Source organism: Gopherus evgoodei, chromosome 13 (assembly GCF_007399415.2).
Source record: "Gopherus evgoodei ecotype Sinaloan lineage chromosome 13, rGopEvg1_v1.p, whole genome shotgun sequence".
NCBI classification, from domain to species: Eukaryota; Metazoa; Chordata; order Testudines; family Testudinidae; genus Gopherus; species Gopherus evgoodei.
In genome coordinates, this window is record NC_044334.1 from 23123166 (window position 1) to 23405891 (window position 282726).

General features: G+C 44.5%; 4 protein-coding genes and 1 long non-coding RNA gene across 8 annotated transcripts; 1 reads left to right on the plus strand and 4 right to left on the minus strand.

Annotated features, from left to right (window-relative positions):
• Positions 1-10078: 10078 nt before the first annotated feature.
• TMEM233 (transmembrane protein 233) lies at positions 10079-35084 on the minus strand. The gene is made up of 3 exons (XM_030583426.1): positions 34732-35084; positions 22292-22426; positions 10079-12152 (listed from the first exon to the last, which is right to left on the minus strand). The coding sequence occupies exons 1-3, from the start codon at positions 34912-34914 to the stop codon at positions 12141-12143; spliced, it is 330 nt and encodes a 109-aa protein (XP_030439286.1). The 5' UTR covers positions 34915-35084; the 3' UTR covers positions 10079-12140.
• On the plus strand, positions 34739-62719 carry LOC115661171. 2 transcript variants are annotated; one of them, XR_004003024.1, is made up of 6 exons: positions 34739-34806; positions 46563-46679; positions 58557-58585; positions 60949-60993; positions 61713-61824; positions 62533-62719. It is a non-coding gene; the product is annotated as an uncharacterized LOC115661171 (long non-coding RNA). The 2 variants fall into 2 exon arrangements; XR_004003025.1 differs by lacking the exons at positions 58557-58585; positions 60949-60993; positions 61713-61824; positions 62533-62719 and adding an exon at positions 50350-50987.
• Positions 62720-66054: 3335 nt separating this feature from the next.
• Positions 66055-174537, minus strand: CCDC60 (coiled-coil domain containing 60). Of its 2 annotated transcripts, none has more exons than XM_030583250.1 (16): positions 173749-174537; positions 127998-128090; positions 126623-126714; positions 100529-100708; positions 93967-94089; positions 90562-90666; positions 88299-88389; positions 85689-85947; positions 79934-80021; positions 78780-78866; positions 76067-76156; positions 75378-75467; positions 74128-74250; positions 71297-71428; positions 68500-68599; positions 66055-66830 (listed from the first exon to the last, which is right to left on the minus strand). In XM_030583250.1, exons 1-16 carry the CDS (start codon positions 174052-174054, stop codon positions 66723-66725), a joined length of 2067 nt encoding a protein of 688 aa, XP_030439110.1. In that variant the 5' UTR covers positions 174055-174537; the 3' UTR covers positions 66055-66722. The 2 variants fall into 2 exon arrangements, with proteins under 2 accessions (XP_030439110.1, XP_030439109.1); XM_030583249.1 differs by having other exon boundaries at positions 68410-68599.
• A 53598-nt stretch (positions 174538-228135) lies between these two features.
• On the minus strand, positions 228136-241816 carry HSPB8 (heat shock protein family B (small) member 8). Of its 2 annotated transcripts, XM_030583378.1 has the most exons (4): positions 241550-241816; positions 240828-241221; positions 233936-233999; positions 228136-229399 (listed from the first exon to the last, which is right to left on the minus strand). In XM_030583378.1, exons 2-4 carry the CDS (start codon positions 241210-241212, stop codon positions 229240-229242), a joined length of 609 nt encoding a protein of 202 aa, XP_030439238.1. In that variant the 5' UTR covers positions 241213-241221; positions 241550-241816; the 3' UTR covers positions 228136-229239. The 2 variants fall into 2 exon arrangements, with proteins under 2 accessions (XP_030439238.1, XP_030439237.1); XM_030583377.1 differs by having other exon boundaries at positions 240828-241814.
• An 11670-nt stretch (positions 241817-253486) lies between these two features.
• LOC115661038 (serine/arginine repetitive matrix protein 4-like) lies at positions 253487-279364 on the minus strand. Its single transcript, XM_030583163.1, has 7 exons — positions 279197-279364; positions 277194-277356; positions 266717-267054; positions 264727-264948; positions 264244-264354; positions 261708-261851; positions 253487-261419 (listed from the first exon to the last, which is right to left on the minus strand). Exons 1-7 carry the CDS (start codon positions 279322-279324, stop codon positions 261149-261151), a joined length of 1377 nt encoding a protein of 458 aa, XP_030439023.1. The 5' UTR covers positions 279325-279364; the 3' UTR covers positions 253487-261148.
• Positions 279365-282726: the final 3362 nt, after the last annotated feature.

The following is a 282726-nucleotide window of genomic DNA, read 5'->3' on the forward strand; positions in this document are numbered from 1 at the left end:
CCTCATTGAGGGAAACAATGTAACTTGCACTCACTTAATTGGGAGCAAGATCGGGTGTAGTTTTTGTAGGGCCAGAAAAGCTATGAAGCCAGTTTTCCAGGGCACAAAGGCAGCTTTGTGCTGCTCTGCTCTGAAACCAGTTTACGTGGCTATGGAAGGCTTAACCCTAGCATTAGGTGAACCCTGAGTGGCACAGAGCTACTACAGCAGCTCTTACACCCTTTTCTTGGCTGTTGGTGTCAGAGGTGTGGCCAGGGAAACAGGGACATGGCTGAGGCATCCTTAGGCCACGTCCAGACTAGGGTATTAAAATCTATTTTAGATACGCAACTTCAGCTACGTGAATAACTCCTCTTTTCTCTGTCAAGTTAAAAAAATAAAACCATCTCTTTCTGCAATCCATAGCAAATTAAACATCTGATCCTGTGCTTGTATGTGTTCTGGCTGGGTCTGAGTGAGACTTCCTAGCTATTCCACATGCCTGCTTTCAAGGTATTCAAAGCCTGCAAGCCTTGGACTGTGTGACCCTAAAGCAGCCCAGTGTCAGAGAGAAAGAGGCTCATTGGTACCAGGCATAGCTGCTGACTCTGAGGGTGCTCCAGGGCTCTAGCACCCACTGAAGAAAAAAATAGGGGGTTCTCAGCACCCACGAGCCACCAGTAAATGGCAGGAGCATGTCCGTGGTGCACAGGGAAACTGGAAGGTGGAAAGAACCCAATGGCAAAAACAAAAATCAGTGCCTGTGGTACCAGGTAATGAGTTTCAGCTGGCCTGACCAATGGAGTGTACCCAATGCAGTATGGTTATAATCTGTATCCAAAAGGTGTCATGCAGTAAGTCACTGAAAAACTAATAATTCACTGATCATTAATATTCTTGTGTGATTAAGAGTTATGGATATATGATGCAAATATGACTAAAATGTATTTAAACCAGGCATGTCACAGGGAGTTGGTAAACAGGTCTGCCGTAGACAAAGGAATGTGCGTGTGCCTCTCTGACCAGCCTGGTCATCAGCCAGAGACAATGAAGGCCTATTTACATATAAAGGTAAACAAAGCTATGGAGCAGGGGAGAAGACAGGATGCATGGTGTCTACTCTCCAGCAGAGAGAGAAACTTTATCTGGGCTATAAAGACGGGGATGGAACCTCAAGTGATAAGCAATTGAATCAGTTGATTGCATACAATGTCACTGTATTATAAAAGTATGAGTGAGGTGTTTGATGAAAGTTTATGACACACTGGTGATTAACATCATCGTGACATGTAAAAAAATAATAGCTTGGAAGCATGGTTTGGTGGTTTAATCCTGGGATTAGGAACCAGGGGAAGAAAGTCACCAGTCTGTCCTCAGAATGAGGTACAGAAGAATAAGAGCGATGCCACAGAGAACACACCTGCCCTTAGAAGGAGAGCAAAGAGAGGTCTAGTTATGGACCACTCATATGCTCTCTAGAATTTGATAGGACAACCTGGTGCAATGGCCATGGCAGTAAGAGCTGCACAAATATCTAACAGAGAGAAAGTGAGATAAAAAATGTCCTGAGTTCTAATCCTCGCTCTAACACCAACTCCCTCTATTGCCTTGAGGAAGAGTTTTAATCTCTCTCTCCCTTAGTTTTCCCATCTGTAAAATAGGGATAGTTGTAAATCATAGAAATGTAGGCCAGGAAGGGACCTTGAGAGGTCATGTAGTCCATACCCTGCACTGAGGCCGTATTAAGTATACCTAGGCTGTCCTTTTCAGATAATGATACTTAGTAAAAATAGGTGAATATTGCACAAACATTTCTTTAAATATAAATTCAGATTTTTAAATAAATTTGCTCTAGGTGTGTTTATGTCCCTTTGTGTTCACTGTCCATTAACATGTATGAGCTAGAGTTTCCCAAATGCTTATGGAAAGCAAATGTTATGCTTGGGCATTCAAGTGCTTACAGAGAACTAATTTTAAATAATTTTCCAGGAGTGATCACACCAGAAACTCTGTTATAACAGTTATACTTGTCCAATAAGGGAACAAAAACAATACCATGTGACCTAGATGACCAATCATAATTAAGCAACATAGCTTGGATTTCAAATGGCAAACCACAAGGTGAAAGAAATGGCTGAAAAAATTCATTGAATAACAAATCCATTTGAGAAAAACCACGATTTGCATACAGACATTCCACAAGGTGCAAAAAGCAAAATGAATTGAATATTACTCATTAAGTATTATTCACTCAGCTCTTTATCATCTCATAAGTGGTGTGTGAGGTTCAGTTAGGCAATGTTTGTAAAACGTTTTTGAGATAAAGTGTTATATGCGGTACATGTTTTTTATTATGTCATTAACAAAAAGAAACGGGCAAATCTGTCTCCCTTTACTGCCATCTGTAGCCCATTTGAAGTCAAGGGGAATACTCAGGTGAGTAAAGCAAGCAGGACATGGCCCTATTATTAAAACTGATAAGCAGTGACACATTCAGAAATTAATTTTTAAAAGGATTTTGTTTATTGTCCAGAATAATTATGTTAAAATTAGAGCTGGCTGGGAATTTTCTGACAGAGTTTTGTCAGAAAATGCCAATTTATCACCCTGAGATGTTTTTCAGAAATCTCTCTGGTTTGACAAACTTCTGGTGAGCCTCAGGAAGGGTTCCAATGCAAACCTAGGGCCTCCAGCTCTGAGCAGCCCATCCTGCGAACAGCCACTGCCAGAGAGCCTGGGCTTCATGAGTTTGCAGCTTTGGGGTAGCCCCTCCATGTCAGGGCTTCTAGAGCTGCCAGGTTCCCTGCCAAGGAGCAGGAGCCTAGAAACCCAGGGGGCTCTCAAGCTTGATGTGACAGAGCCAGAAGCCCGGCAGCCCTGGAATCCATGGCTCTAGGCTCCCAGCTAGAACATCAGTAGTGAAACTGACAAGAATATCAGTTTCAGTCAGCAGCTGCTGGGGGCTCTGGGAGCATATTTTGTTTTGGAAACAGCCTCTGTTGGTTCCCATGAACTGGGCTTGAGAGCCCAAGCAGCTGCCCGAGCTGCAATGTCCACGCTGCTATTTTTAGTGTGCTAGCTCGAGCCAAGCTAGTATGAGTCTGTGTACCTGGGCTGGGAGGCTTGCTCCCAGCTGCAGTGTCGATGTACCTCATGGGGTCCCAGAGCTCAGGCTCCTGAATGTCTACACTGCAATTTTATAGCTCTGCAGCTGGAATCCTGCCAGCCCAAGTCAGCTGACCTGGGCCAGCCATGGGTGTTTAATTGCTGTGTAGATGCACCCTAAGTGGCTTGTCGTTAGTGGAATCCTCAGCCCTGAGGTATGCACCCAGGCTCCCCAGACAGTGCATGGGAAGAGTTAGGCACCTAATGAAGGGATTTTCAGAAGCTGGTCCGCTGAATTGGAAGCCACCTGAGCTGTCCAGGAATGACATGCTACACAGACTCATGCTAGCTTGGCTCGAGCTAGCATGCTAAAAATAGCAGTGTGGACATTGCAGCTCGGGCAGCTGCTTGGGCTCTTAAGCCCAGTTCATGGGAACCAACAGAGGATGTTTTGGATGTTTCCAAAACAAAATATTTGCTTGAAAGTGTATGTCACAATATCGCCCTGTGTAATTTTTAATATGTCTTTCTCAGAACAGAATCTCAGTGCTTTGCAGATGAGGGGTGCAATATTGGAGTTCAACATTCCTATCATGTCTGGGTGGGACCCTGCCCTGCTTACTCAGTTCTTCAAGACATGCTGAAGGCGGGGCAGGGAGAAGAAGGGATTTAGGCATCTAAGCTTCTGACCTGGCGCATCTGTCTAGTGGGCCAGAGACACGGGCCTCCCTTCACTTGGATTTCCTCAGCTGCAGACCTTCTCCTGGAACCAGGCACTTAAGCCACGTCAGCCACTTAAATAGCTTGTACCCTAGCAGCCCAAACCATCTCCTGTTCACACTCTATACCTCTCTCACACTCACCCGACATTGCCTGGTGCCCCTGGCTGTCTTTTGTGCTGGTGCTCTGCTGCCCCTCAGCCATCAGTGGCCTGTCTCTGGCCCTCCTGATTGAGAGAGGGCAGGTAACAGGTGTTAGGTGTGCTCTGAGCATGCCAATAGGCCCAGGCTCCGCTGGTGAGACAGGCATGTTCCTGCCCAGTCTAAGAATCCTGCTTTGGGGCGCCCGCAGTTTTGGCTTGAGCAAGGGCTCTCAGCAAGTCATTAGCTGTGTGTCGGCACCAGCGCTTAACGGGACTTTGCAAATGCTGACGGGTGGAAATGCAGCACCTGTGGGGTTAGGTGGCAGCTGAGCAGCAGTTTTGAAAATGGCAGTGGAGCCTCAAGGGTGTACTCAGGTGCCTAAAGAGGTGGATGGGTGCCTAAGCACCGTAAAAGGATCCTGGCCAACAGGCCTGATTCTCCTCTTGCTAGTGCAAATTTGGAGTAAGTCCAGTCAAGTCACTGGCTATAAAGAAAAGCAGAATCAGGCCCCAGATCAACAGATGAGGATAGGCTGCATACAGCCAGATAGATACACACTCTATAACAGCACATAGACACAGGCTGTTGACAGGCAGACACTGCGACAGCATACAAGTACAGGCTGTTTCCAGGGATAGAGGCGCACATCCTCCCTCTCTCATCCAGAACAGAACATGAATGCACATGGCCTCCAGAACACATAGGCATGCCGAAGTTGCAGAGCCAGGCACATGCAGATCTAGTGAGAGAGCACATGGGGGAGACAGGCTACCTTCACGGGTCACACACAGACACGGTGTGAACACATGGGGACAGGCGAACTCCAGAGGCAGGGCCGGCTTTAGGAAGTGCAGGGCCCAATTCGAACAGTTTCGACAGGGCCCCAGCAGGGATGACTTAAAAAAACACAAAACAAAACAACAACAACAAAAAACACGTGGGGCTTGTACTCACCAGGTGGTGTTCCGAGTCTTCAGTGGCGGGTCCTTCACTTACTCCAGGTCTTCGGTGGCACTGAAGGACCCGCTGCTGAAGTGCTGCTGAAGACCCGAAGTGAGCCAAGTACCCCACCATCGAAGTGCTGCCAAAGACCCAGAGCGCTGCCGGGTGAGTAAAAATTAAAAAGGCACCTCTAGCCAGGGAAGGGATTCTCACTGGGTGCGGGGCCCCCTTAGGTGCGGGGCCCAATTCAGGGGAATTGGTGGAATAGGCCAAAATCCGGCCCTGTCCAGAGGCAAACACAGACCCAGTGTCATCACATGGGGACCGGTTGAATTTATGCTGCTGTGGCTTTTAATTTCCCATTAACACGGATGTGTGTGTGTTGACTGATCATTCTTAAAGTGATTCTTTGAAATCGTCTGGGTGCTCCAGTGCTAATCTTCAGTGCATGAATTGTGAAGCTTGCTGATATCCCAGCAGATCAGCATTGCAGGACTTCATCTCTGTGTGGTCCTACTGGTATTAATTTGCTGCTCAATCTAATGAAATATATACAGCACGTTGTTTAAACATTTGTCTGACACACTTTGTACAGCAGAGCAGAAATGCCTCTTATATTTAGAAGCCTTGCTCTAGAGTTACATATCAGGATACATGCACACTGCTGTTTTGCAGAATGCAGCTGTCCTGTAAGACGTGAAAGAGCTTAATCTGATCCAGGAGCTGAGGCCAGCAATTTAAAGTTTCCATCTGTCTCTGCCTGTAACACATGCAGGGAGGAAAAGAGGGCTTGCTTTCAAGAAGTAGCAAGTGCCTGAAGGATGCAAGAAGGGTGCCGAGAAAAATCTCAAGTCTGGGGCAGTTTTGCCAGCAGGAGGAAGATTCTGTTGTCCTGCTTGGAGTTTCCGTACTGGCATCTCATGTTCCTTGGATTTCCTACAGCTCTGGTGTTTCACTTGACTCCAATATCATTTTACAATGTAAACCTGATAGCCCATTTTTCTCCTCCAACTGTGTAATGCATCTTCATAATGGGCCCAATCCAGCAGGTGCTGACTCAGACAAAAGCCCCATTCTAAAACAAGTGGGGTGGCTTAATGGTCTGAGAACAGTACTGGGAGCCAGGAGTCACTGATTCCAAATCCCAGCTGTGCCACTGACTCCCTTTGTAGCCTTGGACAAGTCACTTCACCTCATTTGCCTCACTTTACTGTCTGTAAAATGGGGATAGTACTTTTCTGTATCACTGGGAAATTGTGAAGATTACTTAGTTAACAGATGTAAAACACCACATAAGAGTAAAGCATTATTTTTATTGATCCAAACCTGGTTTTCTTATTCAGCCTTTGCATGGGAAAATCTTCCATTGATTTCAGTGGGAGTTTTATGAAGAACTGAGTAAGCAGGGCAAGATCCCACCCAGACATGATAGGAATGTTGAACTCTAATATTGCACCCGTCATCTGCAAAGCACTGAGATTCTGTTCTGAGAAAGACAGATATTAAAAATTACGCAGGGCGATATTGTGACATACACTTTCAAGCAAAATTCTCAGTTGAATCAACAGTTAAAAAATCAATAGCATGATAATAATATCTAACTCTTATAAAGTACTTTACATCAGTTGATCTCAAGGCACGTAAGCGGTAAGGCGGTAAGCATCATTATCCCTGCAACTGAGGCTCAGAGAGGTCGAATCACATGGCTATGTCACCTAGCATGCTGGTGTAAGCTCTGGGATTAGAACTCAGACCTGCTGAATCCTAGTCCAATGCACTAGTCACAAGACTGACTTTCTGTGAAAAATTAAACAAGAATTACTGATAAATGTAACTTATTAAAAATACAATCTGTTTTGACCTGAGCTTAACCAGCTTCCATCCAACACTCCCAGAAGAGCTAGAGATCTTTCTGCTAAAATGATCAGCCATGAACTAGTTAACAGTCTTGACATCTGAACTGTCCTAATTAGACTTTAGCATTACCATTGCACTGTGAAACATGGGGGCAGCAGTTCACATGTCCCTTAGAGCCACTGCACTCAGTTCTGCTCTCTTACATCAGGGTCAGCCTGGAGCAGCTCCACTGGTACCATCTCCATTGAAGTCACTGATATCTCTGTAGCTCAGTATAACCTCAAGTTGTTTTGGGTGTCTGTAGATCCAGGTCCTTTCTTTCCGTTACCTAGGTGGTTTGTGTCTGGGTCAATGTACATAGTTAATAGATGGCACTGGGTTTTGTAGAACCAATAGAGCTCGTTGATGTACACTGCAAATGGCAGCTTTTTCCATTTTCGGGATCAATTTTTATTCTCAAAACACCCCCAAACAATCAAGAAACCCTTGTAAATTACTGAAAACAAATACGTTTCTGGGCAAATATTTGTCACTGTTCCGGGAAGACTGCAAGCAGTGGCTTGTATCTTTCATCAAGAAGATCACTTGGAAACTCCTGCTATTGATCTTACCTGTTAGGGGCAGAAAAAGCACACCCCATGTCTTTTGTTTCTGTAACTGCAGTTTAAGAGCATGTTGCTTAAACTTAATCCACATGCTGCTAGCCTAGTGTGGTCACATTTGAGATTAACAGTCATTCATTAAAAACACAGCAAAAAACCCAACACACTTTGCCCAACTGAACTGAAAACAAATGCAAAAAAAAAGACCTGGATGTGTCTGTCCTCATGGCCAGTACACATTGTTGGGGGTTGAAGCTGATGGTTATAACCACTGCCCCTCAATTAAGACAGATGTAAGAAACAATTAAACTCTTTTATAGCAGCCTCCACCTCAAAAAGGCGTATGCAAGTTCAGCCAGGAATCAGAACTATGTGGGTAGAGGGCTTTGCTGGGTACTGTTTTGGGTAAATGTATGCATGCTGGGGGAAGAAGCACACCACAATAGATGAAGAAAGAAGCACACAGAAACGGAGAAGGAAGCTACAGACACAGCCAGAACAAGCAGAGATATGTGGTTCTGGAAAAGCTTTAGAGAGAGAAAGCTTTTGGGTCCAGTACTCACTAAAAGTGATTTGGGCTGTGGACAAGGACACTCTCTTCTGTTGTTTGGGTCCATTTGTGTTCAGGGAAACAGGACTTTGTGAATTTGTTGTAAATAAACAGGATTGCATCAAAGGTACCTGACTCCACCCTCAATTTCTCCTCCTAAGTGAAACAACTTGCAAGACCCCAAATTTTTGGTTAGCTGCTCAGGCCACAAGGGGTAAGTCTATGCGGCGAGGATGACGGACCCACCTATTAGGCAGTGTTTCAGCCCCTAGTGGCCAATGGGGGCTGTCCCTTGTAAGGGAGGCCTTCATTGGACAGTCTCCAGTCCTTGTAACGATGCTAGAACTGGTCCATTGGGGGTGGAGGGGCATGCCCATAGAAGGTTTTGCAGGGGAGAAGCAGGCGCTAGCCTCATATTTTCAGCCTCTTCTGCCAAATGTGACTCCACCCACTCCCCTCACCCATTGCTGAAAGCTGCTGTCTCATTGGTGTGGATAGGTTCAAACTGTGTCCAGCTCCCACATGCTTGACCACTTGTTCTGTCAGGCTCTGTCCCACTTCCTTACAAGAGGCACTGAACTATAGTGACCCAACTCAGCAGCAGCACAGTCCTTGTTGACATCGGCTGAGTGAGGCTGCTGGGGAGAGCTGTGTTTGACACCAGTTGTCAAACATGGCTGAAAATCCTAGGACAGGCACAGCTTTATTGAACATATGTGACTAAACGAAGAGCAGCGATATCAGTACATCAGTAAAGCAAAACTTAGAAACACTAAATTGCAGGGTTTCTTCCTTTCTCTCTCACATGATTCAAGTGGTTTAATATAAAAGTCTGTGCGTTTATATAACTCAATAGTACCGTAGGTCAGCAACCTTTGGTATCTTCACAGTCACTACGGAAATGTGGGCCCAGCTCCCGGTTACACTAAGGGACGGATTTTCAAAGATTGCAGGTGGGAACCTACTGGGTTTTTCAAAAGCACATATGCAGCTTAGGTGCCTACATTCCACTGACTGCAATCCTGCGTAGGCACCTTTGAGAATCACACTTGGCGCCTTGCTGAGCCTTGAGGCAACTTTGAAAATCTGTCCTCAAGGCCCCTGAGCAGAGAAGCAAAGGCCCAGATTGTTCACTACACTGCACTTTAATACTCTATAATGTTAGGGCCAGATTCTGATTTCCAGTGCAAATGAGACTAGAAGCCAACCTTTATTGTTTATTGAGGGACTTTCTGCAGCTCTCTCATTAGCCGCTCTCCCTGAACACATTAACCATTGCTGCTCGCTGAACACTAATCACCTCTGAACATGTTAACTTTAATTGGCCAAAATGTATCAGGAGAAAGCAGGTACAACTCCACTGTCATTCCAGGTTTACTCCCTTGATAATGAGAGCAGAATCTGACCCAAAGTTTTTAAACTAGGTATTTTCTATTCCGTCAGTCTTGCTAGGTGCCACCATTCGAGACTGTTGCTGCATGTCGAAAAACAGGCACTTGGGCCTGGTCAACACTGGGTGGGGGGGGTGTCGATGTAAGATACGCAGCTGCCGTAGCTGAAGTCGACGTATCTTATTCCAACGTACCACTCGTCCTCACGGCGCGGGATTGACGTCCGCAGCTCCCCCGTCGACTCCACTAGCGCCGCTCGCTCCGGTGGAGTTCCGGAGTCGATGGGGAGCACGTTCGGGGATCGATTTATCACGTCTAGATGAGACGTGATATATCGATCCCCGATAAATCGATCGCTACCCGCTGATACGGCGGGTAGTCTGGATGTACCCTGGCTTCAAATTTTGCTCTTGCTTACCCCAGTATAAACTAGGACTAACTTCTCACAATTCAGTAGACTTACTCTGAATTTACACTAGAATGACAGAGCAGAGTTCAACCCTTACTGGCCAGTCACGGTGTTGATCTTTTACTGGACTATTTTATACTGCAATAATTAAAGCTTAAATCTGCATGCAAACAGAAAAGAAGATCCTCTTCACCCTGGACTGCGTGAGCAGCACCAACTAAGCCAGGCCACTCTTTGTTCTTGGCCTGGTTCCTTTTATTCTGAAACCTAATTTCTCCAAAGTGGTTTGGAAAAAAAACAAACTAATCATTAAAATAACAATAATAAAAAAAATGAGTAACAAGAAACCTTAGGAAAAAGACACTTCCCACACACCAGCATGAACATAATTAGTTAAAACCAAATTTTATTCTGCCTCTCAATGACAATTTTGTTACATCTGATAATAATGCAAGCTACAAAACATTTGTAATCAGTGAAACAGTATCCAAAAATCATTAAGACGTGCTCAGAATGGGGCAGTTTCTGGGGTTATTGAAATCAGTGGCAGACAAACTCCTAACTGGGCAAATTCTACTAGTGTAAATCCTGAGTGAATCAATCATCTTGGTGGAATGACTCAAGATTTATACTAGTGTCATTAAGAACAGAATTTACATCACTGACTTCAATGAAAAAATCAGAAATTGGCCACCATGAAGGCAGAAACAAACAAAACCCCCACAGTACAATTCTGTTAAAAACCTAACCTCAGTGCACAGAAAATACACTCTGTTGCCGGATATATGCTTTGACAGGCATAGGTTTTTGAAGATTATTCCTCTGCAATAGCATAGTTGTACTCGTTCCAGGCATAATTTTCTTACTTATGCCTGTTTTACACCGGTAAAATCCTACTGATTTCAGTGGAGTCACTCCTGAGTTACGCCATTGTGAATGAGAGGAGAATGAGTGTAAACTGAAGTTGTAATAATAACTTAGCCAACGGAGCTACAACGACTTACCCCAGTGGAGGATGTGACGCTTCCATGTTAACCTTTACTGCACTTCATCCTTCTTGAGCACTGATTATTTTGCTTACAAAAACAAATTTGTTCTCTTAAGTTTTCAGCTAAGAAAGTGCAGTTGTATTGTCCTGCATTCTGGTGTTTGCTTAGGGGCAGAATCTGTCCTCCTTAGAGTGCATCTACACAGCCCCTGGTAGCAAGTCCACCCCCTCCCTAAGCTTCTGACTCCAAGTTCCAGCCCAAGCTGCCACTTCAAAGCATTGTCTACACAGCTATTTTTACAGTGTTAGTGCAAGGTGTGCTAGCCTGAGTGTGTTGATCCAGGCTGAGAGGTTCTCTACGCTGGGCTGTGTGGACGTACCCCTACTCTTACTGATCAGTATCTCACTCTCCGAGCAGGTCGTATTATTAGTCCGATGCTACTCAGCGTCGCTCAGGATGGCAGGATCTGTCTCTTACCAAGTGCCCTGACATACAAACGATCGCGGCAGGATGAGTTGGTGAATCAAACACAAACACTAATGAAGTGGGGCACAATCCGATGAACTGATTTGCTAGAGACACTGTAAAAAATGGATTGACAAGCACATTGACAAGCACCTACTCTGTCAGAAAAAAATGAGAAAATGTTCTTATAGACACAGCACGGAAGAGGAAAATATGCTTTGTGCATGTTCAAAGTGCGTGTGGGGGACAGTGCAAGGTGGCTCAATAGTACAAGACAACAGATGTGAGAGATCGTTTGGAGGAAATTCATATAGATTCACAATATGGGACAAGAGATTCCCTTCATAATCAACTGATTGAAATCAGCCTTAAGATGGTGAAAAAAATAGACAGAAAAGCTTGAGATGACTCAGAAGGAAAGAACTGCAGGTTCAGGGTGACTCTATAGCAGAGAAAAACTGTCCATAAATTCGTTATTGAGTATGATTACATGCTGAGGCAATTTTAAAATATTATACAAATCTTTCAGGACCCAATCCAAAGTCCCATGATGTCAATGGGAGTCATTACTAGCTTCACCGGGCTTAGGATGAGGTCACGAATCATGTGCTGTAAACAGTATAGACAAGTTGGTTTTGTGTCACTAAGTTCAGCCAGTGAACGCCCATGGATTCAGGGCACTCTCTGCATAAGAGAGAAAGTAAAGTCGGTCACAAAGGGCTAAGAACCCACTGTACATTAGGATAGGAGGGTGTGCATTGCTCTATACCAAGATTCTTTTTCAAATAAATAACTTTGCACATCTGGTCACACCGCTTTGATGTGCTAACTTTGGACTATTAGTTCATCCACCAGCAACTTGCCTCTGGAGAGGGACTTGGAGGGTCAAATCTAACAGTCTGGAATGAAGGATTTTTTTTCCCCCTTCTTCACGCATTTCCTTCCCAGAGTTTAGATAATGATAATCCTTCGTGCTCAGTCCTGGTCTTCAGATAGCATGCTGAAATGGCACAAAAATACGTATTTTTGAGAGAGAGAGAGAGAGAGAGAGAGAGAGATCTGCGTTTAAATTATTCATTCTACAGGCCTAATGGATACATTATTTAATGGCACTTGTTCCTATTAAACAAACATCCCAGTGGATTAGTAGTTCAATATACTTTTGAAGCAAAGCATTATGTTTCCATTGGCATCAGGCTACTCTCAGTCAGACTTGAATTTTTAATCAGGGTTACCTAAATCAGTGTAGGCTAGGATCGTCTGATTGCCAGGAAACAGTCTAATGTTTGCTAAGGGGTCAGTCAACATTTTCAAAAGGGCAATAGAAGCTCTTTCTCCTTAAACAGTAAAAATCAGCCAGGCAAAACATGGTTTTGTAGGTGACACCGATGTCTGATATTGTGGCAATGCATTATGGGTTGTCAAGATCCTTATTCAAGGCCTGATCGCCCCTCCCGTGGGCAGTGGGTAGGGGAGGAAAACTCTGAGAGGTTCCCTTTATGGAGTTTCCTCCTGATTCTTGTGTTGGGGACAGGGCCTGCGTGCCCCCCAGAGAAGCAGCAGGTGTGACCCTCAGAGCTCATGGCTCCCTCAAGGGTTATGCTGATTTCACTACTCTAGGGTGCTGGGCTCTCTGTTGTTCCCCCTCCCTCTTTTCTGGACAATTTCCATAATGTCTCCCGCAATCAGCTGCCCCAGGAATGCCTTAAAGGAGATGCCAAGCATGAAAGAGGGAGCTCTACTAAACAGTAAATGCCACCTCAGACTGTGTTTACTCTTTAGAAAATTTACAGCTGGGAACTGAGCAGGATTAAGTTCGGTCCTCAATGGAAGGGCAAAATCTGGTGCAGAGGGTCCCCTCCATGCACAGGTCTGAGGAAACAATTGGGCCACCATTTTTTATTCAGTTCTTATTCAGGGAAATCTCGTTAAGGCTGGAGAGAAAGCTACCTGAGTCAGGACTTAGAGGATTGTCTGCCATTCCCAGGACCAGGCCAAAGACCAATACGGACTTCAAGGCTTCCCCTAAGTTTTGCTGGGGTGCCCAAATTGTGCTCAATCAAAGGGGCTTCACTACAAATCTGCCAAGAGCTGGAGCTTCCCTTAGCTTATGGAAAACAGAGCAGGTTGCAGCCAGCCTCGTCTTCTATATAGAGGTGCAGGCTGCAGAGTTCACAGGTCTGAGCATTCAGGCTACATAGGCCACTTCATTAATAAATAGGAGGGAAGCTGCATACTGTAGGATGGCTGTTTGTCTGTCTCCATCCATCGTGTCTTGTCTAAGATTGGAAGCTCTTTGGGGAAAGGACCGCCTTTTTGTTCTGTGTTTGTCCAGCACCTAGTGTAATGGGGTCCTGGCCACTGGCTAGGGCTCCTGGGTGCTACAGGAATGCAAATAATAATAATTAGCCAAACTCTGGAGACCCTGCCCTAGGTGTGTTCTTTATCCTCCTGTCAAAATGCTGATAACACTGAACAGCCCTGGAGTCTGCTTGCCACTGGGCTATTTGGTTTATAAATACCTTTAACATGATGCCTGTGGGCTGGGAGAAGGCATTTGTGGAGGGATGGCTGTGCAGTTAACATCACAGTCACATTAGTTGGAGGAGACCAAAACAGCGAGTGAAAAGATCTGGGTCCTGTGCCCACCCCTCTCAGAGTCTCGCTGTGTAACTGTGGGCAAGTCAAGTCATCTCGCAACTCCTTAATTTATCCTATCTGGAACATGGGGAATATAATCATTTCAAGACTCACAGGATCATTAAGGGTATGTTTATGTAGCCCGTGGCAGTGAGCCTCCCAGCCTGGATTAAGAGACTTGTACTAACAGGACTCATACTAGAGCTCTAAAATGCTGAGCCTGAGTTCCAGTCAAAGAGCTGTCTAAACAGCTATTTTTGGACCGCTAGCATGAGCCCTGCAAGTCCAAAGTCTGTCAGCCTGGGTTGGAAGCTCACTGCCATGGGCTGCGTGGTCATATCCTGTGAGGCTTAATACACCCCTGATTATCAAGTACTTGGAGGTCCTCAGGTGGAAAATGCTAAAGAAGTGAAGAGTATTATCATTATGTATCTTTTCCTTCCAAAGGGAAACTGTGAAATTAGTAAGAAAATATCTCAGTGTACCCTGTGCCTGGCAGGTGGCATAACTGCTTAATCCTGTTCCTTCCAGCAAGGATTGCTCAACACAAAATGATAATGGCTGTGGGTTAGCTGAGGCCCTATGATCGTTAAAAAGAAAAGGACTTGTACTTTCAATGGTTTTAGAAAGCCTGACTGTCCCCATATTTCCCCTAGGAGCCACGGGAAGGGGTTATTTCCTGAAAGCTCTCTGGGACTTGCATGGGGTGAAGTGCTGTCTAAACAGAGATTAAAGGGGGAGTCCAAAGGTCTCGATTCTCTGCGTCAATGTTAAAATATCCTAACAGTTGGGTTGGGATGAAATTCTAAAGGAGCTGAATACAGCCTGCCCTCCTCATGTGTGCATCTGCCAGCTGGTAACTCGACCCGGCCTTTGGCAGCTCGGTTCCTGACAAATTGGGAGGATGAGCTGTTAATGTGAATGAAAACAGCTCCGAGTGCCTGTCCGTTGGCAGGCAACCCTTGTATCCCTTCCCTTTAGTATTTTGGCCACCCCTCCTCAGGCTGTCTGGATTTCAGAGTCAGGTCTATACAGCCGGCTGAGTGTTTTTCCTTTGTTGTATCAGTGCTTAGTGCTTCCCCACATTTCTAGTCAGCTCTCTCCAACTTACTTTCCTTGGCTAGTAAATCCCTTTGGAGACCCTCACCAAAGAACTGGTCGTTAGATGACGTGTTTCAGTGCTTAATGGGAAAACAAAACAAATTTGATCTCTAACTCTGCTCCCACTTGCACATGTTAGAGTCAAACTGACGGGGTTTTAAAAATAAGGACTGTAAAAAGCTGTATAAAATCACAGATTACTCACAGAAGCAGGAGCAAATCCAGTCCTGCTGCAGAGGGCTAGGGGGCTCCCCTGGCAGCAGAGCATGAATAAGACAAATAAATATGCTTTTAAAAACACTGAAAAACTGGGGCCTCCCTCATTTCATTGCTGCAACCTGAGCTCAGGAGTCTGTGTCCTCGATGTAGCTAGTGAGACTGGAATGAAATCTGTAGCTTCCTTGACTCCACAGCTGTCAGCAGGAACACAACTGTAAGATCCTCTGCTCCACAGATCCAGGTCTCTGTCACCTCACAACCAAAGAAGCCTCCCCATTTGCTATAGCTGGGGCAGAGATTAGAGCTTTGGTAGGCTGCACTCACCAGCAGGCGACATGGGGCCTCACCCAGAGCTCACTGAGCTTTGTGGAAAGACTCATCGACTTCAGTGGACTTTAGCTCAGACCCATGATGAGCAGGTCCGACACTGGCACACATACCGTTCACTCTGACTAACCATGTTATGGTGTAATTATGGCCTAACGCAGTGTGCAGGGAACTGCTCCCTGCCCTGTTTAGGTCTTAGGGGGTATTGGCTCCTGCAGGGCAAACACAGCTATTTTCACCTAGATACAGGGCCAGCGCTACCATTTAGGCAGCCTAGGCAATCGCCTAGGGCACCAGAATAATTGGTGGGCGCCGTTTTGCTGGAGGGGGCGGCAGGTGGCTCCGGTGGAGCTGCCGCAGTGGTGCCTGCGGAGGGTCCGGTGCTCCATGGCTCCGGTGGAGCTGCCGCAATGGTGCCTGCGGAGGGTCAGGTGCTCCGCAGCTCCGGTGGAGCTGCCGTAGTCGTGCCTGCGGACGGTCGGCTCTTCGCGCGGCTCCGGTGGACCGCCCGCAGGCACCACTGTGGCAGCTGCCGCGGAGCACTGGACCCTCCGCAGGCACCACTGCGGCAGCTCCACCGGAGCCGCGTAGCACTGGACCCTCCGCAGGCACCACTGCGGCAGCTCCACTGGAACCGTGGGACCAGCGCACGGAGCGGCGAAATTGCTGTCCGCCTAGGGCGCTCAAATCCCTAGCGCCGGTCCTGCCTAGATAAAATGCCTTTAGCTTCACATTTGGGGCTAACCTTGGTGGTGAGGTAAGCAGTGGCTTAAGTTATGTCTTAGCAAGTCAGTGTGTCAGTTACATACCGAAGGAGTGGAAGGGGTTGTGCACACAGGGAAGGAAACTAACAGGAGAGAGAACGAGGTATAGTAGGGAAGGGGCCTTCTTTATCTTATACCTTCTGTTGGGCCTTATCTGCACTGGGAATAGCCCCGATTCAGTAGTTCAACTAGCACTGGCTCCAAAGCATAGACAAGGACAGGCCAAGTTTGCACTGACTGAGATAATCAAGTCTTACCATTGCACAATTAGTTCCACTGATGAAAATGTCAATCATGCAAATATAGAAACAAAACTCTACATCTCATTTGGCCTGATCCTCAGCTGGTATAACTTGGAGTAAGCTCCACTGCTTTCCAGATGAGGACTGGATTTATACTGAATGAGATTTTCAGTCTTCTCTAGAGTTGCCCTAGTGAATTGAGAAAGTAAATCCATCTAGATTTGAAAGTATCCAATTTAAACCAAATATGAATCTGTTTCCTCTGAGGCTGGTGCTGCTAAGTCTGTATTCTGCTAATGATTTGGCATCTAAACACCTTGTGCATTGGTTTTATTTTGAAACAACATTTCCGTGCAAAATTTAAAGGTGAATCTAAACGCGTCTCATTTGACATGTACTAGCTGTAAAATCTATTAATGCAGCTAAAGCGACCCCAGGGCCAGGCTAATGACTGGGCAGATGGAGCACTGGTTTAGAAACTCCAAACTGTGGGGTGCTTTAGCCTCTCAGTGTCCTACCGAACATCATGTCTAGGAACTCTATACTCCCTTAACCAGGCTGTGCCTCATCTTATCTGTCAGCTGTCATTTCCCAGCTTACAATGGATGTTTCCTACACGTCCTTGTGATGGGGTGTCCATCCTGCACATGGCCTGAACAGCTAAAATATGCCCATTAATCTACAGGCTGCACCTAGAGGGGAGCTAGTGACTAGTAAAGCCGAATGGCTGATAAAGCCCAGCTGGGGGAGGAGCTGGGACAGGCTTATAAAGAAAGGAAGTTGGTGGTAGGAAGAGATCTGCAGGGAGGAGCTGTGCCCTCACTCCCTAGAGGGGAGGGGAACTAGGTGGAGAGTGAGCCCTGGGATCCAGTCTTGGACTACAGACTCTGACAAGTAGCCGAGAGGGGGAAGTAGCCATGGAGAGCAGAGGGGGCCCCAGTGGTAACCCAGAGATTGGGCCAGATTATAGGGCAGAAAGGTAGGAAAGAGCCCAGGGAAACAGCAACAAGATTGGACCTTGAGCATAGTGGTGGCTGGGCGTAGGGTCCCTGGCTGCAGTCCAGAGTGGTGGGTGGGCAGGTTCCCCTATTGCCTGGCCCAGTTGGGCCAGTGGCCCTTGACACCTCAGAATGGGAGGACTATGTGATCTGGCTGGAGGACTGAATGATGAAGAGGGCATAACCTGAGTCCAGAGAGAGAGACTGCGAGGCAAGCAACCGAAGGAAGGGGCCTCAGACCAGTTGAGAGCTAGTCCCCAGATAAGCCACAAAAGGAGGCACTCCAGCAGTGAGTAGTGAGCCCCACTGTAGCCCTCCAGAGAGAAAGTGCTATCCGTACAGACAGGAGAACAACTGCTCTGAGGGTCACCCGTACAAGCCCAGAACTTGGCTCAGTATCTGCCTCCTGGCAAATCTTGACCATGAAAACAGACTGTAGACATTTCCCAACATACTGGGCCAAACTCCCAGCTGCTCTAACCCTCCGACTGGTTCCTCAGGACTCATCAGGGGGATTGAATAAAACTATTCAGGCTATGCAGAGAAGGGCAGGATTCCTCTGAGGGTAGGAGCTCACTGAAATATAAAGAGCTCTCCTCCCTTCTGAATCCATCAGTCCCCTGCCCTGATCTATTTTAAATCTGCCACAGAACAATCTTTGGCAGTTCCTGTGATACACAAGCTGCTAGTGGACCTCGCCACATGCTCTAGTTCTTCCCAGCTGTGTCTGATCTTTGAGCTCATCTGCAGGAGTGACAAGGCCCTTCTAGGGCCTAGTGTCAGCCTGATTCTGCAGGCACGTTGCCTTAGCAGGCCCTCAATCTGTCACAGAGAATGACAAACCTTAGCAGTGGTCACTCCAAATCCATTCCTGTTCACGCCACAGTTCAGAGACGCCAGACTTGGCTAGAAAATTCCAGGGGAATCCCAAGAACACCTACCGAATCCTGTTTCCCTGTTGAAGTTAAGGCGGGCCTTGCAGTTAATAGAAAGTACAATTCTTGCCACTGTTTTGCATCGGGGTGGAATATCCCTCACTTCCCCCTCTGCCACTGCTACCATCACTACCCTCAACAGCCCAGCCTTGCATTACTAGGAGTTTCCAGCCAGCTGAAGATGGCTTGGTGTGGGTACCGCTGGAGCCTTCCTACCACTCTGATCCAACCACTCCCTGAGGGCTTGCTCCCTCTTCTGAGGGCCTGAGCACATGTTTATCTTTAGGGATGGAGGGGCCGAAAGAGGAGAAGCTGGAACAAACTGATAACAGTGGCTGGGATTATGAAAGGAACCTAATGGAATCAGGTGTAATTCAAAAGGAGTTAGGGTCCTTTGAAAATCTCTGTCGTAAAGTGCAAGTCACCAGATGGTTTTAATCCAAAGCATTCTGAGGCTGAGCTGCTACCCAAAACAGGGACTCATTAAATCAGCGACTGGACCAGAGAGTAACAAACATTGTATGTGTCCTAACGAAAATGCTAGGCATGATCCTGGGCATTACAGGTCAGTTAAGCCATTACGTCAGTAAGAAGTAAATTGGATGAAGCAATAATGAAAGAATTATAAAACACTGAGCTGAACATACAATCAGCCTGGCTTCCGTAAAGAAAAATCATGCCTCTTTAATCTGTTCAAATTCTTTGAAGGAATCAGCCCACTGGTAGATAAGGAGAAGAGGCAGGTATAATGTAATCAAAGCTTTATGAATGCCCAGGTGAAGTCGTCTGCAAGCTCTGCAAGAAACCAAGTAGTCTTGAGAGGAGAGGTAAAATTCTGCCATGGGTTGGAAACTGGCTGCAAACAATAAACAAAGGAGGAATTTTCCAGGAGGTTAATCGTGGGGCGGCCCAAGGATCCATAATGAGACTTGTTATTAAATATCTTTATTAGTTATCTGGAAAGGAGATGAACCATAAGGGGGCAAAATTTACCAGTGACCAAAATCATTTAGGCTAGTCAAGTCTTGACAAGACTGAGGAACTTAACAGGGAGCTACCAATAACCAATGATGAGATAACATGATAGCAGGTGGAATTCAGTGTTGATAAACACAAGTGAATGCTACTTCTACATGCTACTGGCCCAGCTTTTTAGATTAACTATATCCTGTCAGAAAGAACAGCACACATCATAGTACACAGCTCTGTGAATACATCTACTCCACACACAGCAGCAGTCGTCAAACAAAGCAAACACCAGGCTACTTTGCACCAATATTAAGGGGCCTTAAAGTAAGTATAAAAGCAGTTTTCCCACACAGGTCCTTTTCCACTACCAGTGTAAAGTGGCCCTGGTGGAAATGATAATCAGGCCCCAGGTGTTTGGATGAATTAAGAGTGAGACAGATAATATGGAGATTATAGTAATGTCATTATTTATATCAGTGTTACACTCTCCACTGAAACACTGCAGGCACCCTCATCTCAAAAAGCATTTAGTGTTAAATAGAAATGGTCCAAGCAAAGGCAACTACAATTAGTAGACACATGGGAAGACTTCTACTGAAGAGAGATTAGAGGTTTTCACACTAGAAAATGAAGACTGGGAAGTCAAGAACATAAGAATGGCCATATCAGGTCAGACCAAAGGTCCATCTAGTCCAGTATCCTGTCTTCCGACAGTGGCCAGTGCCAGGTGCCCCAGAGGGAATGAACAGAACAGGTAATGATCAAGTGATCCATCCCATTGCCCATTCCCAGTTGCTGACAAACAGAGGCTAGGGACGCCATCCCTGCCCATCCTGGCTAATAGCCATTGATGGACCTATCCTCCATGAACTTATCTAGTTCTTTTTTGAACCCTGTTATAGTCATGTCCTTCACAACATCCTCTGACAAGGAGTCCTACAAGTTGACTGTGCGTTGTGTGAAAAAATACTTCCTTTTGTTTGTTTTAAACCTGCTGCCTATTAATTTCATTTGGTGGCCCCAAGTGCTTGTGTTATGAGAAGGAGTAAATAACACTTCCTCATCTACTTTCTCCACACCAGTCATGATTTTATAGACCTCTATTATATCTCCCCTTAGTCATCTCTTTTTCGAAGTCCCAGTCTTATTAATCTCTCCTCATATGGCAGCTGTTCCATACCCCTAATATTTTTTGTTGCCCTTTTCTGAACCTCTTCCAAGTCCAATATATCTTTTTTGAGATAGGACAACCACATCTGTACACAGTTTTAAAAGATCCTTTTGTAGCTCTTCGCAGTCTGCCTGGGACTTAACGATCTTGAGTAGTTTTGTATCATCTGCAAATTTTGCCACCTCACAGTTTACCCCCTTTTCCAGATCTGTTATGAATATGTTGAATAGGACTGGGCCCAGTACAGACTTCTGGGGGACACCACCATTTACCTCTCTCCATTCTGAAAACTGACCATTTATTCCTACCCTTTGTTTGCTATCTTTCAACCAGTTACCAATCCATGAGAGGACCTTCCCTCTTATTCCATGACTGCTTATGAAGAAAAAGTGGCATATCAGGCAGATATCAGAAAAGGTCAGTTGGGTGCGCCTGTTTGCACATTCTCATTATACAAGAAGAAGGAGAGCTGCTGCCCCAGTCAAAAGATTCCTCAGTGACAAGAGAGAGGAGAAGGAAAAGAAATGGAGAGGCTGTGCAGTTAGAGAGATGGGGGAACCCAGTGAATCCTACCCCCTTAGTCTGTGATCCTATCAGGTTTCAAACAAAGCAAGGCAAGATTGGGCGACTATTTGTACAGGAGACCTCTAAGGAAACTCTTGGCTTTGAGTCAGTACAGGAATCAATATCTCGGTATGCTGCTAAAGGGCACTGAGCTACTGGCGGTTCTCTCCTTCCAGTGAGCTAGACAGCTAAGTCCCTGACCTCACGTCACTTTTCATAAACATAGGTGTGCTGTCTCCAGCCTCCTATGTAATTACAGTCTATTTCCTTAACATCTCCCTGCAGTCATTGTTCTGTCTGAAGCCGTTGTGCACTGTTAAATGGCCACTGCATTCCACTCCCCAGAGATGGCTGCATTTCAGTGGTGGCTGAGGTGCTCTCTCTTTACAGGTTGTACATTAGCTTGTAAAGCATTTTGGATGCTTTAGGGAAGAAAGGGGTTCTGTAGAGGTGATAATAAATGGATTTAACTGTGTGGAATGCACACTGCTAAAGAGAAAATAACATATTATTGCTCAGCATGAAGAGAATATATTGTTGTCCTAATTATATCTGTCCTGTTTTCATTATAAACGTGTCCTCTGCCTGGATAAGTCACTTTAGAGAAACAAAAAGGGAATTGTTTCTTCTCCAGGGCTACAAAAGGATAAAAGCTGATCATCTGTACATAGGAGTGTGTGTGGACAACTTTCACGAATAGCAAAGCAATGTGAAACAGGTTGTTGCTTTTTGGCATGATTATTGCTAGTTAATACCAAAAAATGAATCAGTAATCACATCTCTGCTCCTGTTTGGCAGCGTTACAATAGACCCAGTGTCTCTTTTCTGATCGTGAGATTTGGTATTTACACACACTAGAATTTTGAATCTGAGGAGCTCCATGCACTTCATTTTACAAGTAGAGAAACTGAGGCATGGAGCAATAAGTCACTTTTCCAAGGTACACAGTGAGTGAGTTCCGAAGGTTGGAGGAGAGCCCAGTGTGCCTATCACTCAGTCCTCTGCTCTAACCACCAGACAACACTACCTCCTTTACTTCTAAATAAGAAATAATGCAAAAATTACTCTTTTAGTTAATGAGAGTGAACCCTTGAATTATAGCATGAACACTGTGACTAGTGTCAGTCTGTCATAGTCGTCAATCTCTTATAATGAAGCTCCTGTTCATGGACGAACTACTTGTATTGGAAATGACCAAACTTTTCTTACCGTTGTGAAGTGAACTGCACAATAGATCCCAATAATCAGAAGGCCAATCACGATTGATGCAACAGCAACCCAGAGTGCATTGCGACCCAGTCTTCTTGATCCTTCTATGTCTCCTCGAGTATAACTATTTAAAGCCTGCAGAACAGAAACAGAATGTGTGACTCAATCCATCCCTCAGTTCAACTGACTTCACCATGTTTAGTGCCCTGCATTTTGGGACCATATACAAGACTTCAGAATACTGAGCATTATTTTTTAGAACACATATTTGTACTAAGTGAGGTTCATTGTAACAAGGGATTCTGGTTTCCAATTTCTATGTTCACAAACTTCAGGGCTTATTCTTGGCTACTTTAGGTCTCAATTGTGCAACTCTAAAGTCTTGTCTAAACATAAAAAATAATCTGGAATAAAGTTGCATGTGAATTCAAAGTGGATTTAATTATTCCTGATTTAATCCATTTTGGCATCCACACATGGAGTTAATTAATTTGGAACAAGGCACTCTTATTCTAGAGTAACACATGGAGTTAATCAGGAGTAGTTAATCAGGAACATCTAGTCCAGAATAACCTCCCAGGCAGACAAGCCTTTACTTCAGTGAGTAGCCCCACTGAAGTCATCAACATAAGGATTGTGGAATCAACACTCACCACACTCATTCCCATGCATTACTGGCTTGCACCATCCTAGAAAAACATTTTTTTCAGCTTTATTTGAATTGTATTTCCATTTGAACAGAAATGGGCTGTTTCGTTAGCAATGAAATAACCCCAAAAGCTAAAAGAAACCCAGCTGATCTCATGTATTGTTTATGCCTGTTGTGTTACATTAGATGGAATAAATTGGCCAAAGAAGTCAAAGGTGTTAACACGACCCTGTCACTGTCCAGACTTACACAGTTTTAAACAAGGTTTGGTTACACAGAGACCCCAGCCTGCTTAGTACCATGGCAAACACACCAGTAAAAATATTTGTCACCCTTTTTTAAAGATGCAGAAAGAAGAAGGGAACACAATTTAAGCATTTGAAATGTAGAGTATTAAGGAAGGCTTTCATTTTAGCAATGTCCCTTGTTCCTGTTTCCTTTAGCTGGAGAGAGGTTTTAGAATGAATCCCCCGTTCATTTCATAGATTCTTAGATGGTATTAAAGCTGGCAATACCAGTCCTCTTGGGGAAAAGTGAACTGAAATGGACTGGAGCTGTTGTTGTTAGAATCCAGTCCTGTTTCCTAACCGACAAGGCAATCACACACAACAGGGGAAAGAAATGAAGCACAGGTAGAAAATGCAGCTTCTCTCTCTGGTGTTGATTCTCACTTGCAGCCTCACTGCTGGAAAAACACAGGCCCAGCACATTGTCTCATTAGCCACTCTGAACTTGTGCAAACTTGGGCCAGTATTGGGCTGCTCAGGGCACTGCTTTCAAAGTTTCCTCCTTGGTCACAGGCTTGCAGCAGTGTTGCAAAATACACAAACTTGGCTGGCTAAGCCAGACTCTTATTAGACTGAAGGAAAAAGGAGAGAGACAGGAGAGAAATAAGGTGGGGGAAGGAAAAGGACACATGGGGTGAGTGGAGGGGTATATGACAAAGTCTTACATCCCAGGCGGTAGTCAGGATTTAGTTGGGGCTGTTGGAGGTGGCAGTGCCATCTGGGTGCCTCTCTCTTGGCTCTGTCTGGTCAGGCCAACTTTCAGGCTCAGGATGACAAAGGTCCTCCAGGGTCCCCGGTAGATGGTGGGGGTGGCAGCCATGATGATGGAGCTTGCTCCTTCCCCTTCCCTCTTCTTTTAGTCAGTCAGCGTTTCCATCCACCCGTGCATATTTTTCCCTTGAAGTCTCTTCTTTTATTTTTACAAACCCCCAAAGGGAGTGATTGGTGAAATAGCCCATCCCCTCATTACTGTGTCCACCAAAGCCCTAATTTCCGACACACCAATTTTGGTTCACGGATTTCCAGTCCCACATGTCTTGTTTATTAGCCACGATTTTAGCAGTGCTTGAGTTGTATCACTAAGTCTTTTTGTTTGTCTTTTTGTCTCCTATTTGCACCTTTTCTCATCAACATTGACTGTTACAGATTATTGTGACACTTACCTCGTTTGTGAATAAGAACTGAAATGCAGAGAGCATAAATAGGAAGAGAAATGGATTGTTATTTATAGCCAGCAGCACAAACAAGAGGTGAACCTCTCTGAAATGCCTTCAATGAACCTTGCCAATTTCTGACTTTTTTCCAGTGTTGATTTTTCAAAGCCAAATTTTGAAGTATTAATTATGATGTTCATGGGTAGGAATTCAAGAGGATGCTTACTGTGCAGGGTCTTTGCATGTTTAGGTTTTTGTAAAGCACGGCATATTATTAATAATTAACATAATACAAATCCATAGCACTTTGAAAAATATGGCATAATAATAGTCTGTTTATACACACACACGTATATATATATATTATTAATTATATATAATACACATATACGGTGCTATGATTTGGTAGCCACTTATTTAACTATAGCAGCTGCTCTGCAGATAAGGCGGAAAGTCCGATTATGCCCATTTTCCCACTGAAAGCTCAGTGTCCCGTCCCTCCCCGCTGCCCCCTATACACTGTAAAATTCCAAGTAAAAATGCTTTTACTCTTGTGTGTGTTTTGTGGCCAGCAGTCAGTAATTTTTAACCTAATTTGAGATTATTCCGACAAGTGGTTTTAAAGCAGTAGGACTGAGGGAAAAAATAGGCATCCTTCATAGTTTGAAAATTTTTCTAATTCTTTTTACCATGTCCTAGTTCAAAATGGTTCACCTGGGAGACTTCAGATGGAGGTTTACTTGAATTCACTGGCAAATTAGGACCTCCGGAATCTAGTCATTTTCCTAAAGATTGTCACATCCGGGAGGATTGCTGTGGAGCTGAGGAATTTACAAAACTCACCTGGTTCAACTACAGTGCCTTAAAGCACCCACCAACGCACATTCCCACCACAGTAAAGTTTCATAAACACATCTCTGATACTAAATCTGACAATTAAGCCCCATACTGACATCTGTTGTTTTATGTAAAATAAATGTAATGTCATGATCTGGGCCTAAGAAGCACTATTCTGTGCCTAACGACACTTGGGTCACACTTATGATCCATGGCATCTGAGGACCTGTTCCAGAGCCATATGCAGGCAATGGAAAGAGTCTTCAATGGCCTTTGGATAAGGCCCTCAGTGAAGAGTGGGGAATGATGGTCTGACAGGGAATTTATAAAGCATCTCTTTTGCTATAGCCTGCACATAACTGTAAAGGCGGCTGGGGCTGGGGTAACACAGGACACATCAGTCTTTGTGGTCAGTGATGAGATGAGTCTATGACTCTTAGAGAATCAGGTGTCTCGGTATGTGTTTTCTTTTTTTTTTAAGATGGCGCTGGTGGCAACAGTTAAGGTTGGGTAACTTATTGGCCATTTACCAGTTTCAAAAGTCTGCATTTCTTTTATTTTTCCATCTCTCCCATTCTTTTTCTTTTTAAATAATTTTTACCTTCAATGTACTCATATGCACTCTCAGTCTTAATTCAGATTGAACTTGGCTGTCAATGTGACAGTGTCAGAAAACATTTCTGTGACTAAACCATAACACCTTTACTAGGTAGATTGTCTATTGTTCCATACAAAGGCTCTCAGGCCACTGAAATGCTATTAGAATTGGGGGGATACCAAATGTTACTGCATTGCCTTTGTTCCCCAAGGACCTGATGTTTAATCTTGGATCGATTTACCAGCAGTCAGCAGTCAGCATTAGAAACAGAGCAACATAATTAGGGGCTATCATCTGCCAGACACCGTATATGCTCTGTCTATTAGTGAACAGGCCAAGCTTTATGGGCCAAATTCTTCGGTGATGTAACGTCTCTGAACTCAGAGGAATTCAATGAGGGACGAAGGGGAAGAGGAGGAACTTGACCTTATGGACCAGATTATGGTTGGCCTTGTGTAGGTGTGCCAGGATTAGTGAGAGTGTAAAGAAACCTGCTGGGTGGGCACAGGATTTTCCAAGTGGGAAATTCTGCAAGATCATTTTCTATTTTTCATTCCATGGTCTGCAAAATGAAATTACAATGTTTTTCTCATGTTGGGTCAATCAAAACATTTTGTCCCGACTGGACATTTAAAAAAATATATAAAATACAATAAATTTTGAAACAAAAAGTCAGTTCTAAACAAACAAAACAAAAAGTCAAAGCATTCCTCTCCAGAAACGTCAAACCGGATCCTGGCAACATTAGTTGAATGTTGTGCAGGGTTTTTTAAAAACGAAACTTCATCTAAATCACCATGCTCCCAGGAAACGTTTCACTTCGATGAACTGACATTTTCCAGCAGAAAAAATGTGCAATCGTAACATTTCCAAACAGCTCTTCTAAGGAGCTTCCCTTCTTGTATCTAGGTGCAAGGGGCAGACACCATTCAGGCTCTTATGCACCCTTAGCGCCAGATCCCATCACCCTGACTCACGTCAAATAGTACATTCATTACTGACTGAGTAGTCCCTCTGATTTCTATGGGTGGCAGAACTGAGCCCATAAAGACCAAATGGGGAGCTGACCCTAAGCCCTTTGCACTACCCAGCAGTGGGAAAAATTGCACCTAGTCCTCTCAAGGGGTGTCGTAGTGATTCTGCTCCTCCCCACAACCTGGGCGCTAGTCATTTCTCTCTCCCTCTAGCACAAAATATCTGGGAGTTCCCACTACATGTATGGCGTCTTCAGTGCCTTCCAGTGCAGACTGCAGCTTAAAGCTACAATTTCGCCCTGTGAGTTCACATCTTCCCTGTGTACGGCGCTCTGGATGGCAGCCTCAAAAGCCCACGTAGAAAAAGTTCACAGTTTACTCAGCAAGAGTGGACTGATTTTTCCAACCGCTTCAGAAGTTCTCATCTGTTCTAAAAATAGTTGGGACTCCCACGCTTCATTCCACAGGAACAAGAGTCAAATCGGATGTATGGAAGTCACTTTGGAAATAGCTGCTGAGAGATGAGCTCTGGCACTCCGGTGACTTGCCTTCAACTAATAGAAACCAGCCTAACTGATCATTCTGGCAGAAAAGCAGCGATATGTCCTGAGACTCGGCTATTGTGCCCAAATGGGGAAATGGCCAGTCTATCTGTCTTTGAACTAGCAGAGGGATATCCTGTTTGGTGTTTCACTGAGAGGTCTCTCTATTATTATGTCATGTTGGTCAAAATCTTGCTTGTCTACTCAAGCAGTTATTCCAATGACTTTACCAGGACTATCTGCATGAGCAGAGAAAGCAGAGTTTGGCTTGCTATGCTCTTAGAAGGATGGCAGGGGAGACAAAGGGATGGTAAAGTTAAACAAGGAACTAACTTTGTCACTCTTTTATGTTATCAAAAGAAATCTCAGGTTTTCTCAAATTACACTCTTGAGGCTAAATTAAAAGTGGCTTATATGGAAGGGAAGATCCTAGGGTTGGAACAAAGGGCTGGGAGTCTGGGTTGCTGGGCATTATTTTGGTCCCTGCCAATGACTTTGAGATTGCCTTTGGGTAAGTCACTTAATGTCTTGTATCCACCTGCAACATGAGTCTAATAATGTTTACTTACTTACCTCACAAGGGTGAGGCTTAATGTCTTAGTGTTTTTTAAGTGTTTTGAGATCCTCATATGGAAGATGCTAAAGAAGTACAAATCCCTATTAAAACATAATGGTTATTGTTGTTATTAAAGTTGCCAGGTTGGATTTTCTTACCTGCTTCCAAGAAACGCCCTGATTCCTAAGGGGAAAATAAAAACTTCATCCTACTCTTAGAGTGGTTTGTTACTTCTAGCATAATTATTCCCTGTTGAACACATGATGCAGGCTGAAGTGAAGCTTTTGGCAAGGCAGGGAGCTACAAGTCACAGGTCTATAGAACTATTCTAATGTATTTCGGAAGCATGAAGGAGAGCTTCAAGGTGACCTGCGTGGGCACCGGATGGATAAATAATTCACACTGCATACAGTATTTAAATAAGTCATGCTATTTGAATAATATTATTTTAATAAAAATCTATGGGTGAGGAGGAGGCAATTAGCACGAAGGGGCAAGCACCAGATTTACAAGACCAGCAGGAGAGAGGCTCCTTTGTCCGAGGCTTATATTAAACAGCATTAAGTAGATATTATTCAAAGATAAAACGGATATATGGGAGGGACAAATCTAAAGCCCAAAGAAATCAATGTGAGTCTTTCCACTGACTTCAAAGGGCTTTGGATCAGGCCCTTGGTTCTCCACCCCAGGACACCTTCAGCTGTTATAGATCTAAACTGACCCAACCCCAATCTTATTTCTAGGGCTAACCACTATGTCTAGGGTAATATGTCTATCTCTGTTTAACCTCTTAGTCTTTATCTAGTTTCAATAGCAAATCACAGCCACTTTCAGTCTAATTCCTTATGAAATCTCTCAAATTCCTCCTCTCTTGTTCATTTTGAAGTCATAAACCAATTAGAGGCCTGGTCCTGCAAACCCTTGTTTATTTCAGCAACCCCACTGCCATCAGCAGCTCTATTCATGTGAGTCAGGACTACTCACTCATTTATACATTCACAAGTTCCTCTGTTCCCTAATTAGCCATCCTGCACTCATGGGCGTAGAAGTTAGCAGGATTGGGCCCTAAGGTTTTAATTCATTTTAAGTTGCTTACTCTGTTAAGCATTTCCACAGTACAGTGCTTGCTCATAATTCCTTAGTCTGAAATCTGACTGTTCATTGCAAAGCAAAACGAACTGGAGAACCCTTGGCATTTTATAGATGGCAAATACCTTAGAAGTCAGCCTCCCTGCTACACTTATGAATCTTAACAGCCTCAGCTGACTTGCCTGAAGACAGTCTGTACTCCCTGGCAGAGCCCTTCCCCAGCTCTGCAGGGAAGTGAGGCTCCCTGTGCTCTCCTGCTCAGACTGACTCTGGCTGAGAGGAGGTGAGCAAGACATACTTGCCCAATGCTACCAAATCATCAACAAATGGGCAGAGAGGGAGCAGAAAGGGCCAGGGAGTGAGAGGCTTCATCGCCCTTCCATCCTGTCCCATATTAGCAAGCTGGGCACACAGGGATGAGTAAGTCACTCTACACCCCAGGGTGCTGGTACAGCTCCCTTCACCCTTTCACGTCGTGTTTACAGGGATGGTGGGTATAGTTAAAGCAGCAGCTGATGTGCTTCAGTACAGCTGCCAAGCATTGTTTGATAGTTAGTTAAATTCAAGTAACAACCTCGCCCATGCCTGCCTCTACAAGGCTTTAGGCACCCTAGTGCATAATAGCTATTGGCTACTTTTTAAACAAAATGTCTTTTGGATGTTCCCAAATAACCTTCTAAAGGGGGTAATGTCACAAGTGAGGAAATGATAGCACATGTGCCTCATGCCGCTGACCAGAACAAACGCCTCTAACAGCGCTTTAAAAACACGGAGTGGGGAAAGACCCGCTTCAGAGAGCAAGTTCCGTCGTTTTGCTTCCACACTCCCACCACCTCTTCTATGGACCTCGTGCAATGCCTCTGCTCAAGAAAAGTAACATACAAGTAGACAAGAGCCAGCCAGCTGCAGCAATGCTGGACTTGGAGTCCAATAAGTTGCCATTGTAAGTCTCATGCCTTGAGTTCTGGAGTCTGTGGGTCAGCTGCCCACCCTGTCTGAAGGATTCATCCTGTCCAATCAATAATAGCCACCTCGCACAGAGAGCCATGGCAACTTGAAGTCTTTAATTCATGACTTGAGGACTCCAATAAATCAGCCAGCAGTTAGGGGTCTATTATAGGAATGGGTGGGTGAGGTTCCGAAGCCTGCAATGTGCAGGAGGTCAGATTAGAGCAGTGGTTCCCAAACTTGTTCTGCTGCTTGTGCAGGGAAAGCCCCCAGCGGGCCAGGTTGTTTACCTGCCGCTTCGCAGGTTCAGCCGATTGCAGCTCCCAGTGGCCACGGTTCGCTGCTCCAGGCCAATGGGAGCTGCTGGCCGAACCTACGGACGCGGCAGGTAAACAACCTGGCCCGGCCAAGCAGGGGCTTTCCCTGGACAAGCGGCGGAACAAGTTTGGGATTAGAGGATCAGGAAGTGCCCTTCCCACAACTGTTTCTATACATCCCATGTAGAAATTTATTTGAGCCTGCCTACAAAAGCCTGCTTGATCTTACAACTGGGATGTGGGCAAGGGCATCTCCATACAGAGTGAAGGGTGCTGTGAAGACCACCTTAGGTGTCCATGAGCCACATTCAGCTCTTAGCTGTTACACATTAACTTTAGCGAACGCACAATTTGAGTTTATAGCAAACTGATGTTCATGAACCAGCACAGTGAATTATTATTTTATATTTATATAGTACCCAGAACATCCCCAGACCTAAAGGATGTCACATACCATCAAAGCTAGTTCTTCTTAAATCAAGAAAGAGATTATGTGGTACAGACTGTCAAAAGCAAAGAAAATATCTACCTGGTGAAATACAACTGCAGCCACTGCCTTTCATCTCTGAAAGACTTGGTAGCCAAGACCACCTTGGAAAATCTACTTTAACTAATTATCAAGTTTAAGAATCAAAATGTGATTTCTGATTAGTTTTAGCTTTGTCATAAACAGATAAGAAAAGTTAAAGCACAGAAGTACTTTATATCTCTTTGACTATAAAGGGTTAACAAGTTCAGTAAGCCTGGCTGTCACCTGACCAGAGGACCAATCAGGAGACAGGATACTTTCAAATCTTGAGGGAGGGAAGTTTTTGTGCTGTGCTGTTAGTTTTGGTTGTTGTTCACTCTGGGGGCTCAGAGGGATCAGATGTGCAACCAGGTTTCTCTCCAATCTCTCCAATACAGGCTCTTATAAGTTCAGACTAGTGAGTAGTAGGTAGATAAAGCGAGTTAGGCTTATGATTGTTTTCTTTATTTGCAAATGTGCATTTGGCTGAAAGGAGTTCAAATTGGTATTTTGCTGGAAAGATTTTAATTTGTACTTGTATACTTATGCTGGGAGGGTGTTCCCAGTGTCTATAGCTGAAAGACCCTGTACCTATTCCATTTTAAATTTACAAAGATAATTTTTACTGTTTTTTCTTTCTTTAATTAAAAGCTTTTCTTGTTTAAGAAACTAATTTTTTTTTATTCTGGTGAGACCCCAGGGGACTGGGTCTGGATTCACCAGGGAATTGGTGGGGAGAAAGGAGGGAAGAGGGAGAGAGAGGCTGATTTCCCTCTGTGTCAGGATTACTTTCTCTCAGGAAGAGTCTGGGAGGGGGAAAGAGGAGGAAGGTGAACTGTCCTCTCTGTTTTGTGATTCAAGGAGTTTGAGTCACACAGTGATCTTCCAGGGTAACCCAGGGAGGGGAAGCCTGGGAGAGGCAACGGTGGGGGAAAGGGTTTACTTTCCTTGTGTTGAGATCCAGAGGGTCTGGGTCTTGGGGGTCCCCGGGCAAGGTTTTGGGGGGACCAGAGAGTACCAGGCACTGGAATTCCTGGTTGGTGGCAGCGCTACAGGTTCTAAGCTGGGATTGAGCTTAGAGGAATTCATGCTGGTACCCCATCTTTTGGACGCTAAGGTTCAGAGTGGGGATTATACCATGACAAGCTTAGTGTGTTTGGATACACATTGTATACATGTAATCATCTGAGTACATATATACAAAAAGGTTCACATTTTTACTGAGTTTTGCACCCTCATTGGTGAAAAAAGATGCAATATACAAATATGTTTGTCCTCTCGGTTCCATTAAATAAATGAAGATCACTGATCATAGGGATCATATATCTCTTTAGAGATATTAACCAGTCAAGTAATTTTAACCCACGTAGCTTCAAGCTAATGGGGTTTCTTGCATTACTAAGGGACTACTCCTTGTGTGAGTATGGGTTTGCAAGATCAGCCCTTTGTGTCTCAGTGCCTTAATTTTCATGGGTTATTGCCAAAGAATTCAAACTATTACTGTTTTACATATTATTGTAGCAAATAAAATTACTGTCAGGCAATCAGAAAAGCCCATATTTACTGCTAAAAGCCACACACCTATAAAAGTTGGCTGAAGAAAATACACAGCTGTTCCTTTGCCAATTAGAATGCTGCTTTGCAGTGGTCATTGTCACACACAAAGGTGTGTTAGAATAAATGTCTGCAATGTTGAATTATTTGGTTTAACAGACAAAATTAATTGGAATAAAACTTTGTGACCAAGATAACAGAACATGGAAGACTTTATTTGAATCATGTTTGCCTCCATGTTTTAGGTCTGATAAATGTTGCAGCTTTCATTTATCTGGCAGGAGAACATGAGGTTGTGACACTGATTTATGACACTGACGCTATTATCTCCTTAATGGTTTTGGCTCAGTAAGGTACTTAAACATATGTCTAACATTAAAACCAGCAAACAGTGCCATTGACTCCAATGGGACTAGTGCTCCAAGGTAAACATGCTCAAGTACCTTAGCGAATCAGGACCTGCACTCTTAGTAGGATTGCCAACAAAACTGAAGGAAGAAAATGCTTCAGAATTCAGAACTGCAAATCTCCATCTCCTTTATATCAACTGTGAGCAGCGCCATGAACCAGCTTCCTCGTGGCCTTGCTAATATTAGTATCTGGAAACAAACCAGCTGAGTAAAAACTAACCCCAGGCAGGACTGCAAAGATGCTGATAGGACAAGGGGAGCACTTGGAAGAACCTGACTCTCTAGCACAACCCCCACCATCAAGGGCATCTGCCCTCAAATTGTCAAGTCAGGCTGCAGCCCTGGAGTCCTTTTGGCCTCTTTATTGCTACTGGGTGCTCAAAGAGACATGGTGGCAAAGAAAAAAATCACGCACTTCCCCCTGTGACTGGCCCGAAGATGCACTCCGTCCCTTTAGACACAGTTCAGGCTGTGGAGATTCATGCATTTTGACCCCCAAACTTGTACATTGTGACTCCTATCTAGGAATGAAACCACATACCCTCAAATGTGCCAAGTACCACAAAACACAGGACCTTTCTGCTTATTAACACAGATGCCCACGAACACATAGCTTTGCGCGCTGTCTCCTTGGCTCCCCACTGAATCTAGAGTGCAGTTCAAGGTCTCTGTCCTGACATTCAAAGTCCTCCGTGGGACTGGCCCTAGCCACCAGAGAGATTGTTTCTTCCTCTCCCACCCAGGCCCTCCACAGCAGGTACCGTTCCCCCAAAACAACAGAACCGTCAACCAACAAGGGGAAGCTCCTCGGTGCAGGAGACAAAGACTGGCTTCACTCACTCAAGAGAAAGCAAGTAAGCTAGAGAGGAGTATGGGGGAGGCGGGGAAAGAAACCTCTGCTGTATTTTATTACGCATGCTCCTTATAGCGATGCCAGTCAAGATCACAGGCTGGGTATTTAAGAATACTTTAATGGAAAGGATAGATCGGCTCTGACCCTTTGGTTCTACAGATCCAGAGCATACGGACCGTACTCTATTCTGCAAGAAGGTCGTTTATCCACTAGGTCAAAGAGAGGCGTGCAGGTGTGTGCTCTCCTGCTTTACCCCTCTTCAGTTACTCAGCAGTTGTAAAGAGGTAAAGTGTGAGGGGAGGTTTAAGATCAAAGGCTGACTTTGTCCAGAACATTATTGTGTTCTTCCAGTGTTGGGGAGGAAAGGGGCAGAATACATTAAAAAGAAACAAACACCCACCAACCCAAATGCATTGCCAAGTGTACAGGTGAATTGACAGGAGGAGGCGTGCTGCTGTGTTTCCCTCTGTATGAGACAGGGGTTTGAGTAACAAAATTTAGAGCCAAATCTGAGCTCCCCATAGAGCTAGCTGCAGAGTTTGCATAGGTTTGCTGGGCGGAGTCCAGCCCCCTTCCTGTGCAAACTGGAGAGAGGTGAACACTACCTGATGGGGGTTGTTGCATGGACACTGAAATAGTCACCACTCCAGGCACAGCAGTGGGAAAGGCCAGAGCCAGGGGAAAGGGAAGTCTCTCTAACAGCCCAGCAGTGCTCCACCTGATGCCCAGATGGGCCCAGCTAGGACAAGGCTTTGTAAAGCAAAGGGACAAGGGAGGGCTCCGCAGGGAGGACCTAAGCAAACCCAGTCCGGCTGCTGCTAAGCTCATTCAGGAGCCCGTGGCAGGCAGTGGCTGCGGAACAGCCCAGGGCTGGCTCTCTCCGAGCTGGGTTACACCGGGGAGGGGGGAGCATGCCTCTGCCAGGGGATCAGCCCCCCAGACTCAAGGGACAATGACATTTGCCAGTAGAGTGACCAGACAGCAAATGTGAAAAGTCGGGACAGGGGGTGGGGGGTAATAGGAACCTATATAAGAAAAAGACCCAACAATCAGGACTGTCCCTATAAAACTGGGACACCTGGTCACCCTATTTGCAAGCTGCCTCCAGGAGGCGGCCAGCCCGGGCAGGGCAGGGCAGGGCAGGGTCTGTCCCCGGCCACTCACCATGATGGAGAAGACGAAGGCCACGATGTTGATGGGGTACGCGGGGCAGAAGCAGGAGAAGATGCTGAGGACCAGGTAGTTCTTGGGCATGGGCTCGGCCTGCGGGGGCTCATGCCGGACGCTGCTCTCGGGGCTGCCGTGCCAAGCCCGCTTGAGGTCCGAGTTGGCGGCGGGCTCAGACATGGGCAGCAGCCGGCGCTGGAGGCAGGGGCGGGAAGAGCTGGGCAGCAGGCTCCGCTCTCTGGGCTGGGCGCTCCGCGGGAGGGTCTGAAATCCCAGCGCAAGGCTCAGGGGAGCCGTGACCTCACCCCGCGTCTCTCCTCCCCCGCCCCCGGCTGCAGGGAAGGGAGCCAGCACAGCCCGCCCGAGAGACACGCGGCGCGGCGCGGCGCCTCCGGAGCCGGAGCCTCGTACTCCGCGCCGCGGAGCGGGGCACGGGACCCGCGGGCAAGCGGCCGTGGTGGGAGCCGCCGCCCTCCGGCCTCGCTCGCCATGGGCCAAAGCGGAGTAAACACAGGGGCCGGGCAGGGGCGAACTTGTGGGGCAGGGCGGAAAATGGGGGAGGCGCGCGGGGCCCCCTGCACGGGGCTGTGGCGACAAAGCCACCATCGTAGCCCGGGGCTGAGCCAGCCCAGGGCTTCCGTGCCAGACAAGCTGAAAGCAGCTGAACGCGAGTCTCGGAGCCCCCCATGAAACACTGCCTGAGGCGGCGCATTCCCTCCCCTCCTCTCCCCTGCCGGTGTCAGCCGCTTCAAGGAAGCCAAAAATATCAAACGTAGCGAGGGGGGAGCAGCCGGGCACAGCCTGGAAACTCCTCCGCGCCCTGCAGCCCCTTTGCACCTGGTTTGTCTCCCACGTGGCGAGAAGCTGGAAAAAAAACAGGCACTTTGTTAGCAACTGAGGCAGTGCCCGCTGGATCAGAGAGCCAGGGACTGCCTGGCCACAGGGCCCCTGTCCCTAGCCCTGGCCAGCACCAGCTGCTGCAGGGAAAGGTGTAGGAGCCCCCCCTGGGGGTGGGAGAATCTGCCCCACACACCAAGGTTTAGGCTGAGCTCTAACCTGAGAGTTTGGCTTCTTAAACCCCGAAGGTGTAATTTCGCTACCACCACTTTATCCCCATCAATTGTAACAATGTCGGATATTCTTGTTATCTCTGTAAACGTCCAGTCCCTTTGTGAATCTTCGCCTCTGTGCCTTCGGGTGGCCCCAAGTGCCACAGAGGAATGCCTTATGTGGGAAAAGTATTTCCTTTTATCCCCTGTGAAGGGAATTGAATGGTTCAGAGGAGCCAAAATAGTAACAGAAACCCCTTGAATGGACCAGGCCCCCAATATTTGGATTGGTCTCAGCAAATGGACTATTCCTGCTGATTGCTGTAGCCACCTCTGCACATGGGATCCATAATATTTCACTTTTGGGGCAGAATATTTTATTACTTTCAGAAAGATCATTTATTTTTAATGAATAAAGGTCTGTTTCAAACATGCTCATAAAGCCATAATGGTTTTCAGGCTGATGAGAAGAGACATGATGAATTTCATCCACGCTTCACTCCAAAGCCAGGCCCCAGCGCTGCAATGTGGTGTTGATAGAGCCTCTGCCACTACAACACAGTATTCGCCCCCTACTATCCAAACCCTTGCGTTCTCCAAATCCCTCCCTCATCCCCCATGTGTCTCATGCTGGGCCACAAGGAAGGGATTCGGAGAGTAGAGCAGATACCTCCAGCCAGGAGGGTGATGAGGAGGAGAATGGGAGGGAGCCCTCTGCAGCCACATTGTCACAGCAGTGAGTGAGCGGAGCAGAGACCCCCAGTCTGTCGCTGAGGAGGCCATCCTGCTGCTGAATGGTTTCTGCCCTCTCAATTATCTGAACTCCCGCTTATCCAAAGAGAATCCACATCCCGTCTGTTATCTGGGTAATCAGGAGTATACAGTATCAGAGCGCCCCAGTCTTGTACTATGCTTCACCTCACAACAGCTGAGGGAGGCAGGGAAGCATTATTTCCATTTTTCCAGATGCGGAATGGAGGTACAGAGACTCTCACAGGACACCTGGGGCAGAGTAGAGACGTGAATTCAGGACTCCCAAGTTCCAGGCTATTGCCATAGTCACTGGACAATCCTCCTTCTCTCAGGCCCCTGGGCCCACATGGAGCCCCCACAAAGTCAATGGGCCTCCCCAGGCAGGCGCAGAAATGAGGCCCGAGTGTTACTGCTTAATTTGCTCATTAAAATGACAGGAAATAGTGCTAGAGGTGTGATTAGAGCTTTATAAACCACATGTATTTGGTCAGTCCTTGCTAGCCTTCAGCCCAAGCCCCTAGTGCGCTGTACCCTGCCAACCAACAAAATAGACAAAAAAAGAAGAGGAATGCACTCCTTTTTACTTCTCTCTGAGGTACGAAGACGACATGACAGGTATTTTATCTACCTATTTTTGGCTTAAAAAATCCAGTCTTATGTACCTGATTCTTCCTTGGAGCTTCTCACTGGCAATCCCTCGAGGTCAAGGAGGATCTTTTACAGGTTTTATTTTTCATTGGTCCTTTGGTCAGGGGCGGCTCTAGGGATTTTGCCGCCCCAAGCACGGCTGGCAGGTTGCCTCCTGCGGTTTGCCTGCAGAGGGTCCTCTGGTCCCACGGCTTCGGTGGACCTCCCGCAGGTGGGAGGTCCGCCGAAGCCACAGGACCAGTGGTCCCTCCGCAGGCATGCCTGCAGGAGATCCACCGAAGCTGTGGGACCAGCAGACCCTCCGCAGGCAAGCCGCTGGAGGCAGCCTGCATGCCGCCCTTGCAGCGCCGGCAGAGCGCCCCCCCTGGCTTGCTGCCCCAAGCATGTGCTTGGCGTGCTGGGGCCTGGAGTCGCCCCTGCCTTTGGTGACTGAGGAGTCCGATCCTTGAGCCACAGATGGTTTTGGAAGACAGGGCTGGGCCACGACTGCTGCATGACCATTGTCTTTTTTTTTCTTTTCTGGCTTTTTTCTGCGACCAGGGCAAGGTGATTTTCCTCAAAAGTCTTTGCCAGTTATCCCTATCCTGGGCTGCTGTCTCCCAGTGTGGTGTCAATGCCATATCTCCTGATGTTTATCCTGAGGGTGTCTTTAAAAGTGTTTCTTTTGGCCTCCTATTTCCTTTCTCCTTTGGTGAGTTGGGGGCACAGCAGTTGTTTTAGTAAACATACATCAGACATGCACACACAGTGCCTGCTGCACCTCAGCTGGTGCTGGATAATCAGGGCCTCAACTACATAGGAGGCTCTATAGACAACTGGAGAGCTTTCAGATTGAGAACATACAAGAAATGTACCAAATGAAACCTGATTCTGTCTGTCTGTCTTTGGATTTTCTGCAGTACACAACACTGGGTTATCTTAGGCCCTGATCCTGCAAGTTATTCCATCTGAGGGAACCCCCTGAGTCCATGCAGAAGAATTTGTAGGATCAAGAGTTCCAAGAGGTCTCACATGTCAGAAATTGCAACCCTTGGACCAGAGAATGAGGAAAGGGAGGGTAGCCATCATCCATCAGAGTTAGCTACCCTTGGTCCAGGAAGATAAGGAAATTTGATTTCCTTCTGAAGCTTCTCAAAACATTTATGGTAATAATGGTTTGCACCTTTTCTTTAGTAGATCTCAAAGCCGTTTAAAGTTTGTTACTATCTCCATTTAAAATTACTAGGAAACGGAGGCACAGAGAGACAAAAAGCCAAAGTTTTCAACTGGGGCTTTGATTTTGGATGCCTTGGTTTTTGCGCACACAACCTCAGACACCTCGGGCCAGATTTTTAAAAGTATTTAAGAGCCTAAAGGTACAGATAAGCACCCAATGGGATTTTCAGAAGTGCCTAGGCACTCACTAGGTGTCTGTCTGGATCTTAAGCCACCTAAATACCTTTAAAAATCTGTCCTTTGGGCCAGATTTGAGCATCTGCAGCTCCCATTTACTTCAGTTGGAGTTTTGGTTCAACACCTCTGAAAATCAGGTTGTAACAGGGGCAGCTCACGGGCAGACCACCCCCACTTGCTAGGATGCAATGTTGCAGGCATTCTTCCAGTGTACCGCCCCCTACTATTCTAGATCTACAGCAGACCACAGCTTATGTGGCCCTATCTTTCAGCCAGGTCAGCTTTCAAGTTCAGTCCCTTTTGAGGTATCAGAAAAGTCGCAACAGATGAACCCCCTGAAATTTAATGGCCTTTATGCTCAGCCTTCATCTTCCTTCATCAGTCTTTGCCTCTTTTATCCTGGGGATTTTGTTACTCCTCTTGCTGTGGGAGGGGAAGGGGACCCTGTGTTAGGCATTAAGGATTGCTCCTTACACTTGCCTGATTTTAGGGGCATAAATATGATTGTTTATCCAAATAGCCTTGTCAATTAATCTGATCAGAAGATAACAAGGTTCTTGTCCCAGCATCAGGCTGCACAGAGTTTTGCAAGGACCCTCGGTTTGTATGACCAGGACACTCATGCTCAGAGCAAAATTACAGCCTTTAAGACTGTTATTGAGATAAATGGACTAGTAATCAAATGGAAAAAGTAACCAATCAGAATGATAAAGGAAATAATACTGTTAGAGGCATAGGCGCTGACTCTGTGGGTGCTCTGGGGCTGGAGCACCCACAGAAAAAAATTGGTGGGTACTTGTCATAAACAGATAGCTAAGGGTTAATGTTTCTTTCACCTGAAGCACCTGACCAGAGGACCAATCAGGAAACCGGATTTTTTCAACTTTGGGTGGAGGGAATTTTGTGTCTGAGGTCTTTGTTTTCTGTCTGCCTGCTTTCTCTGAGCTTTGGAGAAGTAGTTCTGCTTTCTAGTCTTCTGTTTCTAAGTGTAAGGACAAAGAGATCAGATAGTAAGTTATATGGTTTCTTTTCTTTGGTATTTGCATGAATATAAGTGCTGGAGTGCTTTGATTTGTATTCTTTTTGAATAAGGCTGTTTATTCAATATTCTTTTAAGCAATTGACCCTGTATTTCGTCACCTTAATACAGAGAGACCATTTGTATGTATTTTTCTTTCTTTTTATATAAAGCTTTCTTTTAAGACCTGTTGAAGTTTTCTTTACTGGGAAATTTCAGGGAAATTGAGTCTGTTCTCACCAGGGAATTGGTGGGAGGAAGAAATCAGGGGGGAGATCTGTGTGTGTTGAATTTGCTAGCCTGATTTTGCATTCCCTCTGGGTGAAGAGGAAAGTGCTTTTTGTTTCCAGGACTGGGAACGGAGAGGGGGAGTCACTCTGTTTGGATTCACAGAGCTTGTGTCTGTGTATCTCTCCAGGAGCACCTGGAGGGGGGAAGGGAAAAAGGATTATTTCCCTTTGTTGTGAGACTCAAGGGATTTGGGTCTTGGGGTCTCCAGGGAAGGTTTTTCAGGGGGACCAGAGTGCCCCAAAACACTATAATTTTTTTGGGTGGTGGCAGCAAGTACCAGGTCCAAGCTGGTAACTAAGCTTGGAGGTTTTCATGCTAACCCCCATATTTTGGACGCTAAGGTCCAAATCTGGGACTAAGGTTATGATAGTACTCAGCACCTACCAGCAGCTCATCGTGGCCCTGCCCCACCCCACAGCTCTAGTTCACCTCCTCCTCCGTTTCCTCCGCGAGTGCGCTGCCACTTCCTGCTTCTTCCTCCCAGCGCTTGTGCTGCAAAACAGCTGATTTGTGGGGCAGAGAGGGAGGGGGGGAAGAGGTGGGGCCAAGGCGGGGATTTGGGGAAGGGATCCAATAGGGGCAGGAAGGGGTCAGAGTTAGGGCGGGGACTTTGGGGATGGGGTTGGAATGGGGGCGGGGTCAGGGCAGGGATGGGGTGGAGTCGAGATGGGGTCTGGGGCAGGGAAAGGTGCCAGGGGGTGTGGGCACCTACCGGTGCCAGAGAAAGTTGGCGCCTGTGGTTACAGGTACATGTGGTATTGTTTACTATAAAGCTTCCTAGATTAACATACTCACACCCTTTCTTGGTAACTTGGTGGTGAGAGACAAAGGACCAGCCTCACCTCTACCATCCCAAAGAGTCCGATGGTCCAGGTTCATCCACGCTCGAGTGGGAGATGAAGAATTTAAGTGCAGCGAGGGAGCTAGAAAGCTATAGAAAGACCCAAGAGAAACTAATTAAAAACCTGACTAAAAAACAAACTAAACATGGGGGTTTGTGCCTCACAGAGAGCCTGAGCACCCTGTGCCCACCCTCCATGTTCAAACTTAATGTCCTCACCCTCATAATATGAGGGAACACTTATTTTATAGGCTGGCGTGTTCATAAGTATTAATGACAATTAGCTCATCCTCAGATCTGTTATTCCTAGCCTGAACTGGTTGGTGGTGGTGATTTCCATGTTCTTTGTGGTGTACCTGTTAAGTTTCTGGAGGGCAATCAGTCGGCCACTTATCTATGCCAAAGGTCACAAATATAAGTAGGCTAACTTGCTTTAGCTCATCTTACAGGATGTGGCCTGTAGATTCCCTGTGTTGCTGCCAAATAGTACAAATCCATAAATCTATTATAATAAAACAAACAAGGAATCTGTAAGAAAGGGTATAATACGCAAGCAAGAAGGCTAGCACTATGGGCTACACAATCCGCCGTGGCATCCATGGGCTGCTCTGACCTTTCCCTGTTTGCCAAGGTCTCTCATAGGGCTGCAGACTCTACCACTCCCACCCTGGGCCTTCTATCTCCTGGGGAGGCTGCTTCTCAGTCTGTCATGAGGCACTTCCTCAAGGCTCTCTGGCAGCCTTCTGACTCCAGAGTCTTCCCCTGCTTTGCCTCAAGCCTGTCTTTGTGGAAGGCCTGCCCCCTCCTGACTCTTTTCTCAGGTGGGACTTATAGTAATTTGGGCCTGACCTCCCCCACCAGGGGTAACCCAGTGGGTTAATTAGGCCCTCAGGCTCCTGTTAGCCCTTTATATGCCAGTGTGAGGCATATACCCCATCACAAGGTCCTACAGCGAGCCAGTTCAGAGCATCATGAACAGAACCAACAACCCTAACTTCCAGCCCTCTGCTCAACCTCCAGTGTCCCCCATGTAATCGGAGGAAAGAAAGTCTAAGAAATAATTTTCTAGGTTGAGAAACTTGGGTTGATTTGGAGATGAGAAGCTATGCAAACTTTATCACCACAGGACAGGTCTGCTATAATGGCCTATTTAGAAAAAGGATTGTATGAAAGGCCTACCCCAGCATCCCTTTGTGCACCTAAAATTCCTGTTGCAGTCAGTGCACTCATAGATTCATAGGCCAGAAGGGACCATTGTGATCATCTAGTCTGACCTCCTAACACAGGCAATAGAACTTCCCCAAAATGATTCCTAGCGATAACTTTTCGAAAAACAACCAAACAATTTCAAAATTGTCAGTAACAGAGAATCCACCATGACCCTGGTAAATTGTTCCAGTGGTTAATGACTCTCACTGTTAAAAATAACAGGAGTACTTATGGCACCTTAGAGTATGTCTACACTATAGGATTATTCCGATTTTATATAAACCGGTTTTTTAAAACAGATTGTATAAAATTGAGTGCACGCGGCCACGCTAAGCAGATTATTTCGGCAGTGTGCGTCCATGTACCGAGGCTAGCATCGATTTCTGGAGCGTTGCACTGTGGGTAGCTATCCTGTAGCTATCCCATAGTTCCCATGGTCTCCTCCGCCCATTGGAATTCTGGGTTGAGATCCCAATGCAAAAACCGTGTCGCGGGTGATTCTGGGTAAATGTCGTCACTCAATCCTTCCTCCATGAAAGCAACGGCAGACAATCATTTCACGCCCCTTTTCCCTGGATTGCCCTGGCAGATGCCATAGCACGGCAACCATGCAGCCCATTTAGCCTTTTGTCACTGTCAATGTATGTGTCCTGGATGCTGCTGACAGACGCGATACTGCAGTACTACACAGCAGCATTCATTTGCCTTTGCAAGGTTAAAGAGACGGTTACCAGCTATAGCACCGTCTGCAATTGTAAATTGGTGATGACATTTATCAGTCATTTTGCACCATTTGCAATTGGAAATTGGCGATGACGGTTATCTGTCCTTTTGTACTGTCTGCTGCTGTCATGGGTGCTCCTGGCTGGCCTCACTGAGGTCAGCCGGGGGTGCATGGACAAAAATGGGAATGACTCCCCAGGTCATTCCCTTCTTTATGTTTTATCTAAAAATAGAGTCAGTCCTGCCTAGAATATGGGGCAAGTGTACTAGAGAACCAGAGAGCACAGCCGCTCCGGGTCAGAGCCCCAGAGATCCCGCAGAAATGATGATGCCATTGTAGGGGGTGCCCCTGCAACAACCCCACTCATTGCTTCCCTCCTCCCACAACCCTCCTGGGCTACCGTGGCAGTGTCCCCCCATTTGTGTGATGAAGTAATAAAGAATGCAGGAATAAGGAACACTGAGTTTTTAGTGAGATAAAATGAGGAGGAGGCAGCCTCCTGCTGCTATGATAGTCCAGGCAGGACATTAAAGGGTGCGGGGGAGAGGAGCACAGCCTCCGGCTGCTATGATAGTCCAGATAGTACAGAATCTTCATTAGACGTGAAAGGGGCGGGGGCCGATGGAGCTCAGCCCCCAGTTGTTATGATAAGGACGGTTTTCAATCCTTTTGCACCATCTGCCAGGAATGACCAGGAGTCGGTTCCCATTGTTGCCCAGGCGCCCCCGGCTGACCTCACTGAGGCCAGCCAGGAGCACTCACAGGATAATGAGGATTGTTTTCCACCATTTTGTACCATCTGCATCAGGAAAGGAAGGGGAGGGGATGCTGCTGTTCAGCGCCACAGCACCACGTCTACCAGCAGCATGCAGTAGACATACAGTGACATTGAAAAAAAGGTGAGAAACGATTTTTTTCCCCTTTTCTTTCACAGGGAGAAGGGGGGTAAATTGACGAGCTATACCCTGAACCACCTGGGACAATGTTTTTGACCCTTCAGGCATTCGGAGCTCAGCCAAGAATGCAAATGCGTTTTGGAGACTGCGGGGACTGTGGGATAGCTGGAGTCCTCAGTCCCCCTTCCCTCCCTCCATGAGCATCCATTTGATTCTTTGGCTTTCTGTTATGCTTGTCACGCAGCACTGCGTTGAGTCCCTCCTGTGGCCTCTGTCTGGAGATTTTTTCTTCTGGAACGGAGCTCTGATAGAACAGATTTGTCTCCCCATAAAGCAATCAGATCCAGTATCTCTCGTACAGTCCGTGCTGATCAGCGCTCCACGCTGGGCAAACAGGATATGAAATTCAAAAGTTTGCGGGGCTTTTCCTGTCTACCTGGTCAGTGCATCTGACTCCAGATTGCTGTCCAGAGTGGTCACAACGAGGCACTGTGGGATAGCTCCCAGAGGCCAATACCGTCGAATTGCTGCTATTCTAACCCTATTCCGAAATGGCAATACCGATTTGAGCGCTACTCCCCTCCTCGGGGATGAGTAGAGATATCGATATGAAGAGCCCTTTATATCAACATAAAGGGCTTTGTTGTGTGTACGGGTGCAGGGTTAATTCGGTTTAACGCTGCTAAATTCGGTATAAACTCGTAGTATAGACCAGGCCTTAGAGACTAACAAATTTATTTCAGCATAAGCTTCACGAAAAGCTTATGCTGAAATAAATTTGTTAGTCTCTAAGGTGCCACAAGCACTCCTGTTCTTTTTGCAGATACAGACTAACACGGCTGCTGCTCTGAAAACTGTTAAAAATGTACATCTTATTTCCAGTCTGAATTTGTTGAGCTTCAGCTCCCAGCCATTGCATTGTGTCATACCTTTCTCTGCCGGAGCCCATTTTTAAATATTTGTTCCCTATGTAGGTCTGAAATTAAGTCACCCATTAACCTTCTCTTTGGCAAGATAAATAGATTGAGCTCCTTGAGTCTCTCTCTACAATGCAGGTTTTCCAATCCTTTAATTATTCTTGTGGCTCTTCTCTGAACCCTCTCCAATTTATCAGCATCCTTCAATTGCGGAATCAAGAATCGAACACAGGATTCCAGCAGCAGTCTCCCCAGTGCCAAATACAGAGATAAAATAACCTCTCTGCTCCTACTTAATATTTCTTGGTTTATGCATCCAAAAATTTCATTAGCCCTTTTGTCCACAGTGTCACACTGGGAGCTCGTGTTCAGCTAACTATCCTCCATGCCCCTCCAAATAGTTTTCAGGGGCACTGCTTCCCAGGATCAAGTTCCCCATCGTGTAAGGATAGCCTGTGTTCTTTGTTCCTAAATGTATACACCTCCATTTAGCCATATTAAACTGCATATTGTTTGCTTGAACCTAACTTACCACGCAATCCATATTGTTCTGTATCAGTGACCTGTCCTCTTTATTATTTATCACTCCATCAGTTTTTGTGTCATCTGCAAACTTTATCAATGATTTTATGTTTTCTTTCAGGTCATTGATAAAAATGTTAAATAGCCGGACCCCACTAGAAACATACCCGTTTGATAATTCCCCGTTTACAATTCATTTCAAGACCTGTCAGTTAGCCAGTTTTTAATCCATTTAATGTGTGCCATGTTAATTTTATATCTCTATATTTTTTAATTAAAATGTTATGCGGTACCAACTCAAAGCCTTACAAAGGTTTAAGTATATTACATCAACACTCTAACCTTTATCAACTAACCTTGTAGTCTTATAAAAATAGATCAAGTTAGTTTGACAGGATCTATTTCCCATAAACTCATATTGATTGGCATTTATTATATTACCCCCCTGTGATTCTTTATTAATCAAGTCCCATATCAGGTGCTCCATTCTCTTGCCCAGGATCAATGTCAGCTGGATAGGCCTCTGATTACCTAGGTCATCTCACTGACCCTTTTACAATATTGGCACAACATAGTCCAAGTGATGGCCTGGTGGTGCAGGTGCAGCAAGGATGAAAGGGGCATATTTGACAGTTAACTCACAGTGCATTTGAACTAAAAAAGCCTGACCACGCAACTCTGATTTATGGAACTGGTCGTATTGATGTCAATAGGCCTCCTTGGGTAAGTAAGGACCTACTGATGTGAATAAAGATTGCAGGACTGGCCCTTGGTGCTGTTTTAACCCCCTAATACTTCCTTTCTGGGTCACTCACACCAGCATTTGACTGGACAGCAGAATTATCCTTAAAATATTTTCATCTCCTGTGGCAAGACCCAGGTTGCTGCCCTTCCTGGCTCATTTAATGCTTGAGGGGTGTGATATGTATGCCAGGACAGAGAGCCCGCACAACTTCCTGCACTCCACTGAAGTCCTTAACAAGCCCTTGTAGGGAAATTTCCCCACTATGCTTTGTCTCCCAAGAGAATGTGTGAGCATGCTGCTCTTGAGCACCTCCTGCTGGGTGCTTAGCGGGGCAGGACTGGCTTGATGAGACACAGCTGCACATTTTGGCCAGCACAGCGGAAGGGAAAGTGATGTAATACTGACCTCCAAGTTGTAGAAGAGAGTATTAGAATTCTCCAGGCCTCCTCCAGAACCTGTGATAAAGGACCTTGCCCTTCTAAGGGCTAATAAATATACAGCTAGAATTTCAGAAAAAAAAATAAAAATGAATGTCTACTTTTATCATTTTGAGAGTAGTGGGTGAAATCTATTACTACTCCCCCCACTTTCCATTTTGAGGTACAGTATCTAAAACCATGCTGCAAACAGTTTCTCATTTCCAAAAGTCATTCATGTACATTTAAATGAGGTTCAAAATACTTTGTGACACATCCTGGCCCCGTTCAAGTCGATAAGACTTTTGCACTTGACTTGAATGGGGTCAGGAGTTCACCATCTCTGTGTATGGGAAGATATATATGTGGATATCAGCGTAATATACATGCTTATTCTCTATCTATAGGTAAATATTGCATCTTTCAAGCTCTATCCTAGGATCCTGGAATAAAACACGTGTAGAAGGAAAACCTGCTGATCTATCAAAATGTCAGAAGAAATGATTTCAGATTGTTAGGAAATGGTAAGAATTACTCCAGTTCATTTACGTGCCAATTTTCCCATTAGTATTCAAGCACCAGGTTTCTGTAGCTGTAAAATGACTGATTTGGCCTCAGGGGACTGCTAATGAAGAACAATAGCTTTTTGGATAATATTATTAGTACACCATTTACCTCCTGAACAGAATGCAATCTGGTTAGCTCACTCCAAAGGGGAGAAGAAAAAAAATAAATAAAAAAGTAGAATTGCAGGAGTAGTTAGACTTTCCTTTTTCAGATATAGTGCCATGCAGTCAGCACGTAATGGCTAAATGTGAGTTAAAATAAAATACAGCTGTATTTCAGTTGTCAATAGTTAGGTACTTAATGCTGATGGTCTCATTTGTATTGACACAGCTTCCCCTCCGAGCCCTCAGAATGAAACATAACCACATGGAAGCCATCGTACTGTAGTAGCCTAACACTCTCTGAAAGCACAGTGGGTCACATTGCACCATTGATTTTTAAAGCACGGCTCACCATTGACTTCACTGGGAGTTGAGGGCACTGAGCATGTCTCTGGAAGGGATCAGCACCTTCCAAGATCCGCCTTTAATTCCTGAGCACACTTCCTGGGGCTGTCTGTGATGAAGGACCCGATCCTGCACTCTTAACTCAGGCAAAACTTTCATTGGGAATTTTGGCTGAGTCAGGTCTGAAGGATCAGGCCTGAAGTAACTTTCCCTCCCTGTCATAAACATTTCTGATGCGAGAGGGTACGAGCAACTACATTCCACCATAGCTGGAGCAGGGGAAACTCCGGCTGAGGAGGACACTAGGGCAAACCCCCTTCTTGTATAAGCCTCATGGGATCTTTAATGTCCAGGCAAAGCAGGAAGTACCTTGGTTTTTAAATTCCCATCTGAAAGAGGAAAGAATAAATACATTTTGCATGGGGTGGGATGTCTACTGGGGGGTTGGAATGTTCACTGGAGAAAGCACGCACCAAAATTAAGTGCACAGAGACAGGCAGAGGAGTGGGGTGGGTTGTGAATAGGTACAGTTGGAGACTGGGTTTTCAGAAATATAGCCCTGGAAGAGGAGGTTGGATGCCTCTCTTTTGCTTCTAGAAAGCATTAAAGTCTTGTGGAGCACAGGAGTTTGTTAGAGGATATTAATGAGCTGGAAAGGCAGACAGAGAGTGGCAGCTGTATTGAGATACTGAAGAAATTTCAGATTATCTGGGGCAATGTCTCCACTTGTAATCATGAGCGAGATCACTGAGAGTTTTGTGAAACAAAAGTTCTATAAAACAGCAGCAACTGGCTCTGAATTTAGCAGGGTTTTCCCCCTCCTCACAAGGCACTTTAAAAAGCAAGCAGGGCAGCCTGTTAGGAGGAAATTGATTAATTTTTAAATACCAGTAAATTGCCTCCATTTACCGAGCAGACAGAAAGATCAAGAGAGAAATACAATTAATCCCTTAGATTCAGGAGATGCAGGCAGTTTACTCCTGACAATCTGGGAAATCTCCTGCTCTGAACGCCTATTGGAATGGGAAGTCTGAAGAAAACATTTGTAAGAATTTCAGGAATTGCTCACATGGATGGCAAAGCTCACCAGCAATTGTATCCCTAAACCCAGCTAGGCTATCCTAGAACATAGGTCAGAGTAACCATATGTTTAAGTACAGCCAATCTCACCATTATTACTAAATTCCTGCAAAAGAACTTAGACGGGGTGTTTGATATCTGGCCACTTCTAGAAGAAGCAGCAATTTTCCTGGTGATCCTGATAACACAGGCTACATTTGAACTGCTGTATCTGGATGAGACAGCCAGTGAATACCATGGTTCAGTTTTTAAGAAATGCCCTCCTTCTGTGTTTCTTAGGGTACCTGGCAGGTCAGTCCATGTGCAACCTGCCCATTGATTTCAATGGGCATTCCAATCACAGCCTGAGGACAGAATTAACTGTGAAACTCAGGTCTCTCTAATACCACTTACTATGTTATGACCCGTATTGGTACAAATTCTGCCTTCAGTGACCCGTGTATGGCTCCCAGTGATTTCAAGGGAAGCTGTGTGTGCGCGCAGAATTTGGTCCATTTGGATGTAATGGTATGTCTGCTCTGAATCCGACGGTGTCTAGGGCTAGTGTGGATAGAGGAGAGCAAGGAGAAGATGCAAGGCACCTTTCCCGCCTCATCTTTCTCACCCCACATGGGGCCAGATCTAATAGCAATCAATCAATCCCGGAGCATGGGGACTGCACTCTTCTAGTGCATTCAGGGATGTAAATCATCCCAAAGGAGCCAAGGAAGAGGCAGGGCCAATGCTTCCCCACCCTGCCTTGGCTCATGGAGCCGGCTAGGTGAACTGGGGAAGGACCAATAGTGCCTCATGAGACACAATGCCTGCCAGAGCTCTCCCTGGGGCAGAGTAACCATGTACCACACCTTACTCAGCAGAAGCTAACCCAGTAACTATAGTGCAGGTAAGATTGCTTGCTATGCCCTCAATAGGGAAAGTAGGCTTGGATCCAGAAAAAAGAATGGCCAGAAGTTTTTTGAGACTAGTATCATAACCTAGTCCCAGATTTGGACCTTAGCGTCCAAAATATGGGGGTTAGCATGAAAACCTCCAAGCTTAGTTACCAGTTTGGACCTGGTAAAGCTGCCACCACCCAAAAAATTAGAGTGTTTTGGGGCACTCTGGTCCCCCGAAAAACCTTCCCTGAGGACCCCAAGACCCAAATCCCTTGAGTCTCACCACAAAGGGAAATAAACCTTTTCCCTTCCCCCCTCCAGGTGTTCCTGGAGAGACACACGGAAGCAAGCTCCGTGAATCTAAACAGAGGGATTCCACCCTCCCCGTTCCCAGCCTTGGAAAACAGAAGTACCGAGAGCTAATCTCTCTTCCCCCCTCACCCAGAGGGAATGCAAAGTCAGGCTAGTAAATCTAACACACACAGATTTCCCCCTGACTTCTTCCTCCCACCAATTCCCTGGTGAGCACAGACTCAATTCCCTGGAGTTCCCCACTAAAGAAAAACTCCAACAGGTCTTAAAAAGAAAGCTTTATATAAAAAGAAAGAAAAATACATAAAAATGGTCTCTCTGTATTAAGGTGACAAATATAGGGTTAATTGCTTAAAAGAAATATGAATAAACAGCCTTCTTCAGAAAGAATACAATTCAAAGCACTCCAGCAACTATACCATGTAAATACAAAAAAAACCATATAAATTACTATCTGATCTTTTGTACTTACAACTGGGAAACAGAAGATTAGAAAGGCAGGAAACAGAGATCCTCTCATAGCCGAGAGAGAGATAGCCACAAGACAAAAAACTCAGACACCAACTTCCCTCCACCCAGACCTGAAAAAGTCTGGTTTCCTGATTGGTCCTCTGGTCAGGTGTTTCAGATTACTTCTTTCCAGGTGAAAGAGACGTTAACCCTTAGCTATCTGTTTATGACAACTAGGCACATGGCAGAAGGAATATTAGCCTGACAGTATCACAAATGGAGATATCTTAATGGTCCCTGAGTAACTGTAATTTCTTCATCATCTCCTGACAAGGCACTTTAAAAAGTTTTCTTTTCAGATCAAGGCTGGCCCTGCCACACTAGAAAGAAGGGAAAAGAACCAATAAATGAGACATAGGAATAACATTTTTCTGGTGTCACAAAGATTTTTATTTTGTGGACAGATCAAAGACAAAGACACAAACCTTTCTGAATACCCTGACCTTCCCTGGAACCATCTCCACCTAGGCTAGAAGAAGGGTTGTGAATGGAGGAGGTCTCACACAGGTGATCAGTCGACCTGGTCAGACTCACGTCCTGATGGAGTTGGAGCTGACTTTTATAAATCTTTGAAAGACACATTTTCTCAGACCTCTTCCAATGTTCCAATGTCATTAGGGATTCTTTCTGTGACAACTGGAGACATTCCCAACATTGGAGGAAAAAAATCCCAAAAGACAGACCTAGAAGACTGCAAATCATGTAATCCAATTTCATTATTAAGCCCTAGATAACAAGATTAGAGTTAAAATATTTACATGCTACTTAATTCCTGTTCTACCGCGGATTATTCACAGGCTTTGTTTTAGGAAAATCAGCTAACAGTAGCATTAGTTAACCCGTCAGTGTTGCCAAGAGTTCAGTGCCTGGAGGCTTTCGCCTTGTATTTGATGTGAGAAAAGTGTTGGGCATTTTTTTTTTATTTGTTTGCTAGAGAAATTAAATTTTGGATCATTTCTTCAATTAAACTTTTCTGTAATGCCTTAAATGCAGATACCAGTATCAGATACTAAGGATACTTATATAGCTCCCATTATCATAGGACCAGACAAGCTTTAACACATGTATATATTAAAATTGTGCTGTTGGCAGATGAGAGCTTGTTGTTATTCTGGATATCACACAATCTGTATCACTCGATCAGCTCTTGGAGGAATATGGCTCTATATCGCTGTTCCTCTTTGGCACTGGCAAATTTGAAGTCCTGCCTTTGGGGAATTCAAGTTTTTTTCTCTCTTCAGACTTTCTGCTTGATTGGTCCCTTCTTCTCAAGGCTTTAGACATTTTAGGGTAAAAAATCACTCCATGTTTCTTCAGCTTGGATCAGAGACTGTGATTTGGATCATAATGAACTCAAACCAGACCCCTGGATCCAGTGATAGCCAAACTTCATGGCTGCACTAAATCCAAATCTTTGGATTTCAGTTTTGCAAAAGGCCCTTATCTTTACAATGGGCTGAACCAATGCCTTGGCTCCACTCACCCCCACATTTTGGAATGTTTCTGAGTAGTTGGAATTTCCCATTCTGGCTAAGGCCACATACAGGTTGTAGTGGGTGATGGAGAGTAAAGAGACGGGTAAACAAACTGCTGACTGAAGGCCTGATCCTCTAATCCTTACTACACAAATCGTTCTAACATAAATAAAGCCTTTGACTTCAGCGGGACTTTGCCCAGCCCTAGCTCACATCTCACCTCCATTCAGAATGTTGCTGCAAAGACCATTTTCCTAGCAGGGTGTTTTAAGCACATCACCCTCTTTTGCATCCTCTGCTTGCTTCCCCATTTCAGTTGCATCAAACACAAGCTGCTTGTATTCACTTTCAAGGTCCCTCACAGTTAGGGTGACCAGATGTCCCGTTTTTATAGGGACAGTTCTGGTTTTTGGGATTTTTTCTTATATAGACGCTTATTACCCCCCACTCCAGTCCTGTTTTTCACAGTTGCTGTCTGGTCACCCTACTCTCAGTCAAACCCCACTCAACGTACCATCTCTCATTCATTATCTAGCTGTCAGTGCTCACCTCTGATTGGTCTGTCAGGCCAGCCTCCACTGCCCGCTTGTTACATTTTCAAACAAGCCCCTTTGTGCTTTCTCCAGTGTCACCCCTTGAGCTTTGGAGGAGCTCCCAGGAAATGGCTGCTAAGCTACCTCATTAGCCTAATTCAAATACCTCCTCAAACCTCTCCTTTGCCATGATGCCCACAAACAACTTGACAATGGTTAGACTGCTGGTGTGCAGAGACCACAGTCTACTATGGCTCCCAATATTGTCCCATTGTTGACTTGTATTCCCCTGGCTGTCTATATCCAGCTGTCATCTCTTGTCTGATACTTAGATTACAAATTCCTTGGGTCAGAGACCAGCTTTTTGTTTTGTATTTGTACAGCACCTAGCACAATGAAGTCCTGGTCAATGACCAGGGTTCCTAGATGTTACTGTCACACAAATAAACAACAACAACAACAACAAAGACTCCTTATATGAGTAAGGACACACAATCTTGAACCTTGACAACAGCGGCTGACTCACTTGTAGATGCGAGGGGATAAGTTAGCATCCACTTGAGGAGAAATGTCGTGGGATATTTTATGAGTAAATTAGATCAGGTAAATGCGAGTGCCAGTTCAGTCGTGAAGAGTGCAAGGGCTCCATAAGGCTTTATAGCTTTAAGAAGCTCATAGAAAAGGAATATTATACACTCCAGTTCATCATGCAGGCACTAACTGACTGTTCACTGGAAAGTTTCTGAGAGTTAATGGTTATCCAGTTGATTTTAAATGCTTCAGTGGCCTCCTGCTCCATAAACTAATGATGAGAGAGTTTCTCCAGCAGAACTTGTGGCAAGCAGCAGCACGCCCAGGGACATGCTGAAAGCATTAAGCTCCCTTGTGCATTAAAAGGAATTAGAGAGGAGAGAACTGCGGGCACTACAGTTGGCTGCTTTATCATAGCTCTTATTGGGTGATTCTGAACAAACAGCTGGATTGTACTCGTCCTAGGCTATTAGGTGACGAAGGCTGTGCTATAAGCTAATGTAAAGATAATGTTTCCTAGACCTGAAGTAAGGTTTTGGGCACTGATGTCACAGAGGATTAATAATCTCCCTATAGGTAGCACTGTATACAGGCAAACCAATACATTTTATTTTTGGTAGGACCCTGATCCTGGAAGTAACTGAGTGCCCTCAAGTCCCCACAAGTCAAGGGTGCTAAGATATTGTTAATTTATGAGGATGAATTAAATACATGCAATTTACTGGTTTTCTAACATTCTACTTATTTACACTGGTTACAACTCGGGAACTGCTCTCATACGTAATATTGTACTGTAGCCACGGTGGTGGTGGTTTTGGTTGTTAACTTCTCATGGAAGGCACTCATGTATCACAGTGATAGGTGGCCTTGTACAAAAGTAGCTGGAGAGTTGGCCAGTTGCCCTAACAAGGGCATTTCTTCTTGGACCCACAAGGAACAGGTAGGGGTAACCGGCAGCATATATTGATAGAATTGATTCAACAGGCCTAGCACCTGCCTAGTTTCAGCTGCCCTCTCCATAGACGTGGAGAAGGTACTCTGTGTTTGTAAAGTGCCTAGCACACAGGGCCTCAGTCTTAAAATAATAATTTGGGCAGGAAGTCACCTAGCTAGCCACCAACAAAAAAAGCTCCTTTCCCCTCCTCCGTCGTTTTATGAAACTCTCTCAGCCCTCTCCCTACTGAGCAGCTGTCTTTTGTAGCCTGCCTGAAAGGTCATAAAATCTGGGCTATTGCGGACCAATATGGGGAACAAGTTTCAGAGTCCTGGAGCCCTCACAGAGAACATGCTGCCGGCTAGTTCCTCTCTTTTACAACATGGGGATCCCACTTGAGTGCCCCGGCTGACTACCGCAGCTGCAGTATGGCCTGGGGATCAAGGCAATCCCTCAGGTAGGTGGGTACCAGGCCATTTAGGCTGACAGAGTATGACATCGCTACTTGTGTGCTATCACATTTGTGTTGTGTTAATATGACTAGACTGGCACCTGCCATTTGCTCGATTAGGCACGATCAAAACATATCATTAGCATGGCTGAGATTTTTATTGTGGCATCAAATTTGACCAATGGAAACACAATAATCTAAGTGCTCAATGGTGCATATGTGAAACATGGTAAATTCCGGGTGTGTAACGTATAATAATTAGCCATTGTTTGGAAGGAAGCACCTCCTTAATACATTCTGGTATTGTTGCATTCTTAACTGCTTTTGCTTTTCTGAGGTTTGGGTGTAACCTCCTTTGTGAGAAGAAAAGTCCATAGAATTCAATTACAACATGATTGAATTTGCATTTGGATTTGCTGTTGATTGAATTATTAGTTATTGAGATGCTTTGATAGTACTGTGTCAGCTTGGGTTTTGCCAAGGACTAGAATATGACCACTTTCGTTAAATGCATTTAGAATGTGTTGAAATGCTCGGATTATGTTGTGAACCTTTCTGCCACTGAGCACATTCCAAGAGTTAATTTCCTGTACTCTTAAATCTACATTAGGAGAGAACATTGTCGTGCACTGAGATTCCAGTGCTAGTATTAGGGGACAGAACATTTGTTTCAATGTAGTTTTTTTTAAAATGTACAAATATGTAATTTAGTTAGAATTCATAGAAACTATATGTATTTCTATCTGTAGCATTTGTGTTTGGAAGGCTATCTACATTAAATCTAACTCTACCTATTTCCATCTGGCAATAATCATTACTTGGGGGTTTAAGATCAGACACTTTCTCAATTATATCTTGTTCTTTTAAACTGTGCAGCTAATTTTCCACCCATTTACTCTGGTTAGAATTCATTCAGTTATGAATGAAGAACAGGGTGCAGTGATTCAAACAGATCTGAATGTTTTTCTGTTCCTTTAAATGAGAAAAAGGTTTTAACAACATTTCTTATTTTTGAGCAATTCTTTGCCTGACATCACTTCTGCAGTGCTAGAATTTGAGCAGCTTCACAACCTAGAAAGCATCTCTATTGTGTTGGAATACAAAGAAAGTCAGCATGCTTATTTGCTTTCTATTTTCCACTAAGGAGTTAAATTGTCCTAGTATATTTGAAAAGTTTGTTTGGAGCCATTTGTGCAGGTCTTTACTGGAAGGTTTGCTATTCTGGGATTCTTTAGGATTCTATATATCAAAGTTTTCAAATAGACAATGGACCTCCACTGGCTTCACTCGATCAACTCCAAATTTATTCTGGTGCAACTGAGAGCAGAGTTTGTCCCAGTGAATTTAGTTGTTGTATTTGGTTCTGTATATATATATTTTTTTGTATGTTTAGTTAGTTATATATAGAGAAGGGCCTGAACGAAAAACCGGAATCCTAGCATTCCAGGCATTGGGGAAATTCTGATCTGGATTCTGAGCTGAGCATTGTGGATTAGGCCCAACACTAATTTTGTAAATAATTAATAACTTTAACACTTTTCCAGTGTGAATCATCCCGTAAGAACCACATCTCTCACACACCCACCACTTTGCTCATTAAAAGGTTTTCCACCTGCATTAATAAGAACAGTCACCAAAATCGGGTTTGATGCACCACTGCATTATACCAGTCATTAGGCTCAAATTGGAGTAACACACTGGTGAACCAGGCCCAGAATTCTCCTTCCATGGTGACTCTTTTAATGACTACATTAGGAGATCCTTTAAGGGGCGAAATGTGTGGGAGATGCAGTTCCTATGGGATAACACACAAGGGGTCTCAGAATGTCTGCAGTGCAGTTTTAGAGCCCTGCAACCAGAGAGCACAAGTCAGCTGACCCTGCCAATCCCCAGTCTTTTACTGCAGTGTAGCCATAGCCTGAGTCTCACCCCTGCCCCAGTTTTAGGTTACATGACTGCTTTATTTGATCATAAAAGTTTTCTTATTAAGGTTCATGTATAAAACATTTGGTGATTCTCCCGTGGAGCTAAGAGAGGGCATTTAAGAAAAGTAATCAAAAAAGTTCTTTCTTGCCTAGAACTTGGATTCTTTTAAATCAGGACACATCAACAGTGCATCCTAGCAAGTCTGCTGTAATGAAGTCTATTCTGAAGTCTTGGGCTGCTTTTTGGATTGTTTATCTCAGTTGGCTAGATTATTTGGGTCATAATGATTGTGTCTGTCCCTTTTCTCTGGTAAGTAAACGAGAACAGAGAAGCATCAGATTGTTCCCCTCAAATGCTCCACTTTTCTTTTTCTTTTTTTTTAAACGACATTGTCTGCCAGCTACCAATTCTGACCCACCCTCGTCTGCAGTGATAGGGCTGGAGAAAGTACGAACAGCAAACAAATCTCTTACAGAGCCAGGTTAGAATATTCCAGGAAGGTCTCTAATAAATGATGTATACAGATGATGTTTTGATTACTGTTATAAAGGTCTGGCATGGGAAATAAATTAAATACCCCAGCTAGCAGCCATTTAGGGTTCTTTTAAAAAATTTAAAAAATCCACTGCAATTTATAGCACTATAACTACATCTCTCATCTATAGTTGGGTGTAATTTACAGCAGACTGTGCTAAAGTAAAGCGCCTATAAATCACATAAAAACAAAACCAAATAACTTCACCACAGTAACAAGAAAGAAAGATAAACAAGCACACTTTTTTTACCTACTTAGCCCTCAGTTAACTCAAGTTGTCAGTGCAGGATTTAGGCCCAATCCTGCTCCCAGCCATGCAGGGAGCCATAATTAGCACAAGCCTGGGGAAGTTCCTGAGTCCAGGGATAAGGCAGCGAGTCCTGCCAGCTAACTTCAGCTGGTTCTACAGAGGCTTTTCTGGTCAGTCCTGAGGCAAAGACTTGCGTGAATTGTGCATAACCCCGGACAAAGGTGGCCCCATCCTCACAGTAAGCAAGGGAATCCAGAGCTCAGAGGAGACATTTTTCCCCCTTTTTCTCTCCTTTTGAGTTGATTCTTGGTGTGTGTGCGCAACTAGACCACTCCTCGCAGTGCAAACTCAGCCAGTATGTTCACCTGCTTGGGAGGTCGGTCTTCTTTAGTCACTAACACCTATTCTGGCACAGCATCTACTGACATTTCAAACTAGAGTCTCCATGATAGCGGAAGATTTTGGGCTTGCACCAAAAGTGGGGGGTCGGGACACTGTTGTGATAATTTGTGTGAAACTCAGAGTGAAGCCATAACCTGGGATATTAGCCTCATCGCACACTCCTGCTGGAATTATCAAAGCAAAGAGCCATGTTTCGCTATGCTACACTGTTTAAAGTGGGGTGTGTTTTTGGATACCTATAAATAGTTTAGTATGTTTTTTCATCTGGGTTTGGAAGTAGGATAAGAATTGCTTTAGTACATCTGAAAGATTTCAGAATGTACTAAGCAACTGAAAAGTTAAGTTTTCTCCCATTTTTAGGCAGTTCCTGAAAAATAGCTGCATAACAGTTCACCCAGAGGCGGCATGTGAGGTCTCTACCAAAAGACAGTTCCCATTGGTCATCCTAAATATTGCAAATATATGTATGGGAAATATTTAGAGTTAGGTATCTAAACTAAAAATTATGCTCTTTAGGTCTTGGCATTAGGGCAAGTCACCAGGAAATGACATACCTTGGAGATATTCCTTTCCGTTGAGAGGTAGCTGACACCTACCTCTCTGTCTGGCCATTTGTATATTGTGCATTGTATGCTTGTTGGCATACTGAGCCAGGTGCAAATTCAGAGAGTGTGAAATTTACAAGAGAGGAAATCCAAAGGAAGAGACAAACAGCAGGGGCATGTCCTATTTATGAATAAAATAAAGGATGGTCCACTGTACCTTGGAGTACAAAGAGAGACACTGAATACTTCACCTGGGAGGCAAACTGACAGCATGCTTACCTCATGAAAGGAGGGTCACAGCCTGGCTGTGAAGTGCTGCAGGGATATTGGATGAGCAGCCGTTTATTAGACATAAGAGTATCTTGTTAATTAAGTCTAGGCTGTAGAATGTGTGTTATGGTTTTATTTGATATGTAACCATTTGTTTCCAATACTTCTAAACTGCTATTACTTGACTGTGATAAGTGAAGGGGGGCAGGGTATCTCCCTTTTATGGACACCCAGCCAGCCAGTTAGCTATAAAATCCCTGTTAGTAGTAGTTCTCTACTTGCTTTACCTGTAAAGGGTTAAAAAGTCCATAGGTAAAAGGAAGGGAGTGGGCACCTGACCAAAAAAGCCAAGGGGAAAGGCTAGAACTTTTTAAAATTGGGAAAAAACTTCCCTTTGTCTGTCTGTGGTATTCTCCCGGAGAGAAGGGAACAGAGCAGCGATGCTGTAAAAAGCTTTGGGCCAGGTATGAAAAATCATCAGATCATACCTTGAAACTACTCATTTGAACCCCAGATATGTAAGTAGATCAGGAAATGTCTAGGAAGATGCGCTTAGGTTTATCTCTTTTATTTCTTAATGGCTTGTGGACTCCTCTGTGCTGACCCTGGGTGCTTTGGTTTTGCTTGTAACCTTTAAGCTGGACCTCAAGAAGGTTATTCTTGATGCTTAATTATTGTAAGTGGGTTTTTTAAATCTAGCAATAGCCTAAGTTTTCATATGTATTTACTTTTTGTTTTTAATCTTTTTCACCCTTTTAGGAACAGGATTGGATTTCGTGTCCTAAGAGGTTTGTGCACATGTTGTTTAATTAGCTGGTGGCAACCAGCTGATTTCCTTTGTTTTCTTCTCAGCTATTCCCCAGAGGGGTGGAGTGTGAAAGGGCATGAGGGAAGGAAGGAAGGAATTCCCAAGTGTGCCTTCCTGGGTTCTCAAAGAGGATTTTGCACTTGGGTGGTGGCAGAATCTACCCATCCAAGGTCAGATAAAAGCTGTAACCTTGGGAGTTTAGTACAAGCCTGGAGTGGCCAGTATTAATTTTTAGAATCCGTGTGGGCCCCCACCTTCTGCATTCAAAGTGCCAGAGTGGGGAATCAGCCCTGACATTGACTCTGTGCTCTGTTAAAGAAGCTTACACTTGGTGTCACTACGAACAAATCTAAGTGCTGTGGGTTAAGTGGAGGACGTGTTCTGAGTTGGGGTGTGCTGTTTCTTTGGGAGCAGTGAATATGTGAACACTGAGTGCCCAGTGACTGGGGCTGGGAACTCCAGGAGACGCTTGGAGGGCTTGAGGTGGGAGTGTGCCTAGTGGTAACCTGTAGAGTAACAGTAGGGCCCGCAAGGTCTAGAGGGCAGTGCCTGTGTTGCCCGTGGCTGGTGGAGCTGACCCATGGTTGGCACAGACATGGCTTCCTCATGCTAAAGGCACGTGCTCACAGCCCTGCGTATCCCAGGAAGGGTCACCCCTAGGCAGATGGCAACCCTGCTTACAGATTTCCTGGGACTGCTATCTCAGAAGGGTGAGCAATGCTAATGAACCTCCCACTAAAGTCAAAAGGAGTTTTATCATTGACCTTTATGACAGCAAGACCGGGCCCCAGAATAGTCTAAATTCCAGCCAAAGTGAAGATGCCCAGAGGCTGCCTTATGGGTGGAAGAAGAGGATGTCTGATGTAGTGGTCTGAGTGCAAGCGAAACCTGCTGGGAAGTGTGGCACAGGTCCCCCCCGTCTGTGCTGATCCACACAGGGCAGGAATCTGTTACAGCCTTAGCTACGGAGGCTTGGTTCTTTCACTCAAGATGTAGCAGCTCCTGTAGACAGCTCTAGAGGGCCCTGGTTCAATCTCCATGGTATCAGCCATCCTGTAAGATGACCCCATTAGCTTTGCAGACAGTGCTGTGCTCCAAGCAGGGTGGTTACAGCCAGTGGGGCAAGTACAGTGGTACGATCTGGTATGCCGTACCAGTAAGATATTTACAGCCAGTATGGCGTATCGGAAAGACACAGGAGGAGCCCATCCCCAGCTCTTCCACGCAACTGCGTCTCCCGAGGCCTGCCTGGGGGCTGTACAGCAGCCCTGAAGGAGGACAAGACTGGAAGGGCTGGGGGCGGTACAGCTGTGCTGGAGGAGCTGCTGGCCTGGGGATGCCCGGCGACCCCATGTTCTGCTTGTTTCACTGCTGCGGTTCTGGAAAGCCCTGATCTCCCGGGAACCACAGCAGCAAAAGGAGCAGAAGATGGGGTCGCCAGGCATCCCCACGCCAGCAGCTCCTCTGGTGCAGCTGTACTGCCCCCAGCCCTTCCACACAGGTGCGTCTCCTATGTCCTCCTGCCTGGGGGCTGTACAGCAGAAGTATCTGGTGCAGCAGGAGGAGGACAGAGTTCCCCCCCCAGGTAATGTGGTATGGATGTGGATCATGGGGAGGGGATGGGGAGAGTGGGGAGGAGCAGGCTGGGCGTGGGGCAGAGAGGAGTCACATGGGAGCCAAGTGGGGAGGACACCCCCACCCCTGTGTCCCTCTCATGAGTGCAGCATACAGGGAAGAAATGATTTCTACTGGCACCAATGGTTACAGCCTCCTCTTGCACTCTGCTCTCCGGCTAGACAGCCGCCCTGCTGCAGAGGCGCATCCCCATTATACAGGTACCATGCCTCCGCTCTTCACCCAGCTCTCGCTCTAACAGCCGTAACCCAGCCCTCAATCCTCTGCTCACAAGATTGTTTTCAGTGTTCCAGCTGCTACAGAGACCTTCCTCTGCCAAGGTGGAGCCTCCCTGTCCTGCCCTTTGCCTCAGTCAGTGTCGGTCAGATGGTCAAGTAGGTGGAGCTAAATCACATGAGCCACTGAGGGACAGTTCAGTCACTTGAAGGAGAGGGAAGACCCACTGGCAAACTCAATCAAATAAGGGAGAAGTTGTTACTCAGAAATACAGCGAAATCACTCACTGAGGGACCTCCCATGCTGTCACAAGCACAAAATGCAGGAGTCTACTTTCATTCCTCCCAAAAGAAAAAAGTAACTCAGCTAAAATGACATCAAACACCTGAAAGAGAATACTGCAGGAACTAGACTAAATTGACCCCAAAACCTCAGTGTAACTATACCCCTTTCGCTTTCCTTTCCTTCTGAATTGCTGGCTCTCTCTTGTAGCTTGCTTTTAGGGCCAGGAGAAGATGGCTTCTTGTCTCTAATGAGGTAAGACTTGGCAGCTGAGAACTCTGACAGGCTGCATCCTAATTAATTAAGTCTCTTCTCTCCTCTGCCTTTTCCTTTCTCCGTGTTGTTCAGTTTCTTTTGTTGGTTGGCTAAATTAACTGCTGGGCACATTTATTTTTCAGCTTGCTTTCTGCAGGCTTGTTACTTAGCTATCAGCATGGCTTTAGTGATTCCTCCGTTGTTGCACTGAATCTGAGACAGAGTTGATTTGCTGGAGAGAAGACCAGCTTGGCCTTTGGTCTTTTTACACCTCTTTTGATCTCACAATGACCGAGGGCCTGATCCAACGTGCATATAGTTACTGGGGGTCTTTCCATTAACTTTAACAGGAGTTGGATCAGGTCCCAAATGCCCTGGAGTTTGTTGCCCTGTGGTTTTATCTTCTGGAATGCTAGAGCTGTGATATTTGTTAACAAGTGTTAGCAAAAAAGAATTGCTGTTATTTATGGTTAAAGCCAAATATAGTAACATCACTTTAAGATGCCAGAACAGTGCCACTATTTTACAATACAGCAGAATACAGTGGTGACACATACTGCTGAAATTCCAATTAAAAAAGATATGCCCCTATTTCACAGTGTCTGAGAATAATAGTGACATTTATTTACCATAAAATAGCATATATTCAAGGATAGAGGTGTTTATTTTACAATCTGTATTTATAAGCTGCTGTTTTTTATGTCTAAAATAAAACACAGGAGGAGTATTGTTATTGATACGACAGAATGGTTAGTGTTCTTTTTGGCATAGTCAAATACTTCCTACAAGAACAGAACAGATGTTTATTTCAATATTGCTAACAAGCAGAAGGTAAGGCTGGGCGATGGTGTTGGATATTATTTATTATATCAATTTATTAGATTTTCTATGGTACTCACTAGCTTAATATTTGAGCAACTGAAACATGAACTAATTCAGCATCAACTCATGAGTCAGCAAAATGTTATCTCAGTTTTACAGATGGGGTAAATTGAGGCACAGAGTGATTCAGGTCACACTGGAAGTCCATAACACAACCAGGAGTAGAATCCCATTTTCCTGTTCGCTAGTCCAATGTTTTACAAGATCACCTTTCCTCTATATGCAACAGGTAGTCACACTGAGTTTGCACTCTTCCTTTTAGCTAACAAAGCGGTATTAATTGAATTTAAAAGCAACTGCCCCACTGGCTGATATTGTAAAGTGCTCATTAATCCCAAAACATAATCCCCAAACAGAGAGTAAGGACATTCAGTGCTTAGGACTTGGGAGAGATGGAAGGTCCCTGCTCTGCCACAGACTTCCCATGTGACCTTGGACAAGTTGCTTAGCCTCTCTGTGCCTCAATTCTTCAGCTATAAAATGGGGGTAATACCATCCTACCTCACTGGGGTGCCGTGAGGATAAATACCTTAAAGACTGAGAGGTGTTCAGACACCATGGTAATAAAAATGCCATAGATAGCTAATCAATATGACTTAGAACTGAATGTTGAAAAACTGATTCTTCTGGCGCTGATCCCATTTTTTTTTCTTGCAGCAAAGTCCTCATCTTAAGAAAATCTATCCCTCCCAGTTATCAGCCAGACTAAAACTGCTCTAACATTTGGAAACATTGCACAAACTTTATATAAACTGCAAAAATATATTTTAAAAAATATTCTCATAAAGTGGATCAGAGGGGATTATTGTCACTCATGTTCATTTTCCTCAAAACATTTTGACAGCTTCACCACAATTTAGCAATGCATTGCCCACAAATGTCATCCCAACCTCATCTCTTATCATCATCCAGATCTGAATCAAGTGTGCTTAACCATCCCCCAAAGTCACTGCAGCCTGATAGAAATATTATTTATCTTCTCAAAGTATGGAACCAAGAACTGGGATAAATCACAGCGCCTGCGACTCTAGGTTACAACAGGTATTTGAGGCTTATTTAAACAGGGAACTAGTATAGCTTGTGGCTTTTTTGACACATCAGGATTACACAGAAGCTTCTCCCATGAAAGGCAATAAACTTTATAAAGCACTAAGGAAGAAACAAAAACTGTTTCTTCAGTATAATTACATTAAATGAAAAGCACTGACTATTTTTTGAGAAATAACATTTACTTCAGGGAGAAATGCAGACAAGTTCAGGTGTTTGAATTGTACTTAAAGGCTCTGTCTACACTGTAGCTCCCACTATTACTACCAGACACAGTAAATTACAGCTATAAAGTTTCTAGTATACACACAGCCACAATGACTAGGCAAAGCTGCAATGGATCAAGCTAGCAAAGATATATTCTGCCCACACGGCAGCTTGAACTATGCAAGCAACAAATGAATTTGAAAGCAGTCATCACATGGTTCTGGCACTTTGTAAACATGGTTGTTGCTGGCATGGCTGTAACACAGTTTCCATATCTCAGTATGGACAGGGTATTGTTTTTTGACTATCGCCTTTTTTTAACCATACATTGAAAAAGCATAAGCCATGTTATTGACCGGCTAAAAGGCTGCATATTTATGAATCAGGGATCAATGATTAAGATAAAAGCCTCTGTTTATTGATCAAGTGCTGCTCTCTTCAATTAAAATGACAAAATGGAGTTATGTTCAACATTAAAATGTCCGAGCATACCAGTTGTGAGTGAGTGCACCACAGGTGTTGACCCTGCTAGTTAGGTCTGCATGGAGGAACTGCTCTCAGCTGCTCATCTGCATGAACATGGTTAGGCATCCTGGTGATGTGCACTTAATAAAAATCTGATAGGCAGATATTTGACATGATTCATCCCTAAATCTAGCAGTGTGTGAGATTCTGTGCTGTGCCTCTCAGTTGTGCAGAACAGAATTTGTGGCCCAGAGGGAGGGTGAAAAAAGTGTTCCTAAGCTGTCATTACCACCTTCCTGATCCTACACTGCTCTGTAGCTCCCAGCATAATTTACGCAATGTTGTTACACAAGTTCCCCCGGTCTGCCCTGTGGGCTGGAGCACTGTCCAGAATCTCCACCGTACTGCATGGTGTTGCCCATCCCAACACACCTATCTGCCCCTGTGCACGTTATGCTCCCTATGCCAGTGATTGCGAGGGGGTCCATAGTAGGCAGTCTTACGGCTGTCTTCCTCAGTTCCTGCGCCAGAGAAATTGTCTCCCAGCTGGATTCAAAGCTTTTAGGGTCTCCCTTCTTGTCACCCCAGCCCTTTTACCTGACATAAAGGGGCTGGAGCAGGGGTGAGGCTCTCCATCTATTAATAGAGAGGGAAGTTGTCAGCAGTGAGGAAGAGAAAAGCTGCTGTTCCTACCCAGGGAAGTTCCCTGGATGAGTGGGAGAGAAATTGCAGATCCTACTTGTGGGTGCTATCCCCTGGACAGAAGGAAGAGAGGGGAGCTCCAGTTCTCGCTGGGGCAGCCCTTGACAGAAGGAGAGACAGAGAGAGAGAGGAGCCATTGTCAAGCAGAACCATGCTTAAAAAGGGCCCTCATTTCCTCTACAAAGTTTCATTAAAGAACTGTAATATTCAATGCTGAAATAGTGCTTTATACATTCACAGCACTGTAGAGACATTAACAAATCACACTAGGTAGAAGTAACTTATCTGACATGTGGGTAGATTCTTTAGGTCAGCTTCTCAGCAGGTGTAACTTCACGTGGTTCCATTAATTTCCATGGAGATTTACCGCTTTGCACCTGAGCATCTGGCCCTTTGAGTTTCCATTTCTGATTTGTCAGGGAAGAGCTGGAACCTGGCACTTTGCTCACGAGGACATCCCCAATTCTGAACTGTATTCAACAGCTAGGAATAAAGAGTGATACAACAGTAGGTGCCAGCCAGTGTAACAGCAGCTTAGCTAGGAGATCACTGGCGGTTAAACGATGACTTAAATGATGAATTATGAGAGCCTTCCAATAGGAGTAGCGGGGGGAGGGGGGACAGGCAACACGGGTAGTTTTCAGATGGAGCTTGATCCATTTCTGACTGGGATTATGAGTAAGGCCACAGGCTTCCATGATTTTTTCTCTATTGCCCGTGACCTGTCCCTGACTTTTACTAAAAATATCCATGATAAAATGGGAAGGGACTGGGCTGGGAGCTGTGGGGTACCTCCTGCCTGTGGCAGCTGGGAGCTGTGGGGTACCCCTGCTGCCCATGCCAGCAGGGAGCTCGGGGGCCTGCTGCCTCAGGTGGACGGGGTACCTCACAGCTCCCTGGTGCTGTAGTAGGCAATGGGAGGACCCTGCAGCTCCCAGCCGCCGGGGCTGAAGTCACAGAGGTCTTTGGAAGTCACAGATTCTGTGAGATCTGTGACAAAATCGTAGCCTTAATTATGCGACAACAGGGGACTGGACTCGATAACCCAGAAGTTCCCCTCCAGTCCTACGTTTGGTTTAGGTTGAATGTAACATCAGCTATCACCACACAATGTCACAGCAAGCCAAGTAATGAAGTATGACTGGCATACAAACAGAAGTGATACCACAGTGTAACACAAGCCATATTTACAGATTCTAAGGAGGGTAAAATAGCCAGGCCATTCTATCACGCATTCACTAACAAAGCATTACTGTCATTCAATGATCATCGTACTGACCTGGATCCTGATTTTAGTCTTGTTTTCCTTTGTTTTGTGGCTGGAAGATGAACTGAACTCTAGGATTCTGCATAACCAGATGTGCTGCCAGAAACTTTGACAAGGCCTGGAAATCCCAAGCCCAGTGGCTTTTTTCTTATTTCAGGCTTAGTCACCAAAACACCAGATTTACTATTAATGGGAAGAGCTGCAGTGTCTAGGAATTACAGAAAATTAACACCCTGTGCTGCCATCGCACTCTTGCGCCCAGGGATAGCACTGATGAGTCAAACTGGGGGGGTGAAATGTCCTTGGAGGGGTAACTCAGTCATATTCTCTTAAGTCCCCTCTCCTGCTGAGGAGGAGTCATTCTACCCTCTTAGAGAACAGCGGACTGATGAGAACTGAGTGCTCAGAAGAGCAGGTGAAAAGACATCTGTCCGCTTTTGGCAATCACAACTGGAAAATGAACAATTAGAGAAAAACACCCCAGAATGCAGAACACTTGAATAGTGATTTTAATACAGCAAAATCAATGCAACATGGATATTCCTAAAATAATTGTATAGAACCAACTCAAACATCTTAACTAAGATACAAAAACGAACACAGAAAGGATTTGGCTCAAAGCTTAAAATATTCCAGTGCTGGGGATTATTTTTTTTTTAAAGCAAGGGCAAGATAGCAAAACTGGAGCGTAGAACAGACTGTAACAACTAAGATCGGTTTTCTCTATCGAAACATCTAAAGCAGAAGGTTCTATAATGGAAAAGGGTGAGCCAATAAAAAGGTGTTGCTGATTCTCAGTTCTCCATTGCTTTTGAGGAGTGTTTCTGAAGCACTTGTATGATATTGTGATTTACAACTTGTCTTAATTCTACATGAAAACCTGAGAGTGAGCTCTTGCTGCAGGGGCCATGAGGCTACCTGGAAAGGAACTGCAGTGTTTGGTTTCTCTTTCTTGGTGGTTACTTGGTAAATATGGGCTGGTGTTAAGATGAGCATTGTGGAGTTACACATTTCAGTAGCGACCCAGCATACACAATTGGAGCGGTTTCCAACGTTTTTTTCCCCAGCCCTCATTCAGGCAGATCTACCAGGAACCAGATCTCTGTTCAAAGCACCAGCACTTCCCTCTTGTGGCCAGGAAACCAGCTCCTTTGACCTTTCAGCACAAGGGTGGAGCACTATGAGCTCTTCTGGGGATTCTGACTCGTGTCTGAAGCCACGCTTTGTAATCCTCTTCTGGCATCTGAACAATATTTTCACGCACAAACTGAAAAATAAAGAGGCATTTTCCTTGGCACAGATACTCATACCATCTGACTATGGGACAACCACCATAGAGCTTGCAAACTGTTAGCATGTTAACCTCCTTTAGACTGGTGCGATAAAAATGCAAAGGGAGGTAAGTCTTTTAATACAAGTTTCTATAATAGTGCATGTTAATTAAAATTAATTTAAAAATTGAAGCCCCTATGATCTTCAGTATTATTTACACCCTAAAACCTGCAGAGCTAAGGCTGTATAAAGTGTAAAGCTTTTCCTTTACCCAGAGTTGTGTTACATTAAATTGGCTTAAAAGATGAATCACAGTGTTAGTTTGGAGCACCATCAGGCAGCTGACACTAAATGGGTTTTTTCCTCTTCCTGAAATACTCCCACTGCCTTTATCAGATCCATCTGTGGATGCTTGTGGAGAAGGTAGAAGAGGCTGGAAACAGAAATCAGCAGCATTAGTAGCTTTATGTTTTAGGTGCCATTCCTAACACTAGTGTGAAGGAAGAGCAGGCAAAGGGCACAGAGTGGAAGCCGCTATCAAAGATAAAGAGACACAGAATAACTGGCAGGCAACAGAGAATTCTAGGCTTCATGAAGTGTGCATGATGGCAAGGGGTGCCTACCTGGCTTTAGTGTGGGAGGTCTGGTATGATTACATGAGGCAGGGCTCTGGAGACAATGGTTACCTTTTCGTAAGTCACCAAGAAGGGCAGTTAAACTATCTCCATGCTTTCTGGGTGTTGGAAGAACTTGGCCTTTTTATCTCATGACACAGATGTGTCTAGTTTGTGTATAGGTGCGTATAGTTCTAATGTGTATAGTTTATCTGATGTCGCTGAGCAGCTTGTGTGTGTTGTTATTTAACATGTTAATGCTGAGGGTTTTTGGCTGATACTGTAACCAGAAGAGGAAAGGGCTGTGATAACAGAAACCACTAGGTGGCATCATTGCCTTGTTTACAGTAAGTTACTTATTTAGCATCCACAATCTATATTTAACATAACCTCTCCTTTCCCCCTTCCACCTTTCCTTCTCTCTCTCTTTCTTCTTTCCCTTGTGCAAATTATTTCTAGTGCCCTTTACTTGAGCCACTTGAGTAGTTCTTTACACATAACCGGAGCAGCTTTTATTCACATGTTGCTGAAGCCTCTTCAAATAAATCTGCAGATTTCACAGTTCACGAGTGTGCTTCTTATTCTCTCATGCTTGGCACACATCACATCTGTGAAATACAAGCCTTTCCCGGGCACAGCACAACTGAATGTCCCTCTCCATGTATTCTAACCACTTATACTAACCTGCTGTCACTTTCACTCTAGCAGCAAATAAAATCAGTGATGAAATACCAACAAAACAATAATCATTAATACTTCTCAGTTATGTCACACTTTTTACCCAAAGAGTTTAAAGGGCTGTACAAAGGTGGATATTACGATCCCCGTTTTGCAGGTACGTGGCTCCATTATCCCAAATCATGCATCTTTGTAACCTTCCATTGGGTAAATCACACTGCAGGATGCCTACCCTCTCCATCCCCCCTAGGATTAGAACACTAACAGATGGACTCTCATCACCTCCACGGCTGCACAAATGTCTGGAGAACACAACTCCCATACACGTAGTTCACTGAGCACCTTCAGAAAGGTGGTGGGACGGATTCTTACATCTGGGTTCTTGCCAAACTTTTCCAGTTTCTTTAAGATTCTCTGCGTGTGATTGTCATTCTTCACAGCATCCGGGATTCTGGACAGCAAACTGGAAAACCTGTAATAGAGCAGAGCAGAGCTGAAATAAATGTCCTTGAAACTGATGTTTACACTGCTGGGCACCTCAGACTTACCTGATTTATTTGCCCCTCCTTTCCCCCCTTACAGAATGTGAGAAAAAATGTCTTGTGGGAAGCTTCACTGAGCATTACATGCCAGGGAATGATGCAAAGAAGCTTTGTTTCTATTGTTAACAGGACTGTGCACCCAGCTTCCTTTGTACGACATTAAAAAGAGATCCCCTGATGAGTCATTTACATTCCGGATGACAAACCTTTGGTGTAAAGGCAAACAATAAAATACTGACAAATGTTTCCATTTTACTTCTGATTTGCCCTGTTCATCTCTTCTCTCTCATTTAGCCTCTATAGATTTTCCGAAGCAATCACAGCCTGATCTGACACACTTTCTGATTTTCTTTACTGTCCCTTTTCCCCTTGCTGTCATCATATTTTTTCCCCAGTATGTGCTGAGATAAATCTTACTGACGTGAGAGTGTGCTTGTAACTTTCAATCTTTGCCATTTCACTCTGAATATGGAGACTCAAGAGGAGAATTATACATTACAATATCAATAAAGCTCTTGTGAAAAGACACTTTTTTTTAAAGTCCTGTGTAAATTTTTTTAGTGCTGCTTTGACAGCCCTGGAGATGGATGTCTCCAATCCCTCCAGACTGTATGTGTCTGTGGAAGTGTGGTGGCTTTTCCCTTGTCCCCTGCAGGTCTGGAATTTGCCAGCACATCAACTAGTCTTTAGCAGCAAGCATGGTATCCCACCAGCTGAAGACGGAACAGTATGTCAGCAGCCAGAAGAGGTTCTTCCCAGAACCAATAAGGGGAGACAGTTTAGGCCTTGTCTATTCAGCGGTTCTCAAACTTTAGCAACCAGAGGACCCCCATTTTAATTTAAAATTTCCAGGGACCCCCAAAATCCCCTGCCCTGCCCCCACTCCATTTCTTCCCCCAAGGCCCCACCCTGCCCCATCCCCTGCTCCAACCCTGCCCCTCCTCTTCCTCACTTCGAGAAACACTGCACTAGAAAGTTATCCCATTTTAAGCATGCTGGCATAGATAAAGTAGTACAACCTCCCTAGGCCTTGTCTACACTAGGAGGGTTTTGTCAATATCGTTATAGCAGTAAAGTGAAATGGGCAAAGATCCTTTAGCATGGACACAGTGATGATTGTATAAAAGTGTTTATAATCAGTACAGCTTATGCTGGTTGCCCCAATATAAGCAAAATTGGGGCTAATCAACACACTGAGCCTGGGCGAGTGTAGCTAGACCAGCGGAGCCCCCTAGAGGAGCTACAGCATAAGCCAGCAGAAGGAGTTCTTTCTGCATAGTGACACCACCTATCCGAATGACATTAGCTAAGCTGGCAGGAGCACTCGGTCATCTTAGTTGTGTCTACACCAGGGGTTGTCCCGACACAGCTACATGGCTAGCGGGGTGATTTTTTCCATACTCCTACCTGTCAGAGCTCTGCTAGCAAAACTTCGTAGTGTAGATCAGGCTCTTTAGAGCTATAACTGTACCTACACTGAAGCTTTTACTGGCATAGCCGTGTTGCTTAAAAAATAATAAATCACCCCCTCCCTAACCATAAGGTATTCCAGTAAAACTTTTCAGTATAGACCTGGCCCTAGTGTGGATGCAGTTTTATTATTATAAAGGTGCTTTACACCAGAACAAATATTCTTGCATGGGAACAGCGATACTGTTATAAGGCTCCTTTATACTTGTATAAATACATCCACCCTAGGCTTGTACAGATACAATTAAAGCAGTAAAATAAAATCACACCCCTAGTCAACAGTTATAGTGGTACAGCTTCCAAACTTAGACCAGGCCTTTGATTTGGGAGGCAGGTGGGGCAAGTTTGTGCTACAATGCAGAATGCAGCTTTTCTAAATAGATCACCATTCGCTTCTAACACATTCTCAGTTAGGGTCAGTTGAGAATACGCACCTGGAATGTAGACTCTCGACTCAAAAAATCTGTCTGACTGACACAGCAGCCCTATTTTCTGTGCTGTGCAATATTGCTAATCTAATTCCCATCATCAAAGGCTGCAGCTCTGCAGGAGTGCTTTATTGAGAGGTGCCTGCTTATCTCATGGTGATGATGCCTTTTGCCCCTGGGAAGGATGAAGTTGATATCTGGGTGCAGTTTATAAACACTAGCGGGGAAATGTTCTTCAAACGTGTGTAATGGGTAGACGGCTGGAGGCAAAGTCCTTTCCATCATCAACATTGCTAATAGGAACACAAGTTTTCACCACATTATGTATACCCTTAGAGTGCCTGTCATCCTAAGGATCCCAAAGTGTTTTGCAAACTTATGCCTCCTACAAGGCCATACGCTGGAGATGGAGAGGAGATGCAGTTGTTTGGAGGCATCAGACCTTTTTAAAATGGAAACAGGCTACTTACACCCTCTCTCCTCCCATCTTCACCAAGAAGATTTGCAACACAAGGTGAAATCTGGTCCTGGATATCATTGTTGCATCTTCACTTAGACAGTGTTTATAAGGGTGGTAAAATCAAGCACTGAGCAACGGTATTTAAGAGGGTTTACTAGTTTCTAAGATGATTTTCTTTTGGTTTTATAGAAAAAAAAATCTGAAAATAAAGAAGAGCTTTTGGTCCTAGAGGAAATGCTCTGGGGTGTGTTTAGCTCTTCCTTCCTTACCAGTTGCGCTCATCTTCATCATGTTCTCTTTCAGCTTTCAGGCCACACTGTCTCATTCTTTCTAGGTCTCTCTCAAAATACGTGATGTTTTTTAAAGACTGGTATTTCTGAGAACTCTTCTCCTCCCGCCTCCTACAAATAAACTTCAAAAAATTAAAACCGTATATTTTAAAAATTAACATTCTGATTGAACGTTAGTTGGGAAGATACCTAGGATGGTGGAAGGCAATGAGATGAGAAGAATAGAGCATGTTCAGGCCATGGATACCAGTAATATTTTGCACTTTGATAGCGCTTTATAAATTAAGTCTCTCCGAATGATTTACTAACAATTAATTAAAGCCTCCATCAATTTAGTGAGCTAGGTAAAGTATATACTTAAGGATCAAATAATCTGACATTGAAATGCAGCCACCTCTGAGTAGTAAAGTATCTGGTATTTAAGAGCATACTGCAATACTACATAACTCAGGGCAGGAAGAAAGAACAGTATTTTAAATATCTGAAACCTTATGGAGAGTAGGCAGAATTTAATTACCTGAGTTGGTATTTTGTCCAGGATACCGCACTAATATACCATATCCTACAAAAAGCCCCATCCAGTTATAATGACCACAAGTAGTCCAGACCTCTGCTTCTCTTCCCATTCAAAAGCAGCTTCTCCAGCAGCACAGTTCCCAACATCATCACAATGGGACACTGGTTTAGGATGAACTCAGCCAATAGAGTGCCATCTACTGAATTACTACCACTAGTTCCTGTCACATCTAGGTGATCCTCAGAGTCTTCTCATCCAAATACTGAGCTACCCTGCTATGCGTGTGAGATTTTATGAGTTTATAGCGAAGGTGGAATGGTTTCAGGTAATTAGATAGGGTCCGATTTGTTCTTTTATCCTGAAAGAGCCAAGAATCAGTCAATTCTTCATGCAGTCACAATGGATGCTTATGGGAGGTGGCAGGGAAAATACTTTGGGACTCTGGAGAGGCTCTAACATACCAGTAGAGGCGTGAATGTAAGAGTGGTGCGGTGGGAGGAGAAATTGGGGATACTGCCCTTTAAAATAACTATGTGGAGAGAGATCTCAGGTTTCTTATTTTCTACGCCTATAGAGCTCAGATGAGTCATAGGTGAAACATTTCAGTCTTTCTAGAGGAAAGGATGACCAATGCCGGCTGATCAATGGACCAGTATTGAAGCTGGCCTGGAAGAAGGCCGTTCACTTGTTCTATGCATGAGACAGGCGGCTGCAACTGTAGACAGTAGAACTGCTCAGTTATGTGAAAGGACAGTGATCTACACAGCGATGATGGATGACCCTACAGATCATGTGTGGATTGGCTGTAATTTGGGGTGACAGAATAGCTGTTCTTTGGGAGAACAAGGATTAGCTTCAAAAGTAAGTAAAACCAACACTCCAAATGTGCTGTGCTAGGGTGTCATAAACAGATTGTTAAGGGTTAATGTCTCTTGTACCTGTAAAGGGTTACAAGCAGGGAATGGGACACCTGACCAGAAGACCAATCAGAAGACAAGATACTTTTAAATTTGGGCGAAGGGAAGCTTTTGTGTGTGTTCTTTGTCCGTTGTGGGTTCTTCTCTCGGAGGGTCTTAGAGAGACCAGACATTACTACAGGCTCTCTAAGTTTCTTTTCTAATAGTAAGTAAAAACAGGTGGTTTTTTGATTGTTTTACTCTATTTGCAATTGTGGATCTGGCTGGTTAACTTTTATATGTGTAGTTGCTGGGAATATTTTGATTTGTATTGGTACTGGGGGGAAAAGTCTCTTTCTGGGGTCTGTAAGCTATAGGACCCTGTAATATTTACATCTTGAAGTTACAGAGATAATTCTTTAGTTTTCCTTTCTTTTATTAAAAGATTTCTTTTTAGAGAACCTGATCGATTTTGTTTTGCTTCCCTTGTTTTAGTCCAGGGGATTGGGATTACTCACCAGGACGGGAGGGGGAGAGATAGAATCTCTCTTTGTTTTCCTTGAATCTGTTTGCCTCTTGGTGGAAGGGAAGGGAGATGCTTCTCTGTATGGTGATTTAAGAGGCTGGATCAGTATCTCTCAGGATAGCCCAGGGAGGGAAATTCTGGGAGGGGGAAAGGTGGGGGAATGGTTTATTTCTCCTTGTTTTAAGAACCCAAGGGATCTGGGCTTTTGGGGTCCCCAGGGAAGGTTGGGGAGGTCAGAGTGCCCCAAAACACTATATTTTTGGGTGGTGGCAGGGCTATCAGATCTAAGCTGGTAATTAAGCATAGAGGATTCAGGTGCTAGTATCTCATTTTCTGAACTCTAAGGTTCAGATCTGAGAAGGAATGCTATGACATAGGGGGACTGGGATTCTTGGACCAAGGGTTAGACTGAAATTTGAAACCTCAGCAGCAGTTTAAGAGGTTTGTGTGACAAACTAGGAAGGCTGTCTTCAGCCTGGAAACTTAATTAAAGATATACCGTTGAATGTCGCTGATTCCACTGAATCAACTGGCTAGAATGTAAAGATGACAATGGACTCTGAAGTTTGGGGGAACTTTTTCCTAGTGCCTGTAAATTATATATGTAAAGATAAATATTCTGTGCAATGTCCTTAAGAATCATACAGACAAATCTCAGCACAGTGGCTTGAATATTTGGTCTAGAGTGTACATCCTTGCATGGGTACCCATATAATCAGCTGGGCATATACTCCATATGCCATTACTCTGGTACCACTCCACTGAAGTTAGCAAACCCATCTCTAAAAAGTTTGAGAGCATGTCCTAAATACGTTACAGAAGTGAGGCATGCAGTGCTTTGACAGCTGACAGCAAGCATTCAAGTTCTTACCGTTCAAGGATCTCCAGGTTGTCATGCAAACAAAAAGCTGCTTCTTCAGCTACTGCAGAGAACTTCTGCCTCATCTCAGCACACAAATTATATTTATTTTGAATGAAATAGCTGGCATGTGAGCTGCAGGAGAAAGCACACAAACGCCATGGTTATTCATTTCTATGAAACAGTGCTTGGCAGCTCAGAACACAGAGTTTTGTAAAGTGATGTGCACTGAAAGCCTCAGCTCTCAGATGACTAAAAGTTAGGATATTCCTGGTCATAAACATGCAAATGAAGGAGTACAGAGCTGGGTTTAGAATGGAACAAATACTAGAAAAAAAATGGTCTGCAAATATTCATCTGAATTCAAAGACAAATCTCTTCATCACTTACACAACCTCTTAGTGTTCATCCTTCTGGGCAGGGCTGGCTCCAGGCCCCAGCGTGTCAAGCGTGTGTTTGGGGCGGCATGCCGTGGGGGGCGCTCTGCCGGTTGCCAGGAGGCGGCAGGCGACTCCGGTGGACCTCCCGCAGGTGTCCCTGCGGAGGCTCCGCTGGTCCCGCGGCTCTGATGGAGCATCCGCAGGCACGCCTGCGGGAGATCCACCGGAGCCGTGGGACTGGTGAGTGACAGAGCGCGCCCCGCGGCGTGCCGCCGTGCTTGGGGCGGCGAAATGGCTAGAGCCGGCCCTGCTTCTGGGGGTGACAAATCGAGTGCTTGAGATTAACTAGCAGGAATATTCACAAACCACAAATTGCTAGCTTGAATTTTGAAATATTAATGGACAGCAAATTTCTAGTTGCAGATTCATTTGAAAAATTAATAATTTGCACCGTGTTGGTTAGTTACAGAAATCATCCAAAACAGGGAACAGAAACAAAACTACATGAAATATATATAAAGAGCAGACTTCAAATTGCAAATAATACCAGACACCGTGAAGAGGACAGGCAGCCTCTTTGCTAATAAATGGTTATGATCTCACACTCTTTCATCTAATCTGCAACTGGTAAGGTTAACTAGGCTTTTTTTTCCTTTTTTGCCCAGTATTGGAATTAAACACAGACGGGTAAGTAGTTAAGGCAAAATCCATAGATTTGGCTTCACAACTCACATTAATGTACATGGGAGTCATATGACAAAATCCACATGGTACTGCATGGAAACTGACCAGTTTGTGTATCAAATAGTACACATACTCTAGCAGAGTTTTGCTTTCCACATGAATGCCTCTCATGAGCATTGCATTCAGCATGCTATGTACCTTTTAGGCCTCTTTATGTACTTTGTGCTCTCCTCCTCCTTAAAGGTTGCTGTGGTTGTTTTGTCCTCCCTCAGAGTCACAGACAGTGAACTGCAAGAAAAAACAATCCCCTTAAGATAGCACAGTATGCCTTGCAAACCCAGACACCATAACCGGGGTAGACCATTTCCGAGATGATAAGCAGCTATGATGTCAACCAGTTATCTTGCTTGAAAATGGAAAATTCAAGGTCAACGTCGAAATTTAGGTGCACAACTCTCAGTGATGTTAGTACGAAACCCAAGGCAAATCTCCATGCACTGTATTGAAAACATAATACAAAATATATAACAAAGAGTCCTGTGGCACCTTAAAGACTAAACAGATGTATTGGAGCATAAGCTTTTGTGGGTGACGAAAGTGGGCATTCACCCACGAAAGCTCATGCTCCAATACATCTGTTAGTCTTTAAGGTGCCACAGGACTCTGTTACTTTTTACAGATCCAGACTAACACGGCTATCCCTCTGATACTTTACAAAATGTATAGCAAATCAGTAACGGTCAGAAAGCAGGATTTCATCAACTCACCATGCTCTTATAACAATAAGATGCTATCTGTCATGTGCATGCCATATGCTTTCCACATGTGAAGCTGATTGCATGGAGCATACTACATGCCACATGCTTAGATTCTGTAATTACAGCTACCTTTTAGGCCTCTGGTCCAGTGATGTTAAGCTCTCTTGGTACTTGGATGTTGTGTTTACATTGTCATCCTTCAGAGTCACCAATAGTGAACTACAAGACAAGACAAGATCCTTAAAAATGTACAAAACTATGCCTTCTCCAGCATATGAAACATCCTGCTGGCACTGATGAATTACTCCTAATATGACAGACTTATTCAGAGCCATCCAGAGATAAGATTTATACTTGATATTTCTCTCCCCTTTACCTCAGACCGAGGGAAAAAATATTGCAGTAAAATGTCAGATTATAACATGTGTCTTGTGTTCTTTGAGTCTGTAGTGTGGAACCCACCACAGAACTTGGGACTGGCTACAGAAACCGGGACAAACTGATTCATGGAATTAGATTCAGTGGAGGGCTGGGACATTACAGGCCCTCTTCTTTCCTGGTTCAGTGGCAGCACTTGATCTAGCCAGAGGCCCAGTGGTGGTATGTTCCCTCTTGCTTTGACAGAGACAGTGGCTCCTGAAAGGTGAGGAGAAGAACAAGGCAGCTTGATCTCCTTTCTTCCCTGTTAGTCAATCCAAAGGGAGAGAGTTGGAAGACTGCTGGCATCTTGTTCCTCCTGTCACTGACAAATTCACATTACACGTCAGATTCCATCACAACCTAACTCAAAAATGAGCTTGGAGATGCTGCATAGATACACACGTCCTGCCTGTAACAGAATTATAGCCTAACAAGAGTTATTGAATTAATAGCTAATTAAGCCAATCATTTAGCCTGGGTCTGAATAAGTCTCAAATAGAAGCCCCCATCATCTGTTTCTTAGATGAGACACAGTGTAGTGACAAAAGCAGTTGAACAGGACTGGCAGACAGCTACTGAAACACCCTCTGTAGTAGGGAATTCCTACCTTCTGACAAACTCTCACCATTTCTGGTCTTAAAAGACCCTGAAGTGAGCACTTTGCCAGTGCAATTATAATGGACAGGCCCAAATTGCCTCTAGTTCAGGCCACCACCTTCCAATTTCAGAGGTAAATTCAACACAATAATCATCATGTGTTAAGTGTGAGAAATAATTCTCAACACCACACACTGGCCTACTGGTTTGGGGCAGGGAAAGCAGTAGATCTGATATTTCTTGATTTCAGTAAAGCTTCTGACACAGTCCCACATGATATTCTCCTAAGAAAACTGGAGCAATGTGATCTAAATTAAAGTACTATCAGGTGGGTGTACAACTTGCTGAAAGACCGTAATCAAGGAGTAATTACTAGCAGTTCACTGCCTGACTGGGAGGGCATTTCTAGTGGGCTCCCACAGGGATCAGTCCTGGTTCTGTTAATAGTCAATATTTTCATCAATAACTTGGATAATGGCATGCAGAGTATGCTTATACAATCTTAAAATGACACAAAGCTGGGAGGGGTTGCAAGCACTTTTAGAGGACAAGATTAGAATTCAAAAGGACTTTGACAAATTGGAGAACTGGTCTGAATTCAACCAGACACATTTTAATAAGAGAAAAGCACTACACTGAGGAAGGAAAAATCAGATGCACAACTACAAAATGGGGAATAACTGGCTAGGCTGTAGTACTTCTGAAAAGGATCTGAGGGTTATAGCGAGTCACAAATTGAATACAAGTCAACAATGTGATCCAGTTGCGAAAAAGGCTAGCATCATTCTGGGTTGTATTAACAGGACTGTCATATATAAAAGACACAGGAGGTAACTGTCCTGCTCTACTTGCTACTTGTGAGGCCTCAGCTGGAGTACTTTCTCCAATTCTGACTGCTGCACTTTTGGAAAGAAGTGGAAAAATTGGAGATACTCCAGAGAAGAGCAACAAAAATGATAAAAGATTTAGAAAACCTGATCTATGTAGGAAAGGTTAAAAAAAGCAGGCACGTATAGGTTTGAGAAAAGAAAACTGAGGGGGGACCTGATAACAGTCTTCAAATATGTTGAGGGCTGTGAGAAAGAGGATGGTGATCAATTGTTCTGCATGCCCACTGATGGTAGGAGAAAAAGTAATGGGTTTAATCTGCAGGAAGGATGATTTAGGTTAGATATTAGGAAGCAAACTTTCTAACTACAGGTGTAGTTAAGTTCTGGAATAGGATTCCAAGCGAGGTTGTGAAATATCAGTCATTGGAGGTTTGAAAGAACAATTTTGACAAATACTTATCAGGATGGTCTAGTTTTACATGAAGACTTCTCAAGGTCCCTTCCAGCCCTACATTTCAATAATTCTATATACTAGAATAATTGAGAGCGGATCAGTGCTGTTCCATGTACCATTCTTGCCCCATAAGGTCTCAGTGTCACATTCCAAATGCTGGCAAATTGTGGGAGACATCCTCTGACAATAAATGGGTCTTACTCCACACAGTTTTAGCTGGCCTGAAAGTGGAGAAATTAAACCATGTTTCATCTTGATTACCAGTGAATGTGAATGCACAAAGGTACATTTCCAGCCACAGCTGCATGGCTCCTATTAATGTTAGTGTGAGCCATAAAGCAAAATTCCAAAGCAATTCCAAAATTCCAATATTGAAAACGCACAACTCTAGTAATTGGGGATGCATAATACAGCTTCCCCAATCCCCTGTCTCTTACAGCAGACCAAGCTGGGTGTAATTCATGAATGTGACTTTATGAGCTGTTTTTCACTTGTGAAGATGACTGTATATCTCATACTATGTCTTTTTTAACATTCCTACCTTTTAGGTCTCTGTCCCAGTATGCTCTCCTGGTCCTTAAAGGCTGTTAGGCTCATTCTCTCATTCCTTTGATATACTGGTGGTGAACTGGAAGGCAAGACAATGTCCTTGAAACTGTTCAGAATATACCTTCTCCAGGGCATGAGCACTGGTGCTGGAGCTGATTGTCAATCTCGAGAGAAGAGACATGGCTTCTTGCAGAGCTTAGGGGTTTTATAACCCAAAGATGTGTGGGTCAGATCTTCAGATGGCCTGATTTGATGTAGCTCTGCTGACTTCAGTGGAGCTATCCCAAATTACACCAGCTATGGATCTGGCCCATATGTATTTACAAACAGTACTAGATAGAAAAACACTTGAAAATTAATAAGGAGACATAATCCATACACACACAGCAGCCAGGAAATTCACAGATTCCAGTTCTAAGCTGCAGAAATCACAGCACCTGCAACAGCCTTGTCAAGACTAGGTCCTTCTCACTGAGTCTCACAACTATTACTGGTAGCATTAGGACAAAGTTTAAATGTGGTTTATGCTGTTGTCCCACTCTCTTTACTTGTTTGTCTTTTGCAGACAAAAGTTCTGCCACTGACTCAGTGACATTGCATGCCTATAAGTGACAGCAATATTAGGCTCTATTGTTTGGAAAATGTTCAGTTTGAGGTTCTTTGAAGTGACCTAAGCCTTCAATACTACGATGAGAATGAATAAAATTGATCTGCACTAATTGTTTACTCCAGTGAAAATTTCTAAAAGCCAGGGATAACTACAGAGTGCATTTGATAGAAGTTTCACTGGAAATTTTATGGGGAGCATGTGGAAAATGCAATGGTAGCAGCATAAACAATTCAATAGAGATTGAGAAGAAAATGGCCTCTTTCTCTATAGAGTTGCTGTAGATTATTTATACAGGCATTGTATGAATGGTTTGTTGTAAGAGAAGGATTCACTGAGTGTCCACCTGGAAAATAAACATTTATTGTGCACAGTCAAATGGGCCATTCTGTCACCTATACAGAGAAATGTCAACGTCCTCTAAATTCACTGAATATTGAGTTTAATCAGCAACTATCCTGAAAAAATAATAGCACAGTGTAAGCGCTATTATAGTCAACTGCCTTTCTTGGTTTGTAGAATCCAATCATGTAGCATACCTGTGCAGTCTGGTCTTCTTAACAATATCTTCTGAACTGAAATTCTTTGCCACATCTTCATATATGGTCTGGAGTAATTTCTGTAGGTCTGATAAAAAAACCAACACAGGTATAAAAATGTGCCCTTTGGACCCTCCATTGCTCCTTCTCTTTACAAGGGAATGCTGCATACACTGGCCTCATGTTTTGATTTTGATTAGCAATTTTGGTTTCCCAATTTAAGACACCTTAGAAGGACCTGACTTTCAGAGGAAGGAGGTTCAGCACTTCATTTCAGATGTCTCAAGTTGGGCACTCAGAATTTGAAATATATTATACCAAACCACTATTCACGACTGGAAATGTGGGTCCCTGTTCTTTGGCTCTAAAATAAACAACAAATGAGAAGTTAGCTAACTTCTTTAATGTTTATCCAAAATTATTGTGCAGGAATTAGAAAAGTAGGCAACTTTTAACAAACTGTACCCAAAGCCAGCTTCAAATTCCTATGCTGATGCTATTAGCATTCTTAGGGCATATTTATAAACATCACAACTTAATCTCCTTTAAAATGAACTATGGAATTTAACATCTGACGAGAGCTATATCCTTACCATGATGCATTTAAAGCTGATGATTTATTCTCAACAAGCCCTTACTTCATCATACCTGTTTGTCCAAGTATCACTCCATCCTTTTTTTTTTCTTTCAGTTGATCTCTACTTTCATGGTGTTATTGCCTTTATCACCTTCTCTCCATTGTGACTGTGTGTTCTCATGCTTTCCCATACCTTGAATAGCCCTTCTCCCCCTGAGTGCCAGATGAATTCACTGTTCTTCAAATTCCTCCTCAAAACTCACTTCCTTTGAGGACCTTTCCACCACTAAACCACTGCTGCTTTGATGCCCAACTACTAAACAAAACAAACAGCCCATCACAAGAAATACAATAATATAATCAATACGGTTTTCTGCCTGGAGCCCTATTCCCTCTCCCTAGACACCATCCACTATGGTCTGTTCTCATTAGTCATTGAATTACCTGTATAATTTTGAGCTGATCCTGCAAAGAACCGAACGTATCCTAGGAGGTACTAAGCTCCACTGGGAAATGAGAGGCACAGCTCCTTGTAGGAGGGAACCAGCCCATTGAAGTTAAATCAATTAACTGTATGTTGCTCAACGTAGGGACCTTTCCTTAAACCCCAGTAAAGCACTATGCAGAAACAAGCAGGATGGTAATGTAAATGACAACTGCTACTAAATACAGTAATAAATGCCTATTCAAATATTGCAGAGGAGGTTACAGAACACACACAGACTTAATCTGTTCTCAAACAAACCCTGACTGGCCAAAACTTGAAGAAACTGGCTCCTATAGTTAGGGTGTTATGTCCATATTTAAGTATCTAAATAAGTGGTCTGATTTTAAAGAGTTCTAAGCACCCAGGCAGGAGGTCCTGAGTTCTAATTCTGATTCATTTTAACATGGACTCTCACTATGACCTTGTACAACTCTTAAGGCATGTGTACATGGCAAAAAAAAAAAGGCAGCAAATCTCAGAGCCCAGGTCTACAGACTCAGGCTTGTGGTAGGACTCTAAAAATAACTGTTTAGAGGTTTGGGCTAAAGATGGAGCTCAGGTTGTGAAACCCACCTCTTCTCTGGCTTCAGAACCTGAGCTCCAGCCTGAGCCCTGGCAGTATGTCCACACTGCAATCAGAGGAGGAAGGGTGATAATAGCACATATGTAGGCACAGCCAATCTAGCTTTAGCCTGAGTATCAATAGCAGTGAAGCCATGGCAACCTGGACTTCAGTGCAAGCTGTACAAGCCTGCCCAGGTACCTAGGTATATACTTGTGTTCCTAGCCTGCGCTGAAGCCTATGTGCTGTGGCTTCACTGATATTAGTACCTGAGCCTAGCTAGATCAAAGCTAGCTCAGGTATGTGGAGACATGCTGCAATCAGCCTTCTGACTGTAGTGTGGACATACCCTTGGGGTCTGATCCTGCCAAGCTGAGCACCGTCACTCCTATTAAAGTCAATGGGAGTGGAGGGCAATGCACATCTGCTAGGATGTGCTCACCGTTTTGTGGGATTGGACTCTCAGTTCCTCTGCCTCAGTTCCTCCATCTGAAGAATAGGGATAATAATATCTGTACTTAGCTTGTATATCTTCAAAGTGCTCTACAAATATTAATCCTCACAGCGCTGCTGTGAATTAGCTAAGCATTAACTAGAAAAGAGAAAGCTGCACAGAGGCTTGGCCTTGTGATGGGAATGCTGGCTTGTGACTCAGGAGATCTGGGTTGGGACCCCTGCTCTGCCACCAACTCTGTGTCTGAGCTGGGAAAAGCTGCTGAAATGCTGTGCCTCCATTGCACATCTGTGAAATGGAGTTAATGACATTCACATACTTCACAGGGTCCTAATGAGGATAAATCCAGTTATGTATGCGAGAGGCTCAGCTACTACAGTGATGGACACCAGAGGAACACCTACAATTAAAGTGCAGCTTTATAATGAAGGTCCCTTGTGCAAATATGTATAACTTTTCCTTGGAATTTGTATCTTTCTAAGACTGGGAACTGCACCACTAACTTCTTGGTTAAAGAAGCAGAAGCAATCCTGTTAGCATTTAATTTCTCAGATACAGTCCAGCATATTTTTTTCATCAATATGAAGTAAACGTCTGGCATTTGAAACGATTTGCACAAATAATGCATTACGCAGTAACCATGAAAAATGAGGATTACATTTAGTACTGGGTTATTCAAAACAGGGCTGATACAGTTGGTATACGTTCAAAGAAGTTTTTAGATGTGGCAAAGAAAGCAAGCTTGAAATGCTAATCTACTTGTAAAACCTTTGACAAACCAGAAGGAGCCTGACTGATAAATTAGACAACCTCAGAACTGACCTGCCTGCTATACCACAGCTGTGAGGATGACAGCTTCCACGCCTGACTTCTCAACATGATGTGACTTACAGAACCTTTGGACAAGTGTAGTTCCTCACCCAGTCAGTGATGGTGGAAATCGCAGGTTTGATACAGTAGCAGTCACAAAACAATACAAACTAAATTATAGCCAGGTAAATGGCTCCATATTAAATTATAGACTCAATCCTGAAGCAAAATAAAAACGCTCTGTAAGAATCATGTTCAAATTTATCTGCAGATTAGTTGCCCAATGCAATATATTTCTCACATGTTTTCCAATAAACATGTGTCATCTCAATGGTACTTCTGTGTGAGTTATAGGGAGCCTCGTGAGCTGTTTGAGAAATAGGCTACAGGGCATTAGAACAGTTGAGCTGTTCTAATCCAGTTCCTGTTCTGGCTCTGAGGCATCCTTGTGTTTAACATGATTCTGTGGCTACAGAATTTACCTCAGAATCCATCCACTGCTGTAGTGTTGTCCTGCAGAAAGTGAGTTTTTATTCTATTTTTTTTAAATTTCTAGCTGTTATAGATATGAAAAATACCTCCGGTTCACAGTTTGGAAGTGACCCGAAAGTTGACATTTTGAGCATGCAAACAGACCACCTGAAACAATAACTTTGCGGTGTCAGCCATTCCCATTCATCTCAGTGGAACATTAACTCGGAAGCCTAATGATGACAGTGTAAATATAAGTTTGTGTGATAATTTTAGCAGAAAAATGAAGCTACTATCTGCGGTAGATATTGGAGCAGCGATCATTCGAATGGCTGGGTGCTGTTGAGGGTTACTAAAGTCTAGAAGATTAAAGTCCCCAGAATCTTCCTATCATCTCCACTGTTGGTCATAAGAGAGAGGGAAAGTGAAGATGCAGCGCTTCCTCATTGTCAAAAGCCTCAATTGCATCCTGAGTGTGAAAAACCAACTCTCTCTCTCATACCTTCTCTGGTGTAAAAAGTCTACCGCCTGCCCCCAGGAGCAGAAAGTAAACTGAATGCAATGTCAGAATCATTAACGCCAAGAACAGTCAAGATTGCATTATTCCTCTGCAGAGCTCACTTGGTAAAAAACAAAATCATTAAGAAAATGTCTTAAAGCTGATACAGAATTTCCTTTTTTGCCTCTGAACACAATACCTGAATGCTGCAGAGCTTAGCATTATTTTGGCCCAGAGTACATCGGGCACTGCCTATAATTCACAAAACAGTGTGTTCAATTTATTTTGCTTCCTCTAAAAAGCAGTGTGGTCCAGTGGGCAGAGTTCTGGCCTTGGAGCCGGGACAGCTGGGTTCTATTCTCATTTCTGCCACTGACCTGTTGAGAAAGTCACTTCATCTCTCAGTGCCTGTGTTTCTTCACCCAGCCTTTGTCTGCCTTATTTTGTAAGCTCTTTGGGGTATGGACTGTCTCATATTATGTATTTGTACTGCACCACGCACAGTGGGGCCTCAGTTTTGTTTTGGGCCTCTAGTTGCCACAGTAATACAAATAAATGCCATTAATACATGAGTAACGTGTACATTAGTAAACAGTCCCAAATTAAAGAAATATCTATGTAGTTCCGCTGCCCCATAGGGAATTACCATGGGTCAGCTGGTTGCTACAGAAGTTATTCTACTTTTGTGAGACCTCTTCTATTGAAAACTGCCGAGTTGTGGATTGTATGCCATCTGAATAACTTGATAGGCTGAGCAATGGCAAATCCATAGCAATTCGTTCACAATGGTTTCAAATTGTTTCATCATAGTGAGGGCTACTGAAAAGAAATTGTACCATGATCTTCTGAGCCACAGTCCCTTCTCCTGCCCACTTTTGGCAAAGTACTTTTTTCCTTATAACACAGCTAAGAGGATTAATCTTTTGATGCTGTGAATCAGGTTTTCTTGATGTATTAGAACTTAGTAATGGGATGTCCAAACCTACTGGCACATAAACTTGACCTCAACTGAGAACTGGACATGATGATCTAGCAAATCAAACCCAATTCCTCCAATAATATTAATCTTCAAAAATGAAGCAGCAGGATGAATATGTAGATTAATAAAACAAATTGAATTATTGATAATTAGTTTTCTCCTGCAGTATATCAGTACAAAAAAAGCACCTGGATAGACAGTGCATATGGCACATCAATGGACTTAAGCAGGAGTTAAACTTACCTTATAATGCAGCTCACAGCATGCTATGGCTGAAGGCTGCACTGATACAGACAAATAAAATTTGAATTATCATATAAAACTGCAAAGTAGTTCTGATGATTTTCCAGGAAGGTGCCTCAGTCCTCTCTGCCCATCTGGCAACATTGCGTGAGTGAAATGACACCTCACTGACCCACCTGCTGGTACATGAAGCCAGTGCAGTCCTTTATCCATAAGAAATTTTAGAATAGATTCCCTCTGTCTTTAAAGCAGATAGGAAAGATGAAAAGGGCATTCCACTTTGTGAAGCCCTTTGCACAAGCCAAATAAAATGTGAGGATTTGCTTCACGTCCAGTGATTGTAGTGTTCATTGCAAATAAGAAACCTGGTAATGGGAAAAGCATTATGTGCTGATCAATATAATAATCCCATGCACTTTGGTAGTGCCATCTGTCCGAGGATGGCAAAAAAATTTACAAACCTTAATTAAATAAGCCTCTTAATACTCGCCTGTGATTGTGCTTTATTGCCCCCATTTTGCAGATAGAGAGAGAAGGAAGAATGGAGAGGTAAGTGACCTGCTCAAAGTCATACAACCTACTCCAGCCAGAAGTATCTTTAAGATAAAGATCTTCTTGGCAACTGTTGAAGAAAATACATTTGTTACTGTGCAGTCAAGTAAAGGAAACTTACAGTGGGAAACAGGCTCTTCATCCTCTCTGGTCTGTTTGCTCTGTACTGACTCACTGTCTTCACATTCCTTGGTGACATCAATGGGAGCTGTATTCACATTGGTATTGTCTTCAGAGCTGGGGACTAGGGAACTTATGCTGCCCAGAGGAGTTCGACTATGGGGAGAGGTCAGACCACTAAGCCGAGAGATGCTTATGATAGAAGTTTTCTTGTTTGTCTTCCTGCTAAGCTGACTACGTGGTGCTTTCTGGCAGGATTTCTTACCCAGAAGGAAAATAAAAGAGGGGAATTGTTATAACAATGTTTGACAGGGATGGTGCACTGTATTTCCATATCTAATGCTAATACTGGATTCCTCTAGGCTTTTTTGCGCCACGCAGATTTTCTGCAGCAAATTCAACAGGTTGGCTAAACTGCTGAATTGGGGTCTCATTCATTTTGGTTTTTCCCTGCATCTTTCTCTGGCTCTGGCATTGGTGCCAAGTGGACCAGTATACTTTGCAAACAAGTAGCACTGCAGATTCATAGAGGTTTGCTAATAAAGAAATCCTCGACGTTTTCACCTCCAGGGAGAAAAAGGTCAAAGCTGCAGTGATAAATGTTCAAGCCTCCACCTCTCCCACACCCTGGAAATCAATTTCCTGTGTCAGAAATATGAAACCTCAACAGACTGAAATCTGCACGCTTGATAATCAAAACAGAATGTATCACATTGCAAATACCCTGGAGGAATCCATATCTCAATACAAGATTTTATATCAAATATGAAAGCCTACATTTAAATAATGGTAATGTAAATGACAACAGAGAAAATTCTGTCTAATTTAGGCTGCAGGAAAAAAAAGCCACAGCAACATAAGAGCAGAAAGGAATGTCAGCATCAGCATTCACTTTGGATTCCTTGATTCTTGTTGATTTGGGCCCTAACTTAATCCCACAAGGGAACCTGGAAAACATCCTATTTAGAAACAGTTCTGTGTATATTGTAAGATTTGCTTATTTCCCCTCTCTCCTCTCTTCTTTATCAGGGCCGGCTTTAGGAAGTGCGGGGCCCAATTTGAACAGTTTCGACGGGGCCCCGGCAGGGATGACTAAAAAAAAAAACCAAACCAAACCAACAACAAAAAAACACCTGTAGAAAAACAAGTGGGGCTTGTATTCACCGGGCAGTGCTCTGAGTCTTCGGCGGCGGGTCCTTCACTCGCTCCAGGTCTTTGGCAGCACTGAAGGACTCGCCGCCGAAGACCCAGAGCAAGCGAAGAACCCTCAGCCGAAGTGCCACTGGAGACCCGAAGCGCCACCAAGTGAGTAATAATTAAAAAGGTGCCTCTTAGCCAGGGAAGGGATTCTCACTGGGTGCGGGGCCCTCTTAGGCGCGGGGCCCGATTCGGGGGAATTGGCCTAAAGCCTGCCCTGTTCTTTATTATTACAAAGGATATTTGCCAGGGGATGTTGTGAAGCCCAAAAACATAACAGGGTTCAAAAAAGCACTAGGTTAGTTCATGGAGGACCCCACGCTTTGAGTGTCCCTTCTCTATGATTGCCAGAAGTTGGGAGTGGACGACAGAGGATGGACCACTCAATGATTGCCTGTTCTGTTCACTCACTGTGAAGCACCTGGCACTGGCCACTGTTGGAAGACAGGATACTAGGCTAGAAGGACCATTGGTCTGGCCCATGTGGTTGTTTTTATGATGAAACATGATCTTTGTCTTTTTAGAAGTTCAGCGACTCTTGCTACTGATTCCTCAAGCAAAACCATAAACATATTATGTCTCCTGGTCTAACCCCTGGGCACTATACTTCCTTTGTTTTCATGCAGATAGCTGTGGCAGTAATAGTAAATAATAAGAAAGAGGGAGAGACAGCACCTGTCACTTCTTCAGAAACATGGACTATCTCGGCAGAAGAGCATCAAAGTTCTCCGCATTTTCTGTAGTGCACCCAATGTTGCCTTCAATAATGTTACTTCTCCTCAGTTAAAGATTTAAATTTTCAATATCTTAAAAAAGCCTTTCATCTGAATGGCTTATTTTCTCCTCCCCGTTCCTTTTCTCCAGATGTCATATGTGGACTTTGTTTTCTGATTTAAATTTTTACCTTTTAATTAAGTTAAAAAAAACACCAAACGGACTGTTGGAGTTTGTCAGGATGGGGCCCAAAGCTAGCAAGGAAACTGCAACTGCATCCTGCTAAATTGCATAATTCTTACTCACATGGTTTACAGTAGCTTACTTGAATGTGCATGATCTACTCATTTGAACATGGGTACGTAGGATTGCATCCCCAATTAATTAACAAAGGGGCAAGATGCCAATATTTTCAGGGACTCTCATATTTTTTCGTAGTACATTTCCCTCCAGCAACATCACTAGTTACTATTCAGCCAAAGCCACAGCTACGCTCCTGTATCTGGCTAACTATTGCTCTTTCTGTAATCCGTCGCCAAACATTTTTTATCAAAATTATCCAGAGAGCCACGTGCCATGCAGTCACAAGTTTCAAAGCAGAAAGATCAAATCAGGGAGTTACATGAGGGAACAAAAGAGAGAAAACAAATATTTTGAAAGTTGGACTAGCTTGTAAAGTGGAAATTAGCAATGAAGTTACCTTTGTATCCATGATAAAGTGCTCCCATCTATGCCTTGCTGCCTTGTCCTTATTGATTTTTTTAAATGTACTTTTACTGCCACCAGGGTCCCTAAGTGAAAAACAATATAATGAGTTTTCCACTTCCAGAATTTTGCTTTTATTACAAGTTCTTTTTAGAAACGCAATAAATAGAGAATAAATGATGGCCAATCTCTGCTATGACATTTATCTTCACTTGTAAGGAGGCGAGAGATAACTCACTAGTGTTATAGCGGCGAGTGAATTATAGTCACAGGTGAAGAGAAATGTTCAGAAAGCTCAGCTATTATGTATTACAAACATACCACACATGCATTAGGCTAAATTCTGCTCTCAGTTATTTCTGTGCATTCCCATTTCCAGAGAGTGTAACGCATTGAAGAATGTGGTCTGGGTGGTGTAGCTGCACGGATGTAACAGACTGCAGATTCGGCCTATTACAGATTGAGCTGGGAGTGCTGATTATAGTTGAAAATGCCTGATCTTTTCATTATAAAGACCACGTTTTCAGTTGGTTATAACTTCTACCCATTTGGGCTGAGATTTGCCATGCTAAGTGCCTGCCTCAGACTGAATTTTGGTTTTAAAAAGTTTCATTTAAAATACTTCAGCCATTTCCAAGAACAAGATTAGGGAAACTGCATTCTGTTTTGACCATGTTAAAAAAATTCTTCCGGCTGTTTTATTTAAAAGGTCTACTACCTCCATTCTTTGGAGCAAGGTATTGAAATTTGGCAGGCAGAGGTGCTCTGGCACCAGGGATGTGCCTTTTGCTGTCTGCCCTGACAAGTCTCCCAAATTTGGTCAAGTTGCAAGACTTTGAAAAAGATCACAGTTCACCTGTGTTTAGTACAGATTCATTAGCATGGCAGCTAAATACACTGAAGAATCTGTCTGCACTGAGCACAGGTTAGATTGGGGCTGTAATGGCTGAGCAGGACTTTTCCTGTAACTGCTCTGCTAGGGGCTGCTGTGGTGTGGGGCACCAGAACTGAGAGCACAGGGCCTGTCTCTCCTGTGCTCTCAATGCTCCCTGTACTGGCACCCAGGCTGTATGGAAGAGATAGAGGAAGTCGTCTGACTTGAATGCAGAGGGAAGAGGCAGAGGATGGGGATAGAGGGGTAGGGTAGAAGCAGAGGGGAAGAGGGGGCGGAGCAGTTGAGGAGTATATCGGAGAAGAAGGAGACAGAGAGAGGCTTGGGGTGGGGTTCAGAGACTGGCATCAGAAGGGTGCAAAAAATCAGTAGAGCGCATTCCCCTACTAAGCCTGGAATTGAACCCAGAAGTCCTGAGTCTAAATTTCTCTGCTGTGAGCAAATATTTGTGAAACCCACTGGCACAGCATGAATCTCATCCCTCACTAGTGCCAGGGGTCCACATATACAATGGCAAACATTTCATACACAATACACACTGGAATAAGTTTTCATCTCCAATTCACCTGGTGAATTCTCTCCAAGACTATTCTGCTCTCTCTGTTGTATATAGGCAAAGTTTCTATTTGTGTCAATTGGATTTCTGAACATATAGGGAGAGAAAGCAGAACTGCCTTGAAGAGCTCTACCCCGAGGATCAGAGAAAAGAATGTCATGCATTGCTTTATGGTTCCATCTGATGTCTGGATATACAATTAAGAAAACTTCCTGAATACTTTAAATATATTTTATTTCACTATTACTATGTCTATTGGCTGAAAATGTTTAAAAATTAAAAACAGTATTTACTACTAATTACACAAGTGAAACAGCAATAGTACAAAATGTTCTGAAGTAACTTATCTTTTAAAACAGCCCAGAGCCATACCTAAGTGATGAAATAAAAATAGTTAGCAAATATCACTCGATACAGGCTCTGTACTGCAATCACTCTGGAGAGAAAATTCCAGTTGATTTCACTGGGCAAGCCATGCAAGGCAGGTTGCAGAATCAGGACCGTAATAAATACATTTAACTTGCATAATTTTTTACAACCAAATTTAGCTTCAAACGCTCAAGATCCTTTCTGCTAGTGCTACAGCATATACTAACAGAGGTCCATGCTATGCTGCTGATTTGTCCGCAGAACTTACTGATTCCACAGAGTTCTGTGCACAATCTGATAACACAATATGGTCCAGAATTAGTAATCACATGTAACTTGAATAATTTTTACTTAAAAGCAAAGGGAGAGGAAAACCAACAATGTTTGCAAGAGGAAAAAAAAACTCATCCCATCAAAGAATATTATGCAGTATGCATGTACTTTGGATTCCAGCAGGTTAACACAGATTTTAAGGAACAGTTGGGTTCGAGAGTCAAAGCCTCCAAGAGCCAGTGTAGAGCACAAAGCTGTCGAAAGAGGGGTTCACTGTGAAAATGAAGAACAAAACAAACAAGTGCTGTACTGCAAAGGTGACAGAAGGAACAGTTAGATCATTACATTCAGGGGATACCCTGACAAACAGTCAAGAACTAAATGATTGACAACAACAATCTTGGGGATAAACACAGAATAGGTTAACAGCATATCTTGGATCATGCCTCCTGTAAACAACTTCATGTCAGTTAGCCAGCACTGGGTGCTTTTTCCACATCTGTTGGTGGGAAAGGGTAAATGACACAGTTGTGTTCTGTGAAGGCAGTATCTTACACAGATCCACATTCCTAGGTTTTTGTGCCTTTCTATGTACTCACTCAGGAATCCTTACTCAGGCTTCCCAAACACCGTTTGTGCTTTCTTGAGTGAGAGCAATGCATTATCCTTGAGTACATGTAAATATTGTGACTGACACAACCCCAAACTATGCGGTGTACTCCTAGCTGTGTCAGTCCCAGGATATTAGAGAGACAAGGTGGGTGGAGTAATATATTTTACTACACTACCTTGCATTTAGCTGTGATGTTGAGAGCACCTTTCCCAGACCTGAAGAGGAGCTTTGTGTAAGATCAAAAGCTGGTCTCACCATCAGACATTGGTCCAATAAAAGATCTTCCCTCACCCACCTTGTCTCTGTAACAACATCCAACTGTCAGTTCCTTATGACTGAGCCACAAAGGAGAAACTCAGCTAATGAAGTGGAGGAAGGTAAGTGTATGTGTGGATCTATGATGGCCATTGTTATTAGTGGTGGTCAAATCTCATAGGGTTTGAAGGTTTTCTGGGCATATACACGCATAAGTTCAGGATACTACCCAAACTTTATTGAAACTTTCAGTCTTATGTGCCTACTCCATGCTCTCCCCACTATCACAATTTCCTCCATATACACGTGAAGAGGGATGCAACAGGCTTGGAAGTTGTCTTTGCTGGGCTTAGATGCTGTAGACTTTCTTCTCAGCACTGGTATATTCTAGAGCTTTCCTGTTACTTATATTCCCAGGGCTTCTGATGGTGATGGGGAGGGATTTCACACCATCCAAATATGTGTGGGAAAGCTTAATGGCTGGGAGAGGTTAGGAGATTGAAGCAGGCAGCTGCAGAAATCAATTCAAACAGGTCCTGTTGCACTGGGGGGAGGAGGCAAAATGGAGCCTAGTTGGGGCCACTATTCTCTGCCAGCTACTTCCAGACCCAAAACTGTGCATGGGAGGCACTAAACTCATGGCAGCAGGAGACATGTTGTGTCTACCATGTTCTTAGTCATGTGACCTTTGCAGGGCCGGCTCTACAATTTTCACCGCCCCAAGCAGCGCACCGAATTGTCGCCGAGGATGGCGGGGGCAGCCCGTGTGCTGTTAGGGCGGCAGGCGCGTTTCCGTGGCAGCGGCAATTTGGCAGCAGCTTCTATCTTTAGCCGAAGCTGCGCAGAAACATGCCTGCCGCCCTAAGGGCACATGGACTGCCCCTGCCGCCCGTGGCGGCAATTCGGTGCTCTGCTTGGGGGCAAAACAAGGGAGACTGCTGCCCCTTGCAGATTGCCACCCCAAGCACCAGCTTGGAATGCTGGTGCCTGGAGCCGGCCCTGGACCTTTGGGAAGAAACTGCAGGGAGGAGCCAGCCTGAGACTGAAGTGGGCACAGCAGCTGCAGAAAGCAGTTCAAGGAGACATGGATGGACTTTGATGATGCCATCAGCAAGCTTTTCTGCAGTTTACATGTTGAACTTCTCTCTCCTGTGCTGATTGGCTGTTTATTCCAATCCCTCCTGCCCTCTCTGTCCATCTTTCCATCTAGCTAATATTCTCCTAACTAAGTCCAGTGAAGTGTGTTAAATAATGAAACAAAGTGTCACCGAACTAACATGATGTTAGCCACCATCACCTTCATTCTGCTTGTATGTTAGGTTTTGAGATGATTGGAAGATTTTTGACAACAGACTTTTTAATTGAAAAATGCGGTTTCATCAAAGGTGAAACACTTCACAGAAATGCATCAGTGTTGACAAAGTTTTGGATGGGAAGATTTCCGAAGTCCAGGGCGGACTTTCACATTACTTTCAGTAAGGGAGATCCTAATTGAAAACCTGACTGTTGACACAATTTCATTTCATGAAGACATCTGATATGGTCTGATTTTGTTCCAGTGCGGAACAAAACCAAATGTAAAACCTTGAAAGTTGTTGCAGACCTGTATTGTTCTCTAGCCACCTCTAGTTCTATCCCTTTCCCCAGTGCTCTGCCTTGTCTAATTCAGTAAGTAAGCTCTTTGGGGCAGGGTCTGCTTTTTATACGATGGTTGTACAGCACCTAGCATAATGGGCCCTGTTCTTGGTGGGACACTAGGCATGATCATCATAAATGTGATTAATAATAAGTGAGTTGGTGGTATGGGAAAAGGTTTGGCAGCAGAAAGTGTCAGGGATTGGATGTTGTTCTGATGGGAGCTGTATGGTGGTCAGCAATTAACCTGGAGGTATTTAACAGGTATTACAAAAATCTGATTACTAGCTAGTGGAAAAAAAAACATCTCTGATGTATGCACAATTCCCATCGAAGTTAATGGGATGTGAGTGTGTGTATCTGAAGGCAAATGTTGGTCCTTATGTGTGGGTACAAAAGAACTGTGGCATATCAAATTTCTCAATGTCTCCTTTGCATTCTAGACTACTCTGAACTTCTGTAGAAGATATAAGATGTGCACCCCTGATTCCTGAACACACCATGGTTGCTGGGTATGAAACCTTTGTATGAGGCTGATCCTGCAAAGTGTTTTCAGTTTTTATTGATTTTAATGGGAGTTGTGAGCATTCAACACCCAACACCATGTAAGTATGCTTTCACAGACATTATGAATTCAAAAAAGCATACCCATACACACTTACTACATACACATGCTCTCTCTTACATGAAACAATTTTTAGGTAGGCAATCTAAACTTTTGAATTTGACTGTATTTTTAAAAAATTAACCTAATCTTGAAATCTTCACCACACAGAGTAGGGGGTTTGTAGGATCAGGGCCTGTGAGACAAATACTACTTTTGATGTGTATGCAGGACTTTCATTAAAAGTCAATGGAATCACATGCATTCATCTGAGGATAGAATTTGACTCTGTTGTAGGTAAAAAATGTTGTCTATTTGATGAGCCATGTATTTCCAAAATTCTAGGGTTCATGGGCCATCAGGCAGACAGCGGCCTGAGGCATTAGCACTTTGGGTCTCATTTTACTTTGCATCCCTCTTCTATACTGGCAAGATGGGTGCATCTTAGATTTGCCTTAGAACGTACGCATGTGATGCAGGTGGCTGTGGGACCAAAAGGCTGTTGTAGACAGGGATGAAAGGCTGTATGATGGTCTTCTTTTTCTTCTTGGCCTTCTTCCTCAGCAGGGGACCTTCTGTTAAAAAGAAACTAAGGGAGGGGACAAGGATAAACATTAGAAGTGGAAGATACAATGTATAGGGAACAATTTTGACTGCCCAGCCTTATTTATATTACCCATGCCCATCCTTCCTCTTCCCCTCTTTTTAAAGTAGCATTGTCTGTTCTGATCTGCCAGAACTTCGATTGCTACTGCTGAACTCTGAATTAGGCATTTATAATAAATTAAAATTCTTTTGGCCATCTAGGATTATAAGAATTTTCTTGACCATATTGTTGAGAAAAGAACTGTGAAACTGATTCTACCTTCCATGATGCTAGTTTTAGGCAGGTGTAGCTCCATTGACTTCAGTGGAATTATACAGATATAAAAGCAGTGTAATGGAGTAGAGCATCACGCCCCTTTCTAGCATGTTGGCTTCTGAAAAGGTTCTCTCAATAATACTATGGGCTGAAGTTTCAAAAGTTGCTTATAAATTCTGCACACAATTTTTCATGAAAAATTTACTGTATGTACAAAAACACTAGAGATCAAACTGGCACTCGTTTGAAAATTTGGCTCTTGTGTAGTCTGATGGAAGTGGAGAGGAAAGGAGAAGGCATCCTAGGTGACAAATGTCAATCACATAGCTTAGTATGTCACTAGAAGGCCTCCTGCACAAAGTAATAAGCACAGTCTGAGAAGCTGAGTGAAACCTTTGGTTTATGCACTGTCACTTGTTAGGAAGTTGGAGTTGCTATAAGAAATTTTATTTTCACAACCTACTCTGTAGGGCTCCTGTATCAGGGCATGACGCTGCTGGATGGTTCTGAAATGAGAGCTGGTGGATTTGACTATATATGCATACCTGGTGTTATTTCTAGCACAAACATGGGGTTTCCAAAGATAGCGAGGCAATGGACTTGGCTGAAATAGGAGGTAGTTCCCCCTGGATGGGAATTTCTTGGGTAGATCATCATTATCCTGGGACAAGACGACACTACCTGACAGAACAAGGAGTAATGGTCTCAAGTTGCAGTGGGAGAGGTCTAGGTTGGATATTAGGAAAAACTTTCACTAGGAAGGTGGTGAAGCACTGGAATGGGTTACCTGGAGTGGCGGTGGAATCTCCTTCCTTAGAGGTTTTTAAGGTCAACCTTGACAAAGCCCTGGCTAGGATGATTTAGTTGGGGATTGGTCCTGCTTTGGGCAGGGGGTTGGACTACATGACCTCCTGAGGTCCCTTCCAACCCTGATATTCTATGATTCTATTCTTTTCTATTCTACCTCTTGTATAGTGTTCCAAGGATATACAATGAAAAATAAAACAAAAAACCTCTGTATCCCACATGTATTGTCAAAGCTTGTCTGCCTTGTTAGACTTGGGGCAGGAGAAGCAAGCTTTTAAAACTGACAGTTAATAAGACTGTGTGAAGAAGCGTGTATGCAGCAGAGGAAGAGTTATGAAGACATGAATAGATGAAGCAGGTTTTCCGGCATTCATCACTGCATTAAACAACAGAGTGACAGTGGAACAGGACAAAAAGAGAAGAGCAGGAGGAGGGGAAAATATCAAGTGCATAAGGCTGTGATATCAATTTGCTTTTTCATGGGTGCTACTTAGCAGAACACTCCAAGAACATGGCTATGCAAAAGATTATAGTGGGTCCACAATGAACAGACAACAGTGTTTACTGCAATCAGGAATATGATACAGCCCACATTCGAATAGCTGGCAAGTAAGGTCAGAGTCAGAATCCTTAGAAGTATATGCAGAATTTTGAGAACAGGGTCCTCTTAGATGACTGAATACATTTCTGGAAAAAGGTTCTCTTTATAAATATGGAACAGAACTTTAGAGTGGGCCCCCTGCTGCTAATTATAAGATGTGTGTAGTTGGAATCAAAAGAAAAAATGTGTGCTCCTGGCATTCCACTGCCACAATTTTCCTAAAGCAAAGCCACTGTGATAGCAGATACAACATTAGCATGGCAACATTCATCTCAACATTGAGTTAAGTGACTCACATACTGCCTAGGCACCCACTGTTATACAAAATGAACAATCAGATATCTCAGTGTTCTTTAGCTAATTCAGAAATGAGGAAATGTGTGGCTATTCAACTCTGCCTAATATGTTTGATACTAGAGAAGGGATCAAGGCTGCAGTAATGGGATTTACCTCGGGCTGTCACAACCGAAGTGTCTTGCAGTCAAATGTATAGGTACAGTCTATCTGACATCACCCCTTTGGAGGTAGATTCTTTCACCCAAAGCAGTCAAAGTTACATTCTACATTAGACATTTATGCTGATTCAAAGTGAACATGGCTATGCAACCCACAGTTCCATTGTACAAAACACCACATTTTCATCCTTCCCCAAATCAGATTTACTTTCTTCTTTTCTATGAGCCGTAAAGAAAGTCCAATTGCCAGAACAGAAACTGTTACAACCCTCCACATTTCGGAGTTACTTATAAGTCCTGCACTCCAAACTAATAAGAGGAAGGGTGCTTCTCCTCTCTCCTCTGATTTCTGGGATGGTGTGGGCAGCAGGTTTCTAATTATTCATGCATTAAAATAGTCATTAACACAATTATATGCTGCAGTGTATGTAACAACAACAACAAAGTCCCATCACTGCAACAACATTTGCTGGATATCTACCGTAAGTGACATAAAATATAGAAGATTAAATGTTTATAATTTTTTTCCTGCACCAAGCCACTTGCTCTTGCTAAACAAAAACTAACAAAAACTAGCTATAACCATCACTATTTCACTTTTTTGAACTGAATCTGTAGATAGAAAACCAGGACAATACACACGACTGGAAAGAAGGCTAGGGTGCATCAAATCATCTAGAACATACTTACAAATAGTTTATCAAAACTAAGCTTTTATGTCAAGTACATATTTTAGGGTTCCAAAAATCTGCACGATTTCTCAAAACATACAATAATGTAAATATATTTATATAAGATTTCAACTAAACTACCCCCAAGTGGGTAACTTAAGCATTACACTGGAGAAATATAAGAAACATTCCTGCATTGACAGGGAAATAAATTAGGTGCTCTAATACGTCCTTGCTAATGTGACTTTATGACAGAACTTCTTGGGAGCTGAGAATTCCAACAATTAAATATCTGCTATTTCCTATTTACTAACATAGCTCTCTCTGGTCATTCCTAAACTGTTAATTTGTTTTATATGCAGATCCCTCTATGTACAGGTACTGTAGGAATCAGGTTAATTTTAATCTTATTTACAACTTTCCAGATCTCTGTTACCACAGGACACTCAGATAAATACTGCAACAAAGTGATGAGTCTGTCACCATTTAAGACACTTGAAAAGAACATCTTTATTAGCCTCTACTGGCAAAGGAGCACAAATCTGTGTAAAATAAACTACTATAGTGGATTGTATTTATTATAATCAGAAGCCTCGCAAAATTAAATGTAAACACATCAGTCCATTGGCAACAGTCAAAGAGATGCTGAAAGAATGGTTTTGGCTGCTCATCCATAACCCATTTAAGCCAATATTCACATGCCCAGTTCCATGGTGAGAAGAGAGACTATACAAAAGGCACCTTCTTAACTCAGTGGCCCTGATTCTACACTTCTTATATTGTATTTATACTGGTGCATCTCCATTGGCTTCAGTGGAGCTACTCTCGCATAAAACTGATGTAATGAAGTGGAGAATTAGGCCTAAAATATCTGCAACTGTTTGTTTTCAAGTCTTACTTGAGGAAAAAAAGATTCATTTACTCCTCTTTGAACTATAAAACCAAGGTAACTATGCAAGAGTGCTAGATACTGCTCTTCTTCACATACCAGTCATAAAACTGTCCGACAAATTCCGATTGCAGAACATTCATTTCTGATTAGGTCAGAGGCAGACAGAACACAACGTAGATTTTCCTACCACAGGCAGAGTTCATAGTGCCTATCACTAGCAAGATCATCTTTTACTTTGTTAATGAAAAGAATCATGGAGGTAAGTAATTAAGAAAGAATAAGTTTGGAACTTCATGATGGCTTTTTATAGCCTTTTTTGCTGTTATAACTTAAAAGCTTCTGTTTTAGGGTTTGCTTGAACAATAGTGTGTTTCTCCAATGTGCAAGATAATCAAGTAATGAAAATATGCTGTACATTCAATAGCTTCCGCTGAGATTTTCATTATCTTCAATAGAAGCTATAGTAAAATGCTGTATTTTAAGTCGTATATAAAAATCCTTATGAAAAAGGCTGACGTAAGATTTTATCTGTTGAAAAGAACCTAAGTGATCCCCTCTTTGCAGTCTTCAAACTCCTTTAGCACCCTTCTTACCTCCCCTGAGTTCCCAGTTTTTAAATTCAGCACTGCTACAGCCTGGAGTGAAATAACAGATAACAATCCCTATTTTCCCCACACAGACTGAAAACAACTTTTTAACTGCCTGCCACAGCAAACAAGCAAACACAAATAACATGACAAGGATGAAACTAACACCTGCTAGCGGGGATCCTGCGTCTGCATAAATTACATTGGACAGTTTGTATATATAAATGAAGGCCTGCCAAGAGAGTGCATTTCTTTCACTAGTTTCACTGTGCAATCTTATCCCATCCCACACATACTGGAAGAGGGCAGCTCAGTAACCAAGTTTCCAATTAGGAGAATCAGGGACCTCAACCCTAATTCTGCATTTGGTTCACCCAAGTCTAAAGATTTTGCTTTTTTAGAGAATAAAATATCCAATAATGCAGGTAAGGTCTTTGTAAAATCAGTTGGAGGGAATGATAAGTAAAATGCTGAGCAACTAAGTTGTCACTGATACCAACCTTACTCCCTTGACCAGATCTACATGAGGGGTATGATTTTTGTGTGTGTAACACTTCTACAAGGGCCAAAGCCCTAGTCTAGATGCAGTTGATAGCAGCAAAAAGGACTTATTGCTAATATAGCTTTTACTGGTTCAGAGAGCAAAATAAGCGATACTGGCAAAAACATTTTATAAATATATTAACAAATCTGGCCCTAAATGACTTGCCCAAGATCACATCAGGAGTCTGCAGTGAAGCACTCAGGTCTCCAAAGTCCTACACCCCCACTGAGATTTGCTGCTGCTTCCAGCTAGCAGCTCCCTAACATTCATCCTTCCTGTGTGACCTGTCTCCACTGCAGTCTCAAGCATCTTCTGAGATTTTGTAATTCTTAGTCCCAAAGTGGAGCAGGAATATTAACACAATATTTGACAACATAAAACTTCAGAGTAGCCTGTGTAGTTAGAGAATATTGAAGTCCAGACCAAACAGAACCTACATAGAGATACTGAGGGTAAGTGGAAAAGAGGGCATGGCAGAAAAGTAAAAATCCAATTGTTTGGATGCAGGCTTAAAATTCAACACTTCATCTGTTCAACTCCTGCATAGCTAGAAATAAGTATTAGGAACAAATAGAGTATTACTGAATAAACAAACTGGATTCTGAGAGGAAGAATAGTCCAGTGGTTAGCAAATCTCAGTGGAGGAAGCATAATTATTACTAACGACAATCCCAGCTAACAGCCACAATGTAATGGGAAGTTTGGGACTACATGAAACTAAAGAGAGTGGAGAATGGGAGAAGGAGAGGAAGACTGGACCAAATGAACACAAATAGGCCACTGTGTTTTGTGTGCCATCCCAACGTGTTCTTAGTGCTTTAGGGCCAGAGTGTTAAATGTATTTAGCCCCCAAAGATGCAGACAGGAGCCTAGTGGGATTTTCATAAGTGCCTGGGTACCTCATTCCCATGGCTTTCAATCTAAGTCCTACTGAAAGTTCCACTAAGCACCTACCTGCATCTTTAGAGGCCTAAATACATGTACAAATCTGGCCTTTAGCCCCCATGTTCCTCTTTTGTGGCATGGCGGGAACAACTCTGAGGTGGGACAATTTAGAGAGCTATGCACTGTGGACCTGTGCGCCAACGTCTTCTCCTCACACAGCCAGTTCTTCTCAGCTAGCCCTGAAGTTCTCTCCACCCACCAGCTCCTCTCCCCTCAAAGCCTCCTCCTCTCTTTATACTGTTTCTCAAGCATTTTTGCTCATCATTCACAAATCAAGTTTCCACTCTATTAACTGAATTTTAAAGCATGTCAAGTTTCTGTTTCATATGAGAGGGACTATTCTGCCTCAGGCATCTATGTTAAGGCTCCCTGTTCCATATTTTGGTGTTGGAATCAGCATTTAGGTGGCTGATTATCCATTTAGGTACATCCAGGCCAATCCGAGGGTTCAAATGCAGAATTTGTTGCCCTGATGTAAGTGTCGAAGTTGAAAATTTGGGGTCTGTATATAGAGTCGAAAACGGCCTTATATGAGGAGGGATTAATCTTGCAACAGTCAATCAAATGTCCAGATACTGATGGCAGAGACAATAAGTTTAATTCTGAAACTGCCTCTGTCAAAACCTTTGATTCTCAAGTCAACAAAATACCAAAACCCACTTACTCGGTTAGCTCTTCATCAGAGTCTTCCTCATCTGATGAGTCTCTGGGTGGCTGCCATTCAGTTCGCCATTTTTCCTTTTGTTTTTGCTGTGCTGATTTCAGTGCACTCTTCCTCTCCAACGTTTCTTTCTGAAGAGTGTGGAAATACCCCCGACCCTGCTTCACTGAACTGATCAAATGCCTGCCAATAAATGATGAGATACCGGAATTAAAAAAAAAATCAAAATCCATAAACTTTATAGATGCAGTCAGGTAAGCCCGGTGACATTTTAAGGTCTTCTCTCTGAGGGGCATTTCTCTTCCTTTAATCATTGTTAAGAGTTACATGTTGGCATTGCAGAGAGTCTAGATGTTGTGTATTTGACTGGTCAAATGGGAAGGTTTGAAAAATGACCTCAAATTAGAAATAAATACACCAGAGAGATGCATAGATACTCTTATATCTCTGTAGAAGCAAATTTTGTGAGAACTGTTAAAAAAAATTAACCAAACTCTGAGATGGCCCAAAATATCAGTTGAAATTAATGATTTTTTTCAATGCAGTGAAAGTTCAATATGGCCTTTTCCAGATCACTAACATCTTGCATCTGAGTGGTAATCTGAGGGAACCAGGCAACATTTTCTCAGCAGTTCACTAATGAAAGCATCTCCAAATGTGTGTGCATCAGGTGGGGAAGGAGGCCAAAGAGGAAAATCAAGCTGGTTTTACTGTATGTCAGCAGTACAAGAAATTGTGAAATCTAGGAAGTAGAGCTGTCAAGCAATAAAAAAAAATTAATCACAATTAATCGTACTGTTAAACCATAATAGAATACAATTTATTTAAATATTTTTGGATGTTTTCTACATTTTCAAATATATTGATTTCAATTATAACACAGCATACAAAGTTTACAGTGCTCATTTTACATTTATATTTGATTACAAATATTTACACTGTAAAAACCAAAAGAAATAGCATTTTTCAATTCACCTAATACAAGTACTGTAGTGCAATCTCTATCATGAACACTGAACTTACAAATGTAGAATTGTGTATAAACCTCCCCCGCATTCAAAAATAAAACAATGTAAAACTTTAGAGCCTACAAGTCCACTCAGTCCTATTTCTTTTTCAGCCAATTGCTCAGACAAACAAGTTTGTTTACTTTTGAAGGAGATAATGAAGCCCACTTCTTGTTCACAATGTCACCTGAAAGTGAGAACAGGTGTTTGCATGGCACTATTGTAGTTGGCATCACAAGATAGTTATGTGCCAATTGCGCTAAAGATTCATATGTCTCTTCATGCGTCAACCACCATTTCAGAGGACATGCGTCCATGGTGATGATGGGTTCTGCTTGATAACAATTCAAAGCAGTGCAGACCGACATGTTCATTTTCTTCATGTGAGTCAGATGCCAGCAGCAGAAGGCTGATTTTCTTTTTTAGTGGCTCGGGTTCTGTGTTTTTGCATTGGACTGTTGCTCTTAAGACTTCTGAAAACAAGTGCCACACCTCATCCCGCTCAGATTTTGGACGGCACTTCAGATTCTTAAAACTTGGGTTCAGTGCTGTAGCTATCTTTAGAAATCGCACATTGGTACCTTCTTTGCGTTTTGTCACATCTGCGGCAAACGTGTTCTTAAAATGAACAACATGTCCTGGGTTATCATCTGAGACTGCTATAACATGAAATATATGGCAGAATGCAGATAAAATAGAGCCAGAGACATACAATTCTCCCCCAAGGAGTTCAGTCACAAATTTAACTACCACATTATTTTTTTAACGAGCATCATCAGCATGGAAGCATGTCCTCTGGAATGGTGGCTGAAGCATGAAGGGCATACGAATGCTTAGCATATCTGGCATGTAAATATCTTGCAACGCCGTCTACAAAAGTCCCATGAGAATGCCTGTTCACACTTTCTGGTGACATTTTAAACAAGTAGTGGGCAGCATTTGCTTCTGTAAATGTAAATAAACTTGTTTGTTTGAGCGATTGGCTGAACAAGAAGTAGGACTGCGCGGACTTGTAGGCTCTAAAGTTCTGCATTGTTTTGTTTTTGAATGTAGTTATGTAATGAAAAAAATCTACATCTGTAAGCTGCACTTTCACGATAAAGAGATTGCACTAAGTACTTGTATGAGGTGAATTGAAAGTGTTTCATTTATCATTTTTACAGTGCAAATATTTGTAATAAAAATAAAGTGAACAGTGTACACTTTGTATTCTGTGTTGTAACTGAAATCAATATATTTGAAAATGTAGAAAAACATCCACAAATATGTAATAAATTTCAATTCGTACTCTATTGTTTACAGTGCGATTAAAAATGCGATTAATTGAAATTAATTTTTTTAATCGCGATTAATTTTTGAGTTAATCACATGAGTTAACTCTGATTAATTGACAGCCCTAGTAGAAAGTAAAGGAAGTTTCAGAGAGCCTGCAGAAACTGTAGAAAGAAAGATTAATAATAATAATAATTAGCTTGACAGACCTATTGCAACATCTTCCCTAGAAACAGCTACTCAAAACTCACAGCTTAGCTTTAGAGACTCTGTATCTAATTTTATACTTTCAGATGAGAAATGCAAGCTTATAAACCACAACCTGAAAATAGTAAATATCCTTTTGTTGTTGTTGTTGTTGAGCCCAGAGCTAGCCAGGATACAATGTAGAATATACCCACACTGTAGGAGAGGGTAAAGGCCGTGAATCAGATACCTCTTCAAACGTCAGCACCCAGAGGCTCTAGTAATATAAACAACAGAGAGCTGAAGAATTCTCACTCATTTGATAGGAACATAGGAATTGTCTTACTGGATCAGATACAGGGTCAATCTAGTCCTGTACATGGGCTCTGACAGCGGTCAGTCCCATGTGCTTCAGTGCAAGGAACCCAGTGGTACACAGTTATGGGATAACCTGCACATTGGGGAAGTCTCCTCCGCTAATAGAGATTGATTTAAGCTCTGAAGCATGAGGTTTTATATCCTTTCCAATTTTTTTTATTATTTGCTATTATTATTTTGTGTATTCTTGTTATCATAGAATATCAGGGTTGGAAGGGACCTCAGGAGGTCATCTAGTCCAACCCCCTTATCCATAGACATGTACAGGGGCAGCTCCAGGCACCAGCACACCAAGTGCGTGCTTGAGGTGGCAAGCCACTGGGGACACACTGCCGGTCGCTGTGAGGGCAGCAGGCAGGCTGCCTTTGGTGGCTTGCCTGCAGAGGGTCCACTGGTCCCGTGGCTTCATCAGACCCTCTGCAAGCAAGCTGCCGAAGGCAGCCTGCCTGCCGTGCTTGGGGCAGAAAAATGCCTAGAGCCACTCCTGCACATGTCCAATATCTGAATCATGCTAAGTTTTGACCTCAATGATACCCTGTGGCAATGAGTTGCAAAGTCTACTTATATGTTTCTTCAGCTCCCGCTAACAGCATAATCCATTTTCCCCCAAGTACACAGGTGACTTGCACTAGAGAGGGCAGCTGGTTTGGAAGTTGTCATCTTTGATGTCCCAGCTCACACTGAACTGAATGAGCCTGATTTTCCACTGAGTGTGACTTTCTTTGAAGTTAATAGAATTACACTGGCATAAAGCGAGTGGGTAATCAGATGCTTTAGGTGAGTACAGTGGAGACCTGTTTTAAGAAACAGTGGAAGAACTAACTCCTCTCAAAATAGGGGCCTGTTCTAAAACAGGAGCTTCCCTGCAAAAGTGGATGTATTGGTCAGCATACTTTGGATGCAGGTGAGATGCCACAGTTTGATGCTGATGATTGACAAAGCTATAGGTCAAGGACATAAGTGTCAACAGAAAGTTGCATATTCCACTTTAATGATACAGGGTAATCAAAATGTACCAAAATGTACCAAAATATTTTCTTCTGCACCATGAAGGAGAAGAAATCTCACTAAGAAAATAGAACGGAAAGATTCTTCAGTCCCACAAGGTCATTCTTTGTGTCTCACAGTCTGTACAACATTAGTTAAATATGTTGAGCTCATCCTGGCTTTGTTCTCTCCTCAGGTTAAATAACCTCTTGGTTAACTTTAGTTTATAGTAGCTTGCTGGCCACCATGCCACTTTCTACCTTAGCTTGATTGTCATAAGCTGACAGGTATTGCCCTGAAGCCACCTGTTAGCTGCTAAATTCCACTTGCTGCCACTGAGCTTCATTGTCAGCAACAGGAAAGCTGTCAATGAAATCTGTCAGTGACTTGGAGGCAACAGGCAAGGGCATTACAGTAAGGAGAAAAAAGAAGAAGCCATAATGCACTCCCTATAGGATGATAGCAGGAACAGAAAAGAGAAAGCGCACCACGGCAGTGAAACGGATATGGCATAGCATAATAGGTTACTCTGCAGCCTTTGATTACAATGTGTAATTAGAAAGTGGCAGCTGATCCAAGTCAGACATGATGGTTCATACCCTGGCAGAATGTATCCATCTGAATGAATGTGTTTCTGAGTTTGGATTAAGCGTTGTCAGGCTATACTTAATCTTTTAACACAGATCTATGCTGAAGCTGGGCCTAGTTCATTTTACTGAGAAGGAATCAAACCGTTTTCTTAGTAGAGATGCCTTAAAGTACCGAAAGGTTATACAGGTAGCAAAGAGCAAGTGTTTAGTTCACTAGTTCTCAAGGTGAATAGCTCGCTTCCTGCCTCTCTCCCTGCCTGCCTGCTTTTATGACAAATTACTTGTGGAGGGTAACAATTTGCCATTTTTTTTTTTTGTAAACACTCATCACTCCACCTCTCTCATTTTGACACAACTTAACCTCTCTGCTAGACCTTTCTGTACTGGCTCAGGAACAAAGTAAAAACGTTGCTTTCAGAAAGCCATGGCCTTATTGAGAGATGTTGTGTGCTTCATAAGTTCACAAGCATTCTGGGATAAAGTCAGGCTGGCTAATTGTTCTTCAAGGTTTTCACATAAAAGATCTCTCGACACATTTAATTTCTAACAACATAGCAAACTCTTGCTTCATTCTCATGTGATTTTTCTATAGGTTTTTCCTGTCATTACTGCGGATTATCAAGATATGTGTGTGTAAAAAGATGTTTTTCCTTCCTTCATACTGCTTCTTCCACTTGTAGAAGCATTGTTGTGGCTGTTGATTATGATGCCATAAACACTAAAGAGTAAGATTGTAAAATGAATCAAAGCAAATGGGTGCCAGATTTAAACAACAAATTCACAATTCCAGAGGAGGTCAGGAAAGACCTTAGAAGTCTATGGACTTTTGGCATGGAGAAAAAATTAAATACATCCTAACTTGGAATGTACAGGTAATTGAAATATATTTACATAATGCAGATTTACAATATATTTTAGCATTGGCACAGCAAATATTTCTGCATTTAAATGCTAGCATCAGAATGCCTTGTTTATACAGTAACTTAATAAATTTAGCATGGCTGCCAAATTGATAAGTAGGTGAGAATCATTTATTAAAATGCAAATGCAACTGAGAGGAAATTTGGAATACATTTATTACAGTAATTGAGCTTTAGTCAACTGTAGTCACAACACAGATTTTCAGCTGTCTTTCAGACAAACGGACATGCATTATTTTTGGTAAGTTAATACCTTTGTCAGCATGAAAATAAAAAAAAGAGTTTCTTGAGTGCTAATAATTTGCAATAGCATTCTTCACTTTTCTTAATAGGCATAAATTATTATAGATAAAGGTCAACCACATGCACAGAACAAAGACCTAGTAGCATATGGTGTATACAGCAAATTGATTGTGAGCATATTTTCAGTGCGTAGTACTACTCCATGCTTATTAAATTACTCTTTAAATCCTTCATGGTCCCTGGGTCATCAGTTAATTGTAATGCAGCACCATAAAAGTATTGCTGAGTCAAGCTTTTGCCTCCAGGATTAAAGATTCCTGATGCTTTTCTTTGCACAGGAATGGCCCAGACAAAACTGAAGGAATCCATTAATTTGTTTCTCTTGACCATAAATCCGGTGTTTGGATGACATTAAGAAGCTAACACAATGATGTTAAAAACTTTAACGTCAAACCAAACCACCATACTTACCAACATATTCACATTTTATTTAAATACACTGGGCCAATTTAAGTAACTTGAGTGGCATTTCACCAGGGATGTATTTGACCTTGTATATAAAATTTTACCAAATTCACTACCATCCTCACATCTACAGTATGTAAACAGGAACCATTATAAGTAATCTACACAAGGAACAAGGGATACCAACTGTGCATAAGTGGGGAGATCCTCACTCAGCTGGTGTAAATGGGTGTAGCTCTCCTGACTGCCACTGAACTAGGCCTATTTACACCAGCTAAGGCTCTGTTGCCCTAGGTCTAATGTTACCTCAGAGTCCTGATTACAGATTATGAGACAAGAGAAAGGCACGTATTTGTTTGTGCACGTGTTATTTTGCCTAGCAACAAATCTAGCCAGGTACATATAAGTTATTTATTTGGTCATGGGAGTTGTTACCCTTCGTGCCCCAGGATGGCTCGTTTACACAGACTTTCTTGATTTAGTGGTATATAGGCTCCTACGTGATTAGAGCTAATGGTAGAGTTTATCCCCGTCCCTAGGCACTATAAAGAAAGAATGTAGCCCCTTGCAGCAGCTTATATACAATTTTATAAACAAATACAACATAGGTGGCATTGATTTGAAAGCTGTTCACAGCACAGGCTTTCTAAATGCAGTTTCATATATTTCACTAAAGCACCTCAAGTCTTATTTGCAGCAGCTCTCTACTAATCCATTGAAGGGCCTTACCTGGGCATTCTGCCAATTCCCAAATTGTGTAGGAGGTATTGTGATGTAAATGTTTCCTAGGGACTGCCAAACTCATTGCACTAATGACAAACTGAATACAAACCCAGGTCTTCTGAGGTGAAAAGCAAGTGCCATAACCTATGTTGCCTCTTAGCTTCCTTTTGACCAGGATTCTTTGTAACAGAACAATTCATGGAACAATACTACATTTTTTTTTTTTAAAAACAGAAAAGTCAGAGTATGATAGCTTTGGAACTACAGTAAATGAAAACTAAATAATATATAGTACAACATTCTGAATACGGCAGATTAAAGACAAAAATTGACAGAAACATGTTAAATGAACACTTAAATCACCTGACACTATACAATGTTGGGCTGTGATCCTATCAGATCTCTCAAACTAAGGAGGGGCAAGAGAGATCAGTATTTGGGGTGGAGAATTCAAAGGAATATCTAAGTGTAGGCAATGATGATTCAGCAGGTGACTGGCTCGCTTCATTTTGACTTAGTATGCAGTTAGTGCCCTTGTGTGGATTTAGAAGTGCTGTGCTACTGAAGGTGCTAATGAAACTGAGGTTCTGATAATCTGCAGTCATGAAAGATCTCGCAGCAATTTTTGTAGAAGTGTTAGCCCCTGTGTCCTCATCAAATTTCAGTGCAGGTAATTAAATTTTGGTTTCCTCACCACAGATTCAATTGGATACAGTGGTTTTTTTTCATTCCCTGTCCCACATTGTTATATAGTGTTGCTATGGATATTATACAGATGGCACATTTCACTTGAGAAGTTGCTTCATTTCTATAGTTGAAATGATCTCTGGGCAAGTCTACACTACAAAATTAAGTCAACCTCAGTTATGTCAATGTACAGTAATTAAATTGCTTGTGTCTGTTCACATTATGCTCCTTGTGTCAGCAGTGCACATCCTCACCAGGTGTGCTTGCACTGATTTAACTGTCAACATGGGGAATTATGGGATGGCTTCTGAAAGGCAGCAACAGTCGATATAAGCAACGCAGTGTCTACACTGACACTGCATCAGCCTAACTATATGAACCTAAGCACTATGCCTCTCACGAGGGTGGAGCTATTATGTCAGTGGACTGGGGGAGTTACATCGGTGGGAGCTACATTTTAGCATAGGTACTTACAGAGTTAGCTGCCTTACGTTGACCTAACTCTGTAGTGTAGACTAGGGCTCTGTATGTCCCTTACCTATCTGACAGCCTGTTGTGAGGATTAAGTAGTGAATGTCTGTATAGTAGTTGGAGCCCCTGGGATAAAAGCTGTTACACAAGTACATTGTACTATTCTTATTTACAGAGCACACATTCTATATAGGCCAGATCCTCATTTACTGTAATCCGCATGGCCCTATTGAGGTCAATGAAGGTACATTGATTTATACCAGCTGAGGATCTGTCCTAGCCCTATTACTGATACTATAGTAACTGCGGACTATTTAATTATATTCTTAACTGCTTTGCATCTTGCATAATTATTTACATCTGTCAAAGCTGGACCTAATTTTCATTTAACAGCGGCTGCTTTATACCCTCCGGCACCAGAAAGGTGCCTTTCAGGGGGTATTTTAGAGCCCCTTTCCACTGCCCGAACTGTGTACAGTGGCTTTACAGCAAATAAGAATTAGGCTTCCTGAGAGCAAAGTCCATCTAAAATGCTATCACTGATCTAAGTGAATGGAAAATTACGATTTGGTAGCATTTTAAACCCATAATGCACAGCTGTGAATGACTTCACAAAGGTGCAAGGCAGTGGAGAATCATAAACATGGTAATTAGCATGTACTGGCTAGTTAATTACACAGCAAGTACCATGCAATTAAAGGCCAAACTAGTTGTTTTTTTCTTCTAAAGTACAGTGTAGGGTACATGATAATTAAATTAACATTTATTAAATGTAGCTAATAAGCCACAGAAACCTGTAAATACCCTGTCATTACATATTACAGTATCTTCATTTATCTGAAAAACATTCACATTATCCAAATCCCTTCCTTGTCCCCCAGCACGAGAGACATCCCCTACGCAGCATGTATCTCATGCTGGGGGACAAGGAAGGGACTGGGATAATGAGGAGGTTTAGATAATAGAACAGAGACCTCTGCCAGGACTGGGAAGAGGAGGACGAGCCCCCGGCCACACCACCTTGCTACTGAATAGACTCATAGACTCATAGGTCAGAAGGGACCAATATGATCATCTAGTCTGACCTCCTGCACAAGGCAGGCCACAGAACCCCACCCATCCAATTTTATAACAACCCCTATCCCAGGACCGAGTTATTGAAATCCTCAAAATTGGTTTGAAGACCTCAAGCTGCAGAGAAACCACCAGCAAGCGTCCCATGCCCCACGCTGCAGGGGAAGGCGAAAAACCTCCAGGGCCCCTGCCAATCCGCCCTGGAGGAAAATTCCTTCCTGACTCCAAATATGGCGATCAGCTAAACCCTGAGCATGTGGGCAAGACTCACCAGCCAGCACCCAAGAAGGAATTCTCTGCAGTAACTCAGTTCCCATCCCATCCAACATCTCCCCGCAGACCAATCTGGTGGTATTCCAAGATCAATTGCCCAAATTAACGATCCTATCATAACATCCCCTCCATATACTTATTATACTTCTGTGACAGTGCAGGAAGCCCACTGCAGACCTGCTGTCATGGGAGTGAGTGAGTCGGGCTGTGACAGTAAAACTGCGGCGACCTCTCTGCACTGTCGCTGCAGGTGTAAGGTGAGGGAGGGAGGATGTGGTCCTAGGGCAACAGAGCAGAGACCCCTGGCCAAGGACTGCGAGGAGGAGGAGCAGCCCCCATGCACAGGAGAGGCCATCCTGCTGCTGAATGACTCTTGCCCTCTTGAGTATCACTCTTCTGACTATCCAATAAAATCTGTGTCCTGCAAGCTATCTGGATATCAGGTGTATACTGTGTTTATCTCACTAACTTATTAAGCAATTAAGTGGTACTGCGCCAAATCACCGCATGTCCTGTGTAGCAAGGAGGATTTGCAATCTGCAAGAAGGTAATTATTTCAGATGCAGATTCCCATTTGTACTCTCTTTTTTTTTGTTCTCTTGCCCATCCTTCTCTGTGATGACAATATTTTGTGCTCCATATGTGTTTGTTAAAACAAAACTAAAATCAGGATCAAGTGTGTATTATCAAGTGGGGACTCAGTCAGAAAATAAACAATTGATACACCCAACGATTTCTCTTTTTGTATTAGGAGGCTTCCTGGCAGTAACTGGAGCAAGTTTATAAGGAACCAATAGGAAAAAAAATAAAGATCCTCAGGTGACCATACAACAAGGCTATCATAACAGATATCAGTTGGTGCAATTGCTGTTTTATTATTATGCACTTAGAGATGTTTCAGAATGTTTTTCATTAAACTTCAGTTACATTAAAATACAGGAAATGCCCTTTTCTACTGCTGCATAAAGCAAAATCTCTCTTGCTCTTTCACAAAAAGGCATTGCAATGTTGAGACTCTCAGCTATTTGACTAGGTAAACATAGACACAAATTCACACAATAAAAATGATTTATCTTTAGTTGGGGCTCTTTTCCTCCCACGCTATGAGGCATGGAACAATTAAAACCACAATGCAAAGGAAAGCCCTCCAATCACCACAACTTGTTTCCTCACCATTCCTGGAAGCATATGGAGGCCGCTCTTCAACAGCGGGATGCGATGGTATTTTTGCTAGTTCTTCTTGCAGACGTTAATGTTTTTGTGGTAGGGAAGCAGGGTACAGGCATGCTGGGGCTGCAAATTCTAGTCTTAGAGAGCTGTGCTACCAGGTTAGGGGATCCCTCCAGAGCCATGTTGAGAGAAAAGTGCAAGGCATAGGGATTCCTAAATCCATGGGATGACAAGTGAATCAGAGATTTCAAGGTCACACCTCAAACTCCTCTCGCATCCTCTTTGAGGGACTATTAGTCAAAAATTCTGCAACATAAACCTCACGTTTTCTAGGCCCTCCAGAAGGGTACAATGTGATTTTATGTTATACATAAAGGGGCAAATTTGCTGCTTGTTTAAGCAGGGGAAATTCCATTAAGGCTGTTGGAGTTGCACCTGCCTATGCTACTGGTCCAAGATCTTCAAGTGAAACTAGAAGATGAGCCTCATACCTCCTTACCTCTCTACATAAAGGCAGCTATGCATGGAACAGTAGCATTCTACTACCTAAAAACAGGATACCCATTGTAAGTGCTAAAAGCTGCTCAAATCTCTGAGGAAACATATGTCACTTAGAGTCATGTTGCATAGGATTACACTGTGACGTGTTTAGATAGACAGTAAAATCTAATAAGCAACAAACATATAACATTGCATACACATACACACGCATTCTACCATGGGGGTGGGGGAGTAAATTGAGAAGTGAACAACCTGGAAAGGCAGAAACATTGATGGGAACTCAAAATAGCAGTTTTTCTAGTGACTGATGATAGAGATAATGATTCATACATCCATATACTTAAATAGATGTCTCTGCCCATGACTGCTGTCTAATTAATGTGAGCCATCATTCAAGTAAAAGGAAATTTTTTCTTCTGGAAAAAAAAATTCTGCAAACTGCCAGCAATGACAGTGCTAGAAGCATGCCAATTAGAGTGATTTCTGCCAAGCAGCAAGAGGCCACAGTACACTGGTTTCCAAGCAACTGACATTGTGAAGTATTAACTACAGCAAAAGCTAATACAGACAAAAGAAGTGAGCTGTAGCTCACGAAAGCTCATGCTGAAATAAATTTGTTAGTCTCTAAGGTACCACAAGTACACCTGTTCTTTTTGCGGATACAGACTAACACGGCTGCTACTCTGAAAACAGACAGACAAACATTCCACCTTTACGGTTAGCATTGCCTGATAGAGTGAAGTTAAGAAGTGAGGAAAGGAAAGAAAAGAGACTCTCTCCCCTCCCCCCCGGCAATGCTACTAAATTTTGTAGTAAACATCTGCACTAATGAATGCCAAAGTATCAATATCCCTGAATATTGAAGTCCTTGCTGTCTATACACATTACAGTTGGTTTGGGATAGACTCACAGAGTATAAACTCAAGGAAGATCATAACAAAAAACCCCTCTAAAAACCCAAGCAAACAAATTCCAGTAGATCTTCCAGTAGTTGCCCATGTCACCATTTCAATCACCAAAATAATCAGTTTTCTATTAAAAAAAAATACCCAATGACTTGACTGTTCCTTGTCCAAAAGGACTAAAAGAAATAGGAAGTGCTGCTCTTAGCATAGCTTTCAGTTCAGACATGAAATATGCATCAGTGGTGGCAGAGCTTTTTAAGTGCAGATTGACTTCTACAGTTCTCCCTTCAGAAGCCTTCAAAGATTTTAAAGGAGAAATATCCAGCTTCTAATTGAAAGCATAAAAAAACAGACAGTGGAATATTGTTAAAGATTACACTGCCAACAGTTTGACACTTAGTTTTATTCAACTAACACAGCAAGGTAAAAGATTTCACAGGGGACCATTTTCTTCAAAAGTAGGAAACACAGTAAAACTGCATGTTCCAAATAGAGAGCTTGAATAGTCCATAAAGTGGTACAGATTCTTCCCTTTTGAGCTTTCAGCTTAAAGCTGTCAATTTCTAGGCGTTGTTGATATGGGATGACATCTTGTCAGCTTTACACTGGTTCATCTACTTTGAATCCTCTACACATCATCCTCAATTCTCCCTTATTTTTGTTTTACTAACACCAATGTGGTCCTCTCTCTCCCACTTAGATCTGATACCACATGCCACAAGTCCATGCTAACCTGCTCATACACCTGGATATCCTGGAAGACATGCACAATCTGTGATTACGTATATACATACTTACATGCATTCAGTGCTTCAATGGTATACACAGGCACAGATTTTTCACTATGTCTGAGTAGTGTCCTTTTTCATATTTAGGGAAACCTCTCTCCAACTGATGGACCCACTGAGAATTAACTCTAAAAGGGATCAACAGATGATCACTTCTAACAACAAATGGCCAGAAAATAGGGGAAAATTCATGAAAGTTTTCAAGATTTTTTTTCTAGTTTTTGCTTTTAAATTTTGTTTTGATGGACATTTCTGACCAGCTCTCCTTATAAACAAAGAAGTAGGTGGTGCTTGAGCCACCTACAGTGTGAGGGGTGGTATAAAGATTTAGAAACAGGCATCTGAGGGATGTAAGTTAAATGGAAGTGTAATTTTCACCCTCATTCAAGTCATTGCTGAAATAATTGGTTTAAATCCTCTTTGGTGAAGGTTTTTTCTTTAACAATGCCCAGCATATCAAAAAATGTTAATGGAGAACCCTATTTGGAGACATGAGATTGAAAAGGCTATACAAAAAATCTAACCCCTGGCAAAGCACCAGGATCAGCTGGCTATCCAACAGATTTTCATAAAAGATGTGAACTGATAGTCCCTATTCTATTTAAAGTCACTGATGAAACTTTCCAAAATGGCTAATGTTTTGTGAGAGGAGGACGATCTTTATCTTCAAAATTAAAGTAACAAAGACTGTGATAATTGTTGACATTTCCATCCTAAGTATTATGCTTTTGAATACAGAATATAATGTAAATCACCAAAAGTCTAGTAACCTGCCTAAACAGTACAATTCTTTCAATTGTTCAGATATCAATTGTATTTTGTGAAAGGCTGACTGATACTGATAGCATAAGAAAAATACTTCACCTAAATTGCCAAACCCAGTTATCAACTATTGCTTCACAAGTCTTTTCCCTAAATCCAGATAAGGAATTTGATAGAGTAGAATGGCCATTTCTTATGACAGTACTAGGAAAATTTGATTTTAGTTCAATTTTCCTTAATTGCGTTGAAGACTTTTACAATATTGTCTCTTGCATCTGTACTGATGAATGGAATTCTTTTCTGTCTTTCAGCTGGAAAGAGGAATAGGACAGGGTTGTCCACTCTTTCCTTTCCCCTTTTATTAATCTTTTGAATGCCTAGCCATATGTAAGAAATTGTCTGCCACTGAAGGTATACAAATAAACTAAGATGAGCACCATATTAGTTTGTATGCAGGTGCTACAGTTTTGTCACAATCAATCCTTCCAAAATTTCCTCCAAATCCCTCTTCTTCAGTCCCTTCAAAATTTACATTAATAGATTAATTTGGAGAATGGATTTTTCAGAGATCTGATACCTCACATTTCCATCATCTCTCATATCAAATCTACAAATGTATTACATACTTCATCATTAACGTATGCATAAATCTTTTCCAATGTCATCCATACAATCTTTGCTTATGATAAAATATTCCATGACATTCAAAACTGGCAGCTTCTTTCCTCTATCCTTAGTGGCTAGACCTGAAACTATCGAAATGAATTTATGCACTGTTGTTGTAGCCATGTCGGTTTCAGGTTATTAGAGAGACAAGATGGGTGAGGTAATATTTTTTATTGGACCAACTTCTGTTGGTGAGAGAGACAAGCATCTGAGCTACACAGAGCTCTTCCTCAGACTTGTGTCCTGGATTACTTATGGTTCTGCTAATGATGAAGATCTCAGCTTTATCTGAAAAGTTGAATGAGTTAATCACATAGCATTTATGGAAAGGGAAACAACCCAGTTTATCACAAAAAACTCTTAAAAGCCTTATCAGCTGGAGACAGACCTACACCACTATCATTCGGCCTGGTAGTGCATTTTAACTGAATTGCACTAACACTGGGTATGCCCCTATTTCATTGAATATTGGAAAGCACCCAGCAGCACCAATTGGTATGCTCCATTATCTAACAAAGTCATCAGTACAATGTCTCTACCCAGACTGCCAAAGAGATATGAACGCTTTAGATACTCAGAGTTGTCTTACAAATCTTCTCAGTAATCTTAACCAAAAAATGGCTGATTAGATACTGGATTTGTTCACCAGATTGTCAATTTAAAGGGATATTTTTTTCGGCATACAGGAGCTTCCTTTAGAGAAGCCAGCCATCTGTCCACGTTAAAGGAGGAACTGACAATCTTTACCAACCACAGACATGGGTCCACAGGTCTTTACCACCCAAATAAGGTTCTGCTCTGATGCAAATTATTCCCAACAACTGTAGTAACTCAGTGAGATTCATGGGGCTAAACCCAACCAGAGAAGACTAACCGTTCGTACCCTCCAAAAATGGCTCTACTTTCCTGAAAGCTGACAGTTCAGTGCAAATCCACTCCATTTTACAATCAGATTTTGTTCCCAGCTTCTATCACTGGGAATCTTGCTGCCCTCCCACCCTCTCTGTTGTCTGAAGAAAATATTTTCAGTGGTGCTCCCTTAAATAAAGTCACTCATTTCCAAGTATTTTGTGTAAATGTGTGACAGTGTTTCTAGTGAACTTGCACATCTTTCTGGTTCAATTGGGCAGCATGGGTGATTTATAGCCACATGTCTTTATGGGTTTACAGGTACAGTCTTGGGGCTTGTCTACATCAGAAAGTTGCAGCGCTGGTGAGGGAGTTACAGCGCTGCAACTTTGAAGGTGTACACATCTGCAGGGCATCACCAGCGCTGCAACTCCCTGTTTGCAGCGCTGGCCGTACTCCCGTTTTGTCTCGGGTGTAGAGGATCCAGCGCTGGTGATCCAGCGCTGGTAATCCAATGTAGACACTTACCAGCGCTTTTCTTGACCTCCGTGGAAGGAGGAAGCCTCTGGTAATCAAGCTGGTCTCCTTCCCCGGCTTGCTCTCTCGTTCCCGGAACCCCGAGCAAGCAGGTCTCCTTCCCTGCGGTTTGCAGGGTGGCTCCGGGAACGCGAGAGCAAACCGCGGCGAAGCTGGTCTCCTTTCCCGGTTTGCTCTCTCGTTCCCCGAACCGCCGAGCAAGCGGTTCTCCTTCCCTGCGGTTTGCAGGGTGGCTCCGGGAACGCGAGAGCAAACCGCGGCGAAGCTGGTCTCCTTTCCCAGTTTGCTCTCTCATTCCCCGAACCGCCGAGCAAACGGTTCTCCTTCCCTGCGGTTTGCAGGGTGGCTCCGGGAACGCGAGAGCAAACCGCGGCGAAGCTGGTCTCCTTTCCCGGTTTGCTCTCTCGTTCCCCGAACCGCCGAGCAAGCGGTTCTCCTTCCCTGCGGTTTGCAGGGTGGCTCCGGGAACGCGAGAGCAAACCGCGGCGAAGCTGGTCTCCTTTCCCAGTTTGCTCTCTCGTTCCCCGAACCGCCGAGCAAGCGGTTCTCCTTCCCTGCGGTTTGCAGGGTGGCTCCGGGAACGCGAGAGCAAACCGCGGCGAAGCTGGTCTCCTTCCCCGGCTTGCTCTCTCGTTCCCGGAACCCCGAGCAAGCAGGTCTCCTTCCCTGCGGTTTGCAGGGTGGCTCCGGGAACGCGAGAGCAAACCGCGGCGAAGCTGGTCTCCTTCCCCGGCTTGCTCTCTCGTTCCCGGAACCCCGAGCAAGCAGGTCTCCTTCCCTGCGGTTTGCAGGGTGGCTCCGGGAACGCGAGAGCAAACCGCGGCGAAGCTGGTCTCCTTTCCCGGTTTGCTCTCGCGTTCCCGGAACCCCCCTTGAAGCCGCCCAACAGCGCTGCAGTGTGGCCACATCTAACACCACTTGCAGCGCTGGTTGCTGTAAGTGTGGCCACTCTGCAGCGCTGGCCCTATACAGCTGTACTAATACAGCTGTAACAACCAGCGCTGCAAAATTTTAGATGTAGACATGGCCTTGGAATACTTTTTTTTGGTATGTGTTCTTGTATCTTTCTATTATTTATTATTAGTTATAAAGACCGCAACATCTTTGTTTCTCAAACAATACATTCTCACCCAACTGTGGATTACTGTACATTATTTTTGGATCACATTTACGGATGTCATCGGAACAAAGCAATAAGAAGGGATCTCTCTCACACAGAGATGAATGTCATTTAAAAGTCTTTGAGCTCAAGTTTATTTAGTCTTAGTAAAAATAGTGTAGAAGATTTCCTACTGCAGAAATGAAAACATAATTCTTTGCTCAAAATACTAAATGTATCTGAACACTCAAGGACAATGACTTTGACAACTGCCATTGTCATAAACAGATAGCTAAGGGTTAATGTCTCTTTCACCTGGAAAGGAGTAACCTGAAACACCTGACCAGAGGACCAATCAGGAAACAAGACTTTTTCAAATCTGGGTGGAGGGAAGTTTTGGGTGTGAATTCTTTGTCTTGTGTCTGACCCTCTCGGCTCTGAGAGTGATCTTTCTGTCTCCTGGCTTTCTAATCTTCTGTTTCCAAGTTGTAAGTACAAAGATAGGAAGACCATAGGTTTACATTGTTTCCTTTTGTATTCACATAGGTGTAGTTGCTGGAATGTGTTAAATTGTATTCTTTTTGGATAAGACTGTTTATTCATTTTTTTCTTTTAAGCAAATGACCCTGTTTTTGTCACCTTAATACAGAGAGACCATTTTTATGTAATCTTTCTTTCTTTTTAAGACCTGTTGGAGTTTTTTTTAGTGGGAATTCCAGGGAATTGAGTCTGCAGCTCACCAGGGAATTGGTGGGAGGAAGAAGTCAGGGGGAAAATCTCTCTGTGTTAGATTTACTAAGCCTGACTTTGCATACCCTCTGGCTGAAGGGGGAAGTACTTGTATTTCCAGGACTGGAAACTGGGAGGGTGGAGTCACTCTGTTTAGATTCACGGAGATTGCTCTGTGTATCTCTCCAGGAACCCAGGGAGGGAACACATGGAGGGGGAAGGGAAATGGTTTATTCCCCTTTGTTGTGAGACTCAAGGAATTTGGGTCTTCGGGTCCCCAGGGAAGGTTGTTGGGGGGACCAGAGTGCCCCAAAACACTAATTTTTTGGGTGGTGGCAGCTTTACCAGGTCCAAGCCGGTAACTAAGCTTGGAGGTTTTCATGCTAACACCCATATTTTGGACGCTAAGGTCCAAATCTGGGAAAAATGTTATGACAGCCATATTGTGCTCTGTTCACTGAATCATACAAGTTGGTCAGAGCTACTTTGTGGGGACTCAGGTTCAGTTCACATTAAAAGAAAGTAGTTGAGAATCTGAAAATAAAGAGAACAGATCATCAGCTGGTTTGTCTGCTCCTTCCTTCATAAAGATAAGCAAGTTTCTCGTTGCATTTTGACATGAGGCTTTTGGAAACATGATGTTTGAGAACAGACTGAATTCCCTTAAAAATGACCTGGCATAACCAATCATTTGGATAATGCTAATTACAGCAATCGTCAGAGAGCCTTAATAGTACCTTAAGTGCATCTGTGATAGGGTGAGGGGAAGTATTAGTGATCGACACTTGTCGCTGGTATTTAGTATGAGCAACCTCTCTTCCCTATCTTGTGGTCCTCCTTTGTGCCAGAATGGTGACTTACAGGAAAATACTATATTTCTGTGCATGAGAGACAGTGTTTTTCTAAGTGAGCATGTGTGAGATGAAAATTACAGAGCTTGACATTATTTTGACTATGTCTTGATGCCTTAACTAGAATATTAAAGCTTTGGTGAATGTGGTTAAATCCAATCCAGTAATGGCTCTTCAAACATTTCAGAGAGAGTATTAAAATTCATACTAATGTGCTATGTCACTATGACCACTATTAATGATAACTTACTCTTGGTCTCTTCTATTATACCCTTTAAAGCAAACAAGCTGTAAGACTACAGACATGACCCTCTGCAAATATGCTAAGATATATCAATTACTGCTTAATTAAGACTACTACCAAATATTCCTCTTTTGTCATGAGGAGGGAAGACAGCACACACAAATCACTGGATAGCATTTGTATTCCTCACCATATTACTTAATCACTTGCTACTCTGCTTGTCACACTGCTTTAATTGAAGTTGCAAGGTAGCTAGCGTAATGGTTTACACACTAGTTTTCCCCCCTCCACCTTTCTTGTATTTCCCTCCCTACTTATTCCTCTCGCATCTACCTCCTTTCTGTCAAGCTGCAGTTGCTACATACAAGTATTGTAACACATGACTTTGGCTCCAAATAGCAATACAGTTAGTTATCTCTAGTGAGTATTAAACCAGTTCTGCAGGTTCCTATCTCAAATATTTATTTAATTAGGGCTATTAGTTTCATTTCCTTACTTCTTTTGCCATTGTTCTTCTTTACACAGTGGATTTATATAAAACAACACCATGCAAATTATCAAGACAAGTGGGAAGGACGATATAGTGGTTGGCACATTTTTGTATTAAAAATTCACATAAGAGGGATCAAGATATTTCAACACTTACAACATATACAGGAGAAAGCACAGCATAAAATCATTCAGTTAACAGACACAACATCATTGCTTGATTATCAGAGATGATGTTTGTTATATAAATTCTCAATAACAGCTGAAAATTGTTGTAGTTATCGGTTGTTTGTCTACTGTAGATTTTAGAAAGTATTAGATAAAGTAGGCCCATTTTTAAAATTCCATTTCTCAGTTGTTTCTCAAACAGACAAATTTCTCCATGGCCATTATATCTCATGTATCACAACTCATTTGCTAAACTATGAAATATGAGGGCTTCCCAATTTTTGTTGCCTTTGGAACCTGCTGGGCATGAAGATGTTTTTCCAGGATCTCCACTGGGAACACCTAGTAAAGATTGTGGTATGTTGAATGACACTGGTTGAAAAAAAAAAAAAAAATTGATTGCGCATGCATTGAGACTACTGCGGTTCCCAGAAAATTTGGATTTTAAGTGAAGCTCCCCATATATGACAGTGATTATGCAGGTTTCTCATGGTGTATTGAACAGTTTCGACTAGACTTAGGTAAAACTGAATTTCTCTTTTAAAAAAAAGGGTTAGTGTGTGAAATTCTTCACTTATTTATTTTGCTTGATTTAACTTTATCTATCCTCATTGTCCTGCCCTAATTTCAATTTTTATGAAATGTTGGTGGACTAAATTATTTTACACTGAAGTATTTGAAATTGCATAAAGTCACTTTTGCATGGAACTGTGAATTAAACTTAGGAAACAAGACCAGATCAAAGCATATTAGCAGACTACTAATGTGCATAAGCAGGGTGCACAAAAACAGTTAGACCTTGGCATGCTAGTGCACGCTAGATATGCGCCATAGCTTGCCACAAACCAAATGTTTGTAGACGAGCCCACAATTAAACATTTGATGTAATCAGAATTTTGTTTAATATAATACAGTGCAGAAAACTGAGAAAAGTCTTCAATTAAAAGAAGACTACAAAAACACTTAATCTTCTGTTGAAATCAATCCTGCACTGAGTCCCAGAGATGGATTAGATGATCTAAAAAAATCTTTTCAGGAGCTTGATTTAGTAGACAGTTAAAAAAACCTCAATCAGACAGAGATACCAGTGTGGTCTAGAAGAATGAGCCTGGCATTTAGAATCCCAGGCACCTGAGTTCCAATCTTGGCTCTGACAATGACTCTTTGTATGGCCTTAGCAATTCACTTCACCTCCCTGATTAAGTTTTCCCAATTCACCAATGGGGATAAAAATACTTGCCCACTTGCCTACCTCCAAGGGGTGTTGTGGGGATTAACTAGTTAATGTTTGTGCACATACAAATATTACAAAAATGCTAAGTATTAATTAAATACATCCACATAGGATTTTAATAGCTTATTCCTACAGTAAAATATTAATGGTAAAAGATTTAAAGTGAAATAACCGTAAGAATTTAAATGAAAGTGACAGGAGAAACTTCATCCTAGTAGAAAAATCTTTTAAGCCTTCAGTCGCAACAGACAAATCTTATACGTGGTGCCATCCATGCCAATTTAAAAAGATATATTTATACAGGAGTGCTGAGTTCAGATGCATCATCTTGTTTCCAGTCCTAATTTACAGCTTTCTTGACAGAGATGCAAAAAGGTCAAGTGATTTGCACAAGGTCATACAAAGACTTAGAGGCTCAGTCAATACTTGGAATCAGCATCCTCTTGATTCACATCCCTTTGCCCTCACCATTAGATCATAGAACATTATTAATGCGTGAATGTTGTCATAATACCTGTAGCAAGCAATGAAGCAGAAGCAAAATGTCTGGAAAGACAAACATTTTTAATTTCTCCATATAGTCTGGACTAAGTACATCCATCTGTGCATTATGTATATTTGCATTTTTATCTGGAAATTCTCGGTGTATGTAAAAAGCAAGCACTTAAGTTTGGCTTTTTTGGTTTTTACTATCCCTGAAATACCTCAGAATTAGTCTCTCCAGGTCAGTTCTGTAGCGCAATAACAGGGTTGTTGATGGAAGCCTGCCAGCCACTGCTTGTGCTATACCAGTTCTGTATAATATGGTAAAGAGAACCCTCTCCAGACTGACATTCTAGTACCTTTCACAAGTACAAAGTTAACTGGAAACCTCCCAGAAATTACAGACTCACAAGATTGCTATTACAATACCCATTAAATGTGAGAGCACCTTCTGAACTTTGTTAACGGTACTTCTAAAGAAAAAGCTTCTCTGAACGTAAATATTTCTAGGTGAGTGCAGTGCAGTTTCTAAAACCCTTGTTGGAAGTATCAGGTGATAGACTGAAGAGGGCCTGATTTAGCCTACTTAAATCTGGTAAAAAATGACACTTGTAATAAATGACTTAGGACAGCCAAATTTTAATAAACAAAGTGGGTAAGTAATATATCTTATTGGACCAACTTCTGCTTGTGAGAGAGTTTTTGAGCTTAGACTGAGCTCTTCTTCTCAGAAAGCTTGTCTCTCTTACCAACAGAAGTTGGTCCAAAAAAAGAGAGATTACCTCACTCACCTTGTCTCTCTAATATCCTAGGACCAACATGGCTACAACAAAACTTCATACAGTCTTAAATAGTAATACAATCACTAGGCCAGCTTGCTTCAACCAAGCTTGTGGAGGGTCATCTGGTTACTCAGGTCAGAGACTCCTCTCCAAGCCTTCCCCAGGAGAAGATTTTCTTCTCAGCCATCCCTCTCTGTTAAGAAAACAGCTATTATAACAGCTGTAATCAGATCCAGCTCAGGGATTTCCTGCTGCTTTGTACCTGCGCTAGCCCCTGGTCCTTACTTCTTGGGTGTGTGGGTGTATAAACCCCATAATACTTCTGAATGTAATTGGTTCAGATTTTCTCTGAATGATTCAGAGAACTGTTCCTCCAGTCTTAACACAGATTCATTTTAGTGAATATAGGGTTTGTGAAAAGTGTAAAATTGCCAGCCCTTGTAAATGAAATTCCTATCTTATCCACAAAATAGATAACCATATAGGAAAGGAATTATGCACTTTCAGCACTCCCCAAACACTATGTCTCATCCCAATTCTAAAGGTATCACCTCTAAGAAAATGAGAGGGACTTCACTTCCCATGCCAAATCAGTCATAGGCCTCTCTGCAGAGGTTAATAATGATTCTGTTAGTGCCAACTGTTATGGTGGATTTTGTGCTGCAGACATGTCCAAAGGTAAGCAATACAGGACAGCATGAGTTCCATGTAGCTACATCACAAACTTCAAGAAGCAAAACTGAACGGAAGCAGGTTATCATCAAAATAACTTTAACTTAACTCCAAAGTGACAATCCCACTGAAGATTAGCAATGAACAATGCGTACAGACAACCAATCTAGTGCAGTTCTCTTGAACAGTAGCTAACAATGCATTTTTGGCAAAAGAAAATTATGCCTTATTCTGAAGTGGTCTCTTCAGCCTAGATAACATAGTATTTATTTTGTTTTCTTTTATGAAGTATTTATTATGCATTTTATTACCTAGTTTATGAGGTAAAATTTCACTAGGATTTGAATAAGCAAAATAATCAGGGAAGAAGTTCAGCGAAGGTATGGAGCATGTAAGAAGGATGACAGGTTAAAACAGAACTCTGATATTACCTTCCATAACTAGTATGGAATTCTGGGATAAAATTTAGGATTATGTAAAACCATCATGCTTTTGTGGAATGTAGCATTCTAATTATATTGCAATGTATATGTACAAATAGGAGAAGAAAGCTTTCTGTGGGAAACATAGCTCAGAATTTCTTGACTTTTTTTGCAATTAGAATTTCAGCCTAACGTCGCAAGAATGTAATTTTTTGCTTTTAGCATATTTTATGCTGATAAAATGTTTCCGCCATTTAGAGAAGACACATTTGCCTAAGTTTAACCTAAAAAATTATCTACTGCTTGTACCAGCGTCCATCTTCTTTATTGCTGCTTGCTTTAATTCCATTGTTGTGTTTAGAGAATGCTTTTCAAAGTCTACAGCCCTTGTTGTAAACACTTGTGTAATCTGTATCCCATTGGGGTTGACAGTGGTAATTTGTCAGCATTTATTTGCAGCAGGCTGTAACTCAACCTTGCCAGAAGTAAAATATCTTTTTGTGTACAAATGCTTGACGTTTTAATTGCAAAAAATGTTCACTTTTTTTAGTTTGACATTCAAATTAAAGAATTCTAGAAGGTTCTAAGGAAATATTTCAGACAACTATAGAGAGTTACCTACTGCAAGGCATACATGAATGCAATTTGATATCTAGTTAAGCTATTACTGAGCAAATTTAGTGAATGGTCTCTAAGCAGTTCAGTGCAAAGGAACATCTGGCAGAACAGCAGATGAAACATTTAGTTGGATGTTATTCTTTTTATCATTTCACTAAATTGATCATGAAAACAGGGATTAGGCCACTCAGTGACAAGGAATTAAGAGAAACTTTGGGCCTGACTCTCTCATTTACATTGCACCAGTATTGTGCCAGTTTAACACCACTGTAGTCAATTGGGTGGCACAAGTGTTAAACCGGTGAAGCAGAGTGGAGAGTCAGCAGGTTGGATATTCCTTTACAATAAGGCTCTTTCACACTAAGGCTCCAATATCTTGGTCTAATTTGGTTGTTGGGTTTAGTGTGTGGGTGCTGGGTGGTGTTGGTGACACAGATAAAGTCAGATGATCTAGTGATCCATTTGAGTCCCTCTGCTGGAGGCCTTGCAGTCCTACCACACCTCGCTCAAGAAAAGGAGCAGTGAGAGTGAGTCATCCAGGCCTGCCTAGAAAGGCTGCAGGGAAGCAGCCAATCAGAACATAGCAGGCTCAGATAAAAGCAGCTGCATGGGATGAGCCAGTCAGCAGGGAAGGGTGCTCCTTCTGCAGCTCAAGGAAGAGGCAGAAGATGGGTTATTCAAATAGGAATCATGTGCTATTTGTAGGGTCCCTGGGTCCACCGGCTGCTGGGGAAGTGGCCAAAGCCCCAAGAAGGGACAAGTTTTTTTAGAAGCCCAAGAAATGGGCTGGGCTATTAAACGGGCCCAGGGATGGGGCTGAAGACCCTGAAGAGCGTCAACCATTTGTTGAACTTTGTTACTCTCCCCCCTATGCCCCTGGAAGGGGACTGAAGTTAAGAAGTGACATAGCTGGAGAGCTGGAACACCACAGAACAGCTAAAGGTGAAGAGTCTCCATGGAGAAAGACCTGCGGTGCTACTCTATAATACGGCAGGGGCAGACTTAAAGCAAGCCCAGAAGATGCTGAGGACTGAGCCCAGACACAGAGCTAAAGATTTTAACAAGGGCAGAGGGACAGGCGCTGTTGAATTTTTAGCCTGCAAGGGGTTTGTTCATTCACACATTGACTGCGTGTGACTTGGCTAGAGGGCTGAGACACTGAAGACCCATCTGACAACATTAACAGCTACCAAGGGTGGTGAAAGTGTGTGCAGGTTCGCACCCAACCAAAGGAGGTGCTCATGAGAGGTGAGTGTTGCCCGTCACACTGACCCATAGTAGGGTTGCCAACTTTCCACTTGCACAAAATTGAGCACCTTTGCCCTGACCCCTCTGGGGTGAGGCCAGAAATGAGGAGTTCAGAGTGTGGGAGGGGGCTTTGGACTGAGGCAGTTGGTTGGGAAGTGGGAGGGGGTGAGGGCTCCAGCTATGGGTGCAGAATCTGGAGTGGAGCTGGGGATGAGGGATTTGGGGTGCAGGAGGGTGCTCCAGGCTGGGATGGAGAGGTTCGGTGAGTGGGAGGGAGATAAGGGCTGGGACAGAGGGTTGCAGTGTGGGATGGGGTGCAGACTCTGGGTGGCGCTTACCTCAGGCAGCTCCTGGAAGCAGCAGCATGTCCTCCCTCCAGCTCCTACATGGAGGCACTGCCAGGCAGCTCTGCACGCTGCCCTGTCTGCAGGCACTGCCCCCGCAGCTCCTATTGGCCACGGTTCCCAGACAACGGGAGCAGTGGAGCTGGCGCTTGGGGCAGGGGCAGTGCATGGAGCCCCATTGCTGCCTCTATGCCTAGGAACCAGAGGGGAAACATGCCACTTCTTCTGGGAACCATGCATAGCCATGGCAGGTAGGTAACCTGCCTTAGCCCTGCTGCGCTGCTAACTGGACTTTTAATGGTCTGGTCAATAGTGCTGACCGGAGCTGCCAGGGTTCCTTTTTGACTAGACATTCTGGTTGAAAACTGGACACCTAGCAACCCTAACTCAGAACCTTTACTGCTCAATAGTTAAGGTTATGTTGAGTTTTATACTTACAGCAAGTTTTAAATCTCTTATATTGCATGTTAATACTAAGTGGGGGGAGATTTTCAAAAGCACCTAAAGGATTTCAGAGCATAAAGCTAATTCAAAGTCCCACTCCTATTTAATGTCTGGATGTGCTCATTACAAAACATTAAAGGATTCAAGCTTCAGCCCTGATTCTGATTGTAGTGTCTCACATCTCACGGAAAGGGCCAGAGAAGGAGTTCGCACCCTGAATGCCCAGAGGTAGAACCCGTTGCTGCCCAGACCCAGCTGGCTTGAAAGTACATGGGATCCAGAAGTACATGGTGACTGTCCCTTGGGAGGACTCGGTCAGGGCTGTAAACACACTTCTCTGTCTTCCATGTCTGTTTTGGGGATCAGAACTAAACACAGTATTCCAAGTTGGTGCACACATCCCTTTCTATAGTAGCATTACAATATTTACACTATTTTCTGTCCCACTCTTTATACACTCTAACATTTTGTTCGCATTTTTGACTGCTTGATTACTGATCTCACTACAATATTGATTTGTGCAAAGATGGAAGAGAGAGTGCCAAGCATCTTAATAAACGATATTACAATGATGCTGTAATGGTGCTTTGTGTGAGCTCTGTAACATAGACCTACCCAAATTATCACCATTTCTTCATGCAGAGATGACATTTTGAATAAGCATAAATGATAGAGATAGAGTAAACCTCCATTTCTGAACTGTTGGTAGGTATCGTTGCCTAGTTTGCCCTAGAGTGCGGCTATTGCAGCCCAAGGAATCTCTCTTTTCTACCCATGGCCTTAAAAATTCCATTTCTGTGCACTCTAGATTTTTACCTCATGTGAGTAAGATCTTTACTAAGAGTCTTCAGATCCTTTTCTATTTGTTTAAATGGTGGGGGCGTCTTCAAAGGTTCTTGTAAAGTAGACTGAAAATAATTGTAAGGAAAAGAAACTGGATGTTAATGAAAATAGTTCATTAAAGTGGAGACAGTGGATGCAGCTAAACTTATGGTTGCACAATAGTTCCTAGGTTCTTTTAAAATGTTATTAGCATCAGTAGTCACAGCTTTCATATACTTTCACATGCAGAACTCTACCTTTCGTTTACTCTCCAATGTGCTTACACATTTATATATAAAAAAAATCAGGATCAACCAACCTTCCAACATTCAGTTTTGTGCTCAACAGAAGGGAGATCTAGCAGATTTAAAATAAACAAAAGGTGAGAGCACACTGCAATAAATAAATCAATCAAAATCTTGTTGCTAGACCATCAAAGCCAACCCAGGCAAACTGTTAAATACAAATGTGAGAGGGAAATGTACTTTAGGATAGCCAATGTGGTAACCAGCTTGCTAGTTTTTTCTTTAAATTTATGCTGTAGGATTTGCTTCAGCGTAGATAGCCATGGACTATAATGTAGTTCTGCACTGTTATATTACACATCAACTAGAACATATGCTTGGGTGATCTTGGATGAATTACAGCAGCAGACTTGTCACAGTAATTGTTCTGTGCTTAGCAGAAAGAGGCATTTGAGTAAAATATCTCCGAGCCATTCAATATTTAAAAATGATGCTGTTTGGTCACTCCACGTGAAAGCTGGGACGGCTCTATTGACAGCAGTGGAAAAACACCAATATATACCAGATGGTCCCATAGATCTAAATATGCGCTATGGTGGCAGATGCTCTAAAAATCAATCAAATATAAATAACTGTTTGAAATGAAAACTATAATAATTTGCTAACCATTTCTGCATTGAGCATTAATATAGGTTAAGATCCAAGCCTTTTAAAACATGTAAATTCAAATGAACAGAGTGGAAGAGATTATCATTACTAAGCACGGACATTAACAGCAACAGTGTTATCAAATTAGGACCTGAACCTGCAGTCCTTCCCCATAGGCAAACTTTCTGCTGACTTCAGTGATAGATTTACCTGGGTAAGGAGAATTGGCCCATAAAGTTTAGAATGTTTATTAGCTAGAGAAAAAGCAGGATTTCTTACCACTTTTTGAGAAAAGGGTTCAACTGGGTTAAAAGTAATTATGTAATATCATGATGTGCAGTAAGGATTTAGGCCTTCATTCAGCAAGGTACTTATGTAGGTAACTTTCAGCATGTGGATAAGTCTTATTGTCTAAAATTATGCATGTGCTTAAGTACTCTGCTGAATGAGGACCTTAATGAGCAATTTAAACTCACCTTTGGTCTTGGGGAAATCTTTGCAATAGTCACTGCATCCACTTTCTTTAGTACTTCTTCCTGAGCAGTGGATGTCTCCTCTTTTATTGGTTCCTAAAAAAAATAAGACAACACGTAATTATTTTGCACTGCTACTGCTAAGTATCTGTGTAATATAAGAACAAGATCTTCAAAATTAGTTGCACAAAATCAATTTTTTTGTGCTAATCCATCTGTGAATATTTAGTCATAAATGACAGCTAATTTTCATACCAAAAAAGGCATACAAACCTGTGTAATTTTGGCACACAAAAATGTATTCACATTTGAGGCATATTCAAACATACCACTGTGCAAAATGCATGCATAGATTTTAAATTAAGTTGCTTGAGTGCTTGAAGTGCTTTAAATAACATTTCTCTTGGAAAATTGTTTAGATGGGTTACTGCATCAAACCTAAAAGGAAAATCCAATTCCCAAAACTTGGAATAAATAGGAAATTAATTACCTGTAATTGCTGTTCTCTGAAGTTATACATTGTCATAGATCACCATTCTTGGGTCTGTGCTTCAATACACACAAGCAATCCCCTTAAGTGGAACACAGGCACTTCCTCAGCCCTCCAAGCACCAGTTTTTTTTTTCCCAAGTAGGAGGAAAATATTCCCACAGGTATAAAAAACAAAACTATTTTAAATGTTTTAATAAAAGACAAACGATTACAGAACTCTGAACTATGCATGGTGATCATGCTGAGAGGACAGCAAATTGATTAATTTTTCCTGCAGTATTCTTGGACTAAGGAGCTGGTTTATTGACTAATGTAATCAAAGCAGGACTAGCCAGAGGCTTTGGTTAGCTGCATCCAGAAGGTTAGAGCACAACTGACTGTATACTGAAGGTGAAGAGGTCTGCTCGATGCATACCAGACTCAGTGCTTTTGGTGAAGTGCTCAATGAGCACTGCCAGAATAGTGTCTTAAGGAATAGAGGGTGTAAAAAAACCCCAACCAACACACAACTTTACTTAGAACAAAGGCCAAGTGAGGAGGAATAAAGTCCTCAGACACTGGAAAGTTGTCAAGATAGATGTTCCAGTGTGTTGACTGATGCAGTCAACTGACTGAAGATTGACTGCCAGTGGGGCCAAATGAAAACAATTTTATAAGAACATAAGAACGGTCGTACCGGGTCAGACCAAAGGTCCATCCAGCCCAGCATCTGTCTACCGACAGTGGCCAATGCCAGGTGCCCCAGAGGGAGTGAAGCTAACAGGCAATGATCAAGTGATCTCTCTCCTGCCATCCAACTCCATCCTCTGATGAACAGAGGCTAGGGACACCATTCTTTACCCTTCCTGGCTAATAGCCATTTATGGACTTAACCTCCATGAATTTATCCAGTTCCCTTTTAAGCATTGTTATAGTCCCAGCCTTCACAACCTCCTCAGGTAAGGAGTTCTACAAGTTGACTGTGCGCTGTGTGAAGAAGAACTTCCTTTGATTTGTTTTAAACCTTCTACCTATTAATTTCATTTGGTAACCCCCTAATTCTTGTATTATGGGAATAAGTAAATAACTTTTCCTTATCCACTTTCTCCACATCACTCATGATTTTATATACCTCTATCATATCCCCCCTTAGTCTCCTCTTTTCCAAGCTGAAGAGGCCTAGCCTCTTTAATCTTTCCTCATATGGGACCCTCTCCAACCCCCTAATCATTTTAGTTGCCCTTTTCTAGTGCTAGAATATCTTTTTTGAGGTGAGGAGACCACATCTGTACACAGTATTCGAGATGTGGGTGTACCATGGATTTATATAAGGGCAATAATATATTCTCAGTCTTAGTCTCTATCCCCTTTTTAAATGATTCCTAACATCTTGTTTGCTTTTTTGACTGCCTCTGCACACGGTGTGGACATCTTCAGAGAACTATCCACGATGATGCCAAGATCTTTTTCCTGACTCGTTGTAGCTAAATTAGCCCCCGTCATATTGTATGTATAGTTGGGGTTATTTTTTCCAATGTGCATCACTTTACATTTATCCACATTAAATTTCATTTGCCATTTTGTTGCCCAATCACTTAGTTTTGTGAATGGGCAACAAATGAAAGGAAGGCACTAGGGTCAAAGCACCAGCAGTTTAGATAGGATATTCTGAGGAAAAGATACAAGATAGCAGATGAACGGCTGAGGTAATGAAAGGTAGCTATATACACAGAAGCTGGACTCAGTGGTCCCGGAAAGCCCCTTTACTGCACAAGCTGTACTACTGTCAGAAAGGAGCACTAGTAGGCACCAACTTTCACTGCTGGGGTTGGCAGGAGATGTCTGCTACTCGAACCACCAGTTTAAAACTTTGAACTTGGGAAGTTTCTGCCTTGGAGTATGGACCCAGGCGTGAGGATCTACCACCATGGTCTCTCTATGTGAAGAGAGGGGTGAGGATAATGAAACAAGGCGGCCTGCACAGAAAAACAACAAAGAACCTGCCAGCTCAGATGGAATCTCAGTTTGTTTGTTGTTCATAGAATATAGATTAAACTCCAGAAGGAAATGGACTTGGATGTTTTGGTGAATACCCTGTGCATGTGCGTACATGCATCCAGGTGCTGTTTTCAGTGTAGGTTGAAAATTGTCCATTCAAAGAAATTTCTAGTAGTTTAACGCCTCCTTCAGTCCTCTTTCCCTCCACTCCTGATTTTTCTTTCTGGTTTTTCTTCACTCTTCCTCTTTCATTGAGGTTCTCTTCTCTTCCCAGCATCAGTGGAGTTATTTGCCTGTCCCGCTCCTGCCAGTATGTCTTTCCCAGCCAGTGACACCAAGGGCCAGATTCTGTCTCATTTTATTATGCTGAGTAGTATCCTTACTTTGTAAGTAATATCACTAAAATCAGTGGGATAGCTTGTGAAATAAGATAAAGCTAAATGTGAGTAAGGGTGACAGAATCTAGCCCTCAGATTGCATCAGTTGTTTATATCCATAAGCAGCAGCACAGGACACTTTTTCCATTAGACCACATAGTAAGGGTAATTGCAAAGCTACACCAACCCAGCAAGTGCATCAGGAGGCAATGTTCCTCAGACAGGCTCAACTCCTCCCTTGAATTCCCAATTGCATTAGTTGAGAAGAAATTTGTGACCATCCCTTCTGGGGTATAATATACCTTTGCTCCTGCGTATGGCAGCTCTACTGCCTACTGAGAGGCAAAGGAAGGGCAGAGACATGCCTCCAGCTACTCTCTGCCAGTGGCAGATGTAGGGTATGTCTACATCTACAATTTTGCAGCGCTGGTTGTTACAGCTGTATTAGTACAGCTGTATAGGGCCAGCGCTGCAGAGTGGCCACACTTACAGCAACTAGCGCTGCAAGTGGTGTTAGATGTGGCCACACTGCAGCGCTGTTGGGCGGCTTCAAGGGGGGTTCGGGGAACGCGAGAGCAAACCGCAGGGAAGGAGACCTGCTTGCACAGGGGTTCGGGGAATGCGAGAGCAAACCGGGGAAGGAGACCTGCTTCCCCGCGGTTTGCTCTCGCGTTCCCCGAACCCCCCTGCAAACCGCAGGGAAGGAGACCTGCTTGTACGGGGGTTCGGGGAACGCGAGAGCAAACCGGGGAAGGAGACCTGCTTCCCCGCGGTTTGCTCTCGCGTTCCCCGAACCCCCCTGCAAACCGCAGGGAAGGAGACCTGCTTGCTCGGGGGTTCCGGAAACGCGAGAGCAAACCGGGGAAGGAGACCTGCTTGATTACCAGAGAGGCTTCCTCAGGTATGCTGCGATACCTGCTTATTCCACGGAGGTCAAGAAAAGCGCTGGTAAGTGTCTACACTTGATTACCAGCGCTGGTGATCCAGCGCTGGATCCTCTACACCCGAGACAAAACGGGAGTACGGCCAGCGCTGCAAACAGGGAGTTGCAGCGCTGGTGATGCCCTGCAGATGTGTACACCTCCTAAGTTGCAGCGCTGTAACCCCCTCACCAGCGCTGCAACTTTGTGATGTAGACAAGCCCTTAGAGTTAGTGGGGCCCTGTGTGCAGCTTCACTTTCGGGGCCTCACCCTCGGAACCCAGCCAAGAAAAAGAACATTCTCCCTTATCTTCCTCCTGTTTTTCATTCTTTTTTCCTTCACCCTCCTCCTATAAGTAATGGGAAGTAAATTAAAATAAAGTGAGGTACCTTGATTGGGGTAGGGGGTTGGGGTTCAGGAGGGGGCAGGTTCTGGGAGGAAGTTTGGGTGCTGGGTGCAGGGGATTGGGGTGCTGGAGGGGGCACTTACCTTGGGCAGCACGGCTCCCAAAGAGACTGGCACACACCCCCATCTGGCAGCAGCTCCTAGGTGGGGGTGGGGCAGGGGGTCTCCATGCACTGCTGCCCACAGGCACCGCCCCCACAGCTCCCATTGGCCACAGTTTCTAGCCAATGGGAGATGTGGAGTCGGTGCTCAGGGCAGGGGCAGTGCACGGAGACACACACACCCCCCTCCAGGGTCTGCAGGGACATGCCGGCCACTTCTGAGAGCGAAGCAGTGCGGAGGGAGGGAGGCAGAGCAGGGAGCTGCCTTAGCCCTCTTGCTGGCATGTCTCTGCGTGCCCCTTAGGGGATGGGGGGCAGTGGGTCTCCATGCGTTGCCTGGGGTGTGAGCAGTGCGCAGAGCACCTCTCCCCTCCCCCGCCAGGGGTACACACAGACATGCCAGCAGCCTGCCTATCTGAGCCTTGCTGCACTGCTGGCTGGGACTTAGGGGGCAGGTTTTCAGATATTTGTCCTACATTTTTTTGTTGGGGGCCCTGTGCCACTGCACAGTTTGTTTCATGGTAAATCTGCTCCTGCTCTCTGCCCAGTCACTCTTTGTGGGGAGTAGCTGGGACACAGCCCTTGCGCACCCCTAAGGACCGGAGATATGATTCAGGCAGCCCTAAAACAGAATACATGAGGGGGTTGTCCTTACACCCTACTCCCCTGCAAGACTACGTTAGCCCAGGGCAGAATCTAGCTTTGAAATAGTACATGTGTAGTTACAACACCATCATATAATAACACAGTTCTGTCTTTTTAATTTGAAATAGGAAAAAGTGAAGAAAACAATATGGAAATGTCTCATCTGTTCAACTCCCAACATAATATTATTGAAATGATCCACAGACAAATATGACATGTTATGTGCAGGATTCACGAAAGGACTATTTTTTTCAATTTTGTTTCTCTGAATAAATAGGCTGAGGAAAAATCCCATATCCTTTTTAAATATTTAAAAGACAGTTCTAGTGATCATTTCCCATTTTCAATGTTACTGGATTGCCATAACATAATATCACATAATTCCATATGTATGAACCACTAGTATTTTTATAAATATCAAAACCCATAAATTATCTATGGAAACATGACCCAAAGCAAGATCGCATGGGAAATCATCCAAAAACATTTCTGATGAGGATGATTCATGTCAGTAGTTTTTGTTGAGATCAGGATGTATGTTCCTAGCAGTTGTGGAGATAAATGAACTGCAGAGAAGCTACAGCAGGTGGAGCTAGATGCCATCTGATTGGACCCAGCTCTGTTCTTGCAGAACTGAATCTGAATCCTTCCCATCAGACGTTGCTTAGGGTGCAAATGAAGATCCACCTTCCCTGTCTCTCCTTGGCCATCCTTCACCCATCCTCTATGTTGTTACGTCCCATAAGTTTCCCATCTCTAAGTACTGTTTGACAGAGGGATTCTATCAGTCGCCTCCTTGTGTGTGTTTCTGCAGCTATCCAGTGCATGCATCCCTGCCATAACAGACAATATGTCCCAACTATTTTCATTTTCTTTTCTGGATAACTCTGGAGATAAAGAGTTGTTGAACACTGACAAATCTCAGCATTTGTTATCAATTCTTTCCATTGAACACCTAGTATTTTCCTGAGGTATTTGCTTTTGAAGGCATTTAGTCACCTGTCTATATCTTTGGTGGATTTCCAGCTTTCACATCTATATGTTAAGGTGGAAACAATATTTGAGTTGATGATTCACAGTTTGGTCGTTGAATGGTAGATTTTCAATGATCATCTTGTTTTAACTGGTGAATGCAGCTGTTGCCTTGCCAATCTGTGATATTATTGCCTTCTGGCTATCCCCACTGGCTTGCATGTTACTGCCAAGGTAGGTGAATTGGCTCACTGCTTGTATTCCTTTGCCTTCTAAAGTAATGCATGAGTTGGGAGTTTTATTACTGCTTTACAGTTATAGTTGCAAAATGTTAATGTGTTTGAAAAGAATCTGAGCTTCCTCCATCACAGAGCACCCATTAGCCATATGACTGACTTAGTGCATTTGTTGCCGGCCTACCATCAACCTAGTAAAGATAACTCTTAATCATAGCCATAAATCTAATCAGCTCCCATGAAACCTTTGATGTGGAGGTGCCAAAGCTTCATGTTTTGGCTGCCTACTGGACTGAATTCTGAATGTTGTTTTTTATAGGCAGTAGTGAAGCTAAATTCCAGTGCAGTGCTCAGAGCTTTTATTTTATTTTACTTTTTAACAGCAACTGCTTAGTACTGGCCCTTCCCCCCCCTCCTCCATTAGGGCAAGGAAATGTGAAACAGAGGAATAAGGACTGAAGGAGAATTCACAATTTAACACAGATTCCAAGGCAAAAAGCTTCATTAAGAATGAGTAATGTAGAATTAAGATTGTGCTCAAAATAATATTTAAAAAGTACTTTAGTCTTTTTTTTTAAAAAACAAAAAAACCCACAGAAACAAAACAGACACAACAGAAATTCTTAGATACAGGGCCAGATCCTCTGATCCATTACGGGATACTACACCAGTCCAATGATGCAAAGCACCCTAAAATGGCCATTTGATAAATCTCTTTGCTGAGGGGAATAGTTGGCGAGTGTAGAGCTGTTGCAGTAGTTACCATGCCATGACCTTCGGGTTGTGAGTGAAGGAGGAGTAGGGAAGTAGTAGGATGTAAAAGGAGAGGAAAGGTAGATCTTTTGCCCAAGGCACAAGACAAACTCAGGATACATGGGATCAATTCCCAGCTCTGACACAGACTTCCTGTGTGACCCCAGACAGATCCCTGATCCAAAGCCCACTGAAGTTAATGGGAGTCTTTCCAGGGGTTCTGGATCAAATATTGACTCTCTCTGTGCCTCTGCTCCCCATCTGTAAAACTGGAATAAACCACACTTCCTGTTATACTTAACCAGCACAGGGATTTTGCAAAACAACTTAATTATCATTTATGAAGAATTCAGATACTGTGATGATAGGAATCATAAAGGTACGTAGAAAGGAGCCAAAATCCTGCTGTTTCTGTACTTGAAAAAAAGCTTAAATGGCCTTGTTTTGTTTATCCAGTCTGTTTCCCTCAGCTTATTATTATATTTCACGGAGATCCTTGTCTCCAAGGAACACAGACCTAATTTTAATAATTAAAATCCTTGGGACAAATTAATCCCTGGTGTGACTCTGCTAGGAGTTCATGTTGGCTCCTTGAGTGACTGTATTATTAGGGTTAGGATTAAGAGGGTTAGTATTTCAAATGAGTCATCACAAGCTGTTAGAAAAATTCTCACACTTGTACATGACATCTCTATTTTTGCATCTCCGATTCCTGTTTGCTCTTGTGTTTTGTTTGTTTCATTGATGTGGTTGTTAGGCAACATGCCAAAGGGTTTAGTTTTATGCAACACTTCCCAACTCATCTATTCACTGTGTTTTGTAGTGTCTGACCAATGAAAGTATTTCCGCTCTTGATTAATGTTTTCTAGACATCACTCATTGCTGATGTCGAAATTATAAATGCTTCCCCCGCCCCCCATCTTATTTTTAAATATAAGATGTTTTGGATATGCATTAATCCATCCCATTAGAAATGGATGTAATCTGTACTGAACTGACAAAAAAAAAATCTGCCTTTCAGAGTGAGAACGGTATAGACTATCATTCTGGTATTCAGTAAACTTTAAACAAGAGTTTCAAGTGAACTAGCAAAGAAGTTGAAGAGTTCCAGTCAGAAATGAAGGGGCTAGACACATACAAACAGCTTTGAAAATTGACAATTTTTAGTCAGATGCAGGACTTCCTCTTATTGAAATGCTAAATTAAAATAAGAGCATTTGTAAACCAAGAAAGGAGTTGCTAATAAAATTATCAGGTCAGTATCTTCTAAAGCACCATCTCCATTCAAGAGAAAAAGAACAGGCTACTTTGTCTTCTTTCACAGTGAGAACAAAGTTAATTTGAGAAGGGGTTGGGAAAGACACAGCTGGACAGCCTCAGGAGATTCAAGGAAATGTAATTGAGAAATAATTCTCTCTTTAATTACTTCTGACCAAATCAATAAAAATTGCAGAATACAGAAGCATGACTGCCTCATGGCAGAGGATGAAGAATAGCAAAGTTGATGATGACCATGAAACTAAAGAAAAGGACAGACATGCTGGGAACTTCAAAGCACTCCTCTCTCACAAAATGGAAAGATACCAGTAAAATAAACAAATACATGCAAAGGGGAATTGCTATTTCTGACCACTGCTCAGCACTGAAGATTGTTGAATGCACACATTGTTTTAATATGTTAGAGAAATCATGTTTGTCCATTTCACCACTGGGGGAGAAAGGGGGGGCAAAAAAAAATCTGATTTATTGTTTCCTACTAAGCTTTAATGTTTCTTCCATAACTGTACTGTGGGGGAATGATTTGCTAAGGAGGAAATGATTTGCTGACTGGGTAAGTTTAATAAGCTATGGCACTTATTCCTGTAAATACATTTTAGTAAGGTAGGCCAAAATGTCATCTCTCCCGTGGCTTCATCCCCAGATGTGGCCAGCTGTGCGCATATGATGGGGAATAATCTTCTGGCTAGTCACAGAAGGAAAAGGATGTGTTTGATGCATTGGCTATTTGCGCACCTGATAGCAATGAAGATTTCTACTAGGACCTAAGGCTATCTAGCTTAGGTGCTTATATGGCCCCCATTACCACAGTAGTTTAGCAGCTCACAATCTTTAATGTATTTATCCTCAAAACACCCCTGCAAAGCAGCGGACTATTATCCTCATTTTACAGATAAAGAACTGAGACACAGAGAGACTAAGTGACTTACTAAAGGTCACAAAAAAGTCTGTCAGAGCAGGGCACTGAACCCCAGTCTCCCAAGTCACAGGCTAGCAACCTAACCACTGGAACATCTTTCTTCTCCTGTGGTGAGTCTTGTTCGCAGACTCATCAGTTAAGAGGCTGCACCCAAAGGCATTTGATTCTTGAGTGACCTTTTCTTACATTTGAGGCTGGAAGGGAACAGAATGGATAGTCCACCTCCAGATTTGTTCTCCGTGTTTCTGAATATGTGGTGAATGTCCTCAAGTGAACCAAACAAAACTGATCACGTGGTGCAAATTGGCCAGGTTGCTGCGATGCAGAACAGATCTGGATGATTACCGGCAGTGAGATCATGGACAGTGAAGGGTTTATTCACCACAGAACTTGCACTGACCAGCATGAAGATAAGTTCTGGTATTTGTCTGATTTGGGGCTATGTTAAGTAGCTGTGTGTGGGCTGCTCCAGATTGGATGCAGTTGTATAACTGTCTTCTTTCTAGGCACTGGCTGGTGTTCCCTCCGTTTTTTTCTTCTTGATTTTACAACTTGTCTTGGAGAGGAATGCCGGTCACCTTAACTGGCAGCAGCAGTAGTCTACAGAGTGGCAAGATTATTCAACCCCTGAGTTCTAAGATAAGGGGAGCTACATCTAGGAATGCACCAGTGCCTATGGTCTGGCAAGTGTGCTCAACAATCTGGCCACTGTCTTGTGCTGTCTTAAGGGGCAAAAATGGTGGAAAGTAGAGTTCCAAATGGGAGCTTTTTTTAAAGACCCAGGCATTAGGCAATTTCTGGGCAGGTAGGGGAGGAGATATCACTTATGTACTGATTGATGTAGGGTGTCTCTTGGCAGAGAAAGGAGGAGAGAATGAGTTACGGCTAAGAAAAAGTACATGTTCCCAAGGAGAGACAACAAACTAAAATAAAAAACGTGTGAAATAGTGTGCTAAACTCTTCACTCAATATCAGCATGCAAGTCCAACCCCACACATAACTAAGAATTTTCCCGTTACACGTAAGCTCTACACAAAGGGGATAGAACACAAAACAATGGTGTAGGAACAGTGTAGCAGATAAAACACACAGACCTGACCCTCTCCTTTTGTAAATAGCACTTGACATTTCAGCTGATCACAAATTTTAGAATTTCCACAAATGGTCAACATGTTTCAAAAATTCAACAATTTTTGTAGTGAACATTTGTATTTTTTACCGTCTCCATTTAAAGTGCAGTCATGCCAAAAAGATAATGTATTGTCTGGACAGAATGGCATTGACATTTACCAAAAGTACCAACAACAGGTCCAGAAAATCTCAGAAAGACTGGCTACGTTGTCTGTCACTGTCATGCTGGTAATGGAAAAGAGTTTCAAACAACAATCTACCCAGAAGGTTCATTAGCAATGAAAAATGCCAAGGACTAGATGGCTGTGGTGGTAGAAATTGGCTATAGAACTTTTCACCCATTGGGAAGTTGTTTTGGTCTCAATACTAGTGAATAAATGTATTTGTGATCAAAGCCATCATCATAATTGGCATCCCTTTCTGTCATTCAAATTGAGATATGCTTTCAGGGTGATAGTAGGGGCAAGCTTGCACTACTGCTGCTTGTTATGTGGATAAACTGAGTATTTTGGTCTGTAAAGCTGTCAAGCTGGCATCTCTTCTAAGAACTAAAATTCATTTTAAGCCTCACAAACAAAACAAAACAAAAAAGTGAAAAATGCAACGACAGACTTCTTGGCACGATCTCCTCACAACAGCTGGTCCAATATGTCAGTCAGTCTCAAAAGAAAAAAATTTGGCTGCTCTTTCTAAAGAACTTTATATAAAATAAGCCAAATTCTAAAAGTCCCTTGATCTTAAGAAAGAAGAAAGTTTGGGAGAGGGAAATATTGGTAGACTGAACAACCAATTATGGTGGAACTCAGGCACTAGCATTGGAAGAAATTGTGGATGTGGAAGCAAGTATATATATTTTTTCCCTTATAAACCTAGCATAGGATGGATCAGTTACTAGAACTTGTAACAAGCTCCGAGATTACAGTTACTTTCATAATTTTTTTTAAAGAGCCCTTTTATGTAAGAAAGTGCAAAACAGTCATATGAGTCACAAGGGGGTTTCATTAGTTTTGTCTGGACTATTTTGCATTTACTGACATCTCAGGTGTAATATCTGAAACAAGTTTAGTTTTAATTATTTCTATTTTGTTGTCTATTTTTCTGTAATTTGCCAATAATAATACTAAGACAGCTTGCCTGGGGTCTTGGCGATTGTTAGTGGGAACAATCACTGACTAGGTACCACAGAGCCTCTGAACTCTGACCTCAGGGAAGGCAGAATCAGAAGTGGTTCACAGCTTGCATACAAGGACAAAGTGATTCTGCAAACAATACTGAAAGGGGGAGAGGCAGGGACCAATCAGTGCATGAGGAGAGCTGAGTATTCTGAAGGATATTGGGTTTTAGGTTAGAGTTATCTGAATTACTAAAAGCTAAATTCTGCTCTGTTTATGAGTAGCTTCCACTGAAGTAAAAAAGCTTCAATGAACACCACATATGTACATCATGGTCCAAAATTTGGCTATTAATGTTGTAGAAAGCAGATCATCCTCAGATTACTGTAGAAAATATCAAGCAGCTTGTGTGGGGCAAATGAAAGGCTAAAATTGCTTATAGACACAGCAGTTTAGATCAATATAATCTTTTGCCAATGAACTCTATATGCCCTTCTAACATATGCTCTGTATACCGACAAGTTAGTTTACCATATTTTTTTGAAAATATCAAAACCTTCTCACTAAAGGAAAGCTATGAGCAACAGAAATACCAGGGCAAGACTTGCTAATTTCTTTAGACTAATAGGGTAATTTGATCAGAATCTTTATCCTGAGCTTGGCTGTGCATCAAGATTTTTAATAGTGTGGAGATTAGTGAACAATTTCTGCAATAAAACTAAGGAAGGTCTACTGCTAATGACACCTTTTCTTATGCAGAAAACTGAAATCTTCCTATTTAGGATTATGCAAAATAGATCCATCCTGGATTCATTCATTTGCAGAATATTTGATTTATACAGTCCTAAACTAGAACTGTCAATGATGAGCTATTCACAAGCGACTTATCTGATTGTGATTACATTCTCAGTCCTTGCAAACTGCAATAAGGAATTTAAGGTCTCATTGGACAATGTATAAAGCAGTCTTGCTCTGTCCTCTGCTTGCTCACATTCAAAAGCATTCATTTAGATATAATTTTTCCCTATATCAATTGTAATTTAGCATAACTCACAGTGAACAATTTGTTAGGTGTTTCAAAAAATGATTGTCACTCACCTACTCTCTGATTTAGGATCTGGATCACCAAATTGATGTAAATCAGTGGCTTTCAAGAAACAAATGATTAGTACTTGGTGTCACGGAGTCACCGGGCGATGCTCTGGAACTGCTCCCCACCAAGCCAGTCAGGACTTTGGGGAGCCTCCTCTCCCTTGGAGCAGACTTGTTCAGGGCAAGAAGCTCACATGGCTTCACCTCCTGGGTCTCTCCTTGGAGAATTCAGCATCCTCTGCCCCTCCGTGCGCTTCATACAGTGAGCCTGCCCCAGCGGGGTCCTGGGGAAGCCGCAGGGTCCTGCACCCCCACTTTGCAGTCAGATGTGACTCAGCCAGCCAGTAAAACAGAGGTTTATTCGATGACAGGAACAGAGTCTAAAAACAGAGCTTGTAGATACAGCCAGCTCAGGACTAACAGCCCCTCCCAGCTCCTTTCCCGGGCCACGAGGTCACCTGATCCCTTTGTCTCCAACACTTTCAGCTGGCACCTTTGCAGAGCAGGGGCCCAGGCCATCAGTTGCTAGGAGACAGAGTGCCAGGCATTTAGGTGCACTGTCCTTTTGCTCTTCAGCAAACACATGCCCTTATCCCACCACCTAGATACTTAAGAACTGCATAGGGGACACTGAGGCACCAACACAGTATTCAGAGGAAACATCAAGAACATTCCCAGTTAATCACACTTGGTCCCCTACAGATTTGCACAGTGACTATATGTTTATTATTAAACCTTGAACCAGGTTTCTGTGTTGAACCCTGTGATTTGTTACTCTGAAGGAGCTGGCTTTCCTGAAGATAAAGTCAATATATCAATGACGCATTAGAATGCAGAACCCCTATTCCAAATGGAAATATATGAATGAAAAAGACGACTTTCCCTCAATGCCTTGAACTCTGCAATGCTGTATTTCATTCTCCTTCCATCCTCCAAATACATTTTTCCAGTACAACTGGACAATTCTATTTTTCTCTATGCACGTGACTGAATGCTTCCTGGGAAAGTACTCCCAGAACATTTGTACAATAGTAGTAGCAAAAGAATAAAATGCAGAAGTAGCTCTTTCCTTTCGCTGGCCCACTGAATTCACATCAACCTTGCTTTGTTGAAGGTCTCTTCAGGATGACCAATGGCTCCACTATACTTGTTGCTCTTACTGTGGAAAAGGCTGTGGGAACCATTATAGTGCAAACTACCCTGGGTTTCTTTCAAGGCATCACCCTTTGGTGCAAAAAATATAAGAGATCTCTGTAAATTTGGATCTTGACAAAGAATAATTACCCCTGAGCTATACAGTGAGAATATTAGTTGCAATATGGAATTGCTTTATGCTTAATATAAACAATTTTTTCTTCCAAATTAAAACTTCAATATATTTTGTGCAGTCTAATCTTTTAGAATATTCCAAATCATATTTTAACAAAATTCACATGATTGAGTTGATGTAACTAGAGAGAGTAAATGACCTGTAAAATGAATAGTTTACATCTGGCAATCCAAAAATAATCAGTTTTTCACTACCTGTACCTCACAAAATTGGATCCAACTTTCAATTTCTATTTTTTTCAGACAACTATCACTGTTTATTCCACAAAAAGAACATACACTTGTGGATGTAGTGGCATACCTAGATTAATAAAAATATGTCAAGCTTTTTCTAATTGTCTTGCAAAAATATTTTACATAAATGAAGGAAGAGTATTAGGCAATAGTATTCAGTGGCTGCTATATAAATAGATGTACAATAACTAACTGAGATGCCCCAGGTATTGAAAATATAATGGTTTATGAACAAAAATAAATATAAAAATGAAATTCTGGACCACTTTTCAATTGCACTCAAACAGGCATAGGGCCAAATTCATCCTTGGAGTACAAGTCCTGACTTCAGTGGAGTCAAACCAAAGATGAGTTTGGTCCGAACTGCAAAAGTAGCATGGTGTGCCCATATTCTGGTTGACAGCTTTCCCTTACATCAGGGGTCGGCAACCTTTCAGAAGTGGTGTGCCGAGTCTTCATTTATTCACTCTGATTTAAGGTTTCGTGTGCCAGTAATACATTTTAATGTTTTTAGATGGTCTCTTTCTATAAGTCTATAATATATTACTTTATATACAACAATAGTTTAGTTAACAAAGTTTTTAAAATATTTAAGAAGCTTCATTTAAAATTAAATTAAAATGCAGAGCCCTCCGGATCGGTGGCCAGGACCCAGGCAGCATGAGTGCCGCTGAAAATCAGCTCGTGTGCCGCCTTTGGCACCTGTGCCATAGGTTGCATACCCCTACCTTACACAGTAAACTCTTCACAGATTAATCCTGTCAAGAGTATGGACGTGTGTGTGTGTGTGTGTGTGTGTGTGTGTGTGTGTGTGTGTGTATTTTATGTAAGCCATTGCCCTCTGACCCTTAGGCTCTACCTCAAATACACCTCTCTGACTCCGATTCTGAAGATCCTATGGAACAGCCTCTAAATGGGTTTTAGAACCAGAATTGGGTCAGCAATCTTCTTGACTATGGTCCCCCTTTTAGGCCTTTTTTTTTAAAAGTAGGAGCCTGAGGTGCAAGCTGAATTGCTTAATCACAAGTGATTTCATTGCTTAATGCAGTAGATGTAAAAGCATAATTAGGCAGGCCACAAAAGAATTTGAAGAGCAACTAGGAAAAGGCACAAAAACCAAAAGCAATTTTTTTTTAAAAGTACATCAGAAGCAGAGACCCTGCCATAAAAATCAGTGGGGCCACTGGACAATGAAGGTGCTAAAGGAGACCTCAAGGAAGATAAGGCCATTGCGGAGAAGCTAAATGAATTATTTGCATCGGACTTTCACTGCAGAGGATGTGAGGGAGATTCCCATACTTGACCCATTCTTTTTAGGTGACTGATTTGAGGAACTGTCCCAGATTGAGATGTCAGTAGAGGAGGGTTTGGAACAAATTGACAAATTAAACAGTAATAAGACACCAGGACCAGATGGTATTCACCCAAGGGTTCCAAAGGAACTCAAATATTAAATTGTAGAACTGTGGTATGTAACCCATGACTTAAAATCAACCTCTGTACTAGATGACTGGATAGCAGCTAATCTAACTTCAGTATCCAGCAAACTGGTTGAAACTATAATAAAGAATAGAGTTACCAGATGGATAGATGATCACAATACATTGGGGAAGAGTTAACATGGCTTTTGTAAAGGGAAATCATGACTCACCAATTTATTAGAATTCTTTTTTTGGGGGGGGGGGTCAACAAACAGGTGGACCAGAGATATCTAGTAGATATAGTGTTGTTAGACTTTCAGAAAGCCTTTGACAAGGTCCCTCACCAAAGGCTCTTAAGCCAACTAAGCAGTTATGGGATAAGAGGGAAGGTCCTCCCATGAATCAGTCACTAGTTAATAGAAACAAAGGGTAGCAATACATGGTCAGTTTTCACAGTGGAGAGAAGTAAAGAGCAGGATGTGTATTGGGACCAGTGCTGTTCAACATATTCATAAATCAGGTGGAAAAAGAGAGGTAAACAGTGATATGACAAAGTTTGCAGACTACACAAAATTACTCAAGAAAGTTAAGTCCAAAGCTGACACTGAAGAGTTACAAAGAGATCTCACAAAACTGGGTGACTGGGCAACAAAACAACAATGAAATTGAATGTTGATAAATGCAAAGTAATGCACATTAGAAAATATAATCCCAACTATACATACAAAATGATGGGGTCTAAATTAGCTATTACAGCTCATGAAAGAGATCTTGGATTCATCATAGATTTTTCTCTGAAAACATCTGCTCAGTATACAGGAGCAGTCAAAAATGGTAACAGAATGTTAGGAACTATTAGGAAATGGATAAATTATACGGCAGAAAATATCATGCTACTATATAAATCCATGGTACACACAGATCTTGAATACTGCATACAGTTCTGGTCATATCCATCTCAAAAAAAGATGTATTAGATCTGGAAAAACTATAGAGAAGTACAACAAATGATTAGGGGTATGGAACAGTTTCCATACAAAGAGAAATTAAAAAAAAGACTGGGACTGTTCAGCTTAGAAGAGAGATGATTAAGTGGGGATATGATAGAAGTCTATAAAGTCATGACTGGTGTGGAGAAAGTGAATAGGGAAGTGTTATTCACCCCTTCACATAAGACCAGAACCAGAGGTTACCCAGTGAAATTAATAGGCAGCAAGTTTAAAAAACATATGTAAGTACTTCTTCACACAATGTACAGTCAACCCGTGGAACTTGTTGCCAGGGGATGCTGTGTAGGCCAAAAGCATAATTGGGTTAAAAAATGAATTAGGTAAGTTCATGGAGTATAGGTCCATCAATGACTATTAGCCAAGATGGTCAGGGATGCAAACCCATGCTCTGGGCTCTAGCCGCTGTCGGAAAATGGGATATCAGGCTAGATGGACCACTGGTCTAACCTAGTACAGCCACTCTGATGTTTTTGAATTTAATATTAATAGTAAAAACACAAACCTGCTTTCGTGAACTCTTGAAAACACAGGGTCTATGCATAATCAACATGCTTTTAGAGATTCAAATGAATGAGTTTTTCTCTCCCTCGTTTGCTCATTGGACTGTCTTAGTATGGCCATTCTTATGTTGCAGTGTTCTTATAGGCCATGATCCTGCACCACAGGAGTCAATGGGAGTTTTGCCACTAACTTCAATGGGAATGTGATCAAGCTTATAAACACCTAGTAGCTGAAAATCTGTACTGTTTCATAGGTGTGGTGTAGCAGTTGGGCCAAGTAATCCACTATCCGTGCATATAGGCGGCGAGTTATATGGGCTCCAAGTGCCCGGGCTCCAGGAATATTCAGGGCCGGGTGCCCTGCTCCAGCAATATTTGGAGCTGGGTCTCTCCCCCGGCCCCCACGGGTCTCCCCCCACTGCCCCGCCCTGCAGCATCCCTGCCTGCTTGCAGATCGGCTCCTGGCAGAACTGCTGTCTGCTGCCCCAGGGTCCTAGCACCTGCCATCCACTAATGGCAAGGCAGGCTGCCCTTACCCTGCTCTTCTGCCCTAGCCCTGAGCCTCTCCAACGCCCCAAACCCCTCTTCCCCAGCCAGAGCCCTCATCCCCCTGCACCCGAATCCTCATCCCCCTGCACCTGAATCCTCATCCCCAGCCACAGCCCTCATCCCCCTGCACCCGAATCCTCTGCCCCAGCCAGAGCCCTCATCCCCCCCACCCCCTGAGCCTCTGCCCCAGCTCTGAGCCCCTCTGCATCATGAACCCCTCATCCTCAGCCCCAACCCTCATTCCCCTGCAGCCTGATCCTCTGCCCCAGCATGCACCACCTCCCCCTTCCTACACCCCCCCAGCTGAGCCTGCACCCCTCACCCCCTCCTGCACACCCACCCCCTGCCCTAGCCCAGAGCCTGCACCCAGCAGCCAAACTCCTTCCCAAAGCCTGCACCCTAATCCCCAGCCCAGGACCTGCACTCCAGACCTCCCCCCTGAAATCCCGCCCAGAGCCTTAGGCAGGTGGAGGCGGAGTTTGAGAGGGCGGAGTTGGGGGGGGGCGGGTTCTGGGCACCACCAAAATTTCTACAAACTTGCCTCTCATGTCCCTGCAGTCTCCCTGGTACAATCAATGAAAATGTTGAATGCAAATTACCTGTAGAATAAAGGTGGTGATTGGTTGAGTTACCTATAATAGCACAATGGTCTAGGACTCTTGGCACAGCATAGATACATGCCTTATTTAGCTGTACACTACACAGATATAAGTTGTAAAGTCAAAATGGCTGAGAACTTGGATGGTAACAAACCACTTATCACAGTGATAACTGAACACAGGGATATTCTGAACAAAAAGAGCTCTTAAACATGTTTGTAGCAGTTTCCATTGTTTCAAACCAACTCAACAGACATTCTAGGCTTCAACGTGACACATTCAATGACAACCCTGGAATCTTACTATTTATATAGTATGTCATGTTTGTGGTCAGCAGGTACCTGGACTCCTTCAGTATATTATGGGATACAAGACTGAAAGCAGAGGGTGAAATCCTGACCCAATTTAAATCAATGATAAAACTCCCATAAATTTCAATGGGAACAGGATTTTAGATACTTGAGAAATGTTGTGCTGAATAGTCTCACCATTACATTATTATTTTGCTTTAATTAACACTATAAAATTAAAGAAAAAAGCTCTCCCAAATTAATTTTAATACTGTCATATCATTTGGAATGGTGTAAAATTGTTTGTATTTTTGTATTTTTTAAAAAGTCATATTCTAAGTGACAATATCAAGATATTATGAATTAATTAGATTTACTTTTTAAAATGCCTCCAAGCTACTCTATAAGCAAAGATACTAACTTGTGGAATTTCTTTAAATGTTTTGGTTGAATCTACAAATGTTGTTGAATGCAAAGTGCAAAGTTTACATTGACTGGTTTTTATTAGTAATTGAGATATAGAAAAAATATATTTAAAAACTGCATATTAGAGGCAACGATGGCTCACCAGTAATTTACGTCAGCTGAGGGACTGGCCCTCTAACATTTTACCTGTGGTTTATGTTGACATATTTAAACCATTTAAACTTTACACTTACAAGTTACATTACCACCTAAAACTCTTAATAAAAACTCAGCCCTAAACACTATGACTTGGTGAGCTTTATTCCGTAGACCATTGATACTTGACCTTCCAAAGGATAACGATCATCGGTGACATTTTGCGATCGTAATGGCAACTGTAGGCAGAGACTGTATCATAATTGCAGTCCAGTTGCCTCTGTTTTGATTTATAGGGTTGTATTCCATTAGTCCTAAGGCTTCATCATGCCATACATCCATTAAATCACTGTTTTCAATTGACAGCATAGTTTTAGCTAACACCACAAGAAAACATTACAAAGTTACTAAGACTTGTATTTGTGCAATTTTTGATTATACCCGGTAATGCTTGAAAGCCTCACTCCCAAAACATAAATCTTTGTTGCAGCAGAACAATGTCTCCAATGGCTAAATCACTCTGACTTGCAAGTTACTGCTTTGCACTATTTCAAATCTAAAATGTCTTGTGCAGGTAATACAAACTAACATTAATTTAGGAGAATAGGCATACTGAGCCAGCTGAAAGAAAAGAACTGCAGACAAAACTACTTTACTGGAAACTGCTTTTTATAAAAAGGGCATAACTGAAGCGCCTCTGATGAGATATAATTGAATATAATGGCTGCCCGAAGAAGGGTCGTTTTTATCTGCTGTTTGCTAAAAGAGGAAGTGGATGCACAGTCAATAAGAGTGATTTCTGACTGTCAAGCAGCAGAGCTGGATGAATCCAACATTGGTGAGCTTTCTGCAAAGGCAAGGAAAAAAACAAACCCAAACAATCCCAGACTCTCATTTGATGAACCTGGATAAGGACTGTCAGGGTCTTGCCAAGATTTAATTTCTCATTTTTCATGGATTGTCATCATTGCTTCCAACCTTGGCTGCTGCCTGGTGACACAGGCATGATACAGGATGACAAAAAGAAAGCAGAAATGTCTCTGATGGGAGTTTAAAATGAGCTTATTTTCCAGAAATCGACATATAAGCTTCACCAGAAGACAATGGCAACATTTGCCCACTCAAAACTAGTGGTTGAAAGTGTCTGAGAATGTTCTAGCAATGACACAGCTGTCTGCGCAGTTCCCTGAACTGTAATGAGCAATTTGTCTCACAGCCTTGATCCACTGTCAGTGTAGCTGCCGCTGACTCCAAACATTAATTTCTTACATTTCAGGAGACAGAGGAAAAAAATTGAAGGAGGAGATAGATATTGAAACCTATCAATCTACTGCTTCTGTTAGCTGAAAAGTTAAATGTACTTCTGTTAGATGGCATGGGGATCTCAGTTCCTTAAAAGTAGAAATGTGCAACCCTATGTCATAAAACACCACAATTTTTAATCCCTGTTTTAAAATGTGTTTTTCTTTCTCCACTAGTATTTATAATTTCTGTTCTTTTTTGCACTTTAAAATTGTACAATGTTGAGGGAGAATTTACAAAAATAGGTCCTTAAAAAAAACCCAACACTACAGAAATAGGGTAAACAATATAAAAACATTCTATCTATGGGAGGATGCATACACCAGTCTTTAGATTCCAGTGTCCTTATTCATTAGTACACTTGTGCAGAGATTTTCTTATTCCACCTTAAGACAGGGAGCCTTCCCTGAAGTATTTTTAGACCTAGTCTCAGTTTCAATTTTTTTAAAAACAACTAGAAAACTACTGGGCTAGGAATGTAATCGCAGTGATTTTAAATTAAATTATAGGAGAATTAGTATGGATTTTCAATTATTCTGTCAATGCAATGCAATAAGAGCACAATATAAGAATTAGCAGTATTTCCAACCATGCTATAACCGCTGAACAGTTAAACAGAGCGAAGGGTTTCACCTCTATTATCTATTTATGAATTTGATGTAAATATTTTATTTCTATTCTACTATTAAACTGTTGCTTCTGCAGGTAGATCACAAACAGTATGCATCCATTTCAGCTGCTTTCAGTCCACCGCCAGGCAAAGTCTTAGCTATTTCTCTGCCATTAACTGGATTTGGCTTTGCTCTAACCTCCAAGGAGAGTAGGGACAACCACAAAACTGTAGTGCTGCCTCTCAACTAAACACAAACAGCAGCTCTGTAATATGAAAAAAGGAGTACAGCCTGAGAAGTTAGATAAAATCCTGCATTGTACATTTCAGGTCATCTAGTCCAGACCCTAGTGCTGAGGCAGCAGGGCCGGCTTTAGGCACTGTGGGGCCCGATTCAAAGGAGCTGCCGCCAAAGTCCCACCGCTGTCTTCGGTGGCAGCTCAATCGCTGCCACGGAGGAAGATCCCTCCGCTGAAATGCCGCCGAAGACAGCGGCAACAATTGAGCTGCTGCCGCCGCTGACAGTACCAGGACTTCAGCAGCAGCTCATTCGGCTGCTGGTGCCTTCGGGACAGTGGTGGGGACTTCAGCGGCAGCTCCTTTGGGATGTTGCAGGGCCCTCTTAGGGGCATGGGGCTCGATTCCGAAGAATCGGCTGAATCGCCCTAAAGCCAGCCCTGTGAGGCAGAACCAAGTATACCTAGACCATCCCTGTCTTATCTGTTCTTAAAACCTCCAATCATAAGGATTCCACAACCTCCCTTATAGTTAGAAAGTTTTCCCTAATATCTAACCTACATCTCTCTTGCTGTAGATTAGGCTGATTACATCTTGTCCAGCCATCAGTGGACATGGAGAACAACTGATCTTTGTCCTTTTTATAACAGCCCACAACATATTTGAAGACTATTATGTGGTCCCTCCTCTGTCGTCTTCTTTTCTCAAGACTAACTATGCCCAGTTTCTTTTAACTTTCCTCATGGGTCTGGTTTTCTAAATCTTTTATCTGGGGCTGTCAAGCAATTAAAAAAATTTAATCACACTGTTAATAATAGAATACAATATAATTTCAATATTTTTGGATGTTTTCTATATTTTCAAATATATTAATTTCAATTACAACACAGAATACAAAGTGTACAGTCCTCACTTTATATTTATTACAAATATTTTCACTGCAAAAAACACAAGAAATAGTATTTTTCAATTCACCTAATACAAGTACTAGCAATCTCTTTATCACAAAAGTAGAACTTACAAATGTAGAATTATGTACAAAAACAACAGGGCGGTCAGGATCCAGCCCAGGACACTGCCTCCGGTCGGACCTGGGACCCCAGCATTATGCCGCTCTTGGTAATTTGCCGCCCCAAGCACCTGCTTGTTTTGCTGGTGCCTAGAGCTGCCCCTGGACACTGGCTACAACAGGGCCATTTGAATGCCTGCTCTCGCTTTCAGGTGACCCAGTAAACAAGAAGTGAGCAGCATTATAGCCTATAAATGTAAACAAACTTGTTTGTCTTAATGATTGGCTGAACAAGAAGTTGGACTGAGTGGATTTGTAGGCTCTAAAGTTTTGCATTGTTTTGTTTTTGAGTGCAGTTATATAACAAAAAAAAAAATCTACTTTTGTAAGTTATACTTTCACAATAAAGAGATTGCCCTACAGTATTTTATGAGGTGAACTGAAAAATACTATTTCTTTTATAATTTTTACAGTGCAAATATTTGTAATAAAATAGTAATATAAAGTGAGCACTGTACACGTCGTATTCTGTGTTGTAATTGAAATGAATATATTTGAAAATGTAGAAAAATATCCCAAAATTCCAATTTTATTGTTTTATTGTTTAACGGTACGATTAAAACTGCGATTAATCGTGATTAATACTTCTAATCACAATTAATTTTTTGAGTTAACCGCATGAGTTAACTGAGATTAATCGACAGCCCTATTTTTATTAAGTTTGTTGCTCTCCTCCGGCCTCTCTCCAGTTTGTCCACATCTTTCCTAAAATGTGGCACCCAGAACTAGACACGGTACTCCAACTGAGACCTTACCAGTGCCAACTATACAGGGCAATTACCTCCTGCATCTTACATACAACACTCCTGCTAGTATGCCCCAAAATATTAGCCTTTTCCTCAACTGCATCACATTGTTGGTTCATATTCAATTTGTGATCCACCACTATAACTCTCAAATTCTTTTTAGCAGTACTACTAACTAGCCAGTTATCCCTCATTTTGTATTTGTGCATAAATTTTCTTAAGTGTCATACTGTGCACTTATCTTTATTTAATTTCATCTTACTGATTTCACACCAATTCTCCAATTTGTCAAGGTCATTTTGAATTCCAAAGTGCTGGCAACCCCACCCAGCTTGGTGTCATCTTCAAATTTTATAACCATACTCTTTCATTAATGTCATGTGGGACTGTGTCAAAAGTGAAATTCAAGATATATCATGTCTACTGCTCCCCACCCATCCACTGGACCAGGAACCCTGTCAAGGAAGGAAATTAGATTTTTGTTTGACATGATTTGTTCTTGACAAATCCACATTGGCTATTACTTATTACCCTTTTATCCTCTGAGTGCTTACAAACTGATTGTTTAATAATTTGTTCCAGTATCTTTCTAAGTATTGAAGATAGGACCTGGGGAATTATAGATCACTCAGCCTCTTTTTTCCCCTTTTAACTATGTTGGCCATTTTCCAGTCCTCTTGGACCTCACCCATCTCCCATGTGTTCTTCAAGATAATGATGAACAGTTCCAGGATTGCTTCAGCTAGTTTCTTAAGTATCGATGAGTTGTGTCAGGCCCTGCTAACTTGATTACATCTAATTTATCTAAACATTCTTTAACCTGTTCTTTACCTATTCTGGCTTGTGTTCCTTCCTGCTTGGTGTTAATATTAATAGTGTTAAGGATTTGCTCACAATTAGCCTGTTTAGTAATAACTGAAGGAAAATAAGGATTCTTGATGTCATCTATATTAGCTCTCCTTCCCTGCTAAGCAGTCATGGGTGCTGACTTCGTGAGTCAGACTCCACCTATCAGCCCCCTGATCCCCAGTGCCTTCCACCCAGCACCGTCCCCTCCCTCCCAATGCCTCCCACCCATCATGATCAGCTGTTTCACAGTATTCAGGCGGCTCGGGGGGGGGGGAAGGAGCAAGGATGCAGCATGCTCAAGGGAGGGGGTGGAACTGGGTTGGAAGAGGCAGGATGGGGGTGCAAAGGGGGAGGAAGAGGCAAGGGGGTAGGGCCTTGAGGGAACGGGTGGAGTGGGGGCGGGTTCTGGGACAGAGCCAGGGGTCGAGCACTCCCCAGCACTTTGCAAAGTTGACGCTGTGCAAGCAGTGGATCTATACTTTCCACACCTTCCTTTGTCTCTCTCTTTTTATGTGGAAAGGGAGGATATGAGCCTAGCCAAGCAGCTGGTCCCATGGCAAAGTTCACTCAGCTATTAGGTATTGCCCCAAGTGACTGTTTAGGCATTCATTTCAACATTATATGATCCAGCAGCAAAAGCAGAATTCCTTCTGGCCAGATAAACTCATCCATCTGCAACATTTTCTGCAATTCAGATGCTTCTCCAATACTTCACACCATTAGAGCTTAACATAAGAACCGCCATATTGGGTCAGACCAAAGGTCTATCTAGCCCAGTATCCTGTCTACCGACAGTGGCCAATGCCAGGTGCTCCAGAGGGAGTGAACCTAACAGGTAATGATCAAGTGATCTCTCTCCTGTCATCCACCTCCACCCTCTGACAAACAGAGGCTAGGGAAACCATTCCTTACCCATCCTGGCTAATAGCCATTCATGGACTTAACCTCCATGAATTTATCCAGTTCTCTTTTAAATGCTGTTATAGTCCTAGCAGGGCCGGCTCCAGGGATTGATAAGCTGGTGCCTGGAGCTGGCCATGAGTCCTAGCCTTCACAATCTCCTCAGGCAAGACGTTCCACAAGTTGACTGTGTGCTGTGTGAAGAAGAACTTCCTTTGATTTGTTTTAAACCTGCTGCCCATTAATTTCCTTTGGTGGCCTCTAGTTCTTGTATTATGGGAATAAGTAAATAACTTTTCCTTATCTACTTTCTCCACATCACTCATGACTTTATATACCTCTATCATATCTTCCCTTAGTCTCCTCTTTTCCAAGCTGAAAAGTCCTAGCCTCTTTAGTCTCTCCTCATATGGGACCCTTTAGTGAGGCAGTGTGGCTACCCAACACCCCAGAGAGGGTCGAGCCCATCCAGAGGCCAGAGTGGGCGGAGATAGGGAGCTCTGAGCAGCAGGTCAGGTGGCAACCAGGAAGTATAAAGGCTCACCCTCAGAGTTCAGTAAGGCCCCAGCCACCAGAGAGACCAGATGTCTCCAGTATAGCTCACAACTGGGAACCCCCCGTAGCCCAAACTGCAGGCAAGGACTGACTTGCCCTGCCCTGCGCTCACTACCCGGCGGAGTTACCAGTCCTGCCCTGCGCCCACTACCCAGAGGAGTTACCGGACCTGGAAATCTAAGTACACTATGTCCACTGGATCCCCCTTGTCCACATGTTTGTTGACCCCTTCAAACAACTCTAATAGATTAGTAAGACACTATTTCCCCGTTACAGAAACCATGTTGACTTTTGCCCAACAATTTATGTTCTATGATGTGTCTGACAATTTTATTCTTTACTATTGTTTCAACTTCTGGTACCACAGTCAGTGTTTCAGTTACTATATGGCTGCATATGAGAATAATTTAACCTTTGTTCTTACATATATAGATTTTTGCAGTTAAACTGCTCTCTCAAAATGTTCTGCATTCTAACAATTCAAAATAGTCTGAGCTAACTCTGGCAGATGTGGAGCTGCTATGTAATACTTCTATGAATACTGTATATGATCTTATTCATTGAGATACACTCTATAATCATATTGGGTTCGTGGAATGTTTAGGATATGCCTATATTGCCTTAGTTTAAATGATTGTTGCCAGGAAGAAAACAACAAGTCCCAGATAAGAACACGCTTGAAATGGGGAAAGCTATTAGCTTCAAGGATCCTACATTCTATCTCCAACAAAATTGCAAGCTTTGTTTTACCAGTGCTAAGAGCTAACAGATCAAAGCTGTATAAACAGTTAAAAAGTGACTTAGACCCTGTGAAGCAGAGTGGTTAAAAGACTGAGCAGCATTTAAGGACACATGCTCCCTGAAGCAGAGAATGTGAACTATCTTGTGAGGTAAGGCAACAGATTTGCCACCCAGACCTTAGATAGGAATTTTATAGCATCCCAACCTGGTAAACTAGATATGTGTATAGTCTGTTATGAAATCTTTCTTCTCAGAAATACTTTGGTTCAAAATAATAAGACTGTTACCCAAGGCCTGGTCTGAGAGTGGGAAAATTGCATAATCCCATGTCAAGAGAAATGAAGGCTCAGGGCCTTAGGCCTGGAGGGAGGTGCACCAGAAGAGGCAAGAAGGGGGTTAGAGGTGCAGTTAGCCCAGTAACTGCTTTAGTTGCAATAGTTTTTAAAAGATGGTAGTTTTAGAGCCTATTTCAGGTGTATTATTGTGCTGCAACTCAGTGTAACGTTACAAAGACACCTATCATTTGTGTGTAGTGAATCTTGTTCTGGAAAGAAAAAAGTTAAAGATTTACACAGATATAATATACGAAAGAGTGACCGCCCCTGAGATAGATCATGAACAACTTGTTTAGCAAGTTTGGACGCACACTGAAATTGCGTGCGCACGCACACATGAATAAACTCAAATAATTAGATGTTTGCACCTCATCTCATGGTGAATAGCACCTTACTCCTTGGAATCATTGAGGAACTAGGTGAAAATGCTGTTTTACTAGATTGGAAAGTATTAATTAGCCAGGGAAAAATACCATTAAAAATGTCACATATTAGTTATCATTTATAACAAAAAATGAAAGCTTAGGAAATTATTTCCCCAAATGAATAAAAATCACATTATAACATTATAGCTCCTACCTCTATTCCACATAGCTTGCTTTTGAGCTCTTAATGTAAAGTGTGACAGATATATAGCTGCCTAATTAACTTGACTATTGTCTGCTAAAAATACTTTCTATCTTAGCTCTCCTTCTGTGCGACTAGCATAACGTTAATTTAATGGAAAGGTCACATTATACAACAAGGAATGTAGTGACATTCTATTATGTCTCTCTTCCCTGGCTTCCAACCCACCTCTTTATATCTGTGCATTCAACACATTTTCTATATGCATTTCATGAATAATGAGAAAATACACCAGCCATGAAAAACACTGCCTTCCACTGCTTGAAATGTAACACACATCATTCTATCGTTTCAAAAAAAATGTGAAATAGCACCAGTCTGATTTTACAGAAATATTTTCTGTATGTCAAAACTCAGGCTTCAAATATTATTTCTTTCACTGTTAAAACACCTTCATCCAGTAAGTCTGCATCAGGAAATATTCTAATTTAAAGGACACTTTTGAGCTTTCAGGATTCAAATCAACTTTTCTTTGTAAATATGAGGATGATACCATCTCCAACACTTTTTCTCCACTATGAAGTGTTTAGGGGTGTTACTGTGGTGTCCTGGCTAAACTTCAACTTGGATAATTAAATTTTGCCCACTTAAATACCTTCTACTGTTTCAACTGGATCCATTCTTCCTCATCAGTTTTTAACCTAAACTGCTGATGGATGTTGCAGCCTACTGTTATTGAGAGGTGGCTGTCACGATCACTATATAAAGTTTGTAAACTACTTGGGCCTCTTTTAAGGTGAAAGATGACATATAAATGTGTTCTTATTCCAAAGAAACAAGCACAACACAACACGTTATATATAAACAGACCTCTGCATGAATACAGTAGTTGTGAATTTGTACCACTTCTGTTTTGTCTCAGTCACATAAAAAAGCAGAATTTATGTTCTTCCAGAGCATTTAAATATCTCCCCTCTTTCAGCAACTGGGCAAATGCTGATTAATGTTGGGGGAACCTCATCTTTGCATCTGCAAAAGATCTCAACTTATTATTCTCTTACATTATTAGTATATGTACATTCATCTCTGATATAACTTCATCAAATGATACACCAATGGAAACCTCAACTGATCAGTTAGGTCAGCTTTACAGTCTTTTTGTGCAAAGGGACAAAGTGGTGCAAAGGTGCCGTGTCATGGGCACAAAAGCAGTGTTAATATGTCCAGGTATCCTGCTCAGTGCCAGTCCTGCATATTATAATATAAATAATAATATCACTTAGCTCTTATAGTGCTTTTAACCTATATATCTCAAAGTGACTTTGGGGGTTGGAATTTCCAGAGTGTTATGGTGAGAAATACTAAATGATAGCATTTAACATGTCTTTAACAAATGATCTAGAATTCCAACATTGAAGTATTGCCTATCCTACTCATATCACCTGGATAGTGCCACTGCTGACTCTTAGACCTAATAAACACAGTTGAGCTAATCAGCTACCAGTTTAGAAATAACAGGAGTGTTATAAAACACAAACTCCCATGTGACCAGGCTGCCTCTGGAGCGTTACGGTCCAAAGGAATCAGGAACCAAACAAAACAACTCAAAACCTCTATTCAAGGCTTGTCTCCAAACAGTCCATGCTTCCATTGATCCCCCAGAGTCTGGTTGTCCCTTCTAGCAGGGACTTATCTGGCCAGCAAATTAGCAGAGTCCGAGACCTGTAACCAGGGCCGGCTCTAAGTTTCTTGCCGCCCCAAGCAAAAAAAAATTTGGCCACCCCCCCCTTGCACTTTTCAATGTTTTTTGTTTGTTTTGTCTTGTTTTTGACTTTTTAAAATTAAAAAAAAAAATGAAAACAGAGAATTTGTAGTTAGTGAAATAAAATAATTTCCTACTAGTGTACTCCTTTACTCACTGGGCTGGTCATGGAGTGAGCTGGGCTGTATCTGCCTGGGCAGAGCTAGGGCTTCCCCTGTGCCAGAGGCCTTGGCATAGGCAGGACGTCAGCTCCAACTCTAGGGTTCATGTGGTCCGTGTGGGTCAGACCAAGTCACGCTGCTGGCGAGCGACTCAGCCTGGCTGTTGCTGCCGAGTAGCCAGAGGGGCCTGGAGCTGCGTGGGAGACACCAAACAGCTCTGCCTCTTGTCTCTCCTTCCCCACGAGCATGTCCAGGGGCTTGGCGTTGTCCTCCGGAGCTGGGCATTGCAGCCCCACGCCAGCAGGTGCAAGCAGCGGGCGTGGGGGGGTGGGGTTGAGGAGGGGGCTGCCCGGTCCCTCCAGCCAGGGCACAACCACCTCCATTCCCCCAGCACCAATCCCAGTCTGAAATGGCTGTAGCAGCCCTGCCCATGGTCCCACATCTTGATATGCTGCGCGGGGAGGGGAGGAGGCTCAGAGCTGGGCTGCGGCCCAGCTCCCACACTAGCCTAGGGCCCCTGTGGCTGGAGGGGCAGCAGACCCCGGGAAGCCTAGGTTGGGGCAGCCTCAGCAACACCCCAGAGTCCCAGGCAGTCACCCCGCAGCATGGCCAGGGACAGAGCCAGCTGGGCGGGGGGCACTGCCTGTAGCTCTCATGCGAAGCGAGCTGGGGCAGCTGCGGGGTTTGGTTACCGGGGCCCAGGGCAGAGTAGCCGGCAGCTGGTGATTGCAGGGCAGTGTGCCCAGGCCTCCCACTCCCCGGGACCCCCATGAGCCGGCCAGGGTCTCGGCCTGCACAGTGGCACGAGTTCAGCTCAGTCCAGGTTGCTGCTCCCCTCCCCTCCCAGGAGGCGGTGGCGGATGCAGGGAGAAGAACAAGAGGAGCCCGCAGCCAGCGCTGGAGGAGTGGACTGCCTGCCTGTCATGTTCCACCGCCACCCCCAGCGCTCCGTGACTGAGGCAGGGCTGCGCTACCGGCTCCTGCCTGAGGGAGGCTGGCTGCTGCCCGTGGGAGAGCGGGAGGGACATGCTCCCCACTGAGCTGGCTCCCCCTGCCTCGCCGCACAGCCCCGGTGGCACCCAGTCAGAGAACAACAGGGCTGTCAGGATCCAGCCTAGGACACTGCCTCTGGTTGGACCTGAGGTCCCAGCATTATGCTGCCCCTGGTAATTTGCCTCCCCAAGCACCTGCTTGTTTTGCTGGTGCCTAGAGCCACCCCTGCCTGTAGCCAGGCTTCTCTCCCATCAAGAGAAGCAAAGCATTGCTGTTCTTCTGGGTCAGCCCTGAACTGGGCTCAGTCTCCATCTTGTAGTTCCCCTTTCCATGCCTGATGTTTGCTGCAGCTGAGTGTGGCGGGACCAACTTGGTCCACAGGCTTTTCTTAACCTTTCATTGTCAGTGTGAGGCCTATCTGCCTCATTCCATTCCATTCCATCCAAATCCTGTTAATTGAGTTTGGGGTGGATATGGTTTAATGAAGCAATGTGAACATTTGAACAGCAAACAATGAAAATCTTCAGAAGAAATAACCCGCTCGTTTGTTGTGCTAATTAAGACTGTGTGAAACCCAATGATTTACCAGAAAACATGCAAAAGTTTTTGTGGAATGGTTCTCTGAGATAGCTCTGTATGTTTGTTTTCATACACAAGCTTCAGGTTTGAACCCACAAGTTGCACTGGAAGTCAGCTGAAATACTAGATATTCATCTCGTTTCATTGTAAAACCATGTGAAACCATGAATGATTTGATGCAAAATCATGAACTAGCTCAGATTTGCTCTGAAGGTTCAGAAACCTTCATGAACTTTTTGATGAACATGCTCAGAGCTTTAAATTTATAACAAAACCAGGAAAGCTTTATTAAATCATTTTACTTCTAAGACTTATTTTGGATAAACAAGTGTTGTTATTACACTTGCTAAAAATATCAAAGAACTGTTCTAACACAGTTTCCATTCTTTCCCAAAAGTTACCATTTGACAAAATTGTCCCAGCACTGATAGCAAATGTCATTCTAGCTCCCAACGGCAGCCAGCAGAGCAGGAGGTGCTGCCAACAGGTGCAACAGTATGTTCCTTTTACCATGTATCCTAGAGAGCATTTTTAACGCACTGCTTAGGAAGCAGACACTAAATGCATTAAAAATCGAATGTTTTGAAAATTCATCGCAAAGTGTCACCTTTGTAATGTGCTTCTTTCCTGCCTCAGGCGTGATATTCCAGATCAATTCCCAAACCTAAGTGAGCAATGCAATTTGCAATATTGAGAATTCAAACTGTAATCACATGAGTATAATGCACCATAACTGTTCCAGCAGTTTGACATTTGGCAAGTTTACCAAGACCTTAATAACAATGTATTATTACATTTGATATGCTTCCCTTAATTCATTATGGAAGCAGCCTTTAGGAATAGAAATTGAACTTCTGAAATGGATTAGATTGTTTTGAATTTAATAGCATGGAGATTGTGTGGACTCAACTGGATAGCTGTTGTTCCAAAGAGATGTCAAACTAATTTACTGATCATAAACCTTTTATTTTATGGAGCATCTCCTATTCTCAAGTAGTTAGGCTCAAGTCAGGAATACTACCTAAAGTCTAATATTTGTGTTCAAAACGAAAGTAACCATTTTTAACTAAACGAGAACAATGACCTATTCTAAGAATATTATCTTTTAGTATGACTCATTTCTATTCTATGTCTCTACAACTGTGATTTATATTTTGTAAATATTATTGCCACCTCTAAGCTTTATATTCTAAAGCAGAAAGCAACATGGTCTGGACAAATAAGCAAGAGCTGGGAATCAGGAAATCATTAATTCTAATCCCAGGCTTGTTACTAACTCGTCGTATGGCTTTGGGAAAGACACTTCACCTCTCTGATTCCATTTCCTCATGTGTAAAACGGGGATAACATTTGCTTATCCATCTTAAGGTTGTGAGGATTAGTTAATGTTTGTACAAAGCTATGAATATGAAAAGTGCTGAGTATTGGGACTAATAATCAGAATAAATCTAGCTATGTCACCATTCAGGGGTTGACATTCCTCTTCTCCAATTGCTAGGAACGGCTGAGAATTTGTAGCGTATACATAACCAGAAACAATACACACCACCGCTGCCAGTTAGACCACACACATGGAGCATGAGAAATAGAACTCAGAAATTCTGCTTCAAAAAACATAGGCCTCTATCACTTGAGTTCAATAATCTTAGTACTGATAACTAACTATGCGCTATCATCATCTTTGTGGGGGGTTGTTGTAGTTGTACATAACAGAAATTTTTATCTTTTTCCCTTTAAAAAAACCCCACCAACCTAGGAAGTTACATATGAATAAATTACATTGAAATAAAGTTATTTAGGTTCCTCAAATGGTAGGAAATGCCAAATTTATGGTTGCAATCTTAATCCTGCTGTCTTGTGTATATGTGTGATGATACAGTCTTTAATTACATGATCTATAACAGGGCTCAAAAAAGTAGTAGATAAATTCATGGAGGATAGGTCCATCAATGGCTATTAGCCAGGATGGGAAGAGATGGTGTCCCTAGCCTCTGCCAGAAGATGGGAATGGGCACCAGGGTATGGATCACTTGACGATTACCTGTTCTATTCATTCCCTCTGGGGCACCTGACATTGGAATACAGGATACTGGGCTAGCTGGACCTTTGGTCTGACCCAGTATATGTTCTTTCCTGTAGTAATGGATGCCTCCAAATTATGATTTAATACTATTTAAGAATTGCCCAGGCATCAAGGCCTTTTAGAAAGTCAGAACAGAGGGCTAAGAAAATAAAAGCGCAAAGTGTCAAGGCTAGTTTTCTTCAATAATCTGAGCAAACTCAGAGTTGCTGCAGCCTTTTGCAAGAACATACTGCTGGTGGAGCTAAAGAGGCTTCCCCTTTTCCCCTGTCTGTGAATGAATTAAAAATCAGATTAATATCAAACATTCAGATATTATATGATGTGCCAAATATAGTAGTAAAATAGGGAATTTGATGAACTATAATATTATAGTTAAAACTGATATAAAAGGAAAGTCAACTATAAATGATACAGCTTTGGAAAAAAATATAAACTTTAATGACAGGGATTGCATTCATATTGATTTCTTTTATTTTAAGTAATAAAGTGAAGACGTAAGGTTATACTTGCAATCAAGCATGTTTACGCTATCAAGTTAGTAAAATACACCTATGCTGACAGAGGCAGTAAATAAAAGGAACTAAAAGCAAATAGTGTCTTTATAAGGACACTTGACCACAAAATGGAACACAAAATGGAACAATCAGAGATTTAACTGTTTGGTTAAAATTGCATAGGTTCAGCTCAGCCAAACATACCATCAAGGTCCCTTGCTAAAACAAGGAGAACAGAAATGGATGATTTATACAGTTGTTCCAGTCTGCTGGTGTATAACAGTTCTTGAAGTGACTTTTCTTTGTATAAATGGACTGTTAAAATAAGTTTACAGAACACCCAGAAAATACACAGGGACTTTCTATAAATTATATGAACTTTAACCTGAACATTTCAGAAGCAGCAAAGCATCGATGGAGAAATTACAACTTGAGCAAGCGTAACCACAAACTTGGTTAAGGAATGCATTGCAATTCATCAGCGTAGCGTAGCAATGGAAAGCGACTTGGAGAGGTAAATGGCTGACTGGAGCAAAGCAGACAGTATTTAAGGTACATCCCAAGATGGTTGTACCAACAGTTATGACCTAACTTGTCTTATATAAACTTTATGCAACACATTTTCTCACATGCACCAAAGAGATTGGAAATGTCAGTCCAGTTGTAAGAACTCAAAAGCTAACGTCACATTCCCTGATTGGATAGTGAGAGAGCACAACTCTCATTTCAGTTGGATATTCTGAATCCTCATAAGAAGTATGGGTCACCCTACCAGCACCTCTAAAAAGAGGAACTAAGTTGAACCACCCAGGAGAAATAGGAGAAAATGACCTGTCTCCTTCAACACTTTTGCTTTTTGAAAGCGAAGACTCCTGGAAGAGAGAAGATTGAGGTCCTGGGCCAGCCATCTAGGAGTCCTTTTGGTGACATCAAGTACCTACCTCTGATAAGCATCTTTAACGGTCTTTCTATTTTCCAGCAATTTGTGTTGCCTGCTTGTGCACCAACAAAATACTATAGTTATGTCCATCCTTCATACCACTTGTGTTTGCAGCATCAACTCTAGCTGTGAATAATAACTGAGCTGAAAACTGACACCTGGAAACTGAACAATGATCCGGTGATAAGTAACACAGACTCTCTCTTAGGTGACCTCTCAAATCAATCAACTGACCACTTCCTGAAACTGTACCTAATTAGTAAGGATGTGTACATGCCTGTGTATGTGTTTTAAAGATTGCCAGTGTTACAGTGAATGTCCTTGTTTTGTAACATGTTTCTATCAAGATTGTTGTAATGTAGCTTTAAAACTGAACAAATTACTGTTGTTAACTAAGAGTGTAGATCACTGTACATGTGTCTACCATAGTTAATGGTTTCATACTGCCTTTCAAGTTCTAGGTGTATACAGAAATAAAATGAAACAAGTGTGCAAGCTTTTTGAACTGCACTCAGTTTGTATAGTCTGGCACAAATGTAGGCATTTAGATTATGTAGTTAGGAGTTAAGGGTTCCTTCCCCACTCTGAACTTTGTGGTACAGATGTGGGGACCCACATGAAAGACTCCCTAAGCTTATTTTTACCAGCTTAGGTTAAAAGCTTTTTTAAGGCACAAATTTTACCTTGCCTTGAACAGTATGCTGCTACCACCAAGCGATTTAAACAAAGAATTAGGGAAAAGGACCACTTGGAGTCCTATTCCCTCAAGTCCTGCACCCCCTTTCCTGGGGAAGGCTTCAGAATAATACTCTTACCAATAGGTACAGGTGAACACAGACCCAAACCCTTGGATCTTAAGAACAATGGAAAATTAATTGGTTTTTTTAAAGAAGAATTTTAATTAAAGAAAAGGTAAAAGAATCACCTCTGTAAAAATCAGGATGGTAAGTGCTCTACAGAATAACAAAAGATTTAAAAAGCAGAGGATTTCCCCTCTAGGCAAAACTTTAAAGTTACAAAAACAGGGATAAACCTCCCTCTTAGCACAGGGAAATTTACAAGCTAAAACAAAAGATAACTTAAGGTATTTCTTTGCTATTAGTTACCATTTTTGCAATATCAGATGCTTAGTTTAGATCAGTGGTGAGCTGGAGCAGGTTCTCACAGGTTCCCAAGAATTGGTTGCTAAAATAAGACCTCTGTGTAGAACAGGTTGTTAAAGGGCCAGGGAGTGGGCAAAGAACTCCGGTTTGTGGGCCGGACTATCCTGTTGCTCCCAGGATTCCCAGCTGGGGAGGCTGAGGCTCCCCCAGCTCTTCCCTTGCTTCCCCCCAGCTGCAGCATTGCCAGCTGCTGGCATCAGCTGGGCAGCTCAGCTGAGCTCTGGAGTCGTCCTGCTGCCGCTTTTTGAGAGGTCCGGCAAGGTGTGTGTGGGGAGTCCTGCTGCAAGCTCCAGGGCTGGCCAGAGAGGAGGGGAGGGGGCAAGTGGGGCAATTGGCTCGGGCCCTGCAGGGGCCCTAAGCCCCACGAGGATGTCTCCCCTGGGACCTCCCCTGCTTCCCCCACCCCGAAGAGCCGCAGCATGGCCAGCAGCTGGGCAGCTCAGCTAAGCTCTGGGCTGCTGACAAGGTAAGGGGGCTGCAAGCTCCGGGGCCGCGGGGGGAGGGCAAATGGGGCAATTTGCCCCAGGCCCCTGGCCCCATGAGGATGTCTCCCCCAGCCCACCCCCCCGCAGAGCTGCAGCATGGTCAGCAGCTGGGTAGCTCAGCTGAGCTCCTGAGTTGTCCTGCTGCTTTGAGCTGCCAGCAAGGTAAGGGGGGAGGGGGCTGCAAGTTCTAGGGTTGCCGGGGGGGGGGGGTCAGGTGGGACAGTTTGCCCCAGGCCCTGCAGGGGTCCCCGGGCATGTTCCCCCCCCCCGCACCCCCCCCCCCTTAAATCAGAACTTTTTATAGGGAACCGGTTGTTAAGATTTTGGCAGCTCATCACTGGTTTAGATATGGCTTAGGAAGATGTATTTTCCCTGCCCTGGTTCCTTGTTGACTCCAGGAGACACAGACAAAAAACCTTCCCCCACAGATTTGAAGGTATCTTCTCCCCTTATTGTTTTTTTTTTGGTTAGGTGCCATCCAAGTTATTTGAGCTTTTTAACCCTTTACAGGTAAAAGAGGAATTAACCTTTACAGGGTAAAGAGGAATTTTATGCTATCCTTAGCTGTATGTTTATGACAGGAATGTTAGTCGGATCTTGGGGATATGAGACACTGGGAAATAGGTAGCAAGGGCTGACTACTATAGGTCCATTGGAAGGAGCTCTTAGTGAATTGGCATGTAAGTAGTTGACCAAAATTTTCTTGTACGTTTTGAATTGTTTTTCCTCTGATTGTGTTGGCAACATCGGAGCTGACAACCAGTTGGCACAAGTGAGGTCCTATTCTGAGGGGCTTGTCAAAAATCCAAAGTCACCTTTCCAAGATAGAAATTGAGTGTACAAGTTTTAATTTTCTATTGTGATTGTATGATTTGATTTTGAAAACTGGAATGGTTATGACAATTTTTCTAGTTTTTGTTAGCCAAATCATAGTCCAACACTATTTTTGTCTTCCTATATCCTATATTATTAGTTGTTATTGTTAAAGATTGTTCATAAAACTCTATACAACTAAATTAAACTCAAGTGTTTTCCTTTAGTTAAGCAATCAAAATTAAAAGAACCCTAAGAAAGGTGGTATGGGTAATCATTTAACTAGTTTCAAAACTAAAATTTGTTATATATCCTCCAGATCACAAACTATTTTTCATAGGACCTCAGGCTCATTCAGTGCTCAGAATGGACGCATAAGGGGCAGAATTAAGGTTACATGGGAAATTGGAAATCTGGCAGTTCTTATCCTTTAAGTGCTTGGCTTTCAGACCTAAATAATAATTCTTTAACTCAAGGTTTTTTGTAATAAGTTAAACACTGTTAAGGGACAAGGAGTCTACATTAGGCCACGTCTACATTTAAAATTTAGATCGACATTGCAATGTCACTCAGGCCTGATCCACACTACACAGTTAAATCGATTTAAACAGCGTTAAATCGATTTAACTCTGTACCCGTCCACACTACAAGGCACTTTAAATCGATTTTAAGGGCTCTTAAAATCGATTTCTGTACTCCTCCCCAACGAGTAACCCTAAAATCGATATTACTGTTTCGATTTAGGGTTAGTGTGGACGGAAATCGAAGTTATTGGTTTCATTCCTTTAATGTAGCTACCCAGAGTGCACCGCTCCGGAAATCGATGGTAGCCTAGGACCATGGACGCACACCACCGAATTAATGTGCCCTAGTGTGGACGCATAAAATCGATTTGATAATAACGGTTTTATAAAACCGGTTTTAGTAATTTCGATTTTATGCTGTAGTGTAGATGTAGCCTCGGGTGTGAGATTTTTTACCCCGAGTGTCATAGGCTATGTCTACACTACGCAACTTTTAGCGGCAGGGCCGTGACGCTACAGCCATGTTGCTAAAAGGCATGTAGTGTAGCTGCTGTTTGTCAGCTCTCCTGCCAAGAAAAATCTCCCACCCCCAACGAGCCGTGTTAGCATTGTCGGCAGGAAAGCGCTCCTGCTGACAAAGAGCTGTTCACATCGGCGCTTGTTCTCGGTAAAATTTTTGTCTTTCAGGGATGTGTTTTTTTAAACACTTCTGAAAGACAAAAGTTTTGTCATTTAGTTGCCACTGTAGACATAACTTTAGTTAAGCTGACCTAGCTCCCAGCGGACACACCAGTATGTTGATGGAGAAATTCTTCCAGTGTGTCTCAGAGAGGTGGATTAAGTACAGCAATGGAAAAACCCCTTCCATCACTGTAGGAAATGTCTGCACGACAGTGGTACAGCTGCAGCGCTGTAGCTATGCTGCTGTATCACCTGTATTGTAGACAGAGCTTTAATAAATCCAAGTAGTAATTAATAGTCTAATAGAAGTCTGGAGAATCCAATTTGATAGAATACATACATTGAGGAGGTCAGGAAAAAAAAAAGATGTTACTCTAACTTAGACACAGCTCTCAATTTGGCAAATGGTGTCTAAAACTGAACTTATCTTCCCTCTCAAACCATCTTCTGTCACTTTTGACATTATCATTATCTTTTCTATCACCTAAGCTCCCATACTTAGCGTTACCTTAGACTCCTCTCTTTCCTTTGATGTCAAATCCACATAATTGCTAAATCCTGTCACATCTTTCACTAGATTTCCAAAATGTTTTCTCCCCCCACCATGCAGCCAAATTATCCATCTTCCTATTTACCACTTTGACTATGTACCCTAAGACAATATTGCACTTTTAATAAACAATATATAAAACCAGCACCATGCATCCAACAATAGAGCACCAATAGAATGCGAACAAGCGAACAAAGTTAAGGTTAGGCAGGCTGTGCAAGTTGGGTGGGTGGGTGCTAGTGCATGATAAAGAATTGTCAATGACTTTGGGCAAATGGTTAGATCACACACTGTTTAGTTCCTGACATTCTAACATTTTGGGTATTTTAGAAAATGTCAATTTTTTGTTAAGAAAACGTAACCTAGTTTGGGGTGCTACTTGGAGCCCTTTAAACACATTTTCAGTTGCAACTTTTAAAAAAAATAAAGTTATTTTGTTTACAAATATAATTTATGGTAATAGAAGACAAAATAATCAGAAACATTGAGCAAGTCAGATTCCACTTACTGGAGGTCAATGCCAGACATAAATACTAGTTAGTACATTACAAGTTCTCAGTGGCTTGTTGCTGTACATACCTTGGGGAACGTAGAAAGTGCTAATGGGTCACACCTGCTTTCTTGAAAAAAAGTAAGGCTAAGATGCCACCTCAAATAAACAACATGAATGGATGTTAACTTACTTGATGATTAACATGTCAAGCGTTCATACACATGTGTTATGGTTATGAAGCTTGTGAGAAAGATTAGTGGAGTAACTTCCACAAGTTACTTTTCTGTCTCTGAGTAGAACAACTACTTTTTTGCATGTTCTTAAAAAGGAGAAAAAAAAATTAAATTTCTCTGCTTAACAAAGAAAAAATTAGAACAGTTTAAAATTTTACATACTAAAAACAAAAGAAAATGAGCAGAGGCAAAATATCAGTAAAACCCAGCTATGTTAACCACAGGAATTCTCCATGAAACCTAAATGGGGCCTACTCATATACTCATTTTAACTATACAAAAAGCTCTGCAATGGAAGCAGTGTGCACTAAGGCTATGAAAGTCTTTCAACATTTCTTGATGTATAGCCAGCCATGTCTCTCAGGGGCACAAGATGCTGTACCCTTTCATTTACACAGTAAGCAGTGAAATCTCTCTTATGATGTGACACTATGAACTCTGAAATTGTAATCACAGTGTAATCATGCTTGCAACTGCTCTTTTGTTTTACATTATCTGTAACTAATATCTCTCATATGTTTTTGTGATAGCCAGGTGATACATTGCAAAGCCACTTGATAAATTGCATGTATCAAATCGCTGACAGTCTTACCTGCACTTTGTCTACCTCTTTCTCCTGCTTTGGAGTACTTCTAATGTTTCAAACTTCTGAGCACGTACAAACAATTGCCATTTTAAAAAACAAAACAAAGCACCACAACAGCAACCCACCAGAAATGTTTACTATTTTCCGCAAAATGAGGAATTTGCCTTAAAAACTACATTGTTCTCAGATAATTTATTTCGTCCTGGCCCAGTGACAGTTTTAAGGTGCAATATCTTGCAGCCCATCAGAGTTAGCAATGACAGCTCTACACACGAAATTCCCCTTTTTCTAGAGTATAAAGCTTTGTGGTTTGACTCTGGTTTGCATGCATTGCACAAACATTGCAGCTGCAACTCTGCAGACAATTCTTGTGTAACTGAATATTTTACACCATCTTGATTCCCAAGTAATTTTTACATTTGAAATGCACAATGGCCGATCGGAGCAACTTTGTGAAGTCCACACTTGCAGCTACTCCAGTTACCCAGTCACATCCCCCCATGCTCTCTCTGTGCATTCCATCTGCATCAAAGCAGCTACTCACAGGACTATTGTAATTCCTGAATTGGTGGTTCTCTCACTACAGTGTGCGGAATCTGGAAAAGTATTACATGGGGAAGAGATAGGGAAAAGTCGATTCTAAAAAAAATATTGAATGAAAAATTGTTTCTCTTTTAAAGCTCTCACTCTAATGCCATGACACTGTAAAGGTCCTTTAACTCTAATGTCTACACTACGAAATTAGGTCAAATTTATAGAAGTCAATTTTTTAAAAATTGATTTTATACAGTCAATTGTGTGTGTCCCCACTTAAGAACATTAAGTTGGCGGAGTGCATCCACAGTACTGAGGCTAGTGTTGACTTTTGGAGTCGCTATCCCACAGTTCCCGCAGTCTCTGGCACCCACTGGAATTCTGGGTTGAGCTCCCAATTCCTGATGGGGCAAAAACGTTGTCATGGGTGGTTATGGGTAAATGTTGCCAGCCCCCTCCCAACCCCGCCCTCCCATGAAAGTAATGGCAATAAATCATAAAACTAAATATGCATTTACTGGTATTATGATTGCAACCGTGCTGACTCGAACTGATCAGCACATGCACTGGACTTTCTCAGGCTTCCTGCGCAGAGATATACTGTAGGCATCAAAAGGAAAAACCATGTCCTAAATATTTACTTGCATTTGGGATTTTTAAGTCAGCCTAAGGCATAATAATACTTTGTAGGGGAAAGGTACAAACACCATCCTACTTGTTTCAGAAGCCACTGGTAGTGCTCCCTGCCAGTGCTGTCTGTCTGCCCAACCTGCCCCCTCTGGAGCTGCCAGTGCTCTGGCAATACAACAGCCAACTTCCTTTTCCTACTCTCCTCAGAGTGGCAGTTAAATGATGACTGCCCCTTGCGAGGGTGAACTGAGAGGGAAAAGACCCCTTGCATTATTTCCCTGCTCTACCACACCCAGGCAGGAGTGGCCATAAATTTGTCCCTAAGCTTCAGCCTGGAGCAGAGATTTTTGCAGTGGAGTACATGTCCTCTGAAAAATAAGGATTCGCAATGGAAACCCTGACAAATCTCTAATTATGGCAATCTGAATAACACCAGTGTGATTTCTAGCCAAATTTCTATGTAATTTCTTCTCCAGTGCTAGTTGAAAACATTTCTTTGCTGACGCTGTTATCAATCTTATCTAGTGACCTATTTACCTAACACACACAATTACAGAACATACTCTTATCACAAGCATAGAGTCGGCTGGGACATTAACGATACTGCAAATTCTGTGGAATTGGATTGTTTTAGGCTTAGTCAAAAAGGCCACCTTTCTTTCATGTAAAAAGTCAACAAGCCACCCCAGAGGTTTTGCAAATGGATTTGTTACAGCAATTAATGAAAATGATAAAAGGTGACTATCATCACCACGCACTGTTACACCAAGGAATCACAAAAAGACCTTTAACACACTGCTCTGGACACTTAGGAAATCAAATATTCTGTCTGGAAAGTGACATTCCTTGACTTTTAATGAATCAGTCCTGTCTGCTTAGTGTGTGCCCAACATTTTTAGAGAAGGAGAGAGAGAGAGAGAAACAATACCTAAAACCAAATGAAGTTACTTCAACTTATATGTAATGGATGCTTTAAAAAGGGGTCAATCATGCCATTTAGACAGCATTTAAACTGGGTGCAATGCTGAAATATACTCCCTTCTGGGGAGTATATTTCCCACAAACAATTGTATAAAGACAGAATGCCAGGAACCAGGAAAGAAGCTCTGGAGGGGATGAGTGGCCAATTGGTTGCCTAATTAAACTGAGTGGATTGGGGCAAAAACTAGGGACAGAAGTATGAAGCAGGCCTGTTTAGGCCACATCTAAAAAACATTGACATTGTGGGGATAATTGGAATGTCAAGGCATTTTAACTCCTGCAAACATAGAGGCTCTAACATGGGATTGGGCCACCCAACTGCCCTCAGATAATAAAACCTTCGTAAATTAGGGGAAAGCAGGCCTCCCATGTCTGCTAAAGTAGGGTTACCAGGTGTCTGGTTTTCGACTAGAATGCCTGGGTGAAAAGGGATCCTGGCAGCTCCGATCAGCACCACCAACTGGGCTGTTAAAAGTCTGGTTGGTGATGCTGCAGGGCTAAGGCAGGCTCGTCCCTCCTGTCCTGGCACCGTGCTACGTCCTGGAAGCAGCCAGCAGGTCCAGCTCCTGCGGGGGGAAAAAACCACAGGGCTCCATGTGCTGACCCCAGCCCGAGCACCGGCTCTGCACTCCCATTGGCTGGGAACCATGGCCAATGGGAGCTGGGGGGCAGGCGATGCATGTAGGCAAGAGAGCAGCACATGGAGCCTTCTGGCTCCCTGCCTAGGAGCCGGACCTGATCCAGGACAGGGAGCCTGCCTTAGCCCTGCTGTGCCACTGACCAGGAGCCACCCAAGGTAAGCACATGCCCCAACCCTGAGCCCTCTCCTACATCTTAAACCCCTCATCCCCAAGCCCCATCCTAGATCCCGTACCCCAGCCCAGAGCCCATACCCCCTCTCATACCCCTGCCCCCTGCCTCAACCCTAGGGCTGCCCGGGGCGGGGCAAGTGGAGCAATTTGCCCCAGGCCCAGCAGGGGACCCCATGAGAATATAGTATTGCAACTTTTTTTTATGGAAGGGGCCCCCCCGAAATTGCTTTGCCCCAGGCCCACTGAATCCTCTGGACAGCCCTGCTCAACCTGCAGCCAGTGGTGAACTGGAGCTGGTTCAGACCAGTTCATGTGAACCAGTTGTTAAATTTAGAAGCCAGTTTAGAACTGGTTGTTAAAGGGGTGGGCAACTGGGAGACAGAGGTTTTTCTGTTGTTACACCGGCCCGCAGGTCACATCCGGCTCTCCTGAGCTCCCGGCTGGGGAGGCTTCCCTAGCCCCTCCCCTGCTTTCCCCCTCTGCCGGAGCCTCAGTGTACTACGCTGCCGGTGCCAGCACTCTGGACCGCTCCTCGGCAGCTCCTGCTGCTTTGAGCGGCATGGTAAGGGGGTGGGGCTGCGAGCTCCAGCAGGCTGTGCGGCATTCATACACTGTTGAAAAGTGGCGTGAAATGTAGTCAGATGTGAAATGTAGTCAGAAGCCCATGGAATGATGGGATGGAGAAAACTGCATGATGGGATGGCGAGCCTGCTCCCATGAGTCACCGTGAGCCCTTTCCAGAACACTCACTGGCAGATGGTGGTGAGTTGCACAGTGGAATAGGTACCCATGGTGCTCTGCCCTCTGTCAATGCATGAGCACCAACTGTGGACGCGATCTACTGTCATATGGAGCATTGTGTGGACATGCTAAAGTGGTTTAATTACAGAATGGATGATTGTTCACATAACATAAGTCAACTTTGTAGTGTAGACACGGCCTTACTGTTTTCATTGTAAAGTAGACAACACATTCCAAAATTGTTATTTAAGCACGAAAGAGTAGCTTTTTCAGATGGGCAAAAGCTAAAATATTCAAGAACCAGCTGTAAGTTTCCAGGGATAATAGATTTACTTAAATAATAATAATGCAGAAACTAACAGGAAAAAAATACAGCTATTTTAGACATATTTGTCGGCTAGAATCATACTGATCACTACCAATCACTTAAATAATACCCTAGATGTGCAATTAGCCAACGATCATTGCACCCTATGCCCATATCTTCCTATGTAATCACATCATAATAAGTCCTCAATCACTTTTAGCCCATTTTAAGAGCTTTTCAATTTAGGAAGTAGTGGTTGTCAATAGATAATAACTCACAGGAGAGCACCAACTCAAGTCCTATTAAATCCAGAGGGTTACGGAGCTTTGCTGTTTACAGACTTAACTGTTATTCACCACCATTATCCTCTGGCCATGTTGGTGATCAGAACAAATGCTAATTTTTGGGAGCAAATATATTGAAGAAATTAAGCTTTTCATTTCTAGGAAGACTACTGCTCTCACCTCACCCAGTGGTTAAAAAGTATACTGGTAGTTCTCATGTCTGCAGTCATCAAGTACATACTGAATTACAAAATAATCAATATATGGCCATTCTTCAGGCCCCGAAGTCTTTTGGGAGTAAAATCATGTTTTACTATATAATGACATTGAGATTTTCAAAGCTGAGCAGGGGATTTAGGAACACAGTGCCCGTATAAATGAATGGGAGTTGAATGGCTAAATCCCGCTAGTGGCTCTGAAAACCTCTAATTTAAGCTGCTACCATCATACACAGTATTTTCAATGCACCTTCCTGGTTTAGATCAAATTACTCTTCATAGAAATTATATATTTTAACCTGCTCATTTAGTTCAAATCTCAATCAGCAGAGTTCAGATTTCTTTCCAGAACCTTCATCTTCTGTGCAAAATTACGATTGAGTTTCAAGATTAGTGTGGGAGTCTAAACGACAGTTGCTGCTGAATATCTAAACATGAATGGTTCTTCTAGAGTCGGAGGGAAGGGCATTTCAGTGGTTACGTGCTATAAAGCCAAAAATAGCATCATAGGCAAAAATACTGGCAAACTTGCTGTACACATAGAACCAAAAGCCTTTTCCCTTTCAGGATGATAGGATGTTAGAAGCGCAGTCAAATGCAGTGCACGGGAGCCAGTCTCTGTTTAGAGCTTGAAAAACATTCCATCTGAAACTTTAAGCTATATATGTATTCCAACACACAATCAGTGCAGAAAATTGAACAGCACCTAAATCCCTGCGTGGATCTGGGCCAAAGTCACTATGGCTTGCTTTATAATTGCAAAGTCAGAGAGAGAGAAAGATGACTACATTCAGACAATACATGTTGCTTCACTTGGAGGAGAGCATAAACAACAAACAACAACAACAACTCAGAGAATTATAGATTTCCTTGCATGAACCACAATGGTGAAGAAAACAGACGCAAATGATGGGACTTTGCAATTGAATTTCAAGTGCTGGCAACCAAGCAAATGATATTTTTGGCCTTATAACTCAAATCATTAAATCAGACAGTAAAAGGGCCCTATGGAAGAGTAAGATCCCCTTACTGAGCCCCTGTGTAACAGCAAAGGAGACCAGTAGGAGGTGATAATTACACTGGCAGCCAAAGTAGCATATAAATAATGATAGTTAACCATAGTAGACTTTCTATGAACTCAAATACAAATACATTTTAGAACATAACATATGCTGTGATAACATCTAAAACTGTACATCTGTATCTCTACTTGATACCAGAGCTTTCATACCACTTCTCTAACAACTCTCCTCAATCCTAACCCCCATCCCCCAGACTTTTCCTTTGCTCCATCACCCCATCTCCAATTCTGAGGTGTCCCTGTTATGCTCAATTTCTAACCCATTGTCCCATCCCTGAGACCACAACATTTCCCATCTTCTAGTTCATCTTCCCCTCATCCTCAGTCATTCTCTCTTTATTTGCTCCTTCCTTTCTGTTTTCAAGAATGATCTGGTTACCTCTCCTTAAAAAGGCTGTATATTCCTATTACCCCAGTTTTCTCTTGGATCCCACCAATCGTCTTTCTAATTTCTCCACTTTACTGAAACTGCTTCTGCTAAAGCCTCCAAAGACCAAGTTTAAAAGGCTCTTCTCTGTTCTCAAACTGCAAAATATAAGGTCAAAGCACTTTCCTCTGGTCTAACTTTTCTACTGATGTTCTGTGGTGTCATTACTAGTTTGATTATATTGGAATGATTGATTAATAGGCTGGCACAGCACGTTTCACATTGCCTTTTTGGTCCAAAAGCAAAAATTGACTATTCTTTTCCAGTAGAATGTGCCTCTACAATTTACTTACAAGACGACCCTTTTTGCTTTGCTATTAAAAGCAGGAATGAAAAAAATTGAAGAGTTAATAATTCAGAAGAGGAATTTTCTTATGTTCTTACCTGGGGCATCTGTCCTAAATAGTGGAGGGTGAGTTTCTTTGGCTCTAAGTAGAGAATTTTTCCAAGCTCCTGGTAAGGTTTCCAGCTGGGTGTCCAGTACCCATGCTGAGTGAGTTGCTTGTGCCTCCTGTGGTAGCTCTCCCAAAACATTTGCTCCCTTGTGGATTCCCAGCAGTTATAAACGGTACTACTTCTAGCTTGGACCTTTGCACCTTTCAGTGTGGGGATGGGCAATGGTCTTATGAGCACAAAATAACGAGGGTCCAAAGTCTTGGTATTCCCAGGCATCCTGATTTTGTTGCTCATCAACCTGCTGGCTAATTATACTGGTCCTTGGGTGGGACCCTGGTGCTTCTACTGCTGCTATTGGTGATCTTGATCCCCCTCTTTTCACCTAAAAGCAACCCCTGCCACAGAACACAGCCCTTAAGACCAACGGTCACCTGCTGCATGGACCCCAGAGCTGATCTTCCTTTTAATTTGCAAAGTAACTTATCAAAAGCATCTGCCACAAAATAACTTGAGATATAAAGCCAATCCACTCTGCAATACCCTCAGCCAGAAGAGATAAATTGTTTATGAACAAACCCACAACCCTGGCCCACTAAAACAACCAACAGTCCAGGGAACCCACAACACACAGGGCTGAACAGAGAGCTCTCTGGGATCCCTCGGAACAGCTTTATTTATTCATTTCAAAAGACAATAAAAACTATCTCCTTGCAATTTGAATTCTAACAAGACGATAGGTAGGGCCCCCAAACGAGGCAATGCCCCTTCCCCACTCCCACAGCACAGAGACCCCCTGCCCTGAGCTCAGGAGCAGAGCGCCACACAGTTCAGAGACTCCCTCCAAGGTCAAGGAACTGATGCCCCCCTTTCACTGAGCCCTGCCCCAATCCTCCCTTTGTGTCCAGGTGCTGAGCCCTCCCCCACTGAGCTCCCCCCTCGGAGTCCAGGTGCTGAGACCCCCCCCTCGCTGAGACCCCCCCACTGAGCCTCCCTCCCCCCCGGGCCCAGGTGCTGAGCCCTCCCCCACTGAGCCTCCCCCTCCTAGTCCAAGTGCTGGGCCCTCCCCCACTGAGCTCCCCCCTCGGAGTCCAGGTGCTGAGACCCCCCCACTGAGCCTCCCTCCCCCCCCGGGCCCAGGTGCTGAGCCCTCCCCCACTGAGCTCTCCCCTCCGAGTCCAGGTGCTGAGACCCCCCCCCGAGCCTCTCTCCCCCCCCCCCCGGCCCAGGTGCTGAGCCCTCCCACTGAACCACCCCCTCTGAGCCCAGGTGTGAGCCCCCCCTTGGAGACAGGTGCTGAACCCCCCCGCCCCGAGCCCGTCGGCCGGAGCGTGTCCCCGGCAGCGCCTCTCCACCCAGCCGACCCGCCCGAGACGGCGTCCCCTGTTGCCCCTGACGACGCGTCACGGGCCTCGGCGGCCTCCCCTTGGGCCCCTGCCCCGCTGAGGGCGGGGCATAGCTGCTGACGTCACCCGCCAGGAGACTGGACTGTGCCAACGGCGCTTCTACGTAGTGCTCCCCCGCCTCCCGGGGGCAGAGCCGGGACCTGCCTGCCCCACTGGGGGGCGCTGGAGTGGGGGTGGGGCGGGGCCTAGTAACTCGTTTGGGACCCCCTGGCTAGGGCGGACCTCCAGTGCCGAAGCCGGGCCCCACAGCCTGCGAGGTCTGGCTTTACACAGAGCCCCCCGCCTGTAGGGCGCACACAGGACTGGTCACAAGGCCCTGGCTGGTGGAAGCTGGGAGGATTGTTACCATAGGTGCTGCGGCCCCCCAGCTTGAAGTGGTTCCAGGGGGGCTACAGCTCAGTTCAATGGCTTGCAGCATTCAGCACCCCTAACTGCTACCTACTCCCCCTTTCCCTGCGTTATCCATGTTGAGTGGGCAGTTATGTTCCGCAGGCACAGCAGACTGAAGCTGGAACAGCAACAGATTCAGAACTGGGTGTTGGTGGGGAGGGGGAACAGCCCAAACCCTAACAAGTGCATAAAGGCATTTCAATATATGCTATTGTGTATGCACACCAGGATCACTCATGCTGGGGGGTAACTGAACTGATTCCGGGCATAAGGGGAACACAAATTGGTATTACCCATGATTTTGGCCCCCCAGTTGTCGAGATCATGAAATTATATTATGATTAATAGGTTGAAAAATGTTAGATGAAAGATCCAGAGAAGAGCAAAGTTCTTTGGAGATATTAATATTCACAATACTCCATGTGGAGCTTTTTACTCCCATTTTATAGAGGGGAAGAGTGAAGTATAGAAAGAGAGGTTCCTTGGTCACACACACACCGGACATGCACCTGGTTTATTGGAGACAATGGCAGGATTCAGCCCATAGCCAGTTAGCTATATAGAATTAGAAAATCAAATCTCCTGCTTCCCCGGGGAAGCTCTAGCCCCTAGCCAACTTTAAACAGAAAAACCACAACGACCACACACCACTCACACAATACTGTCAGTGAGCTTCTTCAGCACAACTTTTCAGACTTCACGCAAATCTTGGCAAACAAACCCTAGCGGCTGGAAAATGAGAATTCAAGATGAGTTTAATAACTATATATCTTTTCTGGCCTACAATACATATAATAGCAGGAGAAAACAGCCTATTATTTATAGTATAGAGTTTCCAGGGAATGAATGTTTGTATCTTGTTAAAAACTCTCCCAATCTTTTGAATTCTATAAAAAACTTTGGAGGGTATTATTTACAAATACATGTTCTGTTTCCTAAAAAGAGATGCTTAAACGTGGGGGGAAAGCCTGCAGTACTCCCCTCGCATTTGTTTTCTTTTACTTTAAATAAAACTTTGCTAGAAATAAGATTTGAAAAACAGTTATGTAGTCTAGCTGCCCACGGTCCAAGGTGCCATCTTTCATGGCAATGCTGTAAAATAAATTTACCCAACCCTCCTACCTGTAGAAGTGGTTCGCAACAAGGGGTACATGTACTTCTGGGAGTATACAGAGGTCTTCCAACTCATCTAGCTATTTGCTTAGTTTTACAAGAGGCTACAGAAAAAGCACTAGCGAAGTCAGTACAAAACTAAAATTTCATGCAGATAATGACTTGTTTATACTGCTCTATATATGACACACTGAAATGTAAGTACAGTATTTATATTCCAATTGATTTATTTTATAATTGTATGGTAAAAATGAAAAGTAAGCAAATTTTCAGTAATAATGTGCTGTAACACTTCTGTAGTTTTAGGTCTGATTTTGTAAGCAAGTAGTTTTGAAAGTGACATGACACTTAAGTTACATAAAAGAGAAATCAGATTCCTGGAAGATTGAGAGGACTAAACCTACTAGCCAGAACTAGATACCAAAGATTAACTCTTCCCTCTCCCTCAGTCAGGCTTTGTCCAAATCATATTGCTCCTTCTTATGCACCATTTCCAAGACCTGGCCTTTTCTATCTGTGTGCGGAGCAAGGTAGGGAGCCTACCCCCATCATTTGTCCACAGGCAATTAAGACTTCACATTTGGTGATCTGGCAAGAAAAAAAAAAAAAGTTTGTCCGCTTTTCCAGTTGTGGTCTCAGTCTTCTCAAAGTGAAAACTGTTACTGTAGGAAGCATCTAAAGGCATTTCTTAGCATTCTGCTTGGGCTGTTCTGGATGATTGCACCTCATTTCTGGTTTCTCATTTTAATTTTCTTGGCTTTTAATGTGTCAGACTCATGTGCTCATATATTTAGTTTTGTCCTCACTCAAATATAAATTAAAATGCTACTGCCACCAGCACTCTGAGACGGCGAGTCAGAACTGAGACGAAGTAGCAGTAGGATTGTTGCAGGCTAAAGGGTTCTGACAGAGTCTTGTTAATTTCATTTTGCCACTGACCCTGCATCTTGCAACACCGTGAACAACAGGTGTATATACATACTAAAAACCTTAAGGAAATAATTCATTTCCATGATTTTCTTAATACAGACTGCAACATCTCACTTAGCGTTAGACTTTTATTCTAGGGATTTAAACAGAAAGGCCTGATCTACTATCATCATGGAAAAAAAGGAAAAAATAAATTAAGGCTGCTCCTAAAACCTAATGACTAAAATTTTGATTTTACATACATACAATGATCCTGGTCCTTGAAAAATTGAGATTTGATGGGTCTTAGTGATTTGTTTGCATTAGAAAAATCTCATATTTCATACAGCTGAAGACTAAAACAAGTAACTGTTCCCGAGCTCATCTCCTGGCACTGACGTTGGAGCTCTCACTGTTTGTTTTGGCAGCCAGGCAGCATGTGTATGTTGTGTGTGCGTGCATAGATTTCTAATGAATAATGCTTCAAGATCTATTTTTACCTATTTTCAGTCTTCTTGTTAACATTCCTAATATAGACTCAGATCTAAGGCCAGAAGAGACCATCATGATCTGGTCTGACCTCCAGCATATCACACTTCACCAAACCTCACCCACCGACTCCTGTAATAGACTCCTAATCTCTGGCTGAGTTACTGAAGTCCTTAAATCATGATTTAAGATTTCCAATCATAGCAAATCCACCGTTTACTCTAATTCAAACCAGCAAGTGACCCATGCTCCATAGGAAGGCAAAAACCCACCAGGATCTCTGCCAATCTGACCTAGGGGAAAAATTCCTTCCTGACCTCAAATATGGTGATCAGTTAGACCCGGAGCATGTGGGCAAAACCCACCAGCCAGACACCAGGGAAAGAATTTACTGTAGTAACTTGGAGCCCTCATCCTCTATCGTCCCATCTCCAGGCACTGGAGATATTTGCTACATACAGTTGCTGATGGGCCATGTGCCATTGTATGCGATCATACCACCCCCTCCCATAATCTATCAAGCCCAACCTTGAACAAAAGTATTTATTTCATTTCAATTTAATTAGAAAATCCACCCATCCAAAGCTCTTGAGCACATCTGATAGTACAGTATACAAATCTTATCACTGAAATAATGAACTCCTCTTTTCCCTGCAATCCATTCAGAATGCACAGAAATTATCCTCTTAGCTCCCTTGCTCCAGCCACTCTCTCCTCAAACGATTGGATGAACAGATGACTTTCTGGATATGCCTCAAGTGCTTACAGGCTTGAATTGTACCTAAAAACAAATTGACAACCCTGGTATAATCACTCTTTGCTAGATGTGTTATGGAGCAGTGGGTAGCCACAATTTGTACAAAGAACCCTTTGCCAAGCCCTGGCTGGGATGCCTAAGGGCAGCCCCCAGCCTGTGTCCCTGGTGCACACCATATAGGGCAGGTTGAGGGTCCAGGGCTCTCCACAGCAGCTCTTATGGCCCAGCTTTGGCTTCCAGCCTGGCTGGAAGTGAGGCCTCGCAGGGAAGAAAAGGAGCAGAGGCAGGGCCTTGCGGCAAGGAGGGGCTGAGGTGGGCCACTGGGAAGAGGCTGGCACCTCCCCTGGTACCACAGGGAATCGGACAAATTCTGTATTGGAGTCAGTCATTCAGCCTAGGACTGGGACTTGAACTCTGCATTTCAGAACAGTCCTGCCCAGTTCGGACTAGGTGGTCGCCCTAGGTGGGTCTCTTAGCACATGAAAAGGAGGTGGCAATTCACAGGAAGCACTACAAGCACCCTATAGCTAGATAGCTAGTGCATGTTTGTTTGCTCTGTGTTAACAGCAAAAACAAAAACAAAAACAAAACAAAGCATCTTTATCAGTAAAAGTTGAAGCCTTTATCATTTAGCTGTTAGTGCTGTATCCAGTCTTTACTGACCAAGCTCTCTCACTCTCATGCCTCCTCCTTTTCACCTCCACAGAATCTCCTGCTCTTCTTTCTTTCACTGTTTTCACTTCTCCTCGCATGCTATAGGCTGACTCCAGGTGTGAAGAAGGGACCCTGGCCCTTTAAAGTATTACATGCAACTTTCTGCACTAGCAGCCTCTTTCTTACCAGGCAAAAAGGTATGATTTCAGTGGGAGATTCCCTGCATTAAAAGAGTCTACAGCTTTGGGCCCCACGTTAGGAAGGATCAGGTAGTCTTCTTTCTCCACCTTGTATATATCACTTCTTGCTGAGTTTGTCCCTCAGCACTTCCTCTGCCTTGAAAATTCCCTCTAGAGGGGCAGAGAATGAACAATTGAATCAGTTCCAAGATGCTCAAGCCCCTTGCCCAGCACTGAGTGCGGCTCAGTTTAGTCTATTTATATGGAAATGCCACTGTTTTCTCGAAGGCAGTGCTGTATATATATTCTTCAGAAACAAAAACAATGGATTTGCAGTTTTACATTTTTGGAGACAGTGTGCACAAACCTTTTTATTCTGTGGCATGTGAAGAATCAGGAGTAGAGCTTTCCAATTTGGTCACAGCACCTGTTCTACAGGCATCAGATTCTTTTACTACCCATTTTTATGCAATCTCAGATACATTTCTCTGCTGCTCTATTCACTGTCCAGTCACATTTTCAGGGGTTATTCTGAGAAAGACAGGGATGACTGTATATTTTTGAAGGTTTTCTGTCTGTAATTTCTCCAGCCAACATACAATTTTGGTGGCAATTTAACAGCACTTACAAATTACATTATCATCATTTCTTGGTTGTCGGAGTAGAAGTCATGTCTTTTTACCACAATTTTTTCAGTTTTATTGCCACTGTATTTAAGGGAAAAAAAAAACTTCATTTTTTATTTTCTGTCCTTCGCCTCTATTTTCTTATTCCTCAGGGGCAGTCTCAGAAATTCAAAGCTGGTTCTTGGCTATCAGATGATCCAGTATTTTCTCCTTTTTTGGCAGGTTTGTAGAAACTCGCTCTTCCTTCAGTTCCTTCCATCTAAATGGCACCTCTTAATAAATTACCCTTTGTCTTTCAAGCAAATATCTCAGAATGTGACATTTTGAATGTATAATAGTTGCATTCCAGTGTACACCGTTATCGGGCATCAAGCACAAGGCCAATAGAAAATCACTGGTGCAGAAAATAAAAAGATTTGCATATTTGTGCTCTTGCCTTCCTGTCCAAAACAATTGTGCTCTGTTCCGTAGTTTCAAAAAGTTTGATTTTAATATGGGAGGAGTTCTGTCAAGAAATAGCAAAAGCTCCCCTCCCCCGCCTCATTTTAGTTATTGAGCCAATTTTCCTACCCAAAGGGTCAAAGCAATAGCATCTGCAGAGGTGTGCGCCTCCTTCTCAATCTGAATGGAGTATTATCTTCAATGTGTGTCCTTCAAGTCATAGTGCAGGGATGGTGGAAGCTGGCCCAGTCAGTAAGCCTAATCCAGCAGCAAAGAGGGAATATTTTTCCTAAGTGTCAATCTTCAGGCATTTGAGCCAAATGCATATTACCCCACAAAATTGGGGAGGAGGGAAGGAGGATAGGTTAACTGACACCTCCATGTCAGGCTGCAGGGGACGTGTTTATGAAAATTGGTTGAACACAAAACGCTCTGTGAATATCTGAATTTTACAACAAATCTGGTTCCACTATGTTCATTCCCCTTCCCTATTTAATTTCCTCAGATGGAGTTTATAGCAGAAATGGCAGAGACCCAGGACATGTGCAACACGTTGAAAAAGAACTGCAGAAAATAAAGTATGCTTGCTTGTGATTGTGCATATTCACACAAGAAATATAGTGCTACATTACACACCCCAGGACCCAATCAAAAGACTTCTTTTGACTCCAATAAGCTCTGAATCAGGCAACAAAAAACGTAGTGTGAATTATTGGCCTGAACCTCATTCACACAAAGGCCCCTTTATATCACTTGGGTAGTGTAAAGGCCCCTTAAAGCAGGAATAAGGTCTATTTATATCCACTTCCAGCACAATGGCATGACTAGAGTGGTGTAAAGTGGTTACACTATAAATAAGTAGTAAGCAGCTCTTGGAGTTTTTCCACTGACTTCAGAGGGGCCAGGATTTCACCCTATACATCAAATTTGACTAGCTTGAATTTTGAATATGTAAGAACATTAACACACCGTGTGCACATGAGCTATAGACCATGACTTTTCCCATAGTTATTTGGTAAATAAGCAGCACTGCCAGTCTCAAGCATAAAAAACCATGGAGTCAGCCCCTCAAAAATCACAATTGTCTTGAAAATCTCAAGCAAGCGTTAAATGCCATGTTCTCTTTAGTTACCTTCTGGTTTCTGAAGCTTTAGGATACACTCGCTTCAAGCTTTTCACTCCAACCATGAAGGCTAAAAAATTATTTAAAATACATACAACAGCCCCCTCCTCCCCAATGCAGGACATATCTGACAACCTGCCCCCAAGTCCTGGCCAGCGATGCAACAGGACTCAGGCAGGCAGCTTACATGCTGTGGCTGGTGGCCCCATGTCACTTCTGGAAGCGACCAGCTGCTGGCATGTCTGGCGTGGGGGGGGGGGAGGAATAGTAAGTAGGAGGCTCTGCTGCCCCCCTCTTCACAAGGGGCACGCAGAGACATGCCAGCAACAGGGCTAAGGTGGCTCCCTGCTTGCTCTGCCTCCCTTCCTCCAGGCTGCTTTGCTCCCACAGGCGGCTGGCATGTCCCTGTTGCCCCCCCACCCTGGAAGGAAGTGTCTCTGCATACTGCCCCCGTCCAGAGTGCTGACTCCACAGCTCCCATTGGCCAGGAACTGCGCTGCCAGCTGGGGCTCAGGGGCAGGTTGTTACATATTTGTCCTGCATTTTGGGGTCCCCTTGTCATTGGGGGACCTGTGCCACCACACTGTTTCATGGTAAATCTGCTCCTGTGTACAGGGGAAGCAGCACAAATGAATACACAAGAAGTGCTATCAAGTGCACAAATGGGAAAAAAACAGATGAAGTATTTCCCCCCCTTCATTAACTTCCTTCAGCTACTGTGATATTTAATGTTGTTCGGAACTCGAGAGGGAGGGATTTGGATGCCCGCACCACTTAGGCAGCTTTGACACTCTCAGCTAGGATGGACAAGACTTTTAGGCAGAAATGAGATTTTCAAGTTGATGGTAACCACTGAAAATTGTTTGGGGCTTATCAGCCTGCCTCTATGTTGCCTGAATCTTGGCTATTGGTTAACAAATGAGGGCACAATAGGTACAAATCACTAGGATTCTGATCTGGTAAAGTTTTTTTCCAGATTACCATTTTGCATTGGTGTAAGTGAATGCACAAGATACAGGGTAGTGAAAAACTAGGCCTTTTGGGTAAAATTTTCAAAAGCACTGAAGAGATTTATGATCCTAAATCCCATTGACTTTCAATGAGATTTAAACACTTGAAAATGTTCCCCTTTCTTCTCATACTAGTCTAGAAAGTATCATGCACACCAGAAACACTAAAAATAAAATACTAATAAAGGACAAGACATCCATTTGGAATTTATCCTGAGAAGTGGACTTCATTGCGTTGAAGCATTGTCAGTAATTGCCTCTTGAACCATTCCATAATGAAGGGACCTGGGGGGACAATCTCATGGAAAAAGAGCAGCAAACTCATTTGATGTTAATCTTCCAGGTCAGGTTGCATCCCTGAGTCTGCAGAATAATCAGACGGGAAAATGAGAGGGAGTCTCCGACACAGGTTCTGAGCCATATCTGGACCTGAAGAGGCCCTCCAAGCCCAACACTGCAAGAAAAGTTGAAGTTAGAGGGGGACCAGAATAAGTAAGGATTACTCCTCTATTCGGAGTGATGAGCCAGAAGGGTCTGTAACCAGAGTGAACAAATGATCTGACAATTGGATAAAGGAAAACACAGAGGACTGTAAGATAAGAAACAGAGTAAATGGAGAACTTCAGCAAAGTACTGTGCATCCCCTTCCTGTCCTCAGTCTCAAAGGGCATGTCTACACTTCAATCAGAGGGTGACAGCAGCACATGTGGACATACCCCAGCTAGCTTTGATCTAGCTACAATAGCAGTGAAGTTGTGGCAGATGAGCTGCACAAGTCCATCCAGGTATGTATTTGAGCAGAGCAGCTAGCCTGTGCTGCCAGCCATGCAATCCCAGCTTCATTACAATTATTATTCGAGCTAGGTAGGCCAAAGCTAGATGGGGGTATGCCACATGTGCTGCCATCACCACTTTGATTGCAGAGTAAACATACTGACAGTTCCCTCACCTCAGTCTCATTCCACACCTGCTCTCTCCCACTCTCCATTCCCTCATCTTTGCCTTGGCTAGACCTCCAACCAACCCTCCCTACCCACCCCCTTAAAAAAAAAAAGTGGCACTAACATGACATTGAACACCATCACAGTGATCACTCTGCTTGTACATTCTGTCCCTTTCTCCTACCCTTCGGCTGACTTGTTTATTTAGATTGTAAACTCTTTGGAGCCAGGATTGTTTACTGCGGTGTGTTTACACAGCACCTACCACAACAGAGCCTTGCTCGGTGTTGGTCCCTATGCACTACCATAAGAAACTTGATAACACATTCCATAAACAAGCATGGAATGAAGCTACTTCTTGATTGGTGCAACTAAGTCTTGTCTATAAACTGTGCATCTAGATTTGTTTCAGAAAAGGAGGATTTGAGGAGCCTTGTGAAAAAGATGGAATGTGGCTTGAAATAAACCAGACTTAAGCAAGTGTGTTGGACCAGATGGCTATTTCCTATTCCTAATGTGTTTTATGTTCTTGTTTACAGAAGAAACATGCCAGAAAATTGCTTTTAAACACAAACCTACCTCTAATGATTTGGAATTCGGCTGGAACATCGATTTTTGCAAAAATCACCATGTGATAATGATAATCATAGCTCATTATTGATATTTCTCATTAACAGAGTCTCAAGGTGAGGCAGTGCTACAGTGGAACCTCATGCTGCCATAAGGAAGGGTTTGGTATGAGAACAACAGCCTCAAGATTCACACTTTCTGGGATGGAGTGGACTGGGTTTATTAGAGACTTGAGGGACAGGGGAGTTACAAGCCATACCTCTGCCAGACTGCTGCCTATTGGCTGTTCTCAGGAGCAAAAAGCTAGTGTCCTTAAAAGGGACACTTCTAGCTAGGTCCGTACAAAATTCAGTCCATTTTGGTCAATTTCACAGTCAGTTTTTAAAAAAAAAAAAATAGTAAATTTCATGATTTCAGCTATTTAAATCTGAAATTTCAGGGTTGTAATTGTAGGGGTCCTGACCAAAAAAGGAGTGGTGTGTGTGTGTGTGTGGGGGGAAGGTGGGGGGGTGTTAACCAGATTACTGGGGGGGTGGGGTTTGCAGTTCTACTACCCTTACTTCTGTGCTGTTGCTGGCAGCGGCACTGCCTTCAGAGCTGGGCAGCTGCAGCAGCTGCCATTCTACTTGCAGAGCTGGGCCCTCTGTCTGCAGCCATCACTCTCCAGCTGCCCAGCTCTGAAGGCAGCAGTGCAGAAGAAAGGGTGGCATGGCATGGTATTGCCATCCTTACTTCTGCATTGCTGTTGGTGGGCGCACCACCTTCAGAACTGGACGCCCGGCCAACGGTTGCTGCTCTCCAGCCACCGAGCTCTGAAAGCAGTGCAGAAGTAAGGGTGGCAATACCGCAACCCCCCCCTGCCCCAAATAACCTTTGAGAAATGCTGGTCTCCCCCATGAAATCTGTATAGTATAGGGTAAAAAGCACACAAAAGATCAGTTTTCACAGTCTGTGACATGTTTTTCAGGGCTATGAATTTGGTAGAGCCCTACTTATAGGATTGGCTACAAGTATCTTGGGTGTGAGATCTGAGGTACAACTGACTTGGGGTAAGTGACTGGCCCTTTGGGACTTGAGTAAATGGAGTATTATTGTGATTTTTGGTGCAAGGCACCATCTAATTACAAAGACAAGCTTGCCTGGGTGGCAAGATTGGCCAGAGTGCCCGAGGGGACAGTCTCTGGCTCCATGTTAAGGCTGTTATGGTGCTTGAGGGGTTCACACTTGATACTTGATTGGGGAAATCTAAGTATAGAGCACACAACCGGTTTGGCATTTGTGTCCAGCTTCTTAGCAGTCTGCCCTGTGGTTGGCACTCAGTCATGAGCCACTCCAGACAGCCTGACACCTATCTTTAGAGGAGCAGAGAACTTGGGAAGGTTTGGTTAGTGCTGCAGTGAGGGGGGCTGAGCACTGCAGGGGAGATGGTTCTGGGGAGCAGGGGCAGCTATGTATTTTGCCACCTCAAGCAGGGCAGGCAGGTGGCTTTCGGCGGCACGCCTGTGGGAGGTCCACCAGTCCCGGGCCTTTGGTGTACCCGCTGCCACAACTGCGGACCGGCGGACCTCCTTCAGGCATGACACCGAAGGCAGCCTGGCTGCTGCCCTCATGGAGACTGTCAGGCTTCCCCCGGCATGTGCTTGGTGCCTGGAGCCGCCCTTGCTGGGGGGACTCAGGGTTGTTGGTGTCACCCTGCAAGGAGTATCATCCAGGCTGGGGGAAACGAGGCTAAAGTCACTGTGCTGTGAACAGGCTGTCTAGCCAAAGCTGCACAGCAGAAAAGTGCCCAGGGCTACCCAGAAGGTGGTGACAACTCCTTATGCGTCTGAGTGAGCCCCCAAAGCATCAAAAAATGCCTTTGTAAAAAAGTTTAAAATGTATATGTATGTGATGGGGGAAAATTATACCAAAAGGCACAGAGTAATGGAGAATCTAACCCCTGCGGGACCTTGGGTAAATTGTTTCAATTCTCTGGGCCTTTATAGATGTGCAGTAGTGGCAATGGATAAGTAAATGCCAGCCCTTATCTGTCCATCAACCTAGCCCTCTTTGATTATAAGATGACTATAAGAAATCAGCCAGAGGTGGGTCTTGTGAGATCTGAAGGAGGAGAGGGCAGTAGTTGCACAGACTCCACATGAGATTGGCGTTCCATGAGTAGGCCACTGCGTGGAATGTGGAGCAAAGTCAATTGTGCAAGAAGCTGAAGAAAGAACAGGCACTTTTCACACCACATGAAGGAAACAGATTGAAAAGTTTCTGAAGAAGCTGTCAAGATTCAACCCCCCATCCCCCGTAGCTCGGGACTCGCCTATTGCATTTGTTCACCTTCTGTTTTCCTCCCAAACAGACAAGCCAAACATTATTTTATGATCCCAACATCTGGCAAGCAGCCCCCAGCAACCCTCTAAGCCTGTCACCATAAAAATAAATCTGCACATTTCAGTGGCCAACTTCATAAAAGTATATGAAAAGTAGTTAAAGGGATATTTCACAAAGCCAGCAATATAAATGCAACCTCCGAGCTAACTAATTAACTAAAGCAGCAATAAAAAGGAAAACCAGCTTCCCATCTGTGGAAATAGATGTTGCTTCATAGAGGTTCTAAAGAGAGTTATACCAGGTCCTGCAGTTTATTTAATTTCATCAGGAAAGTGATGAGCACTACATGCTACAGACTTCACAAATAATAGTTCTTTTTGAGGTAAACCGGAAGGGATAATGAAGCCGGGGGAAGAGAAGTTGCCTGTTGGAAGAGTCTCTCATTAGGCCCTGGGACACGATATCCTTGCAGTCACTCATTTTCATCTGTGACCAGAGAACTGAGTTTTTAGCGGTGCTGAAGTGGTGAACGAATGTGAAGGGCAACATCCCAAAAACCCGAGCTGCAGGTTTTCATGGGTCCTCCAGCAGAGAGCAGCAAAAAGTCTCTTGTCATGGTGGGAAAGCCAAAGTCAAAACCAAACTGAGTTAAGAGTTTGCCAGTGAAGAGCTGTGGTTTGTGGGAACCACCACCACCACCTCCACACCCACATGTTGATGCTTTTCATATTCTTGACTATCCGATCCAGCTCTGGTTTCTTTAGACCAGGATGGCGTGCGGGGCTATTTCTAATGACAGTCTGAGCAAGGTAGCCTTCACTTCAAAATCTGTTTTCACTAAAACCATTTTAATCCTAAAATGAAATCTCCCCTTGCCTGGATTCAGTCTGCCTGCCAGCTCAACTGTCTGCCAGCTGGAGAGGGTGAGGGAGGACAGAATGATTTAAGTGCCATTCTGAATGCTGTTAATACTGTTCTTGGTTACATAGCAAGTGTGTGTTTATTCTGTAGGCATTTCTATGGAACCAATCACCATAGTCCAAGCACCTCCCATGCTGTAATGAAACCATCTACACAGCTGCCCCCAAGGAGGTAGGCAAGTATTGTTAGGGCTGCTTGAAATTTTCCATCAAAAAATGTCTGACAGAATGGTGGGTTTTCAGCTAAAAGAATTTTGTGGAGAAAGGACTGCTTTTCCTCAAAAATTCAGTTTTCCTGGCATTTAGTTTCTGAGACCCAATCTTCCAGCTGTTAAGCATGAACAAAAACACAGAGCTGGTCAGAAAAGACACCTGCCCATCTCTCCCCTTCAATTGAAAAACCAATGACTTTTTAGTAGTTTTTTGCCACATGATCTAGAGTTTTGATTGTTTTTTGGCAAACACATTTTTGATTTTCTGGTAATTGTCCCCCTCCCAAGCAAAACATCTAAATTGTTCATGGAAAACACAAGCCATTTTCTGACCAGCTGTAAGTGTTATTTTTTACATTGGACAGCTGGGAAACTGAGGCACAGAGAAATGGGCATGAAATTGCCCAGAGTCACTCATGGGGGGAAGGGGAAGTAAATTTTCCATTGCCCTGCAGCTTGGGTGGTCATTTGCATCTGCGCAATGTGCCTGTAAAATTCTTTGCACTGGCAGAGCAACAGAGCAGAACAACAGAGAATCAGCCTCTGTGAATCTGTGTCAGCGGCAGGAGCTGACTCCAGGTCCCCTAAATCTCAAGCCATTTCCCTTCACCACAGGACCATCTGTCCTAGGTCAAGGTGAAGGCAGAGCTCACTCCAGCTGGAGTCACCTCTTAAAAACCATCTCTTGGAGAACAAAAGTAGATCTAAGGGATGATCTGCCACAAAGGCAGGCTTGCCTGGGTGGTGATAATCCCTTTGGGCACGCCTGTCTGTCATTCCATGTTAAGGCTGTTATGGGGTTTTAGGAGTTCACTTGTTAGTTGGTTGGTAACATCTAATTGTAGAACACACAAACCAGTTTGGGGCTTGTGCCTTGGTTTGTAACACACTTCCCTGAGGTTGGCAGCCATGTTTGTGAGCCACTCTAGACAGCCTGACCCCACCCTGCAGCTGTGGCCAAAGGCAGACAGACAATGTCACACATCGCTAACAACTGCCCTCTCACCAGATGTGATAGTGGCCTGGGGGCCCTGCACACTGCTGATGAGGCTGCCACAAATTGGATTGGAAAGCTCTGCATGCGATAAAACACAGCGCTAGCACTTATCAGCATCGCTAGTGAGCTTTTAGCTCTATAGGAACAGGTGTGAAAAGGTGCCTGTGGACCTGATTCCATTGCAGCAAACAGAACCAGATCACAGCTCATGGAGGGCTGGGTAGGATGTTTGCCACGTAACTTGGGTTAATGAGAACATCCTTTCATTCACCCTGGCGTCACAACCTGGGCTAGGACTCCTGAGATGTGTCTGGGATCTTCCAAATGCTGAGGTTAATGAATGAATCAGAGGAGAGGTTACTCTTTCCATTGCTTCTCTGCCTGCAATGGTACTTATGAAGTCACCTTAATGCCCAATGAGCTCATCATGATTAATGCTTTAACAGTACATAGCGAAGGGATTAGTCATGACTAGGACCGGAGTAAAAAATATTATCTACTGCCCCTTTTGCAACAGCAGCGTTTGTACTTGAAAACAGGAATTCTGAGTGCTCTGCTGCTAGTAACTATGTGCCCAAGTCTCCTCTTGCTCACACTGATGCAAGTCAACAGTAATTCCACGAAATGGACAAAGCAGATGTGAGGGGAGAATCAGACCAGACACCCTGTATGTTCCGGTTATGCACAGCAAAGCATAAAAGTGCATCAGCCTCAGTGCTATATGGGAACAGATGCCATAATTGACCAGAAAGTAGGAAGTGCTGCAGATGAAATACTAGCCCCACTGAAGTCAATTGCAAAACTCCCATTAGCTTCAATAAAAGTAGGATTTCACCCTGTAGCTTTTCAAAAGCTACTCTGAGAAAAAGGACTTTGGCAAAAAGACAAAAAGGCCTGAATCTGCACTGCCTAGAACTCCTTTAGACTCCCATCCCATAGGACAAAGACCAGCCTGAATGAGAGAGGAGAGAGTAGGATAGTAAAGTTGAAATGTGAGCAACTTAGATGATTCTGATGAGATCAGGTAACAAGCAGTTTTTAATTGGCCTCACTTGGAGAGCAGCCATGTAATTTAATAGAAGGAGCAAATATACAGGCAAAATACAGAAAAGTGCAACTCTGTTAAAATACGAGACATCATAATGTCAGGCGAATTGCAATTTGTTTGACACAGTGCTAGATTTGTGCTTTTTTGGAAGAATATCTCCATGGAGGCTAATTAGATGTTGCTAGAAAACAGACTGGAATTGGCTGTGGTATGGTCTGCCTCCTGCCAAGCATTACCTAGCAAACAATCCCCGATGCAGAAACCGGCAAACTGAGCACCGACCAGTATTTTCAGATGCTCTGAAAACCCTGCTAAGCCTTCAGCCTTTGAGCAGCTTCTGCCAGCATCGCTCTCTCATAATTTCAGTATGGAGTCTAGTCTCTTTTCTTCTTTCCCCTCCCCTTTCTCTGCCTCCTGATTTTAAGGGTCACAATGTTTTATTCATTGGTGACTTGTCATAACAGATTGCAGCACAGACACCTTGGTTTTAGAAGCTGTGTCACTCTTCCAGCTGTCTCTTGGAAGGGAGAGCATTATGCTTACTTTGGGAGATAAAGCAACCTCTCTTTGCGACATCGTGTCAAAGACCATGGCAGCACAAGTCAACAATTGCTTCCAAAATAGGCCCTTCACAGAGCAGGAGTTCTCTCTTTCTTCAGACTGTTAATATACTGTCCTGAAAGAGCAATTACTTAGATTATAAGCATTCCCAAAATTCTCACATGCCTGGCGCCCTAAACAGCTCAGACTTCTAGACTCTTTTTTAAAATGGGGGCCCCTAACTCAATCTGAAACAAAGGGGTTCCTGGCACCCCCTAAACCTCACTACTGCAGTTATCCTCTCTCTCCTCCAGCAATAGGAGATGTGAGGGGAAAGCAAAGAGTTATAGCTGGGATCAATAAAACTATGCCTAAGCCTTTTTGAAAAATGTAGTAACCATAAACAAGTTGAAGTCACTTGGTTTTGTATTACACAACAGCTGTGATGTAGCTTTACTGTAAAGTGGTGTGGAAGATCAGCAGTGAGATTTATAGGCTGTGTGAGGTTTAAAGTCTGTGCATTGTGGCTTACAGCGCATTATTGTTAGGGGGTGGATTACTCAAAGTGAAGGTACTGGAAATACCCACCAGGTAATTCCTGAAGCCGAGTGCGGGAGCAGGAGGTTAAAAGGACAGTTTTTCCATTTCTATGCCAAGTTTCATGTACAAATAGCTGCAGGCACAGCTGAGTTCATTTCTGTGCCTACGAACCTGATATGTAGGGGGAACTGGGTTGTTAGATGTCTAAATGCCAAACTCTGCCCTGATAATGATGAGAACCTGTAACACTGGCAGGCTGGAGAGGGTGAGGCCCTGAACATTTGGCCCCATCCCTCTGCATGGCTTCCCCATGGCAATACTGCACCCGTGGCTCTGGAGCTCTCTGCTGTTCTTAGGAGTCCATGGATTTGTCTGGAGCTTCTCTTGCTCCACCTAACACAAGGCAGCTTGGGAAGTGTTAAGCAAATGAACGGGAGCAGCCAGCAGCCCTTCCCCCCTTTTCCTAAACTAAGGAAGTCAGGGCCCAGGGAGGAGAACACAGTTATTAGAAGAGGAAGGATGGTCCAGTGGCTAGGACGTGGGTTGAGACTCAGGAGATAGGACTCAGATGTCCTGCTCTGCCAGGCTTATGCAGTGACCTTGGGCAAATCAATCACATAGGCCCAGATTCGCAAAGGTATTTAGGGACCTGAGTCTACCATTAAGCCACTGTTCAGCTGCTGCCTAACTCTGCAGGTAGCTAAGTCTCTCCTGGTTGCCATTTGCCAAGCCACCTGGGCCCTGACACTACTCTGTAGCTGACAAGCAGCTCAGAGCCCTAGCTCAAGTTGAAGCCCTAAAGCAGGATTCTCAAACTAGGTGGGAAAAAGCCTCTCACCACTAGGCCCCATGCCATGGGCACGCTCTGAGTCACCTGATACCCGCCAGACCAAGGCTGGAGGCAGGCAACTGATAGGGTCGGGGCGGCAACAGGGCGGACCTTCATAGAAGACTGCAGGGGGACTCGGGACATAGGTTAAAAAAAATAAAAGGCATAAAGCACGAGTAGGAAACACACACAAGCGTGGTCTCAGCTGCATTGACTGCTTAAATGGAGTCCACTAGAGCTTAGGTGCCCAGCTCCGGGAGAGGGTCCATAGCTTAAGATCCTGAGTGGAGGGAGGTGCCGATCTCTGGCCTATCCGCCAGCTGCACAGGCACCAAAGCTCTTCCTGCTCGCTCCCCTCCTTAATGTTTTACTCCTGGCTAGCTCGCCAGTCCCTGCTCAGCTTGCTGGCTTCAGGACCCCCTTTTAGGTGCCTAACTCTCCCGTGCATTGTACTGAAGACTCAGGCGCCTCTCTCGGGCTTGAGGATCCCACGAGACGTGGTTATAATGAAGATTGAAGATTGCAAGGAAGGCACTACCTTTGCCTTGAGGCTCTCACACTGTTTACTGAGAGTGTGGTTCTGGGTCTCAGCAGGATGGGGTCCTACTGGCCTAGCAAGGCAAGAAGATACACCTACCATACTTGGGGGAAGATGTTACTAGACCAAAAGGGTTTTATTTTACTTAAAGTCCAGCGAGGGGAGCTTTTGAACACTGTTTACCTCAGAGATCATTGAAGATTCAGTAAAGTACCCTGGGAAGTTTACTTTCCAAACTAACTCTCTTTCCAAAATAGAAAAGCAGCATTGATGCAGGACTCCTGGGTGCTCCAGGAATAGAAATAAAGAATAATAGCATTGGTCTTGGAGCATCGCACGTACCCAGTTCTGCAGCCCTTGGTCATATTGAGTCCAGTGGGACTACTTAGGGATGTATGTACTACTCCATGTGAGTAAAAGCTACAGACTTGGGCCCAGCATGTGCAAAGGGTCTCATTGTTCTATGTATGCCCCCCCCCAGCTCTTTGTTTCCTGTGTGCGCTCTGCACTGGACAGCACCACAAGTGCAATGTTGTAGCAGAATCTGCCTTTTTAAAAGAAAAAGGAAAGCAACAAAAATACACTCTCCTAAGCTGTGGTATTCAGGGCCCAATCAGGGAAAGCTCTGTCTAGCTACACTGGAATAGACGAAGCCCACATTCTATAGTCCCTGGAGATGATTTCTTCTCCCGCCCCCCACCCCTTCCTTTTTCAGAGCAACACACAGACTTGCAAAGCTCAAGGGTTTCAGAAATCTGTCTTTGGTGCCATCTTACTCCTTGAAAAGATCTGTACAGCATTGGGTTAAGGCATATTACTCAATGATCTTTCAGTGTCAAACACCACCTTCATTTCAGATCCAAATAAAGCTACAGGTTCCACATAACTGATCCGGGCAGGTTAGAACAAACAAAGGAGGTGGGAAAAAAGCCAAAGCTTTCCTTAGGAAAAGCCACCAGACACCATATTAGGGAACAGCAACTCGCAACGTGCAATGATCCCAGACTTGTACGTTTACATGGCACCACTTTCAGTATCTGCAAGATGGGGTCCTTTTCAAAGCACTTTATTATAAATTCCTGACACTTCCAAAAGATTCCTCCAGAACCTGTCAAAACTTCCTGAAGTGCAATATTGAAGCTCCATTCTCGACTGCAGTATCAGCTTGTTAGAACAATTGAAATGTAGAGGGAAACTCATTAAAAGATCTCTCTCATTAATACCATTCCTTGCAGGCCTGGAGAAGCTGAGATTTAGTCAGTTTGCATTATCACCAAGTTCCTGCTGCTTTCATATCTTGTAGAAACTTTTCCAACGAGAAGAAAAAATTACATTTCACACTTAGGTAGACACCTGTCTACCTACCATTCTATACAGAGTGAGTGAATGAGTGTGTGTTTACAGATATACGTGAATATAAGTGTAAAGATAGATATTTTAAAATATCAGCCAGTTCTTTAGCTTGTGAAGTGCTGTGTTAGATGGCCCTACGTTTCTCTCCGTTATAACCCGCCCCCCCCCCCCCCAAAACATCAACTTTGAAGCTCTTTAAATACATGGTAAATCAGATGTGATCTCAGAAGAAAAAAAAAGAATGGAAGTGTGACTACAGGCAAAAACACACCCCAAAGCCTCTCATACCCCAAACATGCAACAGATTCCAAGGCCTGAAGGGACTTTTGTGATCATCTAGTCTAACCTGTATAACATGGGCCATAGAAAATTTCCCCAAATAGATCAGCTCTAGCTCAAATAGAAACTTTTAGGAAAATATCCACTCTTGATTTAAAATAAAAAAAAAAAATATGCCAGAGATGGAGATTCCACCATGACCATTGGTAAATTTCCCTCTCTGTTACCAATTAACGCCTTATTTCCAGTCTGAATTGGTCTAGCTTAAATTTACAGCCATTCAATCTTCTTATACCTTTGTCTGCTAGATTGAAGCTCGCCTTAAGCTACTACTCTGAAACGTGTTATTAAATATTGTTCCTCATGTAGGTACTGGACTGTAATCCAGTCACCCCTTAATCTTGTTTGTTAAAATAAATAGACTCAAGGAGCCCAAGCCATCACTACAAGGCAGGTTTTCAAATCCTTTAATCATTGTCATGGCTTTTCTCTGAACCCTCTACAGTTTATCAACATCTTTCTTCAATGGTTGACACCAGAACTGGACACAGTATTCCAGCAGTGGTCACACCAATGCCAAATACAGAGGTCATTTTACCTCTGTATTTGAGGTTGTATTGAATATAGGATAACCCCTTCAGTGCAGAGATGAGCAGCATGGAAAGTGGCTGCTTCTTTAGCATTTACTTACTTTAAAATGTTCTTTTTCCCACTATTGAGAACCTTTATGGCTTACTATGTAGAGAAATAATATTGAAACAATGGCCCAAACAATGAATGAGGAGATCCTGCGATAAATTACATCATTTGTACAAAGTGTATTCAAACAGGATTTAATCCTGATCACACCAGTATTTAATCAGTACAGATCACATTTCCAAACACTGTATCCATTTAACATTAAGCAGTTATGTGCTCAAAAGGTTAGAAAACATGAACTTATAATCTTAACTCTGCTCTCTATACTTCTAGAACATAACAGAGCCAGATCTTCAAAATCATGCACACACGTGCTCATGCCTGAACTTGGGTGTGCAAAGGTCTTGCTTCCCCCATGCCTAAGGTTACAAGCTGTAATGAATGTATGTCCTTTTGACCATAGATTTGAACTCTGGTGATTTCATAGGGGACCAGCCAGCTCAATGCCCATCTCTCACTGAAACTTAAATCAGCTTTGGGCACTCAGCTCCCTCAAGCTCCTCTAAAGACTGGGATTTCCAAATGTTTGAACGTATAGTATTTGCCAAATACTACACAGCAATAACACAGATATACCTTATTGCATCATAGGTCTGATCTCCATTGCCTGGCATCACTGATTCTGGTGAAGTGTGAATGTAAAATGCTTCCACTCTGATTTGGTAGCATTTCTCACTCACTTTGCACTAGTGTGACTACAATGGAGAATCAGGTCCCATGACATTTAAGACTATGGCCCCGGTTCGCTACTGCCATAAGTACTGGTAGGTCTGAACGACTCTATTGACCTCAGCTGAGGTCAGGTTTGTTTATCAGAATCTTAAGACATGCAAAGAAGGAGACATAGTTAAGGTCCCTAACCGAAGCTTTTCTGCTTCCCAGTTCCTGAGTGAACAGCTGCGTGTCTTCACAACCACAGCACTTCTACACTGAATCCCCCTCCCTTTTTTTATTTAAAAGCAGAAAAGAGAAAAAAAGAGCAATTTTATAACTAAGGCCTGTTGGCAAACAACATTTGTAAACTGAGCAGTTGCCCATGAACCAGCGGGTGCTTGTTAAGTGTACAACTAAAGTATATTAGTTATACAGGACAAGCGTACATTCCTACGTCTGCATATGCCTGTGACTGAGTGCACACTCACCCAGCTGACTATACCCAGTGGCACCCTTCTGCACATACCCTGCACTATGTACAATAAGGAGCTACTCATCTCGGTGCACTTTTAAAATCAGGTCCATTTTTTTTTTTAAAAGAGCACCAGAAAAGCATAGTGTCAATCCCCATGAACATTAGGCTACTCCTGCAGAGGCAATGCACCCACTACAGGTGAAATCCTGGCTCCACTGATGTCAGTGGGAGTAGGATCTGGCCCCAAGTGTCCTATGGGGTCAGTTATAAGCATGCTAATTTGCATAGTTAGAGCAATACAGAAAAAAAATCTATGCTATAAAAGGCAACTATGTGCTAAATCCTAAATAATCACCCTCAGCAATTCTGTCTGAAGTATTAGAAGATTCTTGGATGCAAGATAGCTGGAGAGTGGAGCAGTAAGATTTCCATTCAACCACGGACTATGGAACAACAGTAGCTCACCAACTGTAGTGACTCAAGTCAATAAGTTGTTGTTCAACCATGTCACAGATTGCACCAGCCAAACAAGCATAAATGAGAAGTGCAAAACATGGTAGGCTGGCTGCATTGCAGTGGGCACATTATAGAGCTTGCAGATCTCCAACAATAATAGAGATGTGTTGTCTTCACCAACTGTTTTCTTTTCAGTGTTAATGCAATAAGACTAACAGAAGAACAATTCTCCCCCAGATCATGCTATTACCACCTATTACTAAAAAGCCCTGGCAGTCACAAAAGAAAGATTCCCATTATTCACCGTACATTTCAAGCTTTGATGATAATATTAGGTGGTATTGAATTCAACTAGAAAATCATTTTTGCCCTCTTATGTGCGCATGCACACACAATATCTGAGGCCATATCCATGTGCTAAATGGCAATGTATTTCGCTTCAACTAGTTTTAACCAAATCATTTTGTAATTGCAGGAAGAGAACAGAGTGAGGAATTGCCTTGACAAATGTTTCCTGGCCTGAGGAAGAGTCAACATGGCTCTGGTAAAAGGAAGTCATGCCTCACCAATCTATTAGAATTCTCTGAGGGAGTCAACAAACATAGGGACAAGGGTGATCCAGAGGATATAGTGTACTTGGACTTTCAGAAAGTCTGACTAAGTCAGGAATTGGCAACTTTTGACACGTGGCACTTCAGGGAAAGCCGCTAGTGGGTTGGGCCAGTTTGTTTACCTGCATCATCTGCAGGTTCGGCTGATTGCAACTCCCACTGCTGCGGTTCACCATGGCAGGCCAATGGGGGCTGCGGGAAGCAGTGTGGGCCGAGGGATGTGCTGGCCACTGCTTCCCAGCTTTTTCTTTAAAAAAAAAAAAAACACTAAAATAAACAAACAATGTTAGTAATCATTGGGAAAGGGATAGATAAAACAGAAAATCCATGGGATCCTCACACCTTGAATACTTGTGCAGTTCTGGTCATGTCTCAAAAAAGAAATTAGAATTGGAAAAATTTCAGAGAAGGGCAATAAAAAAGATTGGGGTATGGAATAGCTTCTATACAAAGATTAAAAAGATGGATGTTCATCATAGAAGAGATATTAAGGGGGGATATGATAGAGGTCTATAAAATCATGAATGGTGTAGAGAAAGTGAAGTGTTATTTACCCCTTCACATAAAGACAAGAACCAGAGGTCACTCAACGAAGTTAACAGGCAGCAGCTTTGAACAAGCATAAGGAAGTATTTCTTCTCCCAAGGCACAGTCAACCTGTGGAACACATTGCCAGGGGATGTTGTGAAGGCCAAAAGTAGAACTGGGTTCAAAAAAAAAAGGAACTAAATAAGGTCATGGAGGATAGATCCATCTATGGCTATTAACCAAGATGGTTAAGGGACACCAGGATCATGGGATTGTGTCCTAAACCTCCAACTGCAAGAAGCATTTGACACTGGCCACTGTCAGAAGACAGGATACTGGGCTAGATGGACCATTGGTCTGACCCAATATGGCCATTTTTATGCTGTTTAATGACACAAAGGCTAGATCTACACTACAACTGCTACAGTAGCACAGCTGCAGCACAGCAGTGTAGATACTTGCTAGAGGGCTGGAAGGGGTTTTCCTGACACTAGTAAATTTGCCCTCCCCCCACCTAGCAGCTGCAGTGAGTGCTTCTGGGGGACAAGTGCATACCCTCAGGGGAGGCCACCAATGCTGGGTTAGGGCCTACACTCTCTAACCAAAACATGGATGGAGAGCCACATACACAGAGAAACAAACAAACAGTGTCCCCCAAAACTAGCACCTCCCATAAACATTTCCCTAAAGTAAATCTCTCCTCTGAGGACTGTATCCTTGAGAGCCTGGCTTTTATTGGGCACTCAGAGGAAGTCATGCAACAATATCATATCATTTATAGTTTTTCCATGGGCCTCTTGGAGCCTCCATTGGAAGATCTCAGTGCACCCCCTTAGAAGCAAGTCTTGGCATTTGAGAAACACTGGCCTATAAATACTTGCTTGCAGTTGGGAGATGGCAGTGCAGGAAGTTCTATTGTAACTGCACTCATTTTGCTTTTAAAAAGACATTTCTTCTTTGCACTGGGACAGACATGTACTCATTGCCATGTGCCATCATTTCTGTGCTTTTGCGAGTTGCCAGGATTTTAATAATCTGGCAGCCATTGCAAGACCAAACCTGAGGCAATGCCAAGAAAAGAACACAAAGGGAACACGCACACCCACAGAGTTACTCTGAAGAAGCTTTACAGTGGTCTTGAAGACAACAGGCCAGATCCCCGACTGGTGTAAAATCAGCACAGGTCCAGTGACTGCTACAGAGCAAGGATGACTTGCAGCAGCTGAGGATTTGGCCCAGAATCACTGGTCTTTTCTTGCGGGGGTGGGGGGAGGCGCACAGCGGAGAGGGGGGATTTGCATTAAGCAGAAGTAGTAGTACTTCAGGGCACCATCCATGGGTAACTCTGTACTGGAAAGGAAAAACAGTTCCAGATAAAAGGATAGAGGAAAATGCACTAAGATCTGAGAAAGGTGTTGCAGTATCCATTTCTGAAAAGCACACTCTTGGTATTTTTAATTAACTTTAGATTCCCCATCTCCAAGAGCAATGGGCCTGAACCAAAATCTAGGGTGAAGGCGAGGAAAGATTCAGCTCTCCCTTCTCTGCTAAATGAGATAAAACTGCCCCTTGCTTGCTAAGCAGCACCGCTGACTCTTAGCTGCGCTCCTGGTTCAGTCTTCAACTACTGCTGAAAACTTAGAGCCAATGTTTGGCACTGAGTCTCTAATGTAACAGGCAGAACCCCACATTCCAGGGGTTTAAACTCTGGACTCAAAACCAGAACTTCCCCACCATCCGACCCATCTGGATTTGGTGTTCAGATACAATCCATGCTACAAGCCCCAGTCTAACTCCACGTCCGAACGTTTGGTGAGGGCTCCTCTCCATTGTGCTCTTTGACAGTTTATAAGTAGTTAAGGGGCAACGTGCTCACATTGAAATCATGGGCCACATGAAACAACTCCTAAGACACAGATCTGAGGACCAGCGTGCCAGAGAATTTGCGAAGATGGTGTCGCGTACCCTGTGGCAAGCTTGCCTTGTCATAAGCTCTGTGGCGAGGCTGGCTTGTTTCTGTGGGGCTCTGGCAAGAAGCTTTGACAGTTTCAGGCAGATTTTAAAAAAGGATTTGTAGTGAATTAAGTATGAAAGCAAGATGTAATACTATTAGTAAAGGATTCTTTGACAGCTTGGAAAAGGGATGACTAAGAGGACATACTAGAGGTCTGTTTCTCCACGCTATTCATGATGTAAGTGAATAAGGAAATGTGCTTTACTCCTTGACAAACACAAGAACCAGGGGTCACCCAATGAAATAGGCAACAGGTTTAAAATAAAGAGAAGGAAGCACTTCTTTACGTACAGTCAGTGGCACTCATCGCTCAGAGGATGTTGTGCATGCCAAAAGTGTAACTGGGTTCAAAAAAAGAACTAGATACATTAAAGGAAGATAGCCACTTATGGAACTATTAGCCAAGATAGTCAGGGAGGCAATCCCATGGTCTGGGTGTCCCTAAATCTCCGACTGCCCGAAGCTGGAACTGGATAACAGGGGATGAATCACTCACTAATTGGCCTGTTGTTCATTCCCTCTGAAGCATCTGTCACTGGCCACTGTCAGAAGACAGGATGCTGGGCTAGATGGACCATTGGTCTAACCTAGTACAGCCACTTTTATGTTTTTTAATTTAATATTAATAGTAAAACTCAAACCCTCAAGTGTTCATGAAAGAAGACACAAAGAGGCTGTACACAATCAATATGCTTTTGGAGATCCAGATGAACTTTTTGTGAGGTTTTTCTCTTTGTTTGCACAGATCTGCAAGCCATTTTTCTGAGAACTTCAGGAGGTGCTGAGACAGCCTGCTTAATGCCAGGTGGCGTGAAGACGAAGATTCATATTAGTCTTGTAGTTATTCTATCAGACAGACAAACACCATTAGGATTCTTGGTGCTGAGTGCCAAAGAAAACTTGTGAGAAGACTTCCTCTGCTTGCAAGAGATGCATATGCCTTTCATGGTGACTTCATGGCAAATACAAACCCTAAACTGTCAGAGGTTGGGATTGCTCAGTGTTAATTGCTATTAGATGCTAGGATTCAGATAAGACTATTGTCCAAGCCTCCTCTCAGTGCCATAAGGATCATGCTAATTCTGTTTGATGACTCATCTGGTATCATTTCAGTAGCAAGGGCTGGTGGGCGGGGGGGGGAAGGAAGACCCCTATGTTTTTAAAACTTCCTTTAGCTTCAGTTTATCTGAACAGAATTCAGATAGCATGTTTCTCTCCCACCACCTGGGTTCCACTTTAAAAGGGCATTTTCTCATGTCATGGCAATTTCAGAAAGACTTGCTGTATAGCTATGAAAGAGTAAGATGCTTTCTGCCTAAATTTTTCGTCTCTCCCTCCCCCCTCCCAACATGAAGGATTTTCAACCTCAGCTTATGAGATGTTTGGACAAGTTATTCTCACAGATTTAAGAGACTTCCCCTCTTGTATTTTAGTTTGCACCCTTGCCCCCAGGGTGGGAGGAATCATTGATGATGGAGCTGTCCAGTTAGGTCAGCTCAAGGGTTTTGGTTAATAGAATCCAGATTGATTTCCCTTTTATCCATTCCGTTGGTTGTCCAACTACAGTGTTGTTAGGAGGAAGTCCCATTAGCTCTGGGCATAATTTTTTATTAGGGATATTTTTAGAATTGCTTCCCTATCAGCTTGTAGGGAAACGAAGGCCAAAACTGTTAATGTACAAGAGCATGCACCAAGAAATGTAGTTCTGTCCCTCCCTTTGCCACTGATCTGCCCATTGACCTTGGGCAAATCATTTCACTTCTCTCTGCCTTAGTTTCACCAAACCTAAACCAGGGTGAACTATACTTGTCCACATCACAGGGGCATTGTGAGGCTCACTTGGCAAGAGGCAGTGTGGGTTAGTGGATTGGGTACTGGACAGGGGGACAAAGGAAGACTGTGCTCCGTATTTCTGGCCATGCCACTGTTCAGCTCTGTGACCCTGGGCAAATCAATCACTTTGCCACTTTCACTAGGTTTCTATAGACTGCCTACTACAATGGGGCCCCAATCTTAGTTAGGACAGCTAGTCTTCCATAATACAAATAATCAGTAATAATCATTATTGCATGGAAAGTATCTGGGTAAAGTGCAAAGTGTTACGTCTTACTTGGGATTTCTTGAGCAAGAGTAACAGAGAGCTGATCAGAAACTAGCTACAGACCTTGTAAGAAATAAGTGGGACTACAATTGCTGGAATGATCTACAGTGAATGATCTAAAGCCTTACGTATCAGAGGGTAGCCGTGTTAGTCTGGATCTGTAAAAGCAGCAAAGAATCCTGTGGCACCTTATAGACTAACAGACGTTTTGGAGCATGAGCCTTCGTGGGTGAATACCCACTTCCTGGGTATTCACCCACGAAGGCTCATGCTCCAAAACGTCTGTTAGTCTATAAGGTGCCACAGGATTCTTTGCTGCTTTTACTAAAGCCTTACATCTGCCATAGATAGGTGACCAGATGTCACAATTTTACAAGGACAGTCTCGATATTTGTGGCTTTTGATTACCCCCCACCCCATCCTGATGTTTTGCACTTGGTGTCTGGTCACCCTAGCCATTGAGGATCTGTACTTTAACTGCTATAAAAACAAATAATTAACACCCCCACAACAAGGCTCTAAACACATCCCAGCAACTGGAAACGTGAAATGGTGATCTGTCTTCCAACCTACTAGCAAGTTCCTTCCCTCTTTAGCTTTGTCATCACGAGGCAGTCATTAGTGTCCAGTAAGTGCTAAACAGCCAAGTGCTAAATTGGTATTGCAAGCCCCTGGAACTTAGACACATTAACTTACTTCCAAAGGAGCTGACTGTGGAATAAATTGAATAGTTATTCTTGCCCAGTCAATGTTAAGTATTAATTGGCTTAAAATCTAATGATTGCATAAACAGATTCTAGCTCTGGTACAGCCAGTGTATCAAGGCAGTAATCTATACCTTACTAATCGGATGAGACAAACCTTAATCAACTGCTTCATGGTTTAAATAAAACAACCCTCAAATCAATAGAGAATCACTGTTCGAGTCAGTACAGCTGTCAGAGGCTTAGCTCCCTGTATGCTTCACTCTTTCATTGCCATGGCAGAGCATGGCCAGTTCACAAGGCCAAGGAGAATGGAGCTGCTTTGGATCTGGGGTATGCTAAGACGTTTCAGGTGCAAGTTTGGGTTACCTCGTTTCTCCAGGGAGTCTGATCATCTCAGCCAGACCTCTTGGTCCATCCCCAGGAGAGCTCTCCCTTGAGAAGCAGATGAGTAGTGCCATAGCAGAGCTGATACTGGATGAAGACAGCTGGGGAATGAGACTGGATGCAAGCCCCTTTGGGCCAGAAGACCTTATAGTTAAAAGTCGAGGAGGGCTACCGTGAGGTTTCCTGTATGGTAGATCATCTTCAAAGGGACGAGAGTCATCATCTGTCTCTGAAGCTTTTAAAAGCCCCACAACTCCTGTTGAGTTATATGTAGCCATGAGTGCTCAGCAGCTTTGAAAGTCCTAGTGGTCCTACGTTAATGCATCATTTCAGATTTTGGGCCTTGTACACACAGAAGTGGGAGTTTTGGGGGCAATGCTGTCCTGTGATCAGGCCCCAGTGGTTAGTTCAGTGGTTATGTAGAAAGGAAAGCAAGCAGGACTGGGACTCACAAGATCTGGGTTACTCAGATTTGTCTCAGCTTCATTGTAGGACCACAGGCAGGTCACTTAATGTCTGTGCCTCCATTTCCCCCAGCTGTGAGATGGGGATAATGCTGCTTACCCACTTTGGTAAACACTTGGTGCTGTTATGGTATATAATTATTGACAAAAGGCAGGACCCCAGATGACAGGGACCTTACTCAAGCTCCACATTGGGTATTTAGGAGTTTGATCATACAGTAGTTCTAGATACTGTATGAGTTTTACCACTCTGTCTTGAATGAAGAGTCATCAAGAGTGCAGCTCTAAGTCCCTAGTAATCATGTGTTTTATGCTGATGCCTACAAGCCAACTGAGGACAGGACCCATTGTGCTAGGCACTGTACAAACACAGAGTAAGAGACAATCCTTGGCCCAGAGAACTAGGAATCTAACTAGACAGGGTAGGGAAAGTGCAAGCTGCTTCTGTCAGCTCTTCCCTGCTGTTTCTTTCCCCAAGCCCGCCTGGCTAGAGATATGGAGGATGCATCGGGACAGTCCAGATCATTTACTCCATTTTGGTTTAGCCTATTTATTTTGACAAGCACTTTCTCTAAGTATGGGTGCCAATCTGGATTTCTACATGTGCAGAGCTCGGCCAGTGTGATAGGAAATGAATATCATAATATTACATTCCAAGTTTTTCTATACCCTGGTTGTACAGCCACAGTGGTCTACCAGCTGTATTCATCATGACTTCTGTAAGCCCAGTGCATTAGGGTCCAGTTCTAACTACAGCCATTTGTCAATATGTTTTAGCAGTAATGGGCCTGACCCTACAACACTTACTCACCCCATTGAATACCGATGAGAAACAGGACCACTACCTCGGAAGAGACAGCGGCTAGGGCTCCAAATGGGACTCAGGAGAGCTAGCATCTCTAGCTGCCTAGTTTTGTCACTGGCCTACTGTGTAACCTTGGGCAAGTCACTTCACCTCTGTGCCTCAGTTTCCCCAATATGTAGAACAGGGATAATGCTGCCCTCCTTCACAGAGTTAGGAATTTATTATTATTAGCATGAGTAAGGGTTGCAGGCTCTAAGCCTCTGCAGCATCAGGGATTCTCTGGCCATGACTGCATAACCTAGGTTTTGGTGTTGTGTTCCCTTCCTGTCCTCCACCTCACCAGTGTGGGCTCGTGTGTGGAACTGAACTTCCAAGCCTGCTTTCCCAGAGTTTGTACTGATTTTCAGAAATTGCAGGAAGTTACCACCACTGTAAATTGGTCTCTCTTTTTTGCCTATGCTTTGATGTAAGGGGGGGGTGGGTGGCGTGGAAAACAAATGCAGTTTTAAACTGCTGCTAAACAAGGTGTTAAAAGGAAGCGACTCTGAATGGATTGATCAAATTGTAGGAGTAAGAGCGAGAACAAGGTGGGATGGGTGGGAGGAATGAGAGAAAGGCAATTGGTTTGGTTATTTCTTCCAAGGATGATCATTTGAGGAGCAGCTTGGGGCTCATCTTATTTCTCTCTTCCCCCCGCCTCCCTGGTTAATGGGGAGCAAGGAGAAAGAGAGGCTGCATGACAGCTGTCTTGAAACATACAGTCATACCCCCCTTTGGAGAAGGAGGGCTCTCTGGAAGGAGTCAGCCCATTAACATTCGGCCTCCTGCTCTAGTTCTGAAAAGCTAGAAGTTCCATGTTCTAAAAGGATCGTGCCTACACTTAAACTATATTTAAAAACACACGGAAATGTCAGGCCCAGATAAAAAGAAGGAATGGTAAAAAGTCATCCACACATTGATTTTACCAGCCGGTTTCTTCCATTGACCCCCCGTTAGTGCTGGAACAGGAACAGCCAGAACCATGAATATAAATAGCGATCAGAGGGCAACAGATGCCACCCAGTAATTTGCAAGCAAAAGGCCCTATCTAGGGAGGTGCTGAGAAGTCTGAATTACCAATGAAGTCAAAGGGAGCTAAGGGCACTTGGCACCTCTGGGCCATAAGTAAGACAAGGATGGACCCTAGCATATAGTGCAGGGGAGGGAATGTGGTGGGGCCAATGGGGAGAAGACTGGAAATGCTGGAAACACGAGGTTTAAAGAGATTTGCAGGAAATGGGGCTGGGGTCAGTAAGTGCTTGGTAACAGACAGGGGCAAGTGCTAATGAAAGCTAGTCACTGAGAACAGCTGCTATAGATGCATTTACGGGTGGGGCAGCGGGGGGAGAAGCCATGATCATAGGAATTGGCATCATTCAGAGCCCAGCACAAGGCTTGTGTGCAATTTAAGCTCTCAAAATAGGGTGCATAGGCCTTGTATCGGAATGAGTTTAATCCAATGAGTGACTCGAGATGCTTAGAAATTTGCATCCTAGCTAGTGTGTTGTGGGGAGAACTGTAATGTTGGGTCCCCCCTTGGGGAAGGGCTGTTACTGACGCCTCTGTCTATGTTTAAATGGAGAGAGGAAAATATTGTCTTCCTTTTCAGAGAGCTCTGAACCATGAGGCCAATAATACAACTGTACCAGCACAATTTTCTACAGGACCTCCCCCTCCTCCCTCAGTCCTTAGCTGCAGATAAATGCTCCCCCTGCCACATGTGTTGGTTCAATCCTTTCTGTAGGCCAGTGAAGACTTCATGGTGTCTGGTGTCTCAGCCACACCAGGACAAAAAGATCTTGGACATTGTTCCATCTTGATATTATTTTGACACAGGGTTGTAAAAATGTATGTTTATATTGTCCCACTCACTGCAGGATCTTGGGCCCACACTCACAAAGGTATTTAGGCTCCTAATTTGCATTGAAATCAACAAAGTTAGGAACCTAAATATCTTTGGGGATCTTGGCCATAGTACTTGTGCCGTGCAACCCAACTGCTTTTTAATTTGTCATTTACATAGACAAGTATCATCAGCATCATCCCCATGTGGTAGATGGAGAATGGATGTGCAGACTAAAGGCCAGGTTTTCAAGTGCTTAATGCCCACAATTGGAGCTGGATTTTCCAGAGGTGTTCAGTTCTCATTCAGGCACCTAGTTAAGGGATAGACTTGCTCCTTATTGAAAAGCTGGCTAGTAATTTTGGCATCTAAAAAGAAACTGAGGTTTTCTGAAAAATCCAGCCCTTCCATGACTTGCCCAAAGACATACCTGGGGTCTGTGGTCAAGGCAGAAGGAATTGAACCAAGATCTCGAGTCCCACTCCAGTGCTACCAATAATCCAATGGAACAACAGTTCAGAAGTGAAGCAGGAGGTCATTCTGGTAATTAACCCAGGGAAGAAATTTCCATGGCTTCTTTAAACTAGAAACTCTGAGCAGTGCCACTGTTCAGTGTTATAGTTTGTCTACTCTGAATTTCTCTGTAAACAGTTGAATGCCTGTTGAGTGGCATTATGCTGGGGATCCACATAGCACCCTATCCTTAACAGAGCTAGTTTGGCCACTTTCTTTAGATGTTTCCTAGAAATAGATGGAGTTTGGGAAGGCAGAGGGCAGCCTTCATTTGGCATTTACTAGATTGTCACAACCATTTCTGTGTTTTCCATCTATAAATCTGAGCCAGCCCCCCACAGGGATTTTTCCATGGACGTAGAGCCTGTTAATATGTAGCTAATAGGATTTAGGAATAAGGCAGCTTGAATGTAATTAGTAAAAGCAAGAGGGTTTTAAAGGAGGTTATTAATTATATACATTGCTGTTTACAGGAGAATGACAACATTAGCTCCATTAAGCACAGTTATCAATGCATAATCATTTCAACTTAATGAAACTAATCCATTTCACAGGGACAGTTACAAATATCCTTTACCGGCTGAATCTATAGTAATGCGCTAGCCAGTCGGTTTGCTAGTTTCATAGGAAGCCCTGACTGAGAACATCTCAGCCTTCACTTTTCACAGTTGTATCATCTCTCAGTGGTAGGCCTGCTCTAACCACCACTCGGTTCCTGGGGTCTATACCCTGTTGCGCTACGGACTTACTGTGTGACCTTGGTCAAGTCCTTAATTTGTGCCTCATTTTAGTGTTTGAGGCACAAAAAATTAATAGCACCGTTTTTTTAAAAACAGTAAAATCTTATAGGAAAACAGGGGAGGGAGTGTCTTAATTTTCTACAGGACCTGCCATCATATAACATTGGAACATGTTATTTTGCTTTATCCTGGCCTTGCTTTTAGAAGAAAGTCCAGTGTCACTGCCAAGTGAAGAAGAGTGCTTTAGTTTCCAGGAATAACTCCCTTCAGCCAGTAGTCTCTGAGTGAATGAATGTACCCGCTCCCCATCTAAGAAACACAGACACCAACGCAGAATGATACTGTAAGTCATCCAAGAAATCAGTAGGAGAATCCCAAGTAGAACTCAGGCCTCCTGACTCCCAGTGCTGAGCTCTAACCATGAGTCAGCTCTGCCTCTCACAAACACTGGTGGCATATGTTGCTATTAACAAGTCAGGGAATTCTGTTGCTATGCAATGAACACACTCTGCAGTTGGAGTCTTAAAGGCAGGAGTAAAAGGTTTGTCTTGAATGTGCTTTTGGAAAACAAACAAACAATCGACTCCTCAGAATACCTCCATGGAAAGTACCTGGAGTTGTATCAGTAAGAAACAATCCAGAAGCAGCACACTCTGTTCAAGGAGAAACTTCTGCTGAAGCAGTTTTAGAATTAAGGGCATCATTATTTTTTGGTGTTTAACACAGTATGGGCAAGGTAGAAATCTACCCTGGATGACCTGTCAGTTATAAACCTTGTTGTGCATGGATACAATGCTACTGCTGCTTTTCTGTCTTGTGTGTTTTGTTTGTTATAGCCACAGGAGGGTTGATTGACAGCTCAGCCTTTCAATGCAATATGAATCCCAGAGTATGAATTGCCAGAGGTTTCGACTTTTATAAAAAAATACAAACAAATACACAGGATGTCCATCTTGGCATTCTGGGGACAAACCACTTGTAAAATAAGTAACTGGCTGCCTCAGACTTTGTCCTCCTGTGAGGCACGAGAAAAAGTAAAATAAACTTTGTCAGACTCCGTTCCAGAGGAGAGGAGCTATAAAGAGCTGGGGGTGGGGTGGGAACATTAGGTGGAGACTGAATAGGCATAGAGTAGTACAATCTATGGATGCTGTGACTCTGGGAGGAAAGCCACTGAATGGAAGACAACATCTGTCCAGAAGAATCCTGCACTGCCAGCGCCTATTTGCATATAGGGTCCTGTTCTGCCACGTGCCTTCTGGTAGTGGTGGGTAGGGAGAGAAGGAAGTAGCAACGTTTTGCCATCTGTGCCTAGCCCGCCTTTGGAGTTGGCTGCCAATCCATTTCCCCCCCGCCACCAGCATAAGTTAGAGCAGCCTCAGGAGTTGCTCCAATGCACAGCAGCCTTCCAACAGCTGCTTATGGGCTGTCTCAGGGGCCTAGAATTCCCATCATGGTGCATACTCTAGGGCCGGCCCACACTCCCCGCCCGCCCGAAGTTAACGCCACCTCAAGTTACATTCCCTCTGCTAGGGCTTGCAAGGAGAGCTGTGAACAAGGGCCAGAAGAGGGAGAGGGCAATCAGAGTGCAGGCTGCCAGAAGAGACTGGCTTGGGCACAAAACAAAGCATGGCACCATGTGAAGTCCTGAGCCTGCTCCTTTCCATTGGAAGTCAATAGGAGTCAAAGCTACTCTGCACTTAACTGGAGGTGCTCACCCTTCATATCATGCCCCTAGCTAGAGGGGAAATGTATGGTGTAACTGTATTGGGATGCAAGAGGAAATAACAGACTGGGAGGCTATAGGAAAGGGAGGGGGGCAAGTAGTGAAGTGGACCCATTCTGTTCACTTGGGGGCAGTAGACCCTGATGCACCCACCACTACCTTGCAAACACGCCTTCACTTGCAATGTGGCAGCCACCATCTTGGTCAAGACACCAGGGATTGAACCCAGGCCCTCTGATGCTTGAAGCACAAGCAGCTTAATCCAAAGCTCTCTGTAGCAGGCTCAGAGCCTTGGAGACTCAGGCACAGGCAGGGAACTGTAACAGTCACCAGGGAGCCACACTGGATTGCCCCAGCGCCATCTCAGTCACTCGAAGATGACTTTTGGACAGCCAAGAAAGCCTCAAAACCATTCTAGCAGCAATTTTGTTGCTAATTAAGCACAGAAATAATTTTGCTTCTGCTGCATGTAATAAAGTGGTATGACAGAGATTAAAAGCACCACTTTGAGCTTTGCAAATTTAAAAGAAAAAAAGGCATAACTCAGTCCACCACCTATTTCTTCCAAAGCAGCTAATCAAGTACAGCTGCTATACGAACCTCACATCCACTTCAATTAAAGACACCCAGCCCAAATTTGGAAACAATTAAAAACCCCATTATCTTTGATTTACCATTATCTTCATCTGTCTATTTTCTGCCACACTGCAGAGCACAGGTGATACCACTGCAGCAAGGGCCACTTGGGACACACTGGCTCCTCCATCCTAGGCTACCTTTGCTCCTTATTAAAACCGCTCACTCACACACACCTACTTTTACCTTCATGCTGGAAATGGTTTAGTCTTGATTTATTCCAATTAGTCATAATTTATTGTTTTAATGAGCTCTTCTGCAGGCTTTATTTGCTTCATACTCCTTGTTCTCCTCAGCTGTTGCGATATGCTTCAAGGAGAGATCCCAGGGGACGGGGTCTGGATCCACCAGGGAATTGGTGGGGAGAAAGGAGGGCAGGGGGAGAGAAAGGTTAATTTTCTCTCTGTGTTAGGATTACTTTCTCTCTCAGGGTGAGTCTGGGAGGGGGAGAGAGAAGGAGGGGGGGGAAGGTGAATTTTCCTCTCTGTTTTAAGATTCAAGGAGTTTGAATCACAGTAATCTTCCAGGGTAACCCAGGGAGGGGAAGCCTGGGAGAGGCAACGGTGAGGGAAAGGGTTTACTTTCCTTGTGTTAAGATCCAGAGGGTCTGGGTCTTGGGGGTCCCCGGGAAAGGTTTTTGGGGGGACCAGAGTGTACTAGGCACTGGAATTCCTGGTTGGTGGCAGCGCTACAAGTATTAAGCTAGTAATTGAGCTTAGAGGAATTCATGCTGGTACCCCAACTTTTGGACACTAAGGTTCAGAGTGGGGAATTATACCATGACAAGGGCATTTGGGCCTCTTCTTCTTTGGGGGAGTGGAGAAATTTGTAATGCAAACCTCAGCAGCAAATACATCACTTGTCACCCAAGACAGCTAGGCCTAGTCCCCAGAAATTGTTGTTTTGGGATGTAGCTTAACGATGTCACATTGGCAAAAGACAAAGGAGGACAGACTATTCTGTCTTTGGATAAGCACAGAGCATCCTAACATTGACATCAGGCAGTTTTTTTCCCCTCAGAGAGGAAAGTTGGCAGTCGTGTGCTAGAAACAACAGACTTAGTATGTGGTTTGTGCTGCACTCAGAGAGGGGAGGCAGGGGGAAAGTGGCTTTAAGCACCGTGCTGCTCGGATTCAGTCGGCTGAGGGCCAATGCATACTCTGGTGTAAGTCAGAACAGCCCCAGGAGTTATTCTATGTTGTGGTAGCCTCTCCAGGGCTATGTTACAGCCTAGAATCCGCATAGTAACAGCGTGCTGCAGAGATGCCCCTTCCTGCTCTGCAGGGGATGTCATTTTGCAGAGTGTGCTGCTCCGCCCCTATCTGCCTGACCCTGCAAGCACCCTGAGAAGCCCAAGATAGTGGGAGCAGGGACGTGCTGTTCTGGAAGTTCATGCAACCAAGCTGGATGTCCTGTATTCTGAGGATGCATCAGTGGCCAGCCTACTAGGAACGGATCAAGATGAATCTAAGGAAATGAAGAGAGAGAAACCCTGTTGTAATAATTGGGCCTATGAATTGCCCCTAATTGTGAACTCAGCTGTGGGAAAGTGGATACAACTTTATGGAATGTTCCAATTGTACCATGAAATGTTGATGAGGAAAAGTGCAAAGGGAGACAGAAAGACTCAATTAGTCCAAACAAGGCGGTCTACTGGTATCATGCAAGGACTAGGTTTGTTTCATAAGCAAGATGAGTATGGGACTAGAAGTCAATGACCATAATTGAAGCATCAGAAAACAGGCCTAATTGGTGGACAGAATAATGAGAGGATGGGCCATTCTGCCCACCATTCCCTTTTGGGGTCCTTAAAAGAAAAATACTTTGGTGGAGAACCACGCATGAGGGCAACAACTGCTGACTGAAGAATATGGAAGGAGTGAGCTTCACCATCATGGCTGCCACCTTCCATCATCTCCTGTGACCCTGGGATCCACTGTGACACTGCTGGGCCTTAGTCAGCCTCAGGCAATCCCAATGCACCCCAGCACAGGGACCTTAGGCAGCAGTAACCCCTGAGCTGCTCCATGGGGCTTATGGCAGATTCCTTAAAACAGGGGGAGAGACTCACAGGGAGTCTGTACCAGGTTCTATTGCTTGCAGATCTTGAGGCTCAATAGCCCTCCTTGCTGTTGGCCAGGTCAGGCTCCAGCCCCTGATAAGGAGGGAAACTATTGGACTGGAGAGTCCAAGAGACCCTGCCCATTTTTACACTCCATGTAAGGACTTCCTGGAAGTCCCATCCCCTCACCATAGCACTCCCCACAACCCACCACCATATACAGAATACTCTCAGACTCCACTGTTTAGGCTAGAGGTGGAACTGTCTGGGATCAAATTAGCTTCGTGTCAGCTGAGGCGCAGCTAGGCCACGTCACTCTATACAGGTTCCATCCCCAGTGGTAGGCCAAAGTTTCCTCTTTTGTACTTTGCCATACAGCAATACTGGCGATCTGAGGCGACGTTCAACTCACATTGCCTGTAGCATCCATTTTAAACTGCAGCTCTGTGGCCCAGTGCAGCCTTCTGCATGTCATCTCTAGGACTTAATTTGTGCCAGGGCTGAGCTCCGGCACCTCTGGGCTTGCAACTTTTTTTACTTTCATAACTGACACAGCTTGAGCCCCAGCACCTCTTTCATTACAAATTAAACACTGGTCACTCCCCTCCCCAGCCAAGTTCTTAAGCAGCGTTGGGGTTCAGACAAGCCTATACAGAAATAGCACATGGAGGTTGCTTAGCAAAGCAGACCCATATTTAGACTCCTGTGCCTCACAGAGAGATATTCAAGATTCCCCTCCCACAAGACAATATGCTACAACCTGTGATCTTTAGAACTGGTCCCTGAAATGAACAGAAAAAATAATAAAAAGATATTACCTCACCCACCTGGACTCTCTAATATCCTGGAACCAACACAGCTACAACAATACTGCAGAAGGAAAAAACCACTGCCATTTCCCAAAAACATAAGGGTGGGAGGAAGAAGAAACGTCAGGAAACCAAGTTTCCCCTACAATTGTCCAAGAGAGCTTTAGATCCATATGGAACCAAGTTTGTAGGCTCACATCTTACAGGTGGCAAGAATTGTTTCCCCGCTGTGTTTTTTTAGGACTCTGCAGTTCTCTTTATGCAAAGGATCTTCATTCAGTACAACTGATGATGCCTCAACAATAAAGCACACATTTATCAAACAGCACAATGCAAATCATCTGGTATCTGATTACATAATTATGTCAGTCTCTAGCTTTGAATGAGTGTTTTAGAAGGACTGTTTTTTCTTTTTGTCTAATCTTTCAAACATCTGGTCTTCGATCTATAGCTAGGCTGAAATTATGCAGCCAGGAATCAATAGGGACAGAGGATATGACATTTGCACTCTTGAGAACATTTTGTTACACAACAGGATCTGAAAGATCTAATTAGGATCATTTCTTAGCATCCTTTGGCAGTACAAATTATTTTGCTTCAGGTAATATGAATATTGATAAATACTATGCAATGCCAGTGCAGACAGTTGCTTGGCAGGCTAGTATTTATTGTTACTCACCTCTTGGAGTATAATTTAGAGTGGCTGAAAGAGAAAAGCATCTTCATTTTACATGTCATAGGCAAAGTAACTGTCTATAAATTACAGTTCTTTCCTTCCTCTGCTATATTCCAGTTGGGTTTTGTTATGGGGTGAGAAGAGAGAACATTAATTCAATTGAACTGGGTATTGTGGCTTTAAGAAAGCGTAGCCACTGGAAATAGCTCTCTTGATTGCGTTCCATAGGACTGCTATCTTCCGCAGATCCATCATGTAGAAAGCCTATTCCTCTCTAAATATGAAAAGCTCCCCTCATTAAAAGTCTGTGCTTCGGTGTCTCCATATTAAATCAGATATTAAGCCATAAAACGTAATATGTTATGACACCATAAAATGCAGTGTAATTGCTATAAAACCATAAAACGTAATGTAATTGGCATAGCAACCATTATCTCTCTGTGTTATGGTTCTAACAGTTTGAAAACCGTTATCTTACACTATGGTCGAGGACAAACAAATGATTCATATTCTTTGTTACTAGAGATTAGAATGGTGAAATGACTCAACATGAACCCCCCTCCCCCAGCCTCCTAGAGGACTCACTTCCCGTTTAGAGGCAGTGGACAATCATGTCAAATGTTAAAATGAATGCAGGAAAGCTACATTGTTCAAAACAGCTATTTCCCCCCCTTCATTACCATTCGTTACCACACCAAGGGGAATTTTAAAAAGCTTCCCTCAGTTCAGTAATTAGAAAACCCTTCAAAACAAAGCTAAATTTATAAATAATTATTAAATACATAACATTCCATAGCATACAATAGAATAACTTAAAATCACACACTAGAGGCCCACATACAAAAATACCTATAATAGGTCATTATTTATAATTGCTCGTGCTAGCCTCAGCTGTTAAGAAGTTATTGCTAATGCATTTTACAATGTGCTTTATAAGAAGATATCAAGGAATTCATCAGATAGTAAAATCAAATACAAAATGAGACTGTGATTAAAAAAATATATAAGAGCCACTGCCTGCTAGTTTAGGCTCAGTAGCTCATCAGGCTTGGAACTGTGGTCCCATAAAGAAAGTTTTCTGGATTTTAAAAGGTCAGGCTCTGCTGGTAGCATTTGTTACAAGGGAGCTGCTCATGAATAACCAAAGGCAGAATTTGATCCTAAATCTCTCTCTAAAAAAATAACCCAAACTCATTAGTTCTGTTGCAGAATTTTTTAACAAGATAGCAACAGCTGTTCCGGTATTTCATGATACTGTAAAGTTTGTTTTGCTGCTGCAAAGATAGCTACATCAAATGGCATGATCCTGTGAGGATCCATGATCTACTTTCAATTCCCCTTGACATTAGCATCGCCCAACGCATGCAGGATCAGACCTGCTATTAGTCAGTTATAGGAGCATGGTTTACCTATGTAAGGCCTGAACCTGCATCATTGATTATGGTCATGAAAACCCAGCCAAGCTGATGTGTGTCGCATTAGATCAAGAGCAGGAAGAAGTGCTGGGAGAAGCCAACGCTTCCCAAAAGGAACTACAAACATAGTAACTATAAACATTAGCTCAATGGGGATGCTTTTGTCATCCAGAGCAAAGTGGATGATCAACACACAATGGCAGCAAAGGAAGATTGATTGGAAACAATGATCTTACCTTGAGAAACCCTTCAGCCAATAGGACCCCAGGCACACCAAGAAGAAGCAAGTGAAAGGTCTCCTCAGGGTTTGCTCCCAAATCCACTCTCAAGACCTCCTTTTCTTCAGAGTCAAGGCAAAGAAAACCCAAGTACCTTCTCCACAGGATAACTCACAGGTGGCACCCTTCTCCACCCAGTTACTTTCCCTCAGCATCTGTTCTTCATTCTCTAGCTACAGCCAGCCTCTTTCTTTTCCAAGTGTATGCCCTGGCTGGGAGGTTAATTGGCTCCAGCTGGTTCTGATTCTTGTCTTATATCCTGGATTCTCTCTTCCCCCCACCCCCAGCTTTTGGCCCCAGTCTCTTTCTTGATAGTCCCAGAACCAGGCAGTTGGTTTGCCCCCCCTTGTATTCCTAAGGAAGGCTTTACCCAGACCCATCAAGTGACTTAACTTTTAGGCACCTCCAAAAAAAATCACAGAGAAATCTTGTGAACCACAGAGCCTGAGTCCTAGGCTCCCAGTGCAGTGAATGGGAAGAAATAGGGACCTTGGAAAGTGATCCAGAAAAGCCAGCATGATAGGTGGGAAGCTGCCTTAGTTAGCTAATGGCAGATGCCAATGAGAGGGGTGTGTGTTAAGGACCCCTGCCTCTCTCCTGGAAACAGGTGCCTAAATCCAGGCTGAGGGGAAGCACCTATCTTTGCTTAGCGATCCCCACGTGGGAACTTATCTCCTGGAGTCAGGCAACTTCTGTGCCTAAGCTGTTTCTTGCAGGAATGAAAAAACAAACAAACTAAAAAATGAGGAGTCTTTGTGGCACCTTACAGACTAACAAATTTATTTGGGCATAAGCTTTCGTGGGCTAGAACCCACTTCATCAGATCTAGCCCTCGAAAGCTTGTGCCCAGATAAATTTGTTAGTCTCTAAGGTGCCACAAGGATGCCTTTTTTTTTGCGCTGATACAGACTAACATAGCTACCACTGAAACCTTGCAGGAATGAGTTATGTACCTGCCTTATGCCACACAAAACCAGCCAGTGGAGGAATACCCACCTTAACTTTCTAGGCCAGTGGTTAGAGGACTTACCTAGGTTGGGGAGAAATCTAGTTTAATGCCCCACTCTGTTAGGGAGGGACAAAAGATCTGAACAGGTGGTCGCCTACCTCTCAGATGGGTGCTCTGCCCACTGAGATATGGGACATTCTGCCAGGGGGCCTCTCAGTCTGACCACTTGAAGCTGTTCCATTGTGGCTTACTCATGAAAAAGTGATTGGAGCAGCAGGCTTGGACCCTGGGTCTCCCTTGGCCCAGGTGGGTGCCCTAAGTACTGGGCTACACAGTCATTCTCTCTCTCTCTCTCTGGCCCAATGACTATTCCACTGTGGATAAATACTTACATAGTCATTGGGCCAGAGAGAGAATGCACAAGTGAGAGCTGTGGGTGGAATGGGACACCCAGAAGTGAGGCAGCAGGGCACATGCACAGAGGCAGAAATATAAGAGTATGTTTTCCCAAACTGCTTCCCAGAGGGTGTTATAGAATAAAGTGTGATTTTGAGGGAGTAGGGGAAGAAGCAAACAAATGCTTTGATTTTAAAGTGATGAACAAATCGAGTTGTTGGTAGTGGATACACGTCTACTGGTGGAGACTAGTGACCTGGTATATCCCAAGGTAACACAGCTGGAGATGTAATTCTATAGCTCATCATTTGTCACTTTCAGCCCTTTTCTAGTTATTAAGTGTCAAGATTAAGGCTAGTTATTCTTATGAAAAAATAAATAGTGTGCATGTGGCAGCAATACATCCTACAGCTGGGAGAAACAGCTTCCAAATGGAGACTAGTGAGTTATATTGTTATACAATGCACCTGTAAATGAGAGGCCTGGATAAGCGGTAGGTTTCACAGTATATTTCACTGTATGATGTGTATCATGAGATGAAATTAATCTATCTTTATGGGCCCTAGTGTCCCATCTGATAACATCACAAGACATGATGTCACACGCATAGGTCCATGGATCCCAAGGCTAGAAGGGACTATTGTGATCAATAATCTGACATCCAGTATAATGCAGGTCAGAGAACCTCTCCAAAATAACTCAGAGAGCAGAGCTTTTAGAAAGACAGCCAATCTTGATTTTAAAGTTGTCAACCCACATTTTTAGAAATGAAACACCATTAACCTGGCTACAGGTAGGTGGCCACTGAAGGACCTACCTTATATGAAGATTAAAATCTGCATGAACTCTTGAATAAAAATTAAGGGTCCAGTCCCACAAACTGTTCCTCACCAGGGTCCTGTCAGTGAATGCAATGGGGTGGCTTGAATCAATTAGAACATGAGCAACTGTTTGCAGATTGATTGCTAAGGACTTTACCTTTTTACTGTGTGATTGTTGTTGTTGCTGCTGCTAACCAGTAATAAACTACATTGGAGCTGAACATGTGAGGCTGTATTTTTAACTCAGAGTTCTTGATGACATGAAATGCCCTAGGCCAGATTCAAAGCCAATGGAAAGAGTCCCATTATCTTCAGCTGAGTTCTGGGCCATGCAACTCCTAATCATCATTCAGGTTTGAATGATACCTGGATACTATAATGCTGAGTGCTAAACAGGTGTTTAGAGTAAACAACGATACCTAATTAATAATTGCAATGATTACAGCTTTAATGCAGCCCTGAATCATCAAAATCCAGAGTGGTGGCATGATTGTGAATTTTCACTTTTAGAGCCATGCTAAACTCATTGGTTTAACTTCAGGGGGATTCCAAGAGCATTTTAATCCATTGCTCTAAGAGAGGGTTTGCACCCTTCTAAACTCCATTGCACCCCAAATCTCAAAGGGAAACTCAGTCAAAACAATTTCATTGTACCTAGCTTGGTGCCCAAACTACATGAAATAACTGATGAACAACTGTAATAATAATTACTAATACCTTGCTCTTATACAGGGGTGTTTCAATCAGTAGATCTCAAAGCACTTTACAAAGGCCCCTTTTACCGATGGGGAAACTGAGGCATAAAGAAGCTAATTGACTTGCCCCAGGCAACCAGCTGCTGAGCCAGGAATAGAACCAAGGTCTCTGGAGGCCTAGCCCCGTGTTCTCTCCACTGCTGTACAAATACTAGTCACCTAGCCCTTACAACACACCATCAAGGCACAGTGCTTTCTAAATTTTGTTAACTTCCTAATTCTCGCAGCTTCTTTCAAATGTACAAGTGGGGGGAAATGGAGGCACCGAGGAGATATAAGAGGGTTGCTCAAGGGTCACCACAGCAAGTCTGTGGTAGAGTCTGGCTGAGAACGTGATCACAGCACTGTGCTCTTTCCTCTAGAGCAGGGGTGGCCAACCTGAGCCTCAGAAGGAGCCAGAATTTACCAAGGTACATTGCCAAAAAGCCACAGTAATACATCAGCCGGCAGGAGTGAAAGTAACTTAAAGGACTTATCAGTACTCCAAAGTCCTTAGGAGGGGGCAGGGCCTCAACCAGAAGAGGTGGGGCCTTTAAATCCCCAGGCACTTTAAATCACCCCTTCCCCCAGAGTTATTAGCTGCAGAGGTGGCTGTGAGCCCCAGGGCTAGGGGTGATTTAAAGGGCCCGGGGCTCCAGCTGTCCTATCGCAGCAGAGCCCGGCACTTTATATCACCATCGGAGCCTGGAGGGCTCCCAGCTGCCATCCCAGGCTCTGGCGGAGCTTTAAAGGGCCCAGGGCTCCGCTGCAGTAGCAGCAGCTGGGAGCCCCATGCCCTTTAAATCACCGCTGGAGCCCCAGTGCCACTACCCCAGGGCTCCAGCAGCCAGATTCGAGTGGTGATTTAAAGGGCACCGGAGGTAGCAGCAGTGCGAGCCGTTTAAATCCTTCAAAAACCCACTGGCTGGGCAGGATTTTTGCAGTTCCTTCTCAATTGCATGAAACTAGTTCCTAGATTGCTGGGGAGGGGGGAGGACCTAAACACCTATGAAACATTTAAAGATTTTCACTCAAAAACCATCCCTATAGCTATTGAGAGCAAACACCTTGCACTTTCTAGAGTTCTGAAATTTCCTGTATTTCAAATTGGCCTGTGCTACCCACCAACTGGTCCCCCTGCCCCGCGCCCCCAGCAGTGCCCTGCCAGCCGGTTCACCTACCCTGTGCCCCCAGCAGTACCCCGCCAGCTGGTCCCCCTACCTCACAACCCCAGCAGCGCCCCACCAGCCAGTCCCCCTACCCCGCGCCTCCAGCAGCACCCCACTAGCTGGTCCCCCTACCCTGTGCCCCCAGCAGCTTCTCCACCAGCGGCCAGAGCTCTGGCCCTTTAAATAGCTGCCAGGGCCCTGCTGCTGGAGGTGCGGGGCAGGGGGGACCAGCTGGTGGGTAGCAAAGGGCAATTTGAAATATAGGAAATTTCAGAACTCTAGGAAGTGCAAGGTGTTTGCTTTCACTAGCTATAGGGATGTTTTCTGAGTGAAAATCTTTAAATGTTTCATAGGTGTTTGGGTTCTCCCCCCTCCCCAGCAGTCTAGGGACTAGTTTCATGCAGTTGAAAAGGAACTGCAAAAATCCTACCCAGTCAGTGGTTTTTGAGCGATTTAAAGGGGCCCCAAGCCCTTTAAATGGCTGCCGGGGAAAACCGATCTGCCCTGGTAAAGTGCACTGGCTCTTGCCGGTACGCCGTACCGGCTTACTTTCGCCTCTGTCAGCAGCCCCCCATCAGCTCCCCTTTGCTCCCAGCACCTCTCACCCACCAGCAGCCCAGACAATCAGCACCTTCCCCTGCCTCCCCATACTTGCCTCCCCACACCTTCCCCTCCCTCCCACACCTCCCCACAAGTCCCCACACCTTGTGGGATGCAGGAGGCTTGGGGGGGAGGTGGAGGAGCGAGGGCACGGCAGGCTCAGGGGAGCGGAGGCTGGGGTGGAGTGGGGGCAGGGCCTGTGGCAGAGCCAGGGGTTGAGCAGTGAGCATCCCCCGGCACATTGGAAAGTTGGCGCCTGTAGCTCCAGCTCCGGAGTCGGTGCCTGTACAAGGAACCGCATGTTAACTTCTGAAGAGCCGCATGTGGCTCCGGAGCCACAGAGTAGCCACCCCTGCTCTAGAATGTCATCAAAATACTTATCGATCCTAAAGCTTCCCCCCCAACCAGCACATGGCAGAATAAGGTACAATCAAAATTCTGAATCACCAGCAGCAAATAAAAGACACTGACGTATGAACCGAGGTTTGTCAAAACAGAGCTTTTCTGCATGGATCATAAAAAAAAAAGGCTCTGTAATAGACACGTAAGAAAGTGATGAAGACCTGGAATAAAGCCTCTAGCAAAGGCAGCCAGCAGCATCACAGGAAGGGCCAGGGCCAGCAGCATTCCAGAGGAGGTAATAGGCAACTTGGAGAAAAATAAGATGGTGGATCAAGGATAATCCCAAACTTTGTGGCCTGCACAGCACAGCGAAGATATTCATTAAGAGATGGAAAGAATGAAGTCAGCTGCTGAACAGAGAGGACTCTTGCCTCGGGAGAATTTAAATCTCTGAAACATTTAGAAGAAGCTAATAACCTGGCTTTTATATCATGTTTTGCATATTGTCCTGAATGAATGAATGAAAGAAAATCTGATTATTTGCACAACACTATTGTTATGCAAAAGAATCAGCGTCTCTGCTCCAGATATGTGATGCTGTAAAGGCCCAGGTGGAGACACTACATAATTATGCAACAGAATAAATACAACCCTGCATCCTAGCATGGCATGTAGGCCTTAGCCCTCACATGCCACAAGAAGCAAGGTGGGTCTTAAGTTCTTTGGCAGAGGAGACATGGAGCAGCAGCTTCCCAGGAGGCATCTGCTGATCACTCTCCAAGCCAGTAAGGTAGAATGCCAGGAGGTCTGAGAGGGTGAAAGAGACAAAGTGATCTCCCAGGAGACACTCAGGCAAGCCACCTGGTATGGAAACAGGTGTAGGAGGAGGTAGAGCTGAGTGCTGTTGCTTAGGAGCTAAAGCCATAATCTTGTGTTTATGACATCACGCTTGTCTCCCTGACAACCAATTGCAATGTCACAACCAAAGGGATTATTAGGGTGAGGCCAAGCATAGAATTTACAGCCAAGCAGATGAATTTGGAGCAAACACTGAGCCTGTTTCCAGCCGTTGCCTCCCACACTAAGTGACTGGCATTGCATCTCCAGTGTAACCTACTGCTGGCATTGCGCTGTGCGACCCATATAACCCTCTTGGCACAAGTGGAGCTAGACTCTCTGGATGCCGGGGGTGACTGCTGCATGACGGGACAAGTGTTAGCACTGATGGGAAAAGAGATTAAAACAATGCATTAGTAACCTAAGCATGAATCCTGACCACCAAGGCTAAGCCATGCAACAAAATGCCAGGGCTCCATGGGTATCTCCTTGCTCTCTGCAGCAGAGAGGCTAGAGGGAGATAGGGTGACCAGATGTCCTGATTTTATAGGCACAGTCCCAATTTTGGGTCTTTTTCTTGTATAGGAGCCTATTACCTCCCCACCCCCCATCCTGATTTTTCACACTTGCTGCCTGGTCACCCTAGAGGGAGGGAAAAACAGCAATGGCTTCTGAAAAGACGAAAACAAGATAAGTTACCCCCACTAACCCCAATTTAAAATACACTGGTCTCTGGCAGGAATAAACCACAGCACCTTGCAAATTCAGTGGCTTAATGTTACTGTTGCAATAGCAAATCAGTAACAAACCAAGCCAGCCTGGCACAGAGAGGCCTTCTACTGATTCTTTGTACTGTGGTACAGCTGTGCCTACATAGCTAGACTACAATACACTACCTAGTACCTAGCTGTGATGAGAGACAGCTGTGCCCCAGAGTGTTTAACTAGACAAGACATGCGGTGGCAGGGGAAAGAGAGTGGCAAAGTGACTTGCCCAGGAAGTCAGTGGCAGAGCTTGGACTAGCACCTCCGTTGCCTGACTCTCTATCCGTTGGACAACACTCCCTCTTCTGTATAGTCTCACAGCCCATGTGTGAGCTGGCTATCTACATTATTCATATCCCACCTGTGGTTCTCTCATTCTGTGGCAGGGAGAGTCACATTTGTTCTAAACGAAGCTGGTCAGACGCGGTCAGATTCTCAGTATTATTAGCCCTGCCAGCACTCACTGCCACTGGGCTCTACCTCAGAAGGCTATGGATCTGCTGCATTATTATTTGTTAGGATAGTGCTAGTCACTGGAGGGCCATGGTGGCTCTGTCCTTGGCAGAGCTCCTGTGCTGCAGGGGATTTGCTTCTCCCAGCTTACTGGGAGCTTGAACTGAAGACCAAGCCTGGATACTGATGTAAATATCAGCTTTATTAATCACATCTGCCCTGTCTGGCTGTCACACAGCATTTACTAAACTCCCAGGCCCTGCCTCATCACACACTGCACCCCGTGCAAAATCGGGAATGGATTCTCTGAGGGTGGCGTCTTCTTCAGTTGTGCCGCTACCCTTAGCAGGAACCCAGCAAACTGGAGTTCCAGTTCAGCCTCATTATACCAGAGGGGTGGAGGCAGTGGTGAGCTGGAGCTGGTTCGCATGAACTGGTTGTTAAATTTAGAAGTCGGTTTAGAACCGGTTGTTAAGGGGATGGGCAAACTCCAGCCTGCAGGACCATCCTGTCCAGCCTGCCTGAGCTTATGGCTGGGGAGGCTCCTCTGGCCCCTCCCCTGCCTTCCCAGAGCCCGGTGTGAGCACTCTGGACCACTCCTGGGCAGCTCAGCAGCTCCTGCCACTTTGAGCGGCACGGTAAGGGGGTGGGGCTGCGAGCTCCAGCAGGCCACGCGGCATCCATACATGCTGCCCTGAGCAGCATGGTAAGGGGGCCAAGCCAGAGCTAGATAAGGGGCAGAGGTTCTGGGGATGCAGTTGGTGTGGGAGTTTCGGGGATCTGTCGGGGTGGTGGGGTCAGGGCAGTCAGGGGACAGGGAGCGGGGCGAGTTGGGTAGGGGAGGGGCCCTGTGGGTGCAGTTAGGGTGGGGGTCTCTGGCTTGTACTCACCAGGCGGTGCTTAATAACCTGTTCCTGCTGCTGAAGTGCTGCCGAAAGCCCGCAGTGAGTGACAGACCCACCGCCGAAGACCCAGTAGGGAACCGGTTATTAAGATTCTGGCAGCTCATCACTGGGTGGAGGCCAGAGGTAATGTTCAGATACAAATGTTTGTGAGGTGGGGGGATAACAGGGAGAAAGTTTAGATCCAGAGTTTTGATTCAGATCCATAGCGATGGGCCCCCAATGAGAAATTTTCATCCAAATCTGGTCTTTCCCAAGGATTGGTGCTGGTACGGAATAGGACCCATCTCTATAAGACAGTGGAAGATACTCAGCTGGTAGACACCAGCTGAGTGTCATTGACACCCGTGAATCGAAGATGATTCACACCAGCTGAAGCTATGTCTCAGTAAAATGTGATTCAGCTGTTTCTGTGGGGAAACAATCTCTCTGCAGTTAATGTCAGGTGATAAATTCTTCCATTCACTATGTGCGTGGGGGGCAATGTTTAACTAAGCAATTTGCCATTTGACCAGTCTTGTGAGAATGTTTGGTGGCTGAAAAGTATATTTGGTTTTAACAAAACTATTTAAATGATCAAGTATGTAAGAAAATAACTCTAACTCTGTGGAACTGCCTAGAGATTTCAAGGCAAGGAAACCAATTCATATCTATTGTGATGGAAGGAATTGGTTCTAGTCTAGCATACCTCTATTTGTAACTCACTGAACTATTTTCCTCTCAGTGGTCTCCAGCTTAATTACAAATAAATCCACAGGCTTCCAACCAGAAGCAGCATACTCTACGGGAGGAACACTGTGGAAGTTAGCCAGTTCCTTATAAAGTCTTATTAACCAATCTTGCACGGTGCTTCAGTGTCCTTAGAGCTTATTATAAAAGGTCTCAAGAGTCCAGCATAAATCATTTGCCAAAACTACAGCCAGATAATTAGCTGCACTTGCTTTATCTACAGGAGCTCTCTATCGGGCACCTGCAGAGCAAGAAGAGCCAGGAGTCTGGAGGATTTGGTGAGCTGGCAAGAGGAAGACTGTTCTGCTGGTAACAGCAAGTTGCTGCCACTCACAATCCAGAGGCTGATTTTGCACGATAGGGCGGAGCAATGTTTCATATCTCTATCAGGATAATAGAAAAGGACCTTTTCTGGTGTAAAGATGAACCAGTTTGATTGAGAGAAAAGATTAGAGAGACATTATCAGACAGCTGCAAAATGATCTTCAGATTCAAGAGATGCCAGAGGGTTGATTGCATTGCTGCCCTGACATTACAGCTTGGCAGGGAAAGGTCACCTTCAGTCATAATAGTTTGACCCACTAGCCCATGAGTGTTCCTCAGCCCAAACCAGATGTCCTCTAGCTGGCAGCTTGGAGCTCAGTTTGTATGGACTATTCATTCAATCCATGGTGTCTGGTGAGACTCCCATCCAGAGTGGTATTTCGAGAGGTGTGCGTGTGTGTGTGTGTGTGAGAGAGAAAGGGGGACACTTTTCCAATGGGAAGTAAACTACCAACTTTAAAGCCACCACTGTCGTATGAATTTTGATGAAATGTATGTGCCCAAACAGTCAAAAGTGTTAACATGACCCTGTTCCTGTCCAGCAGTTTTAACCAAAGTTGAGGGAGGGGGGTTGGTATACAGAGACTTCAGCCTGCTTAATACCATGGCAAACACAGAATTCAACACCCTTTTATTAAAGATACAGAAGAAAAAGGAAAAACAGTTAAATCCTTTGCAATGTAAAATATTAAATAAGTCTTTCATTTTCCCATTATCCCTTATTTCCTTTCCCTTTTGCTGCAGTGAGTTTTTAGACAGAGGATTCCCTGTTTGACAGTCTCTCAGATGGTATTAAACATGATAACTGTTGTCCTTTTCGGAGGCAGGGGAAGGAGAAGAAACATGAGTTGAGATGGGCTGGAGCTGTTGTTATTGCTGGCGTTGGTAAAGTCTGATCCTGTTTCCTAGAAGCCAAAACAAGACAAATACACACAAAAAGGGAGAGAAAAGAAGAGCAAACACAGAAAATGCAGCTTCTGCCTCTGGTGTTGACTCTCACTTGTGTAGCAGGTATCGGCTTGTCACAGTCCTGGAATTATGTCAGGAGGCCTTTTTGTCTGGACCAATTCAGTCCCGCTCCCTTTTACACCTTCCTCCGTCAATATTTGTTGTAGGTTATTGTGACATGTTATGAACTTGCCTTGACTTTTCACAGCCAAACTCGCAATGAGGGTAAATATGTAGGCCCAATACTAGCTTAGCCTCTTTCTGTTCCCTTCCTTAAAATCCCCTCTTCTGTAATGCATTCAGAAACTGCCCTCTGGTAACAGCTAGCAAATGGTGAATTATGATTGCAGCTATGCATTGTACACAGCGCTAGTCTGTATTAAAACACCCAATTATTTCTATTACCCCTTTCTCCTTCACCCCCAGTCCCCATCTGCCTGTTTGCTTCTTCTGCCTCACATTTTGTCTTTTAAACTGCTCTTTTGGGCAGGGACTAGCCTTTCCCAGGTTTGTACAGCACCTAGCGCAATAGGACCCCAACCTGCCTGAGGTCTCTTGGCCCTACTGTCATACAAAGGATTAACTCTCATACTAGCTGCATGATCTACACAAAACATGAGGTGCAGCTGCAGCAATAGCTCTTAATCAGCAAGTCTTGCTGGAACGTGCTGTCTCTTGCTGCCCTAAGGGCCAATCCCAGCCCCTTTAAAGTCAATGACAGCATGATTGACAGCCGTGGGAGCTCCATCAGGCCCTCCGTCAGGAAAAAATAACATGGCCTGGGGAAACTTGGCAGGATTTTCTTGCTTCCATCTGTTCTCCCCCTTCCCTCCCCTCTCAAAAAATTCTTTCCAGCAGGGTTAGCAGCAAAAAGAAGCCTAGATCAATATTTTTGTTTAGCTAAGCCGGCAGTTTGCTGCGGAATGACCTTGTACCCAGCTCTCATTGTAAATATCACCCAGAACATTCCATGACTCAGGCGCTCTCTCTCTCTCTCTCTCTCTCTCTCTCTCTTTTTTTTTTTTTTAAGGAACCCAACGGGTCAACAGCCTCGTCTTCTGAGTTAGCTCTCGATTGGCGGGAGCTTGCCTGCCTTTGCTAAGCAAGGCAGCAGGATTCAGTGTGCCGGCATGAAGAGACTGGGAGCTCGCAAGGTAAATTGTACTGGATCCCGTGATTCATCCAAGGCTGTAATAATTTGTATTTTGTTTCCAGGCTCATGTGAAATAGTCTCCGTGTATCACTATCCTGCTGAACATATACGTGGCTGGTTGCAGTAAGTCCTTTGATCCCAAGGAAACTAAAGGAGAGATTTTCCCTAAACCGAGAGCAGGTGCATGTTCCAAGGAGCTTAAGGAGATGGTGCTACTCCCTTTGAAAGATGTCCTGTTGCTCCCCACCCTTGTCCAGCTCAGTAGTTCCAGCAATGGCTCCGAGAGGAACTGAAGGCAGGAGAAGGGTCTGCAGAAACATCACTGACCGAGCCTGGAGTAAGACCCTGCCTAAGCTACAAATACAGCCCTGTCCTCATACCAGCTCACGCTTCTCCTGGCTGACCCGGTGACAATGCGGACAATGGAGGTGTATCCAGCTTTTGCCTCAGCACCTCCCTGTGTATCTGTAGAGCTGTGTTTGTACTAGTGCATTCTGGGAAACTCTAGGAAGCTATCCACTACTGTCTGCGATAGGAGAGCCCATGCAGGGAGGGCGGCTGGCCATGATACCAGAGGGAAGGAGCCACAGCCCAGAGAGGGTCAGCTTTGTTGGTGGCTATCACAATTTAGGGGCCAAGACTTTCCAAAGATGCTAATAGTTCTGGCTACTCACCTTGCAAGGGCCTTATGTTCAGAGACTGAGTGCTTGGCTCCATCTGAAATCCAGGCCCCTTTAAGGTATCTCCCGGTAAGCACCTAAAAACAAGTCGCTTTTGAAAAATGTTAGCTCTGAGTTCTAATCACATCTGCCCCCTCTGCAGGCCCAGCCTGTAGTTCCAAACAAAGCATAGTTTACCTGCCAGTGCCTCACGGAGAAGTGAAGATCCACTCCCTAAGGGCAGCTTCTGGGTGCATCAGTCCTCAGGAGCAGTGGGGCTGGACAACGCTTGGCTCAGTCTAGTTTCCAGGAGAAGATAAACAACAGGATCTGTCTTTCTAGGTGGACTTCTGGTTCTGCTGTCAGTCCGCTCAATCACTTCACCCAACCCACCCACCTGGTCCTTTATACAGAGTGTGAGGAGTTGGGCTTTCTTGTCCTCAGAGCTGGCTCTACCTTCTCCTAACCAGTTTTACACTGAGGATGCACAGCTGTGGCCTGGCTTATGGGAAAGGGGGTTAACTCTTTCCCCACCAGTTGAGGGACAGGCTCTGTGCAGCCCATCACACTGTCTCAGTAAGCGATAGATTCCTGCTCATAGAAAGACCCCAGCACCACCTGGGGCCAGGCATGCTGGGATTTCCTGCTGCACCCAGAACAGAGAGGATTCAGGAACGTGGTTGCGGGGGGTTCTGTCCATATGGGCAAACCCCAGTGGTGAGACCTGCTTACAGCAAGAGGGACACATATCAGCCTAGGCTACTGCCATAGTTTACACCCATATTAACCATATTGTCTGAAGACATCACCCATGCCACTAACTGGTTGCAATTTGTTTACGAGTTCTAGTAGGATCAGGGCCTTGTACTGCTAAGAAGTGCGTCGGATGGGAATGTCTGAACTGGAGAACATTCAGCATAGTTGTTATGGGGAAAATTATTTTGCCAGTAACACTCCCATTTTGCAGCATTGTAGTATGCATGAGGGAGACACTGGGACCATCAAAAACCCCTAACAGTAGAGCTTGTTGAAAATCAGAGTTTCTAGCACGTGGAAGATTCTGATATTTTGAAATTTCTTTTTGTCCAGAGTCAGGATGAAAAGTAAAAATATCAACATTTTTCATGGAATGGGAAGTTCTGAAACACTTCGATTCAGAAGCGTCCGAACGTTATGGTTTGTGGAACCAAACTGAAGTGTTTTGTTTCTACTGGATTCAACATTAATCTGTCTTTCTGAGCTGCTGCAGTGTCCTACGGAAGTTGTTGTCTCCTCTATGGGCCAGGTTCCCTGGCTGGACTGCATCTCCCATGATACATTATGATCATGTGACTCCCATGATGCACTGCAGCAGTTCAACCAGAGGGGAGATTACGGTGCATTGCTAGATGTACAGTTCAGCTGAGGAGCTTGGCCCACAGAGGCAAATGGAAGCATGAGTCTATAACTCCCACTCGGCACCGTGGCAGCTCAGACAGACAGATGAATGTGAAAATGATGCAAAAAGTAATATTGTGTTTGTTTTCCTGGCAGAGTATAAAAAAAAGTCAGCAACACATATATGATCCCCATGGAAATTTTTGATTTCGCAAAAAACTGCATTTTCCATCCAAAAAAAAGTATCATTGTAAAATTCTCGACCAGCTCAACCTAACTTACCTCCTGTCCCACCCCACAACTCCCACCATGAAACTCTCCTCCTTTGGAGACTCGGCTTTCTGCCCTCCCCCAAACCAATCAAATCCTAGCTGGTTTCTGGAAAGACAAACACAACAGCTAAGAATGTCAACTAATTTTATTCATCAAGTTTGTCCAATAAAAGCACAAATCCTCTTTGGAAAAAAGGTTCCAAACATGCACACAATTTACATTTTGAAATATGTCAGATCTGTCAGTTTGTCTGTCTACGAAGCAACAACATCTTTCCACGGCTAGGGCAGATGCTGGCAAGAGGCTGTTTAAAGAGCGGTTCAAATAAGGACAAAGAAAGAGATGCACAATTGGTATGACTATAGAGTTGCATTTGAATTGAAGAGGAGAAAAGATTTTTGATATTGTCATAAATATTCCATCTCTAACATATAGCAAAATAATAATAATAAAGAAGACATCCACTTTGTTCTGTCTGATATACAGATAAACAATATTGGAGCATGTAAGACCTCTATAAAACCTTGGTGAAACTGTGGGTTGGATTGGATACTTATTGCTGAGGGGGAAGTGTTGAGAAGAGAAGTTGGAGCTATGGAGTTATCTACTTCAGTTTCAATAAGACTCGCTAGGATAAGAGCCTGGGAGCAGCTTGTACGGGGATTTCAACCACTGCTTGGACCTTGCTATGGTAAATTCTCTGCCCCATGCTGGTCAGTGGCAGCTACCGGAGAAAAATAAGTGACCAATAATAGGGAAGTGCAGTTTGGTCTAGTAATTAAGGCACTCAACTAGATGTCAAGAGGCCTAGGTTCTGTTCTTGGCTCTGCCAATGACCTTGCGTATGACCTCAGGTAAGTCACTTCGCCTCCCATCATTCATCTGTCTCACCTATTTCGGTTGTAAGCTCACTGGGACAGGGACTGTCTATGACTGTTAGTATGTCGAGTGCCTAGCACAACAGGGCTCTGAGCACTCTTAGGCCATCTAGGTGCAACCGTATGACAAAGAACAACATTAGTAGTGGTACTGGAGGCTTACAGTCAACCACCTTCTCCCAGTGCAAAATCAATCTGATTAGAACAAGAATATGTTTGTAAAATGTGAGGAAACACGACCCTTTAAGAAAATATCCAATGTACACTTCCTTTCAGCTAATGCAATCACGTCTGGAATTGGAGAGAAATCTTTTCAGGGAGGGAGTGGGAAGAAAGGGAATGGGGAAGACACTTTAAGCACAGGTTGCTTCTTGGCTGTCCATTGGAATCTCGTTGCCATAGCTGCTGTCTCCGTACTGGCAGTAGGGAGGGATCTGCGGAGCTTCAATGATCAGCAGACCCTCTGGCGATAAGGAAGCAAAAACTGTGACAGGATCCACCTCATATGGAAGTCTGAAAGGAGGAATGGAAAATTATGGGGCTGCCAATCACTTTTCTTCAGCATCCACTACATTGCTTTCCCCTGTAGTTTTTAGACAAGCACTTGCGGCTGTTACCTGTGTTGTATTTTCCAAACTGGGCTTTGTGGGCATTCCATTTTGGCATCACAGCATCCTATGCTCCTACATCATTACTGACTTGTCTGTCCTTTGTATTTTCCACTGGTAAACCCTGCCTGGGAACAGCCAAAATGGCTGCTGGAGAACACAGCTGCTCCATAGAAAAGCAGATGCAAGTCTCTCAATGAATTGACTCATAACCATAGAAAGATAGTTCAGCTGTAGGGACCATCAAGTCACGTAAAATGTCTCCATTATTCAAGGTTAACAAATATTGTGGCAGGCTCACTTTTCCTAATAAACAGCAATTAAATATTGTGGGGCACATTTGAGTTATTGACCTGTATATTTTTCTTGGCAATCTATCCTTATATTGTATTGCACGCACCAGTGGAAATCCACACTCGTGGAATGGGTCTAGCCAGTGTCACTTTCAGAGAATATGGTTATAATAAATTGGGCTAAAGGTGGTTAAGAAGAATGGTCCTGTGGCTAATGCCCAGGACAGGGAGTCAAGAGTCTTGAGATCCTTAGCCATCCCTGAGTCACTTAAATAGATCTCTCTGGGCCTCAGTTTCCCCGTATGTGAAATGGTAGCGATAGTATTTACATATATCATGGGCTCTTATGAGGCTAGATTGATTAATGTTTGTAAAGAGAACCCGAGATGGAAAAACCATATAGAAATGTACAAAATTATTTAAATTAAATTAATAAACCTCAAGTAGACCCAGAAACTCATTTACCTGCATGGAGAATTGGTAATGCCTTGTATTATTCACTATTAGTACTGTGCCTGTTCTGTGGATGTTTAAAGACCTCTCTTAGCCTCTCTTTTCACTAGAAGGCTCCCTGTTTAATCTCCCCTGCAGACATGTTTGACTGGGACACCACTCACAGTTTATGCAGCTTGAGCTTCTGCAAAGCACAAGTAAATCATCTTTATATCACAGCCTGCGTCATGCCCAAAAACAAAACAAAAACCCAACATGCCCAAATAAGGAGCCTCTCTGACTGGTTACTAAACTTGCCTAGGCTGAGTGGCGTAAATCTGCTTTCATACTGTTGTCTCCAATGTTACCCAACCAGTTTGTACTCAGACAGACAGGCTTGCTTGCATTTAGCATCTGGGCAGAGAAGCCTCCGTGCAAAGTTTGGTTTCATTTTGATTTCCAAAGAACTCCATCATTCTGAACTCTGTGGATTGGACCCTCACCTGCTCTGCAGTGTGGCTCACCATTTGCGCCATTCATTGTGACTGGTAAACTATGGCACTGGTTTAAAGGAGGGAGCAAGGTGCAGGACAATGGTAATTGGGCCCTGGGTGTCTAGTTTTGGGGGCTTGGCAAGGGAATGGCCACAGAGCCACAAACCTAAATCCACTCTGACCAGTGAACACGTGTCCCCCAGAGGCTGTTACAGCCCACCGACACTGCTAGTGGCAGGAGCGCAGCCACTCCCTGTGACACTCCTGCATTAGAGGTGGGAAATCCTGCCTCCACAGCCCCACTCAGCTGCTTTGCTCCTTGTCCGTTTACTCAAGCTTAGCACTGGCCGGGCAGCACTTGGCTCTGTATGCACCAACACACTGACTGCTGGGCTGGTAGCAAGGGGCCTGAGTTTGATCTCACACAGGTAACTCCACTGACATCAGAGCTTTTACTCCTGACTTACACCAGTGCAAGTGACAGCAGACTCAGACCCAAGGTGTCACCTCTGGCATCATGCTGCAGAAGCCAGGAAAGGGGGGCAGGGGGGGGGAGGCTGTTCTGTCACAGCTGCATACACAGAGGAGGTCTGGTAAAGTGATTCTGAGATTTGAGGGCAGAAATAACCTTTTTTTTTCAAAGGGCTGGAGGGGGGAAACTAGTATGCGAGCACAAGAGGATCTCATTTCACTGATGGCCACACTGACCAGCCTGATCCATTTGCATTATCCTAAAAAAGCTCCTCCTGTTACCAGTTTTTAATCAGATAGTTTCACCAGGCAACAAGTAGGGGCCTTTTAAAGGAAAAGTCAATGGACCTGTTACCTCTCATTTGTTGTGAAACAAATGCCGTGGCCCCATTGAAAAGTGCAATGCAAGTCACCCAGGGCCTTGGTCCCAGTCCAGCCAAGCACCTGAGCACATGCCTAACTTCAAACAGGAGCTGTTCCACTGACCACTATTTAAATTATAAACATTCCTATGTGTTTTCCTGGCCTGGGGCCTTCATTTCCCTTTTTACTGTCTCTTAAAGAGGGAGCAATTTTTGTGAGTTAAAAAAAAAATATATATTGAATGACAACTTTTTTTTTTTTGTGGCTCAATATCTTTTTTCCTGATAGTTTTGACTTCTCCTGTCCTGGTTTTTGCAGGTTATGACATAATTTCTTTGCTCCCCCCCCCCTTTATTTCCCCTAATATGATCATTCCAGCCAGTTCCAAAAAAATATAGTCACAATAACCATAGTTAAGATTACGGATGGGTAGGCGTTAAGAAGAGATCTTTTGTTTTGCCTTAGTCATGAAATATTTATAAGCAGCATGAGCTAATGAGACATTCGCCTTGTGTTACAGATCCACCATGGGACTTGATCAGCCACAGCCAGGAATATCACAGGAAATAAATCTGTCAAGTCCTGCTGTGAGCTGAAAACGCCCAGCTTCTGTAACCCTGCTCATTTGTCCAGCCTTGTTCCCCTCCAACCTGCCCTGTCCAGCTTTGGCTTTCCTGGTAATGGAAAGGATATTTGCAAAACATGTTGTGACATGCAAGTCTAGCCCTGTCTATATTCTATGGAAGCTTAAGGTTAAATGTATGGATTACGGTAAAACACTGACACCCCAGCCACAACATGTGCCTTCATGGTGGAAAGAAACTGTAAGGTAGTAGACTTAGAGCTTGGAATTGTCGGATGTTTGTTGATTTCTAACACTGGGCCCTGCTATACAGCATTTTGCCTATAGACCTTAAAGTGCATTTCAAAGCTGGGTAAGGCATTAATCCTGTTTTGCAGATGGGGAAACTGAGGCACAGAGCGGTTTAAGTGACACAGCAGGTCAATGACAGGCATGGGAATAGAACCTAGGTCTCCTGACTTGGTTTAATACAAATTCAGTTTCCCCATCAACAGGCGTTTCCTTAAAATATTTTGACACAATTTTGCAATCAGATTTAACCTGCTCTGAAGCAGAGGGAAATTTGAAGCTGGGTTTTGATTTGACCTGTTCTCTAGAAGTCAGCAGTGAATTTTGGGAGCGTTTGGGCCTGGGGGTTTGTTTGGAATGACATTTAGCCTCACTCCTGACTCCAAAGGACCGCCTCCAGGGGTAAGAGAGGAATTTGTCGTCTTTGGCTTCTTTTCTTGCCTGTTTTCGCATGGGCACCTGTTCAGTAGGAGCTGGATGGAGACACACCAAGTGGAAATACCTTTCCCTGCCACTATCAGGCTGGGCTGAATTTGAACTGGTGAGAGGCAAGAGTGTTGCCATCAGCTGTGCAGTCTTGTGGTTTTAAATTTCAGAGAGTTCTGGAGTGTGAATCATTCGCACAGTGTAAGTACTAGGGACTTATGTGGTTTTTTTTTTGTTATTATTACTCATGTACTCAAATAGTTCAAAATATATTGTGGAGTCATTGGTCCAAATTCACTCATGATGTAACTCCACTGAAGTCAATACGATTACACAAGGATGAGCTTGGCCCCCACAATCCCTGGTGCCAACACAGACTTGGGCTTGTAATAACAAACCTTGAAGGAATGTGGTTTGCGGGCAGGGAATTCAACACTTTTCAAACACATCTCACTGATTTATGTTTCCCACCTAGCTGCGCAAGCAATCAGACTTTATGGCTGCGGTTTTCAAAGTTGTTCAGGGGCTTTAGATACACAACTATTCATTTCAGTGGGAATGCGGACTCCAAATCACCGAGGCAGCCTTGAAAATCTCAGCCCATGGAGTCAATGCTGGGGGGTCCTGCTGAAGGGGATGCAGCTGATGGCTTCTTGCAGGGCTGACCTCTGTATTAGGGAGTAATTTCAGCATTGGTCTCGGTATTACATTCAGGTTCAGTAATTGACTCCAAATATATGCACTTGAGGCCACCCTTTCAAGCTAGTGAGGTTACCAGTTTCCCCAGCAGTACACGCCTAGTAACAGGACTTTCGCATCCATATCAACCTCAGGGGCACAATCTGCCCATGGGCCTATCCCATTATAATCAATGGGACCCAGATCATCTGAGAGCAGAACCTGGCCGTTGGTGGATCACAGGGAGCTGAGGGAGAGTAGCTTGATTGCTTGCTCAGAAAATCATTTCATGCTCTCAGAAATAAGAGACTCGTCATCATTCCTAAGCCCTGGTCTCCTCTGTGGAGTGAGAGCCCCGTGTGGGCAAGTCACATAAGAAGTAACTGAGAAACCACGGTGTATATTATACATACTGGATTTTCTTGGTGAAGTTCTTGGACACTATTCCTCCTTCTTCCTGTTGCTCTTCATGTTTGCCTGGAGGGGACAGGAACACACAACAACAGTGTCTCAGACAGCTGTTTTACCAACATGCAAAAAAAGTTCTACTCAGATTCTCCACCCCTGCCCCGTGTTCAAATCTCCCTTCACAGTTTGACTCAGCAAAGCTCTTGCTTCTGCAAGAGCCTCCTAAAAGAAAAATAACATGAGGAGAAGCTGATGGTGAAGGAAGTACTAAGCCCAAAATTTAACAGCAAACAGGCACCGTGGGAGAAGAAACCCTGCCTTCTGCATCTAGGCTAGTGGGCCTAATTCTGCCCTCCCTTACACCAATGTAACTACATTGGCTTCAGTGGAGTTGGTCCTGATTTACATCAACGTGAGAAGATATTCAGGCCCAGGTTCTCAATGTCGAGCCGTAAGCAGGTGTCATGGGCTCAAGACTGCCCTACCCTTTTCATAATGCTAAATGGGAGAGGATCCTAGCCAGATGGGATGGAGGTTCCAGGGAGATGGGTAGGTATGGAAGAGGTTGAGGAGCACTGCTCTAAGACAACCTTTGCTGAAAGCCTAATCTTATTAGAGCCAAAAGCATGTGGATGATCCAGGTTCTAGATGGTGCAAATACAGAAAAACCTACTCTCACCTCTATGTACTACAGGTCCAAAACAGGAATAGGCTAACTGGGCTGTGCTCGCGGAGGCCCTGTTCTTGCAACATTAAAGCCAATGGGAGCTTTGCTACTGGGCTTCAACAAGCCCTGCAATGTCCCCGATCCAAAGGTCTCAGCGTCCTAGAACGATCAGAGCAAGTCAAAGGTTGTGTAGCGAGAAGGAATGGAGGTGGTGGGCGGTGACACAAATTGTGGGTTAAAGAAGATCCTTAGAATGAAGGGTAGCAAGGTGTTCGCGTAGCAGAATGAGACTGTTTGAACAGCTGGAGGTTGGGACAGATCAATAAAACAACTAGGAAAATCTATTTAGAATTCACAGGCAAGAGAGTTTAAATAACTTGAAGCATTGACAGGTGAGGCCTTGGTGGGTTCTGGTTTGCTGACACTGCTGGTTGCTTCGTATTGCTGTAATGAGCACAGAGCCCCAGACAATAGGGATAGTTCCAGGCTAGCTTTGCGGAAGCACCTGAACATCCGAATGCATGTAAGAATGGGTGCAGATCCCACAGCAGCTGAAGCATGTCCTGTACCGCCACCTATGCCCATCAGATTATCAGCCCTAGAGAGTCTCCTACCTAGTGTTATGGAAAATGGTCATGAATCCAAGGGCGATACAGTGCGGGAGACTTAGGCCATGTCTACATCTAAAATTTTGCAGCGCTGGTTGTTACAGCTGTATTAGTACAGCTGTATAGGGCCAGCGCTGCAGAGTGGCCACACTTACAGCAACCAGCGCTGCAAGTGGTGTTAGATGTGGCCACACTGCAGCGCTGTTGGGCGGCTTCAAGGGGGGTTCCGGGACGAGAGAGCAAACCGGGAAAGGAAACCAGCTTCGCCGCGGTTTGCTCTCTCGGTCCCGGAGCCACCCAGCAAACCGCAGGGAAGGAGACCTGCTTGCTCGGGGTTCCGGGACCGAGAGAGCAAACCGGGAACGCCGCGGTTTGCTCTCTCGGTCCCGGAGCCAGCCAGCAAACCGCAGGGAAGGAGACCTGCTTGCTCGGGGTTCCGGGACCGAGAAAGCAAACCGGGAACGCCGCGGTTTGCTCTCTCGGTCCCGGAGCCAGCCAGCAAACCGCAGGGAAGGAGACCTGCTTGCTCGGGGTTCCGGGACCCAGAGAGCAAACCGGGAACGCCGGGGTTTGCTCTCTCGGTCCCGGAGCCACCCAGCAAACCGCAGGGAAGGAGACCTGCTTGCTCGGGGTTCCGGGACCGAGAGAGCAAATCGCGGCGAAGCTGGTTTCCTTTCCCGGTTTGCTCTCTCGGTCCCGGAACCCCGAGCAAGCAGGTCTCCTTCCCTGCGGTTTGCTGGGTGGCTCCGGGACCGAGAGAGCAAACCGCGGCGTTCCCGGTTTGCTCTCTCGGTCCCGGAACCCCGAGCAAGCAGGTCTCCTTCCCTGCGGTTTGCTGGCTGGCTCCGGGAACGCGAGAGCAAACCGCGGCGAAGCTGGTCTCCTTTCCCGGTTTGCTCTCTCGGTCCCGGAACCCCGAGCAAGCAGGTCTCCTTCCCTGCGGTTTGCTGGGTGGCTCCGGGACCGAGAGAGCAAACCGGGAAAGGAAACCAGCTTGATTACCAGAGGCTTCCTCCTTCCACGGAGGTCAAGAAAAGCGCTGGTAACTGTCTACATTGGATTACCAGCGCTGGATCACCAGCGCTGGATCCTCTACACCCGAGACAAAACGGGAGTACGGCCAGCGCTGCAAACAGGGAGTTGCAGCGCTGGTGATGCCCTGCAGATGTGTACACCTTCAAAGTTGCAGCGCTGTAACTCCCTCACCAGCGCTGCAACTTTCTGATGTAGACAAGCCCCCAGAGAAGTAGCAGTAGCTGAAGAATTGAGGCTACATCTTGTGGAGGACTGTGACAGTCCACACCTCCACCTTCTTCTATTTCAAATCCTTCCTTAAAGGTAATCTCCTTCAAAGGCCTTTGACCCCAGTTCCCTAACCTTCCAGCAAGTTGAGCATGCCAATACATGTGATTTGTCTCCCTCTACTGGGTGGTCCTAGAAACTCTAGAGCAGGCAGCTTCTTTCTCTGCTCTTCCAGGTCTTCCTCCTGACCAGGCTCTCCTTTAGCTGGTGGAGCTCCCTTTGCAGCCCAAGTGGTGAAGACCTGTGTTTTGGGTGCTGAAGGCATGGAATGACCATGGGAAAGCTATCTGTATGTGGCCATGGTATGCTATACTAGCATAAAAATTGAACGAAACCTGGAATTAACAAGGTGAGCTGAACTTCCCTGCTCACTCAGTCATCCTGGTTTTGCCAACCCTATGTGTTTAAAAATCCCCTCCCTCGCCAAATCATGGCATTGGCTTAACAATCATTGGAAAAAAATGCTTTTGAGTCTTTAGGGTCACACTCGGGCCACATTTCCACACTTCACAGCCAGGAGGGCTAGACAGTTACTTTTATTGTGTAATGACAACTGAGAGTCTCATCTGATCCCATGCCTCCAGGAGCTGGGGCTTTAAGAAAAAATCACTAAGTAGCATGAGACTCTCAATAAAATCTCATGAAGTGGTTGCCCTCTTATTTGTCTGGAAAGTATCTGGCACACTTTGGGTGCTCCTTAGCTATTAATAATGGACAGATAAGCATCCTCTGCTACATAATGCTCAATAGTCTAATTCAGCAACTACAGGGTTAAATTCCAGAATGTAGTGCACGGATTAATTGGAACATCCTGTGTCAGAGACCAGTGCTAAGGGTGAAACATAATTGCTGCTTGTTCTGGGACAATGTATCTAATTAAACCTAGAGCCTATCTGCAAAGCAACAGAATGGCAGAAAACCCTGGGTCTTGTTTCTGGGTTTAAATGCAAGTTTAAAATCCAAGTGGATGCTCCATGAGTCTTCATTTCCTGGCAGATGTATAGATCAGAGGCCTTTGGTAAATATACTACCGTATAGATGTGGAATAATAATCAAATTGGCCTGACTGCGATCTCACATCTGCATAAATCAGAACAACGCTAGGGTGGCAGCATCCAGCCAGTGTCCAGAATGGAACTGGATGAAATGCTTCAGACAGACAAAAAAAACCTCTCTTTATTGAAAGATACGGACACCTAAACATTTTGTGAATGTGTGTAGAATTCGCTGTTTCAGTCACTCCTTTCCCCAGGTCTGAAAAAATCAAAATGTTTGGTTCAGCCATTATAGCAAATGTTTGGATTATTTTTTAAATTTGAAATGATTTTTTCTTTCAAATTTTACTTGATTATTGTTTTAAATGTACAAAAATCCAAAAATAAAACAAAAAACGTTTAGTATGGCCCAAAACGATTCTCCATCCCTACCCCCACCTCTACTTTTTTGGTTTGGCCAGTGAGCCAAAAAGAATCAGTTCTCTGCACCACTCCAGCTAACCCTGAATCAGCCCCCGGCTGCGTCTGCTGCTGCTGCTGACCCAGTGGCAGAATTCACCATAAGCCACTAAATCTATTTATGCGGTGTGGAGTGCTTCCCCCCCAGAAAGAACCACCCCAAAGTCAAACACAGCAGGAAGAAAACTGGTTTCTAGCTGCTGCTCCTTGGTTCCCTTTTGCAGGCAGATTCCACCGTAGTGGGAGTGGATGCAACTCCCATTGACTTCACGTGCTAGAATGAGTTACCACTGTCATATTCCATGGCGGAAGTGGCCCAAAGAGCAGGCATCAAGCACCAGACCATGTTCCCAGGGGAGGCTACTACCAGCAGGCAGCTCAGACATGATCAGTTCCCAAACACAAGGACGAACCTTCTCCCCTAGCATGCTCCCGGGGGGGGGGGAACATTTTGTTTGGTTCATCCAGCCCAAAGCTTATTTGTCACTTTAAAAGAGAGTTTGTCAGCCAGAATCCCACAGGTTCATCCCTGCTCTAGTGCAGAAATCCCTTCTGCAAGGAGGAAAACCTTTCCTTGTAGTTACCCTGCTTCTGTGGCAAGACTTGGCAAGCAAGAGCTCTCTCCTGCTCTCCCTAGTCTTAATCCTGGTTATGGTCACTTTTGCTATGGTTTCCTGAAACCTTTGAATCATAGAAATCCAAGCCTGACGAGATCCAGAAAGCTGCCGTAGTCCAATCTTCTGTCAGCATGAGATTTTCCCAATACTTTTGCCCGCTGTAGCTTGATGGGTCATTGCGCTCCAATGGTTTTACACTGTTTTGCTGCATGACCAGTCTTGCTCCTGACACTTCAGACTGAAAGCAGATCTCTCAGGACTCCTGCCATGCCAGGAGCGGCCTGCTCCTCTTCCTTCCCTATCCCCAGCATAAGCCTCCAACTTCCTTCCCCAGGGGCTGGTGCAGCTCAGCTCTGTGAAGCAGATCCTCAGCTAGTGTAAATCAGCAGGGCTCTTTTCAAGTCAAAGGAGTGACACTGATTCACAACAGCTAAAGAGCCAGCCCTGGTTTTTTTTTTTACTTTTCTTTCTCGCCTTGGCGCTTGCTAGCAGGGTTGTGCAGGGAGAATCTCAGCAGGTCTTTTTTTTTTGGTCCACTTTATGTTTTCCTGGTAACACATTATTTTTAATGCTACATTAATTGCTGGGAAATCACAATAGAATTTTTATGGCCTCCTCATTGAGTGCCAGTGAATTGGCTCCATCATCAAAGTTATTGCAGGGGATGCTAAATGAATTAACAATTAGACATCACATAAAGAAAGGTTTTTTTCCCCCTTCCCAGGTTATTTCTTTTGTTGTTTCTGCTCTGTTAACTTCTCCCTTTGTTTCCCAGTTATGTTCTGTTTCCATCACCCTTCTCTAACTCAATTGCACAATGTATGTGCTCACCCCCCCCCCTCAATTGTTAATCCTCCCTTATTTTAAAAACTCCACTTAACTCTTTCTGGTCATCTCTGTTTCCAGCCCCCTTCCTCCTCCTGTTCCTTTTGTCTGGTTGTCCTGCCCCTTTAGGACCTGTTCCTGTTTGGGGGAGGGGTGGAGAGTAGGATCATTGCAGCATTCCTGACTGCGGGGAGCTGCTGAATGCCTGAGGACACTGTAGTGAGACACTGTCCCTTTAAAGGAATTTCCCCTTGGGACCAGAAACTCTGGAATTAACATAATTGTCTTGGGGCCCAACCCTGCCATGATTGGTGCTATTGACTTCATGGGGACTAATCACTTCAGTTTAACCCAGTGAGACTTGGTTGGCATGACAAGTGTTGCCAGAGGGTAAACAGAGAAACAGACCCAGGTCTCAGTCTGCGCTCACTGTGCTCTGCCCTGGACAGAGCTACCTGCTGTGTAGGATTTCATCCTGTGTCCAGCACAGTAACCAGGCAACAAGTGTGTGCAGGTTCCTCCTGTATAGCACTGAACGCTCTATGCTTTTCTGGGCTGAGATTTTCAAAGTTACCTATGTGCTTTGGACACTCAATTTACCAATCCTTAGGCAGCTTTGAAAATCTCACCCCTTGCTCATTGCTTAGACTTTCACCCTACCCAGTTTAAGGAAATGAATGTCCTTGCTAATAACAACCTAGCTCTTCAAAACTGGCCTATGGCACGGGTGCCAAAGACGGCACGCAAGCTGATTTTCAGTGGCACTCACACTGCCCGGGTCCTGGCCACCGTTCCGGGGGGCTCTGCATTATAATTTAATTTTAAATGAAGCTTCTTAAACATTTTAAAAACCGTATTTACTTTACATACAACAATAGTTTACTTATATATTATAGACTTATAGAAAGAGACCGTCCAAAAACGTTAAAATGTATGACTGGCACACGAAACCTTAAATTAGGGTAAATAAATGAAGACTCAGCACAGCACTTCTGAAAGGTTGCCGACCCCTGCTCTAGGCCCTGATTCTCCCCTCACACTAGTGTAAATCAGGAACAACGCCATCAAAGTCCATAGAGTCCCACTGCTGTGAAACTGGAGGACGCAGAAGGAGAATCAGGCCTTCCAAGCCTGTTAACCTCCTTTATTTCTCTCAGTCTGGACGCTGGGAGTAGCCTCAACAGTCACATTTCATTTTCCCTGCCTCAGGCTGCAGTGTTTGGGGTGCACATGCTGCAGGGGATGTTCCTTTGTTAAAATAAAGCTTACATAGGATTGGCAGAAACGCCTGGAATTAGTCATTTGAACCTTAGATTCTGTAAGATTTTTTTTCCTTTTTAGGACTTAGATTTATTTCCATTTCTCTATGTTCCTTTTCTTCCCCCCCTGTGCTTCCCTTCCTCTGCTCCCTGTCCCTCACTCACCTGACACTTCCACATAGCCGTCCTTGGTTTTCACTGTCAGCTCCTCCGGTTTAAAGCTTTGCACGTTGACACACACCTTCCAGGGCTCCCCAGAGAAGGGAGCAGGACTCCGACCTTCAGGGTAACTGCCAAACCTGGAGCCGTATCCAGGAGGGGGCATGCCAGAGGCTCGGGCCATTCCTGATCGCAGTGGACCGGGCCAGGTACTGGTCAGCCGTGGGCGAGCCCAGTCCAGCAAGTCCGCAGTCAGGTCCCCAGAGAAGGGGCACATGCCGAAGTCATCGTCCAGGAGTCGAGAGGACAAGCCAGGCTCTCTGAATCGGTCTCGGACATTTCGGTGCCTGGGGGAGTAGTGGCAGGAAAAGGGCATCTGGCCGTCAGCCATGATTTTCTTCTAAGTCAAAAACAATGTGAGTGAGGACAAAACTGCCAGCGCACAAGGAATGTCAATGTTTGCTTTTCTGTTCCTTAGTGCAAAGTTTCCCTTGAGAAAGTTCCCAGGATTGAGTCATCCACTCACCCAAAGCAGAGAGGGGGGAACTGCTGTACCCCGATCCTGACAGTTTATATTAGTTTATACCCGTTCCCCAAAACCGACACAATAAAAAAAAAATCAAGGCTGAATCAAAGATTTCAAAGGCAGGGAGCGAGAGGAGAGAAAACGGATCCTGTTTCTTTGAAACTCCACACAAGAGAAAGTAGGGGAGCGAAGAAAAAAATACCTTGTTGGTGAAAAATCTCTCCGAGGGAGCGAGAACCCTCCCAATGTAAGACGCTTGTTTCCTCGGGCTACCTGCTCCTTTGCCTTCTGATCCCTGGCAGGAGCTTAAATAAACATTTGTGCTCAGAGTCGAGAAACTTCTCTAACATTCCAATCAGCTGGGAGCCTTCTATTTATATGGAGTTCGGGGCTGGGGGCTGTGCTTTGCAATCCTTGCCGTGTCAGCTGGGTATTTTAGAGAGGATGAAACACCCCTGGAGAATCTGTGCTGTGACAGCTGACCTCTCCCACTGGGCCGGGAATACTTACGTGGGACGGCCAAGTTTAGGCAGCTTTCCTCACTTGCCACTCCTTCTGCTCTGCTCCCTCCCCGCCTTCGCTCCCTCCCTAGCCCACAGCAGCCCACATGCTCCGAATAGCTTCAGGGCTGACTGCATCCCCCCTCCTGTCATCATTTTAAAATACTTCCGGGCTCAAAAGCTGATCAGAGCCCTCGCTCGCCTCTCACTGTAAGGACACCTGTTAGGAGGGGCTGATTGAGCCAGGTGCCTGCAGTTTAGTGAGTCGTTCCCTTGTGGTTTCGGTGACTGTATTGGGGTTAGTGACAATCTAGGGCTGTGCGCAAGGGGTCAGACTTTTAAAGAGGGTACTTGTGTGGCAGAGCAGCCCGCTGACTCAGCCCTGGCATGGATGCCCAGTCCCCACTACAGTCAGGGTTAGGAGACCAATCCCACAGCAAGTGCTTCGTGGCAATTGAGAGCTAGGTCGGGCCCTGGATTAGGTCTGCTTCTCCCAGGGTACCCTAACCAGCCAGAGAGTATGTGTGTTAGGTGCCCCCCCACCCCCCACAATGGGGCAGCACTGGCTGGGGAGGGTTTGGCCAGGGTGGCTTGCCACTCCCAAAGCAGGAGGCTGTGGTACAAACAGCATCGCTCCTCTCCCACCTTGGCACAAATCCTCCCAGGGCTGCAGCAGCATAGGAAGTGTCATTTGTCCCCCCAGAGCTTGGCAGGGGGAATTGAGCCCCACTTCAGTATGCTGTCTCTGCAGCTGGCCCCTTGTATGGGTGCTGGTGCCGGGAGCAGTGGAGTGGGCTCTGGGGAAGTGCATGGTGGGTAACTGAGCACTGGATAAACCATTGCTCAGGGTCGTACCAGTTCAGGGCTGGTCCAGGCTCCCCTGCTGCCCCATGCTGAGTGTCCAAGTGCTGGGATTCTCCCAGTGACAGTGCAGGGCAGCTACGGATTCTGCTCTGCCAGGCCTAGCAGGTGGCTAGGAGCTTCTAGAGCGCTGAACCCAGCCAAACAAGGGAGGTTTCCGGCTTGCCTCACCCCAGCTCCAGAACGTTAACAGACCCAGGGAGGTGCTATTTGCATCACTCACATGCCTGCCCTCCCACAGCTGCTGCGCCCAGCTGGAGCTACGACGCTTCTGCTCATGATTACGGCCTATAATTACAGTATGGAGCAGGCTGAGCCAGGCGGAGTTGCACCTGCATCCCCATGAGGTGCAGGAACCATGACCGGCTCGCACTGCTAGATCCTCCTTGTTCTTGCTCCTTTGAAGGCTGGCCAGACACGTCTCTGTTCCTGGGTCTGCCTCAGCCCCAGCTCCCTTTGAAGTGCATGGGAAGCCTCCCCAGGGCTTCCAGGGGCTGGGCCCACAAAGTGCTGCTTTAACTTCTGTTGAAACTAGCCTGGGATGCATTTGACCTTCACAGACCTTGCCAAAGCCCTAGCGAGTCCCAGCTGGGGCTGTCAGTAGCACAGGGGGTGTGTATGTGTCTGACTGCTCTGTGCAGGAGAATCCTGAGCATGGGCCTCTCTGGCGGGGATGGCTCTGCACAGGCTACAGTGGGGGTGACCACCAGGGGCAGGGAAATCACCCTGCTCCTCCCTGCCGTTTGGCAGCTGAATTTTATTTCAGTAGTGTCATGCATCCCCTCCAGGCATCTGGAAAGGCATGTTGTCTCCATGCAGTTACCAAGGGCTGGCTTTCAACGCCTTTCATTTCAGAAATGAACCGAGGGCCTATAGAAGCCCAGGGATCATGGCTGCCAGGCTGCGGGTGCAGAGGAAGTCTGCGTGCTGGTACAGGGCCGGGTGAGATCATTGGCTCATAATAATGACTGACTTCACAATGCTTTGGCACTGCTCCGCACTCCCCCAGAGCTTCCCCAGAGCTTTTGCACTGCCCTGCATTGCCCCAGAGCTTCCCCAGTGCTTTCGCACTGCCCTGCACTGCCCCAGAGCTTCCTCAGTGTTTTCGCGTTGCCCTGTACTCCTCTGGAGCTTCCCCAGTGCTTTCGCACTGCCCTGCACTGCCCCAGAGCTTCCTCAGTGCTTTCGCATTGCTCTGCACTCCCCCAGAACTTCCCCAGTGCTTTTGCATTGCCCTGCACTCCCCCAGAGCTTCCCCAGAGCTTCCCTGTTGCCCTGCACTCCCCCGGAGCTTCCTCAGTGCTTTCGCACTGCCCTGCACTCCCACAGAGCTTCCCCATTGCCCTGCACTCCCCCAGAGCTTCCCCAGAGCTTTCGCTTTGCCCTGCACGGCCTCAGAGCTTCTCCAGAGCTTTCGCTTTGCCCTGCACGGCCTCAGAGCTTCTCCAGTGCTTTCGCGTTGCCCTGCACTCCCCTGGAGCTTCCCCAGTGCTTTCGCACTGCCCTGCACTCCCACAGAGCTTCCCCATTGCCCTGCACTCCCCCAGAGCTTCCCCAGAGCTTTCGCTTTGCCCTGCACGGCCTCAGAGCTTCTCCAGAGCTTTCGCTTTGCCCTGCACGGCCTCAGAGCTTCTCCAGTGCTTTCGCGTTGCCCTGCACTCCCCTGGAGCTTCCCCAGTGCTTTCGCATTGCCCTGCACTATCCCAGAGCTTCCCCAGTGCTTTTGCGTTGCCCTGCACTCCCCTGGAGCTTGCATGTCTCCCAGAGGTGCAGGGGAAAGCCCAGCTCAACCAGAATTAGCCTGTAGTTTGAAAAAGGCCGAGGGCTCCTTACCCAGGAATTGAGGCTACATAGGGCCTATTTGGTTGCCCAGTGCACTCTCCTGCCAATGCAGGATTCAGCTGCTGTATATCCTCTAAATGGGGCTCCTCCCACTTTCCTGTGGAGACTATTCCAGAAGCTAGTCAGTGTCTAACAGATGGCATCACTCGGCCATTTTGCCTGAGATCCTGCCTCTCTTTTCTTCTGCTTCACTTCAGCCCATCATTCCACCTCTTCCCGCCCCCACCCCCTGTGTTCTCCTCCGGCTTCTGAGTCACTGGTCAGCAGACATGTCCTAGGTGGTGATGTTCAGCTCTCAGGCCGCACTCCAACTGTTACCTCAGCCGCCAGGCTAATCACAGCGCGAGGGACTTGGAGATGGTAATGAAACATGGACGGAGCAGGGCCGGGATCCAGGCGGACGCTTCTCTCTGGCCCAAGCTCAGTGCAGTGCAGCTCCCCACCTCGTCTCTTAGTCACCTCTAGAGCAAGAATCGAGTTTTCGCACTCAAATCAGTCAATGGAGCATTTCTAGAGGGGTTTAGAGAGGGAATCAGGGCGATGAGCAAAAAGGCAGAATGAAATCACAGTTCCTGACTGCCTGCTACATGACCCCAATGAGGCAGAGGTTGAACTGCTTCGCTTCTCAGGGGATTACACCAGCGTCTTCCTAGAGCAGCATCGGGGGAAGCAGGACGGCAGGGGTGTAGAATAAGGGTGTAGAATTTGAAACTGTTTCCCCATCTCCCTAATGACCCCCAGGCTAGTGGGTCCATTTACTGATTGATGTGGGGCCATGAGTGCCTCTCTTGGGGACAAATTTTGGCAGCCTTGCTCACACCAAGTAGTACCCAAAGCTTCTAGAGAAGTTCCACTTACGACATCTGTGGTACCATACTCTGCATCAAATGGCAGGTGACAGTTACCACAGGGCTCAAAGCCAGGCGTGTCGCAACCAAGTTACGCTGGGCTGATCATGTGTTGAAGATGGACAGCACCAGAATGCCACAGCAGTTGCTGTACAGTGAACTGAAAGTGAGTGACTGCATCTGAACTGATTCAAGGCCTCCCTGAAGTGTAGCCGCAATATTCATGCTGTCAGCCGGGCGTGATCAGCAACAGCCAGATCATGCTGGGGAGCCGCAGTCAGCGATGGGGATTACTTGCCAGGTGGCTCTTGGGGCCCCAGGCAACCCAGGCACTTCCTGCCATGTGCACAGCGGCTTTTTCAGCCACAGCTGTACTCACAGGTGTCAAGTGTCCTCTTCGGTCACCACAGAACAGCAAACAAGAAAAATCTTGTACTCCGGGCGCTGTCCCTTGGCAATCGGTGGCACTGCCCGGGCAGGAAGGGGTTGCTTAGTGGGAAGAAGGGGATCAGAATCTGGCCCTGTGTCAAGCAATGGTTAGGCCCTAGGCTCCAACCCCACCCCATCTTTGAACACTGACATCAATGGTTATAACAGTTAATATGTTTAAGCACATGAGCAATCTGCAGCCATGTAAGTTTTCCTATTGAGGTCACTGAAGTTAGGCCTCTGCTTAAGTACCTGACTGAATCGGCACCTCAGTGCCCTGCCAATGTCGCGTTGCGAGAGGGAGCTGGGCGACAGCAAACTGGCTCCGATGACCTTGGTGAAGGCAGAGTGATGCTGTCTGAGATGGGAAGGCATTTGGATGAAGGTGGCCTCACCACTAGGAGGGGGGAAAGGCTCATGTTTGGTGGGGCGGGCACAAATCAGCTCCAGGGCTTGAAAAATCACCTTTGCTCTCCCCCTGCTCCATGTGTAACTCAGCCAGGTCGGAGATGCTGATCCTACAGCTGTAAATCTGCCTTGTACATTCCTTGGGCCAGCGTCCTCCAGCATAGGCCCTGCAGCGGTTAGTGGCAGACCTGTGAGCGATGCTAGCGCTGCTTTCCATTGCTCATCCTCCCTGGATCTGGGCACTATGCTCCCTCCTTCCAACACCTACACATTCTCCATACACGTGACAGAGCTAATTATACCAATAACATCTTAATGTCCCGTGGGGTAATCGTTAATTCATTGGGTGGTCACTGTAAAACCATTAATCACAGTGAACTAATGTGCTATTAATGGGAAAATGAGTGCAGTTCCCCTGTACGCAGTGAGTTGTAGCCATGTAAGGCCCAGGATGTTAGAGAGACACTATCGAAAGCTTGTCTCTCTCACCAATAGAGGGTGGGCCAATGAAAGCTATTGCCTCGCCCACCTTGTCGCCACAATTCCATTGGCACATTGAGCCATTATTGCATGTGTTTGTCGATACGTGTCCTCCCCATCTGGAGGATGCTTTGATTTAGATCATAAAAAACATCTTGGCAACATGCCAGGGTGGGGCTGCAGGATCTCTGGAGGGCAGGCTGGAATTAAAGCAGCCTTCTCTCGTTCCTACATAGCTCCAGACATTGTTCAATGGGGATGGCTTGGCCCTCTGCCTGATTTCCCTGCCATCCAACATAGGATCAGAGAAATCCTATTGGTCCATTCATACCATCCTACTGCATGGGCAGAGTCAAGCCTCTATGGAGGGCATAAAGGATTCAGAACTGATGCACACTCTCATAGACTCATACTTTAAGGTCAGAAGGGGCCATTATGATCTTCTAGTTTGATCTCCTGCACAACACAGGCCTCAGAACCTCATCCACCCACTCCTGTAACAAACCCCTAACTTATGTCTGAGCTATTGAAATCCTCAACTTGTGATTTAAAGACTTCTGGGTGCAGAGAATCCTCCAGCAAGTGATCCGTACCCCATGCTGCAGAGGAAGGCGAACCTCCCTCCCCCTCCCCCACACCCCGGGTCTCTGCCAAGCTGCCCTGGAGGAAAATTCCTTCCCAACCCCAAATATGGCAATCCCTGAGCATGTGGGCAAGACTCATCAGCCAAACACCCAGGAAAGAAGTCTCTTTAGTAACTCAGATCCCACTCCATCTACCATCCCATCACAAGTCATTGGGCATATTTACCACAAATAGTCAAAGACCGATTAATTGCCAAAATTAGGCTATCCCATCATATCATCCCTTCCATAAACTTATCAAGCTGAGTCTTGAAGCCAGATATGTCTTTTGCCCCCACTGCTCCCCTTGGAAGGCTGTTCCAGAACTTCACTTTTCTGACGGTTAGAAACCTTCGTCTAATTTAAAGTCTAAACTTCCTGCTGGCCAGTTTATACCACCTCCTGCTTTGATCGTGGTCACTCTCACAAGCTAAGTAGGCTGGGTCACTGTGTGACTGGAAGCGCTAGGTATGGGGAGGTGGCACTCTTCCCTGCAGCTGTGTGAGATACCAGGGCAGCACTTGGCTCATGCCGAGGGGACTGGCTGCCTACTGGCGGGAGAGCTAAAGCTAAGGGCCCGTCCCTTTGGCTCATCAAAGTGTCCATAGCACTTTTCCCAAGGGCTGGAGAGACAGGGGGTTCACCTAAGCATCTCGATGAAATTCTGCTGTGGTGTTTTTCCCCCTGGAGTTTCTTGTGACTATTATTTGCTCTCTGGCTGCAGACCCTGCAGGTCTAGTGTTTCTATAAATAGCACAGAGACGACAGTTCCAGACAGAACCCAACTCCCTTTAGAATCTTACCAAACAAAAGTGATTTTCCAAACTGTGTCCCTGGAAAATCCTGGTCGGTGCCAATTATTCTTTGTGTTTCAGTCTTTGAGAGACTGAAGTGTTGTCTTCCCAGAGAGAGCAGGCAGGACCGAGGTGCCACCAGGGCCTGAGGCCCCTGCAATGGCAGGGAACCGATTGGGTGGGTTAGGCCCAGATGATCCTGGCAGGCGATCCCTGCTCCATGCTGCAGAGGAAGATGAAAATGCCCCTGGATCCCTGCCAATCTGACCGGGGGGGAAATTCCTTCCTGACCCCGACTCAGCATGAGCCTGAGCATGGGAGCCAGGATCACCAGCTAAGCACCTGGGAACAGAGGATTCTCTGCACCACCTCAGAACATTGGTCCATCCTCCCTGGTGTCCTGCCTCCAGCTGTGGCCAAAACCTGATGCTTCAGAGGAAGGAGAAAAAACCTCAAGTGCATCAGATCAATTAAATCTTAAACCTTCCTGACCCCTGCTGGTGCTGGGCTGAAGCCCTGACACATGAGGCTGATCATACCAATTAGACCTGCAAATGAACTCATCACGGTTGGAGCAAAGCAGAGGCCCCACATCTCACTGAACGGGAAGGAGAATAGACTCAGTGTACTGTCCTGCTGGGGTGCCAGGCGAAAGATGGTTGTGCACTCTGAGGCCTGTGAAGAGAAGTTTCACTATTATATCAGAAATGTTACACTGCTCCAGGGCACTGTCAGAGCCCCTCCCCTCCCCCGGGGCTGGGGTGAGAGGGAAAGCAATGGAACTTGGGGGCTGCCCCTATTGTGACATGCCCCAGTGATGTCATCTCAATCTTGCCTTTCAACTGCTCTTAACCAATGAGGCTGCTGCCCCCCCACCCCCAAATCCCCAGCCACTATAGAATTGCATCCTTGTCTTTTCCTTTTGCATCTGGAGTCTGCTGATTTCATCACTGGGATTTTTGACAACAAAGAACATGGGGGCTATTGCTTTCATGATATGCAGAAACACCTTTAGCCAAGGGGCCCAATCTTCAAAAGGAGCTGAGCACCCAACGGCTCCCTAGGAGAACAACAGAACATGTTGGCAAATTTCTCCCAAGACCTTTTGCAAAATATTAAAAAAAAAGAAAAGAAAAAAGCCTTGAGCCAGGATGGTTGTTCTTTCCATACACATGGATCAGGGATAGATGCATCAGTGGGGTGAGAGAGAGAGAGAACGGCAGTGCAGGAACGTGAGGAAGAAAAGATAAACACATAAATGACACTAGGGAAAGGAGAGAGAGACCATTGGATGATTACTGGGATGGGGCATCTCTGGTGGCTGGACGTCACTGGACTCTTGAGTGCGTCATTATCTCACCTGCTCTCCGATGTCGGCCTCCCTTGCTAGTGTAATTCACGGATTCCTCTCCTTGTACTAACAGGGAGAGGTCAGAAAATGCTTCAGGTCACCAGTTTCCTCCTCAGCCCTTGCGCCTTCTTGCATCCTCCTCCCAGACCAGGCATAGGCCCCCTTCTTGGTAGTTACTGAGCTACATGAATCATGGTTCCCCTCCTTCCACTGGTTCCTGCCTCTTCTAGGTTTTCTCCATTTAATGGCTCTTATTGCATCTCCAGGCACCACATCTCAGTCACCAGCCATGCCTCACCACTAATAACACCATCAGCCCCTGGGAACAGTTAAAGGCCCCTTGTGGGAGCCCAGGAGCGCTAGAGAGTTGGCAGCCATCCTCTGGAGACGCCACTGGGAGGTGATGGGCTTTGCTGGCAGGCCCTGTCCCCTGTGCTGTCGGCATCGCTGGCTCTGTTAAGGATGGACCAAGGCCAATCCCAACACCCAGGGCCGGCACTTCCATTTAGGCGACCTAGGCGGTCGCCTAGGGTGCCAGGATTTGGGAGGGCGGCAGACTGCTCCTGTGGACCTCCTGCAGGCGTGCCTGCGGATGGTCTGTTGGTCCCACGGCTCCGGTGGAGCATCCGCAGGCACGCCTGTGGAAGGTCCACCGAAGCCGCGGGACCGGCGAGCCAGCCCTGCGCCTAGGGCACCAAAAACCCTTGCGCTGCTCCTGCCAACACCCTCCAATCTTTGGGGAAAGGGTCAAAATCCAGCCTGGGATCAGCGTTCTGTGCCCCAGGCCCATCTCCAACAGCGACCGGTCCCAGCGACTGGGAAAGCCCTGGAGGAGCTGGGGAAGCAAGGTCTCTCGTGGAGTAACAATGCTGACCCACCACTGTCCCTGCCTCAGCCTGGGACTGAGGGGCAGAGTCTGGTCCTGACAGGACATCCTAGAGGGATGCGGTCATGGGCATTGACACACGCCATGGCTGAGTCCTGCCCTCTCTGAACTGCTGAACATTGAGATCTCTGCCTTTTAACTGGCCTCACACTCAATGCCTCAGTCTTACTGTCTGCCTGCAACCAGCCCCGATTCCTCTTGGCGCTAGTTCTTCCCTTTTTTACCCTGGGCCCTCTGGTTTTTTACCAAGAGTTCACAGGAATCACAGCTCTTTGATATAGACCAGTCACACTCCCCCCTCCCCAGTAATTCATTTCTAGAAAGGTGCTTGAGCTGCGGAGTTCAGATTCGGATCCCGCTTCAAACTTTCCCCTGACCCAGCCCTCTGGCCAGGCTGCGTACAAGTCCCACCCCTTCCATGGTAATAAGGAGTCCAACAGCCGAAAGGTGGAGGACCTTATGCCAGGGTTTCAGCCCAACTCTGGGCCTATCAGGCCTTGTGTCAGAGGGTTTTTTATATCTCCTCTGGCAGCCAGTAGGGAACCCAGGCCCCCTCCTCTGCTCTGGGTTCCTGCCCAGGGACCATGTGCTAAGGCACCACATTCTGCTTTCTCTGACTCACTGCTGCATCCCTGGACTACTTCCTCCCCTCCTCTGACCCCAGCCCCTTTCTCAGGGGCTGACTTTCCTGCGCTTTCTCTGGGAGGCTCCAGCTGTACTGGACCTGCAGAATCGTTGCTGTAAAGCAGGACCTGCTTCATGGCTCTGCTCCACCCCTCGAACCACTTCCCTCCCTCTCACACCTGGATAAAACTGGGGTGCTCTGCTGACTTCTGCTAGGAGTGTGGGGAAGCCAAGCACCTTCACTTCCAGCTGACTGGCTCAGCTCACTGCCTCCCCTCCGTCTCTGGTGGTGAGGGTGGGGCATCCCCACAAACCAAGAGTTGCCTATGGCTTGAAATTCTGCTGCCTTCTCTTACCCATCCCTGCCCTGGCTACCCAGTGCACACTGCTCTGCTACTATTGGCAGGGCAAGGGGAAACCTCAAGTCATTAAACATTGCTCAGTCGTCCTGGCGTCTATTCAGGGCAATAACATTAATCCCAAGGCACCTGATGTTTATTAACCTCAGTCTGGGAGGGGCTGAAGAGCCACTTAGTTCCAGCCTCTGTTACCAGCTCTGCCTGGCTTGTGTTACTAATTCCTGCCTGCTCCTTCTCTGCTGCTGACTATTCCGAGCAAAGGGGAAGGGTGGGGCGGGGCTCTGTGCCGTGTGCTTCTGCCACTTGCATTCAGTTTTGCCAAGATGATATTTGATGAGGCATTAAATCAGTGGCAGGAGGAGCCACTGCCAGCTCTGGTGAATAATGCGGAGCTGGCTGGCTGCAGGTGGCAGGGTGATGCCACAGAGCCCTGTGCAGATGGCTGAGCACAACCGTCAAGCAGGCACCAAGCAATAAAAAGCACTTCCCAGGCCAGTAAAAGCCTTCACGCAGAAAGCACAATGTCCACAAGCAGCAGGGGGAAAAACAGCCCTTGCAAGTCACATTTGGGAAGGAGAATTCTTAGCTCATGCCTTAGCTTTTTGGGAAGGAGAAATACTGCTGAGGGCCCAGCCTTGCGGGGTGCTGAGTTCTCTCAGCTGCCACAGCAGTCAGGTCACTTACTTAGGGCCCTAATTTGAGGTACCCATGTCTGAAGCATTTGGCTAAGGTCCCATGCAGCACAGGGGATAGAACCCACCACCCTGTCTGCAGCTCAAGCCACTAGCCCACAGCATCCCATGCAGTCCAGTGCAGGACATTCCAGTTTGTTTCCTGTTCATGGGCTTTTGGTCCCTGGGCTCCCAGGAGAGGCATCCACTGCAGAGGCAGCTCTTTCATCCCTTCGGTTGTGAGAGAGAAGGGAGTGTCTGTATTCAGCAGCAGCCTGCAAGACTTATATTGGAGTAGCATTAACTTGGTGCATGGGGAGTTACACTCATGGCTAGCCTGACGACCTAATCACATTGATCTTTCTGGAGAAAGTACTGATGCCACAACACCATGAGCCACATCCGGCTGGTGAGTTTGCATTGCAACATGGCACCACTGTTCATCGTGACATTGCAACGTAACACAGAACATTGGCACAAGACCTCCCTGTTCTGCAGGAGCTTCCTGGCTTGGAGAATGGATCCCACTGACTTGCAGACGTTCCTTTCCTATTAGACGTGGGGAATTCTAAGGCTCCAGGACTGTACCAAAGCGATAGGTGCCTTGTAAATAGCTATGACCAACAAGCTGCTTTTTTTTTTTTTTCTAAGCTACAGGGAATGGCTCTCCCTGGGTCTCCAAACCACAAATATTTTTTCTGTAATAGGATAAGGGGAGAGGCTCCTTGTACTGAACAGCAATTAAGCATGTAACCCCCATTATTGCTAATGGAAGTAGCCTGTGTAATCCATTGTGCTGGGTGGTGAGAATTTCCTCCGTACCCCGCCAAACACAGCAGGTCTAGGGGGCATTCCAGGCTCCAGTACCATACAGAGCATTGGCATCTCTCTTCCAGCCACAGCCAACATGTGCTGCTGGATTTGGGACAGCGAACAGGCGGATGAGAATCCAATGGTGTCATTCCATTGAAATCAGTTGTTTTGGCAAGAATGGAATTCAGTGTCTTTGGCAGAGCTGCGTGGGGGAGGCGCATTAGACTCATTGCATGTCAGGATCAATAAAACCTATCGGCAAAGCTGAGTACAGGAGTGTTGCAGGCCAGATCTGTGGAGCAGCCAGAAGAGCTCCACAGTGCCACTGCGGGAATACTGGGTGCATTGGTGGTCAGGAGTAGCACTGGCAGAGCTGTGTTGGGGTCCAGGAGGGGAACAGGAGAAGGAGTGAGAGGCCTGAGTAGAGCTGTGAAGGGGAAACTTGCAAAAACACTTGCTCATGCTTTGCTCTTGCTTCTGCCAGTGCTCTGGGGCCCAGGCCAAGGCCGAGTGACGTCAATGGAAACATTTCCATGCACTACCACAGAAGTTGGATCAGGCCCCAGATCTCTTACTCCACTAAAATCCTGCTTCAGTGTACATGAAAGGAACACAGAAGACGAGTTTGTAACAAGAACGAATACTGTCAGAACCTTTATTTGAATGCTTGTTGTTTCTTTGAACCAGGCTAACAAATTAAATACCTCAGGAAGACTAAAGAACACAATATGCTTTTCATTGGAAATCAAAGGTAGCTCTACAATGACATAAAATGATCAGATGCTTCTGTATAATTTGGAAGTGGTCGACCAACAGAGAAGAGTGATGGAGACACACTACTCCCAGAGCGGCTCTTCTCCCTTCTCTGCTTTGTTCTAAACATTTTCGGTTAATGGTATTTGACACTGAACCTGCCATTGGGGCCCTGCCATTTGAGAACACCAAGCCAGTTGGATCTAGGGTACTGCTCACTAGAGACCTTCCAGGTCATCATCAGTGGACCTTCTGTTGGCTCATGCTGGATTTGGTGTGCCAGAAATCTTAGAGTGGGAGGTCTTCATCAGTGACTAGGGTCACCTGATGAAAGGCACCTGTCCCTTATTCAGGGAGCCATGCATGGTTCTTCTTTCTAAGCTGAATGGTTTATTGTATGCGAAGCTCCAGGACTTTTAGCAATGACCTTCTCTCTTTGTCACATGAAAATTTTTGTGATACAACAAAAGTCATATGACCTATTGATTTCCTAGTAAGGAAGCCATAAAACTTACTGGACAGTGAGCACTAGGATCAAAATATTTCAACTTGAATGCCTCGAATTAGGCACCTAAATCCATATTTTTAGTGTCCTAAATAAGTGTCCTGATTTTCAGGAAGGCCAAGCACCTGACATCACTGAGTGAAGTCAATGGGAACTATGGTTGGTTCAACAACTATGAAAATCAAGACACTTATTTTGATACCTAAATATGCACTACGGGCCAGATTTTTAAAGGTACTTAGATACCTCACTTCCATAGGAGTTAGAAACCTAAATACATTTAAAATCTGGCCCAAAGGAGACTAACTTTAAATAGTTATTTTTTAAAATCTTGGCCATAAAGTGCCAAATAGTTCCCCTTGACATTAATGGGAGGGCGGCTATTGACTTCAATGGAGCTACACTGGTTTACATCCACCAAGGAGCTGGGCCACACTGTTTAGCATGTCACATTGTTTCAAACCAGGATAAGCTGCACTGAGGCAGGTCATGGTTTACACTGGTGCAACATGGACTACACTAGAGGTTTGCAGGAGTGCAGCTGCACCACTGGCTAAAAAACTCGGTGCAGTCAAGGCTGAAAAGGATTCCCCCCCCCCCCCGCTCCCCAGTATGGAAAGTTAGCAGCTCCAGTATGGAGCATGTGGGACAAGAGTCAATGCAGGGAACAATAAGAGGAAGGGCGGTCTAACAGATAGTGCATTGGACTGGATCAGGACAGCTGGGTTCCATTAACTCCCTGTGTGACCTTGAGGATGTCACTTAACCTACCTGTGCTCAGGTCCCCACCTGTAAAATTGTGATACTACTTCCTGCCTGAGGATAAAATCCATGAATGGTTGGGAGGTGCTCACATGCTCATGTGAAGTTGGCCATCTAAGTGCCCAGATAGATGCAGGGGCTAGTCAACAATCTAGGAAGCTCTATTAAAACATGGATGGAGAAGAACAAGTCTAATCTTCCTATTAGCACCTCAAATTACAGGCTAAACAGTTGCTTCCAGATACCTAAAATACTTTTTCAAGGAGCTGTGACTTTAACAGAAATTGGTTCATTAATTTCCCCCTCTGCTATTTGTTTCCAGCTAAATGAGGCTTCCCTATGATGTACTGGCATTTTAGCTCAATCTGATCCCAATTTGTCTACCTGAAGCCTCCATTTTGACAAGAGTCCATTTCATTCGATAGTTTCATCAGTTACCTCTTTTACAATGTGCCCCGCCACCCCAGAGATGGCAACACCCCAAATTTCCAGGCTCCAGTCTGTGAGGCCCCCAATGGCAGGATCCAAATATCATCTTTAAATAATGCTCAATAAATAAAAGAAATAAATATTAAATAACAGGCCAAGTCCTCTTAGCCTCTTCACTATATGTACAATGCATAGCAAAAGAACATTGATCGGCTGCTTGCAGACAATAGTTTGGTATAACTTGCAAATAAAATAAATTTAAACCATCACAACCGGCGTAAAGCAAAAGAGCTGACGTGGGTAAACCACTGAGAGCAGCAGGTGCATTGGGGCCTTAACACTGCTCCAACTCTTTGCTAGTCAGTGCAGAAGCCGAAGAGCTGAGTTCTGCAGTGAGGTGTAAATAGGATCTGGAGAATCAGGACAGAAAGACCATGAGGATTCCAGTTTGTTTGGGTTTTTTTGGGGGTGTGGTGGTGGAGTGGGGGGATATTAGCTATTAAAAGAGCATAACGAGCAGTTAGGAATAACAGAACCCAGAACAACATGATTTAGATCACTGTACATTATACAAACGAGAACCTTGTGGGGTCCCTGGGTTTTGGAATGTAGGAGCATTTCAAACTTCATTGGGATGTGGGAACAAGAGAGAGGGAGGGAGGTTTAACTATTTCATAAAACTTTAGAACTATCTGAAGAGTTGCAAATGTCCTCAAGAATCCCTCACTCTCAGGAGAAGCTGGCTAGCCTCAAATTAGCCATGATCCATGTACAACCGAGTTGTGTTTCCACTAACCGAAGAATGCTTTTTTTGCAGCGCATTGGCAGAAATTGGAGATGTCAGGGTGCAAAATGTCTTCAAAAGCAACACACCATTAAAAAAAAGAAAAAAAGCTGCTGGCAAAAGGCACAGACGACAGAAAAGCTGGAGGGGTTTTTGCAAACCTGCAGAAATCCCAAATGTCAACCAATAAGCAGGGCTGCCTTTTGGACTGTACTGGAAATTTCATCAAGTTAAATTAAAATAGCTCCACCAATGAGTGCGAAAAACTAACTTTCCCCATGACTTGGCTGGACTTTGTCACTTTGACATCGGGTTTTGGAAACATCTTCAGGACTGCTGGTTCTTCCATACTGTTGTTTCTTGTATCTACCACAGCTACGTCATCAGTTGGTAACAAACACCATATAAAAGTCCTACGGATGGCAACCACAGAGAGAACCAGAGTTTCTTCATCAGAGAAGCCAGGTTATACTTTGTGGTCTGACTCAAGGAGAGGAGGGAAATATGCCTTTCAGCCAACTGGCACCTCTACTCCTAGCAAAGGGCTGTTCTGTGATTTCCCTTTGCAGGATTGCAAATTTCCCTCCCCTCTCCCATTTAACCAGACAGGAAGCAGCAGGATTCTTGTCATATCTTCTGTGAGATCTCAGGCTTGTGATGCATAAATAGAATCCATCACCATACACATCTATTGGACTCCAGCACACAGAAGGGTGGATAAACATTTTGTGATGAACCCTAGTTTTCAATGGGAAAAGACTATGCAGAGCGTCCTTCTGATGCCCGTTAACTTTTCACCCCCATCCTTCTATCACAATAAAGTGGACTTATTTTGCTTTCCTTACCACCAACTTTAGTATGAGCTACAGTCAGATGTGTCAATACCAGGCCTGAACGCAAAGCGACCATAGAGTTCTGAAGTTGTCCTTTGGACTTGCAAGGGGACATGGAGACATTGAAACAAACAAACAAACCCAAAAATAACTTATCATTCAAAAAATATAATAAATAAATACTGTTAACGGTGACCAATTGCATCCAGTCTGACATAGAATTAAAAATAGAATAATAATCACAATAATAATAATAAATAATTTAACAGGTTTACTCCAATACAATGCTGATTGGGAAACCTAAGGAGTTTTAGCTGCCATGGGATAGATAGTAGGATGAGAGGCAGTCCTTGTTGAGTGGATCAGCAGGCCCACGCGAAGGACACTGCAGGCTCAGCATGCTCCTGGGAGCCATCTCTTTACCCTGGGTCCATGTATGCTACTCCCATCCACATGGACTGAGGACAGTCCATGGAGCTTTGTTCGTAGAGCCTCATCAGTAAGGAAGTCAGGTCAACACAAGGTTTTACTATTTACACCAGTTTTACAAGCCTCCTTTGAACTGCCTGGCACGGTGCCTAATTGCACCAGACGTGGTTGGGTATTCAACACGTGCAGGGCTTATTCTTGCAACAGTGGTGGAGTTAGACCTCGGTCAAATGTTCTAGGCCTCCAATAACTGCGACTGCATCCTACTGGGAAAACAAAGGTGTGATGTGTTTGAGTATCGTGCTGGGCACGGGGGGGCAAAAGTCTTCATTCCTTCCAAGGTAGATTTTGCTGCAAAACACTGAAGGCAGAGGGACTGAGTAAGATCTAGAAAAGGACATATACAATTCCCTCCCCCCCACCCAACGGCTGCACATTATAACATCACCACATAAACACTCAGACAGAGGGGGTGGGTGGCATTTAACCCCCAGCCATGACTTTGGGACATCTGTAGGTGCAGCACTGGCCGGAATCCCAGTTTTCTATTTTCTAGAGACGTTGGAAAATGAGAATCATCTAGACCCTTTTCCTGAACTACTACGAGCAATGACATGCCACCCCATGGATCACACAGAATTGAATCTCTCCTAAGTCGGGTTCTGGCCCGTGGAGGAGCATTGCCAATAAAACCACCTTTGCTACATGGCAGTAGTGCAATATAGAAATCCTTCGATGGGTTAGAAATGAAGGCCTCCGTTCTGTGAATGGTTGCACACCTCTTCCTGGATCACAGGAAATAACAGCTGCTAATAACCGTGAGCCACATCTCTCTATATACTGCACACAAACACCTCCCATTCAGGTCATGCCTTTGCCTGTTCATTTTAAGTCTCCGTGACTCAGGGGGGCAGGTGGCTCTTCAACCAGTAGATGTGCGTCTCTTTACACGTGCAGTCTTTCGTCTCCTCGTCAACTTTCTGCTCGGCCCCTCGGAACACTTGAGGCCCTACATCCTTGTGTCATTAAGACTAAATGGGATAATAGTTGTGCAGGCTGGGGGAGACGGAAGGGAAGGAGGGGGAAACGAACCTCTTAATCCCAAATTAGCTGCTCTAAGCACTCAGCTGTTGCAAGAAAAAGAAACTTTCCAGTGCCAATTGAGCCTGCACCTGCAAGAGGCCTTTGTTAGGCAGCAAATCACAGTAATCGCACAGCGGGCTGGACTGGCAATCATTGCAAAGAGAAAACAAAGGAAGGATGACCACTGCCCTCCACAAGAAGCGCCGAGGGCTGGTCAGGAAATGGGCAATTGATGGGTACCCCCCGCTTTCCTAGATCCTGCTTCTTCCTCCTCAGGCTGCCACCTCTCCACCTGAGTAGCTGTCTGACTGGACCAGCAAGTAAAGTGCTTCATGCAGCAGCTGCTTCAGAGATCTACGGGTGTGTGTGGGGGGAGATGGCGCTGCATTGCCTCCTGCACTGCTGCAAAGGGCAGGGAAAGGTTACTCTGGATGCATTCTCCCCCAGCAAGCCCCAGACTCAGGTTGTAACCCTCTGCATGGCACAGAAAACATTCTGCTGCCTTGTGTTTGGGTAAAACTGCGGCGGCTGCTAATTCTTTCTTCAAAGGACTCCTGTGATTCTGCAGGGGGAACAATTCCTAGCGGCCTGGTGCCCTTGCTTACAATGTATGGGGGGAGTGTCTGGGAGGGAGGGCCAGGAGGCCAGCACGCTCAGCCATGGGTCTCTGTGCCTGTCACTGTACATCTCCCAGAGGAATTTCCAACAAGTGTCTCCAGGGCTGGGCTCTGGCGCTCAGAGTAAGGAATCTAGGGGCAGGGCAGCCATTATTCTCAGCTGTCTCCGGGAGGACAGTTGGGGATTGATGAGTTATTTTGCTTCCAGTCGCTCGCCCATTTTTAACCTTGCGCTCTCTGCTTTGCGAAGAGGGATTATCCCCTAGCAGCTGGCTGTGTTAAAGCACCAGGGAAAATGAAGACCCTAAACCAACAGCAATGCTCTCTTGCCCCATCCCACAAAGGACCCCTCTCCTGCACTAGGGCTGTCGCACCAACACCGGACACCTGTGGGGCAGGGGGCTGTTAGTCTCTGCTCTGGGTTGGTGGCATGTCGATAAACCAGCTATCCACCCCTGGCTGCTCTCCCAGGTGATGCCAGGAGTGTTCCTCCAGCTAGCCAAGCAGCTGGAACACTTCCCTGGTCTGTCATTCCCTGTCTCTTTGGGCCTGTCAGCCAGGCTAGGCAGGTGGCAAGCTGCAATTGCTGCCACTCATTGTGCACATCTTATATGTGTTACCCCATCCCTTTCGCCCTTCCACCCCGCCCCACCATGCCAGCCTGCTTGTTTGGCTCATCCACCTGTTATGTCTTAGACTGCAAGATCCTTGGGGCAGAGACTGTCATTTCCTGTACGATGGTACAGCACCTAGCACACTGGAACCCTGATCTGATTAGCCACTAGTCGCTAAGTAGCAGCAGCATGGAGCATGGTAGGCCCCTGCCCAGTCAGTACAGAAGACAGGCTTTCTTCTTTCATTAACCATGGAGCTGGTCTCTGCTGCTGGGGGCTCCCCCTCCTTTCTGCTGATAAATAAAAAGTCTTGCTAGTTGAGGCTTCTGCACTTTGAGCAGCTCTGGGCCAGGCATTGTATTACATGGGAACTGATCTTTGGGGGAGCAGGGAAGGCTGGAGGGGTCGAGGTCACAAACTTCAAGCTCTTTCGGACAGGGACCCTCCTCTTGTGTTTGTACAGCGCCTGGCGCAATGAGGCCCATGACTGGCTCTCCTGGGGGCTACATACTAATATGTTTCATTGGAGTTCCCCATGCCCCGGTACCCAAAAGGACCTGGAACTTACACTCCCACGTGCCCTGCAGGGGAATTCCATTGCCCCACACAAAGCTCCTGTGACAAAACCGGCCACCAGCAGCAGCCCCCGAGAGCTCTGGTGCTGAGGCATCACAGGAGCCACAGTGACAGGACTTTGCTCCCTTGCATTTCCTGATTGTTGTCCTGGCCTCTCAGCTCCCAACCCTTGCTTGTTTCCACTGCCGCTTATCGTCTCACCAGCGGGTCATATTGCTGGGGTGAAGGGAAGCAAACTCGTGACCTAAAAATGGGGGCGGGGCAAGGGACTGGCCCCTTCCAAACAATCCACACCCCGTGGAATTTCCTTCTTCACATTCACAGCAGGAATTGGCTGATCCCTGGGGACTGAATATTCTTCCCCGGGGGAGGGGCACAGTGGGAAAGCCACCTCCAAGGAAGGTGAATTGATCCTGCAGAAGCCTCTGGTTTTTCCCTTTGGAGGGGAGAGGCCACACTGCAGCGCTTGGGGGGCTCCACCCTGGAGTCAAGGGAAGCTTTGCCATTGACCTCAATAGAAGCAGGGCCAGACTTCCTGCCTGGCCCAAAAGCCTTGAAGAGAGTTTCCTTTACATTATTTCCCTCTCCCCCAACCAAAGAATCAGTGCTTGCTGCCTGCTGGCCAGGGAAAAGCAAGGAACTAAACTCACTCCCTGGATTAGCCCCTAGGAAATGCTTCCCTGGAGATAGGCAAGGAATGGGTGGGGGAGGCTGGTTTATAATCAATACAGCCGCTGCAAAGCACGGATCCTACCTCTCTGCCCACGTGTTCTCTGGGGCTGCCTCTATGTGTGCAGTGCCCAGCACAACAGGGCGCTGGTGGATGCCACAACAGAAACATGAAAGAATGAGCTCTCCCCAGGGAGGCTGGAGGAGAGAGGAATTGAAAGAGACAACCCCCATGCAGGTGGCAGGGAGGGGGACGCCCTAGCGTCGCAGGCTGTCATAGCTGTCCGCAGAGTCGTAACTCCTGCTCCTGCTGCGGCTGCTCCTTGGGCCCGAACTCCGGCTCCGGCTTCGGCCGCTGTCACTGCTGCTGCTCCAGCTTCTGCTCCGGCTGCTCCTGTCGCTGGAGTAGCTGCGGCTGCGGCTGCGGCCGGGAGAGCGGCTGACGCTGCTGTACCAGGAGGAACAGCTGCTGACGTTGCTGGAGGAGGAAGGACTGGGCCTGTAGTATGGGATGGGGCGTTTCCGGGCACTGTGGGAACAAAGGGGGAAGAGTGGTTACTGGTGACACAATGGGACCTCAGGGGTGGTGGTGGTGTCGGGGGGAACTCCTGGCCCTGGGGCTCAGTGGGAGGCAGGGAGGGAAGCTTCAGGGCAATGCTTCCCCTCCTCGAGTGCTTGGAGGGCAAAGTCTCTGGGTGTGAAAGACTCAAAGCAGGTCCCTACTAAAGCTATCCATAGATCTTGGCCAGCATGTCACAACCGAGCCTGTGGCTCCCCAGTGGGTCTCCTGGAGGGATGGGGAGTGTCTGTCCCTTACCTCGTGATACGGCGAGCTTCCAGGTGGCTGGGAGAATCTCTCCTGCGTTTCCTCATGGGCGAGTAGGACCTCCGCCGCCGCCTGCTCCGCTCCCTCTGGGACTCCTTCTCGCTGGAGCCATACGTGTGCTCTCTCGCGCGGTCCCTGAGGAATGGCCAGTTTGGGAAAGATTACTGCCAAGATCCCTGTGCTGATGAAACAACTCATTGTGGGAGGTAGGCAGGGGCTCAGCAGTGGGGCCAGAACCTGGAAACTTCAGTGCTAAAGCACAGGCCTTGATCATTTGAGCTAAAAACTAACCCTGCCAGCATCCTCCAAATGGCTTGACTGATAGATGGAGGCACAAGTCATTTAGCCTGCATGTTATGCAGACACTCGCTAAGCACGGGCTGGGGAATGCTTTCTAACGGCATGCACAGTTGGCTAGATGTGCACACGGTTCCCAGATTTAGCCAGTCTGGATGCAGCAATGTAAGACTTAGCTGTTGGCAGCAGACGTGCTATTTCTGTGGGGCACATCTGTTCCACAGAGCCTCAGCCGTCCAAAATGAATGCAGCAGCTCTCACCCTGGGGCTGCTACAAGGTTTTGGAAAAGTCTCCTGACACAGCCTGAAGTCCCACCTGCTGCGCTGGAAGCGGCGGTGGGGAATGGAGTTGAGCTGGTTTCACATATTGCTTTCCAAGCACTTTGCAAAGTGATGAGTTAAATACTGAGGCCCTGATTCTCATTTATATTTGGGCCCCTTTGTTCTGCACTGCACTGCTCAACTGGGCCTTTTCTTGCTGCAAAACAAAGGTCACTCTGTCTGACAGGGATTGGTGACTGTATGGATGGAGGGAGAGAACACATTCCCCCCAGAAGCACAAAATAAAGCTTGGGGTATGAACCCCCATACAGTGAAGTTGAGGAAATTGTTCCCATAATACCCTGAAGCCCTGAAAAAACAACCCCGAGTTTCATCCAGCTTGGATTCCATGTCGTTTGCGGCATGACCTTGAGAGCTGAGTTACTGTCTGCTGTGCCTGGCAGGTAGAGATTGCATGGCACTCATTGTGAGAGCAGGGGTTTGTCCCAGTGCCCTTACCCTAAATTTCCACTACTCTCATTGCGGTGCTTTAGCTGCCACCTTCCACCCCAGAGCTGGCTGCATTTCAGTGGAACAATTTACATCTATATAAATAGTAAGGCACCTTGAGACCCTGGGGGATGAAAAACACTAGTAAACATTTTAAGTACTGGATCAGCACTGCCCTGTGGTAACTGCACTGATCCCCGGGGCTGAATCTGGATGATCGCCTTTCTTACCCTTGGACAATCCTGCTTCTGTATTCCTGGCGTGGGTCAGGAATGAGCCCTTTAGACCAATGCCAAGCTGCTGCTGTGGCTCTCTGCTCGGTTACTTTGGCCAGGAAGGCCCATGGCTAAGCGCACCTTTAGTTACTGAAGCAATGTGCAACCTTTCACATGATCAGGGAGAGCTCGTTTTAAGCCAGTCTAACCTTACACTGCCTGAGATACGGGAACACATAGTAGAAGTGAGCAACAGGCTTAAATGGCAACAGGTCTTTTTGTAAGAAAGCCCCTGCTGATTCCTATAGTATATTGCCCAGGAGAACACACATGACGCACTGGGTCAAAGAGAACTACAGTGGGGCTGCACAGACAGCTCTTGGGGTGGCTGTTGGTGCTGCTGCTGGCTTGTTCTCTAAATTGGGCACCTTACCAAGTCAGACAATGTGTGCACCCCACACTGAGGGGCATGTCGATGAGCCCCAGTGTTCCCTTCAAAATCCCAGCTGCTAAATGCTGCAAATTGGAGATTTTGTGTTTTCCTGCTTCAAGAAAAATCCTTCTCTGACAATGGCTCAAGCCCTCCATGAGTAGAGTGCCCGGCCCTTTGTGTCTGGGCTGAGCCACAGCACGGGCCCAGTTAGCACTCTGCTTCTGAAAGGGTTCAGCGTGAAAACAGCACGTCCCACCAGGCCTTACCCATCCAATTCCACATACATTTCACAAGGGGTTAGTCCCTTAAAGCCCTGAATAAGTAGCCTCTCTCGCCCTATCACCCCCTACAACAGCTGCTGAATGAGGACCTTTCCGCTGTCTGTTCCCAGGGTGAACCAAGGAATGGAGGGCAGTCTAGGAGGGAAGGCCTCGGTTGCAGAAATCCACATCAGGATGAGTCTTATCTTGCCACCTGCAGCACATCTCTGGCCTCTTCTCTCAAGAATCAACGTCAGCAAAAGCAGCTGGCAACGCGTATGGAGATATGCCATAAACAACGAGTGCTGGAGCATGCAGACCCAAACATGCCTCGTTCCATGTTTGCATTCAGGGGCTGGTAAATATGTGAGACAGCCAGATCCGCAGTGTCTCCGGTGCTCTCATACACAACATCATGTAAAGATTGGGCCAGTGTCACAGAAGTGCAGCAGAGAAGTTTGTGGAGGGGAGTCACACATGCACCCTAGTCACAAACCCGAACTGAGTTGCTACAAAAGCGGGCAATGCCGTGCAATGGCACCATGACATACCTGCTGGGGCTGTAGCGGGAATAACTGGGGCTACGACGTGATCTTGAGTTCCTGCTTCCAGGGCTTCTTTTGCAGGACTTGGATGAGTAGCTGGGGGAAAATGAATAGGACCTGGGAATAGACAAGAACCATCCAAAGGTGAATCAAAGCAGAGCTAAAGTGAGAAGATTTAAGGCGCATAAGGCTCCTTTTCCACATCTGGATTCAAGTGGCAACAAGGTCCCAAGTTTAATGATGTCAGCCCAGCCACTGATAAATGTTCATTCATCCTGTAAGGGAACGAGCCCTGTAGATTGTCTTGCGCCAACAGGAATTCCACTGCCCTTCAGCGGCAATATCGTCAGTACTGCTAGTACCCTTAGTCATTTCAGCATAATCCAAACTGTAATTTCAAGGCTCTTTGGCCTATTCCTGGGACTATCAAGCACTGCCACAAACGGACCGGCCAGCAATAACACAGACAACCACTCGACTTGGCCTCACCTTTTCCCTGAGGAGTAGGATCTGCTTCGGGAGTACCTGGGCGTGGCCTGATGATGCAATGAGCGGGAGTGGGCGGAGCGACTGGAGCCACGGGAGGACTGCCCTGTGCTGGTGTACGACTCTCTGCGGGAGCATGGTCTCAGTGGGGAGCTGCGGTCTGGGGAATGTAGGTGGCTCTGCTTCTTCATCTCCGAGCACGTGAGACACGGGGGCAGGAAACTTCTGCAAATGGACATTTCCCCACCCGGTGAAGTTGTTGTAAAGCAGAGAGCCCTGCCTCAGAGTGTACTACCAACTTCTGCTTACAGGATCCAAATCAATGCAGGTTCCACCCTCCTATTAAATCCACTGGGTTCAACAGTGACTGCTGTATGAAACCGGAGTGGGCACAACAGTGAATCAGGCTCTCCCAGAAGATGAGATTTCAGTGCCAGGTTATACCTGGGTAAATCTGGAGGGACATCCCTGACTCCAACCTTACACTGATGGGAGAGCAGGATTCAATCCTAAGTGCCAAATTCTGCTTTCAGTTAAATGGATGCAAGACCCACCCATGTCAATGGGAGCTGCACCCATGGGACTGGGAGCAGGATAGTGTCTTTAGGGTAAAACATTGATGCCTGACCCTCCTATTTTCAATGTTACTGGTTTTATGCTGCTGTAACTCCACTGGAGCTAGCCCCGATTTGCCCAGATCAGAACACAAAGTCGAGCTCTCTTCATTGGGCCTTCAGCATTTGTTCACAAACAGAGAATTGCACGTGAAATGGATGCACAGGTGGCCAAACTCTCATGGCAGTTGCCTGCAAAGCTCCATGACCCATTTGCTGCACCCCTCACGGCAGTCAGTCAGGCTGGAGAAGAGAAGTAGGAAATGTGTGTGGAAGGGGAGCTGGGATGCAGTCTCCTTCATTGGCACTGGCCCTCCTTCCCAGCTCCAGCCAGGGCAGCTGCCAGGCGCTGATTGTCACACTAACCATCATCACTAGGGGGCAAAGTCCGGACATCAGAGAACATGCTCATGTGCACGTGAGGGACCCAAGGGCAAGACTTTTCTGTCCCAAGGTGCCCGCTGGACAATGGCAGCTACTGCAGCGAATGGGAGAGCTACTGATGTTGCCACCCACCCCTTCATGGGCCTCGTGCTACTGTGGTGAGCACAGCCTCACTCGCCATTGTCCCAGTGCTCCCATCTGTGGCCCCATGCAGCGAGTCACTGTTGCTCTGCTGCATGCAGATGCACAGGGCTCGTCCTTCATGGATTGGTCACTGCTTAGCACTACCCACATGGAGGAAACACAGTCTTAGGCCTGAGGTAGCTATGCAGGCATTTGGCTGAGTGAACCAGGCCAGAGGAACAAGTTGATTGGAAAGCCTAAATTTCAATGCATATAGCTCTGCTTACCAAACATGAACAGCTACAGACGAGACAGGGCAGTTTGTAACCATTCCATCCAGCCTTTAGAAGTTTGCCTGAATGTGCTAGTGACCTTTCCTGCTCTTTTGCTACAAGGTCACAACAAGTCAATGAGATATGAGCTCAAGCCACATCTAGATGCAGATTGTGAACGCCCCAGTGTTTGGATCTAGGTCTTTGATTCATGTCTGTATCTGGATCCAAGCGGAACCTCTTCTGAATGACGGGGGGGGGGGGGGGGGGGCTGGTGCACATGGAGGCTAAGGGATGGGAAGATTTAATGGATTAAAGTTAGCATCCTTCACGGCATAAACTAAGTGCCACAGGGGTCAGGAAGGAATTCCACACACCTGACACCATTGCCCAGGTGCATTATGGGTTGTTTTTCACTTTGCTTTGAAGCCACTATTGGAGTCGGGATGACAGACTTGCTGGATCTGAATTATGGCTAGCCACATAAAGAACAGAAATACATTCCTATTGGCTCACCACCTGCGACAGTCAAGCGAGCAGAAGACATGGAGTCATTCCTGGAATAGACGTAGCAAACACTGACTATTGGCAATCACTGACCTTTGGTCCTGTCCCTGGGCATCCGGAGAGAGATTTTCCAAAGTTGTTCCCTTGCTCTGGGAAAAGCAACTGGTGAAGGAATTTCCCGAATCAGAGCTGTTATCGCTGTTGGCCATTTTGGGCTTCCCAGGTGAGAAGGCATGGCCAAAGCCATTGTGGGCTAGGCTTCTTTGCTCCTGGCTGTCCTTTGGCCTGGCTGAGCTTGTCTGAGTGGAGGGAGGGGAGGAAGTATCGTTTCCTGAGTCAGATTCATGAGCCCCTCCATTCCGACTGGCTAGGTTGCCAAGTGGGCTGTCTGTTTTGGTAAAGAGGTCAGCAGATGACCCCGACTTTGAGATCTGAAAGCAAAAAAGCCATTTGACAGTGTTTGAACTTTTTGTTTTGTTTTGTTTTATATTGTCTGACTTTTTTTTTTAAATAAACCAAGAAATTTTACCATCATGATGCACTGTAACAAAAGGAAAGAAAGAAACAAAGAAAGAAAGAAACAAAGAAGAGAAGCCAAAAAACAAAAGTACATATCCCTGAAAAAAACCACAGAAAGAAGAAACTTCTTTTCCCCCTGACATGATAACTGGAAGATTTAGACATCATGCAAAGAATATTAGCATGCGATCCATGTTGAACAAAAGATTTTTTTTTAAAAAAGGGAAACAAAAGAATAAATATGTAAATAAAAATCAGAAAAAAATATTAAAAAACTAACAACCCTTATTTAACCTAAAAGGTGGGGCAGGGGAAAGAAATAGGAATATACATACAAAAAACTACATACTCATCGGAAATAAAACAAAAATGGAACAAAATTCTAAATGATTGACTTTTTGTTTTAGTTTCCTTAATAAGGAGACTCAAATGTCACAAAAAAGGTCTTTATGTACAAAGAAAAATTGGCAAACGAACAAGTTAGCGCTTTGAAACTCAAAAAAGAAAAAAAGGGGTGTGTGGAGTGGGAATAAAAAGAATACAAAACCCCAGAAAAATTAAAATCCCTCTGGAAATAAAAGGAATACAGATATTTCTTTGTGTGCTTTTTTTCCCCCTGTAGAAGGGATAGCTAATGCTCTCGAGTGACCTCTAATAAAGTCCCTAGTGTCTGGCGGATAGCATCCACTTACCAATCAAGAATTCCTCCTTTAGTAGGTACGGTGTAAGAAAAAGGGAAGAGCGGGCAACATAAGTCCATCATTAGAGTCTCAAATTACAAGAAAAAACATAAACCCTCTCTTCAAATCCTCACCGTCAATTGTTTGATTCTTTGCTATTTAAATTTCAAGACGTTTTTGTTTTGTTTTTAATCATCTTGTTTAGTAAATTCCTCTAGGTTGATTATTCGGGATGAAAAGCCACTGATTTAAATAAATCCCCATTGATTTCATGCTAGCCCACAGATACACTGAAGTTCAAAAAAAAAATAATATTGAGAAAAATAAAAAAAAAATAAGGAAGGAAAAATATTTTCCCTGCGGTGTGTTAGAGAAAGGTTTGGGGGGGGGGGCAAACAAAGACTTTGATCCTGCAATCTGATCTGTATGGCTAAAACCCTAATGCCACAGGAAGCCCTGCTGATTTCAATGGGTCTGCATGCTGGCAGACCTCCGCACCTGTGCAGGATCCCAATGACATCAGTGGAGTCTTTGCGGGGCCCAGAGTCCACATGCATTAGTCTGATTGTAGCGTCAGGGCCAAAATTCGATGGCTGTCAGATGGAACCCTGAAAATCTTTATAAGGACTTGATCCAAGTCCCACTGAATTCTAGGGTTGACCAACCCTCCAGGATTGACCTGTAGTCTCCAGGAAATACAGATTAATCTTTAATTAAAGATTCTGTCAAGTGATGAGACCTCCAGGGATACACCCAAACAAAACTAGCGACCCTACTGAATTCAACAGAAGTCTTGCCACTGGCATCAGTGGGAGCTGGGCCGTGTTCCCAATCAGCAGTCAGATTGCTGGTGGGTGTGGTTCAAGGACAGTGTAATAAATGTGCTGTTGCTTATACGAGGATCTTAGAGGGTCTTTGGTGGGATGTAATTTAATAACTAACCTGGGGCCTCGTCCTGCAATGCAGACACAGATGAGTAGCCCTGACTCATGGCAGTAACCGACCGAATGCAATTGGGTTGCATGATCAGGGCCCTTGGTGTGTTTAGACTAAACATCTTCAATATATATTGATTTATTATAAATGATGCTGGGAACTACAGCTCCAGGGCCAAATCCTCAACTGGTATCAATCAGTGTTGCTCCAGAGCTGGGCTGATTCACACCTCCTCCACCCAAGGATTTGGCCCTCAGTTTTTACAACATGCTCCTCTATTTGGCTGATACATAAAATATCGTCCCTCATTGCTTTGTGCAGAGGGGTGCAATGCAAGCTTAATGCTGAAGAACACTAACGCGACCAGGGCAGGAAATGCTCCTGTGCAAGGTGGCTTTCAAAGACCCGGGTGTCATTCGTGACTCCTGACTATTCCCCTCACAAAGGCACATCACAATGCTCTGGGGCTATGTGCTTTGAACCTGGGCTGCAGGTACGGTGCAGCAGAGGCATTGGGGTCAGAACAAACACGGATCCGCCAGAGGTCACAGTTCATATTGAGTGCCCCATAACACTTTCTGCAGCCAGTTGGATGGGGCCTTCTCAGAAGGCTTACTTGCACGCATCATCTAGCTCCCGTCACAGTGGGTTGTTCTCTTAGTCTAATCCAAGGGTTGCTCAATAGGATGGTAAGAGCTGATTCGGTGGCAGGGGCAAATCGGCACTGCAACAATAGTAGGCGAAAATCACAGACCACTAAAGCAAAAGTGGAGTTACTGCAAAGGAAAAGCTGTCGAAACATGGCACAGGCTGATGATCCAAGCCTTGCCATGACCACTTTGCTCTCTGATAGTGCCTTGAAGTGGAGGATCTCCAAGCAGGTTACAAATATTACGGAACGAAAGCTCCCATCACACATGTAAGGGAGGTACCACCAACCCCATTGAACAGGATGGGATATTGAGATACAGGGGGGGGGGAATGACTGGCACAAGATTAGTGGCTGAGCTGGGGACAGAAGCCAAATCTCTCAAGTCACTGTCCAATGCTTTAACTACTGCACCACACTTCCCATACTTGGGGTTCCATGCTTTGGGGCAATGGTGGTCCAAAAAAAGGGGAATCAATGTGATGCCTTTTCTCAGACCCGCACATACATTTTGAGCAGGGCTGGTTGGAACACAGAAAACATTTTGCATGGAACAGAAATTTCCCAGCAAAGAAATGCTCCCATCTTCCATCAGAGGATTTCTCCAGAATTAGTGATGAACCCAGAGACTTCTCCACGGACTCCAGTGGGAGCAGTCAGGCCCAGAATACACAAGCAATTCATGGGTTGGAAAAGGAACCTATTGGCCCCCAAATATTGTGTGTGAAAACAACGTATCTGTTGGTCCCCAAACTACATCACATGATCATTATTTACTGTTCATATTAACACAGGTTAGGATTTTCAGTGGAGTCGTGTCCAGTTCCCACTGAATTGGCATCAACCCTTAGGGTCATTGGAAAGCACAGACATAGGGCCTCAAAACCCAATGAGAACTGAGGCTCCACTATGTTAGTTGCTGGCAAAAAAACATGATGGTTTTCCTTCTTGCCCATTTCCTACCTCAAGACATGGGGAAGCTAGTTGAGATCATTCATTATAGGGATCTGGAATATAGACTGGAATATGCTGCCAGATTTGTTTTAAGAATGGATCTGAACCTAGGTTTAGATTTGTCTGGTTTTGACACCCCAGCTCCTATATTTATTTTTAATTTAAAGCAAAGGTTCATGAAAATAAAATTCAAGCTATTCTATGAATACATGGGTAAGGAATCTTTGGATAAATTGTGAAGTGTCAGAATATCTTGGGTTTGGACTCTTCCAGCATCCATGCTGAAGGATGCTGGCCGATTCTGCTCGTACAAATGTCTGTTCTTCCCCTCACCTCATCAATGTCCTAAAAATTAAAGATCCTTCTTCTCCCTGCCCGGAAACACATTAAATGTTTCTTTGTTTGCTACCAGCATTTCCAAAGTAGCCCCCTTAGGGTGTCTGTAAGGACTGGGATACTTGCTTTTGTTTCAGCTTTGCTAAAGTCTGGCTCGGAAGTGGTCATTGTTCTCAGTATACTGCAAGGTCATTTAATAATTTGAGAGTCAATACATTCCTTCCTTCGGCCCCAGTTCAGCACAGCACTTAAGAAGGTAATCAAGCCCCACTGAAGTCAACTGGACTTAAACATATGCTTAACTTTAAGTGCTAAAACGTTTTGCTAAATCTTCTCTTCCCCTTGCAAATTCCATTCCTTGTATCAACATTTTAAAAATTATGTTAACTCTTGAAACTTTATGTCCACACTGAGAAGAGATATGGGATCCAGATTCTCTCCCCTTTGACCTTTCCTTTCTCCCTGCCCAATTCCTCCTCCTTGCCCTATTCAAATTGCCAATAACATTTCCAGAGGTGATGACACAATCATTGCCTCCCTGACACCCAGCCTTCAGTGAGCCATATCCCATGGTCCTTGCTCAGTTTTGACTCCATGGGAAGTTTTGCCTGAGTAAAGACGTCAGGATTTGGCCATATGATCTCTTGCGCTAGAGACGCTGTTGACACTTCATAAGTGCCTGGGACTTGCGTGCTATACCCAGCTCAGCCATCCGTTGAGTTACCTAGTACCTGTACCAGCAATATGGAGGTAAGAGGAAACACCAGGAAACCTTGCCCAGTGCTGCATATTTCACATCTGAAGGCCAGAGGGCCTGACCTGGTGTAATAGCAGGTTGTCAGGGAGAGGAGAATAGCTGACTATTCCCCTCTCCCACAACATTAGTGACAACCAGGATGCAACTAATTGGAAAGATTTCCACTATTTCTTAGACACCTGGCATAAAATTCAACCCTGCGCCAAAGGACCAGCATCTGCATCACTTTAGCCCTCAAAATTGGACTTACTAGGGATGATATGTGGTGAACAGTTCTTTTGCTGCCCTCTGTTCTGTGGTGAAATTCATCACTGATCATCCCTACTCCCCGTCCTTCTGTTGCGTATGAGGAAGCATCAGCCATACGAACTTTACACCAAACACCATGTATGAAACACTGTACAGAGTTCAAGTGAATTCTAATGATCTTTTATTGGGGGCGGGGGAGGGAAGGCATGTTTTAAAGTGCCTAGTCTTTTATGGGCTAATTTGCTCTGTGTGAACATTAGGATTCCCCTCCTCAATCCTCCTCAACTTCTAAGAAGTAATTAAATAACCTCAGGAGATGTCGCTTCCTTTAGCTTTTGCTGGGGGATCTATAGCTGCCCTTGAGGGAGCCCGCTTACTTATTTATTGTTTTTCTGTTTCAAATCATTATTTAATCAAAATGAAGGAGGGGGGGAGGGAATAAAAAGGCCCTCGCTTACACTTCAGAATAATTTCTACTAAAATCCTAGATCAAGAGGCCACACAGCCCAACAGATTACAAAAATACAATCACTAAGAGTATTCCAATTAAACTGAACAAGTCCATTTACTGTGCTTTAAATAGCCCCGTGGAGAGATACGGCTATACGTTTTCTCAGCCATATGGGGAATGAGATCTTGCCATGAGTAGCTCTGCACGGCACGGTTTATAGTTGGAAGATTTCTTTCCTGGGTCTATGTCTTTTGTAAAACTCATTTCAAAGTAGCGTTAATTTCTTTTTTAGGAAGTGCCTAATCTTCTTCTTCTTGGCATGCTAATAATGAAAGGAATAAAGCATGTGTGTCAATGACCCCATCGAGTCTTGCTATTCATTATGGCAGCAGGTTATACAGGCAGCACAGATTGCTGATGAGCTTCTGGAATTGGAAGTACCACCTGCTGATAGGGCTCACTTGAGAGAAAGGGGCCATGTGCTCAGCAAGCTTTTAGGGAGATACTGTGTTACTGATTTCTGGGCCAGACCCTTAGCTGGGGTAAACTGGCATGAGTCCCTTGGCTTTAATGGAGTGCTGCTGATTTACCCCAACTGTGGATCTGTGTTTAAGTCCTGTTAAAGCGAATGGCTCTGTATAAAGATATTGGTGCATGGAAATAAGATACACCCACAAAGGGTCCAACCCTCTATTCCTGACTGTAGCAAAACTCAGTGAAAGGATCCGCCATGATTTTGAGAAGAGCTTTGCCTGCACAGAGAGCATAGGATTGGGTCCTTGGCACAATAAAGGTTAGGCTGAGTCTATTCAAATTATGCCAGACACCTATCATATGCAAGAACAGAGGAATATCACAGTGAGGCATGTTTATCACTGCACTTGCTGTTTGCTGCTGGATGTCTGTCTACACGCCCATATGGCCTACATCAGACAGCTACTGGAGTGGGAGTTTCCAGCCTAGCCCAAAGTGAACGTTTGTTGGCCTTGCGAAATCTCATCAGCCTACATGGTTGGAAACAAATGCTCTGGGGAGGCTCTGAATGGGAACAGCTGGGGGTGTTGCAGACCAGGTGTGAGGTGCACTGGCAGAGCTATACCCATCCCACCCGCTACTGGACTCCAGCCAGTGCTCTCTGCTCAGGCTCAAATATGCCCATACTCCTCCAGCCCAGGGCAGTCAGACTGTTCCACCCTGACTTCAACCCCAAACAGTGCAGGGATTTTGGCACAATGCAAGTCTCAGACTGGGATTAAAAAATAGAAACTAGAATTTGCATATTTAGATATGCAAATAACCCACTTTTTTTTTAAACTTCTTTTACCCTTGAACTTTAAGGAGACTGTTTGTTGCTTTACATGCTGCTGGGGTGTTAAAAGAAACTCCTTCCCTATTTAAAACCAAAATGGCTGGAAAACATGGAACAACATGTAGTCAAAACCAGGCTTCTTGCAAGGCTTCTGAAACCTTCCCAGCTCATGCTGAGACACTCTTTGCCTTGGCTGGCATTTCCCCTCCTCCATCTTAATGTTAGCACAAAAATAATTAGCTCTGCTTGAAATAATTGTACCCCAAACCTGCCTATGGGCTTGCTAAAAATTTGGCTCAAGACTATGTTTGTTTTAGCTGCTGACAAAAGGAGTGTCAGTGGAAGTCAGGGCGCTGGAGAGAGGTATCAGTGTACAGTCTGCAGTCATCATCATCAAATACAACCAGGGCCGGCGCTTCCATTAGGCGACCCTAGTCAGTCGCCTAGGGCGCCAGGATTCGGGCCGGGGGGGGGGGCGGCATTTTGTGCGCTCCCCACGGGGCGCATGGGAGCTTCTGGTTCCACTCCCGTCGGGCCGCTGAAGAAGGACCTTCTGGTGACGTGCCGCAGAAAACAGCGGCAGGCAATTGAGCAACTCAATGACTGCTGCTGTCGCCTGCGGCATTTCGGCTGAGGGTCCTTCTTCGGCGGTGTGATGGGAGTGGAACCAGAAGCTCTTGCGTGCCCCGTGGGGAGCGCACAAAATGCCACCCACCGAATTCTGCCTAGGGCACCAGAAACCCTGGCACTGCTCCTGGATACAACAAAAGCAACTAGATGCATATCTTAGAGGTATTTATATTGTTCATTTCACCTAAGACTTCCTAAAAGCAAAGCAGCATGAAATATATCTGTATCAGTGTGTAGTAAAACAGCTACAGCAGGTTAGGGGGCTTGTTATGCCTCTGTTTAAAAATAGATACTGCATATTACCCTCAGTTTCTCAGTGCACCGAGGGATAGCCATGTAATCCTGTTCTGAGTAGGTTTCCATTGTGGCTGCTTGTTATTAATTGTTCAGCAGAGAGAAAATAGAGGATGAGGCTAGGAAATTTATTACAGAAAAGCAAAGAAGCATGAAATTATTGGTTGTCTCCTCTGTGTTTGTGTGCACCCACGTGCATATAAGTAAGAGAGAGAGAGAGATGCAATGGATAGCACAATGTGTTTTTTCTAATGATTTACAGATAGAGCTGGTTAGAAAATGGTTTTATTCTTTGTGGAAAATACCAATTAAAATGAAAAAGATAATTCATGTCACTCCCTCCCCTCCCCCAAAGAAAGTTTCAACTTTTTTTGGGGGGTGGGGTGGGGTGGGGGTTGACAGAAAATGAAGGGAGGAACCTCAAAAAACTTTTGGCCAAAACCAAAATCCTTAGATTCAGGAATGCAGCCGCAGTGGTTCATGGGAGTTGCCGTTTGAGCTTTCACACTTGCAATCTCAATTATGGGCCCGGATTCCTAGTCAGACTACATCTCCCATCATGCATCATAATCTCCCCTCTGACTGAGCTGCCATGGTGCATCATGGGAGATATAGTCTGACGGAATCCAGCCCACAGAGGACAATGGGTGGTATGAATCAATGGAACTACAACCCCCATGCAGGACCACGGCAGCATTGCTGTATCAAAATGTTTTTTGTTTTTTCAGCTTACGTCTTCAGATGTCCAGTTTTTCAACAAATAGTCAAAATTTTCTGCAGAAAGCAGATATATGTTATGCAAATTTTAATTTAGTTAAAAACCCAAATTTCCATCAAAAAGAGTTTTGATGGAAAAATATTCATCCTGCCCTAGTCAAAGACCTGACCACTTAATCTACAAAAGGCAGAGTGAAACCACAAAATAGGTCATTCCTAAAGCACAAGATTAATGTTTATTCATCATCTTTCCATCATCAGTTATTCTTTACATGATATTTAAGGCCCTTATTCATGAAAAGTGTCCTTGTTCTGGACAATACTGAAGCATGTACTTAACTTTAAGCAGGTGCTTTAAGTGCTTTCCTGAATCATGGCCTGAGTGTGTGTATTTCAGTTTGGGACAAGGGAGAACACTGACAGATGGCATAGTAAATATACAGATAGATTTTTGTTATTAGAATATTTGCTCATGTTAGTAGGCTAAAGTAGAAAGAATATAGCTGTCCCAATGACTTATATTTCTTACCCATAACCTGCAGCTATATCTATAAACATGCTGAGGCTGATTTTTATCTGCCTTGTGTGGTCATTTACACCTATGCAAAAGGAGTGCAGAGTGCATGTACCATGCTCGATCTTAGATCATCTTTAGAGGTTTCTAAAACGTTGTAGTTATTATCCTTTGTAGCAGTTGGTCTCATGAGAAAGCCTGGCTTCGGAGACAGAGGACTAGAAAAAATAGTCCCAATGAAAGGGATTTTTAAACTCTCTAAAAGATTTCTTAAAGAGTTTGTCTGTAAAGTAAGTAGCTTATACAGAAAACATGATGGTGTGATGCAATGTAACAGTTTGACTGGCCATCCTTTGGGATGAGCTATTAACTCTGTCAGTTTCACCCGTCACCAGTAATGCGGCATCTGAAATTTCATGCCAATAAAAACTTCACAGCTCACCGTTCTGTGACATATTTCTCTCTTGGTGTGTGCACGTGTGTATCACACACACACACAGGTGTGTGCACGTGTGTATCACACACACACACAGGTGTGTGCACGTGTGTATCTCTCTCTCTCTCTAAACACACACACACAGATTCTCCTCTCACTGATGTTGGCTTTACATCGGTGTAGCTATTGAGTCCAGTCACATTATTCCTGATTTACGTCTGCTGTATAAGTGAGAGAATTAGGCTTACAATATTTACAAGTATGGTGGATTGGAGGGCTTAGTGCTGTGGTTCAGACCCATCTCTAATACTGTACACACGCAGGCCAGATTCTTCACTGGGTTGCACCTTGTGTAGTGGGTTATCTCTGTGTGAAGAGTTCATCCCGACCTGACAGCTCTTTACACCTGTTTTGCAGAGTGCTGTATAAGGTGCAGTGTGGTGGAGAATCAGGTCCTTATGTAGTTCTCTCTTTCTCTCTCTCGCAAGATGAAGACAGGTTCTAGGACATGGATTAGATTCTCTCTCTCTATGTAAATGAAAAGATAGCTCAAGACACTGGGTCTGAGTCTACCCTTGGCTGCACACACAGCCCCCGTTCTATCAAGAGGAGCTGCCTACAAGCTCAGAATTTGGCCCTTCGGTTGGTTAGCAAAGAGGAGCGATGATCTTAAAAGAATTCCGAAGGTCAACAAACATCCCCCGCCAAAAAACCCCAATTCATTCAATGTAAATGTTTCTTTCATATATGTTTGATTCTCTTGATCCCCCCACCCCCCCCAAGGACTAAACCATTGGGCACAAAGACCAGCAAATTTAAGTTCACATCCAGCTGAGCAATGACTGCATAACAAACACGTCTCTGTAAAATACCATCGCTGGAGGCTGTTTTTTCGTTAAATGTCCCCTATTCATTATTCATAGACTAAAGGTTTATCCTACCCCACCCCCAGTGTGTAAGTGCTGAGGGAAAGGAATGACTTCTAATACGTCGGAGAACAGCACCATCAATAAATAATACAGTTTTAAACCAACTTTGTCTAACGTAACTGTAATTGAGTTATAAAAATTTCATACTGGATTTCCCCCCCAAGCTTCGGTGGCTAGTTTGCACAAGGAAGCAGAATGCAGAATACTTACTACTTCCTTAGCTGAGAGGAAGCTGTAGCTCTGAAGGGTTTGGCGGGGGGAATGGCTGGCCTGACCCTCTGCAGAGATGCTTCGCTTCTCAGTGCTCTTTGAACAGTGCTGGGAGCATCTTCGTCTTGCTTTGTGGCCTTCCTCCCGAGACCTGGCTCTGTGCCTGAAGGAAGAGAAACGTCAAATCAAACCATGATGAATTATTAGTAGTATTAGTGATTTGTATTGCAGCAGTGCCAATAATGTCCCATCTTCCACGTAATGAAGCCATTTGTCTGGCTATAAACCGGACAGTCCTCTTGTAGTGCACTTTAGTGCCCTGTCTGATACTGGGACAAACCCGGACATGGTTTTGTCTGGTATTGGACAGAGCATGCCTCTTTAAGAGTGCACCACTCTGCGCCCACTGGCATGACCTCGAACACATCATGCATGCAAGGTCAAGGCAGGGGAGCAGGGTTGTGTGCACTACAAGATGGCACTCCCCCACCCGTGTGGCATGACTTTGAATGCATCGCGTGTGCAAGATGATGCCGGTGGGGGTGAAGGTAGGGCAGCATGCTCTTAAAAAGGTTTCCCCCACCATTCTTAGAAGCACTGGGATGCCCAGCATTCCGGGAACGTGTGAGTGGCCACCCTATCTGTTGGCGCCGCATGTTGGGGGAAAGTAACTCCTGTGCAGAGAGCCAGCACCAGGCTTACAGGAGGCTGTGTGGCCTAGTGGATACAGCACGGGAGCAGGACTCAGGAGACAAGGATTCCATTTCTGGCTCAGCTGCTGGCCTATTGGGTGACCTTGGGCCTCTTCTCTGCCCTCAGTTTCCCCATCTGTAAAATGAGGATAATGATGCTTCCTTCATGAAGTGCTTTGAGATCTCCTGGCTGAGGTGCTGTGTAAGAGCTAGGGGTCATTATGAGTCCACTACACATAGGTGAATTTCACCTCTTTGATAGCTACCTTGAGGCAGGCGAGGCTGTGGCTGGCTGCCGGAATTTGAGAGAAAAGGTGGATACTGACTCCTATTCCTATTCGAGTTTTCTTAATGTTTTGAAACTGGGCAACTTATGATGAGTTTGGACCCTGATCCAAAGCCTCCGAACTTTGGAGGGGTTCAGAATCCAAACCTGGACTCAGATCCAAGTTTTACTTGGTAACAGCCTGGACACAAACTCTGTTTCCACACCTCCCTGCGCTTTAGTGTGCGAGATGAAACCTGGATCTGACTTTTGTGGCTTGTCTCCATCTCTATTTGGAGGGGTCTTAAAACCCTGGAGGTGATATGCCTCTGAGAGAATGCAGCCCTATCCACTTGCTCTAATGTGTTCCATGATTGTCTTGTCCTCACACTGCATTCCCTCCTCCAGCGATCAACAACTCTTCATCACTGCCACCAAATTCCTTAAAGTATCTTCTTTGTTTTTAAAGTTGAGTATTTGTGTAAATGGCAGAGTGACCTGGGCCAGGTCTAGCACAATCCTTTCATACAGCTCTTCCATTGCCCAGCAACTTTGACATATACCACCACCCTCTCTGCCATGCCCAAAACAAAGATGGCTACTCGTGTCAAAGTGGGCAGCTGTTTAGTGACAATGGCAAATAGATCCATTGGGTATGAGAGCCTCCCAGGTACCAAGACCTATTTTAAGGGCTTAAAAGTGAGAGTTCAGTGGTGCATAGGCCTTGGGCTGGTCATGTGCCTTCAGGTCACTGTCACCCTGGGAAACTAGGATGATGTTAACCTGCGTCCCTGGCAGGATCATCGGCAGCAGGGATTGAACCTGGCACCTCTAGATCTAAAAGCATGAGCCTCTACTGCTTGAGCTAAAAATACTGCTCCCAATCCAACCCAAGATAGTAGCAGGCTCAACCACCTCTCTGTGTGTCCCAGCCACTACTAGAGGGAGACAGAGCATCTCAGTGCGTGGCAGTGGTTTAGACTGAGCCCTGAGCTAGCTCTGATGCTAGGCAAAAGGAAAATCAATTCCGCAAATGGCACCATTACCTGCTTTGGCAGCTAGAGGAGAGGGAATCGGAGCTCTCCGAGCGAGAGTGATAGTGGCGATGGCGGTGGCGGTGGGATTTTCGTGGCCGGCTACGAGATCTTTTGAGAGTGGAAAAAAAACGGTTCATTAATCTAGCAGACAAAGGCAGCCCGAGATCAAGTGGATAGAAGCTGAAGCTGGCAACAGACAAAATGGAAATAAGGTGTACATTTTTCTAAACAGTGAAGATTTTTAGCCATTGTTTGGAGTTTACAGATCAACACCTCATGCCTTTCCAAGAGATAGGCTGTACCTCAACCGAGCTCGAAGCAGGAGTCATAGGTGGAGTTCTACAGCCTGTGCTATGCAGGAGGTCAGACTAGATGACAGTAATGATCCCTTCTCGCCTTAACCTCTATGAATCCGTGCATCTGCCAGGCTGGAAGAGCACGACTGATCAGCCAACATCCTTTGGGCAACTGTAACACAAACTACTCTGCAGGCTGGGATCTCCTTACTTCTGGGCCTCTCTGTCAGCTAGTGGGAAGTCCCATCAGCTAGGTCACTCCAAACGAAACTCTCAAGGTTAGGCCCATATCCCTTTCTACAGGATGGGTTTATTAATAAGCAGCAGATGCAAGAGAGGCTCAAAATAACACAAAATACATGGTGACGGACACCTTCCCTGCTTCCTCCAGCTGGGAAGCAGAGGCACATCTTTGCCCCCCAGAGAGCCCTTTCCTGGTTGCTACAGAGACCTCTCACTGTAGGCTTTCCCTGAATCTAGCTCAAACTCATGTGCTGCCCTTGCTTAAGAGGCAGGAAGCTTTAGATCTGTCTTCTTGTAGCTCATGTACTAGCTCCTAGTCACGCGCCCTGTGACCACCCAGTTTTAAAGGGACAGGTGCGCAGGGATGCATGCATGTGCCCCAGCATCCAGAGGTCTGTTCCACTCCCCCTTTGCTCCAATACAGCAGTTACAATTGATTGTAACATTCTTGTTGTCTGCCACTAGGGTTGCACTCTGCAGTGGGCATGACGGGGCTTTTGGTGGCATGCTATCAGCTTCAGCATTTGTTCCTTTTGGTGGCTGGTCAGAGCCCATATTTGGCAACATTTTAGGTATCTGTGAAGCCTGGATTTTTAGCCAGCAGGGGTCAGCTAATGGAGATAGTGATTTGTTAGCCAGGAGGGGATTGTTAGCATGAGGGCTGGGGCATGATCTAATTTTGCGGCTTTGTTATTTGGCCAAGTGCACTGTTTTATTTAGAAATTCTGGATTTCTTCCCATATGTCATACGATTGGGGTGTGTGACAGACCCAGGCCAGTAGGGTACAGGAGTCTGGTAGAGAGCAAATATACTGGTCGCTGGCAGAGTAGTTTTCTGTTCCCTGAGTGACCAGAGCAGGGGCTGCACTAGGGTAATCAGGAACCTGCTAGAACCAATTCAGGCAGACAGGCTGATTAGAACACCTGCAGCCAATCAAAGCAGGCTAATCAGGGCACCTGGGTTTAAAAAGAAGCTCACTCCAGTCAGGCCGGGGGGGAGCCAGAGGAGAGGAAGTGCGTGTGAGGAGCTGGGAGCAAGAGGCACAAGGAGCTGAGACTGAGAGGGTGTGCTGCTGGAGGTCTAAGGAGTACAAGTGTTATCAGACACCAGGAGGAAGATCCTGTGATGAGGATAAAGAAGGTGCTTGGAGGAGGCCACGGGGAAGTAGCCCAGGGAGTTGTAGCTGTCATGCAGCTGTACCAGGAGGTACTATAGACAGCTGCGATCCACAGGGCCCTGGGCTGGAACCCGGAGTAGAGGGCGGGCCTGGGTTCCCCCCAAACCTCCCAACTCCTGATCAGACACAGGAGTTGATCCAAACTGTGGGGAAGATCACTGAGGTGAGCAAACTCTGCCAATAAGCGCAGGACCCACCAAGGTAGAGGAGGAACTTTGTCACAGGTGTAAAAATCAGCCTATAATAAAACCAACAGCTCATCTGCTTGAGAACTGCATCCCTCCCAATACAAAAGAATATCCCGCCCAGAGCAGATTGAACATTGCAAAAGCTGTCGGGTCAACAATTACTTAGACTCTCATTGGCTGTTTGGTTTGACTATTTTTGTGTCTGCTTATTATTTGCTCTTTGCTGATTTGGGCCAGTTCGAAGGGTTTGTTTTTTTGTTCACAGGAATGTTTGGGGAATGTGTTGCCAACTCGTGTGATCTTATCACAACTCTCATGATATTTGCTGTTTTTCTTAAAGTCCCAGCTCCTGGAGGCATGAAATTTGGTGAGAAACTAAGCAGAAACCTTTCTAGCCTTCATTACTGCAGAGAAAAGCTTTGAAATGTGGCCCAGCTGCAACCTAAAAAATACTCGAGGCAAATAAGAAGAACCTCACCTTTAGTATTATAATTATTATTATTAATTAAAAATCTCACCGTTTGAAGCTGATCATGATTTGGGGGGGTTGGTTCATGACTTTTGAATGCTTGGAGTGGGCAATAGTGAACATCTGCCCCTTGTACAAAGATCTGTGTCTGCCTTCATGTATCAGAGGGGTAGCCGTATTAGTCTGGACCATTTACTATCCTCGTTAATCTTAATTTAAGGCTTTTGCCATCCCATCGGGGTGCAGAAATGGTACCATCTGCCTTAGGTGACCAACCACACCGCAAATGAGGCAGCTGTGACGCGAACATTTCCTCCTGTAGCCAGCTGTGTTCTTGCTGGGAAAGGCCCACTGCAGATTGGCTCAAACCAGAGAGACTCTAGCAGTCTGGATCAAAACCCAGCTCAAGAGATCAGAGTCTGCCCTGGGGACAGCTGCTGCCTTGAAACCACACAGTTTCCTTCACCTGATTTAATTTAGTTCCTCTTCTTTACTTAGCAGCAGGTTCTGCCACACTTACGGCCAGCGGTGCCTTATTCCATGAGTGACCCTGCTGGAATCAGTGGGGCTATTTGTGCTTAGTATTAGATAGGGCAGGAGTTAAAGGAATGGGGGGAGCACAACACTCCTGTCGTGCTGCATTCGTAGAGGGTATTCCTCATTTTGGCTGGAGTGGTATGAGCTCTCCTGAGTCAGGGGATTGCAACCTTGCCCTAAAGGGAGTGAAAGCAACGGGGGGCAACATCCGGACTGCGTCACAGATTAAACGTCGCAGGCAGACATGTGATCATTCGCCTCAAGCTGGGCTGTCCTGGCATGAAGTCTCAGAGTCAGGGGTCATTTTGGTCTGCACTCTGCAGTGCTGGTCACATTTCTTCTCAGCCTCCCCTCCTGAGTGCACCCCTCCTGCAGGAGTTTGGATGCCCTTTAAAGACTGAGGCCATGTCTACATCTAAAAGTTTGCAGCGCTGGTTGTTACAGCTGTATTAGTACAGCTGTATAGGGCCAGCGCTGCAGAGTGGCCACACTTACAGCAACCAGCGCTGCAAGTGGTGTTAGATGTGGCCACACTGCAGCGCTGTTGGGCGGCTTCAAGGGGGGGTTCGGGAACGGGAGAGCAAACCGGGAAAGGAGACCAGCTTCGCCGCGGTTTGCTCTCGCGTTC

Coding starts and splice junctions, on each gene's coding strand:
- TMEM233 (XM_030583426.1), bottom strand. CDS start 34,914: ATGTCTGAGCCCGCCGCCAACTCGGACCTCAAGCGGGCTTGGCACGGC. Junction 22,427..34,731: donor CCTTCGTCTTCTCCATCATG/GTGAGTGGCCGG, acceptor TCTGTTCTGCAG/GCTTTAAATAGTTATACTCG.
- HSPB8 (XM_030583378.1), bottom strand. CDS start 241,212: ATGGCTGACGGCCAGATGCCCTTTTCCTGCCACTACTCCCCCAGGCAC. Junction 234,000..240,827: donor CGGCTATGTGGAAGTGTCAG/GTGAGTGAGGGA, acceptor TGTCCCCTCCAG/GCAAACATGAAGAGCAACAG. Junction 229,400..233,935: donor AACTTCACCAAGAAAATCCA/GTATGTATAATA, acceptor TCCTCCTTTCAG/ACTTCCATATGAGGTGGATC.
- CCDC60 (XM_030583249.1), bottom strand. CDS start 174,054: ATGAGCAACAAAATCAGGATGCCTGGGAATACCAAGACTTTGGACCCT. Junction 88,390..90,561: donor TTAACCTGCTGGAATCCAAA/GTACATGCATAC, acceptor TTTTTCACTTAG/GGACCCTGGTGGCAGTAAAA. Junction 71,429..74,127: donor AACCTGGAGATCCTTGAACG/GTAAGAACTTGA, acceptor GTTTATTTGTAG/GAGGCGGGAGGAGAAGAGTT.
- LOC115661038 (XM_030583163.1), bottom strand. CDS start 279,324: ATGAACCGTTTTTTTTCCACTCTCAAAAGATCTCGTAGCCGGCCACGA. Junction 277,357..279,196: donor TCCTCTAGCTGCCAAAGCAG/GTAATGGTGCCA, acceptor CTCTTCCTTCAG/GCACAGAGCCAGGTCTCGGG. Junction 264,949..266,716: donor GCCCAGGGACAGGACCAAAG/GTCAGTGATTGC, acceptor GTCCATTTGCAG/AAGTTTCCTGCCCCCGTGTC.